Source organism: Carcharodon carcharias, chromosome 5 (genome assembly GCF_017639515.1).
Source record: "Carcharodon carcharias isolate sCarCar2 chromosome 5, sCarCar2.pri, whole genome shotgun sequence".
In the NCBI taxonomy this organism is placed as follows: domain Eukaryota; kingdom Metazoa; phylum Chordata; class Chondrichthyes; order Lamniformes; family Lamnidae; genus Carcharodon; species Carcharodon carcharias.
The window spans coordinates 11,322,663-11,611,020 of record NC_054471.1 but is presented as its reverse complement, the minus strand read 5'-3'; the positions used below and the strand labels follow the sequence as shown (position 1 = coordinate 11,611,020).

Sequence of the window (288,358 nt, the reverse complement as noted above, 5' to 3'; positions counted from 1 at the left end):
TGGAGGGGAGGTGTGTTGGTGGGGTAACAGGCTGGAGGAGCTCAGTGCGTGAGTGGGGAGGGGAGGTGTGTTGGTGGGGTAACAGGGTGGAGGAGCTCAGTGTGTGAGTGTGGAGGGGAGGTGTGTTGGTGGGGTAACAGACTGGAGGTGCTCAGTGTGTGAGTGTGGAGGGGAGGTGTGTTGGTGGGGTAACAGACTGGAGGAGCTCAGTGTGTGAGTGGGGAGGGGAGGTGTGTTGGTGGGGTAACAGACTGGAGGAGATCAGTGTGTGAGTGTGGAGGGGAGGTGTGTTGGTGGGGTAACAGACTGGAGGAGCTCAGTGTGTGAGTGTAGAGGGGAGGTGTGTTGGTGGGGTAACAGCCTGGAGGAGATCAGGGTGTGAGTGGGGAGGGGACGTGTGTTGGTGGGGTAACAGGCTGGAGGAGCTCAGTGTGTGAGTGTGGAGGGGAGGTGTGTTGGTGGGGTAACAGGCTGGAGGTGCTCAGCGCGTGAGTGGGGAGGGGAGGTGTGTTGGTGGGGTAACAGACTGGAGGAGCTCAGTGCGTGAGTGTGGAGGGGAGGTGTGTTGGTGGGGTAACAGGCTGGAGGAGCTCAGTGTGTGAGTGTGGAGGGGAGGTGTGTTGGTGGGGTAACAGACTGGAGGAGCTCAGCGCGTGAGTGTGGAGGGGAGGTGTGTTGGTGGGGTAACAGACTGGAGGAGCTCAGTGTGTGAGTGTAGAGGGGAGGTGTGTTGGTGGGGTAACAGGCTGGAGGAGATCAGTGTGTGAGTGTGGAGGGGAGGTGTGTTGGTGGGGTAACAGGGACGAGGAGCTCAGTGTGTGAGTGGGGAGGGGAGGTGTGTTGGTGGGGTAACAGGGTGGAGGAGATCAGTGCGTGAGTGTGGAGGGGAGGTGTGTTGGTGGGGTAACAGACTGGAGGAGCTCAGCGCGTGAGTGTGGAGGGGAGGTGTGTTGGTGGGGTAACAGACTGGAGGAAATCAGTGCGTGAGTGTGGAGGGGAGGTGTGTTGGTGGGGTAACAGACTGGAGGAGCTCAGTGCGTGAGTGTGGAGGGGAGGTGTGTTGGTGGGGTAACAGGCTGGAGGAGCTCAGTGTGTGAGTGTGGAGGGGAGGTGTGTTGGTGGGGTAACAGGCTGGAGGAGCTCAGTGTGTGAGTGTGGAGGGGAGGTGTGTTGGTGGGGTAACAGACTGGAGGAGCTCAGTGTGTGAGTGTGGAGGGGAGGTGTGTTGGTGGGGTAACAGCCTGGAGGAGCTCAGTGTGTGAGTGGGGAGGGGAGGTGTGTTGGTGGGGTAACAGCCTGGAGGAGCTCAGTGCGTGAGTGTGGAGGGGAGGTATGTTGGTGGGGTAACAGGGTGGAGGAAATCAGTGCGTGAGTGTGGAGGGGAGGTGTGTTGGTGGGGTAACAGACTGGAGGAGCTCAGTGTGTGAGTGTGGAGGGGAGGTGTGTTGGTGGGGTAACAGCCTGGAGGAGATCAGGGTGTGAGTGGGGAGGGGAGGTGTGTTGGTGGGCTAACAGGCTGGAGGAGCTCAGGGTGTGAGTGTGGAGGGGAGGTGTGTTGGTGGGGTAACAGGGTGGAGGAAATTAGTGCGTGAGTGTGGAGGGGAGGTGTGTTGGTGGGTAACAGGCTGGAGGAGCTCAGCGCGTGAGTGTGGAGGGGAGGTGTGTTGGTGGGGTAACAGGCTGGAGGAGCTCAGTGTGTGAGTGTGGAGGGGAGGTGTGTTGGTGGGGTAACAGGGTGGAGGAAATCAGTGCGTGAGTGTGGAGGGGAGGTGTGTTGGTGGGGTAACAGACTGGAGGAGCTCAGTGTGTGAGTGTAGAGGGGAGGTATGTTGGTGGGGTAACAGACTGGAGGAGCTCAGTGCGTGAGTGTGGAGGGGAGGTGTGTTGGTGGGGTAACAGGCTGGAGGAGCTCAGTGCGTGAGTGTGGAGGGGAGGTCTGTTGGTGGGGTAACAGACTGGAGGAGCTCAGCGCGTGAGTGTGGAGGGGAGGTGTGTTGGTGGGGTAACAGGCTGGAGGAGCTCAGGGTGTGAGTGCGGAGGGGAAGTGTGTTGGTGGGGTAACAGCCTGGAGGTACTCAGCGCGTGAGTGGGGAGGGGAGGTGTGTTGGTGGGGTAACAGACTGGAGGTGCTCAGCGCGTGAGTGTGGAGGGGAGGTGTGTTGGCGGGGTAACAGGCTGGAGGTGCTCAGCGCGTGAGTGTGGAGGGGAGGTGTGTTGGCGGGGTAACAGGCTGGAGGAGCTCAGTGCGTGAGTGTGGAGGGGAGGTGTGTTGGTGGGGTAACAGGCTGGAGGAAATCAGTGCGTGAGTGTGGAGGGGAGGTGTGTTGGTGGGGTAACAGACTGGAGGAGCTCAGTGTGTGAGTGTGGAGGGGAGGTGTGTTGGTGGGGTAACAGCCTGGAGGAGCTCAGTGTGTGAGTGTGGAGGGGAGGTGTGTTGGTGGGGTAACAGACTGGAGGAGCTCAGCGCGTGAGTGTGGAGGGGAGGTGTGTTGGTGGGGTAACAGGCTGGAGGAGCTCAGTGCGTGAGTGTGGAGGGGAGGTGTGTTGGTGGGGTAACAGGCTGGAGGACATCAGTGTGTGAGTGCGGAGGGGAGGTGTGTTGGTGGGGTAACAGACTGGAGGAAATCAGTGCGTGAGTGTGGAGGGGAGGTGTGTTGGTGGGGTAACAGACTGGAGGAGATCAGTGCGTGAGTGTGGAGGGGAGGTGTGTTGGTGGGGTAACAGACTGGAGGAAATCAGTGCGTGAGTGTGGAGGGGAGGTGTGTTGGTGGGGTAACAGACTGGAGGAGATCAGTGCGTGAGTGTGGAGGGGAGGTGTGTTGGTGGGGTAACAGACTGGAGGAGCTCAGTGTGTGAGTGTGGAGGGGAGGTATGTTGGTGGGGTAACAGGCTGGAGGAGCTCAGTGTGTGAGTGTAGAGGGGAGGTGTGTTGGTGGGGTAACAGACTGGAGGAGCTCAGTGTGTGAGTGTGGAGGGGAGGTGTGTTGGTGGGGTAACAGGCTGGAGGTGCTCAGCGCGTGAGTGGGGAGGGGAGGTGTGTTGGTGGGGTAACAGCCTGGAGGTGCTCAGCGCGTGAGTGGGGAGGGGAGGTGTGTTGGTGGGGTAACAGGCTGGAGGAGCTCAGTGTGTGAGTGTGGAGGGGAGGTGTGTTGGTGGGGTAACAGGGTGGAGGAAATCAGTGCGTGAGTGTGGAGGGGAGGTGTGTTGGTGGGGTAACAGACTGGAGGAGCTCAGTGCGTGAGTGTGGAGGGGAGGTGTGTTGGTGGGGTAACAGACTGGAGGAGATCAGTGTGTGAGTGGGGAGGGGAGGTATGTTGGTGGGGTAACAGGCTGGAGGAGCTCAGTGTGTGAGTGTGGAGGGGAGGTGTGTTGGTGGGGTAACAGCCTGGAGGAGCTCAGTGTGTGAGTGTGGAGGGGAGGTGTGTTGGTGGGGTAACAGGCTGGAGGAGCTCAGCGCGTGAGTGTGGAGGGGAGGTGTGTTGGTGGGGTAACAGACTGGAGGAGCTCAGTGCGTGAGTGTGGAGGGGAGGTGTGTTGGTGGGGTAACAGACTGGAGGAGATCAGTGCGTGGGTGGGGAGGGGAGGTGTGTTGGTGGGGTAACAGCCTGGAGGTGCTCAGCGCGTGAGCGTGGAGGGGAGGTATGTTGGTGGGGTAACAGACTGGAGGAGCTCAGTGTGTGAGTGCGGAGGGGAGGTATGTTGGTGGGGTAACAGGCTGGAGGTGCTCAGCGCGTGAGTGGGGAGGGGAGGTGTGTTGGTGGGGTAACAGACTGGAGGAGCTCAGTGTGTGAGTGTGGAAGGGAGGTGTGTTGGTGGGGTAACAGGCTGGAGGAGCTCAGCGCGTGAGTGTGGAGGGGAGGTGTGTTAGTGGGGTAACAGGCTGGAGGAGCTCAGTGCGTGAGTGTGGAGGGGAGGTGTGTTGGTGGGGTAACAGGCTGGAGGAGCTCAGGGTGTGAGTGTGGAGGGGAGGTGTGTTGGTGGGGTAACAGGGTGGAGGAGATCAGTGCGTGAGTGTGGAGGGGAGGAGTGTTGGTGGGGTAACAGGCTGGAGGGGCTCAGTGCGTGAGTGTGGAGGGGAGGTGTGTTGGTGGGGTAACAGGGTGGAGGAGATCAGTGCGTGAGTGTGGAGGGGAGGTGTGTTGGTGGGGTAACAGACTGGAGGAGATCAGTGTGTGAGTGTAGAGGGGAGGTGTGTTGGTGGGGTAACAGACTGGAGGAGCTCAGGGTGTGAGTGGGGAGGGGAGGTGTGTTGGTGGGGTAACAGGCTGGAGGAGCTCAGGGTGTGAGTGTGGAGGGGAGGTGTGTTGGTGGGGTAACAGACTGGAGGTGCTCAGCGCGTGAGTGTGGAGGGGAGGTGTGTTGGTGGGGTAACAGCCTGGAGGAGCTCAGCGCGTGAGTGTGGAGGGGAGGTGTGTTGGTGGGGTAACAGACTGGAGGTGCTCAGTGCGTGAGTGTGGAGGGGAGGTGTGTTGGTGGGGTAACAGGCTGGAGGAGCTCAGGGTGTGAGTGGGGAGGGGAGGTGTGTTGGTGGGGTAACAGACTGGAGGAGCTCAGTGTGTGAGTGGGGAGGGGAGGTGTGTTGGTGGGGTAACAGGCTGGAGGAGCTCAGTGCGTGAGTGGGGAGGGGAGGTGTGTTGGTGGGGTAACAGGCTGGAGGAGCTCAGTGCGTGAGTGTGGAGGGGAGGTGTGTTGGTGGGGTAACAGACTGGAGGAGATCAGTGCGTGAGTGTGGAGGGGAGGTGTGTTGGTGGGGTAACAGGCTGGAGGAGCTCAGTGCGTGAGTGTGGAAGGGAGGTGTGTTGGTGGGGTAACAGGGTGGAGGAGCTCAGCGCGTGAGTGTGGAGGGGAGGTGTGTTGGTGGGGTAACAGCCTGGAGGAGCTCAGTGTGTGAGTGTGGAGGGGAGGTATGTTGGTGGGGTAACAGGCTGGAGGAGATCAGTGCGTGAGTGTGGAGGGGAGGTGTGTTGGTGGGGTAACAGACTGGAGGAGCTCAGTGTGTGAGTGTGGAGGGGAGGTGTGTTGGTGGGGTAACAGACTGGAGGAGATCAGGGTGTGAGTGGGGAGGGGAGGTGTGTTGGTGGGGTAACAGACTGGAGGAGCTCAGTGCGTGAGTGTGGAGGGGAGGTATGTTGGTGGGGTAACAGGCTGGAGGAGATCAGGGTGTGAGTGTGGAGGGGAGGTGTGTTGGTGGGGTAACAGGCTGGAGGAGCTCAGGGTGTGAGTGTGGAGGGGAGGTGTGTTGGTGGGGTAACAGACTGGAGGAGCTCAGTGTGTGAGTGTGGAGGGGAGGTGTGTTGGTGGGGTAACAGGCTGGAGGAGCTCAGTGCGTGAGTGTGGAGGGGAGGTATGTTGGTGGGGTAACAGACTGGAGGAGCTCAGTGCGTGAGTGTGGAGGGGAGGTGTGTTGGTGGGGTAACAGGCTGGAGGAGCTCAGCGCGTGAGTGTGGAGGGGAGGTGTGTTGGTGGGGTAACAGACTGGAGGAGATCAGTGCGTGAGTGTGGAGGGGAGGTCTGTTGGTGGGGTAACAGACTGGAGGAGCTCAGTGCGTGAGTGTGGAGGGGAGGTGTGTTGGTGGGGTAACAGGCTGGAGGAGCTCAGTGCGTGAGTGTGGAGGGGAGGTGTGTTGGTGGGGTAACAGACTGGAGGAGATCAGTGTGTGAGTGGGGAGGGGAGGTGTGTTGGTGGGGTAACAGGCTGGAGGAGCTCAGCGCGTGAGTGTGGAGGGGAGGTGTGTTGGTGGGGTAACAGGCTGGAGGAGCTCAGTGTGTGAGTGTGGAGGGGAGGTGTGTTGGTGGGGTAACAGGCTGGAGGAGCTCAGTGTGTGAGTGTGGAGGGGAGGTGTGTTGGTGGGGTAACAGGCTGGAGGAGCTCAGGGTGTGAGTGCGGAGGGGAAGTGTGTTGGTGGGGTAACAGCCTGGAGGTACTCAGCGCGTGAGTGGGGAGGGGAGGTGTGTTGGTGGGGTAACAGGGACGAGGAGCTCAGTGCGTGAGTGTGGAGGGGAGGTGTGTTGGTGGGGTAACAGGCTGGAGGTGCTCAGCGCGTGAGTGTGGAGGGGAGGTGTGTTGGTGGGGTAACAGGCTGGAGGTGCTCAGCGCGTGAGTGGGGAGGGGAGGTGTGTTGGTGGGGTAACAGCCTGGAGGTGCTCAGCGCGTGAGTGGGAAGGGGAGGTGTGTTCGTGGGGTAACAGGGACGAGGAGCTCAGTGCGTGAGTGTGGAGGGGAGGTGTGTTGGTGGGGTAACAGGCTGGAGGTGCTCAGCGCGTGAGTGGGGAGGGGAGGTGTGTTGGTGGGGTAACAGACTGGAGGAGCTCAGGGTGTGAGTGTAGAGGGGAGGTGTGTTGGTGGGGTAACAGGGTGGTGGAAATCAGTGCGTGAGTGTGGAGGGGAGGTGTGTTGGTGGGGTAACAGACTGGAGGAGCTCAGTGCGTGAGTGTGGAGGGGAGGTGTGTTGGTGGGGTAACAGGGTGGAGGAGATCAGGGTGTGAGTGTGGAGGGGAGGTGTGTTGGTGGGGTAACAGACTGGAGGAGCTCAGTGCGTGAGTGTGGAGGGGAGGTGTATTGGTGGGGTAACAGGCTGGAGGAGATCAGGGTGTGAGTGTGGAGGGGAGGTGTGTTGGTGGGGTAACAGGCTGGAGGTGCTCAGTGCGTGAGTGTGGAGGGGAGGTGTGTTGGTGGGGTAACAGGCTGGAGGAGCTCAGGGTGTGAGTGGGGAGGGGAGGTGTGTTGGTGGGGTAACAGCCTGGAGGTGCTCAGCGCGTGAGTGGGAAGGGGAGGTGTGTTCGTGGGGTAACAGGGACGAGGAGCTCAGTGCGTGAGTGTGGAGGGGAGGTGTGTTGGTGGGGTAACAGGCTGGAGGTGCTCAGCGCGTGAGTGGGGAGGGGAGGTGTGTTGGTGGGGTAACAGACTGGAGGAGCTCAGGGTGTGAGTGTAGAGGGGAGGTGTGTTGGTGGGGTAACAGGGTGGTGGAAATCAGTGCGTGAGTGTGGAGGGGAGGTGTGTTGGTGGGGTAACAGACTGGAGGAGCTCAGTGCGTGAGTGTGGAGGGGAGGTGTGTTGGTGGGGTAACAGGCTGGAGGAGCTCAGTGCGTGAGTGGGGAGGGGAGGTGTGTTGGTGGGGTAACAGGCTGGAGGAGCTCAGTGCGTGAGTGTGGAGGGGAGGTGTGTTGGTGGGGTAACAGGCTGGAGGTGCTCAGCGCGTGAGTGGGGAGGGGAGGTGTGTTGGTGGGGTAACAGACTGGAGGAGCTCAGGGTGTGAGTGTAGAGGGGAGGTGTGTTGGTGGGGTAACAGGGTGGTGGAAATCAGTGCGTGAGTGTGGAGGGGAGGTGTGTTGGTGGGGTAACAGACTGGAGGAGCTCAGTGCGTGAGTGTGGAGGGGAGGTGTGTTGGTGGGGTAACAGGGTGGAGGAGATCAGGGTGTGAGTGTGGAGGGGAGGTGTGTTGGTGGGGTAACAGACTGGAGGAGCTCAGTGCGTGAGTGTGGAGGGGAGGTGTATTGGTGGGGTAACAGGCTGGAGGAGATCAGGGTGTGAGTGTGGAGGGGAGGTGTGTTGGTGGGGTAACAGGCTGGAGGTGCTCAGTGCGTGAGTGGGGAGGGGAGGTGTGTTGGTGGGGTAACAGACTGGAGGAGCTCAGTGTGTGAGTGTGGAGGGGAGGTGTGTTGGTGGGGTAACAGGCTGGAGGAGCTCAGCGCGTGAGTGGGGAGGGGAGGTGTGTTGGTGGGGTAACAGGCTGGAGGAGCTCAGGGTGTGAGTGTGGAGGGGAGGTGTGTTGGTGGGGTAACAGACTGGAGGAGATCAGTGCGTGGGTGGGGAGGGGAGGTGTGTTGGTGGGGTAACAGCCTGGAGGTGCTCAGCGCGTGAGCGTGGAGGGGAGGTATGTTGGTGGGGTAACAGACTGGAGGAGCTCAGTGCGTGAGTGTGGAGGGGAGGTGTGTTGGTGGGGTAACAGACTGGAGGAGCTCAGCGCGTGAGTGTGGAGGGGAGGTGTGTTGGTGGGGTAACAGCCTGGAGGAGCTCTGTGCGTGAGTGTGGAGGGGAGGTATGTTGGTGGGGTAACAGGGTGGAGGAGATCAGTGCGTGAGTGTGGAGGGGAGGTGTGTTGGTGGGGTAACAGACTGGAGGAGATCAGTGTGTGAGTGTGGAGGGGAGGTGTGTTGGTGGGGTAACAGGCTGGAGGAGCTCAGTGCGTGAGTGTGGAGGGGAGGTGTGTTGGTGGGGTAACAGGGTGGAGGAGATCAGTGCGTGAGTGTGGAGGGGAGGTGTGTTGGTGGGGTAACAGGCTGGAGGAGCTCAGTGTGTGAGTGTGGAGGGGAGGTGTGTTGGTGGGGTAACAGGCTGGAGGAGCTCAGTGTGTGAGTGGGGAGGGGAGGTGTGTTGGTGGGGTAACAGCCTGGAGGAGCTCAGTGTGTGAGTGTGGAGGGGAGGTATGTTGGTGGGGTAACAGCCTGGAGGAGATCAGTGTGTGAGTGTAGAGGGGAGGTGTGTTGGTGGGTTAACAGGCTGGAGGTGATCAGTGCGTGTGTGTGGAGGGGAGGTGTGTTGGTGGGGTAACAGACTGGAGGAGATCAGTGCGTGAGTGTGGAGGGGAGGTATGTTGGTGGGGTAACAGGCTGGAGGAGCTCAGTGTGTGAGTGTGGAGGGGAGGTGTGTTGGTGGGGTAACAGGCTGGAGGAGCTCAGTGTGTGAGTGTGGAGGGGAGGTGTGTTGGTGGGGTAACAGACTGGAGGAGCTCAGTGTGTGAGTGTGGAGGGGAGGTGTGTTGGTGGGGTAACAGACTGGAGGAGATCAGGGTGTGAGTGTGGAGGGGAGGTGTGTTGGTGGGGTAACAGCCTGGAGGAGCTCAGCGCGTGAGTGTGGAGGGGAGGTGTGTTGGTGGGGTAACAGACTGGAGGAGCTCAGTGTGTGAGTGGGGAGGGGAGGTGTGTTGGTGGGGTAACAGGCTGGAGGAGCTCAGTGCGTGAGTGTGGAGGGGAGGTGTGTTGGTGGGGTAACAGACTGGAGGAGCTCAGTGCGTGAGTGTGGAGGGGAGGTGTGTTGGTGGGGTAACAGGGTGGAGGAGATCAGTGCGTGAGTGTGGAGGGGAGGTGTGTTGGTGGGGTAACAGACTGGAGGAGATCAGTGTGTGAGTGTAGAGGGGAGGTGTGTTGGTGGGGTAACAGACTGGAGGAGCTCAGTGTGTGAGTGGGGAGGGGAGGTGTGTTGGTGGGGTAACAGGCTGGAGGAGATCAGTGTGTGAGTGGGGAGGGGAGGTGTGTTGGTGGGGTAACAGCCTGGAGGAGCTCAGCGCGTGAGTGTGGAGGGGAGGTGTGTTGGTGGGGTAACAGACTGGAGGAGATCAGTGCGTGAGTGTGGAGGGGAGGTGTGTTGGTGGGGTAACAGGCTGGAGGAGCTCAGTGTGTGAGTGTGGAGGGGAGGTGTGTTGGTGGGGTAACAGACTGGAGGAGATCAGTGTGTGAGTGTGGAGGGGAGGTGTGTTGGTGGGGTAACAGACTGGAGGAGATCAGTGTGTGAGTGTGGAGGGGAGGTGTGTTGGCGGGGTAACAGCCTGGAGGAGCTCAGCGCGTGAGTGTGGAGGGGAGGTGTGTTGGTGGGGTAACAGGGTGGAGGAGATCAGTGCGTGAGTGTGGAGGGGAGGTGTGTTGGTGGGGTAACAGGCTGGAGGAGCTCAGTGTGTGAGTGTGGAGGGGAGGTGTGTTGGTGGGGTAACAGACTGGAGGAGATCAGTGTGTGAGTGTGGAGGGGAGGTGTGTTGGTGGGGTAACAGACTGGAGGAGATCAGTGTGTGAGTGTGGAGGGGAGGTGTGTTGGCGGGGTAACAGCCTGGAGGAGCTCAGCGCGTGAGTGTGGAGGGGAGGTGTGTTGGTGGGGTAACAGACTGGAGGAGATCAGTGCGTGAGTGTGGAGGGGAGGTGTGTTGGTGGGGTAACAGACTGGAGGAGCTCAGTGCGTGAGTGTGGAGGGGAGGTGTGTTGGTGGGGTAACAGGCTGGAGGAGATCAGTGTGTGAGTGTGGAGGGGAGGTGTGTTGGTGGGGTAACAGACTGGAGGAGATCAGTGCGTGAGTGTGGAGGGGAGGTGTGTTGGTGGGGTAACAGGCTGGAGGAGCTCAGTGCGTGAGTGTGGAGGGGAGGTGTGTTGGTGGGGTAACAGACTGGAGGAGCTCAGTGCGTGAGTGTGGAGGGGAGGTGTGTTGGTGGGGTAACAGACTGGAGGAGCTCAGTGTGTGAGTGTGGAGGGGAGGTGTGTTGGTGGGGTAACAGACTGGAGGAGCTCAGTGCGTGAGTGTGGAGGGGAGGTGTGTTGGTGGGGTAACAGACTGGAGGAGCTCAGTGCGTGAGTGTGGAGGGGAGGTGTGTTGGTGGGGTAACAGGCTGGAGGAGATCAGTGTGTGAGTGTGGAGGGGAAGTGTGTTGGTGGGGTAACAGGCTGGAGGAGATCAGTGCGTGAGTGTGGAGGGGAGGTGTGTTGGTGGGGTAACAGACTGGAGGAGATCAGGGTGTGAGTGGGGAGGGGAGGTGTGTTGGTGGGGTAACAGACTGGAGGAGCTCAGGGTGTGAGTGTGGAGGGGAGGTGTGTTGGTGGGGTAACAGGGTGGAGGAGCTCAGCGCGTGAGTGTGGAGGGGAGGTGTGTTGGTGGGGTAACAGGCTGGAGGAGCTCAGTGTGTGAGTGTGGAGGGGAGGTATGTTGGTGGGGTAACAGACTGGAGGAGCTCAGTGTGTGAGTGTGGAGGGGAGGTGTGTTGGTGGGGTAACAGGGTGGAGGAGCTCAGCGCGTGAGTGTGGAGGGGAGGTGTGTTGGTGGGGTAACAGGCTGGAGGAGATCAGTGTGTGAGTGTGGAGGGGAGGTCTGTTGGTGGGGTAACAGGCTGGAGGAGCTCAGTGTGTGAGTGTGGAGGGGAGGTATGTTGGTGGGGTAACAGACTGGAGGAGCTCAGTGTGTGAGTGTGGAGGGGAGGTGTGTTGGTGGGGTAACAGACTGGAGGAGATCAGTGCGTGAGTGTGGAGGGGAGGTGTGTTGGTGGGGTAACAGGGACGAGGAGCTCAGCGCGTGAGTGGGGAGGGGAGGTGTGTTGGTGGGGTAACAGACTGGAGGAGCTCAGGGTGTGAGTGTAGAGGGGAGGTGTGTTGGTGGGGTAACAGACTGGAGGAGCTCAGTGTGTGAGTGTGGAGGGGAGGTATGTTGGTGGGGTAACAGGCTGGAGGAGATCAGCGCGTGAGTGCGGAGGGGAGGTATGTTGGTGGGGTAACAGGCTGGAGGAGCTCAGCGCGTGAGTGCGGAGGGGAGGTATGTTGGTGGGGTAACAGGCTGGAGGTGCTCAGCGCGTGAGTGGGGAGGGGAGGTGTGTTGGTGGGGTAACAGACTGGAGGAGCTCAGTGTGTGAGTGTGGAGGGGAGGTGTGTTGGTGGGGTAACAGCCTGGAGGAGCTCAGTGTGTGAGTGTGGAGGGGAGGTGTGTTGGTGGGGTAACAGGGTGGAGGAGCTCAGTGTGTGAGTGTGGAGGGGGAAGGGGTTTTGGTGACAGGCTTTCAGCAGCACAGGTGTTAGATGGGGTGAAGGTGGGCGATGGCGACATGGAGACAATGTTCAAGGAGCACAGCCAGTGTGTGAGGGACCCCTGTCCTTACGCCCAGCTCAGCCTGTGTGTGAGGAGTCCCTGCCCAGCTCAGCCTGTGTGTGGGAAGCCCCTGTCTCTAGGCCCAGCTCAGCCTGTGTGTGGGAAGCCCCTGTCTCTAGGCCCAGCTCAGCCTGTGTGTGGGAAGCCCCTGTCCCTAGGCCCAGTACCTGGGAAGCTCTGTGATTGGGTCATTTTCCGCAGGGTTCTCTCAATGACTCGTCGCCCACGGTGTAGAGAGGAAAGAAAGGCAGCTTCATTCTCATTAATGGTGTCCATAATCTGAAAGGAGGAAGAGCAGTGTGACACCACGGTGTGGAGGGTCACCCACTGGGCACCACGGGGCGTTGGCGGGGGAGGGGATGGAGACAACCACGGGGCTTTGGCGGGGGAGGGGATGGAGACAACCACGGGGCGTTGGCGGGGGAGGGGAGGGGGACAACCACGGGGCGTTGGCGGGGGAGGGGTTGGAGACAACCACGGGGCGTTGGCGGGGGAGGGGATGGAGACAACCACGGGGCGTTGGCGGGGGAGGGGAGAGGGACAACCAAGGGGTGTTGGCGGAGGAGGGAGAGGGACAACCACCGTGCAGCTCTGGGGGAAGGATTGAAGAGGGACAACCGCAGGGCGCCACGGGGGGTGGGGGGTGAAACACGGGGAGACAGATAACCGCAGGCGCCATTGTAAGGGGGTAGGGCGGGGGCGAGGGACGGCTGCATGTGCCACGGTAGGGGAGGGGGAATAGACAACCGCGGGGCGCCACAGGGGGAGGGGCAACCGTGTGACGCAAGGGCAGCAACACCAACCACCCCCTCTCCCCCAAAAGCTTTTTCCACACATACCTGGCCTGGGTCCTGCTTTAATTCTGGGTAAGCATCCCCCTGCAAAAGTCAAAGCAGAATTTAGATAGATCCACCTCACCACTCCGGGCACCGCTCCAGGATTAATCCAGGAGTCTGTTCCCAGTCAGACTGATCCCCTGCATCGCTTCCAGATTAATCCAGGAGTCTGTTCCCAGTCAGACTGATCCCCTGCATCGCTTCCAGATTAATCCAGGAGTCTGTCTCCAGTTAGCTTGATCCCCTGCACCCATCTGTGATGGTGCTGCTGTAGGGAGGGGTTGGGGTGGTGATGGGAGTAGTGAGGCCCCAAAAGCCATAGAGATGTGCACAGAGGCATAGGGAGGCACAGGGATGAATCGAGAGCCATAAGGTAGGATAGAGAGGCGTAGGGACGTGTTTTGGAATGTGATTTCTAACAACATAGATGGGCAAAACCAGGTTAAATTGCTAGTGGTGCCCAGATTGTCAAGGAAGTATCCTATTTTTCCTAATATTATTGTGGGATACATTAAAGCAGGCTTTTGCTTGTGTGTATGTTTAAGTTTGTTGTTCTTTTGTTAATAAATGTTTTAATTTAGTCTTTAAAATCTCTAAAGGTGTTGGTGGACTCATTACTTCTGACATCAGTGCATAAACCATCTCGCAATAAATACAAATTGCAAAATTGTTATGATAGTGTGGCCAAGGTTCCTTTGAGGATTTGGTCAGCCTGGCACATACCACCAGCTGTATTATAACAAAACTGGGGGCTCTTTGTGGGATTTTTAAAATTCCTTGATTGGCTTGGAGTTGGTGAATCTTAAGGTTATGACTACAAGAAGGACACTGAACTCAGGAGTTGGTGTTCAGGGATTTTAAAAGTGGTTAGACTGCAAAAATGGCTTTAACAATTGTTCTTTATTTCCTTTGAGAAGATAGCTAAGCAAATGAAATGGCCACAAGAAATCTGGACATGGCTTTTACAATCTAGGTTGGTAGGTAGAGCTCATTAGGTGTATGCGTCGCTGTCAGAAACTGTATCGGTGGATTATGAGGCAGTGATAAAGGCTTTGAGTGCATATGAGTTGATTCCAGAGGCATGCAGGCAGAAATTTAGGAATGTAAGGGAACAGCCTGGTTCAAACTTATATTGAGATTGAGAGAGTAAAACAAAATAATTTTGACCAGTGGAGACCAGCATTAAAGGTAGAGACAACATATGTGGCTCTGGTTCACTAATATCCTTTAGGGAAGGAAATCTGCCATCCTTACCTGGTCTGGCCTTCTTGTGATTTCAGACAGCAATTTGGTTGACTCTTAAATGCCCTCTGAAATGGCCTAGCAAGCTACTCAGTTGTATCAAACCTCCACAAAGTCTCAAAAAAGGAATGAAACTGGACGGACCACCCGGCATCTACATAGGAGCTGGAAAAGACAATGGTAAACTCAGCCCTGTCGACCCTGCAAAGTCCTCCTTACTAACATCGGGGGCTTATGCCAAAACTGGGAGAGAAATTATGACATTAAGGGTAGAAAGCACCCTACCTTCTATCCTTGTCGTCATTAGCATGTTCCTCAGCTAATATCACCACCGTCAACACCCCTTTGTCCTTTTGTCTATGACATCTTTGGCAATCTCTTCTTTGCCTCCACCTATCACTGGCCCTCTATCCAGCTCTACCTGTCCCACCCCCCCCCACCGTCAACCAGCTTATATTCCATCTCATTTCTTTATTTCTTAATTCTGATGCTGAAACGTTAACTGTGTTCCTCTCCGCAGATGCTGTCAGACCTGCTGAGTTTTTCCAGGTATTTTTGTTTTTGTTTCAGATTTCCAGCATCCGCAGTATTTTGCTTTTATTTATTACCCATCCCTGTTTGCCCTAGGGCATTTAAGAATGAACTACATTGCTGTGGGTTTGGAGTCACATGTAGGCCAGACCAGGTAAGGATGGCAGATTTCCTTCCCTAAAGGACATTAGTGAACCAGATGGGGTTTTTACAACAATTGACAATGGTTTTCATGATCATTATTAGACTTTAATTCCAAATTTTTATTGGATTTAAATTCCACCATCTGCCGTGGCAGGTTTCGAACCCGGGTCCCCAGAGCATTACCCTGGGTCTCTGGATTACTACGACAATATCACTACACCATCACCTCCCCAAAGGTGGTGAGGGAGCTAACAAGAGGGAAAAACATACTTGACCTCATCTTCACCAACCTGCCTGCTGCAGATGCATCTGTCCATGACAGTATCGGTAGGAGTGACCACCGCACAGTCATTGCGGAGACAAAGTCCCACCTTCACATTGAGGATACCCTCCATCGTGTTGTATGGTACTACTACCATGCTAAACGGGATGGATTTCGAACAGATCTAGCAACTGGGCATCTATGGTGCGCTGTGGACCATCAGCAGTAGCAGAATTTTACTCGAACACAATCTGTAACCTCATAGCCTGGCATATCCCCCACTCTACCATTATCATCAGGCCAGGGGATCAACCCTGGTTCAATGAAGAGTGGAGGAGGGCATGCCAGGAGCAGCACCAGGCATACCTAAAAATGAGGTGTCTACCTGGTGAAGCTATAACACAGGACTACTTGCGTGCCAAACAGCATAAGCAGCAAGTGATAGACAGGGCTAAGAGATCCCATAACCAACAGATCAGAGCTAAGATCCTGTCACATCCAGCCGTGAATGATGGTGAACAATTAAACAACTCACCGGAGGACTCGGCTCCACAAATATCCCCATCAACAATGATGGAGGAGCCCAGCACATCAGTGCAAAAGATGAGGCTGAAGCATTTGCTACAATCTTCAGCCAGAAGTGCCAAGTAGATGATCCATCTTGGCCTCCTCCAGAGGTCCCCAGCATCATAGAGGCTGGTCTTCAGCCAATTCGATGCACTCCACGTGATATCAAGGAAAGGCTGAAGGCATTGGATAGTACAAAGGCTATGGACCCTGACAATATTCCAGCAATAGCGCTGAAGGCTTGTGCTCCAGAACTTGATGTGCCCCTAGCCAAGCTGTTCCAGTACGGCTACAACAATGACAGCTACCCGGCTATATAGAAAATTGCCCAGGTATGTTCTGTACACAAAGAGCAGAGCAAATCCAACCCAGCCAATTACTGCCCCATCAGTCTACTCTCGATCATCAGTAAAGTAATGGAAGGAGTCATCAACATTGCTATCAAACAGGACTTGCTTAGCAATAATCTGCTCACTGAAGCCCAGTTTGGGTTCTGCAAGGGCCACTCAGCTCCTGACCTCATTACAGCCTTGGTTCAAACATGGACAAAAGAGCTGAACTCCTGAGGTGAGGTGAGAGTGACTGCCTTTGACATCAAGGCAGCATTTGACCAAGTTCAGCATCAAGGAGCCCGAGCAAAACTGGAGTCAATGGGAATCAAGGGGAAACCTCTCCACAGGTTGAGGTCATACCTAGCACAAAGGAAGATGGTTGTGGTTGTTGGAGGTCAGTCATCTCAGCTCCAGGACATCACTACAGGAGTTCCTCAGGGTAGTGTCCTCGGCCCAACCATCTTCAGCTGCTTCATCAATGACCTTCCTTCCATCATAAGGTCAGAAGTGGGGGTATTCACTAGTGATTGCACAAAGTTCAGCACCATTCATGACACAGATACTGAAGCAGTCCATGTCCAAATGCAGCAAGACCTAGACAATATCCAGGCTTGGGTCGACAAGTGGCAAGTAACATTCACGCCATGGGTGTCAGGCAATGACAAGTTCCAACAAGAGAGAATCTAACCATCGATCCTGGACGTTCAATGGCATTACCATCACTGAATCCCCCACTATCAACATCCTGGGGTTTACCGTTGATCAGAAACTGAACTGGATTAGCCTTATAAATACCGTGGCTACAAGAGCAGGTCAAAGGCTAGGAATCATGTGAGGAGTAACTCACCTCCCAGCTCGCCAAAGCCTGTCCACCAAATGCAAGGCAGAAGTCAGGAGTGTGATGGAATGCTCCCTACTTGCCTGAATGAGTGCAGCTCGTACAACACAAGAAGCTCAACACCATCCAGGACAAAGCAGCCCGCTTGATTGGCACCACATCCACAAACATTCACTCCCTCTACCACCGATGCACAGTAGCAGCAGTGTGTGTACCATCTACAAGATGCACTGCAGGAATTCAGTAAGACTCCTTTGACAGCACCTTCCAAACCCACGGACCACGGATTCTAGAAGGACAAGGGCAGCAGACACATGGGAACACCACCACCTGGAAGTTCCCCATCAAGTCACTCACCATCCTGACTTGGAAATATACCCCCGCTCCTTCACTGTCGCTGGGTCAAGATCCTAGAACTCCCTCCCCAACAGCACCTATACCACATGGACTGCAGTGGTTCAAGAAGGCAGCTCACCACCACCTTCTCAAGGGCAATTGGGGATGGGCAATAAATGCTGGCCCAGCCAGGGAAGGCCACATCCCGTGCATGAATTTAAAAAAATGATTTTGGAAGAAATTAAAGATTAAGTTCCTTCGGTAGTTAGATCTCATGTGTAAGAATGGAGGGTTAAAACAGCTACATTAGCAGCAGAGATAGATGATCATTATGAGGTAGCCCATAGAGCTAATTTTTTTTCCATCACCCCTTCACATCAGAGTGGGATAGAAAGTGGGAAGGTGAAAGATAGTCAGGGAGCACAATGAGCAGTTGGAAATTTTCAGGAAGCTTCTCCTCAGACAAGAAAGGAAGGTGCTGAGGGTAGAATTGACACTCGAAGATTTAAATGTTTTCACTGTCATAAGGTGGGATGCACAAAGTCAATATGTTGGAGGTTATGGGGAAAACCTATTGCAGTAGTTGGAACGCAGAAAAGTTCTGGAAGTAAGAGTACTGTGGGTTCTGAGATCCAGGGGCAAGAAAAAAACCAGGGGTTTGGGTCCAGTTGGAGCAAGGAGAATCAGTGATAGATAAATAAGTGGGAATGTGTTCACAATTTACCCAAGGGAGCTCTGAAGGGCAGGTTACAGAAATGTTTAAAGATTTTGTGTGTGAAGGGAAAGTCTTTTCCTGGTCCATCCTGTACACATGAAAATATGTTAAGGGATACAGGGGCTAGTCCAGAGGGAGTATTACAGGAAAGAGTGGTAATATGTGGAATTCATGGAGATGCTAAACCTATTCCATTATGGAAGCTAAATTTAAAGTGTAAGTTGAAAACAGGTGAGGCGATTATGGGAACAGTGGAAAATTGCCCACTGCAGGGGTTCAGTTTATCTTTGGTAATGATATGCTGGGTCACAGATGTTGGTGATGCCTACTGTAGTCGAGCAGTCTGTGGAGATGTTGCAGAAAGAGCATCCTGGATTGTTCCCAGATTGTGTAGTAACGAGGTCACAAACTCACAGGTTGAAAGAGGAGGAGGAGGAATCTAAAATGTAGGGGAAGGATGCTGACATCCAATTAGCTGGATCTGTCTATAAAGATTTTTCAGGAAGAGAAGGTGGAAGAGAATAAAGCAGAAGTGTTTAGCTCAGTGAAATCGGTAGAGTTACAGCAGAAAGATCCAGGAATAAAGGGGTTATATCAGACAGTTTATTCAGAACAGAGGCAGAATATATTCCAGAATGTTATTACCTTAAAGGTAATGTGTTAATGATGAAATGGAGGCCATCTCATGTGCCAGCAGATGAGAAGTGAGTGGTAGTACATCATATTTTTATACCATCTAGATTACAGGAACAAAATATTGAGAGCAGCTCATAAAATTCCAATCACTGGACATTTGGGAATTAGGAAAACTGAGGCGAAAATACAAAAACATTTCTATTGGCCTGGACTGCATGAAGATGTAGCCAACTTATGTAGCAGATGTCACACATGTCAGGTGACAAAGTAAGGGGACTGCTTAAGTTGATTCAGGAGAAACAAGTGGGTCAGAGTTCAAAACTACTCTCCTGGATTATGTGACAAAATTCAGAGACAGATTGGACAAAGCATGCGAGTTAGTTAAGCAACATTTAAAGATATCACAGCAGGTGATGAAGACAAATGCAGGTAAGAGGGCCAAAGCTCGTAGTTTTGTTGCTGGGAAAAAGGTGTTAGTTTTGTTACCAGTGTCAGGTGAACTATTAAAGGCAAGGTTTAATGGGCCTTACAGGATTGAAAAGAGACTGAGTGAAGTAAATTATTTAATCAATACTCCAGATAGAAGAAAGAAGCAGAGGGTGTGTCCTGTAAATATGCTGAAATAGTACTTTGACAGGGAGGATAACCAAAAGGAGGTATTAGTTGTGGTGGATAAAGGTAAAGAGGTAGAAATGAAGGATTCTGAAATTGATTTTCCTCCAATCAAATTGGAGAATGAGGGGGTAGTAAAAAATTTAAATGTAATATTGAGTTACCTTCCAGACAAGTGTCAAAGTGATTTGGAAAAGCTATTGCAGTCACACAAAACTATTTGTGGGAATAAGCTGGGGAAAACACACTTAGTTACACATGATGTAGATGTGGGAGATTCTTTTTCAGGAAATCCAGGAAAATTGGCTCAAATACAAAAAAAGATTGAATTCATGCTTCAGAATGACATCAGAAAGTCTACTTGTAGTAACTGGAGTTCACCTGTTGTGACTGTGTCGAAACCAGATGGAACACAAAGACTGTGGTGGATTATTGAAACATAAACACAGTGACAAAATTCATTCATATCCTATTCCACAACTGGAAGGCTTATTGAGAAAATGGGGCAATCAGAGTTTATCACCAAGATTGACTTGTTGAGAGGATATTGGCAAGTACTGTTATCGGAAACAGCTAAAGGGACATGTAATGCCTTTTGTAATGCTAGATGGACTATATCAGCTTAAAGTTATGCCACTTGGTATGAAGAATGCATCAGCAACATTGCAACAAAGTAATTGCAGGACTGAGTAATTGTGCTGTTCATATTGACAACTGGGTAGTTTTCAGTCAGATATGGGAGGAACATATACAACATCTGAAAGAACTGTTTGACTGAATGCAAGAAGCTGATTTAGAAACATAGAAACTAGGAGCAGGAGTAGGCCATTCGGCCCTTCGAGCCTGCTCCACCATTCATTATGATCATGGCTGATCATCCAACTCAATAGCCAGCTCCCGCTTTCTCCCCATATCCTTTGATCCCTTTCACCCCAAGAGCTATATCTAACTCCTTCTTGAAAACATACAATGCTTTGGTCTCAACTACTTTGTGGTAACGAATTCCACAGGCTCACCACTCTCTGGATGAAGAAATTTCTCCTCATCTCAGTCCTAAATGGTCTACCCTGTATCCTCAGACTGTGACCCCTGGTTCTAGACTCCCCCACCATCGGGAACATCCTTCCTGCATCTACCCTGTCTAGTCCTATTAGAATTTTATAGGTTTCAATGCGATCCCATCTCATTCTTCTGAACTCCAGCGAATATAATCCTAATCAACTCAATCTCTCTTCTTATGTCAGTCCCGCCATCCCAGGAATCAGTCTGCTAAACCTTCACTGCACTCCCTCTATAGCAAGTACATCCTTCCTCAGATAAGGAGAGCAAAACTGCACACAATATTCCAGGCGTGGTCTCATCAAGGTCTTGTACAATTGTAGCAAGACATCCCCGCTCCTGCACTCGAATCCTCTGGCTATGAAGGCCAACATATCATTTGCCTTCTTTACTGCCTGCTGCACCTGCATGCTTACCTTCAGCGACTGGTGTACAAGGACACCCAGGTCTCATTGCACATTACGCTCTCTTAATTTATAGCCATTTAGGTAATAATCTGCCTTCCTGTTTTTGCTACCAAAATGGATAACCTCACATTTATCCACATTATATTTCATCTGCCATGCATTTGCCCACTCACTCAGCTTGTCCAAATCACACTGAAGCATCTCTGCATCCTCCTCACAGCTCACCCTCCCACCCAGCTTTGTGTCATCTGATTTGATGATGAGCTTGGCTAAGAGTGAATTTGTGAAAGCGCATGTTACATATCTAGGACATATCATTGGACATGGTAAGGTGGCTCAGAGAGATGTGAAAGTAAAAAACATCGTGAATTTCCCAGTGTCTAGAACCAAACGGGAAGTTTTGAGATTTCTGGGCATGAGTGGATTTTACCAGATGTTTGTACCAAATTTTAGCCAAGTGGTGGCTCCATCGACTGAACTGCTAAAGAACAAGAAATTTCAATGAGCACAGGAGTGTCAGAATGCATTTGACAGTTTTAAAACTGTGTTGACTACTACACCAGTTATGCCAGGCAGTTTAAGTTGGCAATTAATTTGCAAGTAATTTGGGTATTGGTGCTGTGTTATTACAAGAAGATGAAACAGGAGTTGAAAAGCTGGTAGGATATTTTTCACAAAAGCTGAATGTACATCAGAAAAGATATTCAACCAACAAAAAAGAGACTCTAGGTCTTGTGTTAGCATTGCAGCATTGAGGTTTACGTTGCAAGCAATTATTCGGAAACAAGTATTTATACAGACCACAATCAAAGAACAAAGAGCAAAGAAAAGTACAGCTCAGGCCCTTCGACCCTCCAAGCCTGCCCCGATCATATTGCCCGTCAACTAAAACATTTTGCACTTCCGGGATCCGTATCCCTCTATTCCCATCCTATTCATGTATTTGTCAAACTGCCTCTTAAACACCACTATCGTACCTGCTTCCTCTGGCAGCGAGTTCCAGACACTCACTACGTTCTGCGTAAAAAACTTGCCCCACACATCTCCTCTATAGTTTTCTCCTCTCACCTTAAATCTATGTCCCCTAGTAACTGACTCTTCCATCCTGGGAAAAAGCTTCTGACTATCTACTCTGTCCATGCCACTCATAATTTTGTAAACTTCTTTCAAGTTGCCCCTCAATCTCCGTCGCTCCAGTGAGAACAATCCAAGTTTCTTCAACCTCTCCTCATAGCTAATAACCTCCAGACCAGGCAGCATCCTGGTAAACCTCCTCTGCACCCTCTCCAACACCTCCATATCCTTCTGGTAATGTGGCGACCAGAATCGCATGCAACATTCCAAGTGTGGCCTAACCAAGGTTCTACAGCTGCAGCATGACTTCCCAGCTTTTATACTCAATACCCCTGCCAATGAAGGCAAGCATGCCATATGCCTTCCTGACTACCTTATCCACCTGCGTTGCCACTTTCAGTGACCTGTGGACCTGTACACCCAGATCCCTCTGCCCGTCATCCTTTAAACTTTCTGGACAAATTTCGAGACTGTTCGGATGGAGTTTATTACTGCAACCATTTAATTTACAGATCATACCTGTGGCTGGATGGGAAAATTTAATTGCAGATGCATCGTCGAGAGCCTACAGTTCAAAGGGATTGGACATTTGAAACGTGGACGCTGGACTGAAATGACCTCTGTTGATATGAAGGATTTGTATATATTATGTTAATGCATGTACCTAGTAATGTAATAGTTTTATGTATATAGATAAGTATAGTAAATAATGCGAAATGGGTTGAGAAGATGAAACCATCTTTTAAAATTATGACGGTTCATTTTTCCATTGTGGTGTCAAGGAACTATCATATTTTTCCTAATATTATTGTGGGGTACTTTAAAGCAGGCTTATGTGCGTATGTGCATTTTAAGTTTGCTCTCCTTTTGTTAATAAATGTTTTAATTTAATCTTTAAAATCTCTAAAGGTGGCAGTAGACTCATTATTTCTGACTTCAGCGTGGAAGCCTTCTCATTGCAATATCATTGTGATAGCGTGGCCTAGTTTCCAATGTGGATTTGGTCAGCCTGGCAAATACTCCCTGCCATATCATAACTAGATGTTCTCAAAGTAAGTCAACCAGTAAATGCCAAACTCTTAACATAGTGACCTTAAAAGAGAATAACTATGTAGAACCCTTCAGATGTCTGCATAATGTCTTATACTTTATGCTTATAAGTAATATGAAACGCATCCTGTCCCCAAGTAGGTATGGGAAGAGAGCTTTGAATAATCTTATTTTTTCCATTTATTTTATAGGAAAGGGCAGGGAGGCGCCAGAACTATGATGCACTCAGTGTGAGGTGTCCCTGGCAGCTGGGAGTTTCTAGACCCAAGCAATAGGAAATGGCTGGGATTTTCCATGAGTATGTGGGAGATTCATTTCTAATCTCATATTCCAGGACATGAAGGTCAGCGCAAATGAACCTTAAGCATTAATCCTCCTTGACAGCCCACCCTGGCAGAGCCACGGTCCTTAATGTCCCCAGCTCCAAGTGGTATTGGGGGGGGTGGGGGGGTGAGTTGACCCTGTCCAGGTTCCTGCGACCCCTCAACATCAGGAACAGCTGGATTATGATGACCCGCAGTATCAGGACAGTTAACCTCCTCACACAACTGAGATTTACAGTGTTCTTACCAGAATCTCCACAACCATCGGCACCAAACCGGCGAGGAGGCCAGGCGGTGCCTGCAGGACCTCGACAGAAAACCTCACAGCTCGGCGGAGGATTCGACGTAAAACCAGGCTGAAAACCGACAACAAACTCATCAGGATCATCGTCCGGACTCAAACTCGTGGGAGAAGAGCTTCAGTCCCTCCCCAACAACATTCCCTCAGGCCTGCGACAGCCCATCCCTCCCCCAGAGACAGCCTCCTTACTTCTCCCTCCCCCGAGACGCACTCCCTAACATCCACACCCGCCCCACCCCCTCGCCCCCCAGAGACAGCCCGCCCCCCAACTCTGAGAGAGCCCCACCCCCCCACCCCGAGACAGCCCTACGCCAACCCACACCCCCCGAGACAGCCCCACCCACCCTCTGGGACAACCCTACTCTCCTCACACCCCTCCTGATCCGGCCCCACACCAGCCCACACCACCCCACCTCCTGAAGCAGCCCTCACCCCACCCGAGACAGCCCCACACCATGCTCTCCAAGACAGCCCCACACCCCCAACCCCCTTCCGAGGTCACCCCACCCTACCCACACCTACCTCCGAGACCGCCCAAACCCCTCCCCCGCTCGAGACAGCCCCCTACCACCCAATCACCCCCTCCCCCGACAGGCCCGCCCACCCTCCCTACCACCCCACTCCAAGACAGCCCCACCATCCCCTCATCTCCCCGAGACAGCCACATCCTCCCTTTCCCAGAGACGTCTCCCCTCCCCCGAGGTGCCCGCATCACCTCCTCCACCAGAGACCGCCCCTCCCTCACCTCCTCCCAGAGACAGGCCCTCCTTCCCCTCCCCTGAGACAGCCCCCTCACCTCCTTCAGAGATGCTCCCCTTATCTCCCCCTCCTCCAGAGATGGCCCTCTCACTTCCCCTACCCCAGAGCTGCACCCCACTCCCTTCCCCTCCTCCAGAGATGGCCCTCTCACTTCCCCTCCTCCAGAGATGTGCCCCACCTCACCTCACCTCCCCCAGAGATATCCTTCCTCACCTCACCGCCAACCCTCCCTCACCCACCCCCCCAAGTGATTCCTCCCTCAACTTCACCGCCTGTGAAGGTCTGTACTGAGGGCTGCTTGTGTGCGTAGTGTGTCAGACTGGAAGTTTGGTCAGTAAGTTAGATGTGGAGGGTGCTCCTTTCTTTCCTACTTTTTTCAGCCTCCAGTAGTTGGCTTTTATTTCAGAAGAGGGGAGGAAGCTGATTGGTGAGTAACTGGTAAGTTATTCTACTTATTCTAATTGTAATAAATAGATCTTACAGTTACAGTATGCCAGGTCATCTCAGCCCAGTGAAACGTACATCCTGCGGTATGTGGGAAGTCACGGACGCACCATGTGTCCTGGATGAACACATCTATAAGGAGCGTCACCGGCTGCTGAAGCTTGAGCCCTGGGTCTCGGAACTCGAGTGGCAGCCGGAGTCACTGTGGCACACCTACAAGGCAGAGAACTACATTGATAGGGAGGCAGTCACACTGCAGGCTAAGAGCATGCAGGCAGAAAGGGAATGGGGTGACCACCAGGCAGTCTAAGAGAACCAGGCAGGTAGCACAGGAGTCCCGAGTCTACCTTGCTTGCTAATCAGTTTTCCATTTTGGATACTGGTGAGGATGATGGTTCTCTCTGGGGAGTGCAACCTAAACCAAGTCCATGGCACCATGGGTGGCGCAGCTGCAGAGGAAGGGAGGAAGAGGAGCAGTGATCGGGGATTCATTATTAATTAGGAGGTTGGACAGGCTTTTCTGCAACAGGAAACGTGACTCCACCATGGTGTGTAGCCTCCCTGGTGGCAGGATCAATGATATCACAGAGCAGCTGCAGGGCATCCTTCTGGGGGAGGGTCAACAATCAGTGGTCATGGTCCACATTGGTACCAACGACAAAGGTAAGACGAGGGATGAGGTCCTGAAAGCAGATTTTAGGGAGTTAGGGAGGAAATTAAAATGCAGGGCCTCAGAAGCAGTAATCTCTGGGTTACTCCCAGTGCCACATGCTAGTGAGCACAGGAATAGGAGGATTGGTTGACTGATCGAACACATGGCTGGAGAGTTTATGTAGGAGGGAGGACATCAGATTTCTGAGGCATTGAGGCTGGTTCTGGGACAGGTGGGACCTGTGAAGGATAGAAGGGTTACTCCTTAAACAGCACTGGGACTAATATCTTCACAGGGAGATTTGCTTGTGCTGCTGTGGAGGGTTGAAACTAGATTATCAAGGGGGTGGGATCTGAGGGGCAGCTCATATTGGAAGGAAGTAAAGCTGGTAACAGGTAGTGGAAAGGTAGCACATGAAATTAGGAGGCAGGCAAAACAAAGATGAACAACAACTAGGCTTAGAACGAGAAATAATGTCAAAAAGACAAGGGGCACTCTACCTGAATGGATGGAGCATTTGCAACAAGGTAGATGATTTAAAGGCATAAATAGAGATAAATGGGTATGATCTCACTGCCATTACAGTCATCTTGCAGCCACATTTTCAAGACTAGAAACTGAATATTCAAGGATATTCAACATTTAGGAAGGACAGGCAAAACGGAAAAGGAGATGATGTTGCACTAGTCATAGGGATGGGATCAGTACATTAGTAAGGGAGGATCTTCGATTGGAGGAACAAAATGTGGAATCTGTTGGGTGGAGCTAAGAAACATCAAGGGGCAGCAAACATTGGTGTTCTTTATAGGCCACCAAACAGGACAAAGCAGCCCACCACAAACACTCTCTCCCTCTACCACCGACACACAGTAGCAGCAGTGTGTGTGCCATCTACAAGACGCACTGCAGAAATTCACCGAGGCTCCTTCGACAGCACCTTCTAAACCCATGACCATTACCATCTAGAAGGACAAGGGCAACAGATAGATGGGAACACCACCGCCTAGAAGTTCCCCTCCAAGTCACTCACCATCCTGACTTGGAAATATATCGTTGGGTCAAAATTCTGGAGCTCTCTCCCTGACAGCACTGTGGGTGTACCTACATCACATGGACTACAGGGGTTCAAGAAGGCAGCTCACCACCACCTTCTCAAGGGCAATTAGGGATGGACAATAAAAGCTGGCCCAGCCAGTGACACCCACATCCCATGAATGATGGTACTGAGGGGCATGGAGTTAATCAGCAGATTAATACCTTGTAGTGTGGGTAATACCGGAATCATGGGTGACTTCAATCTGCATATAGACTGGGTAAACCTAATGAGAACTAATGCTGTGTACAATGAGTTTCTAGAGTGTGTTAGGGATGATTTTGTGGAGCAGTATGTTAAGGAACTGACTCAAGGACAGTCTATTTTAGATCCAGTATCTGTAACGAGAAAGGGCTAATAAATGTTCCTGCTGTAAAAGAACCTTTACGGATGGGTGATCATAATTTTACATTCTGTTTGAAAGTGAGGTAGTTCAATCTGACGCCAGGGTGTTACTCAGAGGATCATGAACCTTTGGAATCCTCTATCTGATGGGCTGAATGGCCTACGCCTGTTCCTATGTACCCCTTGCAGAGAAGTCTCCCCTCACCTCCCCGTCTCCCAGACGGGCCTCACCTCACCTCCTGCCCGCTCCCCACTCACCTCCCCCTCCACACCACCTACCACAGGCACCACCCTCACCCAGAGACACCCCACTCACCTCCCCCTCCACACCACCTACCACAGGTACCACCCCCCCTCCCCCAGAGACACCCCACTCACCTCCCCCTCCACACCACCTACCACAGGCACCACCCTCACCCAGAGACACCCCACTCACCTCCCCCTCCACACCCCCCACCGCATACACCCCGCTCACCCCAGCGATCCCCTCCCCCAGAGACACCCCACTCACCTCCCCCTCCACACCCCCCACCGCATACACCCCGCTCACCCCAGCGATCCCCTCCCCCAGAGACACCCCACTCACCTCCCCCTCCACACCCCCCACCGCATACACCCCGCTCACCCCAGCAATCCCCTCCCCCAGAGACACCCCACTCACCTCCCCCTCCACACCACCTACCACAGGCACCACCCTCACCCAGAGACAACCCCTAACCTCCCCCTCCACACCCCCCACCACAGGCACCACCCCCCCTCCCCCAGAGACAACCCCTAACCTCCCCCTCCACACCACCCACCACAGGCACCACCCCCCCTCCCCCAGAGACACCCCACTCACCTCCCCCTCCACACCACCCACCACATACACCCCGCTCACCCCAGCAATCCCCTCCCCCAGAGACACCCCACTCATCTCCCCCTCCACACCCCCCACCGCATACACCCCGCTCACCCCAGCAATCCCCTCCCCCAGAGACACCCCACTCATCTCCCCCTCCACACCCCCCACCGCATACACCCCGCTCACCCCAGCGATCCCCTCCCCCAGAGACACCCCACTCACCTCCCCCTCCACACCCCCCACCGCATACACCCCGCTCACCCCAGCGATCCCCTCCCCCAGAGACACCCCACTCACCTCCCCCTCCACACCCCCCACCGCATACACCCCGCTCACCCCAGCGATCCCCTCCCCCAGAGACACCCCACTCACCTCCCCCTCCACACCCCCCACCGCATACACCCCGCTCACCCCAGCGATCCCCTCCCCCAGAGACACCCCCTAACATCCCGCTCCACAACCCCCACCGCATACACCCCGCTCACCCCAGCGATCCCCTCCCCCAGAGACACCCCACTCACCTCCCCCTCCACACCCCCCACCACAGGCACCACCCTCACCCAGAGACACCCCACTCACCTCCCCCTCCACACCCCCCACCACAGGCACCACCCTCACCCAGAGACACCCCACTCACCTCCCCCTCCACACCCCCCACCGCATACACCCCGCTCACCCCAGCGATCCCCTCCCCCAGAGACACCCCACTCACCTCCCCCTCCACACCCCCCACCACAGGCACCACCCTCACCCAGAGACACCCCACTCACCTCCCCCTCCACACCCCCCACCACAGGCACCACCCTCACCCAGAGACACCCCACTCACCTCCCCCTCCACACCCCCCACCGCATACACCCCGCTCACCCCAGCGATCCCCTCCCCCAGAGACACCCCACTCACCTCCCCCTCCACACCCCCCACCGCATACACCCCGCTCACCCCAGCGATCCCCTCCCCCAGAGACACCCCACTCACCTCCCCCTCCACACCCCCCACCGCATACACCCCGCTCACCCCAGCGATCCCCTCCCCCAGAGACACCCCACTCACCTCCCCCTCCACACCCCCCACCGCATACACCCCGCTCACCCCAGCGATCCCCTCCCCCAGAGACACCCCCTAACATCCCGCTCCACAACCCCCACCGCATACACCCCGCTCACCCCAGCGATCCCCTCCCCCAGAGACACCCCACTCACCTCCCCCTCCACACCCCCCACCACAGGCACCACCCTCACCCAGAGACACCCCACTCACCTCCCCCTCCACACCCCCCACCACAGGCACCACCCTCACCCAGAGACACCCCACTCACCTCCCCCTCCACACCCCCCACCGCATACACCCCGCTCACCCCAGCGATCCCCTCCCCCAGAGACACCCCACTCACCTCCCCCTCCACAACCCCCACCGCATACACCCCGCTCACCCCAGCAATCCCCTCCCCCAGAGACACCCCACTCACCTCCCCCTCCACACCACCCACCACAGGCACAACCCTCACCCAGAGACACCCCACTCATCTCCCCCTCCACACCACCCACCACATACACCCTGCTCACCCCAGCGATCCCCTCCCCCAGAGACACCCCACTCACCTCCCCCTCCACACCCCCCACCGCATACACCCCGCTCACCCCAGCGATCCCCTCCCCCAGAGACACCCCCTAACATCCCGCTCCACAACCCCCACCGCATACACCCCGCTCACCCCAGCGATCCCCTCCCCCAGAGACACCCCACTCACCTCCCCCTCCACACCCCCCACCGCATACACCCCGCTCACCCCAGCGATCCCCTCCCCCAGAGACACCCCACTCACCTCCCCCTCCACACCCCCCACCGCATACACCCCGCTCACCCCAGCGATCCCCTCCCCCAGAGACACCCCACTCACCTCCCCCTCCACACCACCCACCGCATACACCCCGCTCACCCCAGCGATCCCCTCCCCCAGAGACACCCCACTCACCTCCCCCTCCACACCCCCCACCGCATACACCCCGCTCACCCCAGCGATCCCCTCCCCCAGAGACACCCCACTCACCTCCCCCTCCACACCCCCCACCACAGGCACCACCCCCCCTCCCCCAGAGACAACCCCTAACCTCCCCCTCCACACCCCCCACCACAGGTACCACCCCCCCTCCCCCAGAGACACCCCCTAACATCCCCCTCCACACCACCTACCACAGGCACCACCCTCACCCAGAGACACCCCACTCACCTCCCCCTCCACACCACCTACCACAGGCACCACCCTCACCCAGAGACACCCCACTCACCTCCCCCTCCACACCACCCACCACAGGTACCACCCCCCCTCCCCCAGAGACACCCCCTAACCTCCCCATTCCCTGAGGACATCCCTTCGCTTCCTGCTCAGCCAGAGAATCCCTTGTTTTCCCTACAGCCCCCACCCCCGACCCTGAGATGCCCCCTGCCTCCCAAGAAACCCCCTCAAATCTCCCATGCAGGCTCTGCACCCACTTGCCTCTCCCCTCTCCCCCCACCCTCTCTCATCATGCAAACTCCCCTCGCCCAATGAAACCTCCTCATTTCCCAGATCGCTCAGGCTGTGATATTAGCTCTCCCTCTCTCCAACCCACCCCGCCATTATCCCTAAGGTGTATTTAAACTCTGGGGACTCACTGAGCTCCTGTCATTCCTGGATAGAGGCCGTCAGCAATGCAGACAGTCAGAGTACGAATATGATCAGCCAGCACGCGATATGCCATGTCGACAGAGTCAGGGTCCATCACTCCCACCAGACCTCGGTACTGAGGGGCTTTGGATCCCTAGAGAAACATCCAACCAGCACATGATTATAGTACCAGAAATAAACCACCTGTACTCACCAGCTTCACTCAGGGCCTCGACTGCAGGTTCCCTGGGAACACCCGCCCCCACGCCAGGTACCCCCTCCCCCACCTTGCGGACACACCCACCCCACCCTCTTCAACCTGCCCAGAGAACAGACCCCAGCCCACCCGCCTGGAGACTCCCACCCTCAGCGCACCGTTGGACACCACACCTCCACCCTCCAACTGCCCCAGGTACCAACCCCAATCTTACCCACCCCTCGCACCCCTCCACCCCCTCAGCGGAAATCCCCCCGTCAAGGTAACGCCCCTCACCTTCCTCCCCCGGGGAAACCACCCTCACCCTGTCCCTCAAACCACAATCCCATCCCGCCCAGGGGAACATCTCTCACCGCACCCCCCCAAGTCCAGGAACCCTCCCCCTTCCCCCCAAGTCCGGGAACCCTCCCTCTCCTCCACCCCAGCTATGTCCCTCCCCAACTCAGGTCGAATCAGTTGTTCCTGCTCTTACCCTGTGAATGGCATTTAGAATGGGAGTGAAGAGGTCAGTATCATAATTCGATTGCTTCCCTTGCAGAACAGTAGCCAATCGCTCGAGTCCCATCCCAGTATCAACGTTAAGCTGTGGCAGAGAGTGAAGGCTGCCATCAGCCTCCCTACAGAAGGGAAAAAACACCCAATAAACAACGCCTAAACCTACAAACATTTCCTCTACACTGTCCCCATCAAACACTCCCAGGACAGGTACAGCAAGGGGTTAGATACAGAGTAAAGCTCCCTCCACACTGTTCCCATTAAACACTCCCAGGACAGGTACAGCACGGGGTTAGATACAGAGTAAAGCTCCCTCCACACTGTTCCCATTAAACACTCCCAGGACAGGTACAGCACGGGGTTAGATACAGAGTAAAGCTGACTCTACACTGTTCCCATCAAACACTCCCAGGACAGGTACAGCACGGGGTTAGATACAGAGTAAATCTCCCTCTACACTGTCCCCATCAAACACTCCCAGGACAGGTACAGCACGGGGTTAGATACAGAGTAAATCTCCCTCTACACTGTCCCCATCAAACACTCCCAGGACAGGTACAGCACGGGGTTAGATACAGAGTAAAGCTCCCTCTACACTGTCCCTATCAAACATTCCCAGGACAGGTACAGCACGGGGTTAGATACAGAGTAAAGCTCCCTCTACACTGTTCCCATCAAACACTCCCAGGACAGGTACAGCACAGAGTTAGATACAGAGTAAAACTCCCTCCACACTGTTCCCATTAAACACTCCCAGGACAGGTACAGCACGGGGTTAGATACAGTGTAAAGCTCCCTCTACACTGTTCCCATCAAACACTCCCAGGACAGGTACAGCACGGGGTTAGATACAGAGTAAAGCTGACTCTACACTGTTCCCATCAAACACTCCCAGGACAGGTACAGCACGGGGTTAGATACAGAGTAAATCTCCCTCTACACTGTCCCCATCAAACACTCCCAGGACAGGTACAGCACGGGGTTAGATACAGAGTAAATCTCCCTCTACACTGTCCCCATCAAACACTCCCAGGACAGGTACAGCACGGGGTTAGATACAGAGTAAAGCTCCCTCTACACTGTCCCTATCAAACACTCCCAGGACAGGTACAGCACGAGGTTAGATATGGAGTAAAACTCCCTCCACACTGTCCCCATCGAACACTCCCAGGACAGGTACAGCACGGGGTTAGATACAGAGTAAAGCTCCCTCTACGCTGTTCACATCAAACACGACCCAGACAGGCGCAGGTCATAAGAAATAGAAACAGAAGGCCATTCGGCCCATCAAGCCTGCTCCACCATGCAATAAGATCATGGCTGATTTGACTGTGGTCAAAACTCCACTTTCCCACCAATCCTCCATTATCCTCGACTCCCTTGTCTATCAAAAATCTATCTAACTCAGCCTTGAATATATTCCATGACCCAGCCTCCACTGCTTTCTGGGGAAGAGAATTCCAAAGACTAATGACCCTCAGAGAAGAAATTCCTCCTCATTTATCTTAAATGGGAGATTCCTTAGTTTGAAACTGTGTTGCCTAGTTCTAGATCCCCCCCCCACCATGAGCAGAAAAATCCTCTCAGCATCTACTCTGTCATAGTCATAGAGTCATAGAGGTCTACAGCACAGAAAAAGGCCCTTCAGCCCATCGAGTCTGCACTGGTCAAACAAGTACCTAACTATTCTAATCCCATTTTCCAGCACTAGGCCCATAGCCTTGTATGCCATGGTATCGCAAGTACACATCCAAATATTTCTTAAATGTTATGAGGGTCTCTGCCTCTACCACCCTTTCAGGTAGAGAGTTCCAGATTCCCACCACCCTCTAGGTGAAAAAATTCTTCCTCACATCCCTTTAAATCTTCTGCTCCTTATCTTAAATTTACAACCCCAGGTTATTGATCCCTCCATCAAGGGGAAAAGCTCCTTCCTGTCTACCCTATCTATGCCCCTCAATTTTATACACCTCAATCATGTCCCCCCTCAATCTCCTCTGCTCCAGGGAAAATAACCCCAGTCTATCCAATCTCTCCTCATAACTAAAACTCTCCAGCCCAGGCAACATCCTGGTAAATCTCCTCTGCACTCTCTTTAGTGCAATCACATAATCCTATAATGCAGATTCCAGAACTGCACGCAATACTCTAGCTGTGGCCTAACCAGCGTTTTATACAGTTCTAGCATAACCTCCCTGCTCTTATATTCTGTGCCTCGGTTAATAAAGGCAAGTATCCCATATGCCTTCTTAACCTCCTTAACTACCTGTCCCACTACCTTAAGGGGCCGGTGGACATGTACACTAAGCTCCCTCTGATCCTCGGTACTTCCCAGGGACCTACCATTCATCGTGTATTCTCGTGCCTTGTTTGTCCTGCCCAATTGCATCACCTCACACTTAGCTGGATTAAATTCCATTTGCCAATGATCAGCCCATCTGACCAGCCTGTCTATATCCTCCTGTAATCTAAGGCTATTCTCCTCACTATTTACCACCCCACCAATTTTCGTGTCATGCACGAACTTACTGATCAACCCTCCTACATTCAAGTCTAAATCGTTCACATACACCACAAACAGCAAGGGACCCAACACCGATCCATGTGGAAGCCCACTAGACACAGGCATCCTGTCACAAAAACACCCCTCGACCATCACCCTCTGCTTCCTGCCACTCAGCCAATTCTGGATCCAATTTGCCAAATTGCCTTGGATCCTATGGGCTCTTACCTTCATTATCAGTCTCCCATGCGGGACCTTATCAAAAGCCTTGCTGAAGTCCAAGTAGACTACATCAAATGCATTGCCCTCATCTACCCACCTGGGCACCTCTTCGAAAAATTCAATCAAATTGGTTTGACATGACCTCCCCTGATCAAAACCATGCTGACTGTCCTTGATTAATCCCTGCCTCTCCAAGTATAGATTAATTCTGTCCCTCAGAATTGCTTCCAATAGTTTCCCCACCACTGAGGTTAGGCTGACTGGCCTGGTTTATCCCTTCCTGAATAACAGTACTGCTTTGGCTGTCCTCCAGTCCTCTGGCACCTCTCCTGTGGCCAGAGAGGTATTGAAAATTATTGCCAGCACCCCTGCTATTTCCTCCCTTGCCTCACTCAACAGCCTGGGATACATTTCATCCGGGCCTGGAGATTTATCTACTTTTAAGCCTGCCAGACCACTTAGAACCTCCTCGCTGTCTATGCTAATTTCTTTAATTATATCAGTCCTTCTGCCTGATTTCCATACCCATATCGTCCCTCTCACTTGTGAACACCGACACAAAGTATTCACTTAGAAATGAAAGTCCCCTCAGAATCTTCTGTGTTTCAATAAGAACACTTCTCATTCTTCTAAACTCCAATGTGTATTGGCCCAACCTGCTCAACCCTTCCCCAGAAAACAACCCCTTCATCCTGTCAATCAGTAATGTACCTTCTCAGAACTGTTTCCAATGCAAGTATATCCCTCCTTAAGCAAGGAGAGCAAAACTGTGCACAATACACCAAGTGTGAAAGGTTATCGGGGTAGGCAGGAATGTGGGTTGAGGTCAGATCAGCCGTGGTTTAACTGAATGGCAGAGCAGGCTCAAGGGGCCTACTCCTGCTCCTAGTTCCTATGTTCGTATGTGTGGTCTCAGCAATGCTCTTTACTGTTACAGCAAGACTTCCTTACTTTTATAATCCACCCCCCCTTGCCATAAAGCCCAACATTCCACTTGCCGTCCTAATTATTTGCTGTCCCTCTATGCTAACTTGTGATTCATGTACCAGGGCACTCAGATTCCTCTGTGCTGCAGCATTTTGAAGTCCCTCTCCATTAAATAATACTCTGCTTTTCTATTCTTCCTCCAAAGTGGACAACCATATTTAGCACATTCATTTAACCTATCTTTATCGCTTTGAAGACTCTTTGTATGCTCCTCACAACTTGCTTACATATTTTTGTATCGTTTTGTATCAGACTACAGCCTGACCTTTCATCCAAGTCATTAATATAGATCATAAATAGTTGAGACCCTAGCACTGATCCCTGCAACTCCGCTTGTTAGTTTGCCAACCTGAAAATGGCCCATTTATCCTGACTCTCTGGTTCCTGTTAGTTGGCCAATCCTCTACTCATACTAATATATCACTTCCAACAGCATGAGCTCTTATCTTGTGAAGTAACCATTTATGAGGCACCTAATCGACTGCCTTTTTGAAATTCAAATATATTACATATACTGTCATCCACTCCGTCATTGAACTACAGTATGCAGATGATGCTTGTGTCTGCGCACACTCAGAGGCTGAGCTCCAAGCCATCATCAACACCTTCACCGAGGCGTACAAGAGTACGGGCCTGACGCTAAACATCCATGAGGCAGAGATCCTCTGCCAATCTGCCCTCTCCACACCTCACTGCACCCCCCCATGTGCACCACTCCCCATAACTAGGGAGCTACTGTCAATAAGGGCCGACATCGACGAGATTCAACACTGCCTTCAGTGTGCCAGCACAGTCTTCAGCTGCCTGAGGAAGAGAGTGCTTGAAGACCAACACCTCAAACCTGGCACCAAGCTCATGGTCTACAGAGCAATAGTGATACCCGTCCTCCAGAGACGTGGACTATGTGCCTGCTGTACTCTGAGAAGTACCACCAGCGCTGCCTCTGCAAGATCCTGTTCATCCATTGGCAGATTAAGCACACCACGTCAGTGTTCTTGGTCAACATCCCCAGCATTGAAGCACTGGCCACGCTTGATCAGCTCTGCTGGGTGGGCCACATCGTCTGCATGCCTGACACGAGACTCCCGAAACAAGCTCTCTACTCGGAGCTTCAACAAGGCAAACAAGCCCCAGGAGGGCAGAGGAAACGCTTCAAGGACACCCTCAAAGCCTCCTTGAAAAAGTGCAACATTCCCACTGACACCTGGGAGTCCCTGGCCCAAGACTGCCCGAAGTGGAGGGAAAGCCTCCAGGAAGGAGCTGAACTCCTCCAGTCTCATCACCAAGGGCTGCTGGAAGCCAAGCGTCAACAGCAAAGGGAGAGCATGGCAACCCAGGCACCCCACCCACCCATTCCCCCTACCACCATCTGCCCTACCTGTGGCAGAGAGTATGGGTCATGCATTGGACTCTTCAGTCATCTCAGAACTCATTTTTAGTGTGGAAGCAAGTCACCCTCGACCCTGGGGGACAGCCTAAGAAGAGGAGAATCTGCTGGTTCCCCTTTATCCACTCCACTTGTTACATCCTCAAAGAACTCTTAATAAATTTATCAAACACAATTTTTTTTTCACAAAACCATGTTGACTCTGTCTGATTACATTATGATTTTCTAAGTGCCCTGCTAGTACCACCTCAATAATGGGATTCTAGCATTTTCCCAATGACAGATATTAGACTAACTGGCCTATAGTTTCTGGCTGGCTCCCTCATTTTTTGAATAGTGGTGTTACACCTGGGGTTTTCCAATCCACAGGGACCTTTCCAGAATCTAGGGAATTTGGGAAGATTATAACCTTTGCATCCACTATCTATGCAGCCACTTCCTTTAAGGCCCCAGGATGCAGACCATCAGGTCAAAAGGACTTGTCAGCCTTTAGCCCCATTAGTTTTCTCATTGTTTTGCCCCTAGTGATCATCATTGTTTTAAGATCCCCCCCCACCCTTTTGCCTCTACACTGACTTATCAAACACTTTCATGGCAGGTACAGCACAGGCTGGATACAGAGTAATGCTCCGCCTACATTGTCCATCACTCCATGAGCGAAACAGACCCCACCTCCCCCCCCATGACCCTGGTCTTAATACCACCCCACACTACACTCCTGCCCAAATTCATTCTTTCCCCTCACAATGTTCCACCACACTGACCTGTTGTACTGCATGAAGACCAGGTTCCAGATCTCCACCAGCTGTGGATTGCCTCTGTTGACCTGTGCCGCTGCCCCTCTCCCTACCCCATGATCGTAGTGTATCTCAGTGCATGGCCCACAGGGCCCCGTCTCTCCCATCTCCCAGAAGTTATCAGCAAGACCAAATGGAAGCACACGGTCTGGGTGAACTCTGGAAAAGAAAAATACAAAAAAACAATACAAGGGATCTGTCAGACTTTGAACATGATGGACCTTTGACCCGCACGACCCCTGACCCCCGGCACGGTGTGTCCTCGTGATGCCACTCAGGAGTGTTGAAGACGACAAGGAACAGGCTAGATGAGTGCCAACAATCTTTTCCCATTTCCGTTCACGGGAGCTTACCCTCCACCCTCACATCAATCTCCTTCTTCAAGCAGACACTGTGCAAAGGAACTGCACTCAGTGGACAGCACCATCAGAGTGTAAAGGTGGGGAATGTGGCACAAATGGAACCCTCTGCTAAGGAGCTGTCGGTGAGCAGCATCAAACTAAAATTTAGTTTAACTTTCTACGTTTAACTTAGAACTTTAAAAACTGTAAAAGTAACTGCAAGTTAGACAACAGAAACTGCCTGTCACTGACAGTTACGTGACAATTAATCAGCAAGTGATTGGCTGAATAGGAGCTAGTTACTGTCAGCAGGAAGCTGGGATGGGCACTTGTAACATGAGCATGACTGAAAGTTGTATAATAGTAAACAGTATCTGCCAACACACAGGGTGGTCATGAAGAGAGGGCATTGTAAACAGAGGGTAAAAGTTGGGCTTTGGGAACTTTGTGCAGAGAGGGAAGGAGCTGCTGCTTTTTGGCTTCAATATTTGCCGTGGGTTTGTGTTACAGGCACATATTTAATTTAATCCAGCTATAACTTAAGTCAGATCAAGTGTTTAGTTCAAGATGAAAATCTATACGCTAAATTGATTAAATGCATAAGACTAATTAAATGAGTTAAACAAGGTTAGATCTAGATGACAGTGCAGGTGATGTGTTATATCTGCAGCAAATGGGAGTTTGTGAACTGCGATCCTGGACACCGCAACTGCACTAAGTTCATCACAGCTCAGAGTTGGTAGGCTGGAGACTGAGGTTCAGACATTGCAAGGCATCAGGGAAGGGGAGAGCTACATGGACAGTTTGATTCAGGAAGCAGTCACACTCCTAATGAACGTACGAATTAGAAGGAGTAGGCCATTTGGCACCTTTGAGCCTGCTCCACCATTCAATAAGATCACGGCCAATCTGATTGTGAACTCAGCTCCACATTCCGCCAACATCCGATAACCTTTGACTCCCTTGTTAACCAAGAATCTATCTACCTCTGTCTTAAAAATATTCAATGACCCTGTCTCCACTGCTCTCTGGAGAAAGAGAGTTCCAAAGACTCACAAAAATAAATTTATCCTCATCTCCGTCTTAAATGAGCGAGCCCTTAATTTGAAACTGTGTCCCCTAGTTCTAGTTTCTTCCACAAGAGGAAACATCCTTTCAGCATCCACCCTGTCAAATTCTTTCAGGTTAGGGAATGGTACAAATCTGGTTGGTGGTCATGGACAGGAGGGAGATCCCAGGTGCAGTGCTGGAAGGCTCCAATAAGTATGAGGCTCGTGCTGCCTGTGTGGATAAGGACAAAGTGGATGAACAAATTGGGCACAGCACCGTGGTACAGGAGACCATCCAAATGGAGGTGGGGGAGCGTGAAAAATAATATGGTAATAATATGGTTAAGGGACAGTATAGTTAAGGGAATAGACACTGTTCTCGGCAACCACAATCTAGAATTCTGAAGGTTGCACTGCAAGACACCTCCTTGGTGCTGGAGAAGACTCTGGAGTGAGAATGGGAGGATCCCGTTGTCTATGTAGGAACCAATGAGAAAGGTGCAATGAGGTTCTGCTGAGGGAGTATGAGGTGCTAGGCTCCAAGTTAATAAACAGAAGCTCAAAAGCAACAATCTCTGGATTACTACGGGAGCCACACAACAATAGAAACAAATAGAGAGTTGAATGTGTGGCTCAAAGGTTGGTGCGAGTGAATGACAAGGATTTCAATTCATGGGGCATAGAGACCAGTACTGGGGAAAGAGGAATATGTTTTGTAGGGATGAGTCGTATTAGGGTGTTTGGGACTGTAAAGGTTAATATGGAACTGGGGAAACAGTATCGGCCACATTATGATATAGAGAATCACATGGGAGTTGTAGAGTGCATTGGAGAGGTCTGGTAAAAGTCACCGTGAAGATAGCAGCTAGTCAGGACTGTATCCTGTATATGTGTTATTAATAAAGTTATTGTTCAATCATACAAGCCTCTAGATCTCTTCATGAGGCAACATGCAACCTTACAACATGGTGGCAGCAACTGCTTATGAATGAAAAGAAACATTTTTGAAGAGAAATCAGAGCAAAAAAAAAAAGAACTGTTTCAATTCTATTCTCCAAACTTAGGAAAGCAACTAGCTGGTCTAAACAACTTGTTCAAAAGATTTTCTGCAGAATCGCCAAAGTTTTAAACTGCTCTGTAACCGCAATGGAAACCTGCCAAATCCCGGCAAGAAGAGAAAAAACAGATTTCTGCAGTACCATTTAAAAAAATTAAACCTGCAGTCCCCTGTGCTGAAAACAGCCATGGATGACAAACCAACACTGCTGCCAGATCAAGTAAGGCAGAAGAAAGGGCCAGGCCAGGTGCAAAACTGGGCATTATGGAGAAGAGGATGTTGAAGATATATGATAGCATCAGGCTTGAATAAGAAAAGAGGTGCTTAACAAGCAAATACACTATCATATTCAGTAGGTCCAATAGCCAATGACATAATTGCCAGACAAGGAATAAATGAATCTTCTGATAACTTTGACAAGGTCATGAAGTCCTTTGACACCTACTTTAACTGAAGCAGCAATAAACTTTGGGAACAAACAAAACTTAACAAGAGAGTCCAAAAGCCCAGGAGACCTGTAGGCTCTTTCATAAATGAGTTATTTCATATTGCCTGAAGGCTGTGACAATGGTGACCTTAAGTTGGAGCTCAAACAGACCGAATAGTAGTGGAAATGTCCGATGATCTTTCGGAAGTACTCCAATTTAAAGATGATGACTTTGGAAAAAGCCACCCAAATCAGACAATTGGAAGTCCACCAGAAAAACTTGCCCATTTTGCATGGAGAAGTTAAACCGAAGTACACAGCAACCCCAACAGTACAACTCAAAGCAACAAAAGAGCGAGGAGACTCCTGGGCAATGAAAGCAATACCCAAAACAGAAGCTGGTGACAGACCATATCAGTGCTGTGGCGTCACAAGGCCTCAGCAGTGTCCAGCATTCGCTTTGAAGTGCATCTGCCTGGGACACTTTGGAAAGATGTGCAAGTCCAAACCTTGAGATGTGTGGAGGATCCCATATGAGTCCATGAGATCGATCAGCCACACCAAGAAGTAGTCCAACAGTATTTCTTGGGAGAAATTAAGGATCCCAGATTCACATTTTGGAATGCTGGCATTTCTGTAAATGGTCACCTCACTAATTTCAAATTAGACATAACAGTGTGGTGATCCTGTTGGATCATGAACCATGGCTACAGAAAGCAGACACACCATTGTATGGCCCCAGAGGAATCCAACTACTGGTCATAGGCATGATTCAAGAGCTGCTCCATAAGGCAACAAACAAATAATTAAAATTCTGTATCAACCCTTTTCTCTCCTCAGCAGAGATATCTGTGTCCCCTCAGCCTCCTCAAAATGGCAGAAGACATCGAAACAACCACTGAAGTCAACTACAATGAACTGGAGGCTCCCGAGAGGTCTACCAGTGCTGATGATCTCGATGGGGATTTCAGTTCAGAATTGCCCTCATTCTCCGCAGAGACAGTTATTCCAGCTCCTTTGAGATGGCAGAAAATACTCTCCTTCTGTCAAACCAGCCAGATCACCAGAGGAGCACCAACATACTTAAAACAGAAGACACAGAGGAGAAGGAGCAGCAGAAGGTTGAGCTCAAACCTTAGAGCCAAACAGCTGCTGTCACGGAACCAGGAAAAACCACAGAAATCGAGCTGAAGCTTCAAGCTCACACGCACAACAGGAAGTTGACCTCAGAGCAGGAGAGAAGTGACCACCAACTCACCAAAACAAAATTCAGGGAGGCACAAGTGCATGTGAAGAAACAGCGTGCAGCATTAGAAGCCAAACTGCAGGTTGAGCTTAAGGATGAGGAACGTAAGAGAGGTGAACTTTCAACTTGCAGGGAGGACATGGAGGACCCCCGACGAAAATAAAATGCGAGTCCACTCTATGAACGGAGCGAACATTCCCTCCGGATGGAGGGGGGATAAGACTATCGCATCTGACCAGGAAGGCAGGTTGCCGACAAAGAAAAATACAACAATAAGGAGCGCAAGAAAGAAACTAGATGTTGACACCCAGCTACTTGAAACACCAAGTGCTACAACATCAACTCCAGACCGTGGCATAGTGGTATTGTCACTGGACTAGTAATCCAGTCCCAGAGTAATGGTCTGGGTACCTGGGTTTGAATCCCACCACGCCAGATGGTGAAATTTGAATGCAATTAAAAAATGTGGAATTAAAAGTCTAATGATGACCATGAAACCATTGTCAATTGTTGTAAAAACCCACCTGGTTCACCAAAGCCCCTTCAGGTTCTTACCTGGTCTGGCCTACATGAGACTCCACACCCACAGCAATGTGGTTGATTCTTAAATGGCCTAGCGAGCCATTAGCAATTAGGGATGGGCAATAAATACTGGCCTAGCTTGCGATGCCCCCATCCCATGAATGAATAACGCAAAAAACAAAGTCAGCTCAAAACAGTTGAGAATAGCACTCCTCCAAACTTGAAAAGAACGAGATCTGCAAGAGTCGTGAAGCCTCCAGACCATCGGAATCTGTAAAGTCAGGAACTTGGGAGCAGAAGGGATAGCATGTAAATATTAATGTAAATACATTTGGGTGAAGACTTGGGGGGTGGGGGAAGGTGTAGTATTAGGGTGTTTGGGACTACAAGGGTTAATGTGGGACTGGGGAAACATTACCAACCACATTATGATGTAGAGGGTCACATGGTAGAAGTCAGCATGAAGATGGCACCTTGTCAGGGCTGTATCCTATGTATATATATATATATATAAATATATTAGTGTTATTAATAAACAGTTATTGTTCAACCATACAAGCCTCTAGACCTCTTCATGAGACAACATAGAACCTTACAACAGGACAGGCTCCACTGAAACCAGGCTGGTGAATTGTGTGGCTATAGATAGGGCCTGGCAAGGGTTCAAGTGAAAAGAAATAAAGAGAAAAGTAGTGATTGAGGTAAAGAGAGGCAGAGTGTGACAGGAAGAGACAAAATATTTAACAATAATAGTGCGATAAGGTCAAATCAGCAAAGAATGGTAAAAACTTAAAATTAAAGGCATTATCCAAATGCACAAAGCATTCAGAACAAAATATATGAATCAGTGGCACAAATAGAGATAAATGTGTTTGATCAAATAACCATTATAAAGAGGCAGCACATGGTGACCAAGATTGGGAACTAAATATTCTACAGTCCTCAATATTTCAAACAGACAGACAAAACAGGGATGAGGTGAGGAAGCAGGGGATGGATAGTCCTAATAATAAAATGCGACATAAAGACAATAACAAGGAAGGGTCTTGGCTCAGAAGGTAACGCTGGTGAGAGTAGTTGTTACCACCACAGCAGGTTATTTTTTGAGGAAGCCAAATCCCAGGGGAAACTTGTCTTACAGATCATAACCTCTTTTTTTATATTCTGAAAACGAGGAGAAACCTACTGATCCCAGGAGTGGAGAATTCCAGTAACATTTTTGGGATTTAAAAACTTAAATGATTTATTAACAAGAAAAGAAAACTTAAGCACACAAGATTGAAGTTGCACAGTTAAAACAGTCTTACAAAACCTTCCCCAAAAAACACACACTTGGTCAGAACACATAATTAAACACCTTCTTGGCAACACTCCCTTGTAGATTCTTAACTCAAGTAATATTACCCAAGGCAACACTGCTGTCACTTTTGTAAAGGTGTGCCACACGACTTCTCACTCTCTTCCACTCTGCTGTGGAAATCCAAGAATATTCAGAAACGAGACTGATTTCTGAAACAACGACTTTGCTGGTTTCTGGATGGTTGCTTCAGATTGCACACCTTCTCTCAGCACAGAGCTGGTCCCAGGATATCTCTCCCACAGAGCCAACAACTCAGCTCAACATCTTTCCTTAAGTATCCTTTTTCCCTTTCACCTTCGATTCCATTGTCCCCAGCAACTCCTCAAACTCAATTTTTCCAAAATATAAAAATCTTTCACGTTTTTCTATTGCCTCCCCTTTTGAATCAAATAAAAATTAATAACCTTCTCGTCTACTTATGAAACCTTTGCAAGTTGTAAAAGTCACTTGTCACTTCTAAACTCCCCTGAAATTTAACAGCTGAAAAGTCAAATTCCTACCTATCGCCTAATGCAAGTTTTAAAATCCAACCTATCTGCTTGTCTTTACTTCTCACCTCAGTTCCCACAGACAAGCTGTCTTTACTAACCTGCCCCCAGTTTAATCAATCATGGATGGATCTTTACAGAATACCACCATATTCCCAAAAATACTATAAAAAATAATACCCATCTTCACAGTGGTTTACAAAGTTCTTAAACAGTAGCTATACTGTTGATCAGGGTACTAATCGAGAAATAAGAAAAGCTTGTTAAAAGGCAATGCAATATTCGTGGGGACTTTAACCTTCATATAGACCAGGCTAATCCAATAGGGAAAACTTGTTTGGAGACTGAGTTCATGGAATGTATTTGAAACAGTTTCTTAGAACAATACATCACGGAACCAACCAGGGAGAATCTTGTTTTGTGTTAGGAAACAGGCTTAACTAACTATTGATATTAAGTGATTTGCTGGAAAAGGGTGATCATAATATGATAAAATTTCACATTGATTTTCGTAGTGAAGTATTTAAATCTAAAACTAAAGTACTAAACTGAAATGTGAGGGTTGAGCTGTGAGCTGTTTTTTGAGGTGTTGATTGAGGGATAAATCTTGGCCAGGATACAGAGGATGACTCCCCTGTCCTTTCTCAAAACTGGCCCGTCGGGTCCTTTACATCAATCCGAGCAGGCCAGCCCTTTCATCCAAAAATCAGCACCTCCAACAGCGCAACACACCCTCAAGCGCTGCATTGGGATGTCAGCTGAAACTTGTGTGCTGAGACCTGTGGTGTGGGACTTGAACATAGGTTCGAGCTGAAGGGTTTGAAAACAAGGCTGAGAATCTTAAAATTGAGAATGAGAGCCAACGTCGGTCAGCAAGCTCAGGGATATGGGCAAAGTTTGGGATGAGCATATATTCATGGAAGGTTTAAGCTGTGAGGCCAGCCAGCAAAGCATTGGAATAGTCAGACCTGGACGTTAACGGAAGCATGGCTGAAGGTTTCAGAAGCCTCCGGGTGGTGGACAGCGGTGAGAACGCTCCCAAGTCTCTTCGTTTAAACCCCGTGGCACTGTGAAAAGACACTCCTTGCTTTCTCACCCAATGCTCAGCCAGATCTCTTTAGTCTCCTCGTCAGGTGTCAGTCCCAAAAGCGGGTCTCCCCCAAAGAAGGTAATGTAGAGTCGGTCCTGCGGAATCCCATACACCTCGGTCAGCAACTCCCAGGCCATTCTGCAAGCTTCCTCCTGCCACACACACAGCAAACAATTACTCTCTTGGCATTCTGCTAGTTCCCTGGTACAGAGGCCTACCTGCCCAATGATCCGAGCCAGAGGTTTAACCAGGCATCCCCTCCCCAGTGGCAGAGATACAACTCTACTCACTCCTAACCCCCTCCCATTCCATTCCTTCTCTCTTTCTTTCCCTGCTTTTGGCCGTGTCCTGAAAGACACATATACCAGATTGGACCTCCGGCAGGTGGTGAGGGAACCAACAAGAGGGAATAACCTACTAAATCTCGTCGGCATCAATCTACCTGCTGCAGATGCATCTGTCCATGACAGTATCAGTAGGAGTGACCACTGCACAGTCCTTGTGGAGGCGAACTCCCATCTTCATGTTGTGTGGCTCTACCACCCTGCTAAATGGGATAGATTTCAAACAGATCTTAATTCAAAACAGGCATCCATGAGGCGCTGTGAGCCATCAGCAGATTCATATTCAACCACAATCTGTAACCTCATGGCCCCGACATATCCCTGCTCGACCATGACCATCAAACTGGGGGATCAGCCTTAGCTCAATGAAGACTGCAGGAGGGCAGCGAGTTATACAGCACAGAAACCGGCCCTTCGAGTCCCTGCCAGCCATCAAGCACCTATCTATTCTAATCCCATTTTCCAGCACTTGGCTCGAAGCCCTGTATGATATGATAGTGCTCAACTAAATACTTCTTAAATGTTGTGAGGATTCTTGCCTCTCCCACCCCCTCAGGCAGTGTGTTCCAGATTCCAACCACCCTCTGGGTGAAAACATTTTTCCTCAAAACTCCTCTAAACCTCCTGCCCCTTATCTTAAATCTATGCCCCTGGTTAATGACACCTCCACTAAGGGGAAAAGTTTCTTTCTATCTACCCTATCTATGCCCCTCATAATTTTGTGTACCTCTATCTAGTCCCCCCTCAGCCTTCTCTGCTCCAAGGAAAACAACCCTAGCCTATCCATTCTCTCTTCATAGCTGAAACACTCCAGTCCAGGCAACATCCTGGTGAATCTCCTCTGCACCCTCTCCAGTGCAATCACATCCTTCCTATGGTGTGGCAACCAGAGCTGCACATGATACTCCAGCTGTTTTATACAGCTCCAACATAACCTCCCTGCTCTTACATTCTATGCCTCAGCTAATAAAGGCAAGTATCCCATGTGCCTTCTTAACCACCTTAATTACCTGTGCTGTCTCCTTCAGGGATCTATGGACATGTACTCCAAGGTCCCTCTGATCCTCTGTACATCCTAAGGCCCTACTATTCATTGTGCATTCCCTTGCCATGTTAGTCCTCCCAAAATGCATCACCTCACATTCTCAGGATGAAGTTCCGTTTGCCACCGCTCTGCCCATCTTAGCAGCCCATCCATATTGTCCTGTAATCTAAGGTTTTGCTCCTCATTATGTAACACCTCCAATTTTCATGTCATCTGTGAGCTTATCTTATCCTATATTCACATCTAAATCATTAATGTACACCACAAACAAGGGTCCCAGCACCGATCCCTGCTGTACACAACTAGTCACAGGCTTCCAATCGCAAAAACAACCTTCGACCATCACCCTCTGCCTCCTGCCACTAAGCCAATTTTGGATCCAATGTGCCAAATTGCCCTGGATCCCATGGGCTCTTACTTTCTTGACCATTCTCCCATGTGGGACCTTGTCAAAAGCCTTACTGAAATCCATGTAGACCACAAAAACTACACTACCCTCATCTACACAACTAGTTAGCTCCTCAAAAAATTCAGGAGCAGCACCAGGCACACCTAAAAATGAGCTGTCGACCTGATGAAGCTGTATACAAGGCTACTTATGTGCCAAACAGCATAAGCAGCAAGTGGCAGACAGAGATAAGCGATTCCACAACCAAAGGATCAGATATAAGCTCTGCAGTCCTGCCACGCCCAGTCATGACTGGTGGACAATTAAACAACTAACTGAAGGAGAAGGTTCCACAAATATCCCCACTCTCAATGATGGGGGAGCCCAGTATGTCAGTGGAAAAGACAAGGCTGAAACATTTGCTACAATCTTCAGCCAGAAGTGCCGAGTGGATAATCCATCTTAGCATCCTCCAGAGGTCCCCAGCATCAATAATGTCAGTCTTCAGCCAATTTGATTCACTCCATGTGATATCAAGTGGGAACAGTTTCTCTCTACCTACTCTCTCCAGGTCTCTCATGATTTTGAAAGTCTCGATCAAATCTCCTCTCAACTTCTTTGCTCCAAGGAACAGTGCTAACTTGTGAACATAGGAAACAGGAGCAGGAATAGGCCATTGGGCCCATCAAGCCTGCTCTGCCGTTCAAACAGATCGTAGCTGATCATCTACCTGCCCTATCCATGTCCCTTGATGTCATTAGTCTCCAGAAATCTATCAATTTCTGCCTTGAACATGCTTAATGATTGAGCTTCCACAGCCCTCTGGGTAGAGAATTCCAAAGATTCACCACATTCTAAGTGAGGAAATTCCTCCTCAAAAATGGCCTACCCCTTATTCTGAGTTTATGTGCCCTGGTTGTAGACTCACCAGCCAGGGGAAACATCTTACCTACATCCACCCTGTCACGCCCTGTAAGAATTTTGTAAGTTTCAATGGGATCACCTCTCACTCTTCAAAACTGTAGAGAGTACAGGCCCAGTTTCTTCAATCTCTCCTCATTAGACAATCGTGCCATCCCAGGGATTAGTCTGGTGAACCTCCATTGTACTCCCTCGATGGCAAGTACATCCTTCCTTAGATAAGGAGACCAAAACTGAACACAATAATTAGAGGCAGTCTCACCAAAGCTCTATATAATTGCAGCAATGTATTTAGTCTCTGTTATGAATATTTACACTTTTGTAATAAAAGTTTCTCCTATTGAAGTTTTCTCAGTAAATAATTGCAGCAAGACATCTTTACTCCTGTATTCAATCACCTTGTGATGAAGGCCAACATACCATTTGCCTTCCTAATTGCTTGCTGCACCTGTCTGCTAGATTTTGGTGACTTATGAACAAGGATACCCAGGTCCCTTTGGACATCAACACTTCCCAACCTCTCACCATTTAAGTAATATTCTGCCTGTTTTTTTCTACCAAAGTAGATAACTTCGCACTTATTCACTTAATATTCCATCTGCCATGTTCTTGCCTGCTCAATTAGCCTGCCCAAATCCTCATCAAGCCTCCTAGCATCCTCCACACGACTCATATTCCCACCTAGTTTTGTGTCATCAGCAAATTTGGAAATATTACATTTGGTCCCCACATCCAAATTATTTGTATAGATTGTGAACAACTGTGGCCCCAGCATTGATCCTCGCAGTTCTCCACTAGTCACAGCCTGTCATCCTGAGGATGACCCGTTTATTCCTGCTCTCTGTTTTCTGTCTGTTAACCAATTCTCAGTCCACACCAGTATATTACCCCTAATCTCTTGTGCTCTAATTTTATTTATTAACACCCCTCTGTGGGGCCTTATCAAAAGCCTTCTGAAAATCCAAATACACATCCACTGGTTGTCCTTTATCAACTCTGTTAGTAACATCTTCAAAAACCCTCCAACAGCTTTGTCAAACATTATTTCTATTTCATAAGTCCATGCTGACTCTGCCCAATCGTATTCATTTCCAACTGTCCAGTTATCACATCCTTTATAATAGATTCTAATATTTTCCCAGTACCAATGTCAAACTAACAGATTTATAGTTCTTAGTTTTCTCTCTCCTTTCCTTCTTAAATAGTGGGGTCATATTTGTTACTTTTCCAGTCTGCAGGAACCTTTCCAGAATCTATAGAATTTTGAAAGAAAACCACCAATGCATCCACTATCACGATTGCTACCTCCTTCAGCACCCTGGGATGTCATTCACCTGGTCCAGGGGGGTTTATCAACCTTTAATCCATTTAATTCTTCTACTACTACCTCTTTATTAATACTAATTTCTTTCAGTTCCTCACCTTCACAAGTCCCTTGGTTCCCTAGTGTTTCTAAGATAGCCCATTGCCTTGGTGATTCTATGGCATTGAGGGTAATCCTGAGATTTCTGCTTTTGAGGTCCTGCTTTTTAATTTCTTTCCTAACTCCCCAAAGTCTGTTTTCAGGACCTCATTACCCCTTCCCACCTATGCCATTGGTACCAATGTGGAGCATGACCTCTGGCTGTTCACCTTCCCCTAGAAGAATGTCCTGCAGTTGCTCTGTGACATCCTTGATCCTGGCACAAGTGGGACAACACACAATCATGGAGTCAAGGCTACGGCCCTATTCTGCGGAGGTAACTCACCTCCTGACTCCCCAAAGCCTGTCCACCATCTACAAGGCACAAGTCAGAAGGGTGACCGCCTGGATCAGTACAGCTCCAACAACACTCAAGAAGCTCATCATCATCCAGGTCAAAGCACACCATCTTCAATATTCACATCCTCCACATTGACACACAGTAGCAGCAGTCTGTGCATTTTGCACTGCAGTAACTCACCAAGGCTCCTTAGGCAGCACATTCCAAAGCTGCGTCCTCTACCACCAAGAAGGACAAGGGCAGCAGATAGATGGGAACACCACTACCTGCAAGTTTCCCTCCAAGTCACTCACCATCCTGAATTGAATTATATCACCGTTCCTTCACTGTCGCTAGGTCAAAATCCTGGAAATCCCTCCACTGTGCATCCAGCACTGTGCAGCGGTTCAAGGCAGCAGCTCACCACCAACTTCTCAAGGGTAATTAGGGATGGGGAATAAATGCTGGCCCAGCCAGCGAAGCCCACAACCCGCATCCCGTGACAGAATAAAAACAATCTTGGTGCACACACTCCCCTGCTCCCTACCCCATCCTGCAATCTCCCACCCCTCCACCTCCCTCACCTTGAAGTAGTCTCCGAAAGACCAGTTGCCCAGCATTTCGAAGAAGGTATGGTGATAGAGGTCTCGGCCCACATCGTCCAGGTCATTGTGTTTGCCACCGGCACGCACACATTTTTGGCTGTTGACAACCCTCTGATACCGGGCCATCTCAGAGCGAGGATCCACTGTGCCCAGGAGGATGGGTTTAAACTGGAGAGAGCGAGAGAAGCACATCAGATGATCTAATTCAGCACCCAATCCATTGCCCCAACACATCGGTGTCTCCCTCACCCAGCCTCCATTTATCAATCCTCCTGCCCCTGTCACTATCCATCTATCCCCCTGGAGGGGTATCCATCACCCCCACCTCGGAGGGGTCTCCATCACCACCCTCCCCCTCGGAGGGGTCTCCATCAGCCCCCTCCCCCTCCCCCCTCGGAGGAGTCTCCATCACACCCCCTCCCCCCTCGGAGGGGTCTCCATCACCTCCCCTCGCCCCTCGGAGGGGTCTCCATCACCCCCCCTCCCCCTCAGAGGGGACTCCATCACCCCCCCCCCTCGGAGGGGTCTCCATCACCCCCCCCACCCTCGGAGGGGTCTCCATCATCCCACCCCCCCCCCTCGGAGAGGTTCCATCACCCCCCTCCCCCTCCCCCTCGGAGGGGTTCCATCTCCCCCCTCCCCCTCCCCCCTCGGAGGAGTCTCCAACACCCCCCTCCCCCTCGGAGGGCTCTCCATCACCCCCCCTCCCCATTCGGAGGGATCTCCATCACCCCCCCTCATCACCCCCCCCTCCCCCCTCGGAGGGGTCTCCATCACCCCCCCTCCCCCCTCGGAGGGGTCTCCATCTCACCCCCCCTCCCCCCTCGGAGGGGTCTCCATCTCACCCCCCCTCCCCCCTCGGAGGGGTCTCCATCTCACCCCCCCTCCCCCCTCGGAGGGGTCTCCATCACCCCCCCACTCCCCCCTCGGAGGAGTCTCCATCACACCCCCCTCCCCCCCTCGGAGGGATCTCCATCACACCACCCCTCCCCCTCGGAGGGGTCTCCACCCCACCTCCCCCTCGGAGAGGTCTCCATCACCCCCCTCCCTCTCGGAGGGATCTCCATCACCCCCCCTCCTCCTCAGAGGGGTCTACATCAACCCCCCTCCCCCCTCGGAGGGGTCTCCATCACCCCCCCCCGCGGAGAGGTCTCCATCACCCCCCCTCCCCCCTCGGAGAGGTTCCATCCCCCCCCCCCCGGATAGGTTCCATCTCCCCTCTCAGAGGAGTCTCCATCACCCCCCCTCCCCCTCAGAGGAGTCTCCATCACCCCCCCCCCCCCCCCAGAGGGGTCTCCATCACCTCCCCTCCCCCTCAGAGGGATCTCCATCACCCCCCTCCCCCCTCGGAGGGGTCTCCATCACCCCCCCTCATCACCCCCCCTCCCCCCTCGGAGGAGTCTCCATCACCCCCCTCCCCCCTCGGAGGGGTCTCCATCTCACCCCCCCTCCCCCCTCGGAGGGGTCTCCATCTCACCCCCCCTCCCCCCTCGGAGGGGTCTCCATCTCACCCCCCCTCCCCCCTCGGAGGGGTCTCCATCACCCCCCCACTCCCCCCTCGGAGGAGTCTCCATCACACCCCCCTCCCCCCCTCGGAGGGATCTCCATCACACCACCCCTCCCCCTCGGAGGGGTCTCCACCCCACCTCCCCCTCGGAGAGGTCTCCATCACCCCCCTCCCTCTCGGAGGGATCTCCATCACCCCCCCTCCTCCTCAGAGGGGTCTACATCAACCCCCCTCCCCCCTCGGAGGGGTCTCCATCACCCCCCCCCCGCGGAGAGTTCTCCATCACCCCCCCTCCCCCCTCGGAGAGGTTCCATCACCCCCCCCCCCCCCCCGGGATAGGTTCCATCTCCCCCCTCAGAGGAGTCTCCATCACCCCCCCTCCCCCTCAGAGGGGTCTCCATCACCCACCTCCCCCCTCGGAGGGGTCTCCATCTCACCCCCCCTCCCCCCTCGGAGGGGTCTCCATCTCACCCCCCCTCCCCCCTCCCCCTCGGAGGGATCTCCATCACCCCCCCAACCCCTCGGAGGGGTCTCCAACACACTCCCTCCCCCTCAGAGGGGTCTCCATCACCCCCCCTCCCCCCTCCCCCTCAGAGGGGTCTCCATCACCCCCCCTCCCCCCTCCCCCTCGGAGGGGTCTCCATCACCCCCCCAACCCCTCGGAGGGGTCTCCATCACACTCCCTCCCCCTCGGAGGGGTCTCCATCTCACCCCCCCTCCCCCCTCGGAGGGATCTCCATCTCACCCCCCCTCCCCCCTCGGAGGGGTCTCCATCTCACCCCCCCTCCCCCCTCGGAGGGGTCTCCATCTCACCCCCCCTCCCCCCTCGGAGGGGTCTCCATCTCACCCCCCCTCCCCCCTCGGAGGGGTCTCCATCTCACCCCCCCCCCCCCCCCTCGGAGGGGTCTCCATCTCACCCCCCCTCCCCCCTCGGAGGGGTCTCCATCTCACCCCCCCTCCCCCTCAGAGGGGTCTCCATCTCACCCCCCCTCCCCCCTCGGAGGGGTCTCCATCTCACCCCCCCTCCCCCTCAGAGGGGTCTCCATCTCACCCCCCCTCCCCCCTCGGAGGGGTCTCCATCTCACCCCACCTCCCCCTCAGAGGGGTCTCCATCACACCCCCTCCCCCCTCCCCCTCGGAGGGGTCTCCATCACCACCCCCCCCCCCCCCCACCCCCCCCAACCCCGCGGGGCCTCACCTGGTTCATTCCGGAATTCACCAGCAGGAGACTGGGGTCGGCCCTGGGGGTGACCGGGGCCGAGCGGACCTCTCGGTGCCGGTGTTTGTCCCTGAAGAAGGAGAGGAAGGTTTGCCGGATGTCCCCGGCGGTGTATTTATTCGGTCCGGGCCCGGGGGCCCTGCCGGTCGCGGCGGAGCTGCAGAGAGAACGGGACCGGACCCAGAAAGCGGCCAAGAACCGACAGCCCGTGGCCGCCGCCATCTTTGATCCTGGCAAATCCCCGGAACAAGGAGGGTGTGAAAGTAGCAAGAGAGCTCACCTCACTGCAAACCCTGCCTCCCGCGGTTCCTCCACCCACAGCGCCACCTGGTGTGGATGAATGATCAGCAAAACTACAAAGGCAATACTGAGGACTACCTTCAGAATAACAAAACAGCCAGGCTACCACGTAGCAATATAATAAACATAAAAAATAAGGTACAAAACCAGAAAATGCTGGAAAAACTCAGCAGATCTGGCACCATCAGTGGAAAGAGAAACAGAGTTGACGTTTCGAGTCCCTATGACCCTCCTTCAGAGCTGAAACTCTTGTTTCTGTCTCCACAGATGCTGCCAGACCTGCTGAGATTTCCCCAGCATTTTCTGGTTTTATTTCAGATTTCCACCATCTGCAGTATTTTGCTTTTATAAAAATTAGGCAGCTTTTTCAGTGATGTTTGTTGTAAGATGGTGTTTGTCGTTCATTAGGTATCATGAAGAGGTTCTGAGTTTTGTATAGTTTAACAATAAGTGTTTATTTACTGCTTGTAACTATATACATATAGAGTATGAGGTCTAAGCTACGAGCAGTCTGCATGCTTGCGTTTACACACATCTCCATCCAGTGCAAGCCTGCCCACTAGACTCGGGTCATGTGTTCTTTACATCACAGTGTGGGCAGTACTGTATCCAGTCCCACATCAGCCCTTTCTATGCCAGACCCTTACACTACAATTTTGATTAACTAGTAATTTTGTCCCAGTTTCTCATTTCTAAAAACTTACCCCACCACGGTTAAACTGACTGACTGCCCTATGGATGTTGGGCACCCTTTTTGGGACTAGGGTGTAACATTTAGAATTATCTGATCTTCTGCACCACCCCTAAGTCTAAAGAAGATTGGAAGATTATAGAAAATGTCCCTGCAACTTGCAACCCTACTTCCCTCATCCTCAGATGCATCTCATCCAGTCGCGGTGAATTATCAACTTTTAAGTATACCTGTCCACTACCTCCACTTTAGCAATTCATCCAGTTTCTCAACTACCTCCTCTATCAGTATGACTTGGAGAGTATCTTATTCTTGCTAAAGATGGTACTCATTTAATACCTCAGCCATCCCTGTTCCTCCATGCATCATTGCCTTTTTGGTCCCTAATCGGTCCCACTTCTCCTCTTACTATTTATATGCCTATGTGGAGTTTTGGATTTTCTTTTATGTTGGTTGCCCATCTTTTCTCATACTTTCTCTTTGTTGCTCTTATCTCTTTTTGCATTCCCCCTCTGAACTTTTAATACACAGGCCAGTTTTCACTTTTATTTTCAACCTGACATCTGTCCTACGCCTCTTTTTCCTGCTTTACCTTACTCTTGATCTCTCTCTTCGTTCAAGGTACTCTGAATTTCCTTGTCCTGATGTTCTTCCTCATGGGATTGTACCTCGATCGAAGCCAAACTACTTCCTCTTTCAAGGCAGCTCCTTCCATCTACTTCCTTTTTCAGAAACAGAAATACCTGGAAAAACTCAGCAGGTCTGGCAGCATCGGCAGAGGAGAGCACAGTTGACGTTTCGAGTCCTCATGACCCTGTTCTGTTCAACTGTGCACTCCTCCGCCGATGCTGCCAGACCTGCTGAGTTTTTCCAAGTATTTCTGTTTCTGTTTTTGTTTTGGATTTCTAGGATCCGCAGTTTTTTGCTTTTACTTCCTTTTTCATATCATGTATGTGATGCACTGGGATTTAGTTTTCATATAAGCAATCTGAATTCTCGAGTATGATCCCCAGAAAAATCTTGGAATCCTGTGCAAAAGGAGAATTAGACTTACTAATGTCCCGGAAAGGTTTGGTTTTGATTGCGTTAGGAGTTAATTACAGGCTCTGTTTTAAAACTGTTGATTAGCTTTGTCTGTCCATGTTTGTATAAACATGTCAATATTGTCACTGGACTAGTCACTTCGAGACCCAGGGTAATATTCTGGGGACCAGGGTTTGAATCCCACCAGGCGGATGGTGAAATTTGAATCCAATAAAAATCTGGAATTAAAAGTCTGATGACCACGAGACTATTGTTGATTGTCATAAAAACACATCTGGTCCACTAATGTCCTTTAGGGAAGGAAATCTGCTGTCCTTACCTGGTCTGACCTACATGTGACTCCAGACCCACAGCAATGTGGTTGACTCTTAAGTGCCCTCCAGACGAGGGCAATTTGGGATGGGCAATAAATGCTGGCCTGAGCAGCGATGCCCACATCCCATGGACGAACCAAAAAGTAAACCATGTGCTGGCAGGGCAGCCTGCTGGAAATTTCCAGCATGATTAGCATATTGATTGGGCCAAATGGCCTGTTTCTGTGTCACACATCCTATCGATTGGTTTCAAATTAGAAGTGGAAAATATTCAGCAGCATGTGTGGAGACAAACATAACGTTTCAAGTCAATGACCTTTCGCCAGAAGTGACTGGTTTTATTTGTGTAGTTTATAGAGTCCATCAGATGCACAATGACATACTTAAATAAATAAATAAACCCTTTCTTCCGAGATTATGTGGCCCGGAACCTTTCCTTCAGTCCTTTGGGTGCCCCATTCTGCCGCACACCGAGCGGGGCGGAAGCTACCCCTAGTGCTACATTGACCCAGGTCCAGGGGGCGGAAGTTACCCCTGGTGCTACATTGATCCAGGTCCCGGGGGCGGAAGTTACCCCTGGTGCTACATTGATCCAGGTCCCGGGGGCGGAAGTCCATGCTGTGTTACTGTAATCCCCATCCGCCAGGGGGTGTCACACGGACTTTATTCCGCCGCGCCTCAGGCGGAAGTGAAGATGGAGGCGTTGGTTTTTATCGTGTCGCTGGTTGATTGCTGTAGCTTGATTTTCATGGCGGTTTATTTTGTATCCTTTCAATCTGGAAGGAAAGATGGAAACACTGAGAGTCGTTTGATAAATGGATCATGGCCAGAAACTGAGGGAGTGGGAGAGACGTAGCGAAAGGGACGGGGAGGGAGTAAAAGGGAGAGGGGGTTCAGGGAGGAGGGAGGGATGGAGGAGAGGGAGGGAGGGGCTGAGGGGAGGGAGGGAAGGATGGAGGGTTGGGGAAGAGGGAGGGAAGGAGGGTTGGAGGAGAGGAGGAGGGGGTGAGGAGGCAGAGGGAGGAGTTGAGGGGTGGGGATTTCATGGGAGTGGGTGGTTGAAGGGGTGGGGTTGAGGGGGTGAGGTAGAGGGTTTGAGGATGAAGGAGAGGGGGTTAGCGGGGGAGGGAGAGGAGTTGAGGGGGAATGAGGTGTTGAGGGAAAGAAGGGGGGATGTTTAAGAGGTTAGTAAACAAAATTAGAGCACATGGGATTGGAGGTAATATATTGGCATGGATTGAGAATTACAAACAGAAAGCAGAGAGTAAGAATAAATGGGTCATTCTTGCAATGGCAGGCTGTCACTAGTGGGATACCGCAGGGATCAGTGCTCGGGCTCAAGCTATTCACAATCTATACATGTGTTTTGAATGTGGGGTCCAAATGTAATATTTCCAAATTTGCTGATGACACCAAACTAGGGAATGTGAGAAGGATGCAAAGAGGCTTCAAGGGGAATTAGGCTAAGTGAGCGGGCAAGAACACGTCAGATGGAATATAATGTGGAAATAAATGTGAGGTATCCACTTTGGTGGGAAAAACAAATGCAGAGTATTTATTTAATGGTGAGAGATTGGGAAGTGTTGATGTGCAAAGGGACTTATTCTTAAGTCACTGAATGCTAACATGCTGGTGCATTAAGCAATTAGGAAGGTAAATGTTGGCCTTCATTGCAAGACATATTGAATACAGGAGTAAGGATGTCTTGTAGCAATTGTATCGAGCCTTGGTGAGAACGCACCCAGAGTATTGTGTACAGTTTTGGTCTTCTTCCCAAAGGAAGGATCTACTTGTCATAGAGGGAGCGCAACAAAGTTTCACCAGACTGATTCCTCGGATATGGCAGGATTGTCCTACGAGGAGAGATTGAGGAAACTGGAAGGTATTCTCTAGAATTTGGATGAATAAGAAATGGTTTGACTGAAGCATACAAAATTCTCACAGGACTCGACAGGATAGATGCAGGAAGGATGTATTCCCTGCCTGCGGGGGAGGTTGTCCAGAACCACAGGACACAGTCTCAATAAGAGGTAGATCATTTGGGACTGAGATGAGGAGGAATTTCTTCACTCAGAGGGTGGTGAATATTTGGAATTCTCTACTCCAGAGGGCCGTGGAGGCTCAGTCATTGAGCATGTTCAGGACAGAGATCTATAGATTTCTACATATTTAAGCTATCAGGGGACATGGGGACAATGCGGGAAAATGTCGCTGAGGTAGAAGATCAGCCATGATCTGTTTGAATAGCAGAGCAGGCTTGAGGGGCTGAATGGCCTACTCCTACTCCTGTTTCCTATGTTCCCTATGTATGAGGGAGAAAGGATGAGAGGGCAATGGAAGTGTGAGTGAGGGAAAGAAGAGTGCGAGAGGGTTCAAGGGGAGTTGGGGTACGTGTATGAAATAGTGAGACAGAAATGGGTTCAGAGACAGAAACACACACGAAAGAAAGAGGATGAGGAAGTGAGAGAAAGTGAGAAATATGCGAAGGAGAGCAAGTGAGATTGTGAGGTTAAGTGGGAGAGATGGGGAGGCAGAGAAACATAGTAAAAGAGTGAGAGACAGAAGAGATGAAGAATGAACATAGGAAGCAGTAGCAGGAATACACCCCAAGGCCCACCGAGTCTGCTCTACCATTCAATACAATCAAGGCTGATATTGGGCTTTAATTTCACTTTCCCACCCACTCCCCAAATCCCTCGATTCCCTAAGAGTACAAAAATCTGTTTTCTCAGCCTTACATGTATTCAACGATGGAGAAGCCACAACTGTATGGGGTAGAGAATTCTAAAGATTCACAACCCTTTGAGTGAAGTAATTTCTCTTCATCTTAATTGTAAATGATCGATCCCTGATCCTGAGACACTGCCCCCATGTTTTAGATTCCCTGACCAGGGGATCTCAGTGTCTATCTTGTCAAACCTCTTCAGAATTTTGCAGGTTTCAATGAGATCGCTTCTCGTTCTGCTAAACTCCAGAGAATATAAGCCAATTCACCCAGCCTTTCATTATAGAACAACCCACTCATTGCCAGGGACTAATTTAGTGAACCTTCACTGTACCGCCTCCAATGCAAGTATATCCTTTCTTAGAAAATGCTGGAAAAACTCAGGTCTAACAGCATGTGTGGAGAAAAAGAAACAAGAGTTAACGTTTTGAGTCCATATGACTCTTCTTCAGACTTGAAACATGGACTCTGTTTTTCTCTCTCCACAGATGCTGTCAGACTGGCTGGGTTTTTCCAGCATTTTCTGTTTTTGTTTCGGATTTCCAGCATCCGCAGTATTTTGCTTTTATTTTTGCTTATATCCTTTCCTATATGTGGAGACCAAAACTGCACACACTACTGCAGATGTGGTCTCATCAAAACCCTGTACAGCTTTTTCAGTCTTGTGCTCCAGTCCCTTGCAATAAAGGCCAGCATGCCATTTGCCTCCCTAATTGCTTGCTGCATGTACGCGTCATCTTTGTGTCCTTGTACAAGAACACCCAAGTCTCTTTGAATGTCAACACTTAGGTTTCTCACCTTTTTAAAAAAAATTCTGCTTCTCTATTACAACCAGACTAACCTCACACTTCCCTACATAATACTCCAACTATCATCTTGTTGCCCAGTCACTTAACCTTGTCGATATCTGTTTTTAGCCACTCTCTGGCCTCCACAGGGTTAATGAAATGAAGACTGGGAGAGGATATAAACATGGTGAGAACACAAAACAAATGGTAGAGAGACTGAGGAGAACAAGGGAGAGGAGAGAGAGTCAGAGGTACTGAGTGATTTCCTTGACCTATGTAAAGATTATCACCTTGTCGGATTTAGAATGTGATTATATAAATGCCCGAGCTTGCTGCTCCAAACTGAACAAGGTAATTCCTCCTCAGTAAGGTGTGTGTGTGGTAGGGAGGGAATGAGTTGAAAACTTCTCTCCAGCCGGTACAGAACAACCAGACCATTACGTGCAAGGTTCAAGCACCATTCAGATGCTGCAGAAATATTTTGCTGTCTGGCATTGTAACTAGCAGCTGAGGGAAAGTTTGTGTCTATCCTGCCTCCCTTTTCCCCCATGGCGATTGTGTGGATGAAAACTGTGTTAGTGTGTAGGAATGCAGCACCTTCAGTGGTTTGGTTCTTATACAGAGAGCTGCTGCAATGTTTCACAGTGTCCAGCCCTGGTGCAGAAAGCTAATGCCTCCCATCTGGATACTGGTAAGCTGACACTGTCAGGAGAATGGAGTGAACGAGAAGAGCGGATGTTCAGTGATCTGCCTCTCTTCAATCCAGTTACATCCTGTCCCCATTGCCCAGCGTGACTGGTTCCTACTGAGGAAGTGCTGCACTGTTGTGGTCATTCCTTTGGTTTATAGAGGTCACTGCTGATTTATACTTTCTCTTACAGTGGATACTGCCCGAGCTGGTAGCTCTAGGAATTGTTACTGTGCTGATGTTCGTCGCCATGCATTGGTTCATATTCCTGCTCAATCTACCAATAGCAGCCTGGAATCTTTACAGGTTTGTGAATCTTATTCAGTCACTTCAGTTAAATTTACTGAGGGAACGCCGCATTGTCAGAGGGTCAGCACTGAGGGAGTGCTGCATTGTCGGAGGGTCAGTACTGAGGGAGCGCCAGTGTCGGAGGGTCAGTACTGAGGGAGCGCCAGTGTCGGAGGGTCAGTACTGAGGGAGTGTCGCACTGTCGGAGGGTCAGCACTGAGGGAGCGTTGCACTGTCGGAGGGTCAGCACTGAGGGAGCGTTGCACTGTCGGAGTGTCATGACTGAGGGAGCGTTGCACTGTCGGAGTGTCATGACTGAGGGAGCGTCGCACTGTCAGAGGGTCAGCACTGAGGGAGCGCTGCACTATCAGAGGGCCAGTACTGAGGGAGTGCTGCACTGTCGGAGGGTCAGCACTGAGGGAGCGTCGGAGGGTTAGCACTGAGGGAGCGACGGAGGGTCAGCACTGAGGGAGCGTCGCACTGTCGGAGGGTCAGCACTGAGAGAGCTTCGCACTATCGGAGGGTCAGTACTGAGGGAGCGTCGCACTGTCAGAGGGTCAATACTGAGGGAGCGTCACACGGTTGGAGGGTCAGCACTGAGGGAGCATCGCACTGTCGGAGGGTCAGCACTGAGGGAGCGCTGCACTATCAGAGGGTCAGTACTGAGGGAGTGCTGCACTGTCGGAGGGTCAGCACTGAGGGAGCGTTGGAGGGTCAGCACTGAGTGAGCGCCAGTGTCGGAGGGTCAGTACTGAGAGAGCGTTGCACTGTCAGAGGGTCAGCACTGAGGGAGTGCTGCACTGTCGGAGGGTCAGCACTGAGGGAGTGTCTCACTGTCGGAGGGTCAGCACTGAGGGAGTGTCTCACTGTCGGAGGGTCAGCACTGAGGGAGTGTCTCACTGTCGGAGGGTCAGCACTGAGGGAGTGTCTCACTGTCGGAGGGTCAGCACTGAGGGAGTGTCGCACTGTCGGAGGGTCAGTACGAGGGAGCACTGCACTGTCGGAGGGTCAGCACTGAGAGAACACCGCACTGTCCAAGGTGACGTCTTTTAGTTGAACTGAGACCCCATCTGCACATTCAATTGGATATAAAAGACCAAACGAGCACAAGACAAGCAGGCAAGTTTTACCTGGTGTCCTGTCCAGTATGTATTCTTCAGCTAGCAGCCTCCCTAAAAGGACAAGGACAGCAGATGTATGGTAAACACCACCACCTGCAAGTTCTCCTCCAAGCCACACACCATCCTGACTTGGAAATATATCACCGTTCCTTCACTGTCGCCTGGTCAAAATCCTGGAACTCCCTCCCTAACAGCACTGTGGGTGTACCTACACCACATGGACTGCAGCGGTTCAAGAAGGCAGCTCACCACCACCTTCTCAAGGGGCAATGAGGGATGGATAATAAATGCTGGCCTAGTCAATGAAACCCACATCCCAGGAAAGAATATAAAAGACAACAGGATTAAACAGCTACTGGTAGTAGGCTGTTGTTTATGATCTCTTGGCGTTCACACAAAAGGTGATGCATTTAGCCACTGGGTACATGTGGAGTGTTCGGGATTGCTTGTAAGAAAGATTTTTGGAGCTGACTCCTTTTCTGTGTCAATGCTGATTCACAAGGTTGAGATAAAGAAGCAAACCTAGCTCGTGAAACTCCACAATCCCCATTGGATCTGCTGATTGGGTCATTGAAAAATGCCTCAGTGACAGTTTTGAAGTCAACGGTGGGTAAATTTGAGATCAGAACGAGGTTGTGATAGCAGTGAAATAGGAGCAGTAGTAGGTCATTTGGCCCCTCAAGTCTGCCCCACCATTCGATAAGATCATGGCTGATCTTCGAACTCCACATCCCCATCTACCCTTGATAACCTTAGATTCTTGTCAGGTAAGGGAATCAATCTACCTCTGCCTTAAAAATATTCAATGACCCTGCCTCCACCACCTTCTGAGCCAGATAGTTCCAAAGTTACACAACCCTCTGAGAGTAAAAATTCTTCTCATCTCAGTCTTAAAAGGGCGACCTCTAATTTTAAGCGTGCCCCAAGTTCTGGACTCACCCACAAGAGGAAACATACTGTTCAGGATCTTGTATACTTCAATCAAGCCACCCCTCACTCTTCTAAACTCCACTGGAAGCAAATCCAGTCTGTCTAACCTTTCCTCATAAGACAACCCAATCGTTCCAGGTATCAATCTAGTAAACCTCCTCTGAACCGCCTCCAATGCATTTACATCCTTCCTTAAATAAGGAGATAAAACAGCACACAGTATTCGAGGCACAGTCCTCACCAATGCCCTGTATAGCTGAAGCATAACATCCTTACTTTTATGTTCAGTTCCTCTTGTAATTTATTGCCATTCCTGCATACTAACCTTTTGTGACTCATGCACTGGAACACCTAGATCCCTCTCCAGCTCAGAATTCTGCAGCCATTCTCTGTTTAAGTAATATTCTGCTTTTTTATTCTTCCTGCCAAAGTGAACAACTTCACATTTTCCCACATTATACTCCATCTGTCATATTTTTGCCCCCTCACTCAACCTATCTATCTATCTGAAACCTCTGTATCACCTCTTCACAACATACTTTCCTACCCAACTTTGTGTCAGCTGCAAATTTAGCTCACGCCTTCACTTCCCTCAATTGTATAAAGTTGACACCCCAGCAGATCCCTGCAGGATTCCATTTGTAACATACTGCTAATCAGAAAAAAACCCATTTGTGCATACTCTGTTTTCTGCCAGCCAATCAATCATCTATCCATGCTAATACATTATCCCCTACACCACGAGCTTTTATTTTTCACAATAAGCTTTGATGTGGCACTTTATCAAATGCCTTGTGGAAATCAAAGTACAGTACATCTACAGGCTCCCCTGTAGACACCTTCCCCATGATAGACGTCAAGTTAACTGGCCTATAGTTTTCTGTTTTCTGCCTCCACCCTTCTTGAATAGAGGGGTTATATTTGCTACTTTCCAGTCTAATGGAACCTTTCCAGAATCTAGCAAATTTTGGAAAATTAACACCAGCGCATCTACTACCTCATTAGCCACCTCTTTTAAGACCCTAGGATGAAGTCCATCAGGAGCTGAAGACTCTGTCAGACCCTAACTCTTATCAGTTTGCTCTGTACCGTTTCTCTAATGATTGTAATTTCACCAAGTTCCCATCTCTTTTCCACCTCCTGATTTACAACTATTACTTGAATGTATTTTTGTATCCTCTGTAGTGAAGACAGAAGCAAAATATTTGTTCATTTCATCCGCCATTTCCTTATTATCTGTGATTAACTCCCTGCCATTGAGATGGTGGAAAGAGACGACGAGTCATTAGGTTGGGACCTATAATGCAATGTGGGTGATTGAAAATCCATGTTTCCAAATTGGACACAATGATGCATGTGTTATTGAGACTGTTGTCGGGTAAGTAAGTGCTTGTTGTAACTGTTATCCCGTACTCTGCCCTAGGTACTTGGCAGTCCCCTGTGGTAATGTGGGTGTCTATGACCCAACCGAGATTCACAATCGTGGACAGCTCAAGACTCACATGAAGGAGGCGATGATTAAACTAGGATTCCACTTATTGTGCTTCTTCATTTATCTGTACAGGTGAGAGTCTCAACAGCTACAGCAATCTTGGGGTGCAGATGTAACAGTCTGATACTGTGGCCAGAGCAACGAAGGGAGTTATAACACAGTCTGATGCTGTGACTGGAGTAATAGAATTAGAACACAGTCTGATACTGTGGGTGGAGTAATGGAGAGAGTTATAACACCATCTGATACTGTGACTGGAGTAATAGAGAGAATTAGAACACAGTCTGATACTGTGGGTGGAGTAATGGAGAGAGTTATAACACCATCTGATACTGTGACTGGAGTAATAGAGAGAATTAGAACACAGTCTGATACTGTGGGTGGAGTAATGGAGAGAGTTATAACACCATCTGATACTGTGACTGGAGTAATAGAGAGAATTAGAACACAGTCTGATACTGTGGGTGGAGTAATGGAGAGAGTTATAACACCATCTGATACTGTGACTGGAGTAATAGAGAGAATTAGAACACAGTCTGATACTGTGGGTGGAGTAATGGAGAGAGTTATAACACCATCTGATACTGTGGGTGGAGTAATGGAGAGAGTTATAACACCATCTGATACTGTGGGTGGAGTAATGGAGAGAGTTATAACACCATCTGATACTGTGACTGGAGTAATAGAGAGAATTAGAAAACAGTCTGATACTGTGGGTGGAGTAATGGAGAGAGTTATAACACAGTCTGATACTGTGGGTGGAGTAATGGAGAGAGTTATAACACAGTCTGATACTGTGGGTGGAGTAATGGAGAGAGTTATAACACAGTCTGATACTGTGGGTGGAGTAATGGAGAGAGTTATAACACCATCTGATACTGTGGGTGGAGTAATGGAGAGAGTTATAACACCATCTGATACTGTGGGTGGAGTAATGGAGAGAGTTATAACACAGTCTGATACTGTGGGTGGAGTAATGGAGAGAGTTATAACACCATCTGATACTGTGGGTGGAGTAATGGAGAGAGTTATAACACCATCTGATACTGTGGATGGAGTAATGGAGAGAGTTATAACACAGTCTGATACTGTGGGTGGAGTAATGGAGAGAGTTATAACACCATCTGATACTGTGGGTAGCTATGACACAGCCGATAGTAAATACTGAGCTGCTCAAATCCCAAAGGGAAACTTGAAACAACTTCTACAACTGTTGTACAGTTTGTATAAATTTTGAGATGCGTGCCTTGAATTCAGTAGTAATAAGACCACCGAGTCTTATAGGTTTCTTACAAAATTAAATTAAAGCTTTTTAATAGAAGAAATGATCTTAAGCATACACATAGATCCACAAATTAATACTATAGCTTCCAAAACTTCTAGTTAATCTAACTCCCAGTTATACTTTCGTTAAGGCAACAGTAAGACACACAGATTTTAAACGACCCAGGCAGAGAAACACAATACCCTGAACAATCGAATTCAAAGTGAGTTTTCTTAACTTCAGTTCCTTGTAGACAGCAGTTTGAGGCTTAGATACTGGAGGCTTTTTGCACTGGTTTTAGATATTAGAATGCCTATCCTACACACAGCTTTCTCTCCTTTTTACGTAGTTTCCACCTTGAATGCAAATTCCCTTTGTTTCACTGTCTTTGGACTTTACCTCTCCAATAATAAAAAATCTATCATAGCACCAATTTTACCAGTAATCTTTGGGCAAAATAAACATACTGTTTCTTAATTTCTCCAGACTAGGCGAAACATTTCACCCTTCCTTTGAATTCAAGCTAGTCTGGTTTTTTTAAAATGCAAATATGCCCTTTACCTCTTACATTCTAAACTTCCCCCATGTTTACCTATTTAACATTTCAAACCTAGCTTATCTACTGATACATCAAAGCCTTCAGACCAGCTGCCTTTAAATCAATTAATCACACATACTTCTTGTTCTTAATAGATACAGACCCCACTGTTACTCTACTTTACAATAAATTCCAATAACATTATGAAAATTATCTTCCTGACATCCCCCACCTTATTAAAAAAAAAACCGTCATAATTTAAAAAGACAGCTTCATTTTCTGAACCCACCTTACATTACTTCCTATACTTAGTACGCTATTATATTATTAGACACATGCATTAACATAACATAATATATATATATATATACACACAAATCCTTGGTATCAACAAAATCAGTCTAGTCCAATGCCCAGGTTTTTAAATGTCCAATTTTCCTTTTTAAGCTTCAAACTGTTGACAACACATCTGCATTCGAATTTTCTCATCCTGTCACATGCATAATCTGTAGATAAATGGTAGCAGCAATAAACTCCATCTGAATAGCCTTGCATTTCTGTCTCAAAATTTGTCCAGAAACTTTAAAGGAACGTGGTCTGTATAAACAATTGTTTCTGATGAATTGTTTGAACATAAATCTCAGAATGCTGGAAAGCTAACACCAGACCCAGAGTCTCCTTTTCAATTGTTGAATATCTTCTCTGTTGTACCTTCAACTTCTGTGAAAAATACCCGATCAGTTTCTCAATTCCAGTGTCATCTTGTAACAGTCCGGCCCCAATGCCCATATCACTTGCGTCAATGGCCAACTTAAATTGCTTGGCATAATTGGGTACTGCCAAAACTGGTCTTGTAGTTTTCAAACTGTCAGATGCTTTCTGAAACTCCTCTGTCCATTGAAACTTCTTGTTCTGTTTTAATCATTCAGTCAAAGGAGCAATCACACTGCTAAAATTTGGTACAAATTTCCAGCAAAACCTGCTCACGCCCAGAAATCTCAACTTCTCGCTTTGATGTAGGCAAGGGGAAATCCACGATAGCCTTGACTTTCACATCTCTCAGATCCACCTTACCATGTCCAATGGTATGCCTTAGATATGTAACTTGCGCATTTGCAAAATTCACTTCTAGCCAGTTTCACCACCAAATTAGCTTCCTGTAATCAAGTAAATAATTCTTCCAGATGTTGTAAATGCTTTTCCCACGTCTGCTGCTCAAACCTTCAATTACTTTGTCAGTCTTTGAAATGTTACAGGTGCATTTTTCATACCAAATGGCATGCCTTTAAACTGATATAGTCCATCTGCTGTCACAAAAGCCAATATCTCCTTTGCTCTGTCTGATAATGGTACTTGCTAATATCCTTTTAGCAAGTCAATCTTTGTGATAAATTTTGTTTGGATTGAGAAAGTGGGACAATCTTCCAACCCTGGTATGGGATATGAATCTGCTTTTTGTCATTGCATTCACCTTTTGATAGTCCACACACAGCCTTTGTGTTCTATCCAGTTTCGGTACCAGCAGCTAGACTCAATGATATCATCGTGAAGCATGAATTCAATTTCTTCCTGTACTTGTGATAACTTTGCCGGATTTAATCTATAAGGATGTTCCCTTAGTGTAGACAAAACTTCAACACATCATGTATAGCTAAATTTATCTTTCTCAACTTATTTCCACAAATATCTGACCACAATAGCTTCTCCAAAGCACTTTTACATTTGTCTGGAAGGTAACTGAATATTACATTGAAATTTTCACGTACCCACTCATTATCCAATTTGACTAGAGGAAAATCCATTTCAGAATCCTGCATTTCTACTTCCTTCTCATATCTATCACCACTAACACCTCCTTTTGGTCCTCTTCCCTGTCAAAGTACTTTTTAAGCATATTTACATGGCACACCCTCTGCTTCTTTCTTCTATCTGGAATACGTATTAAATAATTTACTTCACTCAGTTTCCTTTCAATCTTTTAAGGCCCACTAAACCTTGCCTTTAACAAGTCACCCAGTATTGGTACCAGGACTCACAATATCTCCCCAGCAACAAAACTACGAGCTGTAGCTTCCCTGTCTGCCTTCACTTGCTGTGATATCTTCAGATGTTCCCTAGCCAACTTGCATGCTGTGTCCAATCTCTCTTTCAAGTTTGTTACATAATCCAGGAGAGTAGCTTCTGAATTTTGACCCATCAATTTCTCATGAATCAAGTTCAGTGGTCTTTGTGATAAATTTTGTTTGTATTGAGAAAGTGGGACAATCTTCCAACCCTGGTATGGGATATGAATCAGCTTTTTGTCATTGCATTCAACTTTTGATAGTCCACACACAGCCTTTGTGTCCTTTCCAGTTTGTGTTTCTATCCAGTACCTCATGGCCATAAACTAGTTCAAAAGGGCTAAAACCAGTCGATGCATTAGGAGCATCTCGAATAGCAAATAACAAGTGTGGACTTCCCCCATCCCAATCCTGTTGTTGATCCTGACAATATGCCCTCATCAGAGTTTTTAAAGTTTGATGCTATCTTTCCAAATCCCCTTGTGACTCAGGATAGTAAACTGTTGACTTAAACTGTTTTATCCTCAAACTGTTGATTATTTCCTTAAACAGATGTGACATGAAATTTGACACCTGAACTGAGGTAAACCATACTTGTAAAAAAAAAAGTTAACTCTTCCACAATTTTCTTTGTTGTACTATTTCTCAAAGGGATTGGTAGACATCCATTATTGTCAGTAAGTACTGATTTCCACTTTTAGTCTTAGGGAGGGGTTCTACACAATCATGACCCAAGTAAAAGGTTCTTCAAATGTTGGAATGGGTACTAAAGGTGCCAGATCACTGCTTGTGGTTTCCCTATCACGCGACATGTGCGACATATTGAATACATCCCTATGCAATCCAGGCCAAAAAAATTTTTTTTTTGTCTTCGCCTGTCTTTCTATTTCCTAAATGTCCCCCCATTGGAATTTCATGAACTATCCTATGAATCTCATTTCTATATCCGATTTGTATTACGATCTGATGCACCTCCCTCCAACTTTCATTTGCTGAAGCATCATAAGGCCTCCATTTCCTCATTAAAACATTGCTCTTAAAGTAACATGCTGCAAAACATTTTGCCTCTGTTTCTGAGTAAACTGTCTTTCTTCCTGAACAATCCTGAACAATCCTACCAAACACAATTGGACTTCCACACCTCCTCTCTGCCTTTGAACTTCCTGTTCTTCCTGTTTCAACCTATGAGCCTGTGATCTCACAATCTGGAAACAATCCAGGATGCGCTCTCTGCAACACTTTTGTTGAAAATACTTCAACAGGCCGCTCAACAACCACAGGGATCACCCACATCTGTGATCCAGCTATATCATTACCCAGAATAAATTAAACCCCTGCAATGGACAATTTTTCCACTGCTCCAACGATCACCTCACCTGTATTCCACTTACTCTTTAAATTTATCTTCCACAATGGAATAGATTTAGCATCTCCATGAACCCCACTTATTATCACCTATTCCTGCAGTACTTCCTCTGAACAACAAATGTCGTTATCCCACAACATTAATGTTTGACTAGCCCTTGTGTGTTTTAAAATTTTAACATCTTTACCTACTCCATCCTGTACCCATGAGAAGACGTTCCCTTCACACACACAATCTTTAAATATTTCTACAACCTGTTCCTCGGAATTCTCTTGGGTAAATTGTGAACACGTTCCCACTTCTTTACCTATCACTGATTCTTCCTGTACACAAACCACTGGTTTTTCCTGTGCCTGAACCTCAGAACTCTCAGTACTTTTACTTCCAGAACTTTACTGTACCCCTGTAATTCCAACAGATTTTCTCTGCAATTTCCAACACACTGACTTTTTGTGTTTAACTTGATTACAATGAAAACACCTCAATTTTCGAGTGTTACTTCTACTCTCCACACCTTCCTTTTTATTCTGAGAAAAAACTTCCTGGGAATTCCCACCTGCTCCTCTTCCCTGACTACCCACCTTCCTTTCACCTTCCCACTTTCTATCTTTTTCTGATTTTTGTCTTACCATTTGAACCCTCTGTTCCTCCACATGAGTTCTTACTATCAAAGGAATTGAATCTTTAAATTCTTCCAAAAGAATTACTTCTCTAAGAGCTGCATATGTTGCCTCTATCTTTAATGCCCGAATCCACCGCTCAAAATTACTTTGTTTTACTCTTTCAAACTCTATATAAATTTGCCCAGGCTGTTTTCTCATATTCCTAAATGTCAGCCTGTATGCCTCAGGAGCCAACTGATATACACTCAAAATAGCATTTTTTTTTACCACATCATAGTTTACTGACATTTCTACTATGATAACTTCTAAATCCCCAAGTTAATCTAACTCCCAGTTACACTTTCATTAAGGCAACAGTAAGACACACAGATTTTAAACGACCCAGGCAGAGAAACACAATACCCTGAACAATCGAATTCAAAGTGAGTTTTCCTAACTTCAGTTCTTTGTAGACAGCAGTTTGAGGCTTAGATACTGGAGGCTTTTTGCACTGGTTTTAGATATTAGAATGCCTATCCTACACACAGCTTTCTCTCCTTTTTACGTAGTTTCCACCTTGAATGCAAATTCCCTTTGTTTCACTGTCTTTGGACTTTACCTCTCCAATAATAAAAAATCTATCATAGCACCAATTTTACCAGTAATCTTTGGGCAAAATAAACACATTGTTTCTCAATTTCTTCAGACTAGGTGAAACATTTCACTCTCCTTTGAATTCAAACTAGTCTGGTTTATTTAAAATGCAAACATTCCCTTTACCCCTTCCATTCTAAAACTTCCCCCATGTTTACCTATTTAACGCTTCAAACCTAGTTTATCTACTGTTATATCAAAGCCTTCAGACCAGCTGCCTTTAATTCAATTAAGTCAAACACACATAGGCACAGACCCCACTGTTACTCTGCAATAAATTCCAACAGCATCATGAAAATTATTATATTTTCCTGACATGATAGAGTAATGGAGAGAGTTATAACACAGTTTCATGCTGTGGCCGGAGGAACAGAGAGAGTTAGAATACAGTCTGATACTGTGGGTGCAATAACAGTCAGAGTTAGAACACACTCTGATACTGCGGCCAGAGTAATAGAGAGAGTTATAACGCAGATAAAAGCAAAATGCTTCGGATACTGGAAATCTGAAACAAAAATGAAAATTGCTGGAAAACTCAGCAGGTCTGACAGCATCTGTGGAGAGAAAGACAGCCAACATTTCAAGTCTGTTTGACTCTTCAGCACTAAAGAGAAGTAAAAATGTGGTGAAATTTATACTGTTTAAGGTGGGTTGGGGCAGATGAAGCTGGATCGAAGGCCAGTGATAGGCAGAAGCAAAGGAGAGATAGCAAAAAATGTCATAAACAAAAGGTCAAAGAGGTGTTGATGGTGGTGATACTGGCTAAAGGAGGTGCTAATGGTGACATTAAGAGTAGAAAGCAGAATGAGCAAGTGACAGATGGACCTAGTAGGGGTGCGATGGGAGGAGGGGATGGAGTGGGAAAAAATAGGCTAAAAGGTGGGGATAAAACAATGAATGGAAATAAATTTTAAAAAATAATAACAAAAATAGGTGGGGACAAAATATATAAAAGTTAAAAAAAATAAATATTTGAAAAGGGATCATAAAGGAGTGAGGATGGAGGAGAGAGTTCATGATCCGAAGTTGTTGAACTCAACGTTAAGTCTGGAAGTCTGTAAAGTGCCTAGTCGGAAGATGAGGTGCTGTTCCTCCAGTTTGCGTTGAGCTTCACTGGAACAATGCAGCAAGCCAAGGATGGACATGTGGGCATGAGAGCAGGGTGGAGTGTTAAAATGGCAAGCGACAGGGAGGTTTGGGTCATTCTTGCGGACAGACTGAAGGTGTTCTGCAAAGCGGTCACCCAGTCTGCGTTTGGTCTCTCCAATGTAGAGGAAACCGCATTGGGAGCAATGAATGCAGTAGTCTATATTGAGGGAAGTGCAAGTGAAATGCTGCTTCACTTGAAAGCAGTGTTTGGGTCCTTGGACGGTGAGGAGAGGGGAAGTAAAGGGGCAGGTGTTGCACCTTCTGCGGTTGCATGGGAAGGTGCAGTGGGAGGGGGTTGAGGTGTTGGGGGTGATGGAGGAGTGGACTAGGGTGTCCCGGAGGGAACGATCCCTACGGAATACCACGGGGGGGTGAAGGGAAGATGTGTTTGGTGGTGGCATCATGCTGGAGTTGGTGGAGGATGATCCTTTGAATGTGGAGGCTGGTGGGGTAATAAGTGAGGACAAGGGGGACCCTATCATGGTTCTGGGAGGGAGAGGAAGATGTGAGGGCAGAGGGGCAGGAGAAGGGCTGGACACGGTTGAGGGCCCTGTCAACGACCATGGGTGGAAAACTTCGGTTAAGGAAGAAGGAAGGCATGTCAGAAGCATTGTTTTTGAAAGTGGCATCATCAGAACAGATGCAACGGAGGCGAAGGAACTGAGAGAATGGGATGGAGTCCTTACAGGAAGCGGGGTGTGAGGAGCTGTAGTCGAGGTAGCTGTGGGAGTCGGTAGGTTTGTAATGGATATTGGTGGACAGTCTATCCACAGAAATTAAGACAAAGAGGTCAAGGAAGGGAAGGAAAGTGTCAGAGATGGACCATGTGAAAGTGGTGCAGGGGTAGAAATTGGAAGCAAAATTAATAAATTTTTCCAGGTGTAGACGAGAGCATGAAGCTGCACCGAAACAGTCATTGATGTACCGGAGAAAGAGTTGTGGAAGGGGGCCGGAGTAGGACTGGAACAAGGAATGTTCCACATACCCCATAAAGAGACAGGCATAGCTGGGGCCCATGCGGGTACCCATAGCCACACCTTTTATTTGGAGGAAGTGAGAGGAGTTGAAGGAGAAATTGTTCAGTGAGAGAACAAGTTCAGCCAGACGGAGGAGAGTAGACGGTGGATGGGGATTGTTCGGGCCTCTGTTCGAGGAAGAAGCTAAGGGCCCTCAGACCATCCTGGTGGGGGGTGGAGGTGAAGAGGGATTGGACGTCCATGGTGAAGACGAAGCAGTTGGGGCCAGGGAACTGGAAATTGTTGATGTGACGTAAGGTGTCAGAGGAATCACGGATGTAGGTGGGAAGAGACTGGACAAGGGGAGAGAGAATGGAGTCAAGATAGCAAGAAATGAGTTCCATGGGGCATGAACAGGCTGACATGATTGGTCTACGAGGACACTTCTGTTTGTGGATTTTGGGTCGGAGGTAGAAGCAGGCCATCTGAGGTTGGGAGACTATGAGGTTGGAAGCTGTGGGAGGAAGATCCCCAGAGGAGATGAGGTCAGTGACAGTCCTGGAAACAATGGCTTGATGTTCAGTGGTGGGGTCATGGTCCAGGAGGAGGTAGGAGGAAGTGTCTGAGAGTTGACGCTCAGCCTCTGCGAGGTAGAGGTCAGTGCGCCAGACAACAACAGCACCACCCTTGTCAGCGGGTTTGATGACAATGTCAGGGTTGGACATGAGAGAACGGAGTGTGGCAAGTTCAGAGAGAGACAGGTTACAGTGGGTGAGAGGAGCAGAGAAATTGAGACGACTGATGTCACGCCGACAGTTCTCAATGAAAAGATCAAGAGCAGGTAAGATCCAGAGGGAGGGGTCCAGGTGGAGGGAGAATATTGGAGGCAGGTAAAAGGATCCGTTGAACGAGGAGAGGATATCTGCCCAAAGAAGTGAGCCCGGAGACGAAGGCGGAGGAAGAAGAGTTCAGCATCATGCCGAGCCCGAAATTCATTGAGGTGAGGGCGAAAGAAAGAGACAAAGTTTCTTGTTAAGGCCTTGGATGAGAGGAAGAATAAAATGAAAATGGTGGCAAGGACAGCTTTGAGATAGGGTGCTGCTGGAGGGAGAGGGGGAGTGTGTTTTGTGGCTGCGCATGGCACTGAGTGTGGATCTCAGGATGCGATGGGAACAGCAGTCCGAGGAGCGTTGTATGTCCTGGAGATACCTGTAATCCTGGGTGGCTTCGAAACATGAGGGGTGGAACTTCAGTTGGAATCCTTGTGGGGTAAGTCGGAGACGGAGACAGTCACTGAGGAAGGGAATATGGTTGCGAAAGCTAGTTTTAATAAACACCCTGTTAAACACCAGGACGAAATTGAAAGCAATGAAGGTGAACAGGGCAAAAGAGACAAGCAGAAATCCTGTTGGAGAGAAGAGCAGTACTTCTTCAAGGTAGGCATTCTTGGAAGAGAAGTGGCAGTCAATTAAACACTAAGTTAAAGCAAAGTACTGCGGATGCTGGATTATAATAGTCTCATACTGTGGGTGGATTAATGGAGAGAGTTATAACAGTCTGATACTGTGGGTGGGGTAATGAAGAGAGTTAATGCAGTCTGATACTATGGCTGAGTAACGGAGAGAGTTATAATGCAGTCTAATTCTGTGGCCGGAGTAACGGAGAGCGTTATATCACAATCTGATTCTGTGGTCAGAGTGACTGAGAGAGTAATAATGCAGTCTGATACTGTGGGTGCAGTAACAGAGAGTTTAATGCACTCGGATTCTAAGAGTGCGGTGTGAGACGGAACATGGTATATGATGGGTGTGGTGATCTATCCCAGTTTGCTGCTCTGTGAGACTTTAGACTCCAAGTAATTGTGATTGCCAACAATCTGATCATGTTTTCCTCTTGCAGTATGATCCTGGCCTTGATAAATGACTGACATCGTTTGTGGACTTTCCTACATGGTTGTACAAATACAGGCACAGGACCGTCGCTCCCACTAACTTCTGTTCAGTTGGAAGTTCTCAAGTAATAAGAGAAGGAGGATGCATCATGCAGTTTATTTTTTGGACATGATTCAAATGTGTTTTGAGATTATTTTTTAAACAATAAAGTTACTGTTTAAAACTAAGTCTTTGATCCCCAATTTAACATATCGGGGGATATTTCCCATTGGCTTTTGCAGAACCTGCAGTTAGAGTTGTTTTAGCTCACGAGCTGCAATGGGCAGAATTAGGATTTCATTTGACTCAGGTCAGTGACATCCCCTGTAACCATGGTTCACTGCCCCTCATCGTCCTTCTTGATTTTTACCTGGAGAAGGGTGCAGTCAACCAACACCTCTTCACTATCATCCAGCTGGTTGGGACTACACTTGCCTGGTTCCAATCTTATTTAGGTGATCATTGCTCTACCTGTCCCTCCCACCCCCCTCTACCAGCTTATATTTCATCTCATTTCTATATTTTTTAGTTCTGATGAAGAGTGATACGGACTTGAAATGTCAACTGTATCCCTCTCTGCAGATGCTGTCAGACCTGAGTTTTTCCAGGTATTTTTATTTTTGTTCCTATTTAGGTGATCAGCCAGAGAATCGCTTGCAATGGCACCTCTTCCTGCACCGAACCATTACCTCTAGTGTCTCCCAAGCATCTATCCTTGGTCCCTCATTTTTATTTACATGCTGCCCTCAGTGACATCATCTGAAAACAGTGTTCATTTCTACGTATTTGCTGATAAGACCCAGCTCTACCTCAGCAGCACCTCTCTCACCCACCCTCTCCAGTCTCTGTCCAATTTGTCAAGTTCCTTGTCTGATATCCAAGTAACGGTAAGAAATTTACTCCAGCTAAATATTGGAAGACTTTGTCTTCCATCTCCGCCCCCAACCTCTATTCCCTCACCACCATCGGAGGCCAAAGTAGTAGGTTTTAAGGTGTGTCTTAAATGAAAGAAAGGCGGTGAGGCTGAGATTTGGTAACTGGCTCAGCAGTTTGAGGCTGACCTAGGCATTTTGCTCAGGTGGTAGTGCACTCACATTAAAGTCACAAGGATCTGAGTTAAAATCCCACTCCAGGGCTTCACACAATCTCTGTGTAGAAGAGGCCCTTCAGCCCATTGAGTCTGCCCCGACACATGAGAAACACCTGACCTACCTACCTAATCCCATTTACCAGCACTTGGCCCATAGCTTTGAATGTTATGACGTGCCAAGTGCTCATCCAGGTACTTGTTAAAGGATGTGAGGCAACCTGCCTCCACCACCCTCCCAGGCAGCACATTCCAGACCGTCACCACCCTCTGGGTAAAAAGGTTTTTCCTCACATCCCCCCTAAACCTCCTGCCCCTCACCTTGAACTTATGCCCCCTCGTGACTGACCCTTCAACTAAGGGGAACAGCTGCTCCCTATCCACCCTGTCCATGCCCCTCATAATCTTGTACACCTCGATTATGTCGCCCCTCAGTCTTCTTTGCTCCAACGAAAACAACCCAAGTCTATCCAACCTCTCTTCATAACTTAAATGTTTCATCCCAGCAACAACCTGGTGAATCTTCTCTGCACCCCCTCCAGTGCAATCACATCCTTCCTATAATGTGGCGACCAGAACTGCACACAGTACTCCAGCTGTGGCCTCACCAAGGTTCTATACAACTCCAACATGACCTCCAACCTTGGGCTTGAGCACAAAAATCAAGGCTTACACTTTTGTAATCTATGCCTCGATTGATAAAGGCAAGTGTCCCATATGCCTTTTTCACCACCCCACTAACGCCTCTCCACCTTCAGAGATCTATGGACACACACGCCAAGGTACCTTTGTTTCTCAGAACTTCCTAGTGTCATGCCATCCATTAAATACTTTTGTCAAATTACTCCTTACAAAGTGCATCACCTCACACTTTTCAGGGCTAAATTCCATCTGCCACTTTTCTGCCCATTTGACCATCCCGTCTATATCTTCCTGTAGCCCAAGACGCTCAACCTTACTGTTAAACACCCAGCCAATTATTGTGTCATCTGCAAACTTACTAATCCTACCCCCCACATAGTCATCTATGTCGTTTATATAAATGATGAATAATAGGGGACCCAGCACAGATATCTGTGGTACGCCACTGGACACTGGCTTCCAGTCACTAAAGCATCCTCCTGTTATCACCCTCTGTCTCCAACAACTAAGCCAATTTTGAATCCACCTTATCAAATTACCCTGTATCCCATGTGCATTTGCCTTCCTTATAAGTCTCCCATGCGGGACCTTGTCAACCTTGGGCTTGAGCACAAAAATCAAGGCTTACACTCCAGAGGGAGTGCTGCACTGTCATTAAACCAAAGCCCTATCTCTCTGCAGGTGGATATGAAAGATCAAATATCATCCCCAGTGCCCTGGCAAATACTTATCCCTCAATGAACATCTCAAAAATATCTGGTCATTATTGCATTGCTGTTTGTGGCTGGATTGTGCAAATTTGTTGCTGGATTTCGTCCATTACAATTTTTAATAAAGTGATTTGAGAGGTCCATCAGCTGTGAAAAGCGCTATATTTTTTCCTTTTTTCCCCCGTGTCCAAATTGACTTTGAGCTGAGCTTCCAACTTCATACCCTCTCCATCACCAAGACTGCCTACTTCCATCTCCGTAATGTTCTCCAACTCCATCCCTGCCCCATCTACTGCCAAAACTCCCAGACTCAACTAGTTCAATTAAAACAGAAAATGCTGGAAGAATTCAGCTCTGGCCGCATCTGTAGCAGGAGAATACAGACTCAAAGTTTTTATTTCAGATTTCCAACCTCCACATTTTGTTTTTGTTCAACTATCCCACTGCTCTGCTAGCCAGCTTCCCAATTTCTACCCTCTGTAAGCTCCAGCTCATCCAAAACTTCAGTCTGTACCCTAACTTGCACTAAGTCCAATTCATCATGCTGTTGGGAACACTTCAGCTGTGACACTAAGAAGCTCGCTCTTTTGCAATTTAGAGGATTAGCCAGCAATCTTAAACCCAGTTAAAGAGGACTCAGTGTTGATTGCACAATGGTGCGAGGTCTCTATTTCTGCTGGGATTTTGCAACATGTATAGTGAGCTGTAAACTTTGGATTCAAAAAACCATCTGAGCTATTTCATCTAGAAAGGCCCATGGAGGGAGGGGTGAGTGAGTGTGCCAGTGCCTCAGGCAGAGAGGGAGTGGCTTCGGGCAAGGTTGAGTGATGAAGTATCTCAGGCTGACCGAGGAAATGAGTGCAAACTTGCCCAATACTTTCATACTGATGGTTGATTTTGTCACTTACGTCCTGGTTGTTTTGAATATAGGTTAAAATTTCATTGTACGTTTTAGTCCAGCGAAGACACCCCGTTATCAAGCGTACTACTTCGAAATAGTGTGGGAGTGCTGGGGACTAAGTACTTCAGCAAGAAGCTAGGCTGTGCGCCAATGAGAAGTGAATCTCTGCAGCACAATGGGTGTCTCAGCAGGTGGAGTCCTAGTCAATGTTTCTTCCTTTACAACACCATCAGTTTATTAGCTTCATGGCTGTTGGGAAGATTGTGCAGTCACTTGGATGGCAACAGTCTGCAGGCTTCAAGTGTTCATTGGTAAGAATCATGAGAATGCAAGTGCCTTAAGTGTCAACATGTGTTCCTGATGAGCGGTCAGGGCCCTTGAAAGATATATTACAGGTTAGTGCTCAACTGAGGGTGGAGGAAAGGCTCAGACACCAGCTGCACTCAGAATCTCAGCCAAGTGGTCAATCTTCATGAGTAAGCCTCAGCAGGTGGTACCCACAGGATGTTATCCACAAATGCAGTAGGATCATGATTCAGACAGAGTTCCCTCAGGGCCTTTACACTTGGGGAATATGGGAACAGGCAGAGGCCATTTATCCCCTTGAGCCTTTCATCATTCTACGTTCCCCCTGCTCCCCTTAATATCGTGAAAGCTTCAATCAATGCACGCCTTGACTTTCTAAATTGCAGGGAATATAACCGGACTTTGTGTAATCTCTCCTCATAATTTAGGAACACAAGCAGGCCATTCGGCCCCTCGAGCTTGCTCCACCATTTAACTAGATCTTGGTTGATCTGATAGTAACCTCAAATCCGCATCTCTCCTACCCCTGATAACCTATCATCCCTTGCTTACCAAGAATCTACCCACCTCTGCCTTAAAAATACTCATAGACTCACAACCCTCAGAAAAGATTTCACCTCATCTCCGTTTCAATGAGTGAACCCCTTTTAAACAGTGGCCCCTAGTTCTAGATTTTCCCACAAGAGGAAACATCTTCTCCACATCCACTCTGTGGTGGAGGCTGGTTGCCTCACACCCTTTAAAAAGTACCTGGATGAGCACTTGGCATGTCATAACATCCAAGGCTATGGGCCAAGTGCTGGCAAATGGGATTAGGTAGGTAGGTCAGGTGCTTCTCACATGTTGGTGCAGACTCGATGGGCTGAAGGGCCTCTTCTGCACTGTGATCCTAAGACTTGCTGTACCTGCATACTAGCCTTTTGTGATTTATGCGCTAAGATACCCAGATCCCTCTGCATCAGAGCTCTGCAATCTCTCACCATTTAGATAATATGTCTCTCCTTTTATTCTCCCTCCCAAAAAGGACAATTTCACATTTTCCGACATTATACTCCGTTTGCCAGATCATTGCCCACTCACTTAACCTATTTATATCTTTTTGTAGCCTCATGCCCTGTCCACAAATTACTTTCTTCCCTTTGTCATCAGCAAACTTGGCAACCATCCCTTCATCCAAGTCATTTGTTATAAATTGTAAATAGATGAGATCCCAGCACTGATCCCTGTGGCACACCACTTGTTACACCTTGCCAACCTGAAAAAGACCCATTTATGCCTATCCTGCTTCCTGTTAGCTAGCCAATCTTCTTTCCATGACAATATGTTACCCCATATACCATGAGCTTTTATTTTCTGCAATAAACTTTGATGTGGCACTTTATCAAATGCCTTCTGGAAATATAAGTACAGTCCATCATCTGGCTTCCCCTTTATCCATAGTACATGTTATTTCCTCAAAGAACTCCAATAAGTTGGTTAAACATGATTACCCCTTCACAAAACCATGTTCACTCTGCCTGATTACCTCAAAATTATCCAAGTGCCCCACGATAAAACTTTTCCCTATGATAGATGTTAAGTTAACTGGCCTGTAGTTTCCTGCTTTCTGTTTCCCTCCCTTTTTCAATAATCGAGAAAGCAAACAAGCTCTGCTTTGAACATGCTCAATGGCTTGCACACGAACAAGGGAGAGAGCTCATCCTGAGTGAGACACAGCCAAAGTGAGTGTGGGTATTGGCAATTTGGTGCACAGTGGGAGTTCAGTGCAGAGGGGAAGAGGTGCTCTTTGTATTTCTTCCTTGCTATCCAACTTCTTCAATCATCAGAGCGTGGTCTTTACCTGTGCAGCAGGAGAGGCTACAAGCGAAAGGAATGACTGGTAAGTAGTGGGTAAGGTCGGGTAAGTATTTATACTTTAATTGCTTATAGTTTAAGGTCTTCTTGTGGTTTATAGTTTGTATGTTCTATAGTAACAAGGATCAGGAAAGAAGGGCCCTAGAGTAATGGATTTAAAAGGTTTATTTAAAGGGATAAGTCATGGCAGGAGAATTCAAAGCCGTGATGTGCACCATGTGGGAAGCTGGGGACACCACCATGTGTGCAGGAAGTGTCCCCAGCTGCAGCTCCTTGAAGCTCAGGTTTCAGAGCTGGAATGATGGCTGGGGACACTGTGGAGCATCCGCGAGTCTGTGAGCATCGTGGATAGCACATTTAGAGAGGTGGTCACATGCAACTGAAGGGACTTGAGGAAGGAAGAGAAGGGTGACCACCAGGCAGTCCAAGAGAAACAGGCAGGTAGTTCAGGAGTCCCCTGGGGTCCCGCTGGCAAATCGGTATTCCATTTTGGAGGCTGATGAGGGCGCTGGTTCCTCCAGGGAGCAGACACAGCCAACCTTCTGGCACCACAAGCTGCCTGTCTGTACAGGAGGGGAGGAAGAGCAATAGTAATAGGGGACTCAATAGTCAGAGGAACAGATAGACACTAATATGGCCATCAACGTGACTCCAGGGTGGTATGTTGCCTCCCTGGTGCCAGGGTCCAGAATGTCACTGAACATCCTGAAGGAGCAAGGTGATGAGGCAGAGGTCATGGTACATGTTGGTACATGTAGAAAGAGGGATGAGGTCTTGCATCAAGAATTCAGGCAGTTAGGCAGTAGACTGAAAAGCAAGACCTCTTGGGTTGTAATCTCTGGATTACTCCCAGTGCCACGTGCTAGCGAGCTCAGAAATAAGAGAATAGCCCAGATGAATATGTGGCTTAAGAGTTGATGCAGGAGGGAGGGTTTTAGATTCCTGGATCACTGGGACTGTTTCTGGGGAAGGTGAAACCTGTACAAGCGGGACGGTCTACATCTGAACAAGAGTGGGACTAACATCCTTGCGGACGGGTTTGCTAGTGCTGTTGGGAGGAGTTTAAACTAATTCGGCAGGGGGAGGGGACACAGAATGTTAGCAGGATAGGGACACAACATAATACAGTAAAACAATCAAGTCAGAGGGAGTACAGCTGCATTAAGTTTCAAGGGAGTAAGGCAAGGCTGGATGGCCTCTACTTTAATGCCAGGAGTATTACAGGTAAAACGGATGAGTTAAGGATGAGGATTGACACATGGAATTATGATATAGTAGCCATCACTGAGCCATGGTTGAGGGAGGGGCAGGATTGGCAGCTAACATTCCGGGATATAGAATCTTCAGGCGAGACAGGGAAGGGGGTAGAAGAGGAGGAGGCATTGTACTATTAGTTAAGGAGTCAGTTACTGCAGTAAGGAGAGGAGAGATATCATCTTGGAGGGGGCATTGAATGAAGCTTTGTAGGTAGAGCTTAGGAATAAAAAAAAGGGCAGCCACATTGTTAGGTGTTTATTATAGACCTCCAGATAGCAGGAGATTGAGGAGCAAATATGTGCACAATATGCGGAGGTGTGTAAAAACAATAACAATTGGGTAATTATATTAGGTGATTTCAACTTTCCCAACATTAATTGGGATAGACAGTGTTAAGGGCTTGGATGGAGTGGATTTCTTGAAATGTGTACAAGAGAACTTTTTAGGTCAGTATGTAGAGGGTCCAACAAGGGACAGCGCAGTGCTGGACCTAATTCTGGGGAATGAAGCCGGATAGGTGGCTGAGGTGGTGGTGGGGCAGCATTTTAGTGATAGCGACCACGACATGGTACAATTTAAGCTTGTTATGGCCAAAGAAATAGACAAGTTGCAAAAAAATGTTTTGGATTGGGGGAGGAGTGGACTTTAGTAAAATAAGGCAGGATCTGGCCAAGGTAGATTGGGAACAGCTATTTATGGGGAAATCTACACAGGAGCAGTGGGGGGGGGGTGTTCAAAAAGGAAATGGGGAGGGTGCAGGCTCAACATGTTCCCTCTATGGTGATAGGAAGGAGCAACAAGCCCAGAGAACCATGGATGACCAGGGATATTCAGGATACGATGAGAAGGAAAAGAGAGGCTTTTAGCAGGTACAAGGGAAGCAAATCAACAGAGGCATCAGTGGAGTACAGAAAGTGCAGGGTGGAGCTTAAGAAAGCAATTAGGAGAGCAAAGAGGGGATATGAGAAAGCTCTGGCTGGTAAAAGTAGGGAAAATCCCAAGATATTCTATAAATATATCAATGGGAAGAGGATAACCAGGGAAAGAGTGGGACCCGTAAGGGACCAACGGGACAATCTATGGGTGGAGCCAGAGGACATCGGTAGAGTGTTGAACGAATACTTCACATCCGTCTTCACCCAAGAGAATGAGGATGAAGGTATCGAACTCAGGGAGAGAGACTGCGAGGTTCTTAAGCAAATTGGTATAGGGAGTGACAAGGTATTGGAAATGTTGGCAGGCTTAAAACTGGGCAAATCTCCAGGTCCGGATGATTTGTGTCCCAGACTGCTGAGGGAGGCAAGGGAGGAGATTGCAGAGGCTCTAACCCAAATTTTTAATTCTTCTCTGGCCACGGGGGAGGTGCCATGGACTGGAGCTAATGTGGTTCCATTATTTAAGAAGGGTTGTCGGGAACTATAGGCCAGTGAGTCTCACGTCATTGGTAGGGAAACTATTAGAGAAAATTCTGAAGGAGAATCTATCTCCACTTGGAGAGGCAAGGTTTGATCAGGGATAGTCAGCATGGCTTTGTCAGAGGGAGGTCATGCCTAACAAATGTGATTGAATTTTTTGAGGAGGTGACCAGGTGTGTAGATGAGGGTTGTGCAGTTGATGTAGTTTATATGGATTTCAGCAAAGCCATTGACAAGGTCCCACATGGGATACTTATAAAGGCGGCAAATGCACATGGGATACAGGGCAATTTGATAAGGTGGATTCAAAACTGGCTTAGTAGTCGGAGACATAGGGTGATGACAGAAGGATGCTTTAGTGACTGGAAGCCAGTGTCCAGTGGCGTACCACAGGGATCAATGCTGGGTCCCCTGTTATTTGTCATTTATATAAACAACATAGATGTTGTTTACTATATGGGGGGTAGGATTAGTAAGTTTGCAGATGACACAAAGATTGGCCGGGTGATTAACAGTGAGGTTGAGTGTCTTGGGCTACAGGAAGATACAGACGGGAAGGTCAAATGGGCAGATAAGTGGCAGATGGAATTTAACCCTGAAAAGTGTGAGGTGATACACTTTGGAAGGAGTAATTTGACAAGGAAGTATTCAATGAATGGCATGACACTAGCAAGTTCTGAGGAACAAAGGGACCTTGGCGTGTGTCCATAGATCTCTGAAGGCAGAGGGGCATGTTTGTGGGGTGGTGAAATAGGCATATGGGACACTTGCCTTTCTCAATTGAGGCATAGATTACAAAAGTAGGGATGTCATGTTGGAGTTGTATAGAACCTTGGTGAGACCACAGCTGGAATAGTGTGTGCAGTTCTGGTCACCACATTATAGGAAGGATGTGATTGCACTGGAGAGGGTGCAGAGGAGATTCACCAGGATGTTGCTTGGGATGAAACATTTAAGTTACGAAGAAAGGTTGGATAGACTTGGGTTGTTTTCGTTGGAGCAGAGAAGACTGAGGGGAGACCTGATCGAGGTGTACAAGATTATGAGGGGCGTGGACAGGGGGCAGCTGTTCCCTTTAGTTGAAGGTCAGTCACGAGGGGACATAAGTTCAAGGTGAGGGGCAGGAGGTTTAGGGGGGATGTGAGGAAAAACCTTTTTACCCAGAGGGTGGTGACGGTCTGGAATGCGCTGCCTGGGAGGGTGGTGGAGGCGGGTTGCCTCACATCCTTTAACAAGTACTCGGCTGAGCACTTGGCACGTCATAACATTCAAGACTCTGGGCCAAGTGCTGGTAAATGCGATTAGCTAGGTAGGTCAGGTGTTTCTTAAGTATCGGTGCAGATTTGATGGGCCGAAGGGCCTCTTCTGCACTGGGAGATTCTGATTCTGTGACTGAGCCTCCGCAGCTCTCTTGGGTAGAGAATACTAAAGGTTCACCACCCTCAGGGCTGAGATGAGGAAGAATTCCTTCAGTAAATTTTTTTTCATTCATGCTTATGGAATGTGGGCTTCTCTGGCGGGGGCAGCATTTGTTGCCCATCCCTAATTGCCCTCAAAGATGGTGGTGAGCTGCCTTCTTCAGCTGCTGCAGTCCATGTGGTGTCGGTAGGGAGTTTCAGGATTTTGACCCAGCGACGGTGAAGAAATGGCAATATATTTCCAGGTCAGGATGGTGAGTGACTTGGCGGGGGGAGAAACTTCTATGTTGTGGTGTTCCCACGTATCTGCCGCCCTTGTCCTTCTAGATGGTAGCGGTCATGGGTTTGGAAGGTACTGTCAAAGGAGCGTTGGTGAGTTCCTGTACTGCTTCTTGTAAATGGTACACACTGCTGCTACTGTGAGTCAGTGGTGGAGGGAGTGAATGTTTGTGGATGGGGTGCCAATCAAGCAGGTTGCTTTGTCCTGGATGGTGTCGAGCTTCTTCAGTGTTGTTGGAGTTGCACTCATCCACACTTCTCTCTTATTCTGAGACTATGTCCCCTGGTCCTGGACACCACACCACCGCCATTCCCACCCACCCCCCCAAACAGGGGAAACATACTTAACATCCTTTCTGCATCTACCTAGTTGAGCCCTGTAAGAATTTTGTGCACTGCAATGTCACTTCTCATTCTTCTAAACTCTAGAGAACACAGACCCAGTCTCCTCAATCTTTCCTTAGAAGATAATCCTTCCATCCGTGGGATTAGCGTGGTGAACCTTCATTGCAGTCCCACTATGACCAGTATATGCCTCCTTTGGTAAGGAGACCAAAACTGCACACAATACATATGAACATATGAATTAAGAGCAGGAGTACACCACTCAGCCCCTTAAGCCTGTTCTGCCATTCAATAAGAATGTGAGGAGAATTGAATACAAAAGTAGGGAGATTATGTTTCAGTTGTACAGGGCACCATTGAGATCACATCTGGAGTAGTGTACAGTATTGGTCACCTTATTTGAGGAGGATGTAAATGCATGAGAGGCAGTTCAAAGAAAAATTCTCATGTCTTAAATGGGCGACTCCCTATTTTCAAACTGCGACCTTTAGATCTACATCCCCCCTCAAGACAAAATATCCTTTCCACACCCACCTGTCAATTCCCCTCAGGATCTTATGTTTCAGTCAAATTGTCTCTTATTCTTCTAAACTGCAGCAAATACAAGGCTAGCTTGTCCAACATTTCCTCATAAGACAACCTGCCCATTCCAGGTATTAGTGTAGTCAACCTTCTCTGAACTGCTTCCAATGCATTAACATCCTTAGAATTCAGCTAAAGCATTCTGGTAAATCCACACTACACTCCTTCCACAGCCAATATATCCTCCTTAAAGTGCAGTGGCCAGGAACCTTTTGGTCCATTAGGCTTCAGTGCCACATTAGATAATGAACTTACCTGGTGAGCCAGGACTCTGGAATCTCTTGTTAACTCAGACCCTGCATCCTATTCTCTCAGTTCTGCAGACAAAGCATCTTACACCTAAACCAGAAAGACTGAAAAAACTTCAAGCCATCATCAGGCCTCTTCCAGGTACGAATGAAAGCTAAAGTTCAGGAAGATGCAGTACTTATTTTTATTGAGTTTTAAGAAACAGGGTTACAAATCACTTTTTCTCCTGTTTATTTGAAGCATCACGTGCATCGCAGTGATGAGGTGTAAAGTGAATTTTCTCAAACCTAATACAACAGGAACAGAAATATTGGAAGCAGTTAACATCTTTTACCAACCATTACGATATGTTTAAAATGCTCTACCTTTATAAAATAATGAAATGATTTAAAATAATGGAAAAAATAAATAGGCAAAAAAATACAGGCTGGATTAGATTGTGTAATGGATTAACATTGAAACTAATGCAAAAAGGATATATTTAGTTCAAAACAAGGATACTTAGTTCAATGTTGTTCCTAGGATTTAATGTAAAGGCAAAAAAAAACTGCATAACCCACTCGCTTTAATGTGTGATGCACACCTTGTGTGATGATACTGCCCCTCAATCTTTTGCACTATAGATACCAGTATTTTATCCAGTGTTACAAGGTTCAAAATGTTCTCTCCACATCCATCCCAAGCTTGGAACCTGCAGCTGTACACAGACCATCATGTACACACCATCACACTTCACAGAAATCCCAGTTACAACAGCTTGTTCCACATTGCAAGTTTCAAAAGTAAGACCAAAAGCAGAGATATACTCAAGCGAGGACATTACTTGAAGAGCAAACGATGAGTGTGCTTTTTGACATTTATTTTCAGCCCATTGCAAATATCCATATAAATACCAGAAGCTCTAAATAAACTAGCTCCACCACAGCTGTGTATAAAGTCAGAACAGCAGAAGGAACTTCAGCTCAAGAAACAGGCTTACTGCCTACCACTCACTTCATCGCTAGAACGAGGGTTCTTTAAGCAAATCTATTTTCTTTCCTTCATAGGCCAGGCAGACATCATCAGTTCATTGTGCAGGGAACCTGGCAATAAAAACTCCTGAAAACATTCAATTTCTGTTCTGAAATGGATAATTATGTAACGCATGCATTAGCATTATAGACTCTGCCAATGGAGAAATTGGGTTTTTAACACCTAAATTAAATTAAAGAAGAATAGATTTTCTTTTTCAGATTCATGGGGCTCAAGAAACCAAAAGTTAAGTCAAACACTTAATCAGAGTAGTTGCACTTTACTGGACTTGCATCTCTCATAGGCCTATTTTTCTAAAAAATATTTTTGAAATTAATTTTCTTTTGATACATTGCAACACTTAATTGGGTTTCATTTATTTTTTGGCTGAAATTTTATTTTTTCCAAGTGACGGGCTGCAATTCTGGGAACGGAACACTTATCCACTGGTCCCAGGTCAAGAATAGCACGTGAATTTGATACACAACAAAATTTCCTCTACACGAGTCCTCAATAACACACCTTAGCACCAAGCTTCATAACGTTGTGCCAGGGTGATTTCCCCACCATCTACATGGCTCAATCAAGACCAATTATTCTTTTGGTGAGCATTAGTGCTAATTTAGAGGCAAATCTATGCAGCAAACCTATGAGGAATCAGATTGAGCCAGTTCCCTAACTGATTGGGGATTCCTCACACACAGCTCACGAAGACAACATTTAACAAATGAACACAAAGATCAAATGGATGTTGAAGATAGAATGATAACCTACTCTTGCCTTTGGTTACAATGCTTCACAGTTTGCCTCTTTGCAATTCACGTGGAAGTACCTCCTCTATATGGCAACAGAGGGGAAACTGGAAAATCAACAGAGTTTATCACACCCACACACATGCCTCAAGTATTCTTTGTGCTCCCAACGTGCTACACTGTGGGGGTGGGGGCATCATTATTACGGCTGTAGCGGGGATTTTGGCAACAGCAAGTACTCATCTGAACAGAAAAGCACCTTTGTTATAGGTAGGTTTATGCATACTTGCCGCTGATTATTAAGCCACAGCCTGAGCATCTGATTGAGGTCACCAGCCCCGGAAACAGATCACCTCTATTCTGTCCTTCTATTAAATAGCAAATGCTGTCTTAAGGATATTGATAATTCCCACAGTGAGGCAATTTATTCTCTTCAACTTCTCCCAAGTTGCCACCTTCTGTTATAAGCAGCACTACTTGTGACATTCTGGGCAATGTCAAGGAGGTGTGCGCCACACTTTCAACACTGTCCAGAATCAGAGGTTTCATGGGGTCCAAGAGCTTAAAATCTGGGTCTCCATTTTCATCATTTCCCACTGCAGAAAGACATTTAACAAATGAACTCAAGACTAAGGATGTTGAAGATACCATGGTAACCTAATCTTGCAGTGAAATAACAGACAGTAGTCACCTAACACCCTAACCTCAAAAATGGCACAATATTTTAAAATCTTCCTACAGATTGTATGGTAGATTCACATTTTTTACCTTGAAAGTCAATGTTGGGAACAAACAGCCTACTCATGTCATTGACTTTTACTCTTCAATTCCTGATCTCTGCCATCAGGAAGGAGCAGAAACATGGCACCACACATTCCAGAAATTAATTTGCACATTGAAAGTCTCAGCAATTTGCAGTACTAGTTTAAAAGACTATTCATCTCATTGTTATTTACTGAATCTTGTAGCCACTGTTTTGTTCACAAATTTACCAATGTACCAGGCACAGATGGCACTTCAAAGTAACTCATTGCATGTGCAGCACTTTGACTGAACAGAGATGGTAAGGTGTTGGGTAATTGCAAGTCTTTAATACGATGTTGGAATAATTTAATATCCCCAACAACAATTCCTGTGTTTTAGGTAGTTGGCTCATTGTCAAGTGGCTCAGAGGCAGCCATTTTGTTATTTTTTAAAAAATCCCAGCTAAAGGTTCAGTAACAGCCCATTTTCCTGATTTGCCATTAACAAACAGCTGCAGAAGATCCCCAAGTTTAGGGATTCAGGGTAAACCCTGGATTATAGCCAAACGGTTGAAAACAAAGGGTGGGCATCGAGCGAGAGGGGTGTCCCAGACAGCTATCAATGTTGGGACCACTACAATTTCTAATTTACAATGATCTGGATCTTGAAATTTAAAATAGTTAAATTGCAACAAAAAAAAGATTAGGAGGGTGGTGGAATCAGAAGAGGCGACGCAGAGGAAGAGAGAAAAAAAACTATGAAATTTACATTCAATGGCATTACAATTGCTGAATTCCCCTCTATCAACATCCTGGGGGGTTGGCGGGCAGAGGCAGGGTGGTTACCATTGACCAGAAACTGAACTGGATCAGCCATATAAATATTATGGCTACAAGAGGAAGTAGAAGCTGGGAATTCTGTAGTGAGTAACTCGCCTCCCGACTCCCCAAAGCCTGTCCACCATCTACAAGGCACAAGTCAGGAGTGTGAAGGAATACACTCCACTGGATGTGTGCAGCTCCAACACTCACGAAGCTCAGCGCCATCCCCTCCACTGCCGACGCACAATGGCAGTGGGTACCATCTACCAGATGCACTGCAGCAACTCACCAAAGCTCCTTCAACAGCAAGGAGCAACAAGCCCACAACTACCACCACCTCGAGAGACAAGGGCTGCAGGTGCACCAGCACCTGCAAGTTCCCCTCCAAGCTGCACACCACCTTAAGTTGAAACCATATTGCTGTTCCTTCACTGTCACTGGGTCAAAATTCTGGAACTCCCTCCCTAACAGCACTGTGGCTGTACCTACACCATGAACTGCAACAGTTCAAAAAGGAAGCTCAGCACCACCTTTTCAAGCACAATTAGGGATGGGCAATAAATGCTGGCCTAGCCAGCAACTCTCTCACCCTGTGAAATAACAAAAAATAATGTCCTGCAGATAGGACAGTAAAATAGATGGCAAACTTATCCATGATGGTGTTGAAATAACTAATGCACATTTAGGAGTGTTAGATTTAGCTCCAAACCTGTCCAGCCACTGCAGAACCACAATCAACAAAACCCTTTGAATACTGAACTACACAGCCAAGACAGTAGGGTATGCCATAGATGGTAATCAAACTGTAGCGTTCTGGCCAGTTGGCATCCCAAACTCTGCATATTGGTTGCCAAGAAAAAAAGGACTTCAAATGCAAGAAAGTTGGCAAATATCGGAGTTATGAGACAACTGGAGAGACAGTTGGGCTTTTCATCCTGGGATGGAGTCTGAAGACGAATCTAAGAGCAGGATAAGAGAACTGGGAGTAGTTTAAAAATAAGGGGTCTTCCATTTAAGACAGAGATGAGGAGGAATTTCTCCTCAGAGGGTCGCTAGTCTTTAGAATTCTCTTCTCTGGACAGCACTGAAGGCAGGATCATTTGATGGGCTGTATTGGCCTCCTTTTCTTATGATCATATGAACACAAAGTAATAAAAGATAAAACAAACATTAGGACTGACACCAGGAAACTATTCTGGTGTATGTGTAATAGACTTCCAGATAGAATTATGGAGGCAACATTTATGATGTTGTAACAGGGAAATTTCTGGATGGATGCCCTATTCTGTCATGTCTGACTAGATGAGGAACAAAAATATCACCTAGGATAAAGAGATTGATCCAAAATCTTTCAATGCAAACTAAGTACTGCTTTCCCGCCCAAGACAAATGGATCAACCCAGAGTGCGTCCTGGGACAAAATCACACTCCTAATTAATTTGTATGTGATTCCCAAGCTATCTCTGCACTTTTCCATCTGTACCTATGAGGCTATAACAATGCGAACAGGCAATAGAAAACTGCCCATTTTGGCAAGTTTGATTGTTACCTTTCAGAGTGACATAACCCAAGAAGCAACCACTAGTGTGAACTGGATTGTAAAGGATAGTATACGTTCGATACACGACTAGCAAAGTATTTCCCTTTGACCTTTTTAGCTGATGCAAGTGAACTATCGCTAAGTTGAACCTTAAAATGATTTAAAATCAGCAACAAACATGGCAGCCAGCAATGAAGGACAGTGAAGCAGATTTTAGTAGATGCCAAGTCTGAAGACCTGGATGTCTTGAGGACCTGAAAAAAAGCAGGGCGTTGCTGTATGGAATATGCCAATGTTGTACACTTGAAAACTAACTGGCAAAAAGAGATGACAAATAAAGTGAACTTATTGAGACTGTGGGACATATGCTGTTTTCATTGCAACATACTATAATACTAACTCTCACTGACCTCATTTACGAACAAAGAAGCTCAGTGACCCTCTCCAATGACTACTTGATGGCCCATATTATCCAGCAACCATACTAAATTTTTGAGATTTCTTTTATCAGGTGTAGGGTATACTGAACCATTGTGCTGAACTACGAATGGAGACCAAACTGTTCTGTTCTTGGCTTTTAAGGCACTTTCTCAACAGCACCAACGGACAATAAAGTCCTTTACTTAGATAGTGGGGCACTCCTAACACAACTGTATACGTCAAAATGGATCACCAGGCCTTCAGGAAGTGGAAACGATCTTCTTCTTGACCTAAACAAATTGGATGTGGAATCAGAATCACCGATTGGACACATGGTCAGGAGGTCCTTTTTGAAACTTGAAACCACAGCACAGGCCCTTAAATTCCAGCCAAAAACAGTTCCTTGTAAAAAGAATTTATCATTTCAACTACAGTCATCTCCTGGTTCTGAAAGTCAGAAGAATGGCCTTTGTTACCAAGTGGTTCTCTTCCTATTCCCTGACCTTTTAATAATGCGCCAACACAACAAATCTTGAAGGCGCCCCAACATCCTGAAACTTAGGTGCAGACTCAATTGCTCATTCTCTAGTACTTACGTAGATTATTTGTTTTCTAATTATGTAGGGCATCCCACCAGAATCAGTTTCATCCTTTGCTGTGTCTTTCCTCAAAAAGAGAGAATTGAGTTTGAGCTCTGTTGGCCAAATTTTCTAATTCAAGACCAGTTACAATAGGACATTGCAATCTTTGGCCCCAAGACATTCTCCCAAGTTACTTATCACACACTCACTTCAAACTGATATATGTATTCTGTTTACTGTCATTTAGAGCCAGGGTGGAATACAGTGCTCGCATTGTAAGTAATATAATCCTTATCCAACAGATTGAAAGGCAGCAATATGCAAAAACAGAATGTCCCACTTGGTAACTAAGGTTATCAAACAATATGGTCAAGCAGAAAATATCCACCATTGAATTTTACCACCAGGGGACCCAATTATTACAAGTCTCTCACTATTTCATAATGAAATTATGGTTGAGGTACCTTTGCAAGCAAACATCTTGAACAACTTATATATCATAAAAGGTAAACCATTCTGTCTAGCATCCTTTATAGTGACAAGTTTTTGAATGTAAATTCAAGATGCAGTAAGTATTCACATTATGGGGTGCTTCTGAAATATTCACTAGAAGGAAAAGCAGCTAAGCAAAATGCTGTTCAGAAAAATTGCTAAATATCATTTTGCATGATTTTCAATTCAGAGATCTAATTTATTTCCTTGGAGCAAGGTACAGACACAGAAGGTTATCAAAATACTGGCAACTATCGTGTGTGACTGGGTGGTAGAGATGGGAAATGTCTGTAAAAGGCATAGAGATAGAAGGTTATCAAAATACTGGCATACTTTTTTTTCCTGTGTCTGGATGGTAGGGACAGGAAAAGTCTGTGAAAGGCACTTGATCCACCAAAGAAATAAAGAAAGCTGCATCTGGCTATGCAGTGGCTCAGAACACCATTATGGTACTGATTAACAAAGTCCCAGGTTAAATAATTGGTCTAGGTGATTTCAAGCTGGGATATCTGGTCAGTGCAGCCCTGGGAACAGGGAGTATTAAATTAGGCATGGCCTTAACTCCTACTCAGTAACCTGGTAGAAAGTGGGCATGGCTAGTGTTAAATGTGGTGCTGCACATAATTGAATAGCCTAACCCACTAAGATAAAAAATAAAATACTGCGGATGCTGGAAATCTGAAGCAAACAGATCTCCGCTCTGAAGAAGTCATACAGACTCGTAACGTTAACTTTTTTTCTCTCCACCGATGCTGTTAGACCTGCTGAGCTCTTTTAACATTTTCTGTTTTTGTTTCAGCCTAACCCACTGCTTAAATTTACACGCAAAGACAAAGAAAACAAATTTAGGATGGAGGGCAGGGAACAGCCTGCTTCTAACCTGCCTCATGTACCAGAGCTGAGTATCTTTTAATGTCCAAATGTTTGCTGTCTTTCACTGGGTATTGACTCTTACCACCAGGAGATTCTGAAGCCAAATGTAAAAAAAGGATCCCCTTATATACCTGACAAGAACTGTGAGAAGTTGTCAGGGGCCTGGATTTTTACCAATTTTAGTGTCCAGAGACCACCTGCTACTTTTTCGAACAGACTTCCTCTCTCAGCCATGACAGACCTAAAGATTAAATTATGACCAAAGGGAAAAACCCCATTTGTGTGGAATTAGTGATGCCAACCGGGGAATCAGGATATGTGCTACAATTAGCCTCTGTGCCCTAGGGCAAGAAGGGATGAGCAAAACAAGCCAAGGTTTCCGCCTCTGCTGTTTCATTATGCTTACTGTGTGTGATTGTTGAGTGAGTTGTATAATCAATTCAGGTCCGCATTTGTGCATCAATAGGGTCACTACCTCCCAAATTTTTGAAGAATTACAGAATTGTTGTGGCGCAGGAGGCAGCCATTTGGCCCATCATGTCTGCAACAGCTTTCCAAATGAGCATTATGACTCAGTGCCATATATTAATGATTTAGATTGTTAAAATATATGTCAGGAAAAGCAAGGGCCCCAATAACAACTCTGGGGAACTCCACTACAAACCTTGCTCTAGCCCGAAAAAGATCCATTGACAATTACTCTGCTTCCTATTACCCAGCCAGTTTTGTATCCACGTTGCTACTGCCCCTGGGACATTAGCAATCTCCAAAACTAGAACATAGTGCACTCGTCTGATCAAATTGAACAGATTGACAAGGGCAGTGCAGTTCACAATCCCTATTCTATAGCTAGCACAGCAGAGCTCAAAGGGCACTGTTGACAGAGTACCCAAGCTGCACAATAATTCATTCAAAAATGGTGATCTGATTGGTTCTGGTGGGATCTACTCACACCTGCACTTCCCATTGGGTTGGAAGCAAAACATCTACTTACAATGTGCATCTCAGGGATTAAGCAATGTGAATATTGCAGCAAGATGGACCAGAATCCACGCAAAATTATATTGTTTTCCCAAAATCTTGTGCTAGCTGAAGGGCTCAAACTCTTATCACAATAAATGCTCAAATTGGTTTCCTCTCAATTTTGAATGTACTCATCTTTGCATTTCAGTCAAGGGACCCTATTCTTTGTGGTCCCCACAGATGTGAAGGCAGGTTACAGAGACATGTCCAGACATATGCTGGAGCACTGCTTTAACTGCACACAATTAAACAAAGTGGTGGGAGTTTATGTATTAAATATATCTGGAGTAATCCTGACCAAATTTGGAAAAACAGAACATCTTTCCAATCTGTGACTGGTAAATTCAGGTAATACCTCTCATTCTATTCTAGTGCACAACATCCAAACTCTCAGAAATACTAATAATTTACACAGCATACAGTATTTAAGGGTGGTCTAAAGGAACACTGCCCAAATTACTCCTCAATGTTTATCTTGAACAAAGTGAACAATCTGACGGATGCTCGTTTTATCAATTTTCTACCTCGAATTGACAGTAAGGGTGGGCTTTGCTCACTGTTTTGACACCAAGAGCAACAGCCTTGTGTGGCTCAGAAGCGGTGCTGAATATTACAAGTGTTGAGTGTCACATGATCACAAGGGTCATCCCCACCCTTGTCTTCTATATAACATGATTTCTCGACGTTGGTGAAGCTGGAGTCATTTTATATTATTCTGCATTGCTGCCAGTTCTGGCCAATCTCTAATTGGACAAGTCAGATTAGATTGTGGTTGCCTTCTACAGTCTTAGGAATGAATGCAGCTCTCTCTTCCAACGTCTCTTTCTCCAACATTGAATTCAAGAGTTTAAATACAAATTACAACTTTTATTAATGGGATTTAACCTGCACCCCCATCTCTACAAAGTGATTTTTTTCCCTTTTCCTCTCCTTCCTTGGTGCAAAAAGCAAACTTCCAAATAACACAAACCCAAATTTGGAAGAGAATTTAATCTTAGTTCTAATAGCAGTTGTACATAAAAAATAAATTGTGGACTCTAAAAGAATGTACAAATAAATTGGCAAAGTACAAATTTGTGATCAATCATCTAGCTACTTGATCGATCAAGTCATTATTCAATTTATCAGATTGCATTGCTGTTTCCCCATGCCATCCTCCCTACCCCAGATCTAACCCATGGAGGTCAAGTACTTGTTACACCACTAAATAAAGGCATTAAGAACCACATCGCTACGCCTTTTCTCTTAACCCCTTAAGACCAGCACACTTTTGAAGAGGGGGAAGAAATTCTACACCGGAGATTGGTTCACCAGTAGAGGTTCCCACTCGAGCACCAGTGCAATACCAGGTAATCAGCCAATTTACAGTGAATGTTAGTAAATGAAATTATGTTGGTAATATATGTAAAAGAGGATCTAAGCATTTGGTCACTATGTGGGGAGAGAAATCTTGGGCAAATGTTACTGTAAATAGGAGTTTAAAAATGGGCAAAATAGAAAATGGCAAATACAGCAAAGAACTATAGTATATTGCACAAGTCAAGGTGCAGTGAGGTTTCTCATCATTAAACATTTACATTTTGTCCCCATTTCCCCACTTTAAACCTCCTCACACTCAGCAGCAATTCCCTGACAGGAAGGCAGGCAGGCAGGTAGGCAGGCATGTGGCCTTCTTCCTAGCCTCTGCCAATGCTGCTCTGTAATCACCCACCTGTAGGTGCTCAAAAAGTGCTGCAGGATTCACTCTGTGATATTTTCCAGCTCATACCAACCCATCCCTGCACCCCTCGCGACCCCCCTCCACCCTCCCAGAAGAAATACTTGGTGAAAACCCCCAACTGAGATCAAGAACTTGACAAATTGGACTCAATGATGTAAAACCCTGTCACAACTAGCTAGTACACCGGGCATGCCACATGACACTAATTCTGTCTTCAACGCAAACAGGTGAAGTTACAAATCTGGGTGAAAGAATATGTCCTACTGTACAGTTAACAGTACCACATACCCTTTTCTAGTCAGTGTCAATTTGGGTTTAAAATCATCCCTAAACAAATCAATGTGGCATCCCACTGCAGTGAATGTAAAAAATGTCACTGGTGTGATTCTTCCAAGAACACAAATTAATTTATCATAAAACAAATGGAAGACCATGATGAGGGAATGAGTGCAGGAAAATGAGATTTAAATGATTCAGTTAACAATTAGGATTTTTAAAAAACCCTGAAATTTTGTACATGAAATCCTAGCTTCTCCCCCTCCCCAAAGGGTCACAATGAAAACAGTTTCAGGGCAGCGTAATGAAGTCCATGAACTGAGCTGTAGTTATTTCCACTAATTCAGGCTACTAGAATGAAAACAATCTTCTATTTTAGTGCACGTTTGCTCCTTACTAATGCTTTTTTCACCCTAGCAAATATGTTGGACTCCAAACAAGCACTTAAAAATCCACAGTGTAGAACAAGATAGGCTGCCAGAGCAAAAAAGGGCAGAAAAGAATCTGAGTTCGATGAAGTCTTAATGTAACATGGTTCCTTCAAGACCAATGAGTAAAATTCAAAATGACATCCAACTGGGGTCTAAGGAGATTGCTTCTCTTGGATTTGTAACTATGAAGCAAGGCGGTAAAGATGCTGGCACCAGTTAGAGGATCGGGAATGAGTTCTTCTTCACAAGCATGTCTTGTCCAGTGATCAACCGCAGTTGGTTTGTGCCAAAACCCAAGCTATTTGTTCCATGACTAATTTCAGTTCAAAGCTGTCTGTTGCAAAGTCACCGTCAACTATCCATGCTGCTGCAAGCTTCTGAGGAGGAATAGGAACACAGAATTAATATGGTAAGACAAAATTGAAATAAAACAGTTTGTGGGCTGCACATCTGTGATTTAGAGTAACTGCGTTACAAGGAAACACAACTGTTTTGGGCTGTTCAAATGAACAATGTTGCAGGTTCCAGATATCCCTCAGTGGGTCCTCCCCCAAAGACTGTCCATCAGACAGAGATCTGAATGTAGCCTTCCTTTAAAATTTTGGTCATTTTTAGTACCCAGGAATCAGTTTCGAGTAGTGTTAATATAAACCACACAATCCACTTTACCAAATTGGATGTGTCAACACATGGACTTGAAATTACAGAAATGACAAAGCAGCCATTTGATCCTATTGCAGCTGTGCTATCTAGATTCTCAACTAGAGCTCTAAACCCATGTTGGCAAAGTCCAAATCCTCTGACATTTACACATACACTTGAAAAAAATAATTAACACACTGTAATCTAAGGAACAAGGCAGAAACATTTTAGTTATGTAGGCTCTCAACTTGACAGGAATTTGTACTGTTCCTGATTTAGAAATCACGCCAAGAATTAGCATTTCTATTGCGCCTTTAATGCGGAAAAGACCAAATCAGTGTAAAAAATTTCTGCAGGGTGTGACCCTAGTCTTCAAATTGCGCAAGTTTCCAGGTTGAATCCCAAAACACTGCAGTTTTATTTCTGTGCTAATTCATTGACAGATCTTCAGTAATTTGCTCCAAAATCCTACTAATGAAGCGTTCACATAATTTAGTGCACTGTTACCTTGTAAACCAGAAGTCAGCTGTACATCTGTACATCTTCCTGTGCCCATGGCTCAAAGTTGTGACTAAGAAACAAGGAGAGCAGTAGGCCATTTGGCCCATCAAGCCTGCTCCGCCATTAAGACCATGGTTAAACCTTCTCAGCATTTACCCGATCAAGCCCACTAAGAGCACTCATTCTCCTTAATCTCTCCTCAAAAGTCAGCTCTGGCACCCGAGGAGGAAAATCTAGTGAACCCTCATTGTAGCCTCTCTAAAGCAAGCACATCCTTCCTTAGGTAAGAAAACCAAAGCTTAACTTTAGGTGTAGCCTCATCAAAATCCAGATGATTGCAGCAAGATTTTATGTACTCCAATAGATGTAACAAAGGCTAAAATACCATTTGCCTTAATTGTTTGTTGTACCTTTATGATAACTTCCAGTGATTCATATACAAGGGCCTTCAAATCCCTCTGACTATCAAGGTTAATTAGTCTTTCACCTTTTAAAAAGTATTCTGCTTTTTCACTCTTCATACCAAATGGATAACTCCAATGCTTCCTCATATTACACTGTCACCTTTTTGCTCAAACATTCAAATATACTCTAGCATTTTGCAGCCTCCTTACATCAGATTCAGTTAACTTTTTCAGCTAGCTCTATAGCAGATTGCCAACTGCAGTAATTAATGAAACACTTCACCTTCAGACTCCTGGTTGTCTAAGAAAGGTGCTGGTCCCCAAATCCTGACTGTACCATCGTCTGAAGCGCTAGCCATCATGGACGGGACTTGCGGGTTCCAGCTTACGCAGTTTACAGTACGTGTATGTCCTGTCAGTTCTGCTATTGGCAATTCACTCCGCTTGTGCCAAATATAAACCTTGTGATCTACAAGAGATATTCCGTTAACATACAAATTACAACATTCTGTTTCAGCCCATCACGTAGATCCAACCCATAATTCACAAGCAAATTAATTTAAATGGTAAAAGTTTGAAGTTTTGTAAATTGTACAGTGGCACCTTCCAAACACAAAACCACTACCATCTGGAAGGACAATGGCAGTAGATAGATGGGAACACAACCACCTGGAAGTTCCCCTCCGAGTCACTCACCACTTGGAAATATATCGCTGTTCCTTCACTGTAGCTGGACCAAAATCAAGGACTCCCTTCCTAACAGCACTGTGGGTGTACCTACACCACATGTACTGCAGCGATTCAAGAAGGCAGCTCACCACCACCTTCTCAAAGCAACTAAGGATGGGCAATAAATGCTGGCCCAACCAGCGAAGACCACATTCCGGGATGTTAAAAAAATGACTGCTTTGTTAGTACTTTCTCATTAAACCCTCTAGAGTGCACAGGCTGAGGGGTCAGGTAGGTAGTCTACTCTCTGTTCTCAGCCACTCCCTTCTCAACCATTTGTAAGGGGCCTTTAATCAGGCAGATACACAACAGTATTGGATGCAGCCTGGCAAACAGGGCATTGTACCTGTAATTTTTCCCTCCAACATTGTGGAAGATTTTGGTTTCCTCCTTGCCACCTCCAAAATCAACACGCCTGATACCAGCAAATGCAGAGAATTGGAAGATAGGATGGAATGGATTGTGGCAGGAGATCGCGCGTCACCAAGCTGTGATGAAACAACAGCTCCCCATCTTAGCTGGTTCATCAACACACAGTTACCATTATCCACCATTTGTCAGTTCCAAATCTGACTGTGCCGTTGGGTAGAAGCCAAGCAAAAATGTCCCATTTTCCCACAAAGTCAGTAGCATACCTACTTTTAATTTAAAAAAACCCCACAATCTATTGCTAGCCCTCAATTCTAATCAAGTAACTACCAGGGCTAAATGAACAGGGACTGAATGCCTTCATTGCTGTTAAAGTGCCCCCCAAAAAACTTTTACCCATTTACATTTGGATGTACAAGCTAAAGACTATTTTAGAAAAAGACTTGTGTTTCCAAACTGTTAATCTGTACTTTTTAAAGCCCTTAGGTTCACACCAACAGTCAGGACCTAGGGCGAAAATCAGGAGCAGGCAAGTAAAGCAGTCAACTCTGAAAACCAACCTTTGCATATATCTTTGTTATAAGGGAGTGGCATCATAGCACAGAGCAGTGCAGGTAGTCTCCAACCCTTAACACAACTACTGCCCGATCATAGCTGTGCTTTTTGTGGGAAACTGATAAGCTAAGGCCAGATAGTACAAAGACTAGGGGATATGGATATAAGATTTTGGGCAAGAGATATACGAAGGTTTTGGGTGGGTGGGAGGGAGAATTGGAGGAGAAAATCAGGACATTTTTATGGACAAAGTAGTAATGACCTAGAACTCTGCTGACAGGGGTGGTGGAAGCAGAGACGTTTCATGATTTCAAAAGGAAATTTATTGGGAACTGGAGGGAAATAAACTTGCAGGGCTACAGGAACCTAGTAGGGGAATGGGACTGATTGGGTTGCATTAGAGGACCATCATGGACTTTATGGTCTGAATGGCCTCCTTCTCAGCTATATAGACTCAGACTCTAGATGGTTATCCACACAGAGAAAGCCCAAAAGAACTGGGAGCAGATTCCATGCAAGGTGTTACAAAGCCAATGGAGAAGTGATGAAATTTATAATTTCACAAATAACGATGTTTTCAACTCCCAAAGTTAGCAAAATTCTGTTAAAGAAAAAGGCGGACTACAAAATTGTGTACAGTCACTGCTGAAAATACTGAGGGAGATCCATGTGAAGCAGGAATTTTTAAAAAAATCACTTACAGGATGTGGGCGTCGCTGGCTAGGTGGTGGTGAGCTGCCTTCTTGAACTGTAGTCCCTGTGGTATAGGTACATCCACAGTAACTGTTAGAGAGGGAGCTCCAGGATTTTGGTCCAACAGTGAAGGAACGGTGATAATATTTCCAAATCAGGATGGTGAATGGCTTGGAGGGAAACTTCCAGGTGGGGATGTTCCCATCTATCTACTGTTTTTGTCCTTCTTGATGGTACTGGTCGTGGGTTGGGAAGGTACTGTTTAACCAGCCTTGGTTACTTACTGCAGTGCATCTTGTAGATGGTATGCACTGCTGCTACTCTGCGCTGGTGGTGGAGGGAGTGAATGTTTGTGGATGGGATACCAACTGAGCAGGCTGCTTTGTCCTGGGTGATGTTGAGCTTCGAGTGTTGTTGAAGCTGCACTCATCCAGCCAAGTGGACAGTATTCCATCACACTCCTGACTTGTGCCTTGCAGATGGTGGACAGGCATTGGGGAGTCAGGAGGTGAGTTACTCACTGCACGATTCCTAGCCTCTAACCTGGTGTTGTAGCCATGGTATTTATGTGGCTAGTCCAGTTCAATTTCTGGTCAATGGTAACCCCCAGGATGTTGATAGTGGGGGAATTCAATGATTTAATGTAAAGGATGATGGTTAGATTCTCTTGCCTGGCACTTGTGTGGCACGAATGTTTCTTGCCACTTGTCAGCCAAAGCCTGGATATTATCCGGGTCTTGCTGCATTTGGACATAGACTTCTTCAGCTTCTGAGTCGTGAGTGGTGCTGAACATTGCACAATCATCAGCAAACATCCCCACCTCTGACCTTAAAATGGAAGAAAGGTCATTGATGAAGCAGCTGAAGACAGTTGGGCTGAGGACAGTACCCTGAGGAACCCCTGTAATGATGTCCTGGAGCGGAGATGACTGACCACCAACAACCACAACCATCTTCCTTTGTGCTAGATTTGATTCCAACAGGAGAGATTTCCCCGATTCCCATTGATAACAGTTTTGCTAGGGCTCCTTGATGCCACACTCGGTCAAATGTTCCCTTGAAATCAGGGGCAATCACTCTCGCCCCTGGAGTTCAGCTCCTTTATCCATGTTTGAACCAAGGGTTTAATGAGGTCAGAAGCTGATTGAGCCTGGCGGAACCCAAACTGGCTGTTCAGTGAGCAGGTTATTGCTAAGCAAGTGCCACTCGATGGCACTGTTGATGATCCCTTCTATCATTTTACTGATGATCAAGAGTAGACCGATGGGGTGGTAAATGGTTGGATTGGATTTGTCCTGCTTCTTGTGTACATGGCACACCTGGGCAATTTTCCACATTGCTGGGTAGATGCCAGTGTTGCAGCTGCACTGGAACAGCTTGGCTAAGGGCACAGCAAGTTCTGGAACACAAGTCTTCAGTACTATTGTTGGAATATTGTCAGGACCCATAGCTTTTGCAATATCCAGTAACTTCAGCCATTTCATATCATCATCTGGAGTGAATCAAATTGGCTGAAGACTGGCATCTGTGGTGCTGGGGACCTCCGGAGGAGACTGACTTGGATCATCCATTTGGCAGCTCTGGCTGAAGATTGCAGCAAATGCAAAGCCTTATCTTTTGCACTGATGTGCTGGGCTCCTCTATCATTGAAGATGGGGATATTTGTGGAGCCTCCTCCTCAAGGGAGTTGTTTAATTGTCCACCACCATTCAAGACTGGATGTGGCAGGACTGCAGAGCTTAGATCTGATTGTTTGTTGTGGAATCGCTTAGCTTTGTCTATCACTTGCTGCTTATGCAAGTAGTCCTGTGTTGTAGCTTCACCAGATTGACACCTCATTTTTAGGTATGTCTGGCAAGCTCTCCTGCGCTCTTCATTGAATCAGGGTTGATCCCCTGGCTTGGTGGTGATTGTAGAGTGGGGGATATCGGGGCCATGAGGTTACAGATTGTGGTCGAGTATAATTCTGCTGCTGCCCCGTAGCACCTCACGGATGCCCAGTCTTGAGTTGTTAGCTCTGTTCAAAATCTATCACATTTAGCACAGTGGTAGTGCCACACAACACGATGGAGGGCATCCTCTGAAGACAGGACTTTGTCTCCACAAGGGCTGTGCGGTGCAGTGGTCACTCCTACCGATACTGTCATGGTCAGATACCTCTGCTGTAGGCAGGTTGGTGAGGATGAGGTCAAGTATGTTTTTCCCTCGTTGGTTCTCTCGCCACCTGCTGCAGACCCAGTCTAGCAGCTATGTCCTTTTAGACTTGGCCAGCTTGGTCTTTGGTTGTGCTACCGAGCCACTCTTGGTGATAGACATTGAAGTCCCTCTCCCAGAGTACATTCTGCATCCTTGCCACCCCTCAGTGCCTCCTCCAAGTGGTGTCAACATGGAGGAGTGCTGATTCATCAGTTGAGGAGGGGCAGCATGAAGGTTTCCTTGCCCATGTTTGACCTGATGCCATGCGAATTCATGGGATCTGGAGTCACTCCTTTGGACTGAGGGCAGAACCTTTCCGAGTGTATACCACTGAGCCGCCACCTCTGCTGGGTCTGCTAGTGGTACAGGACATACCCAGGGATGGTGATGGTGGTATCTGGGACATGACCTGTAAGGTATGGTTTTGTTAGTATAACTATGTCAGGCTGTTGCTTGATTAGTCTGTGAGACAGCTCTCCTAATTTTGGCACAAGCCTCCAGGTGTTAGCAAGGAGGGTCAACAGGTGGTCCATCATGTTTCAATCCTTCTTGTTTACTTTTTAGTGGTTTGATATAACGGAGGGGCTTGCTAGGCCATTTTGGAGGGCATTTAAGAGTCAACCACATTACTGTGGATCTGGAGTCACATGTAGGCCAGATAGGCGAGGATAGCAGATTTCCTTCCCTAAAAGACATTAGTGAACCACGTAGGTTTTATTTGACAATTGACATTAGAGGAGTACTTCCAGGTTCTTATTGAATTCAAATTCCACCATCTGTGAAGGATTCGAACCCAGATCTCCAGAGCATTACCCTAGATTCTTATTGAATTCAAATTCCACCATCTGTGGTGGATTCGAACCCAGATCTCCAGAACATTATCCTAAGTCTCTGGATTACCAGTTCAGTGATAACATCACCACCTCCCCTAGGCCATTTCAAACTTCTTGGTTGAGAGAGCATCTGAAAAGGTTCACAATCTTGGTTCTGACAAGGGCTCAACATGCCTCAGAACTTCCTGCAATTTTCTATGGCCAAATGAAATGGCAAGTTTATGCCAATAAAATGCTAAGAAGGTGGGCATTTGATAATTTCCCCACAATCACCCACATCAAACCACCATGGACAAGCAGAGCTAAGTGGGAGCTCCTGCTATCCATGGATCGAATGTTCTTCACCTATACTGCATAAGTTGATAATGCTGTGTACCTCTGCTTCTTACCTTCACTGCCACTGGCAATAAAGTCTTCATTGTTGCCTCCAAAGCATGAATGAATGGTGTAAAATCCTTGTGTGACACCTTGATACTTTCTCACTAAAACACGGTCCTGTAAGTCCCATAGATGAACTCCCTGAGAAAGAACGAAAGAGAGAGAGAGAGAGAGTGTGTGTGTGTGCATGTGAGAGGGGGTGGGGAGAGAGAGAGAAAAGAGAAAGAAGAGAGAAGAGAAGAGAGAGAGAGAACTTTAGGTTTTCTTTCCATGGACTTTATTCTAAATAGCCTTTGAAATTAAAAACATGCAATTAACATCAAAATGTTCTGGATGGTACGAAGTAGTGATATCCAGATGGCCAAACATTAATTTGATTATAAGTACCTTCTTGGTTGAGAGAGCATCTGAAAAGGTTCACGATTTTGGTTCTTACAAGGGCACAACATTAACCCTGTCCTTTATCTTTTCAGATGCAGACAGACCTTCTGTATTTTTCCAGTATCTTCAATTTTTAAAACTTTGAATTTATAGCATTTACACAGGTAAACACTTCACATTTGGTTATAAAAGCTCAGACCACCACTGCCCTTAATGTACAGTTTGAGTGCTTGCCATTGGTTGACAATTTTTCCATCTTGGGTTTAACCATTTAATCAAACTCACTCACTGTGGTAAGTTTGGTTGTAATCAGCTATGATGCACCCATGTTTCTTCCAAATTCTGATACATTACTGTTTGGCTGTGTTGCTGGCCCACAGTCTTTTAAAGGCAACAATACTTATAATCCACCTCCCTCCACATCTTTAAGATCTTTTTACGAACATACATACAAACATACAGATTAGGAGCAGGCGTGGGCTACTCGGCCTGTTCCACCGTTAAAGATGATCACGGTTGATCTGAATGCAACTTCAACTTCACATTCCCACCTACTCCCAATAACCTTTCACCCCCTTGCTTATCAAGAATCTATCTACCTCTACCTTAAAAATATTCAAAGGCACTGCTTCCACTGCCTTTTGAGGAAGAGTTCCAAAGACTCTCAACCCTCAAAAAAAAAATTCTCATCTCAGTCCAAAATGGACGACCTTTATTTTTAAACAGTGGCCCCCAGTACTAGATCCGCCCAAAAGAGGAAACATCCTCTCTCTTCACATCAAGCCCGTTAAAATCCCTGAGGATCTTCTATGTTTCAAGTCACCTCTTACTCTTCTAAACTCCAGCGGATACAAGCCTAGCCTCTCTAACCTTTCTTCATATTACAACCCGCCCAATTCAGGTATTAGTTTAGTAAACCTTCTCTGAACTGCTTCAATGTATTTATATCCTTCTTTAAATAAGGAGAACAAATGCTGCATACAGTACTCCAGATGTGGTCTCACCAATCCCTGTATAACTGAAGCATAATCTCCTTACTTTTGTGTTCAATTCCCCTCTCAATAAATGATAGTATTCTATAACTTTTCTAATAACTTGCTGTACCTGAATACAAACCCTTTGCGATTCATGCACTTGGACACCCAGATCCCTCTGCATCTCTGGGCTCTCATCATTTAGATAATATGCTCCTTTTTTAATTTTCCTGCCAAAATGGACAATTTCACACTTTTCCACATTATATTCCATTTGCCAGGTCCTTTAAAGCACTACTTCTTTAACCAAGCTTTTAGTTACCCTCTCATATATCTCTCATCCATGTTTTGTTGCACTATGAAATACTGTAGGATGCTTTTCTACATTAAGTAGTACAGTATAGATGGGAAAACAATATGCACAATTTGTAAGCCAATCTAATCTGTTCTCCATCACTTTAAACAGGAATAAGTAGACATGGAACTAAAGAATGAAACATTACAAGAGTAAGCAAAAGCTTGGTCAAAGAAATGGTGTTTTAAAAACTCTTAAAAAAAAGGTGGTGAGGTGGCTTAAAATATATTTCTAGATCATGACGCAGAGGTGGCCGAAAGCATGGCTATCAGTGAGGTAATGGAAAAGGAACACAAAAGGTCAAACTCAACCTGTTTCAGTGCTGGAACACTATGATTTCAGATTAATGCTGAGGAATAGCACACTTTCCATTTTAAATGCCTGCAAGCCAGATACAGCAATTAGATGCAGCATAAGACTACCCCAACAATTCAGTTCAGTTCAAGAGGAGTGCACCTCATTGTGCCAGATTAGCACCATTTTGTGCTGTGCGCCCTTATATGGATTCATTCTCAAGCTCCCCAAGCATCCACAATTCAGTACTACATTAGGAAATTATACAATAGTCCTCATAACAAACACACTTACATGAAGGAGATTATAAAGCCCCCACATGAATCCAAGTCATTGTTTATTTAATTACCATGAAAATTTTGGCACGATTGCAATATTTTCAATTATTAAACCCTTCATAATCTTAGTACAAATTAAACACTTTATAATCTCAGTATCACTTGCTAAAATTTCAGCACAAAATTAACATGGATTAGTTAGGTCCCTGCACTGGTATATGAGGGAATATACCAATTCAAAGCAGCTCATTACAAGTAACTGCAGTCTGGTTTCAATCCTAACATTGGCAAATTGCCTTTTTTTTTTTAACTGCAAACCAGATGTTTTCTGCTGGCAAATACCATGAGCCAGCCGCTTCCTGAATTTCCGTCATTCCAGTGTAGTCCAAAGTCAAAAATCTGTAGAAGAATTTTCAAATGGTTGGCAATCTGATGAAACTAATGTCCACTGAGCTGTAAGATGTATCTGGCTATACAAACAGAGTTTACACACCATCTTCTTAGATCCCAGGGGTTCCACTACTTCAGTCAGTTTCACTCAAATGGATTTTCTTTTTCACAGATTGACTACGTCGGAGTTGTGCAATATTTAACCAGGCGGCATGCTGGCTTTCTGGAGGTTGTAATGTTAAATAAAAGTCACTGAGGATTTCCCTTCTCTATCTTTTTGATCAATGCTGCATATTGATCATGCTCTTGTATGGAAGTGGACACCACTGCCAGGCTTTTCTCTTTACATTGACCTTAGAGATGCAGTAATCAATTCACCACAATGGTACCTGCAATACTCACAGGTTACGAAGAATTGTAGAGATGCAGTAATCAGCTCACTGCAACAGGAATCTCAATACTCACAGATTATGAAGAGATCCATCATATTATCACTATAAGAGACCGAGTTTCTGAATTTCAAAGAAAACTACAGCAACATGAACTTTTACATCACTAACTGGAGACACCTTTCCATGCCTGAAACAAGAAATCAAGAGGACAGAGATAATGGTCAAAGGTCAAAAGATTCACTTTAACCATGTGAAGTAAGTCAGCACTGATGTCATTTGAGGGGATCTGGTTTGTCGCTCCCAGCAAGTAGATTCATCATTGCTCCAATCCTCTCCATTGGGTAGTCTAAACACGGAGACAATGTAGGGTCAAACATGTAGACATTCAGAGTTATTATCCAAGGTCAAAAAGATCTCCATTTTGTCCTACAACAACCAGATGTAGGTCCCCCTCCCTCTCTCAACCCACAATCTGTACTAGCCTTAAAATTTCAACATCACAATTGACCTAAATCAGCTGAGTCAAGGCTACTTTCAGTAAAGCAAAGTCCAGCAAACTTTGTACTAATCAAAAATCAGAGTTCTTCAACCTTAGGCACTGAGCTTCTTTTATTAGTTATAACAAAATTTCAAATTGCTGATGAATCTATAGCATTCTTTCCACCATCCTGCGTGTAACCATTAAAAAAAAGTCTTAAAGGCTGTTGGACCAGGGCTCTAACTCACCATCACCACTTAGTGTCAAAAGCAGTACAAGCTTAAATCAGTTCGGGTTGTTTTGTGCAGACTTTCTACTCACTCTTGAGCGAATTGACTTCTCCTGCCTTTTCTCTTCATCTTCCATTGTCTTCAGTTACATTTTCACCATGCAGAGGGAAACATATGAGTCTTGTTAAAAATTCAATTCCAAATAGCTGGCTGCTTCTTCAGGTATCCCAGAGAGATCAATGTGCTTGCAGGTAGATATAGCGGAGAGATCTTGCAGTAGAGGTAGAAGGAAAAGCACATAAAAAGACAAAAAAAAAACACAAAGCTGCCATCAAGTGATAAATGCACCCCGCCCCATTAATCTGATCAGCTTCGTCAGAAGCAAAGACAGCTGGTTTCAGTGCAGTGAATGCAGTGGTAATACTGTGGGAAAGTGTCAAGAACTAAGACTGTTTCCTACACAGTTTGTGGTCTTCAATACCAACATTCAAAATTGGCCATCTTAACAAATGGCCAACATTACCTGGTGTAAGGCCTAGAAGCACCAGTGAATAAACTCCATCTGTTCAAATAGAAAGCTGTACAGTATACATTGACAGTACTGTCAATTTTCACACTCATATCCGGTAAGCATGCTTTTCCATATCAAATTATCTATAATATATATAAAATATATTATATATAAAATATATAATATATGTTGAATTATCTATTGATATGTCCCACTTTCCCACACATTAGGTTGGTTCATCATGATAAACCGCCAGAAGTATCTCATTGATGGAAACAAATGTTAAACGCTACCATACAAGCTAGAAAATCCCAGGTTTGATTACTGCTAAATTAGCCCTAATAATCAAGTCAGTTCTCTAACTGCTGATTGCTATCCAGCCATCCATGCTGAAAAATGGATGTGTGGATGTTGAAGCAGGGTGGGGGTGATGGGGAAGAAGAATAGCTTGGCTGATTTTTTTTAAAAATTCATTCATGGGATGTGGCCATCTCTGGCAAAGCCAGCCTTTATTGTCCTTCATGGAGTGCTCTGAAGTGGTGGTGGTGGTGAGCTGCCTTGTTAACTGAGTGGTTTGCTAGGCCTATTCAGAGGGCAGCGAAGCATCAACCAAATTGTTGTTGGTCTGGAGTCACACATTAACCAGACTGGGTGAGGACAGTAGGTTTCCTTCTCTAAAGGACATGAGTGAACCAGGTGGCTTTTTAGTGCAATCCTGTAGTTAATGCAAACCATTACTATTATTAGTTTTTCTTTAAAATTCCAGATTTAATTAATTAACTGGATTTAAGTTATTCAGCTGTCAGTTGAGGTGAGATGTGTCCAGATCGTTAGTCCAGGCTCCTGATAGCTATTGCAGGAAGAAACACTAAGTTATAGTTTTTGAAATAATCCCTGCCTCCCAATATCAAACAACCTATTACATCTCACAGGAAGAATGTCCACTTCGACAAGGGGACAGGGCAAGCTGAAACCATCCCTCAGCACCTTGAAGGTAGGAAACTACAGGGAGAAAAAAATGTGCTGTGTACACAAATGGATTGTTAGCATGCGGGTTTTTGCTCTCAATTCTTCAGTCACTTTCCCAAGTTGAACGGCTCTAAGTATATACTTGCATTTATACAGCACCTTATAACATTTGCAAAAAAAAGGTCAAAGTGCTACATACAATGAAGTACAGAACTCATATCGACAAACTTCCCCTGCAATGAAGGTTTTCAATGAAGGCCAGGCGAGAGGGAAGAAAAGGTCATTCACCTCAGGTTAGTCTCTGAAAGGCAGTTTCAGGCTCTCATCTGTGACTGGAACCAGATCACCAACTATCTTGGTTGAGAACTCCATTTAAGATACAAGTCTAAAAACAACCTGCATTAATATAGCACCTTTACTGTAATAAAGTACTCCCAAAGTACTTCATAGGAATGTTATCAAACAGAATTTAACACTGAGCAACGTAAGGAGATTTGGACAGGTAACCAAAAGTTTGGTCAAAGTGGTAAGTTTTAAGAATGTCTTAAAAGGAGGGAAGTGTGGTGGAGAGGCAGACTTTTAGGGAGGGAATTCCAGAGCTTACAGTTTGGCAACTGAAGGCACAGTCATCAATGGTGGAAAGATAAAAATTGAGAATTCAAGAGGCCAGAATTAGAACACAGCACTGATCTCAAGCAGCTGTAAGGCCAGAGGGGACCACAGAGATAGGTGGGGGACAAGACTTTGAGAGATTTGAAAATAGGGTGAACATTTTGAAAATTCAGGTGTTGCTTAATTAAGAGCCAATGTAGCTTAACAAGCACAGGGCGATGAGCAAGTGAGACTTTGTGCAAGTTAGGATGTAGGCAGCAGAGTTTTGGATTACCTCAGGTTTGTGAAAGGTAGAACTAAGGAGGCTGGACAGGAATGTGTTGAAGGAAAATTTAAAGGTACCAAAGGCATGGGTGAGGGTTTCAGCAGATAAGCTCAGGCAGGGGCAGAGTCAGTTGAAGTATGGAGGTGAAAATAGGTGATGGTACAGATATGTGTAAGGAAGCTCAATGCACTGTCCGATTTAACACTAAAGGTTGTGAACAGTCTGGTTCAGCTTCACAGTTGCCAGGGAGAGGGATGGAGTCAATGGCAAGGAAATAGGCATCTTGACAGGTACCAGAGACAATGCCTACAGTCTTCCCAATATTTAATGAGAAAATTTCCAACATCCAATACAGGATGTCAGACAAGCAAGACAGTTTACTGACACTGGCAAAATTAAGAGAGATGGAGGTGAGATCGAGCTGGGTATCGTCAGCGTACACATGGAAATGGATTCTGTTTTCAGATGTTGTTGAGGAGGGTAGCTTGTAGATGACAAATAGGAGCAGGAAAAAGGATAGCAGGAATAGAAGCCAATGCAGGAGATTGATTCTCTGGCTGCCGCTGAATAGATAAGAATGGAACCAGGTGAATGCAGTTCCAGCTGGATGACAGTGGAAACGATGGAGAAGAATTTTGTAGTCAACCATGTCAAAGGCTGTTGCCAGGCTGAGGATGATGAGGGATATTTATCTGTCAGTCACACTGGATGTTATTTCCAAATCTGTTTGAGATCATTTTGTTATTATGGCAGTAGCAGAAACCTGATTGGTGGGATTCAAATAAGTAGTTCAAATAAGAGGAGAAAGGTAGGCACAGATTTGTGAGGCTTCAAAATGTTCAAGAACTTGAGGGAGCAGGGAGGTTGGAGATGGAGTGGCAGCTTACAAGGACAGCTGGGTCCTTTTTTGAGAGGATTGATGACAGCAGGTTTGAAAGAGGGAATATTATTAATATCAGCTAACAAGCCAGAACTGTCTAATTAAAAAACATGATTGATTTACGTAGTCTTTTATCACACCATTCAAAGCATTCACATTCATTGAATTCCACTCAAGTATCATGATATTTATTGGAAAATTGCATAGAAGATCAAAGACACAGTAATACAATTAATCTACTTTTGATGCTGTTTGTTGGGGGAGGAATGTTGGCCAGTATACCAGGAGAACTGTACGAAGTGTTGTAGATCTTTAATCTGATCTTGGAATGTCCGCCTTAGCCACTGGTGCAAGCAGGCCAGGCCTAGTGTAACATCACATCCAAAAGGCAGCACTTCCAACAACGCAGGACTCCACAAGTCAGCCTATGTCAGCCTAGATTATGTGCTCAAGTCCTGGAATGAAACTTGAAACCTTCGGACTAATGTTCCCTCTTAAGACATGCGCGGGTCACACAGCAATCTTAAATGGGACTGCATAGTGCAACGAACTGGAGAGAACATTACTTCAGACAGAGGTGAAAGTGCTAGTAACTGAACCAACTTGGCACTTCGGCAGCAAAAGGAAATACTTTCTCATCAACAATACAAATGGTATTGCACCCAAAATGAATGCCTGGGAGATGTATTACAAAAGAGTATTCTCTTGTTCATTTACACATGCCACTATTGTTACAAAACAAATTGAAAACCAGAATATCTCCAAGTCATCCTTGACAATTTCTCCATATGCCATTAGGCTGGTAAGAGGGAGAAAACAATAGTATGTTTAAGTCAAAAGATAGCTTTGAACACTTTTCAGTATCAACAGCCAAACATGGAGTGATGTTACTTCACACTTCATGTGCATGTATGGAATATATTTTTAGCAATTTACCCTCAGTGGCTGTTTAAATTAAGAGAACCTGGAAATTTCTTCATTTCAATTTCCCTATTCTTTCATCAGAGGATGTTGACCAAGAGTAGGGCTATTATATTAAGCAGTTTCATGGAAAATGTAATAAAATGCAACAAATCCCATCCTCTTACAACACATTTTATTTTATCTTTTACATTGTGACACTGAAGTTAGGCAAAGGATAGAAAAAGTAACCAAAGGCAGTCAAAGACTTAGGTTTTATTCAGGGAGGCCTTTGAAGGTGGTGAGTGGTGTAGCAAGGCAGAATGGTTTAGAAAGCACTGAAATCCTGAGTCAAAAAAATGGAGTGTTAAAGGTGGATTAGGTTGAAGAAAGTTGTATGGGTAGGGTTAAAAGAAGATGAGGAAGAACTTGTAACTAAGGATAGTTGTTTAGAATTCAATGTGCTGGAAAATGGGGAACCAATAATGATCATGGAAGAAAGACTTACATTTAAATAACACTTTTCACAGCCGCCAGACATTTCAAAGTGTTTTATAACCATTGGGGTATTTTTGAAATGTTGTCATTGTTGTAATGTAGGAAAAGCAGCCACCAAGATGCACACAGCAAGCTCAAAGGTTACTATGCAAAATAAGAGCTCATGGTGCAAGGGGTAGCATATTAGCATAGAAAGAGGGCCCATTAGCTAATGGAAGTGTAGGGATAAATGGGTCTTTTTCGGGTTGGCACGATGTGACGAGTGGGGGTGCCACAGGGATCAATACTGGGGTCTCAACTATTTACAATTCATATCAATGACTTGGATGAAGGGATGGTTGCCAGATTTGCTGATGACACAAAGATAGGTAGGAAAGTAAGTTGCAAAGAGAACATACGGAGTCTGCAAAGGGGCACAGATGGATTAAGTGAGTGGGCAAAAATTTGGCAGATGATGTATAATGTGGGAAAACGTGAACTTGTCCACTTTGGCAGGATGAATAAAAAAGCAGCATATTATTTAAATGCAGAGAGATTATAGAACTTGAGGTACAGAGAGATCTGGGTGTCCTGGTCCATGAATCACAGTTATTATGCAGGCACAGCAAATGATTAGGAAGGAAAATGGAATGTTGTCGTTTATTGCAAGGAGAATGGAAAATAAAAGCGGGATGTTTTGCTACAGTTGGTGAGACCACACCTAGAGCACTATGTAGAGTTTTGGTCTCCTTATTTAAGAAGGGGTATAAATGCATTAGAAGCTGCAAGTTTCACTCGACAGATACTTGGGATGGCTAACTTATGAGAAAAGGTTGGACAGGCTGGGCCTGTATCCATTGAAGTTTAGAAGATTGAAAAGTGATCTTATTGAAACATAAGATCCTAAGGGGATTTGACAGAGTGGATGTTGAAAGGGTGTTTCCCCTTGTGGGAGAGGTTGCATCTAGGGGCCACAGTTTAAAAAGGGTCACTTATTTAGGATTGAACAGAGATGAGAAGAAATTTTCTGAGGGTTGTGAATCATTGGAATTCTTCCCCAGAGAACAGTGGAAGCAGGGTCAATGAATATTTTTAAGGCAGAGGTGAATAGATTCTTGACTAACAAAGGAGCCAGCGGGGGTAGGCAGAATGTGGGAGTTGGGGCCACAATCAGCTCAGCCATGATCATATTCATTGGCAGAGTAGGCTTGAGGGGCCGAATGGCCGTCTCCTAAATCGCGCGTTTCCACAAACAGCAACAGGATAATGATCAGATAATCTGCTTTTATGATGTTGATTGAGAGATAAATATTGGCCAGGACAATGGGGATAATTTTCCTCCTCCTCAAATAATGCCATGGAATCTTTTATATCCATCCAAGAGCGCAGATAAGGCCTCGGTTAAAGATGGCACCTCCAACAGTGCAGCACTCTCTCAGCACTGAAGTGTCAACCATGGCTTTTGTGTTCAAGTCCTGGATTGTAACTTTGTGACTGAGAGGCAAGAGTGTTACCAATTGAGCCACAACTGAGGATGGCTGAAAAGACCTTGCTGCATTATAGGGTTTGGACAGTCTTTTCTGTTGAGTTAAGAGTTTGGAAAGACTTATGAAAAGCTGCGAAGGTCAAGCTTGTCTATGGAAAGGTTTGCTGAGGGTTTTGGTAATAGTTGGATGAGGTACAGATGATGGTGGAAATAGGTCTTAGTGATAAAGAATGGATATGAGGTTATAAAGTTCAGCTCAAGAGTAAGTAGGACATAAGAGTTCAGCCTGAGATCGTCAAAGGATGAAATCAATGGTTTGTGGTTTCCGGCTTGTATCTGACAAGCATCAGAAAGCACAACAATGAAGTCAGTGTGATGACAGAGGCAAAGTTTGGTGTCCATGGTATGCATGTAGAAACTGAATTGATACTTACAGTCAGAGAGGCAGTAAGTAAATATGCAACAGAAACCAGCCAAGGGGGTAGGCTGAGAACACATTATGGTTGTATAGGCAAGGGCAGTTAGGAAAAATAACTGCAGGAGATCTGATTACAAATGGAACCATGAGAGTGTGATGCCACACAGAAGAGGCAATGGAGGAGTACTGACAGCAACAAGTGAGAACCTTAGCTGATTTTTCTTTCCTACACTAAGTGGCCTCTGTATCCAGAAGTAAAGCCAGCTACACGCAACTGTTCCAGCTGAAATTAGCATAGCACAGAACTGGGAATTTACCAAGGACCAATTTGACTTACATGTCTCAGCAACCAACCATATGGTGCATTTCCCTATCGAATTATTGTGAGGCATATATACACTACCAAACTAAATGGTTACAGTCCATACTTGAAAGAGCTAAATTGGTCTCTTTTGGTCTTGGACCCAATTAAAATGCTGCAGTAGGGAAATACAAGTCAGATTTAAACAAATCGATTCCTCTCTACATACCTGAGTCGCAACATTTAACAAGGCTAACCTTCCATTCTTCGAAACTGTGAACGACATTATAGGATGGTCCTCTTGCACTCTGTAATAGAACCAAACAAGAATCAAGCAGAGCAAAAACTACTTCAAAAACTACTGAATTTATTTTATAAATTTCACAGCATAATGAGTTGAAGCAGCTCTGAACAAATGAGTCAGTATTTTTCATTCCAGGAAGTTATACATCAATAAACAGGAAGGTCTTAAAAAGCAACTCTTCCTTAAGATTTCATTAAAAACAGAAAGCAATTACAATCAATAAACACCCATTTAAGACTTTTTCGTTAAACATTTCTTTTAAAACAAGCTTGAGCATTGGAAATAAGGGATTGAGGTGGTTAGTGAATTCCATTATTTGATGAAATAGAATTAAACAGTTAATGCTGAAGCATACCAGATTGACAATCTCGAGTGTCTTCATAGGCCACATAGGTATGTAATAAAGGAACCCTGGGACCCACATAGAAAGTTTAAATCTGTGGCCCGATTAATCGGCATACATCTCAAATTGTAGAAGCAGATCCTGGTGTTGAGTAAGGGCTTATCCAACAGTGAAGCAACAGCCATTTCCAAGTTCCCAGGCCCACAAAATTACAAAGGAAGACAAGTTGTCTAACATTATTCATTAAAAATTAAAATTTGAGGTGAATGTGGACTATATTTTCATTATGCCTGGTTTAATTTGCTTTACATTGTTCCACTCAGGAACTTCACTACACCAGGTAAGCCCAGTTTTGTTTGAAGAAAGAATCAAAAACTGACAAAAATATTAAGTGCTGAATTAATATTTAAAATTTAGAATATTTAATAGTCTTACAACTTAACTAGAAGTCAACCATTCCCATTTATTACAAACTACAACACCAATAAAATTGGCAACACTCAGTCTTGATGTGATGCGACTGTATTGCTTTCTAAAGTCTCTCTTCTGAAAGACAAAGGCTGAGGGATCATTTTAGGTCGATGATCCCTTCATTACATTCCCAACCACGGAAAGTCTTCCCCTATTCACTAACAAAACTTTTCAATTTAAATAAAACTCAGCATTAAATTTCCTCAATTTCTCTGCTCTTTTTATAGTTTTAATACCTCTTTTATAAAGTAAACAACACTTTGACTAAGTTAGTCAGAATTTCATTGCTCTTGCGCTCTATCTCTATTCCTAGAAATCCAAAATTTTACTCTTTTATGCCTTTATCGACCTGCACTCACACACAATTAATTTAAACCCCTGGATCTTTCCTCATCCACTTCAGTGTTTCCATTGTATGTACATTCTCACTTTGTTTATTCCCAAAAAACATCATTTCTCATTTATACACATTAGAGTGCATCTGACACCTGCCTGCACATTTCACTTTATATTAATCTATTCCCCTCTTGGAAGACTTTTACAGAGCTCCCAACAATTTGCTAAACATGCTTCTGCATCATCAGCAGATTAGGGTTATGCTCTTGGTAGCCAAATCATCTATATTAATTGAGGAAAGTGGGCCAAGCACAGGACCAAGGAACTAGGGAGCTAGGAAGGAGATTCAAAGGCTGGATCTTTAAAGCAGTAGTCTCAGGATTACTCCCAGTCCCACATGCAGGTATAGAAATAGGAGAATTGAGCAACTGAACACATGGCTGGAAAGTAGGATGGAGGGCATCAGATTTCTGAGGCATTGGGAAGATGGGACCTGTACAAGCCAGACGATCTACTTCTGAACAGGACTAGGACGAATATCCTCGCAGTTAGATTTGTTAGTGCTGTTGGGGTTGGTGGGGGCTTAAAAACTAGATTGGCAGGGGATGGAAACCTGAGGGCAGATTGGGAGCAGTGAACAGGAGATGGAGAATTGAGTGACTCAAAGACAAAAGCAGCACAGGTTAAAAAGTGTACAGCACAGGAATTTGGCAGTGTTAAACAGCGCACATGTAAATGCAAGGAGTGCAGCAAATAAAGCTGATGAGCTGAGGACAAAGATGGATACATGGCAGCATGATATCAATGCTATAAGAGAAACTTGACTTAAAGATGGGCAAAAATGGCTGCTCAACATCCCTAGATAGAGTTTTTAGGCAGGACAAAGAGGGGTATTAAAAAAAGTTGGAAGTGTAGCATTATTGGTTCAAGAGTCAATTACAGCCATGAGGAGGGATGATGTACTAAATGAGGCCATATGGGTTGAGCACAGGGACAAAAAAAAGTGGCAGCCACATTGCTGGGAGTGCACGATAGACCCTCAAATAGTGGAAGGGAGTTAGAAGAGCAAACATATAGGCAAATGTCTGAGTGCAAAAACAATGGAACAGTAATAGTTGGAGACTTCAACTACCCAATATCAATTGGGATATGAACAGTGTGAAGGGCACAAAATTCTTGAACTCCATTCAAGAGAATTTTTTTTAGCCAGCATGTAACTATCCCAACGGAAGGGGGCACAGTCCTAGATTTAGTCTTAGGAAATGGAGCTGGGTAAGAGGATGAAAAAGCAGTGGGTGACCATTTTGGAGATAATGACCATAATACAGTTAGATTTGGCATCATTATTGAAAAGGACAAAGATAGAACAGGGCTAAGTTCTAAATTAGGGAAAGATATTTTACAAAGCTGAGGGGCGAACTGGCAAGGTTGACTAGAAACAGCTACTAGTGGGAGGTATTCAAAAGTGAGCTTCTACAGGCACAGTGTACACATGGCCCCACAAAGAAAAAGGATGGCACTGCAAAATCTAGAGCCCCCTGGTTATCCAGAAGCATACAGGGTAAGATAAGGCAAAAAAAGAAAGTTTATGACGATCACAAAAAGCTTAATACTATGGAAAGCCTCGAGGAATATATAAAGTACAGGGGCGAAGTAAGAAAATCAGGAAATCAAAGAGAGGATATGAAAACCTATTGGCAGGTAAAATCAAAGAAAACCCAAAGATGTTTTACCATTGCATTAAGAGCAAGAGAATAACTAAGGGAAGGGTAGGGCCTATCAAACATGTACATGGTAACTTCTGCACTCACGCAGAAGATGTGAGCAGGGTTCTCAATGGGTGCTTTGGTTCTGTCTTCACCAAGGAGAGGGATGATGCAGACATTCTAGTTAAGGAGGACTGTGAAACATTAGATACAATAAGCATAATGAGGGAGGAAGTACTGGAGGGACTGGCTGGATGGATTGTATCCCAGGTTGTCAAAGGAAGCCAGGGAGGAAATAGATGCTTTGGGGATCATTTTCCAATCCTCGCTAGATACAGGCGAGGTACCAGAGGATTGGAGATCTGTGAACGTCGTACCAATATTTAAAAAGGGTGTGAGAGATAGGCCAGAAAATTATAGGCCGGTCAGTCTGACTTCAGTGGTGGGCAAATTACTGGAATCAATTGAGACACAGGATAAACTGTCACTTAGAAAGGCACGTTTTGATCAGGGATAGTTAGCATGGTTCTGTTAGGGGAAGATTGTGTTTTTACTAGCTTAATAGAATTTTTTGAGGGAGTAACAAGGAGGATTAATGAGGGCAGTGCTGTGGATGTTGTCTACATGGATTTTAGTAAGACATTTGACAAGGTCCCACATGGCAGACTGGTCAGAAAAGTGAAATCCCATAGGATAGAGGGGAAGGTGGCAGGTTGGATCCAGAATTGGCTCAGCAACAGGAAACAAAGGGTAATGGTCGATGGATGTTTTAGCGAATGGAAAGTGGTTTCCAGTGGCATTCCACAGGGCTCAATGTTGGTGTTCTTGCTATTTGTTGCATATATTTAAATGTGGGAGGCACAATTGGGAAATTTGCAGATGACACAAAAATTGGCCACGTAGTTGACAGTGAACAGGATAGCTGTTGTCGCCAGGAAGATATCAATGACTTGGTTGAGTGGACAGAAATGTGGCAAATGGAATTCAATCTGGAAAAGAGAGAAGTAATGCATTTGGGGAGGGCAAACAAAGCAAAGGATTACTCAATAAATGGGAGGATATTGAGAGAGGTTGACGAAGTGAGACACCTTGGAGTGCATGTCCACAGGTCCCTGAAGGTGGCAGGACAAATGGATAAAGTGGTAAAGAAAGCATATGGAATGCTTTCCTTTACTGAACGAGGTATTGAATACAAAAGCAGGGGTGTAATGATGGAACTGTGTAAAATGCTGGTTAGGCCACAGCTGGAATTTTGTATACAGTTCTGGTCACCACATTACAGGAAGGACATAATTGCATTGGAGACTGTACAGAGGAGATTCACAAGAATGTTGCCAGGGCTGGGAAATTGCAGCTGAGGAAAGACTGGATAAGCTAGGGTTGTTTTCCTTAGAACAGAGGAGGCTGAGGGGTGACCTAATTGAGGTGTACAAAATTATGAGGGGCCTAGTAGGGTAGACAGGAAAGATTGTTTCCCTGAGCTGAAGGGTCAATTACCAGAGGGCATAGATTTAAGGTGAATGTTGGAAGGATTAGAGGACATGAGCAAAAGCTTTTTAACCTAGAGGGTGGTGGGTGTCTGGAATTCACTGCCCAAATTGGTGGTTGAGACTGAAACGCTCATCTCATTTAAAAAAGGTACCTGGAGCTTTACCTGAAATCTGTAACAAGTGGGATTAAAAATGAGCAGCCAGTTTCATTTTTTCTCCTTTTTTGGCCGCTGCAGACACGATGGGCTGAATGGCCTCTGTGTGCCGTAACTTTTGTGTGTCTAAAGTACACCATTTCTCCAATCCAAGCCACTCATTTTTCCTGTCTGTTAACCAACGTTCCAATCATTCTGCTACATTTCCTCATAGCATACAAGAGAATTTTAACAACTCAGGCACAATGATTTCTGAAGATCCATATATACTGTAGCCACTACATTCTCTATCTGTCTGGTCATTTCTTTAAAACAAATTCATAAATTTGTAAACCATGACTTACCTTTAACAAATTTTTTGATGGCCGTCCTCAAAAACCCATGTATATCCACATGTTCATCAATTAGCACTGTGGGAGCACCTACACCAGATAGATGCAGCGGTTCAAGGTGGCTCACCATACCTTCTCAGGGGCAATTAGGGATGGGCAACAAGAGCTGGCCATGCCAATACTCTCATCCCATGAAGCAACAACAAAAATCAGGGTGCAAGCACTAAATTTACATAGTGTGAATGACTTTTTTTATATTAAGCTACTGACAGAGAAACAGCAGGCACACAGAAGTGAGTTGAAATGAAGTAAATTGGGCGAATCATATTTCAATGTGCTGCCCCGAGTGTGATGCACTGAAGTTCCATAATTACCATAAGGAACAGATAACCAGTAAGGTAAAACCCAAACTACAGTCAGAGTCACTCAGGTTGAGTCACGCTTAATGCTATCAAGGATCCAGCAATATTATAATGGCTTACACCCTACTCCTGTTTCTTATGTATAGTGGGCAAAGCCTCAGAGCAGCTTACCTATCTACACTTCTAGATGCAACAGATTGCAGGGCAGGGTGGAAGACCTCAAAGGATATAAGGAAAGTTAATTGGGCAAGAAAAACTAAAGGTAGCACTTGTAGGAGAAACAGAACACCGACACCACAATACAAGCAATAAGAGATTAATATCAGCACACCACTGCAAGGAGTGCAGGAACTTAGAAAAGAAAACGTCAGTGCACAATAAGTGTCTACTGGAAACAGTAAACTACATTCACAACTAACCGCGCACCCTTCCACGGAATCAAATAGTCCAAATGGAGCTTTAATCTAAGTGTAAACAATCAATTACAATGTGGCTTACATATTCCTATCAGTCAGGTCCTCGAAGTTGTAGCCTCGTATCCGCTGATGCGTGTCCGAGGCAAGAACCGTTTTCCCATCGTTTAGACACCATAGGCACTGTACTCTCACGCCTTCCCATGAATCCAGCAGATTTCCCTCCAAATCCTAGCCCAGACACAAAGAACTGTTACATATCTGAACACAGTAATGTCAGTAAAATGCCCCAGCTTTGTATAACTAGAACATGATTCTCTCTCCCACTCCCGCATTTTCACTTCCTCTCCTGAAGGCCCTGATTCTTGCTGGATTCAGTTCCACACACAGCCGGAGTCCTCTAGCATTGCACCAGGGGAAGATAATGGAAGAGGATACACGTTGAGTATAGACTGCCAATAGAGTTTTCAACTGGGGGAAGTGTATCACAATCACGTCTGATCTTTTCCCAATCTTTCTCCCCAGCATTTACAAAGAAGCGCTTTCAGTTAGGGGTTATGGTCGGGGGAAAGCCCTTGAATTTTCTCTGCCATGCAGAGAGTCAGCAACTTCAATTTCAGATCTCCAACTGTTTTTTTAAATTCTTTCATGGGACGTGGGCATTCCTGGCAAGGCCAGCATTTGATGCCCACCCCTAATTTCCCTTGAACTGAGTGGCTTGCTAGGCCACTTCAGAAGCAGTTAAGGGTCTGGGATCACATGTAGGTCAGACTGGATAAGGATGGCAGATTTCCCTTCCCTAAAGGACATTAGTGAGCCAGTGGGGTTTTCACAATAATTGATGATAGTTGCCATGGTCACCATTACGGAGAACAGGTTTATGAATTGAACTTAAGTTGCACCAGCTGCTGTGGTGGGATTTGAATCCACGTCCCCAGAATATTAACCTGGGCCTCTGGATTGCTGGTCCAATGATATTACCACTGTGTCACCTTCTCCCCCCTGCTGATCTAATTGATCAGCTAAGTACAAATCCAAGGAATAAGATTTTTCAAGTCTATGAAAATTTCAAAGTAAATAAATCTGGACTGGTATTGTTTACTTTTTCAAAAGTAAATACGGATACAGTTGATTTATAAAAAGAGATCAATGTTTAATTAGTAATTGAAACAACCAAAGTAAATCTGATTTAATTTTTTTTAACCTCAGTACCCAACTTTACAGGCCTTGAATCAGCACCACTGATGTCTGCTGCTCGAGTTCAGGCCTGTCCCGGAATCAGATTATATCTAAGAAATTAGCCTATCTTCCTTCCAGATTTTCAGATCCCTGAGCATTTCATCTTTTTTGTTCCAGATTATTGTAATTTTCAGCATTCCCAAATGATTAATTTTTATTAGGGCAGACTTAACTAGTTCAGGTAAATGTCAAGAACAGATTGTCTTGATACTAACAAAAAAATGCTGGAAATATTCAGATCTGCTTTGATGAAAAGTCATCAACCTGAAACATTATTTATCTTGCCAAAGCTGCTGACTGACTAGAGTATTTCCAGCATTTTGTTTTTATTTTTGACTTAAATCACCTGCAGTAGTTTGCTCTTATGTCTTAATACAGCCTTTGCAAGAGCCACAGGACAATGAGGAAAACAGATGTGTGTTAACAGATCAGGCAAATTAAAAGCCAATTTGCTGTATTGTACCATAGCTAGTACATACCGAACAAATTAAAATTTAGAGGGGACATTATGAAGCTGACAGATTCTCTTATAAAGTGTTCGAGGATTGGAATTGTAATACTAACAAAAATTAACTCCTTCATTGGATTTTGTGTGCTCATTTTTGGGATTATAGGTGTCGCTGGCAAGGGTAGCATTTAGTGCTCATACCTAACTGCCATTGAGAAAGTGAGCAACACCTTGAACTGCAATAATCCATGTGGTGTAGGGACACCCACAGTGCCATTAGGGAGGGAGTTCCAGTATTTTGATCCAATGAAGGAGAAGAAATGGTGATATTATTTCCAAAGGCAGGATTTGCAAAGTCAAAGTTGTGAGACTCTAGGAGAATTTGAATATAATGGTGTTTCTATACACTGCTGCCCATGTCCTTCGAGGTGGTAGAAGTCACGGGTTTGGAAGGTGCTGTCAAAGGAGCCATCGAAGGAGCCTTGTGGCAAGCTGCTGCAGTGCATCTTGTAAATGGTACACTGCTGCCACTGTGCATTGGCGGTGGAGGCAGTGAATGTTGAAGGGTACTGATCTACTGGGCTGCTTTGTCTGGATGGCATTGAGCTTCTTGCCTGAATGAGCGTCGCTCCATCAACACTCAAGTGGACAATCATCACATTCCTGACTTGTGCCTTGTAGGCTTTGGGGAGTCAGGAGGCGAGTTACTCACTGCAGAATTCCTAGTCTCTGACCTGCTCTTGTAGTCACAGTATTTATATGGCTGGTGCAGTTTACTTTCTGGTCAATGAAAACCCAAGGATGTTGATGGTAAGTGATTCACCAATTCACCACTGAATGTCAGGGGGAGGTGTCACTGGAGATGGTCAGTGTCTGGCACTTGTGTGGCACAAATGTTACTTATCACTTAGCCCAAGCATGAATGTACTCCTGATCTTGCTGCATGTTGGCATGGACTGCTTCAGTACCTGGGGAGTCACAAATAGGACTGAACTCTGTGCAATCAGTGAACAGCCCCACTTCTGACCTTATGGTGCAGAAGGTCATTGATGAAACAGCTGAAGGTGGTTGGGACAAGGGCACTGCTCCGAGGTACCCCTGTAGTGATATCCCAGGGTCAAGATGATTGGTCTCAGCAAGTACAACCAACTGCCTGTTAGCTATGGCTCCAGCTTTCTCCCTGATTCCCACCAACTTCAATTTTACTAGACCTCCTTGACGCCACTCGGTAAATACTTGCCATGTATCAAGGGTGGTCACTTTCACCTGACATCTTGGAATTTAGATCTTCTGTCCATGTTTAGGCCAAGTGGTAATATCACTGGACTATTAATGCTTCTGGGGATACTAGTTCAAATCCCACTACTGCAGCAGGTGGAATTTAAAATCAATTAACAAATCAGTTAAATAAAGCTAGTCTTCGTAATGGTGAACATCATTGTTGTAAAAACCTATCTAGTTCACTAGAGTCCTGTAGGGAAGGAAATACACCATCCTTACATGGTCTGGCTTATATGTGACTCCAGATCCACAGCAATATGGTTGATTCTTAACTGACCTCAAGTGGCCTAGTAAGCCACTCAGTTCAAGGGCAATAAGGGATGGGCTACAAATGCTGGCCTTTCCAGCAACATCAACATTCCACAAAAGCATTAAAAAAATTCCCTTTGAAAACTCTTTGTATCTTCCTCACAGCATGCTCTCCTACATTTAGACCAGCAGAAAATTTGGCACAATGCAGTCAGTAATATTAAGTCATTAATATGGATCAAATAGTTGAGGCCCTAGCACTGATCCCTGTGACACTGCACTAATGGGCGTTTAGCAACTTGAAAATGACCCATTTAGCCCCAACCGTTTCTTGTTAGTTAGTCAATCCTCTATCCATGCTAATACATTGCCCCCAACACCATGGGTTCTTATCTTGTGCAGTAACTTTTTGTGGCACCTTATCAAATGCCTTCTGGAAATTCAACTGCACTACATCTACTGGTTCTCCTTTATCCACTCTGCTCATTACATCCTCAAAGAACTCTAATAAATTCAAACACTACTTCCCTTTCACAAAACCATGTTGACTCTGGTCAAGTGTGGACAAGGAAACTTTCTGCTGATTACCATCTACCGTCCTCCCTCAAATGATGTTCAGCACCACTTGGAAGAAGCACTGAGGGAAAAGCGAACACAGAGTTTGTCCTGGGCTGGGGGCTTCAAGGTCCATCCCCAAAAGCTTATGGTGTTGGGGCGATGTATTAGGACAGATAGAGGACTGGCCTACTAACAGGAAACAGCCAGGATTATTCAGGATAGCAAATAGTAACTAAGTGCCAGGAATCAGTCTGCAGCCTTAACTATTTACAATCTATGTTAATGACTTGGATGAAGGGGCCAATATTGTAGCCAAATTTGCTGACGATATGAAGATATGTAGGACAAGAAGTTGTGAGGAAGGTGCAAAGAGCCTGCAAAGGCATTTTGATAGGTAAGTGACTATGCAAAAACTTGGCAGATGAAGAATGTGTGTTGTCCACTTTAGCAGGAAGAAAAGCAGAATAATATTTAAATGGAGAGACTGCAGAATGCTATCTGGGTGTCCTGCACATGAAGTACAAAAGGTTAGCATGCAGGTGCAAAGTGAGTTGGAAGGCAAACTGAGTGTTGACATTTATTGCTAGGGGTTGGAGCATAAAAGTAGGGAAGTTTTACTGCTGCTGTACAGGGCCTTGGTGAGGCCGCAGCTAGAATACTGTCTATAGCGTTGGTCTCCTTATTTGAGGAAAGATAATTGCTTTAAAGCAGTACAGAGAAGATTCACATGACTTACTCCTGAGATGAGGGGCTTATCTTATGAATAAAGGTTGAACAGGTTGTGCCTGTACGCATTGGAGTTAAGAATAAGAGGTGATCTTATTGAGACATACAAGATTCTGAGGGGACTTGACAGGGCAGATGCTGAGAGGATGTTTCCCTTGTGGGGGGATCTAGAGCTAAGGGGCACAGTTCCAAAATAAAGGAGTCTTCTATTTAAGACTGAGATGAGGAAAAATTTCTTCGAGTGGTTAGTCTTTGGAATTCTCTTCCCAAGTGAGGTGAGACTGGGTCATTAAATATGTTCAAGACCGACTTAGATTTTTGATTGATAAGGGAGTCACAGGTTATGAGAAGCAGGAAAGTGTCATTAAGGCCACAATTAGATCAGCAATGATCCAATTGAAAGGCAGAGCAGGATTGAGGGGCCAAATGGCCTGCTCCTAATTCTTATGTTCTTATGCTGTAAGACTTCATGGGATTTGGAGTAAAAATTGAGAACTCTCAGGGTCACTCCCTCTTGACAGTATATCTCTGTGTCATCACTTCTGATGACACAGATATACGCAGATGATGATGGAGGAGTCTAAGTCAATGAAGGTAATTAAAAGTTATGTTTTTGAGAGAATGCCTATATCTGGCTATTACTTAACTAATCTATTGGACAGTTCTCCCATTTTTTGCACAAACTCCCAGCTGTTCGAGAGGAGTCTTTGCTGGGTTGAAGGGTGTGCCTTTGTCAAATACAGAACTGATGCTCAGGTCAATGCTTGGTGGTCTGTCCTGTTTTATTCTGATTATATTTTGTCATAGCATTTTGGTACAAGGGTGGCTTGCTAGGCTATTTCAGAGGGCAGTTAAAAAAGTCAACTACAATGCTGTGGGTCTGGAATCCTGCCAGAGCAGGAGAGGACGGTAAATTTCCTCCCCAAAGGACATTAATGAACCAGATCAGTTTTTGCGACAATCAGTTCCATGGTCACGATTACTGAACTAGGTTTTTATCAAGCTTTAATTAATTCAGATTTTACTGCAAATTTATTTAATTAGCTCTTTATTTAGGACAGAGGTCAGAAAGTCCGCTAATGATTACAAAGTCTTCAATTGCATTTGCAACTCTTCAGATAATGAAGCAGTCTGTGCCTGCATGCAAGACCCGGACAACATTCAGGCTTGGACTGATAAGTGAAATGTAACATTCATGTCACATAAATGGGGATGTTCACTGAAGATTGAACAACGTTCACACCGTTCGCGACGCCTTAGATACTGAAGCAGTCCATGTCCAGGCTTAGACTGACAAGTGGCAAGTAACATTCACGCCACACAAGTGCCAAGCAATGACCATCTCCAATAAGAGAGAATCCAAACAATGTTCAATGTTCAATGTGTAATGTTCAATGGCATTATCATCACTGAATCCCCACTATCAACATCCTCAGGTTTACCATTGACCAGAAACTGAACTGGACTAGCCAAATAAATACTGTGGCTACAAGAGGTCAGAGGTTAGGAATAATGTGGAAGTAACTCACCTCCTGACTCCCCAAAGCCTATCCACCATCTACAAAGCACAATTCAGGAGTGTGATGGAATACTCTCCACTTGCCTGGATGAGTGCAGCTTCCACAACACTCATGAAGCTCGACACTGTCCAGGACAAAGCAGCCTGCTTGATTGACACCACTTCCACAAACATTCACTCCCTACAATGTGTGTCTCATCAACAAGATGCACTGCAGGAACTCACCAAGGCTCCTTCGACAGCACTTTCCAAACTCACAACCACTACCATCTAGGAGGAAAATGGCAGCAGATAGATAGGAACACCACCACCTGAAGTCCCCCAAATCACTCAGCATTCCGACTTGGAAATATATCGCTGTTCCTTTAGTGTCGTTGGGTCAAAATCCTGAAACTCCCTCCCTAACAGGGCCACATGGACTACAGTGGTTCAAGAAGGCAGCTCACCACCACCTTCAAGGGCAACTAAGGATGGGCAATAAATGCCAGCCTAGCCAGCAAAGCCCACATCCCATGAGAGAAGAACAAAAAAACATGTGGTGGGCAATGACCATCTTCAGCAAGAGGGCTCTAATCATCTGTCCTTGACATTCAACAGCTGAATTCCCCAGTATCAACGTACTGGAGGGTTACCATTGACCAGAAACTTAACTGTACCAGCCACAGAAATACAGTGGCTACAAGAACAGGTCAGGGACTGAGAATTCTGCAGTGAGTAACTCACCTCTCAACTCCCTAACACCTGTCTACCCTCTAGAAGGCGCAAGACAGGAATGTGATGGAACACTGTCCACTTGCCTGGATAAGTACAGCTCCAACAACACTAAAAATCATCCAAGATAAAGCAGCTGGCTTGACTGGTAATGTTTCCATGTTCTCATTAAGTGTGCACCATCCACAAAATTCAGTTCAGCAACTTGCCAAGACTTCTTCAACACCACCTTCCAAACCAGAGATCTCTGCCACTTAAAAGAACAAGGGCAGCAGACCCAAGGGAACGTCACCCCCAAGTCTCATACCATATTGACATGAACTATATCGCCATTCCTTCACTGTTGCCTGATCAAAATCCTAGACTTCCCTTCTCAACAGCACAGTGGATGTCACTTTCTTAAAGGCAATTTGGGATGGCAATAAATGTTAGCCTCGCCAGTGATGCCCCCACTCCATGAATGATTAGAAAAATTAGCTGAATTTAAATTTCCCTGCTACTGGGCTACTAATCCAATAGCATAACTATGCTATTGTTCTCAACATGTTTGTTTACAAGGCATGCAAGGGACTTGAACAGAAGCAGCAGCTTATTTGGGGACGTGAAGAACAATGTGAACAGGACAGATTGCAACAAAACAAGCCAAACAGTTTGATCCAATTAAGGTCAGCAGTGAACTTTGTAACATTTGAGTAACTGGATCACAAAGCATTCTTTAAACAAAGGGTTCCTAATCAACTTGATATTCAGTGCCTTATACCATGCCATCTAGGCCCATTACAGACAAGCCTCCATCCAGCTGGTTTGCTTCAGCAAATATATAGGTCAACACACCCATCCTGCTAATAAACTGAAGACAAAGCATCACATTTCAGTATCTGATACTGCAGTTAGGCTTCTGAACTGGCTGAAGCAACAGTACGTTGAGGCTAGAAATTTTCACATATGGAATTTTCCACAGGGCCAGCAACCAAAATATCTAAAAAACTTGCAGGTTTAAGTTCCAGATCCAGTGACACCTCTCAATATGCTTTCTCAATGGTAAAAGCTGGTTCATTTTCTGTCATGTGTGTGCATCAATTGCCATGGTTGCATGCTTGCTCCTTCCCAACCATTTGAGCGCTACATGTTACAGTAACCAGATGCATGTGCTCCAGTCACTGGCAGGCACCTAAAAGAATCTGACTTAAAAACTGCTGTAATGGATAATGGGTTGGTCATTATATTCAGGGAACACTTTTTATAAAGAATTGAATTGAATGGACTTGCAAGTTGGTTCCCTTAAGGATATGCAATGGCCATCCATTTACCTATTAACTCTTTTGTGATAAACAAACCTGCTCTGAATTCCTGAAGTCCTTCAAGAGATAATTGTACCTCCTGTTGTAAGTTGTCAAGTGTAGATTATACAAAATGACATGGAAACCCATGTTGGTGTTTATCCTCTATGCAAGCAAACCTAAAGTTTATGTGCACACTCTGCTTCTATTTCCCTTTATTTCCTTTCCTTCAGCTATCTGTATAACCTGTTCTTCAAAGTTGACACGGTCTCTGCTTTAGATTACTAATTCTTGAAGTACATTCAAGTCTCACAACCCTGTGTGGAAAATAAGTTTCTTCTGTTCTATCTGTATTACTTACATTTAATCTTTTATATACATCCGCTAGTTCAAGGTCTCTCAATCATTGGAAACAGTCTATTTCTATCTACTTTGTTCCATTTTCTCATCATTGTAAACACGTTAAGGAAGTCTTAAAGAAGGATAGAGGGGTGCAGTGAGTTTTACGGCAGGAATTCCAGAGGTAAGGTCCAAGCAGCTAAAGTTGTGGAAAAGGAAGAGGAATGACATGCACAAAGCAAGTCAGAGAAACTGGGAGTTTAGTTTGGGGATGGGGAGGTGATAGATGTGCAGGAAATGGAAGAGGTTACGAAACTAGGGAGGGGAAAGGCCATGAAAGGGAATTAAACAGAAGAATAAGAATTTTAAATTTGAGGCTTTGAGGAGTTAGGAGCCAATAAAGTCGGTGAAGGTAGGGGTGATGACCTGAAGTTTACAGAGAATGCAGGATGGGAAGCTGGCCAGCATCACACGGGCAAGGTTATGGAGTTAGAAGGAGCAAGTCCTTATGACAGATTATGGGGTTAGAAACTTAGATTGGAATATGATGTCGAGGCAAATAGTCTGGTTCAGCCTGGGACAGTTCCTACGAAGTGGTGGTGGTTGGGCGTGGGGGGTGTAGGAGAAGAAGAGTGTGGCTATGTGTGGGGATCTGGTGTCAAATAGAGTCAAAAATGGTTTGGTCTTCCCATCGTTGGAGGAAATTGTAGCTCACCTAGTTTTGAAAGTCAGACAAGTAATCAGACAGAAGCAGAGGAGGGATCAGAGGTGGTGGAAAGATAGAGCTCGGTTTCATCAGTGTAACTGTACAAGTTGATCTTGTGTCTGCTGCAGATGATGGTGCTAAAGGATAGCATGTAGAGGGAGAAGTCAGTGTGGGGCGGTGGGTGAGAGAACAAGGATAGATCTTTGGGAGACTCTACAGGTAAAGGTGCAGGGGCTGCAAGACAAGCTATTGTTGAAGATGCTCTGACTACAAAATCAGATCCTTGTAGACAGCTAACCTAACTGTGCAATGGTGAAGAGACTTTGGAGGAAGATGACGTAGTCAACTGTGTCAAAGGCTGCAGAGTGTTTGAGTGTTAATTCACCATAATCAGAGCCACAGAAAAATTATTTGTGCCCATGGTTAGTGACAGTTCAGTGTTTTAGCAGGCTTTGGATTCATCGCTAGGACAGGAGAAGTGCTTGGCTCGGTGAGCAAGGTTAAGGAGCAACAGAAGCAGCTGAATGTCACAAAGATTGAGATGATCCAAAAGCATTTACAAGATACTTGCACCAGTTAGAGATGATGGTGGAGGAGGGAGAGGTTTAAATGAAACTTTGTAACGGAGAAAAGAAGCCAAGGATTATATTTTCTCTCTAGGGTAATCCCGGAGTAGTGGGCATAAAGACAAACTTTACATAATATTGCAAAATATGGGAATGTCATAAATGTTTTGAATGTAAAATTAACCTGTTTTGTAGAAGTATGAGATAGCTGGCTAGTCCAACTGTAGACATTTTTATAAATGCCAAATTATGACAAAGAGATGAGCACACAGATATACAAAATAAAAATTAGATGGAACTGGGTAACTTACACATTGATAAAATTGTCCACGCTGTCCACCTGTCACAAAGCGTTTTCCATCTGGGTTCCAAGCCACACTTGTTAGACTATCCTCATGAGACTGACTCATCTTGGTTCTTAGCTCCCCTGTCTGGAGAGGGGAAACGTTTAACCCACTGAGTGCAATGTGCTCTGGCATTAAAAGTAACACAACAATGCAGTCAAGGTTTTCTTCAATTCTAATGTCAGATTTCAGTGTTATGAACTTGTAGACCCAGACCTTTTAAATTACTGATCCGTGTTGTCATAGGCTTATTTATTGCAATTGTAAGCGACAGGAAGAAAGTGCAATTTTCTTGTGTGAGAATCTAGCAATCACTTTGACCTTCTCCTTCCACCTGTCAGGTTTTCACTCAAGTTATATGGCTGAAAATGCCCATCTAATTTTAGTGGATATCTTCAAAATTTAAATGGACCAATGAAAATTCCACAAGCCCATTATGGATTCCCAAAATCTTCGCTATAACACCGATCGTTTTCTCACTCAAGGGTTTAGCTAGTTCCAAATGCTTCTACATAAATGTCATTGTTGCTCATTTTCTTTATCCTTTTTTCACAGTTTCCTCCTCTGTTTTTTTTCAAATAATATACTACCTACACCTGATTTGTTCCCAGGTCATTTCTAACCAACCACTGAACAGGCTGGAGACTAGTGTCCTTGCTCATCATACTGAGCTGAGACCAAGGACTTAAAGTGGGTGGGCAATCATTTTTGTTGCTTTGCACATTAAGCAATAGTCAGCAACAGAATGCCAACTTTATGTATTCAAAAGATGCCAATGGATCAGGACCATTTTTGCACTGATTTCTTGAAGGATAAATTTCAGTCAAGGCTATAGAATCAGCGAAAAGAGACCAGACTGTTTTTTGCAAAGTGGTTTAAAAAAGATCAGCCAGTTCAATCCCTGCAACTGGCCTATTTATGAAGCAGTGTGTGCAAAGACCTACAACTTCAGGTATGATACCAGGTACATGAATAGATAAAACAATCAAACAATCAAAACAAAAAAGGTGATACTCTGACATAAAGGTTAGGGGGGTGCAGTGGGGTGGGGGTGTTGGTGGAGAAAAAGAGAGAGAGTGTGAGGGGAGGATTATGAAAGGTAGAGAATCAATAACCCAAGGTACAACAGTAACTCATAAATTAAATTGCTATTCAATATATTATCCACTCACTACTTGTGGCTAATTGGGAAGCCAGTAGTGGTTAAATGCTTTTCTGATTAGCAAAAAATTAGTGATAGACAGAGTCTGGAGTTTTGAGCTTAATATTCAAATTTGTGGGGCCAATGCAAGTGTCCTTCAACATATTTGTGCAATTTTTCAAAAATGATAGGATGAATGCATGCCAGTATTTAGATCGTTATGTGATATGTTTCCTTGGTTTCAACTTATTGGTTAAAGTGGTGCGCGTAACAAATGAAAATGTTGGCCTGTAGCACCACAGGAACCCGGGTCACACTGAATGGACAGAGTTGCTGAATTTTGGTCAACTCGACTAATCTGAATGACCAATCCAAGCAGAAGAAAACAAGGTCAACCAATAGGCTGCTCAGGTTGAGCACACAGCATCAAACCATATTTTAGATAGAGATCAGGGACTGGTCTGACATACATATTGGGTGAGATAGCATTCTTAGCAATTCCTCTGGTGACATCAAAATGTTGCTTAAACCCTGGGCACAAAACTGCATTAAGTTGTGCTGCACCTGATAAATTAATGCCAGAATTCCAAAATTTGGAGGAAGAGAAAGACTACAGAGTTTCACACTGAATAATAGATGCTTGTTAAATAAATATACATACAAATGAAGTATGCTTGCTTATTGCATGGAAGGTGTTTTTCACCAACATTGGTGGATGTGGCTAAAGCAGTGTACCATAAGCACTCAGACTATTTAACACTGAATTAAACAATATACTTACTGGTACTTACTGGTACTTATGAGGTGATCATCAACATCAATAATTTTGATGCGTTAGAAGCAAATTTAAACTTAAAAACTAAATTTGAAGGTCACCTGTTGTTTGAGTGCCACCGCTAGAGGCTGAATGCTCCATACTTGCCTTCAAGTTAAACAAGAGTTTCAGAGCAGCAGTGTTAGCTCCATATGCAGTTCCATATAGAAACAGAAAATAGGAACAGGAGTAAGTCATTTGGCCCTTAGAGGCTGCTCTGCCATTTAATATGAACATGGCTGATCCTATATCTCTACGCCATACTCCTGCGTTCTCCCCATGCCCCTTGACGCCTTTAGAGTCTAGAAATCTATTTCCTCCTCAAATATATTCAGTGATTTGGCTTCCACAGCCTCCTGCGGTAGAGAATTCCACAGGCTCACCACTCTCTGAGTGAACAAGTTTCTCCTTATCTCAGTCCTAAATGATCTACTCCGTATCTTGAGACTGTGACCCCTTGCTTGAGACCCCTCAGCCAGAAGAAATATCATCCTTGCATCCAGTCTGTCCATCTCTGTCAGAATTTTATACGTTTCAATGAGATTTCCTCTGATTCTTCTAAACTCCAGTGAATACAGGCCTAGTCAGCCCAGTCTCTCCTCATGTGAATCCTGCCATCCCAGGAATCAGTCTGGTGAGCCTTCACTGAATTCCCTCTATGGCAAGTTTATCCTCTTATTTTTATTTATTTTCATTTTTATTCATTGTTTTATCCCCAACCCTTTATCCTATATTCGATCTTTTTTCCCACCATTGTCCCCTCCTCATCCCCACAAGAGCCATCTGTCACTTGTTCATGTTGTTCTTTCCAGAGTGTTTACCCTTGTCCTATTATTACATTCTGCTTTCTTACCTTATGCCACCATCAGCACCTCCTTTAGCCAGTACCACTACCATTAACACCCCTTTGTCCTTTTGTTCATGATATCTTTGTCAATCTCTCCTTTGCCCCCACCTATTGCTGGCCTTCTATCCAGCTTCACCTGCTCCACCCCCCCTTAACAGTATAATATCATATTTTTAATCCTCTAGCTCTGAAGAGTCATATGGATTCGAAACGTTAACTGTTTTCTCACCACAGGTGCTGAGCTTTTCTAGCATTTTCTGTTTTTGTTTCAGATTTCCAGCATCCGCAGTATTTTGCTTTATCCTTTATTTATCCTTTCTTAGGTAAGGAAACTGAAACTGCACACAATACTCCAGGTTTGGTCTCACCAAGAACCTGTACAGCTGCAGTAAAACTTTTTTTTTATTCATTCATGGAATGTGGGCTTCTCTGGCTGGGTCAGCATTTATTGCCCATCCCTAGTTGCTCACGAGGTGGTGGTGGGCTGCCTTCTTGAACTGCTGCAGTCCTGTTAAGAAGGGAGTTCCAGGATTTTGATCTAGAGACAGTGAAGGATATACTTCCAAATCAGGATGGTGAGTGACTTGTAGGGGAGTTTCCAAGTTGGCGGTATTGCCATTTATCTGCTGCCCTTGTCCTTCTAGTTGGTAGTGGTCATGGATTTGGAAGGTGCTGTCAAAGGAGCCTTGGTGAATTCCTGAAGTGCATCTTGAAGATGGCACACACTGCTGCGACTGTGCATTGGTGGCGCAGGGAGTGAATGTTTGTGGGTGTGATACCTATCAAGCAGGCTGCTTTGTCCTGTATGGCATCAACCTTCTTGAGTGTTGTGGGAGCTGCATTGATCCAGGCAAGTGGGGAGTATTCATCACACTCCTGACTTGCAGATGGTGGACAGGCTTTGGGGAGTCAGGGGGTGAGCTACTTGTCGCAGGATTCCTAGCCTCTGACTTGCTCTTGTAGCCACAGTATTTACATGACTAGTCCTTGCTCAAGTCGTCTTGCAATGAAGGCCAACATACCATTTGACTTAACTGTTTGAAAGCAAGCATGCAGGTGCAGCAGTGATTGGGTGTACAAAGACATCCTTTGTACATCAACATTTCCCAATCTATCACCATTTAAGTAATACCCTGCCATTGTTCTCCCTACCAAAGTGGAGAACTTCACACTTATCCATGTTATACTGCATCTGTCATGTATTTGCCCACTCACTCAACCTTTCAAAATTGCCTTGAAGCCTCTTAACACTGTGCTCCTTGCTCGCATTCCCACCAAGTTTCATGTCGTCAGCAATCTTGGAAATATTACATTCGGCTCTCTTATCCGAATCACCGATGTATATTATGAATAACAGACGCCCTGGCACTGATCCCTGCAGTGTCCCACTAGTCACCACATGCCACTCCGAAAAAGACCCATTTATTCCTGTTTTCTGTCTGCTAACCAATCCTCAATTCGTGCCAATATATAACCCCCAATCCCATGTGCTTTCATTTTACACACTAACCTCTTATGTGGGACTTGATCAAAAGCTTGCTGAAAATCCAAATACACCACATCTACTGGATCTCCATTATCTATTCTGCTAGTTACGTCCTCAAAGAACTCCAGTAGGTTTGTCAAACATGATTTCCCTTTCATAAATCCATATTGACTTTGCCTAATCCCATCGATATTTTCTAAGTGACTTATCATAGACTTCATAGTAGACTCTGGCATTTTCCCACTACTAAGGTTAGGCTAACCAGTCTGAAATTTGCTGTTCCTCCCCTCCCACTGCTTTTTTAAATAGTGGGGTTACATTTGCCACCCTCCAATCTGCTGGGGCTGTTCCAGAATCTACAGAATTTTGGGAGATGACAACCAACACATCAACTATTTCCACAGCCACCTCCTTTAGTATCCTGGGATGTAGATTATGGGGCCAAGGGGATTTATCAGCTTTCAGCCCATTAATTGCTCCAGCACTTTTTTTTTAGTAATATTATTTCCTTCAATTCCTCATTCACAGCAAACCCTAGATTACCTAGTATTCCTGGGAAGTTATTTGTGTTTTCCTCTGTGAAGACAGAACTAAAGTAGTTGTTTAATTGCTCTGCCATTTCCTTGTTTTCTATTATAAATTATCCTGTTTTGGACTGTAAGGGACCTACATTTATCTTCACTAATCTTTTTCTTTTTACATACTTACAGTTTACAGTCAGCTTTTATGATCCTTGCAAGTTTACCCTCTGATATTCTTTTTCCCCTCTTAATCAATCTCTTGGTCCTCCTCTGAATTCTAAACTGCTCCCAATCCTCAAGCTTGCTACTTTTTCTAGCAACTTTATATGACTCCTCTTTGGATCTAATACTATCCTTAACTTCTTTTGTGAACCATGGTTGGGTCACTTTTCCTGTTGTGTTTTTGTGCCAGAAAGCAATGTATAACTGTTGCAAAGCATACATTTGTTCCTTAAATATCAGCCATTGCCTATCCTCCATCATTCATTTTAATGAAGTTCTCTAATCTATCTTAGCCAACTTCTGCCTCATACCTTCGTAGTTTCCTTTATTAAGATTTATGGCCCGAGTTTAGATCGGACTACTTTACTTACCATCCTAATGAAGAATTCTTTCATGTTATGGTCACTGTTCCCTAAAGAACCCCGCACAAGATTAATTAAAAGCAAAACACTGCAGATGCTGGAAATCTGAAACAAAAACAAAAAAAATACTGGAAAAACTCAGGTCTAACAGCATCCGTGGAGAGACAAGACAGTTACCATTGAGTCCATATGACTCTTCAGAGCGAAAGAGAAATAAAAATGTTGAAATATATACTGTTTAAGGGGGTTGGAACAGGTGAAGCTGGATAGAAGGCAGTGATAGGTGGAGAAAAGGAGAAATTGCAAAAGGAGTCATAAACAAAAAGTCAAAAAGGTGTTAATGGTGGCGGTACTGGCTAAAGGAGGTGCTAATGGTGACATTAAGAGTAGGAAGCAGAATGAGCAAGTGACAAATGGCACTAGTGGGGGTGGGATGGTAGTGGGAATAAAGATCGAAAATAGGATAAAAGGTGGGGATAGAACAATGAGTAGAAATGGAAGTAAATTTTTAAAAAATGAAAATAAGTGGGAAAAATATAGATAAAATTACAAAATAAAAATCAATATTGAAAAAAGGGGATCAAAAAGGGGTGAGGATGGAGGAGAGTGTTCATGGTCTGAAGTTGTTAAATTCAATGTTAAGTCCAGAAGGCTGTAAAGTGCCTAGTCGGAAGATGAAACGCTGTTCCTCCAGTTAGCGTTGAGCAGGAACATTGCAGCAGGCCAAGGACGGACACGTGGGCATGAGAGCAGGATGGTGTACTGAAATGGCAAGCGACATGCTTGTGGACAGACCGAAGGTATTCCACAAATCAGTCACCCCGTCTGCTACTTCACTTGAAAGGAGTGTTTGGGCCTTTGGGTTGGGGGAGGGGGGAGTAAAGGGGCAGGTGTTGCACCTTCTGCGATTGCATGGGAAAGTGCCGTGGGAGGGGGTTGAGATCTTGGGGGTGGAGGAGGAGTGGACCAAGGTGTCCCAGAGGAAGGGTCCCTACAGTAGGGGGAAGAGATGTGTTTGGTGGTGGCATCATGCTCGAGTTGGTAGAAATGGCGGAGGATGATCCTTTGAATGCAGAGGCTGGTGGGGTGAAAAGTGAGGACAAGGGGGACCCTATCATGGTTCTGGAGGAGAGGGGGTGTGAGGGCCCTGTCAACCACCATGAGTGGGAAACCTCAGTTCAGGAAGGAGGTAGACATGTCAGAAGCACTGTTTAGGGAAGTGGCATCATTAGAACAGATATGAAGGAGACAAAGGAACTGAGAGAATGGGATGGAGTCCTTACAGAAAGCATGGTATGAGGAGCTGTAGTCGAGGTAGCTGTGGGAATCGGTGGGCTTGTAATGAATACTGGTGGACAGTCTATCAAGGAAGGGAAGGGAACTGTCGGAGATGGACCATGTGAAAGTGATGGAGGGATGGAAATTGGAAGCAAAATTGATACATGTATCCAGGTCCAGCCAAGTGCAAGAAGCAGCACCGAAACAATCATCGATGTACTGAAAAAAAAGTTGTGGGACAGAGCCCGAGTAGGACTGGAACAAGAGGCAGGCATAACTGGGGCCCATTTGGGTACCCACAGCCACACCTTTCATTTGGAGGGAGCGAGACAAGTTTAAGGAGAAATTGTTCAGTGAGAGAACAAGTTCAGCCAGATGGAGGAGAGTGGTGGTGGATGGAGGATTGCTCGGACCTCTGTGCAAAGAAGAAACGGAGAGCCCTTTGACCATGCACAATACCACATCTAGGATAGCAGGACAAAGTGATGGTTGATTGGCACCACAGTCACAAAATTCATTCCCTCTACTACCAATGCACAGTAGCAGCAGTGCGTACCATCTACAAGGTGCACTGCAGGAATTCACCAAGCTCCTTCAACAGCATCTTCCAAACCCATGACCACTACCATCCAGAAAGACAAGGACAACAGATAAATGGGAACACCCCCACCTTGAAATTTCCCTCCAAGTCACTCACCCTCCTGACTTGGAAATACATCGCTGTTCCTTCACTGTCGCTGAGTCAAAATCCTGGAACTCTCTTCCTAACAGCACTGTAGGTGTACCTACACCATATGGAATGCAGCAGTTCAGAGCAGCTCACCACCACCTTCTCAAGGGCAATTAGGGGTGGGCAATAAATGATGGCCCAGCCAGCGAAGCTCACATCCCATGAATGAATAAGAAAATATAGCCTGTTCCCTGGTCGGTTCCTCGACATACTAGTTTAAGAAACCATCTCACACACACAAGAATTCATTCACCACAGTATTATTGCTAATTTGATTTGCCCAGTCTATATGTAGATTAAAGTCACCCATGATTACTGTAGCACCCTTGTTACGTGCATCTCTAATTTCCTGTTTAATGCTGCACCCTATTGTATGTTTGGCGGCCTAGAGACAACTCCCACTAATGTTTTCCACCCTTTGTTGCTTCTTAGCTCCACCCAGACTGATTCGACATCTAGATTTTGAGCCAATATCCTTTCTCACTATCGCACTGATTTCATACTTGACTAAATGCCATGCCACTTCCATTTCCTTTTTGCCTGTCCGTGCTAAATATTGAGTACCATTGGATATTCAGTTCCCAACCTTGATCACCCTGTTGCCATGTCTCCGTAATCGTAATCATAATCATATCGTCAATTTGCACTGTTAATTCGTCTACCTTATTGCAGCAATTGTTCCGTGCATTCAGATACACTACCTATAGGCTTGTCTTTTTGTCAGTAAGTTTCAAGGTACTGGTGGATAAGGATAACAGGAGTCCTCGGGTTAAGGTGCTTAATTGGGGGAAGGCTAATTATAACAATATTAGGCAGGAACTGAGGAATTTAGACTGGAGATGGATGTTTGAGGGCAAATCAACAACTGACATGTAGGGGGCTTTCAAATGTCAGTTGATAAGAATTCAGGACCGGCATGTTCCTGCTAGGATGAAGGATAAGCATGGCAAGTTTCAGGAACTTTGGATAACGAAGGATATTGTGAGATTAGTCAAAAAGAAAAGGGAAGCATTTGTAAGGGCTAGAAGGCTGGGAACAGATGAAACCCATGGAGAATATAAAGAAAGTAGGAAGATACTTAAGCAAGGAGTCAGGAGGGCTAAAAGGGGTCATGAAAAGTCACTGGCAACCAGGATTAAGGAAAATCCCAAGGCCTTTTATACATATGTAAAAAGCAAGAGGGTAGCCAGGGAAAGGGTAGGCCCACTCAGGGACAGAGGTGCGAATCTGTGTGTGGAGCCAGAAGAAATGGGAAAGATACTAAATGAAAACTTCTCATCAGTATTCACCAAAGAGAAGGACTTAGCGGTCGATTTGTCTAGGGAAGAGTGTGTAGATAGCCTGCATCATGTTGAGATCAAAAAAGATGAGGTGTTAGGCGTCTTGAAGAATATTAAGGTGGATAAGTCCCCTGGGCCAGATGGGATCTACCCCAGAGTACTGAGGGAGGCAAGGGAGGAGATTGCTGGACAGAAATCTTTGTATCCTCACTGGCTACGGATGAGGTCCCGGAGGACTGGAGAATGGCTAATGTTGTTCCATTGTTTAAGAAGGGTAGCAGGGATAATCCAGGAAATTAAAGGCCGGTGAGCCTTACATCAGTGGTAGGGAAATTATTGGAGAAGATTCTTCGTGACAGGATTTACTACCATTTGGAAGCAAATGGGCGTATTAGTGAGAGGCAGCATGGTTTTGTGAAGAGGAGGTCAGGTCTCACTAACTTGATCGAGTTTTTCAAGGAAGTGACAAAGATGATCGACGATGGAAGGGCAGTGGATGTTATATACATGGATTTCAGTAAGGCCTTTGACAAGGTCCCTCATGGCAGACTGGTACAGAAGGTAAAGTCACATGGGATCAGAGGTGCCCTGGCAAGATGGATACAGAATTGGCTTGGTCATAGAAGACAGAGGGTAGCAGTGGAAGGGTGCTTTTCTGAATGGAGAGCTATGACTAGTGGAGTTCCGCAGAGATTAGTGCTGGGACCTTTGCAGTTTGTGGTATACGCAAATGATTTGGAGGAAAATGTAACTGGGCTAATTAGTAAGTTTGCAGACGACACTAAGGTTGGAGGAGTTGCAGATAGTGAAGAGGATTGTCAAAGGATACAACGGGATATAAATCGGTTGGAGACTTGGGCGGAGAAATAGCAGATGGAGTTTAATCCAGACAAATGCAAGGTAACGCATTTTGGAAGGTCTAATACAGGCAGGAATTATACAGTAAATGGCAGAACCCTTAAGTGCATTGACGGGCAGAGGGATCTGGGTGTACAAGTCCACAGGTCACTGAAAGTGGCAACGCAGGTGGATAAGGTAGTCAGGAAGGCATATGGCATTCTTGCCTTCATTGGCAAGGGTATTGAGTATAAAAGCAGTGAAGTCATGCTGCAGCTGTACAAAATCTTGGTTAGGCCACAATTGGAATATTGCGTGCAATTCTGGTCGCCACATTACCAGAAGCATATGGAGGCGTTGGAGGGGGTGCAGAGGAGGTTTACCAGGATGCTGCCTGGTCTGGAGGTTATTAGCTATGAGGAGAGGTTAGAGAAACTCAGATTGTTCTCACTAGAGCGACAGAGATTGAGGGGCTACTTGACAGAAGTTTACAAAATTATGAGTGGCATGGACAGAGTAGATAGTCAGAAGAAAAACAGAATTACCTGGAAAAACTCAGCAGATCTGGCAGCATCGGCGAAGAAGAGTTGATGTTTAGAGTCCTCATGACCCTTCAACAGAACTGGATATATTAGATAGTCAGAAGCTTTTTCCAAGGGTGGAGGAGTCAATTATCAGGGGACATAGATTTAAGGTGTGAGGAGAAAACTATAGAGGAGATGTGCGGGGCAAGTTTTTACGCTGAGGTTAGTGAGTGTCTGGAATTCACTGGCAGAGGAGGTGGAGGAAGCAAGTATGATAGTGGTGTTTAAGAGGCAGCTTGACAAGTACATGAATAGGATGGGAATAAAGGGATACGGACCCCGGAATTGCAAAATGTTTTAGTTGACGGGCAATATGATTGGCAGGCCAAAGGGCCTGTTCCTGTGCTGTACTTTTCTTTGTTCTTTTTAACATTTTTACACATTTTTTTTGTACTATGACCCTATTTGTTGCTAGCCCTCATTTCTTCTGACTTCCATTTTTGCTTCCTACTTTTCTTTCATTCCTATCTGTGTTTCCCTCTCTTACGTATCCCCACTCAGGTTCCCAGCCATTTGCCAATCTAGTTTAGACCCTCCCCCACAGTACTAGCGAACACCTCTGCGAGGCTATTGGTCCTGGTCCGACTGGGGTGCAACCCGTCCAGCTTGTACAAGTCCCATCTTCCCCAGAATTCCACAGGGATCGGTGTTGGGTCGCTTGCTGTTTGTGGTATATATAAATGATTTAGATTTGAATGTAGGAGGGTTGATCAGTAAGTTCGTGGATGACACAGAAATTTGTGGGGTGGTAAATAGTGAGGAAGATAGCCTTAGATTACGGGAGGGTATAAATGGGCTGGTCAGATGGGCTGATCAGTGGCAAATGGAATTTAATACAGATAAGTGTGAGGTGATGAACTTGGGCAGGACAAACAAGGCACGGGAATACACAATGAATAGTAGGACCCTGGGAAGTACCGAGGATCAGAGAGACCTTGGTGTGCATGTCCACCGGTCCCTTAAGGTAGCGGAACAGGTAGACAAGGTGGTTAAGAAGTCATATGGGATACATGCCTTTATTAGCCAAGGCATAGAATATAAGAGGAGGGAGGTTATGTGGAACTGTATAAAACGCTGGTTAGGCCACAGCTAGAGTATTGTGTGCAGTTCAGGAATCCGCATTATAGGAAGGATGTGATTGCACTGGAGTGAGTGCAGAGGAGATTTACCAGGATGTTGCCTAGGCTGGAGAGTTATAATTATGAGGAGCGATTGGATAGACTGGAGTTATTTTTCTGGAGCAGAAGAGATTGAGGTGTATAAAATTATGAGGGGCATGAATAGGGTAGACAGAAAGGAACTTTTCCCCTTGGTGGAGTAATCAATAACCAGGGGACAGAGATTTAAGGTAAGGGACAGGAGGTTTATAGGGGATGTGAGGAAGAATCTTTTCACCCAGAGGGTGATGGGAATCTGGAACTCTCTGCCTGAAAGGGTGGTAGACACTGAAACCTTCATAACATTTAAGAAGTATTTGGATGTGCACTTGCAATGCCATGGCATACAAGGCTATGGGCCTAGTGCTGGAAAATGGGTTTAGAATAGTTAGGCACTTGTTTGACCGGCGCAGACTCGATGGGCCTCTTTCTGTGCTGTAGACCTCAATGACTTTGAGAATTGGCCCCAATGCCTCAGGAATCTAAATTCCTCCCTCCTACACTATCTCTCCAGCCACCCTTTCATCTGGGCTATTCTCCTATTCCTGATCTCGCTAACCTCTCTTTTGATGCATGCTACGGAGGCTTTCAGCATAAATTCCACCTCACAGGTTAACAGGTGACATCAGGAACCTGCAGTCACTTATGTAAAGTGTCTTGGATGTCAGCCATTTTGAGAACAGTAGTCCAGGCAAGGTAGAGTCAATTTTATACTCTGTATAGATGTGCATTAGCAGTGCACTAAATAAAGAGCGAAAACTTGGAAGATTTAGCAGACTTACTAGTCCTTCTGATTCCTGATCATTCATTTTGTAACTGTTTCAGAATTGTAGCCTGACATTAGTAGGAAAAATGCCAGAGTCTATTATAAAGGATATGATAACTCTGCATTTAGAGATTGGGCAGAGTCATCATTGGTTTCTGAAAGAGAAACAGTGTTTGACAAATCTTCTGGGAGTTATTTTGAGGATATTACTTGCAGGAGAGATAAGGGAGAACCAGTGGATGCATTTGGATTTTCAGAAGGATAAGTCGTTGAGCCCCAACTACTCACAATCTATCTCAATGATTTAGACGTGGAAACAAATTGTAATAATTCCAAGTTTGCCCATGACTCAAAACCTGGTGGGAATCTGAGTTGTGAGGAGGATGCAAAGAGGCTTCAAGGGGATTTAGGCAGGCTAAGTGAATAGGCAAGTACACGACAGATGGCATATTATGTAGAAAAATGTGAAGTTATCCACTCTGGTAGGAAAAACAGAAATAAAGTATTTCTTGAATGGGGACAGATTGGGATGCGTTGATGGCCAAAGGGACCTGGGTGTTCTTGTTCATAAGTCACTGAAAGCTAACATGCAGCTGCAACAAGCAATTAGGAAAGCAAATAGTGTATTAGCCTTTATTACAAGGGGATTCAAGTACAGGATAAGCAAGTCTTGCTGCAGTTGCATTGAGCCTTGGTGAGACCACACACCTGGAGTCGTGTGCGCAGTTTTAGTCTCCTTAGCTAAAGGAGGATATACTGACAGGGAGTGCAACAAACGTTCACCACGCCATTCTCTGGGATGGCATGATTGTCCTATGAGGAGAGATTGAAGAGACTGGGTCTGCATCCTCTAGAATTTAAAAGAATAAGAGGTGACCTCATTGAAGTGTACAAAATTCTTACAGGACTCAACAAGGTCGATGCAAGATGTTTCCTCTAATTGTGGGCTCTAGAAATAGGGGGCTCAGTCTCAGAAGAGAAAGATCTTTTAGAACCAAGATGAGGAGAATTTCTTCACTAAAAGGGTGGTGAATCTTGGGAATTCTCTACCTGAAAGGACTGCGGAGGCTCAGTCATTGAGTATGCTCAAAGCAGAGGTCGACAGATTTCTAGATACCACTGTCATCAAGGATATGGGGATAATGTGGGAAGATGGCATTGAGATAGACGATCAGCCATGATCTAGTTGAATGCTTGAGCGGGCTCGAGGGGCCGAATGTACTCCTACTCCCATGCTCCTTCCTACATTCCTATTTTAAAAGGTTGCACCCAGTGTAGTCAGTTAGGAATACTATCTGTACCAATAATATTCATGTCCGTGACATTCTCATTAGTGTTCCTTACCTGCACATTCCAAAGCCATAATTCAGAGCAGTCATCAGGGCCACAGGCTAGAAGGTAATTATCATCTGGACTCCATGCTAGGTATGAAACTCCATAAGCATGACCCTCTAAAGTTTTAAGCAACCTAAGTTGATGAGTGTCCTAACAGAAAAAAAAACAGGAAATCAACAAAGTCCCATTAGTAGAGCATGACGACGTTATTAGTACACTTGGGGGAGGTGATGGGCTAATAATCCAGAGACCCAGGTTAATACTCTGGGGACCTGGTTCGAATCCCACCACGGCAGATGAAAAAAATCTGGAATTAAAAGTCTAATGATGACCATGAAACCATTGTCGATAGTTCACTAATAGCCATCTGATTCACTAATAGCCTTTAGGGAAGGAAATCTGTTGTCTGGCCTACATGTGACTCTAGACCCACAACAATGTGGTTGGCTCTAAAATGGCCAAGCAAGCCACTCGGTTGTATCAAACCACTGCAAAGTCACGACAAAGGAATGAAACCGGACGGACCACCCAGCATCGACCTAGGCACTAGAAACAACAATGGCATTCACAGCCTAATTGACCCTGGAAAGTCCTCCTTACTTAACTCTGGGGGCTAGTGCCAAAACTGGGAGATATGTCTCAGACTAGTCAAGCAACAGCCTGACATTCATCCTCACGGAATCATATCTTACAGATAATGTCCCAGGCACCACCATCAGCAGCCCAGATCCAGTAGAGGGGCAGCACAGTGGTATACCATCGGGAGGGAGTTGCCCTGGGAATCCTCAACATCGACTCTGTAGCCCATGAAGTCTCATGGCACCAAGTCAAACATGGGCAAGGAAACCTCCAGCTGATTGCCACGTACCACCCTCCTTCAGCTTATGAATCAGTGCTCCTCCATGTTGAACACCACTTGGAGGAAGCACTGAGGGTGGCAAGGGCGCAGAATGTACTTTGGGTGGGGAACTTCAATGTCCATCACCAAGAGTGGCTCAGTAGCACCACTACTGACCGAGCAGGCAGAGTCCTAAAGGACATAGCTGCTAGACTGGGTCTGTGGCAGGTGGTGAGGGAACCAAGAGGGAAAAACATACTTGACCTCATCCTCACCCAACCTGCCTGCCGCAGATGCATCTGTCCATGACAGTATCGGTAGGAGTGACCACCGCACAGTCATTGTGGAGACGAAGTACCGCCTTCACACTGATGACTCTCCATCGTGTTGTGTGGCACTAACACTATGCTAATAGGATAGATTTCGAACAGATCTAGTAACTCAAGACTAGGCAGCCACGAGCACAGTGGGCCATCAGCAGTAGCATTGTACTCGAACACAATCTGTAATCTCATGGCCCGGCATATCCCTCCCACTCTACCATTACCATCAAATCAGGGGATCAACCCTGGTTCAAAGAAAGAGTGGAAAGCATGCCTGGAGCAGCACCAGGCATACCTAAAAATGAGGTGTCAACCCAGTGAAGCTATAATACAGGACTACTTGCATGCCAAACAGCATAAGCAGCAAGTGATAGAGCTAAGCGATCCCACAACTAACGGATCAGATCTAAGCTCTGCAGTCCTGCCATATCCAGTTGTGAATGGTGGTGGACAATTAAACAATTCACTGGAGCAGGGGGCTCCACAAATATCCCCATCTTCCATGATGGACGAGCCCAGCACATCAGTGCAAACGATAAGACTGAAGCATTTGCTACAATTTTCAGCCAGAAGTGCTGATGGATAATCCATCTCTGCCTCCTCTGGAGGTCCCCAGCATCACAGGTGCCAGTCTTCAGCCAATTCCATTCACTCCATGTGATATCAAGAAACGGCTGAAGGCACTGGATGCTGCAAAAGCTATGGGACCTGACAACATTCTGGTAAGTATTGAAGACTGGTGCTCCAGAACTTGCCACACCCCAAGCCAGGCTGTCCTAGTACAGCAACAACACTGGCTAAGTGGAAAATTGCCCAATTTTGTCCTGCACATAAAAAGCAGGAAAAATCCAACCCGGCCAATTACCACCCCATCAGTCTACTCTCGATCATCAGTAAAGTAATGGAAAGGGTCATTAGCAGTGCTATCAAGCAGCATTTGCTTAGCAATAACCTGCTCACTGACACCCAGTTTGGGTTCTGTCAGGGCCACTCAGTTCCTGATCTCATTACAGCCTTGGTTCAAACATGGACAAGAGCTGAACTCCCGAGGTCAAGGGTGGTCCTTGACATCAAGGACGCATTTGACCAAGTGTGGCATCAAGGAGTCAATGGGAATCGGGGGAAACGCTCCACTGGTTGGATTCATGCCTAGCACAAAGGAGGGTGGTTGTGTTTGTTGGAGGCCAGTCATCTCAGCTCCAGGACATCACTGCAGGAGTTCCTCAGGGTACTGTCCTCAGTCCAACCATCTTCAGCTGCGTCATCAATGACCTTCCTTCCATCATAAGGTCAGAAATGGGTTGTCTGCTGATGATTGCACAATGTTCAGCACCATTCGCAACTCCTCAGGTCCTGAAACAGTCCGTGTCCAAATGCAGCAAGACCTGGACAATATCCAGGCTTGGGCTGACAAGTGGCAAGTGATATTCATGCCTTAAGTGTCAGGCAATGACCATCTCCAGCAACAGAGAATCTAACCAGCACCCCTTGATGTTCAATGGCATTACCATCACTGATGGGCAGGTCAGAAGCTAGGAATCCTGCAATGAGTAACACACCTCCTGAAAGCATGTCTACCATCTACAAGGCACAAGTCAGGAGTGTGATGGGATATTCCCCAACTTGCCTGGATGAGTGCAGCTCCCACAATACTCAAGAAGCTTGACACCATCCAGGACAAAGCAGCCCGCTTGATTGGCACCACATTCACAAACATTCACTCTGTCCACCACCAATGCATAGTAGCTTTTTTTTTTTACACACCAGTATCGATCTTATACTTAAGCTATTTTTCAGAAAAAGAAAAATAAGACTAGAGGCCTAAACACAACACTTTAAAGGCTAGAAATTCTCACCAATCCTACTCACCAATCAGTTGCTCTCCCTCGCGTGTCTCTCTCCACACTCTTCAATGAACTCTCGTCTCTCTCTCTTCGAACTCTTTAATGGCCCCTCGCCTCTCTCTCTGCACCAGGACGTCACTGCAGGAGTTCATCAGGATAGTGTCCACAGCCCAACCATCTTCAGGTGCTTCAGCAATGACCTGCCTTCCATCATAAGGTCAGAAGTGGGGATGTTTGCTGATGATTGCGCAATGTTCAGCACCATTCGTGACTCCTCAGATACTGAAGCAGTCCATGCCCAAATGCAGCAAGGCCTGGACAATATCCAGGCTTGGGGCTGACAAGTGGCAAGTAACATTCACGTCACACAAGTGCCAAGCAATGACCATCTCCCCTTGACATTCAATGGCATTCCCATTCCCATCACTGAATCCCCCACTAACAACATCCTGGGGGCGGATAGCATTGACCAGAAACTGAATTGGACTAGCCACATAAATACTGTGGCTCCAAGAGCAGGTCAGAGGCTAGGAATCCTGTGACGGGTAACTCACCTTCTGACTCCCCAAAGCCTGTCCACCATCTACAAAGAATAAGTGTGATGGAATACTCCCCACTTGCCTGGATGACTGCAGATTCCACAACACTCAAGTAGCCCACTTGATTGGCACCACATGCATAAACATTCACTCCCTCCACCACCGATGCAGTGTAGCAGCAGTGTGTACCATCTACAGGATGCACTGCAAGAATTCACCAAGGCTCCTGTGACAGCACCTTCCAAACCCACGACCACTACCATCTAGAAGGACAAGGGCAGCAGGTAGGTAGGAACGCCACCAACTGAAGTTTCCTTCCAAGTCACTCACCATCCTGACTTGGAAACATATCGCTGTTCCTTCACTGTCGCTGGATGAAAATCCTGGAACTCTGTCCCTAATAGCACTGTGTGTGTACCTACACCACATGGGCAGCAGCAGTTCAAGAAGCCAGCTCACCACCACCTTCTCAAGGGCAACTAGGGATGGTCAATAAATGCTGGCCCAGCCAGCAAAGCCCACATCCCATGAATGAATAAAAAAAAAATTAGGATAATGCTGCACAACAGACAGTCGTGGACCTTGGATCCCGTTGCTTCCATGTTTTCGACTCAACTTCCAATTTCTCCTCCTTAATACAGCCCCATTGTCCTGCCTGTGTAAAGGTATGGCTCAGTTGACAATGTTCTCTTCTCCAAGATAAAGATCGTGGGTTAAGTTCGCCCCTCCAGAGACTCTAGCACAAACATCTAGGCTGAGAATCTGAGGGAGCCTGGCAGTGATGGGTGTGCCATCTATCAGACGAGACGTCAGACTGAGATGCAGGATGCACACTCAGGTGAACGTAAAAAATCCCATGTCACTGTTCGAAGAAGAGCAGGGGAGTTAGCCCCATTGATGTGGTTAATATTCATTCCTCAAGCAACATCTCGAAGAAACACAAGCTTATCGAGTCATTACCATATTGCTGTTATGCGAGCTTGCTGTGGGCAAATTGGCTGCTGCTTTTCTTACAACAGTGACTGTACTTTTTAAAAAGTGCTATATTGGCTGTAAAGTGCTGAGATGTCCTGAGGTCATTTTGACAGAGAAATACGAGCTGAATGCTTCATCACAATTCAACACTGGAGATTCTCTACGTTCTAATCCGATTGTATCTTTATTAATTTTTGTGCTATCCCGATGAGGTCTATTAATGCTGGGAAATTGGAACACCTTCTGTTTGGAGCATCTAGCATTTGCATATAAACTGACGTGGGAGAATTCAATGCTCAGTAAAAGTTACCCTTTGCATTTTCCCAAAATGGGCCTCACCACCAACCTCAGAAAAGCTCCCATTACTTTCAGTCTTTTACTTCCCCAACTTCCTACTCCAGCTGTCCTGTTTTCCCAGAAAAAAAATTTAGCTTCAACTTCTTCTGGATATTCCCCATGGAATTCAGGCAAGAACAAAACTGGCAACTCCTCTCTATGGATAAAGCATAGACTCAGACACAATGAATGACTGTTGCTGCTTGGGCGAGCTACTACAGTGCTACCAGCATTAATGAGGAAAAGGTTGAGGGGAAAAAACTATTTGTGGAAATGCTGCACTTCAGACAACATGTAGAGTACAGTTTATTAATGATTTGATATAATTTAATGACAGGTTTTTAAGCACTGTGGTTGAAACAATGCAATTCCTTGGAAAAAGTGTATGCTGAGTTTATGAAAGCAATTTATCACAAAGTGAAAGCATGGTGATCCAAATAAAGGCTAAGAAAAGCCCAAGTTTCCCATAAACATGGTACTTACTGAATCAACCTGCCATATAATAACTGTGGTGTCCTTGGACCCTGTTGCTAATTTAGTGCCATCATTGGAGAACTTGCAGAACCACACCTCATTGCAGTGTTCTGTGAGGATCTGCTGTGTGTAGCAAGGGAACTGCTTCCTTTAGAAAAGAAAATTAAAAATTAAAATGTTTGCCTTTTTCTGGACTAATTTTTAAAGAGCTATACAGTCTACCATTATTATAACATTGGCATATACAGCACTTAAGAAACAAAATAAGGCTGTTAATAGTCAGCATGAAAGGTCATCAACCTGAAACATTACCTCTGTTTCGCTCCACATGCTGCCTGTCCTAGATTTCCAGCATCTCCAGTATTTTACTTTTGTGCTACTTGAGAAACATTAGACTGCCCAGATTTGGTACAGTCTGTGATTCTTTGACCTCCACCTGCAAGGAGAAAAACCTAATTCGCAGGAACTTAAAGAGGTTGCTTCCATATTGGACTGGATATTTTCCTTAGCTGTACAAATGCTTAATTCTGAATCACTTCAGATTATTACTAGAGGAAGCAAAATGAAAATAGAAATACAATGAAATTCACCAAGCATCAAGAGAAGCAAAACAATGTGCAGAAAGCAAGTTATGTATGCAGTGTTAAAACTACACTAAGATTGAGGAAAAACCAAGTTTTAGCTTCACCTGCTTAGCCTTCATATGATGGTCACAAAGTAACATAAAAAAGTTCCTTTCAGGTTTTGAAGCTATCCAGAAGCATAACAGCAAGAGAATGTTAATAAGCTTGAGGTGGCAGATTAGGCTACGTTGCTCAATAAAACTAGATTGGCTGGCTGGTCCTACTCCAACTGAATGTTAGGGTCTTTTTAAAAATAAAACACTATTTTACACAGAAGGGGTGTGCTAGTGTGGATGAGAAACATTTCTAGAACATTAATTCCAGAAATAAATGAAATTCAGGTCAACTTCAGAATAAAATGCCCTACCGACAGTTCAGGGATTTTGATTTTTTCCAGGCACTGGGGGACTGGGATTGCCCTGGGTCAATGTCTGAGTACACTGGGTGCAGCAAATATCAGGGAATTGTGTGGGTCAGAGTATAAGTATATAAAGGAACCCACACAATTCTCTTTGGTAGCTGTACTGGATACAAAATGAGACAGTAATGCTGTCACAAATAACAAGATCCACCTCAAGTGTTTTTGTTTCCCCAGAAACAACAGCACTAGAGCAGCCATATAAATGGCTGACATGACTCTTCATTGCTCGGTCCAGTCATAGAGACCAACAATACAGTTTTCTGTTTGCTTGCCTGTTATGGACTTCTCTCAATCAGGAAGGTTCTGCAGCCAAAAAAGAAAGTCACGAATCAGGACTTTCAACTATTCCAACAAATATGAATGCAGCTTTTTGCTGGTGTGGTAGAATTCACCCCTCAATATGTGCACTAATATATTATAGAATCTATTTTATGCCAAGTAACTCTGATATAAATATAACATAAATAAGCCAAACTGGCTGGGACAAAGGTGGTGAAGTGGTATTGTCACTGGACTGATAATCCAGAGACCTAGGGTAATGCTCTGGGGACACAGGTTCGAATCTCACCACAGCAGATGCTGGAATTTGAAATCAATAAAAATCTGGAATTAAAAGTCTAATGACGACCATGAAACCATTGCCGATTGTCAGGAAAACCCAGCTGGTTCACTAATGTCCTTTAGGGAAGGAAACCTGCTGCCCTTATCTTGTCTGGCCTACATGTGACTCCAGACCTACTGTAATGTGGTTGTCTCTTAGATGCCCTCAAAAATGACCTAGCAAGCCAGTCAGTTGTACTAAACCGCTAAAAAGTCTAAGGAATGAAACCGTACGGGCCACCAGGAAACAATAACAGCAAACTGAGCCCTGTTGACCCTGCAAAGTTCTCCTTACTAGCTTCTGGGGGCTAGTTCCAAAATTGGAAGAGCTATCCCACAGGCTAGTCAAGCAACAGCCTAGGATGTAGTCATATTCACAGAATCATACCTTACAGATAATGTCCCAAAGACCACCATCATTGGGAATGTCTATCCCACCTGCAGTACAGTGGTAAACAGTCAGGAGGGGGTTGCCCTGGGGGTCCTCAACATCGGATCACAAAGTCTCTCAGCGTCAGGTCAAACATGGTAATCAGCAGGTTTCCTTTGCCATGTACCACCCCCCCCACCCCCCTCAACTGATGAATCAGTACTGCTCCAGATTGAACACCACTTGAAGTCCCTCGCCCAAGGTACAGTGTGCAACAATCTTAGCTTGAAGTGCAAAGTGGATGATCCATTTTTGCCTCTTCAGGAGGCCAAATCCCAGAATTCAGCCAATTCAATTCACTCCATGTGATATCAAGAAACAGCTGAAGGCACTGGATACAGCAAAGGCTACAGGCCCAGACAATATCCTTCAACAGCACTAAAGACATGCTCCGGAACTTGCTACACCCCTACCCAAGCTGCTCCAGTTCAGTTACAACACTGGTATCTACCTGACAATGTAGAAAATTCCCCAAGTAAGCTCTGTACACAAAAAACAGAACAAATCTAATTTGGCCAATTACTGCCCCAACAGTCCACCGTCAGTCATCAGTGAAGTGACAGAGGGCGTCATCAACAGTGCTATCAAATGGCACTTGCTTAGCAATAACCTGCTCACTGGCACTCAGTTTGGGTCCCACCAAGGCTACTCAGCTCCTGACCTCATTACAGTCTTGGTTCAAACGTGGACAAAAAGAGCTGAACTCCAGAGGTGAGGTGAGAGTGTCTGCCCTTGACCACAAGGCCGGATTTGATCGGGTGTGGCATCAAGGAGCCCTAACAAAACTGGAGTCACTGGGAATTTGGAAAACTCTCCACTGGTTCGATTCATACCTAGCACAAAGGAACATGGTTGTGGAGGTCAATCAACTCGGTTCCAGGACATCACTGCAGGAGCTCTCATCAGTTTCCTAGGCCCAACCAGCTTCAGCTGCTTCATCAATGACTCTTCTTCTATCACAAGGTCAGAAGTGGGGGGGGATATTCACTGATGACTGTACAATGTTCAGCACCATTTGCGACTCCTCAGATACTGGAGTAGTCCACGCCCAAATGCAGCAAGATCTGGACAATATCCAGGCTTGGGCTGTCAAGTGGCAAATTACATTCGTGCCTCATGTGCCAGAGAATGACCATCTCCAAGATAGAATCTAACCACTGTCCATTGACTTTCAATGGCATCCCCATCACTAAATCCCCCAATTGCAACATCCCGGGTGTTGCCACTAACTGGAAACTAAACTGGGCTAGTCATATAAGTACTGTGGGTACCAGAGCAGATCAAAGGCTTGGAATCCTGCGACGAGTAATTCACCTCCTGACTCCCAAAAGCCAGTCCACAATCTACAAGGCACAAGTCAGGTGTGTGATGGAATACTCCCCACTTGCCTGGATGACAGCAGCTCCCACAACACAAGAAGCTTGACACCACCCAGGACAAAGCAACCTGCTTGACTGGCACCCCATTCACAAACAATCACTCCCTTCACCACCGCACACAGGAACCGACCAATGCTCCTTAGACAGCGACTTCTAAACCCACAACCACTACTAACTAGGACAAGGGCAGCAGACACATGGGAACACCACCACCTCGAAGTTCCCTCCAAGTCTCTCACCATCCTGAAATATATCGTTGTTCCTTCATTCTTACTAGTCAAAATGCTGGAACTCCCTCTCTAACAGCACTGTGGGTGTACCTACACCACATGGACTGCAGCAGTTCAAGGTGGCAGCTCACCACTACCTTCTCAAGGGCAACTAGGGATGGGCAATAAATCCCGGCCAAGCCGGTGAAGCTCACGTCCTGTGAATGAATTTTAAAAAAATCATACCTACTGGTTTGCATTCATGTTCCTTCACTAGTCGACAACTTGCATTCATGTAGCATCTTTAATTTAGTAAAATATCCCAAGGTGCTTCACAGGAACACCATCAAGCAAAGACTGACCGAGTCACGCAAGGGGATAGGATAAGTGATCCATAGCTTGTTCAGAGGTATGTTTAAAGGCATCTTAAAGGAGGAAAGAGATGGGTTTAGGGAGGAAATTCCAGAGCCTTGGGATGAAAACACAACCACAAATGGTTGAGTCCTTAAAATCAGGGCCAGAATTGAAGGCTTATGGAGATCTAAAAGGGTTACCGAGCTGGAGGAGAAATAGGATGGGGCTGAGGCCATGAAGAGATTTGTAAAACTAGGATGAAATTTTTTTTAAATCACGGCATTGCCAGGCCAGGAGCCAAAGTCATTCATCAAGCACAAGGGTGATAGGTAAACAGGACTTGGTCTAGACAAGCTATTTCCATGCATTACAGACCATTCACTTTAAGAGAAATTTACAGAAAGAAATTAATTTATGAAAGAAACTTGTTTGATCAGGTTGATCTATTCAAGAATAACACAATTCACTAGAAGCTCTGAGAAATGCTGTATCAGATTTTGTCCTCCAAACAACAGAGTTTTTTTCCAGCAAGTATGGAGTATTGTTACTGCATTGTGTTTGAATGTGGTGAACAATCTGCACAGTTTTACCATGAAATTTATTTCTGGGTAATCTCACATGCTTAAGGTACAGTGCATTCTGCACTCCTAGGAGGTATTTAGTAAAGTCAGCCGTGGCTCAGTGGTGGCACTCACCCGAATCAGCAGAAGGTTGTAGTTTAGAGTCTCATCACAGAGACTTGAGCAGAGAATTTAGGGCTTCTATTTCAGTGATGTGATGCAGAGGAGTGTTGTATTTTTGGATGAGATTTTAAATCGAGGCCCTGAACTGCCCCATCGGGTAGTTGTAAAAGAATACACGGCGCTATTCGAAGCGCAGTCGAGGAGTTCGCCCAATACTTATTCCTCAGCCAATATCAGTAATATAGATTTTCTGGTCACTATCTCACTGTGTGCAGGAACTTGTCGCCAGATTTCCTTACATGCCAGAAGTACTTTATTGGCTGTAAAACACTTTCGGACAACTTGAAGTTGGGAAAGGGGCTACATAGAATCATGTAGCATACGAGGCCTTTTGGCCCATTGTGCCTGTGAGTGTTCTTTGAATGAGCTATCCAACTAACCCTACTCCCCTGCTCTTTCCTACTAACCCTGTAAATTGTTTCCCTTGAAATGATTATACAATACCCTTTTGAAAGTTGCAACTGAATCTGTTTTCATCAGCAATTCAGACAGAGAGTGCACTGCAGATAACTCACTTAGTTTTTTTCCTCATGTTGTCCTAGTTTTATTGTCCATCACAACTTCAGATTACTGACTCTTATTTAATCTGTCAAAACTGTTCATGATTTTCTATCAGATCTCCCCTTAACCTTCTCCAAGTGCATCAGGCTGGTATCATTCAAGTAAATCTCTTCTGCATCCTCTAATACTGTCACACCATTCCTAAAGTGTGTTTTTTTTTATTCGTTCATTGGACGTAGGCATCACTGGCAGGGCCAGCTTATCCTAGTTGCCCTTGTTCAGAGGGCATTTAAGAGTCAACCACATTGCTGTGGGTCTGGAGTCACATGTAGGCCAGGCAAGGACAGCAGGTTTCCTTCCCTGAAGGGCATTTGTGAACCAGATGGGTTTTTATGACAATCAGCAATGGTTTCATGGTCATCATCAGACTTTTAGTGCCAGGTGTTTATTGAATTCCAAGTCCACCATCTGCCATGGTGGGATTCGAATCCAGGTCCCCAGAGCAATACCCTGGGTCTCTGGGTTACCAGTCCAGTGACAATACCACTATGCCACCACCTACCCAAGCATGTGCAGAACTTCATGAGGTCAAACCAGTGTTTTATAACGGGTCACCATAGCTTCCTTGCTTTTTTAACCTATAGTCTCTATTAATAAAGCCCTGGACCCCATCAGCTTTTAAACAGCCATCTCAACTTGTATTGTTATCTGCGAATATGTACATACATCCTTAGGTCTCTGTTCCTGTAGCATCCCCTGCCTTTAAAATTATACAATTTAGTTTATATAAATTCAAATTCTTATAAAACTGACATCGTTTCCAAAACATTTTAATTCAGGGTAGGCTGTGCCTAGATAACTATCCCCTCCAGTTGACAGTCCAGCAGTTTCTCCTCACACCAAAACTTACATCATTGAAGATAATAGAAACATAAAAACTAGTAGTAGGCCATTTGGTCCTTCATGCCTGCTCAGCCATTCATTATGATCATGGCTGATCATCCAACGCAATAGCCTGCTCCCGCTTTCTCCCCATACCCTTTGATCCTTTTCACCCCAAGAGCTATATCGAACTCTTTCTTGAAAGCATACAATGTTTTGGCCTCAACTACTTTTTGTAGTAACAAATTCCACATGCTCACCACTTTCTGGGTGAAGAAATTTCTCATCTCAGTCCTAAATGGTCTACCCCATAACCTCAGACTGTGACCCCTGGTTCTGGACTCACCCACCATTGGGCACATGCATCTACCCTGTCTAGTCCTGCTAGAATTTTATAGGTTTCTTTGAGATCCCCCCTCATTCTTCTGAACTCCAGCAAATATAATCCTAATCAACTCAATCTCTCCTCATATGTCAGTCCCACCATCCCACGAATCAGTCAGGTAAACCTTCGCTGCACTCCCTCTATTGCAAGTACATCCTTCCTTAGATAAGGAGACCAAAAATTTCTTTTGGCGATACATTGGTATACTGTACTGATTATGGTCCTAGTTTAGTAAGCCAGAGGTTGCATTCAAAACTCATAGCAGCAACTTACCAAATTAATTCAATAAATCTGGTAAACAGCCAGACTGTTATATTAACTGTTTTACTAATGTTTAAGGTGGCGACACTGCAAACCATACCCTGATCTGGCCTACAAAGAACTCAGTGTGATTGACTCTTAATGCCCTAAAAAACATTGCTACGAAGTTTGGGAAATAAAAAATTGCATTTCAGATGACCCTGCAAAGTCCTCCTTACTTACATACTTACTTACTGGGAGAGTTGTAGAACAGGTTACTCAAACAGTAGCCTGACAGTTATCCTCTCAGAATCATATCTATTACATGACACACAAAAATTCAACTGCAGCTTTTCCTCATTTGTTCTTGGGATGTGCATTTGTCACCCAACCATAATTGGTCTTAAGATGGTGGTGGTGGTGAACCACCTTGAACCGCTGTAGTCCATGTGATGTAAATACGCCCACAATACTGTTAGGGAGGGAGTTCTGGCATTTTTACACAGTGTCAGTGAAAGAACAGCAGTATAATTCCAAGTTAGGATGGTGATGACTTGGAGGAGAACTTGCAGATGGTATTCCTGTGTGCCTGCTGCCCAGTCCTTCTAGGAGATACTGGTCCCAGGTTTGGAAGGCACTGCTGAAGGAGCCTTAGTGACTTGCTGCACTGTAACTTTTATATGCTACATAGTGCTGACACTAATGGCTTAAGGTGATAGGTGGGATTCTTTATCTTGGTGTCAAGCTTCCATCACACCCCTTGAATACTGTAGGTGGTAGACAGGCTTTGGGGAGTCAGGTGGTGAGTTACTCACCACAAAATGTGCAGCCTCTGACCTGCTCTTTGTAGCCACAGTATACATATATATATATATATTTATAAATATTATATATATATATATATATATATGAGCTCATCCAGTTCAGTTTTGCGTCATGACGTTGAACGTCACTAGATTCTCTCTTGTTGGAGATAGTAATTGACTAGCACCACGAATACTTACTTGTCATTTATAAACCTAAGCCTGAACATTGTCCAGGTCCTGCTGCATGCAGGCACACGCACTGTTCAATTAACTGCAGACTGAGCAATATGTAATCAGCGAACATCCCCAGTTCTGACCTTATGATGGAGAGAAGGTCATTGATGAATCAGCTGAAAATGGCTGGGCCAAGGACACTACCCTGAGGAACTCTTGCAGCAATGTTTTGAGGCCGAGATGATTGGCCTCCAACAACCACAACCATCTTCCTTTGTGCTCGGTGTGACTCCAACCACTGGAGAGATTTACCCCATTTATTTCAATTTTTCTAGGGTTCCTTGTTACCACACCAATCAAATGCTGCCTTGATAATCACTCTTGAAGCACAAAATGTTCCAAGGTGTGAGAGCAGTCCCAACAAAAATCTGCCATTGACCCACACAAGGCACTATTCAGATAAATAACCAAATACATGATCAAAAAGTTATGTTTTAAGAAGCATCTTGAAGGAAGAGAGGGGCACCTGGGGCAGCTGGTGAGGGAACCAATGAGGGCGAAAATCCTACTAGAGTTTTCCTCACCAATCTACTAGTCACGGATGCATCTCTCCACAACAGTATTGATTGGAGTGACCACTCCACAGTTCTTGTGAAGCTGAGCTCATGTCACCACACTGAGGATACTGTTGTGTGGCACTACCACCATGCTAAATGGGAGAGATTCATGACAGATCTAGCAACTACAGATCTAACAATTGGGCATCCTTGAGGCAGTGGGCCAGAGGCAGAACTATATTCAACCTCAAGCTCAAGGCTGGCAAATCCCTCACTCTACCATTAAGAATCAACTTCAAGAAGCTTGACACCATTCAAGACAAAGCAGCCCACTTGATTGGCACCTCACCACAAACATTCTCTCCCTCTACCACCAACGCACAGTAGCAGCAGTGTGTGCCATCTAAAAGGTGCACTGCAGGAACTCACCAATGCTTCTTAGGCAGCACCTTCCAAACCCACAACCACTAGCATCTAGAAGGACAGGTTCCAACAAATACATGGGTACACCACCACTGGAATGGAAGCTCCTCTCCAAGCCACTCAACATCCTGACTTGGAAATATATTGCCGTTCCTTCACTGTTGCTGGATTAAAATTTTGGAACAGCACTGTGGGTGTACCTATACACATGGACTGCTGCGGTTCAAAACAACAGCTTATCACCGCCTTCTCAAGGGCAATTAGGGATGGGCAATAAATGCTGGCCTAGCCGACACCCACAACCCATGAATGAATAATAAAACAAATTAAGCCAGTTGATTATCAAATGGTTCAATGAAGAGTGGAGAGCATGCCAGGAACAACACCAGGTGTACCTAAAAATGTCAAGTTAGTGAAGCTGCACCACAGGACTAATTGCATGCCAAACATGGAAGCAGCATTCAATAGTCAGAGCTATGCGATCCCACAACTAACTGATCAAATCTAAGCTTTGGCTCCTGAAACATCCATTCGTAAATGATGGTGGAAAATTAAACAACAGATGGTGGTGGTGGTGGTTCCAAAAATATCCCTATCCACAACAATGGGGGAGCTTAGCGCAAAGGACACGGCTATAGCATTTGCGATCATCTTCAGTCAGAAATGTCAAGTGGATGATCCATCTTGGTCTCCTCCAAAGGTTCCCAGCATCACAAATGCCAGTCTTCAGGCAATTCAATTCACTCAACATGATATAAGGAAATAGCTGAAGTCGCTGGATACTGCAAAGATTATATACAGCTGTAGTACTGGAGGCCTGTGCTCCAGAAATACCCAGGTCCCTAGCCAAGCTATTCCAGTGCAGCTGGTACCTACCTGACAACATGGAAAATTGCCCTGGTATGTCCTAGCCACAAAAAGCAGGACAAATCCAACCCAGCCAATTTGCTGCAGTCTTTCTCAATCATCACCAAAGTGATGGAAGGTGTCTTTGACATTGCTATCAAGTGGTATATACAAAGCTGCAACCTGCTTACTGACACTCAGTTTGGGTCCCGCCAGGGCCACTCAGCTACTGACCTCATTACAGCCTTGGTTCAGCATGAGCGAACGAGCTTAAGTCCTGGGGCGAGGTGAGGGCGGTCACACTTGACATGAAAGCAACATTCAACTGAATGTGGCATCAAGGAGTCCTAGGAAAATTGAAGTCAATGGGAATCAGGGGCAGGGGGACTTTCCACTGGTTGGAGTCATGTCTAGCAGAAAGGAAGATGGCTGTGGTTGTTGGAGGTCAATCATCTCAGTTCAGGTTAGGGACCCCTCAGTGCACTGCCCTAGGCACAACCATCTTCACCTGCTGCAATGGCCTTCCCTCCAAGATAAGGTCAGTGGGCCACTCAACCCCTTGAGCATGCTCCAGATGTTCGCTGATGATTGCAATGTTCAGCACCATTCTTGCCTCCTCAGATACTGAAACAACCAGTGTCCAAATGCAGCAAGACCTGGACAACATTCAGACTCGGGTTGATAAGTGGCAAGTAATATTTGTGCCAAAGTAGTGCTGGGCAACGACAGTCTCCAACAAGAGAGAATCTAATCATTGGCCCTTGACATTCAATGGCATTACCATCACTGAATTCCCCATGAACATCATCCTGGAGTTTACCATTGACCAGAAACTGTACTGGATTAGCCATATAAATACTGTGGCTACAAGAGCAGGTCAGAGGCTGGGAATCCTGTGACGAGTAACTCACCTGCTGGCTCCCTAAAGCCTGTCCACCATCTATAAAGCACAAGTCAGGAGTGTGATGGAATATTCCCCACTAGCCTGATAAGTGCAGCTCCCAGAACGCTCAAGAAGCTTGACACTGTCTAGGACAAAGCAGCCTGCTTATTTCGCATCACATCCACAAACATTACTCCCTCCACCACCAACGCATAGTAGCAGCTGTGTGTACCATCTACAAGATTCACTGCAGGAATTCACCAAGGCTCCTTCAGCAGCACCTTCCAAACCCACGACCACTACCATCCAGAAGGCCAAAGGAAAAAGATAGATGGGAACATCGTCACCTAGAAGCTCCCCTCCAAACCACCCACCATCCTGATTTGGAAATATATCACCATTCCTTTACTGTCACTGGGTCAAAATGCTGGAACTCCCTTCCCAACAGCACTGTAGGCGTACCTATGCCACATGGCTTCAGCGGTTCAAGAAGGCAGCTCACCACCACCTTCTCAATTAGGGATGGGCAATAAATGCTGGCCAAGCCTTTAACGTCCACATCCCATGAATGAATTTAAAAAATAACATTAAGCAACAGATTGCAATTACAAAAGCAGGGCAGAGGCTGTAATAACCGCAACAAGCGGCTCACCTCTAACTCCCAAAGCTTTTCACCATCTGCAAAACTCAAGGCATGAGTGATGGAATACTCTCAAAATGCCTAGATGAGTGCAGCCACAACAAAAGAAGTTTGACACCATACTGAATAGAACAGTTTGTTTGATTGGTGCCCGCCACTGGAATCAATATCAACCTCCTAATCACTGTTGCTGTTGCAATTTGTATTATCTACAGGATATAGCAGCTACGCATCAGGCTTACTTTGACAGTACTTATTTCTCCTATGACATCTACCACCAAGAAGAAGAACAGCAGCAGTCATAAGAATGCCATCATCTCCCAGTCATGGACTACCCTGACTTGGAAATAAGCTGCTGATCCTTCATCACCACTGGGTTAATATCCTGGAAGTTCCTAATGTTGTGGAAGATCCAACATCACAAGACTACAACAGTTCAAGGAGGCCCATCTCCTCAGGGCAACCCGAGATGAGCAATACATGCAGTCTAGTCAGCGTGGCAGTAGAAGTACTGCAAACAGTCTCAGCAGCACTGGTTTAGACCAAAAAAAAACAGGATTTTTACTTAGGATTGCTAGGTCCTGCTGAAAGCGTATGCACTAGAGTGACAAATAATGATCTAACATTAGCTGGGATTTCATCAGTCAAACGACCTAGCAATGCACACTTGGAAAGCTCATAAATGACGATCAGGGTCAAAACTTTCACGTGCAGAGGAGAAAATTAGTCAAAGATAAAAAGTAATCTGATATATAGACATGGACAGGTACTCACATCTTACATATAGCTATAACACCAAGTTATAAAGATTCAAAATGAAAACAGAGGACCCAAGGAGTGACAATCTGTAGTTGAGTAATCACTAGTAACTCAAATTTTGGTGAGATCAAGTGTAATGTGATTCAATTCGAACTTTTCCCTGAAAGAAAAAGATGGAATAGAAAAAACTGCAGATTCAACGGGAGATGTAATTTTTCCAAAAAAGAAGTGTGACTGGTTCACGTTCTTAGCAAAAGATGCTCAAAGCCATCTAAGTCCAGTCAAGGCAGCACACTCAATACTCCGCAAATGCATTTTTGTATATTTCTCCAACTTATTTACAATACCCATCTTTAAAAATAAATTACACTGCCTAGATTGTTTAATAGCTGCAAACAGCACTCAGCATTCAAAAATACTTTTCACAAGTGACAGAGAAATGCCTGTCTGCTGCAGCTACAGCTGATGCCACCGAAAATGGAGTTCAAGTGCAATGGACCTTGCATCTGGGCGATACGGATTTAACCACCAAATTAATTAGCATTTTCCTATTCCATAATTGTTCTTGCATCAGGTTCAAGTAGGCGGTCTGTCCACAAGAATGACCCAAACATCCCTGTTGCTTGCCATTTCAACACTCCACCTTACTCTCTTGCCCACATGTCTGTCCTTGGCTTGCTGCATTGTTCCAGTGAAGCCCAACGCAAACTGGAGGAACAACACCTCATCTTCCGACTAGGGACTTTACAGCCTTCCGGACTGAATATTGAATTCAACAACGTTAGGTCGTAAGCTCCCTCCCCCATCCCCACCCCCTTTCTGTTTCCCCCTTCCCTTTTTTTTTCCAATAAATTATAAAGATTTTCCTTTTCCCACCTATTTCCATTATATAAAAAAAAACCCCACTAGAGCTATACCTTGAGTGCCCTACCATCCATTCTTAATTAGCACATTCGTTTAGATAATATCACCAACTTTAATTTTAACACCTATGTGTTCTATTGTACTATTGTCATTGACATCTTTTGATGATCTGCTTCTATCACTGCTTGTTTGTCCCTACAACCACACCCCCCCACCCCCCGCCACAACCTCTTTGTCTCTCTATCTCTCCGCCCCCCACACACACACCTTAAACCAGCTTATATTTCAACTCTTTCTTGGACTCGAACGCAAGCTCTGTCGAAGGGTCATGAGGACTCGAAACGTCAACTCTTTTCTTCTCCGCCGATGCTGCCAGACCTGCTGAGTTTTTCCAGGTAATTCTGTTTTTGTTTTGGATTTCCAGCATCCGCAGTTTTTTTTTTTGTTTTTGTTTTTATCAAGTAGGCAAACTGTTCTTGCATCAATTCAAATGTGCAAATATATATTATCAGTCACCCTGCACACCAGAAAGGATATGGTCACCTTTACAGGCTCTCAAAGTGAAAGCTGAACTTTTCGATCCCTTCCCCCCACCCCACCCCCACTAGGGCTATCTGTACTTTGCTCGTCCTGCTTTCTACCCTTAATGTCACCTATTAGCACATTCCTTAGATAATATCACCACCTTCAACACCTATTTGTCCTTTTGTCTATGACATCTTTTGGCTATCTCCACCTATCACTGGCCCTCTATCCAGCTCTACATGTCCCACCCCCCCACCCCCTTAAATCATCTTATATTTCACCTCTTTTCTTTTTTTCTTTAGTTCTGATGAAGAGTGATACGGAAAAGTTAACTGTGTTCCTCTCCGCAGATGCTGTCAGACCTGCTGAGTTTTTCCAGGTATTTTTATTTTTTGTTTTGGATTTCCAGCATCCGCAGTTTTTTGCTTTTAGCTGAACTTTGGATCAGGCTTGGACAATTAAGAGCTTTTTTGTATCTTACCATCAACATATTCCGAATTAATCAAGGAGCTCCATTGACATTAATGCATGTTCACTTATCCATCCCACTAAGAAGCAGACAAATCTCTAGGACTAATTAATATATTTCAAGAGATTCTATCAGAAATGGATTATAATTTAGTAGCTTCCCCAGTTTAATACCCAGTGAATGGGAGGCTTCAACTTAAAAAAACGATTTCATCTTGTCCTCCTATAACAATACAAAGTAATTTTTTTTTGCCATAGAAACACAGAGCAAAGCTTTAGAACTGACACAGTAAGAATACCGTAACCTATCCAGGCCCATTAATTTGGCTTAGAGGAGTTTCATCCAAGTCAGATGACTGTTGCCTCGAGTTCCAGTTGAAGACTTGATCACAATTAAGGATGTCATCCCACAACAGTGCGAAGGAACTGCAGCTATCCTTCAGATAAGGATATTAACTGCAGTTTTGCCATTATGTTCTGGCATGTGACAGAAAGGACCCAAGTCTTTGTTCAAGAGATTCTTCTTAATGTCCTGCTCATATTATTTGTTCCAACTCCATAAAATGTAAGAGAGGTAGGCCATTCAGCTCATCAAGTCTGCTCTGTCATTCCATGAGATCATGGCTGATCTGATACTCAACTCCACTAATGCCTTTTCTCCATAACCCTTGATTTCCTCACTGATTAAAAACCTGTCTATCTCAGCCTTGAAGATACTTGACGATGCAATCTCTACAGCCCTCTGCAGTAAAGAATTGCAAAGGTTCACTACCTTCAGAGAAGAAATTCCTCCTCATCTCTGTCTTAAATGGGTGACCCTTACTCTGAGCTTATGCCCTCTGGTCCTAAACTTTCCCACAAGTGAAAACAACCTCTCATCATCTACCCTGTCAAGTCCCCTAAGAATCTTATATGTTTCAGTAAGGTCACCTCTCACTCTTCTAACCTCCAATGAGTACAGGCCCAACCTACTCAATTTTTCCTCATAAGAAAATCCCTCCATGCTCGGGATCAACCTAATAAACCTTCTCTGGATTGTCTCCAAAGCCAGTACATCTTTCCTTCGATAAGGGGACCAAAACTGTTCATAGTATTCTAGGTGTGGTCTAACTAGTGCCTTGTATAGTTTTAGCAAGACTTTGCTATTTTTATACTCCATTCCCTTTGAAATAAAGGCCAACATTCCGTTTGCCTTCCCTATTACCTGTTGAACTTGTATGTTAGCTTTCTGGGATTCATGCACGAGGGCTCCCAAATCCCTCTGTGCTGCAGCTTTCTCCATTTAAATAATATTCAGCTCCTCTATTCTTCCTGCCAAAGTGCATAACCTTACATTTTCCCACATTTTATACCATCTGCCAAGTTTTTGCCCACCTGTCTTTATCCCTCTGTAGATTCCTTGTGTCATCCTTACCACTTGCCTTTCCATCTATTTTTGTGTCATTCACAAACCTGGCGATAGTACATTCACTTCCCTCATCTACGTCATTAATATATATTGTAAATAATTGTTGCCCCAGCACTGGTTCCTGTGGCACTCCATTAGTTACAGGTTGCCATCCTGAAAATGCACTCTATCCCAACTCTCTCTTCTATTAATTAGCCAGTCCTCTACCCATGTGAATTTACTACCTCAAATACCATGGGCTCTGACCTTATTAAATAGCCTTATGTGCTGTAACTTATCAAATGCCTTTTGGATCCCCTTTATCTATCCTGCTTGTTACCTTCTCAAAGAATTCTAATAAATGTCAGGCATGATTTCCCCTTCATGAAGCCATGTTGACTCTGCTTAATTATATTATGCATTTCGAAATGCTCTATTACATCCTTTATAATAGATACTAACATTTTCCCATTGCAGATGTTAAGCTAACTAGCCTATAGTTACCAGTTTTTTTATCTCCCTTTTTGAATAAGGGCATTACATTGGCAGTTTTCAAATCTTCTGGGACTTTTCCATAATCTAAGGATTCTTGGAAGATTACTACCTGTGAATCCACTATCTCTGCAGCTACTTCCTTGAATACCTTAGGATGTAACCCCTCAGGTCCAGGGGACTTAATGGCCGTTAGTCCCATTAGTTTTCCTTGTACTTTTTCTCTAGTGATAGTTATTGTATTAATCTTCGCACCCTCTACCCCACCCCCGGGCTTTGCGTCTTGATTATTTCTTATCTTTGGAATGCTGTTAGTGTCTTCTACCGTGAAGACCGATGCAAGGTACTTATTCAACACCTCTGCCATTTCTTGGTTACCCATTATCTCGCAGGCTCATTTTCTAAGGGCCCTATGTTCAATTTGGTGCCTCTCTTCCTTTTCATATATTTCAGGAAGTTCTCACTGTTTTTATATTACTTGCTAGTTTACCCTCAAAGTTTATTTTCTCCCTCTATTATTTTATTGGTCATTTTGATTTTTAAAACTTTGCCATTCTTTGTTTTTTTCTTTCAATTTGATTTTATCTTTAACTTCCTTGGTTAACCATGGTTTGTTAATTCCCCTTCTAGAATCCTTCTTCCTCACTGGGATATATATCTTTGTTGTGGGTCATGAGCTATTTTCTTAAACGTCTGCCATTGTTCATCAACTGTCTTTTCTGCTAAACCCTTTTCCCTGTCCACTCCAGCCAACTCTGCCCTCATTCCTTTGTAATTATCCTCATTTAAGTTTAGCACAGGTGTTTCTGACCCAAGTTTCTCACTCTCAAACTGAATGCTAAATTCTACCATATTATGGTCACTGTTTCCAAGGGTATCTTTTACTCTGAGTTCATTTATTAAATCTGCCTCATTATACATTACCAGATCCAAAATAGCCTGATCCCTGGTTGGATTCACAACATATTGTTCTAGGAAAGTGTCCCAAATACACTATGAATTCTTGCTCAAATAGTTGGAAAAACTCAGATCTGACAGGATCTCCGGAGAGGAATACAGTTAATGTTTCAAGTCCGTATGACTCTTCATCAGAACTAAGGAAATATAGAAATTAAGTGAAATATAGGCTGGTTGAGGGGGCTGGGACAGGTAGAGCTGGATAGAGGGCCAGTGATAGGTGGAGGCAAAGAGATTGCCAAAGATGTCATAGGCAAAAGGACAAAGGAGTGTTGACAGTGGTGATATTAGCTAAGGAATGTGCTAATGGTGACATTAAGGGTGGAAAACTGCTTTCGTCCTTTCTACCCTTAGTCACCATTAGCATATTCCTTAGCTAATATCACCACCGTCAATACCCCTTTGTCCTTTTGTCTATGACATCCTTGGCAATCTCTTCTTTGCCTCCACCTATCAATGGCCCTCTATCCAGTTCTACCTATCCCACCACCCTCAACCAGCTTATATTTCACCTCATTTCTATATTTCCTTAGTTCTGATGAAGAGTCATACGGACTCAAAACGTTAACTGTATTCCTCTCCACAGATACTGCCAAATCTGCTGAGTTTTCCCAGCTATTTTTGTTTCAGATTTCCAGCATCCACAATTTTTTGTTTTTATATGAATTCTTGCTCGTGGCTATCTCTGCCAATTTGATTTCCCCAATCTACATGAAGATTAAAGTCACCCATGATTAATGCCTCTTTTACATTATTACCTCCTGATTTTTCTCTGTGCTACAGTATAGCTACTGTTCGGGGACCTGTAGGCTACTCCCACCAGTGTGGTCTTCCCCTTGTTATTTTTTACTTCTACCCACATGGATTCTACATCTTCCGATCCAAGATCATTTCTTGCTATTGTGCTTATTTCATCTTGGATTAACAAAGCTACCCCACCACCCTTTCCTTCTTGCCCGTCCTTTGGAAAAGTCACATATTTTAGTTCCCAGCTTTGATCCCCTTGTAACCGTGTTTCCGTAATAGCGATATCATACCCATTAATCTCTATTTGTGCCGTTAATTCATTTATTTTGTTCTGAATACTCGGTGCATTTAAGTAAAGAGCCATTAATCTTGCCTTTTTACCCCCTTTGCTGCTTTTTTTTTGTATACTTTGTCCCTTCCTGTCTCACTCTGGGTATTACCTAAATAGCTGCCCTGCAATGCTGCCATATCCTTTTGCTTTGTAAGCCTATGTATCCTCTCTCAACAGCCCTAGTTATTTGATTCGCCAGGGCACTGATCACAGCACAGTTCAAGTGAAGCCTGTCCCACCGGAACACCCCAATACTGGTGCCAGTACCCCATGAACAAACCCATTCCACCCACACCAATCTTTGAGCCACACATTTAGCTCCTTGACTTTATTCACCCTATGCCAGTTTGCCCGTGGCTCAGGTAGTAATCCCAAGATTATTACCTTGGAGGTTCCACTTTTTAATTCAGCTCCTAACTATTCAAATTCTTTCAGCAGAATCTGCTTTCTAGTCCAATGTTGTTGGTACCAACATGGATGACAACAACTGGATCCCTCCCCTCCCATTCCAAGTTCCTCTCCAGTCCTGAGGAGACGTCCTTAACCCTGGCACTGAGCAGCCAACACAGACTTTGAGACTCATGCTCACAGCTGCAGAGAACAGTATCTCCCCCCACTTGAATGGCTCAATGTTGGACAGTTGCAGGGGCCGAGGCTCCTCGAATGCTATGCCCTGTGTCCCCATATCTCCTTCACCTGCAGTCACACCCTCCTGTCCCTGATCACAGACCAAATGTGAATCGCCTAATCTGAGGGGTGCGACTGCCTCCTGAAGCAAAACATCCAGGTAACTTTACCCGTTGCTAATGTGGCACAATGTCTGCGGCTTGGACTCCAGCTCCTTAACTCGGATCCGAAGTTTAAGCTGCAAACACTTACTACAGATGCGTTCACTCTGGCTCCCACATGCTGCAGCGGCAACACGTCATCCGTCCTGCCATTGCTATCATATTTTATTTAATTAATTACTCTAACATCCCCACTCTTTACACTTCATTGTAATTATTATTATTTTTAAACAAGCCAGTCTCGATCTTATACTTAAGCTATTTTTAGGAAAAAGAAAAAAAGACTAGAGGCCTAAATACAAGCTAAAGACCTTACTGTTACTTTAAAGAATCGAAATACTCACCAATCCTACTCACCAATCAGCTGCTTTTCTTGCACTCGCGTCTCTATCTCCACCCTCTTCTACGGTCTCTCGTCTGTCTCTCCGCGCTCTTCAATTAACTCTCGGCTTTCTCTCTGCACTCCTTAATGGTCTCTCGCCTCTCTCTACACTCCAGGACATCACTGCAGGAGTTCATCAGGGTAGTACCCTCAGCCCAACCATCTTCAGGTGCTTCATCAATGACCTTCCTTCCATCAAAAGGTCAGAAGTGGGGATGTTCGCTGATGATTGCACAATTTTCAGCACCATTCGCATCTCCTCAGATACTGAAGCAGTCTGTGTCTATATGCAGCAAGACGTGGACAACATCCAAGCTTGGGCTGACAAATGGCAAGTAACATTCACACCACACAAGTGCCAGGCAATGACCATCTCCAATAAGAGAGAATCTAACCATCTTCCCATGACATTCAATGGCATTCCCATTGCTGATCCCCCACTAAACATCCTGGGGGTTTACCATTGACCAGAAACTGAACTGGACTAGCCATATAAATACTGTGGCTATAAGAGGTCATAGGCTAGGAATCCTGTGACCGGTAACTCACCTTCTGATTCTCCAAAGCCTGTCCACTATCTACAAGGAATAAGTCAGGAGTATGATGGAATACCTCCCACTTGCCTGGATGAGTGCAGCTCCCACAACACTCAAGAAGCTTGACACCGTCCAAGACAAAGCAGCCCGCTTGATTGGCACCACATCCACAAACATTCACTCCCCCCACCACCGACGCACAGTAGCAGCACTGTGTACCATCGACAAGATGCACTGCAGGAATTCACCAAGGATACTTCAACAGCACCTTTCAAACCCACGACCACTACCTTCTAAAAGGACAAGGGTGGCATATAGACAGGAATGCCACCAACTGGAAGTTTCCTTCCAAGTCACTCACCATCCTGACTTGAAATATATCGCCATTTCTTCACTGTCACTGGGTCAAGATCCTGGAACTCTGGGTGTACCTACACCATATGGACTGCAGAGCTTTAAGTGGGCAGCTCATCACCACCTTCTCAAGGGCAACTAGGTATAGGCAATAAATGCTGGCCTGGCCAGCGAAGCCCACATCCCGTGATTAAATAAAAAAGTACTCCAAGAAAAAATAAAATCAGCTATTCACTCAAAATGACTTCTATGCTTTCTTACACAAGAATATTCAACTGCATTTTAAAGTAATTCACTTTATAAGAGCAGCCTTGAGGGATGCAACAAGTTTCTATATAAAGCCAGTATTTGATGATTTATTCCTTACCTACTGCAAACATGGTCCACAAGCAGAGACATTGAGTCCAGGTTGCTGTCTAGTTTTGTATTGTGATACAGGCAACGGTCCCGCTGCAGTTCCACTGCTTGGCGCAGCAGAGTCTGTAAGCGTCGTGGAGGAAGCATCACTGATGGGGGCAGGTACACTAGCGAAACAAAAAATAAAAATGGATTTTATTTTTTGAATGACAGGAGCAATTCCACTTTAAGGAGAACTCAATCTGGTATGCTCATATCTGAGCCAATGTTGCTAAGTAAGTAATTTTATAGCTCTTTGGTTAAGTAACAAAAGATTGTTGTTTGGTAGTACGTAACTTAAATAATGCTGAAGTTCCAATTGGGGAATCACATCTAATGTTAAAACATCATGTTGAGTTTTGCAAACATGGACTGGCTGAGTACATTCAGTACTCTGCCAATTGTGAATAGCTGAAAGTACAGCCTATGTACTTGGCATCCAACCATAACTAAAAATCATAAAATGCATTACTCATTTGTGTGGTAGGCAGAACATCTTTTATGACTTGACTGCAACATACTTAGTGGAAAATACCACTCGTGCTGCTATTGCACAGCAGCAGTGAAATGGCTAGCTTCACTTACTGCTCAAACTTTTGAGATACCTTATCCTTCCATGTTGTTAATATGCACGATACTCAGCGAACAATGATCTAATCTGGATAGTCGTTATCCCGCAGGATAGCTTTTATGTGCTCTAATTCAGAATCAAGCTTACACGGTGAGCAAATGGCTCAGGCCCTATTTATGAGATTGCCAATAAGGCTAATCATTGTGCATGGAGCTGTAGGGATCCCAATGGGTGTGTTGACTAGTGAAGGTTTACAGTAGATAGTAGTAGTGAATCCATTAGCAGATTTCTCAACTAGCACACTGAGAAAAGGGAACTCACAAGAATGCTCCATTTCAAAGGATGAACTTGAACACAAGATGGAGTGCATTATCGTGTGTAAAGAAATTTTTACAGGCAGCTGTAGATTCAAATATAGCAAACACTATCATAAATATACCAGAAGGATCTCGTCTTCCAGACAAAATGAGTAATGTGGGACGTGATTCTCAATGCTGGTGCAATACTCGGTACATAGGCTGTATGTCCCAACAACTGGAGGATCACTTCAAACAGCATGTCCCTTCGACTATTCGCAATAGGCAGAGTATTGATCATATTCAAACCAACCCAAGCTTGCAAAACTCAGAACATAATAGGGCAGACAGTGGAGTAGTGGTAATGTCAGTGAACAAATAATCCAGAGGCCCAGGCTAATACTCTGGCAGTTGGTGGAATTTAAAGTCAATTAATAAAATCTGTAATATAAAGCTAGTCTCAGTAACAGTGACCATGAAACTATCATTGATTGTCGTAAAAACCCACCTGGTTCATTAATGTCGTTAGGGAAGGAAATCTGCCATCTTTACCTGGTCTGGCCTACGTGTGAATCCAGATCCACTGTAACGTGGTTGACTCTTATATGCCCTCCGAAATGACCTAGCAAACCTCCGTTCAAGGGCTATTAGAGATGCAGCACAAAAGCCAGGATGCCCACATCCCATGAAAGAATAAAAAAAGTTTAACTATCGATGCAATTCTGCAATTGGAACTTCAGCACTTGCTGAACAATCCCGGAAGTGCTAAGAATTACACTAACAACCAATTTATGATAATCAGCCAAGGATGCACTTATGTTTGCTGGAAGCTACAAATATATTCATATGCACAGATCTGTCTTCTGCAGTCAAAACGAACATGTCCAGGTTCAACATATGGGCATGCAACTGCATCTTACAAAGAGCCAGTGTGTTGCAGTAGCAGTATGAGAGATTTGCCTTCTGGAATTTCTAAACTATTACTGATTGATTGTGCTTTTATTCCATCCCTAGTGCTTTAAATTGTCCCACTGAATGAAGTGTCATGTAAGCCCCGGGGCAATTTCCCCACCAGCAAAGGGCACTAATTGTTTGTACAGTTGAGATTATGAAGTCACCATGTTACTACATCAATGTCAGTCAAACAGAGCCAACATGGTTTTGCAAAAGGAAATCACATTTAACCAATTTACTGGCGTTCTTTGAAGAGGTCATGTGCTGTGGATGAAGGGTAACCGATGGATGTACTGCACTTTGATTTCCAGAAGGCATTTGATAAGGTGCCACATCAAAGGCTATTGCGGAAAGTAAAAGCTCATGGTGTAACTCTTTCGAGTACAAACCCGTTTCCATCTGTTTCAGATGAAATTACATTGTTTCATAGTTTGCCATTGTGAGATTTGAACTCTTGATCTGGGGGTTACAAATCCAGTACCATAACCACTTGGCTATTGAGGCCAAGCAATAGGTTTTGTAACTCTTTCGAGTACAAACCCGTTCCCATCTGTTTCAGACGAAGTTACATTGTTTCCCATTGTGAGATTTGAACTCTTGATGTATTGTAAGGATTGTAAATTGTACTATTGAGTAAAGGGGGAGGGATGTGGTAATCTGAGGTGCAATACACCTTTTTAAGAGAATGTGAGCAGATTGACCACCCAATTGCTGTGTAACTCTTTTGAGTACAAACCCATTTCCATCTGTTTCAGATGAAGTTACATTATCTCATACTTTGCCATTGTGAGATTTGAACTCTTGATCTTGGGGTTACAAACCCAGTACCATAACCACTTGGCTATTTAGGCCAAGCAAGCTCATGGTGTAACTCTTTCGAGTACAAACTCGTTTCCATCTGTTCCTGTTCAGATGAAGTTACGTTGTTTCATAGTTTGCCATTGTGAGATTTGAACTCTTGATCTTGGGTTTACAAACCCAGTACCATAACCACTTGGCTATTTAGGCCAAGCAATGCTAGTAACTCTTTCGAGTACAAACACGTTTCCATCTGTTTCAGATGAAGTTACATTGTTTCATAGTTTGCCATTGTGAGATTTGAACTCTTGATCTTGGGGTTACAAACCCAGTACCAAAACCACTTGGCTATTTAGGCCAAGCAAGCTCATGGTGTAGGGGCTAACACTGGCATGAGTAGAAGATTGGCTGGCTAACAGGAAACAGGGATAGCCATAAATGAGTCTTTTTCTGATTGGTGGGATGTAACGAGTGGTGTGCCACAGGGGATCAGTGCTGGGACTCACCTTTTTCCAATTAGTATAAGTGACTTGGATGAACGGACAGAACGGTTGCTATATTTGCCAACAACACAAAGATAGGTAGGAAAGTACATTGTGAAGAGGACATATGGAGGCTACAAAGTGACATAGATTGGTTAAGTGAGTGGGCAAAGATCTAGCAAACGGAGTATGTAGGCAAATGTGAAATTGTCCATTTTGGCAGGAAGAATAAAAAAGCAGCATATTATCTGAACGGTGAAAGCTTGCAGAGCTCAGATTGAGGGATCCTGGTGTCCTAGTGCACAAATCACAAAAGGTGAGTACGTTGGCACAGCAATTAACTAGGAAAGCTAATAGCATGTTGTCATTTATTGAGGGGGAATTGATCACAAAAAGTAGGGAGATTATGCTTCAGTTATACAGGGCACTGGTGAGACACATCTGGAATAGTGTACATTACTGGTCTCATTTAAGGAAAGATGTAAATGCAGTAGCAGTTCAGAGAAGGTTTACTAAACAAATACCAGGAATGGGCAGGTTGTCTTATGAGGAAAGGTTGGACAGGTTAGGATTGCATCCACTCGAGTTTAGAGGAGTAAGAGGCGACTTGATTGAAAAATGTAAGATCCAGAGGGGTCTTGACAGGGTGGATTGGCGAGGTGGTTTCTTCCTGTGGGAGAATCTAAAACTAGAGGGTCACTGTTTAAAAATAAGGGGTCACTCATTTAAGACAGAGGTGAGGAGAAATTTTTGCTGAGGGTTGAGAGTCTTTGGAACTCTCTTCTTGAAAAGGCAGTGAGAAGCAGTCTTTGAATATTTTTAAGGCAGAGCTAGATAGATCTTGATAAACAAGGGGCTGAAAGGTTATCGTGGGTAAACAGGAATATGAGGTTGAGGTTACAATCAGATCAGCCATGATCTTACCGAATGGCAGAGTTGGCTCGAGGGGCCAAGTGGTCAACTCCTGCTCCTAATTCGTATGTTCATTCCACAGCACAATCCACTATAAAACCAACATCTGCAGACACTCCAAGCAGTTGGACCATACCATACCCATCTGTCCCTTGTGGATAAGCTTATTCAGAAAAACACGTTGACCATTGTCATAATCCCCAGCTGAGGTTACCACTGGACAATCCTGATCCTAGGGTGGAACCCGACATAATAGATCCTAACTTTTGTTTAGATATGTGGAGAGGGGCTACTGAACAGTCACCAGAATTGGCTAATGAACATTTAACAAAAGCATAAAACATTTAGTAAACAAGAAAAGATTAACTGTATTACAATATGCCTTAACTCACAACTATACCTTTTCAGATACATAGAGGTTTGTAAGGATAACACAAGTGACAAAAACTATCTTATGCTCTAAAGTTCAAAGTAAGTGCCATGAAGCTATTAAAGTATATAACATTTTGGAAAATATTTTCTTTTTAAAAAAGAGGTTTAGACCGTAGGTGTCTTAATTAGATTAAAGTCAGCTCGTCTGGGTGCTTTGATATGCACTAGTTTGAGATGTAATCAGAGGTAGAGTGTATTTGCATTTTTTGAAAGAGCATTCAAGAATTGCAAGAAATGGGGTGAAAACTTGATGCCTATCTAGCAGGTACCAAGCCATATGTTTATATTACTAATAAAATTGGTATTACAAAAGGGGTTTCATTGTTAAAAGGTGAAACTCAAAGACGCTGGTGAGACAATGAGGATTTGAATTCAATCAGCGGTGGTAGGTATAACTTCAGCAGTTTTCAGGTGTGCTAGGGCAGAGGCAATGAGAGATCAAAACGCAGCTGCAAGCCTCCAACTGGCTCCACAGCAACCAAAGTGAAAGAACCTAATTTTGAATTCGTAAGGTGAAAATGCTTTGCCTGGTGTCTGGTTAAGTCTATGGGTTCCTGTGGCTTAATGGAGGTTACTTTAGGAATTTGTTAAAAGTAATAGTAATTTGTAGCCATGTGTGTACATATATTTTAACCTGTGTAAATTAACAAAATGTTTCATTTAGTTTAATGTAAAACCTCGAGAACTGGTGGTCTGATTCCTGAATTGAGTCGCATCTCAAACATAACACTTAAAATTATAGGTTATGACAGTTGTGTAAAGTTTCCCTCTGGGATTTTTAAATAACTCCACTTTACCAACTGCATCGCTCATAACAGCAAGTATACAGTCCATGTAAGCCAAAGCCACCCTGCGGTGAGACACACCCACACTCTAAAACCAAGTGACAGATGCCACCCCAGGCAGATGCCAACGCTTTCTCTCAAGTGTCTTTCACAAAAGGTTCACCTCCAGGGTTTCAAACTCTCCTTCCAATGTTCCTCTTCCTCGGTCACCACGTGCATTCAAGCTGTCTTCTGTGCACACTCTCTCACCAACTCAGTTGTCAACAGTACCACTGCATCACACGCCCACAGCAAAAAGTTACAGACCTTCGGATGTCTCTTTGGACCTTCGGATGTCTCTTTGGACCTTCGGATGTCTCTTTGGACCTTCGGATGTCTCTTTGGACCTTCGGATGTCTCTTTGGACCTTCGGATGTCTCTTTGGACCTTCGGATGTCTCTTTGGACCTTCGGATGTCTCTTTGGACCTTCTTGCCTTTTGCATGCTGTTCTCAATTTGAATCTGCTTTCTGCAGCTTTTGTCTCTTTAAATCTGAAGCTTGGAGCCTTCTGCTCTGCCCCTCACTCAACTTCATCAAGATGACCTTTTCCAGGTTCCTGTCCTTCATTTGACTAGAAGGTCTGCTTGGAACTTCTTCCTGGTTTTTGTCAAGGTTCATCCCGAGCAGCTCTGTGACGCAGGACCGTGCACTCTACAGGCTGTTTCCAGGAAAGGACACCAAGACAAATACCTGTGGCTGGAGGATTGTCAACTCGGTGAAAGATGCACTTTAGTCTGCATTTGCTCGCCTTCCAGTGCAAAGAGTTGTCCTCTACAGTGAGGCAGGCTGTCACATTCAAAGATCCGGGACTATATGCTGAGGGACGCACTAAAGCTTGGAGCAGCTGCCACAGAGGCATAACAGGGAAAGGTTGGTGTCTAAGGCCTCTCAGCCATAGTACACCGAGGACCTGGAAAATGTGTAGAATCTCCCTAGGCTGTATGTATTCAAGTTGTATCAAGGCACCTCAGAGGGGAACATGCTGTATGAGGAAAGTTTAATTCTATTGCACTTTTTGTAGATTATCGATTTGAAATGTTTTGCCCCCAGGCTTTATGTCCGACATGGAATGCATATTGAAAGCACTAAAAGAATTACAACTGTATAGCGACATCTAAGAGTGGAACACCCTGCATGGAGACGTCAAGCTTTATGGCAAAGTTGAAATGTTTTGTAATGTCCTTTTACAAATTTTATGAATAAACAATTTTTTTTTTTCAAACAATATCTCAGCATTTGTTTAGGAGTGAGTCAAGCATTCAGATAACCCTTCATGCCATTTTGGCTATTAGTTTACAACCACTGTTAAGACCCAAAGGCCATTATTAATTTATTTATTCATCTGCTTCGAAGTTGTTTTACTGCTTTGCTAGAAGGCAGAATCAACTTACTCTGAAGTTTGTCGAGTAATTTTGATCGCGAAGCAGTCCCTTTTCCTTCCCACTCCGCCTTTGCTCTCAGGTCATCTGTATGACTACACATTAGATAGCTGTGGAGATAGAGGCTGACATGAGTTTTCAGCAGCCATATGGAAGGATCAGCTTTTGTTTGTGAACATGGAAGAACTAGAACAGTAGCAGCATAAAAGGCCTATGGAAATTAAAATTAATTGAGTTCTGTTTTTGGTTGTGTTTGTTCCTTAAGATCCATGCCTTATTACTTCTGCAAGCAAACACACATTTGGGTATTATTTACATGGGATTCCAGAAGACATTTGATAAAATCCTTCATAAGAAACTGTTAGATAAGTTGGAATTGAAGGCAAATTAATGACCTGGTTAGGAAACTGGCTGAGCAGCAGGAAACAGTAGAGGCAATGGACAGGGACTCTAATTGATAGGATGTGACTAGTGGTGTTCAAAAGATGTGTTGTGAATTCAACTATTCACCCTATTTGTTAACAATTTAGATGAGGTAAGAAAACCTTATATTCAAATTTGTGGATAACACAAATATATTGTAAGCAGTGTAGGCGGAAGCATAAAATTACAGAGATATATTGATAGTTTAGGTGAATTGGCAAAATGTGGCTAATCGACTTCAATGCAGGCAACATAAGATCACCCAATTTGGACTTAAAAGGGATATTAGTGTTACTTTCTAAATGGTGAAAAGCTAGAAATAGTGGAGGTCCAATAGGACTTCTAGGTACATAGATTAAAGAACAAGTACAGAAAATGATGCGATTACTAATTTAAATTAAAGCTTGCTAATCAGCGAGTTCATATGCAAGTGCATGAAAGGTGTGAAGAACAGACTTAGCTGTATATCCTCTCTCAGCCATCCATGATCTAGGTTCACAAAGAAAATAGTGAATGAATGGCACCTGCAATCAAACCCTGGTACAAGTCAGCCCATTTAGACAAATGCAAAGAAAAGACAAAAATGACTCTGCTTAAAACAATCCCAAAGTTCCAGTTTCACCACTCTGCTTTGCTTAATTTGAAAATTAGCAACACACTAGTTAGACAATGTCTTTCTGTTGGAGGTCATGAAAATTAGTGAAGAAAGAGTCTGAAGATGAGATAAAAAGCAGAGTTTTAAATTGTAGTTTTAGAAGTGGATGGAAGCACCCACTGACATATCAATGTCACTTAGCAGGCTGCTGTTACAAGTTTTTGATTACTTGTTCCAAGCAAAAGAGTCAAAGCAACAATGTGGGGTTCCACACATTACCCAGCAAGGTGTGAACATAACTCAAAGCACCCAAGAGCACAAGTGCAATTGAGTTTTGTGAGCTGTATGATTTTAGCCTTTGCACTTGTGAAAATTCTCTACTTATTTCTCCTACTTACCCACTTAAGATGTGTATTCTTTCTGTGTTGTATTTCAGAGGAGTCAGTTCACAGCGCAGGACCTGAAGGGCTTCCAGAACCTTCCCATCTTCCAGATATTCCAAGTACTTCTGCTGCAGAAGCAGGAACTTCATTTTCTGAAAAAAATGGCGTTCCATGTAAAAGAACAGGAATTTAACAATCTTTAAATTCAGATTATTGAGTTTTGATTTAAATGTTAAGTCAGGGTTCAAGAGCTTGTTGCAAGGGATCTCTTAAGTCTTTCATAACCAATTTTCAGGATTACATGGACTTATGGTTACAGCTGTGGAAATTCCACAACTGTTATTGGAATTATTTACCATATTGAAAACTATCCTGACTTGGAGAACTTTGCCTACAATGTCACTGGGTCAAAATCCTAGCATTCTCCACTCAAGACCATAAATGCAAGCACACCAGTAGTTCAAGAGTCAACTATCATCTTCACAGACGAACAGCCTTGTAAAATGCATAATTACATTACCCGTTTTAATAATTCAAATGGACTTAATGCAATATTCTCACATCCACCACAAAGCTGTACTGAAACCCTACTGACAAGACTGGTGCATTGTTTACACATTTGCTGTGACAGTTAATGGTTGCTACCTAGTATAGATTCTTTCCACAAGGATAAACTGGAAAATGCCATTATTGATAAGCAATGAATATGCTGCTAGACTAGCAATCCAGAGGTGTGGACCAAAACTTACCTCAAGCCAGCTGCTGGGAGGTATCCAAAATAAACTCTCACTTTACTTTCATTCCCATGGAAGCAGCTAGTCTGACTTCCCACATCTTCACATGGGTGTGAATACTCCTATTCTGATTTCAGGATAATTTCAAGGGATTTGAAATATGTACTGCTTACTTATAAATTATTCCATGATGTTATGTATTTACTATCTAAGAAATTCAGCCTGACAATCATGAATAACCACACTTATCAGCCTGAAGCGCCGAGTGGGTGATCCATCTCAGCCTCCACCCGAGGTCTTCAGCATCACAGGTGTCAGTCTTCAGCCAATTCGATTCACTCCATGTGATAACAAGAAACAGCTGAAGGCACTGGGCATAGAGCCATAGGAGTCTACAGCAGAGAAAAAGGCCCTTTGGCCCATCAAGTCTGCGTCAGTCAATCAAGTACCTACCTAACTATAATCCCATTTTCCAGTACTAGGCCCATAGCCTTGTATGCCATGGTATCGCAAGTGCACATCCAAATACTTCTTAAATGTTATGAGGGTTTCTGCCTCTACCACCCTTTCAGGCAGTGAGTTCCAGGTTCCCACCACCCTCTGGGTGAAAAAATTCTTCCTCTCATCTCCTATAAATCCTCCTGGCCCTAACCTTAAATCTGTGCCCCCTGACTATTTATGCCTCCACCAAGGGCAAAGGTTCCTTCCTGTCTATCCATGCCCCTCAATTTTATACACCTCAATCACGTCCCCTCTCAATCTCCTCTGTTCCAGGGAAAATAACCCCAGACTATCCAATTTCTCCCCATAACTAAAACTTTCCAGCCCAAGCAACATCCTGGTAAATCTCCTCTGCATTCACTCTAGTGCAATCACATCCTTCCTATAACGCGGATTCCAGAACTGCACACAATACCCCAGCTGTGGCCTAATCAGTGTTTTATACAGTTCCAGCATAACCTCCCTGCTCTTATATGCTATGCCTCAGCTAATAAAGGCAAGTATAACTATCCCATTTGCCTTCTTAACCATCTTATCTACCTGCCCCGCTACCTTAAGGGACCGGTGGACATGCATATTGGCTTATGGGCCCTGACAACATTCTGGCAATAGTACTTAAGACTTGTGCTCCAAAACTTGCTGCGCCCATAGCCAAGCTGTTCCAGTGCAGCTACAACGCTGGCATCTACCCAGCCAGGTGGAAAACTGCCCAAATATGTCTTGTCCACAAAAAGCAGGATAAATCAAACCTGGCCAATTACCGCCCCATCAGTCTACTCTCGATCTTCAGTAAAGTAATGGAAGAACAAAAAAAAGTACAGCACAGGAACAGGCCCTTCGGTCCTCCAAGCTTGTGCCGATCATATTGCCCGTCAACTAAAATATTTTGCACTTTCGGGGTCCGTATCCCTCTATGCCTATCCTATTCATGTATTTTTCAAGCTGCCTCTTAAACACCACTATCGCACCTGCTTCCACCACCTCCTCTAGCAGCGAATTCCAGACATTCACTAACCTCTGCATAAAAAACTTGCCCTACACATCTCCTTTATAGTTTTCTCCTCTCACCTTAAATCTATGTCTCCTAGTAATTGACTCTTCCACCTTAGGAAAAAGCTTCTGATTATCTACTCTGTCCATGCCACTCATAATTTTGTAAACTTCTATCAAGTCACCCCTCAATCTCCGTTGCTCTATTGAGAACAATTCGAGTTTCTCCAACTCTCCTCATAGCTAATAACCTCCAGACCAGGCAGCATCCTGGTAAACCTCCTATGCACCCTCTCCAACGCCTCCCATCCTTCTGGTAATGCGGTGATCAGAATTGCACGCAATATTCCAATCGTGGCCTAACCAAGGTTGTATACAGCTGCAGCATGACTTCCCAGCTTTTATATTCAATACTCTTGCCAATGAAGGCAAGCATGCCATATGCCTTCCTGTCTACCTTATCCACCTGCGTTGCCACTTTCAGTGATCTATGGACCTGTACACCCAGATCCCTCTGCCCATCGATGCACTTAAGGGTTCTGCCATTTACTGTATAATTCCTGCCTGTATTAGACCTTCCAAAATGCATTACCTCGCATTTGTCCGGATTAAACTCCATCTGCCATTTCTCCGCCCAAGTCTCCAACCGATCTATATCCCGTTGTATCCTTTGACAGTCCTCTTCACTATCTGCAACTCCTCCAACCTTAGTGTCATCTGCAAACTTACTAATTAGCCCAGTTACATTTTTCTCCAAATCATTTACGTATACCACAAACAGCAAAGGTCCCAGCACTGATCCCAGTGGAACTCCACTAGTCACAGCTCTCTATTCAGAAAAGCACTCTTCCACTGCTACCCTCTGTCTTCTATAACCAAGCCAATTCTGTATCCATCCTGCCAGCTCACCCCTGATCCCGTGCGACTTTACCTTCTGTACCAGTCTGCCATGAGGGACCTTGTCAAAGGCCTTACTGAAATCCATGTATATAACATCCACTGCCCTTCCTTCGTCGATCATCTTTGTCACTACCTCGAAAAACTCGATCAAGTTAGTGAGACACGAACTCCCCTTCACAAAACCATGCTGCCTCTCACTAATACACCCATTTGCTTCCAAATGGTAGTACATCCTGTCACGAAGAATCTTCTCCAATAATTTCCCTACCACTGACATAAAGCTCACCGGCCTGTAATTTCCTGGATTATCCCTGCTACCCTTCTTAAACAATGGAACAACACTGGCCATTCTCCAGTCCTCTGGGACTTCACCTGTAGCTAGTGAGGATACAAAGATTTCTGACAAGGCCCCAGCAATCTCCTCCCTTGCCTCCCTCAGTACTCTGAGGAAGGGGTCATCAAGTGTTATCAAACAGCACTTACTCAGGAATAACCTGCTCAGTAATGCCTAGTTTGGGTTTTGCCAGGACCACTCAGCTCCTGATCTCATTACAGCCTCAGTCCAAACATGCACAAAAATGCCGACTTCCAGAGGTGAAGTGAAAGTAGCCACCCTTAACATCAAGGAGCCCTAGCAAAACTGAAGTCAATGGGAACCAGGGGAAAATCTCTCCACTGGTTGGAGACATGACTAGCACAAAGGAAGACGGTTGTGGTTGTTGGAGGTCAATCATCTCAGTTCTAGGACATCACTGCAGGAGCTCCTCAGGGTAGAGTCCTGGGCCCAACCATCTTCAGCTGCTTCAGCAATGACCTTCCCTCCATCATACGGTCAGGAGTGAGGATGTTCGCTGATGATTGCACAATGTTCACGATGTTTCATGACTCCCCAGATACTGAAGTAGTCTGTGTCCAAATGCCGAAAGATCTGGACAACATTCAGGCTTGGGCTGACAAGTGGCAAGTAACATTTGCCAGACAAATGCCAGGCAATGACCATCTCCAACAAAAGAGAATCTAACCTTCTCCCCATGGCATTCAATGGCATTACCATTGCTGAATCCCCCACTATCATCCTGGGGTTTACCACTAACCAGAAACTGAACTGGAATAGCCATATTCCAGTGGCTACAAGAGCAGTTCAGAGGCTAGGAGCCATGCAACAAGTAACTTGCCTCCTGACTCCCCAAAGCCTGTCTACCATCTACAAGGCACAAGACAGAGATGTGATTAAATACTTTTCACTTGCCTGGATGAGTGCAGCTTCACCAACACACAAGAAGCATCCAGGACAAAACAGCCCGCTCGACTGGCACCCCATCCAACACTTTCAACATCCACTCTCTCCAATGAGAGCAGTGGCAGCAGTGTGTACCATCTACAAGATTTACTGCAGCTACTTGTGAAGGTTCGTTCAACAACACCTCCCAAAGACATGGTTTATCATCTAATAAGGGCAGCAGGTGCACAGGATACCATCGTCTGCAAGTTTCCCTCACCTTTGTGACTTGGAAATATATCACTGGCCCTTAATCACCACCAGGCTAAAATCCTGGAACACCCTAACACCTTCACCACACACAACTATATGTGGTTCAAAAAGGCAGTTCACCATCACTTTCTCAAAGCTAATTAGAGATGGGCAAAAAAATGTTGGCCTTGCCAGCAACACCCACATTCCATGAATGAAAAAAGACACATTACAGGCAAATATTTAGATTTAGTAAGCATATGAAAATTGACTATAATTAGATATAACAGCAACAGCACTTTTGGCAATACCTTGCGAGTTCTCTAGAGAATTCACGTTACAGTTGAGCTCAAGGATTTTAAAGGTTGATCAGGCATCACCGAATTCTGAGCCATCTCCCACAAGCTTTCCATCTTTTATACCCTTTTGCAATCAAGATTATCTAATCATATTTTTATGCCCCAATTGAAAAGTTCAATCTCTGATTGAACTGTCAACCAAATCACTGGACTGAACAGTTACAGAAAATCATGACCTTTCAAAGGCCTAACAATCTGGAAGTATTTTACTTTTCCATTACCCAAGGTCATATTTTTTGACAGAAGTGGCCTTCCAAGGATGCCTCTGCATACAGCCACTATCTGATCAATACTACCTTTTCCTGCTATCAACTTTGCAGATATCTAACCTTCATAAAAATTGTACACCTTCTCAAGCAACCCTGAAAGATGAACACCATACAAGATTCTGTGTTGGCACATGTTCACTCAGGTCTATAAACACCCATGATCTTATCACTGGATCTGTAATAAGGGATTTGAGGGATAATTAAACTGCTAGCGAGATCAGCTATAGCTAAAACGTTTCTGAATACAGTTGACAACTTGAATTTATAGAATACCTTTGCCAGTAAAATGCCCCAAGGCTCTTCACAGGAGGAACCAAAAATTGATAACTAGTCACAGAGAGATATTAGAGCAAATGACCTAAAGCTTGGTCAAACTGGTGTTTTTTCAGGATTGTCTTAAAGGAACAAAGAGAGAAAGGCAAAGGGAATTCCAGTGCTTAGTGCCTGGGCATGGCCAACGGTGGAGCAATTAAAATCAGGGATGCTCAAGAGGAAAGAATTGGAATGCAGCTGAGGGTTGTAGGGTTGCAGTATGTTACAGATATGGGGACAGGTGAGGTCATGGAGTTATTTGAAAACAAGAATTTTAACACAGACTTTGTTTAACTGAAAGCCAATGTAGCTCAGTGAGCAAAGGGTTGATGGGTGAACAGGACTGACCCCACTTAGGACAAGGGCAGTAGAGAGTTTTGGATGAGCTCAGGTTTACAAACGGTAGAAAACGGGAGGCTGGTCAGGAGTGTGCTGAAAAAGTCAAGTCCATGTAAAAGAAATTAATATAAAAAGGCAACAAAAGCAGCACATCTGATTAACCCAGGACTTAAACACAATCTAGACTGACAAGTTCAGCGCAGGACTAACATTGCTAGGAGGTGCTGACTTTTGAATGAGATGTTAACTGCTCTGTCTGTTCTCACATTCATCTCATTTGCTGTGTGCGAATCCTTGTAGTATACAAACTGATAGCTCCTTACAGAAGGAAATCCATGAGCTTCAAGAGTAACTGGCTGTTACTCTCTTGGGATACCCTGCACAAGTTAAAAGAACATATTCTACTTACATTTATGTCAACTGCAAGCTTGATGCAAAAACAGAGTGCAAAGCTATCCTGCAGGACATTGGCTAGCTTGATCAGATCACTGCTTGCTGTGCATCACGCAAAACTCACAAATGGGCCAAAGGCTGCCACTTTGGACCAGAGAAGTGCGTCTTGTACCTTAAAATTGCTCTGGAAAGGCAAAGTGCCTCAAAAATTTGAACAGGTTAAGGAAAGACACATGCTGCTTTGCAGTGACTATGCAAGTGGTATTTTCCATTAACTTTTCCAGGATGCTGTCATCGGTCCATAAAGATGTCCTGCCTACCACGCAATTGAGCAACGTTGTGCATGAATTTCAGTGCCAGTGTGATGCCAGGTTCGGATGCCGTACATCCCAATGATTGGCTGATCAACACGTTCCTTTGTTGTTCGCAACAGGCAGAGTCCAGGCTATACTCAAACAGCCAACGCTTGCAAAATCCAGAAAAGTCTATGTTAGATGGGATTCTGCAATAGGGCAGTACAATCCCGAGTGTGTTAATGTTACACCAGCAACAAATTTAGGATAATCAGTTGAGCTCATAATGTGGCTCATTTACACTTGCGAGAAGCAGCATACATTCATATGCAGGGACCCATTCTGTCAACACAAGGAATATGTTGAAGTCTTGTGTCCTTTTTGAATTACCTGGGAGCTTAGGGAGCCTATAGTTCCCTGTTGCTTTCTCCATGGCAACATCTCAGCCAGAGTTAACTTCCTAGCCAATCAGCACCCTTTCTAATTGTTGTGTTTGTTTGAAATTTGGCTTCTTGCATTTGTCCTGATGAGTACAAGACAAAAAGCATCGCAACATCACAATATTGTTACAGCGCAGGAGGCATTTGGCCCATCATGTCTGCACCAGCTCTCCAACATGTCTTTCTTTGCAATATTAATTAAGCTTCTTTGGTGGAAAGAAACATTCATGTCTCAAACTGCACCAACATGATAAGGATCTGAGAGGGAGAGAGACAGAATACTGAAGACAATCAAGAAAAAATGTAACTGATATTAAGGAGAACAGAGAGATGACGACCACTTCAGTAACAGTAAATTGAGTAAAATAGGAGAAGCTTTTTAAACTTTTGATACGCCGAGGCTCCAGTGACTTACCGCCAAATTCAAATGAAGGTGAGGCCAACTAAAATTAACGCCATCCACTTTCCCAAGAAAGTTTGAGCCTGTGGCTATGTTCATCATATGGAATTATTATACATTATGAAAAGTTTTCAGATTCATTTGCATTGCCAATTTGATGTGTAACATACTTCAAAGCATCCATAACCAGAAATTATCCCCAAGGAAATGGAGAAATGAACCAGTTTTCAATGACGTTAAAATTCTATCAATTCATCACTCCTCTAAGCCATTACTTTACCCTTGCAACCTTTTCTAAAGCTACAACACTCTTCTATCGCCAGCCTGCATATCTTGATTCTTTCCTTCAGCAGCAAGAATAGTCACCAGCCAACATGCTTCTGCACTCTAAACTTCTCCATCTTGCCATTTTTCTCCCCACCTTTGGGCTCAAAAGCTACCATTTTTTAAAATTGCACAGCTGATCACCTGTAACTTCTCTCCCAATTACTGCCTCGTAACCTCCAATATCTTGTAAAAGTCTTTGAATCGGTGACAAAAATGAATTATTTTGTCCAAGACAAATTACTGATGAGATTCCCTTGATCCTACAGCACATGCAAAATTTACATTTAGTACTGCTAGCTGATTCATCAAGTCATGCACATTTGTGATTACTTCCTGTGTAATAGAAAGGTGGGGGGGGGGGTGGTGCTAATATATTGCCAAATAGAATACAGGGCTTTGATGCCATTTTGTCCATCAATATCCTGCAATCACAGGTACTTAAAATTGTTTTCTTATTCATTTACAGATGTGGGCATCGCTGGCCACGCCAGCATTTATTGCTCATCCCTAGTTGCCCTTGAAAAGGCGTTGAGGAGTTGCCTTCTTGAACTGCTGCGATCCATCTGATGCAGGCACACCTACAGTGCTATTACGGAGGCAGTTCCAGGACTCTGACCCAGCAACAGTGAAGGAACATTGATATGTTTCCAAATCAGGATGGTGAGTGACTTGGATGGGAACTTCCAGATGGTGGTGTTCCCATCTATCTGCTGCCCTTGTCCTTCGAGGTGGTAGTGGTTGAAAGTTTGAAAGGTGCTATCTAAGAAGCCTTGGTGAATTCCTGCAGTGCATCCTGAAGATGTACACACTGCTGCCACTTGTTGGTGGTGGAAAGAGTGAATATTTGTGGATGTGATGCCAGTCAAGTGGACTGCTTTGCCCTGGATGGTGTCAAGCTTCTTCAGTGTTGTTGGAACTGCACTCATCCACGCAAGTGGAGAGTATTTCATCACATTCGTAATTTGTGCTTTGTAGATGGCGGAGAGGCTTCGGGGTGTCAGGAGGCAAGTTACTCGCCGCAGAATTCCTGGCCTCTCACCTGCTCTTGTAGACACAGTATTTATATGGCTAGTCCAGTTCAGTTTCTGGTCAACGGTAGCCGCCAGGATGATGAGAGTGGGGGATTCAGCGATGGTAATGCCATTGAATATCATGGGGAGATGGTTAGATTCTCCCCTGTTGGAGATGGTCATTGCTTAGCACTTATGTGGCGCAAATGTCACTTGCCACTTGTTAGCCCAAGCCTGGATACTGTCCAGGTCTTGCTGCATTTGGACATGGACTGCTTCAGTATCTGAGGAGTCACGAATGGTGCTGATCATTGAACATCCCCACTTCTGACCTTATAATGGAAAGATCGTCATTGACGAAGCAGCTGAAGATGGTTGGGCCTAAAGCACTACCGAGGAGCTCCTGCAGTGAGGCCCTGGAACTGAGTCGATTGACCTTCAACAACCACAACCATCTCCCTTTTTGCTAGGTATGATTCCAACAATCTGAGAGTTTTCCCTTGCCGATTTCCATTGACTCCAGTTTTGCTAGGGCTCTTTGATGTCACACTTGGTCAAACGTTTCCTTCATGTCAAGTGCAGTCACTCTCACCTCACCAGCTCAGCAGCTCTTTTGTCCATGTTTGGACAAAGGCTGTAAGGTCAGGAGCTGAATGACCCTGCCAGACTCCAAACTTACTGTCAAGCAGGCTATTGCTAACCAAGTGCTGCTTGATAGCTGCTTGGTTACCCCTTCCATCACCTTACTGATGATCAAGAGTAGACTGATGGGGGCGGTGACTGGTTGGGTTGGATTTGTCCTGCCTTTTTTTGTACAGGATATACCTGGGCAATTTTCCATATGGCTGGGTAGATACCAGTGTTGTACCTGTACTGGAGCAGCTTGGCTGGGGGCGTGGCAAGTTCTGGAACAGTCTTCAGGACAATCACTGAAATATCGTCAGGCACATAGCCTTTGTCGTATTCAACCATTTCTTGATATCATGTGGAATGAATTGAATTAGCTGACGGCTGGGGCATCAATGATGCTGGGGACCAACGGAGGGGGCTGAGATGGATCATCCACTTAGCACTTCTGGCTACAGCCTTGTCATTTGCACTGATGTGCTGGGCTCCCCCATCATTGAGGGTGGGGATATTTGTGGAGCCTCCTCCTCCAGTGAGTTGTTTAATTATCCAGTCGAGAATGGTGGTGGACGTGGCAGGACTGCAGAGCTTAGATCTGATCTATTGGGCGTGGGCCAGCGAGAGGGGGCAGGCTGGTGGGTCAGCTTCTTTGGACGAAGAGTGTTTGCATGCTTTCAGTCTACACCGCTGGCTAGCAAAAAGGGGAGCCAAATATGCAATTCTCTCCCTATCAGTACACAGCCTCACCATCAGCAAGTTCACTGCTGTGCCTCTGTGGCGATACATGGAAACTTGTGCTTCAGAGGAGCTTGGAAAGAGAAATTTGTACACGTTGGCATCAGAATGAGAACAGGGTCAGACATAATGGAATCTCGAATAGACCAGCTTGCTCATACATGAAAGATGGCCAATTGGACAAGATACTAAAGGATTGTCAAGGCTTATGAAAGAGTATCCAAGCAGGTATCAGCAGCTTCAAGAAAGACAAAGAAAATAGGAAATCGTTTGGTAGTACAGAACTTGAATATTGCTGAAGAGAGATATGCTGCAAAAGCTTTTCATCTTGCACTCATCAGGACAAACGCTACAATGCCAAATTACAAAATGATCACAATTTATACTACGGAATAATGCTGATTGGTTGGCAAGTTGGCTTTGTTGTTAACATGGCAAAAGCAACAGAGAACGAGAGGCTTGCCAAGCTCCCAGGTAATTCAAAAAAGGGACAAAGCTTGAATAGATTCCTTTTGTTCGCAGAGAACGGGGTCCCTGCATATAAATATATATCACGTCAAGTGTAAATGAGCCATATTATGAGTTTGATTGATCATCTTAAATTGGTTGTTAGTGTAGATATGAACACATTCAGGAACATTCAGTAAGTGCTACCCAAACACAATCACATCTGACAGTGGGCATTTTGCTTTGCAAGTTGCTCAAAACTGGACATCCAAAAGGCGATGTGGGCCATCAGCAGCAGAATTGTAGACAATCACAATCTGTAACCTCATGGCCCGGCATACCCCCACACTCTACCAATACCATCAAGCCAGGGATAAATCCTGGTTCGAATGCCAGGAGCAGCATCAGGCTTACCTGAAAATGAGATGTCAGTCTGCTGGTACTACAACATAGGACTACTGGATGCCAAAAGGCAAAAACAGCATGCAATTGACAGATCTAAGCAATCAACAGATCAGATATAAGCTCGACAGAGCTGCTACATCCAGTATCGAATGGCGGACAATTAAACAGAACAACTAACAGGAAGACGCTCCATAAATATTCCCACCCTTAATGATGGGGGAGCCCATCACATCAGTGCAAAAGACAGAACTGAAGCACTTGCAACAATCTCCAGCCTGAAGTGCCGAGTGGATGATCCATCTCTGCTTCCTCCTGAGGTCTCCAGCGTCACAGGTGCCAGTCTTCAGCCAATTCGATTCCCTGAAAGTGATAAAGAAATGGCTGAAGGCACTGGATACTGCAAAGGCTATGGGCCCTGACAACATTCAGGCAACAGTACTGAAGATTCATTCTTCAGAACCTGTCAAGCCCCTAGCCAAGCTGTTCCAGTATGGCTACAGCACTGGCATCTACCAAATAAGGCAGAACATTTCTCAGATATGTCCTGCCCACAAAAAACAGGACAAATCCAACCAACCCAATTACTGCCCCATCAATCTACTCTCAATCATCAGCAATATGATAGAAGGGGTCATTGACAGTGCTTTCAATCAGCACTTACTCAGCAACAACCTGTTTGCTGACACTCAGTTTGGGTTCCGCCAGGGCCACTCAGCTCCTGACCAAACATGGACAAAAGAGCTGAACTCCAGGGGTGAAAGGAGAGTGACGGACCTCGACATCAAAGCAGCATTTCACCGAGCACAGCATCAAGGAGCCCTAGGAAGACTGGGATCAATGGGAATCGAAGGAAAACTCTCTATTGGTTAAAGTCATGCCTCGCACTAAGGAAGGTGGCTATGGTTGTTGGGGGATAATCACCCTCAGTGCCAGGATGCCACTGCAGGTGTTTTTCAGGGTAGTGCCCTAGGCCCAACTATCTTCAGTGCTTCATCAATGACCTTCCTTCCATCATAAGGTCAAAAGTGGGGATGTTCGCTGATGATTGCACAATGTTCAGCACCACTTGCAGTTCTTCAGATACTGAAACAATCATGTCCAATGCAGCAAGACCTGGACAATACCCAGGCTTGGGCTGACAAGTGGCAATTAACATTAGTGCCACACAAGTGTCAGGCAATGACCATCTCCAACAAGAGAGAATCTGACCAACACCCCATGACATTTAATGGCATCACCATCGCCGAATTCCTCACTCTCAATATCATGGGTGTTACTGACCAGAAACTGAACTGGACCAGCCATATAAATACTGTGGCTGCAAGATCAGGTCAAATACTGGGGATTCTGCGGAATAACTCATCTCCTGACTCCTCAAAGTCCATCCATAATCCACAATCTACATTTTTAAAAAATTCACTCATGGAATGTCGGCAATGCTGGATAGGCCAGCATTTATTGCCCGTCCTCAATTTCCCTCAAGATGGTGGTGGTATATGTGTGTCTTCTTGAACCACTGCAGTCCATGTGATGTAAGTACACCCACAGTACTATTAGGGACAGAGTTCTAGGGTTTCGACCCAGTGACAGTGATGGAACGGTGGTACATTTCCAAGTCAGGACGGTGAATGGCTTGGCGCGGTGCGGTGGGTGTGGGTGTGTGTGTGTGTGTGTGTGTGTGTGTGTGTGTGTGTGTGTGTGTGTGTGTGTGTGTGTGTGTGTGTGGGGGGGGGGGGGGGGGGGGGGGGAGAGAGAGAGAGAGAGGAGGAGGAGGAGAGAGGAGAACTTGCAGGTGGTGGTGTTCCCATGTATCTACTGCACTTGTCCTTCTAGGTGACAGCAGTCATGGCTTTGTGAGGTGCTGTCTAAGGAGGCTTGGCGAGTTCCTGCAATGCATCTTGCAGATTGTACACACTGATGGCAGTGTGTCGGCGGTGAGAGAGTGAATGTTTGTGGATGGTCTACTTTGTCCTGCATGATGTTGAGTTTCTTCAGGTTTATTAGAGCTGCACTCTTCCAGGCAAGTGGAGAGTATTCCATCACACTGCAGGCTTGTGCCTTGTAGGCGGTGGACAGGCTTGTGCGAGGTGGGGGAGGTGACAGGAGATGGGTTACTTGCCACATGGTTCGCAGCTTTGGATCTGCTCTTATATCCGGTGTTTATATGGAGAGTTCAGTTCAGTTTCCGGTCAATGGTAAGCCCCATGATGTCAATAGTGGGCGGTTCAGCGATGGTAATGCCATTGAATGTAAAGAGGTGTTGGTCAGATTCTCTCTCATTGGAGATGGTCATTGCCTGGCACTAATGTTACTTGCCAGTGGTCAGCCCAAGCCTGGATATTGTCCAGATCTTGCTGCATTTGTACATGGACTGCTTCAATATCTAGGGAGTTGCGAATAGTGAACATTGTGCAGTCATCAGCAAACATGCCCACTTTTGACCTTATGGTGGAAAGGAGGGCAGTCATGAAGCAACAGAAGATGCTTGGGCTTAGGGCACTACCCTGAGGGTCTCCTGCAGTGATATCCTGGGACTGAGATGATTGCCCTCCAACAACCACAACCAACTTGCTTTGTGCTAGATATGACTCCAACCAGTGGAGAGATCCCCTCCTCATTCCCATTGACTCCAGTTTTGCTTGGGCACATAGATACCACAAATTAGTCAAATGTTGCCTCGATGTCAAGGGCAGTCACACTCACCTCTGGAGTTCAACTCTTTGCCCCGGTTTGAATCAAGGCTGTAATGAGGTCAGGAGCTGAGCAATCCCGGCGGAACCCAAGTTAAGTGTCAGTGTCATGAAGAGATATTAATCTGTATAATGTTATAGGAAATTATTTTTAAATTGGGCTTCTAGTAGGGTCTGAGTGTGTGGCTTAATTGGATTAAAGTCAACTAGTCTGGGTGCTTTGATGTATAGTCGCTTGAGATGTTAATTAGATAAATGCAAGGCTAGAAGGTAAAATGTACATTTGCATTTGTTGAATAAACCATTCAAAAGAAGGGAGTAAAATCTTGTACCAGCTAGGAGACACCAAGCAATGTGTTTATATTACTAATAAATTGGTGCTATGAGAGGGGTTTTATTGATAGAAGAGGTGGAGTTCAAAGACCTAATGATACAATGAGAATTTACATTCAAAGGCTAGGTATAAACAGAAAGGAGTTTTGTACGTGCGGGTCAGAAGCATGTAAGATCTAAGCAGCCTGTAAGCCCTACAACCGTATCTGCAAAGGAGCCAAATTCCAAGGGGCCGCATTTTGAATTCAGAAGGTCAAATGTGCTTTGCCTGGTATCTGTTCAAAGTCTATGGATTGTTATCTGGGCATGATTAATTTGGGAATTTGGTTCAAAGTTAGATATGTGTGTATGTTTAATTTCTTATTAAATTAATAAGTGTTTAAATTAGTTTATATAAAAAACCTCTGGAGGCTTGGTGGTTTTATATCTGAATTAAGAGCTGCATCTCAAACATACCAATTGAAAATAGGTTCAAGTTTCTCTCTGGAAATGGAACAACTCAGCCCTTACCAACTGCTCTGTCATAACAGTAAATGAGCAGGTTATTGCTAAACAAGTGCTGCTTGATAGCACTGCTGATGACCCCTTCCATTACTTTACTGATGATTGAGTAGACTGATGGGGCGGTAATTTGCCGGGTTGGATTTGTCCTGCTTTCTGGGCAAATTTTCCACATGGGCAGATAGGTGCCAGTGTTGTAGCTTTACTGGAACAGCTTGGCTAGGGGCATAGCAAGTTCTGGAGCACAAGTCTTCAGTACTATTGCCAAGGCCCACAGCCTTTGCAGTATCCACTGCCTTCAGCCGTTTCTTGATATCACGGAGTGAATCATATTGGCTGAAGACTGGCATGCTGGGGATTTGTGATGCTGGGGGCCTCCAGAGGAGGCTGAGATAGATCATCCACTTTGCACTTCTGGCTAAAGATCATTGGAAACACTTCAGCCTTTTCTTTTGCACTAATGAGCTGGGCTCCCCCATCATTGAGGATGGGGATATTTGTGGAGTCTCTTCTCCAGTGAGATGTTTAATTGTCCACCGCCTTTCATGAGTGGATGTGGCAGGACTACAGTGTTTAGATCTGATCCCTTGGTTGCAGGATCGCTTAGCTCTATCGCATGCTGCTTATGTTGTTTGGCACCCAAGTAATCCTGAGTTGTAGCTTCACCAGGTTGACACCTCAATTTTTGGTATGCCTGGTGTTTTCCTACACTCTTCATTGAATCAGAGTTAATCCCCTGTCTTGATGATAATGGAAGAGTGGGGGATATGCCAGGCCATGAGATTACAGATTACTGTTCAGTTCAGTTCTGTTGCTGATGGTTCACAGCACCTTATGGATGACCAGTCGAGTTGCTAGATCTGTTCAAAATCTATCCCATTTAGCACTGTGATAGTGCCACACAACACAATGGAGGGTATCCTCAATGTGAAGATGGCACTTTGTCTCCACAAGGACTGTGCAGAGGTCAGTTCTAATGATACTGTCATGGACAGATGCATCTGAGGCAGGCAGATTGGTGAGGATGAGGTCAAGTATGTTTTTTTCCATCTTGTTGGTTCCCTTACCACCTGCTGCAGACCCATCAAGCAGCTATGTTCTTTAGGACTTGGCAGGTCCAAAGCTCCTTAGACAGCATCTTCCAAATCCACAACCTCTACCATCTAGAACAGAGGCAGCAACACCACCACCTGGAAGTTTCCCTCCAAGCCACTTACCATCCTGACTTGGAAACGTTTTGCTGTTCCATCACCGTCAATGGGTCAAAATCCTCGAACTCCCTCTCTAACAGCACTGTGGGTGTACCTTTTAAATTCATGCACAGGATTTGGGCTTCGTTGGCTGGGCCAGTATTTATTGCCCATCCCTAGTTGCCCTTGAGGACCTACAACACATGGACTGCAGCAGTTCGACAAAGCAGCACCACTACCTTCTCATCGGTAATTAGGGATGGGCAATAAATGCTGGCCTAGCCTGCGATTTCCACATCCCATGAATGAATTAAAAAATACTCCAAACCCACGTGAATCACCAAGCATAGGAAATTCCATGCTCCACTCCTGCCCTACCAAAAAACAGCAAACAAGAGTTGGCTGATTAAAAACCTGCCACAATTTTCCAGTCTTATTTTAACTAGAACAAATCTACTCCTGGTCCTCTATGCATTTCATGTCACTAATGCCACAGTTTGACTTAGTTATAAGAAATGAAAAAGATTACAAACAGTCTATTACGGCATAAAGATTTTTGCAGTGAAGGCATGCAATGTAACAGAAGGAAGCGGTTACTGAGAGGACTTACTGCTCACATATATTATACTCCACTTGAACAACAACAGACTTCTTAAAAGCCACTTTCCTGGTCAGTCACAACTTAAAATTAATCATACAGTATAAATTCTTAACTTTCATTTCAGTTTTCTCCATTACTAGATGGAACAAATTATATTTGGATAGTGCCTTTAATGTAAAAAAATAGCCCAAGGCACTTCACAGGAGCAATGTTAAAACCAAATACAACACCAAGCAACATGAAAAGATATTAGACAGATGACTAAAAGATTGGTCAAGGAGGTAGGTTTTAAGGAACGTCAAAGTTGGAAAGAGGGGTAGAGAAGCAGAGAGGGTTGGGAAGGGAATTTCAGAGTTTTGGGACCAGGGACCTGAAGGTACAGTCACAAATAGTTGAGTGACTGAAAATTGGGGAATTGCGAGAGGCCAGAATTAGAGGAGCGGAGATATCTTGGAGGGTTGGTCTGGAGGTTACAGAGGTAGGGAGGGGCGAGGCCAGGAAGGAATCTGAAATCAAGGATAAGAATTTTAAAATCAAGATATTGCTTGACAGGGAGCCAATTTAGGTCAGTCAGTCCAGGGTGAGAGATGAACAGGACTTGGTGCAAGTTGAGACAAGGACAGTAGGTAGAAGAATAGAGTAACTGCTCCACAGAAGACTGAATTTATTCCCCTTTAAGAAAATCTCCATCATTCATGACAGCAGGTACTCATTTTACTTCTCTCAGTAAAATGAATAGAATTCCCCAAGCACCAATAAAAATTCCAAAACTGCATTTAATAAGATGGAATTAAATTTCTTCAGTCACTGTAAATCAGTAACTCATGTAATTCATGGTCTTCTTGCACATAACTGCATCTTACAAAGAAAGAGGCAATGCTGACTTCTTTCCCTCCAAAAACTTGTATTCCATGGAGTAACAGCTGCATCCAATAAACATGATTGCTTTGCAAAGATGTCTTAGTCTTGGATTTTTTTTTAATAAACTGCAGATAAAACAGCCAAATCTCAGGCCAACTGTCTCGAATCATTCAATCAACAGCACAATTTATTCACAGAAGCACATTCACCCTCTTTTCCAAACAACTTGTGATTATATAGCACCTGTTCAATAATAAAACATCCCAAAATACTTCACAGGAGTGTTATAAAGCAAAATCTGACACTGTGCCACGTAAATAGATATTAGTGCAGATGACCCAAAAGCTTGATTCAATCAGGCGGGTTTTAAGGAGCATCTTAAAGAAGAGATAACACTACAGGCTGTGAGGTTTAGGGGTGGAATTTCAGAGTTTAGGGTCTAGGCGCTGAAGGCAAGGCAACCAAAGGTGGAGCGAGTAAAACTGGGGACACTCAAGAGGTCAGAATTAGGGGGCTGATATCTTGGAGGGTTGTGGGGCTGGAGGAGATGAGATATAGGAAGGGGTTAGGCAATGGAGGTTTTGAAAACAAGGACAAGAATTTTATAATTGAAGCATTGCTTAACTGGAAGCCAATGTAGAGCAGTGAGCACAGGGGCAGGGAGATAGGGGAACAGGACCTGGTGTAAATTAAGACATGGGCATCAGAGTTTTGGATGACCAAGTTTACAGAGAATGTGGGAGACAGGCTATGATTGCATTAAGTTTGGAGGCAGCCAATCATGTACTCAGCGGATAAACGAAGGCAGGGGTGCAGTCATGCAATGTTATGAACGTGGAAACAGGCAGTCTTAATGATGGTGTGAAAAACATGGTCAAAAGTTCATCTTGGGTTCAAATATGAGAGTTTCAAAAAGTCTGGTATGGAGTTTGCAACAAGCATCAAAGACAAAGGCTTTGGCCTTCTAAATATTTAATGAAGGAACTTGCTCTTTATCGGGTACTGAATGTTGGATAAACAGTCTGATAATTCAGCCAACAGTGGAGTAATTGAGAAAGGTGGTGGTGAGGTAGAACTGGGTGTCATCAGCATACATGTGATAATCAATACTATTTTCAGATGATGCGAGATGAGAAATAACAGCAGGCCAAGGGTAGGTCATTCACGAACACCAGAAATAATGGTGTGGGCATGGGAAGAGAAGCCATTGCAGGTGATATGCTGGCTTTTAAAAATTCATTCACAGGATGTGGGCTTCGCATCCCTAATTGCCCTTGAGGGGATGGTGGTGAGCTGCCTTCTTGAACCACTGCAGTCTATGGGGTGTAGGTACATCCACAGTGCTGTTAGGAAGGCAATTCCAGGATTTTGACCCAGTGACAGTGAAGGAACAGTGATATATTTCCGAGTCAGGATTGAGTGTGACTTGGAGGGGTACTTCCAAGTGGTGGTGTTCTCATCTATCTGTTGCCCTGTCCTTCCAGATGGCAGTGGTCATGGGTTTGGAAGATGCTGCCTAAGGAGCTTTGGTGAACAATTAGTTTGATAAGATGGGGTTTTGGCACCCAATCAACATGAAAGACTGATTATCACCTACTGCTTTTATTCAGCTGATAGATAAGTATTCTTACATGTTGAAAACCAGTTGGTAAAAGCAATACAGGAGCAGCAAGGGCACAGAATATACTCTGGGTAGGGGACTTCAATGTCCCATCACCAAGAGTGGCTCAGTAGCATTACAACAAGCCAAGATCTGCAACATACAGCTGCCAGGCTGGGCTTGCAGCAGATACTGAAAACACCACAAAAGGAAAAATTGACTCAACCTCATCAATATCCAAGGGCAGGCCAGAGGCTGATTATTCTGCAGCGAAAGACTTGCCTCCTGACTTCCCAAATTCTTTCCACCATCGACAACACACAAGTTAGGAGTATGAAGGAATATTCTCCACTTGCCTGGATGAGTGCAACTGCAACACCACCAAGAAGCTCAACATGATCCAGGACAAAGCAACCTGCTTAACTGATGCCCTGTCCGTCAAATGAAGCATGTACTCCCTCCACCACCGATACACAGTGCAGCAGTGTGTACCATCTACAAGATGCACTGCAGCAATTCAAGGCTCCTTCGACAGCGCCTCCAGACTTCAAGCATCTAGGAAGACAAGGGGAGCAGACACATAGGAATCCAACCATCTGAAAGCTGCCCAAGTCACACACCATCCTGATTTGGAAATACTTTGCCATTCCGTCAGTGTGTCAAAATCCTGAACTCTCTAACAGCGCTGGTGGAGTACCTTCATCACATGAGCTGCAGTGGTTCAAGTGGGCTGATTACCACCATAGGACCCTCTAACTGTTCCACCATTCAACAAGGTCATGGCTGCTTTGTAGCCTTTGCCCCACATCTCTAAACAGCTGCTAAATAAAATCTAGCACCAAATGCCATTTTTGGAAGAGTTTGAAATTCTACACCCAAAGGATGGTAGAAGTTGCTTCCTAATTCCCTGAAATGTTTTGTTCTAATTTTAAAAACTATACTGCAACGTCCAAGACTTCACAACCAGCAGAAATATCCTTGTACCCTATATATTTCCTTTAATATCTTAAAGAGTTAGATCAACTCAATTGCTTCAGCATCCTAAACTTCAGGGAATAAAAATATAGTTTATGTGAAGGTAAATTACTGATGCTGGAAATCTGAAACAAACAACATAAAATGCTGGAAAAACTCAGGTCTGACAGCATGTGTGGAAAGAAAGACTGTTAATATTTCGATCCTCCTACCAGGTAGTTACCTGGATTTTTTTCAATGTTTCATTGCACTGTTTTACTGCTCTGCTGGAAGAGGTAATAGGTTCACTGCACTCGGTCCAACCCCTGCTTAGCCTTTGCTCTGAAGAGTCATACAGACTTGAAACGTTTACTTTGAGTTTTTCTAGCATTTTTGTTGTTATTATACTTTATGTAATCTCCCTTTATATAATTTAAATCTTGGGTTAAAGGTATCATTTGGTAAATCTATGCTAAGGTGTGGTGCCAAAAACTATTCACACTAATCCAGGCGTGGTTCAACAAGGTATCTGTACAACTGAAGCATGACTTCCACCCCATTATATCTAAAGGGCTAGAAAATAAGGCCAGCATTCCACTAGCCTTTTTGATTATTTACTATACCAGTTCATGCTATCTTCAAGGGCAATTAGGGATGGGCAATAAATGGGCACTTTTGAGGCAGTGGCAAAGTGGTAACATCACTGGACGAGTAATCCAGAGCCCCAGGCTAATACAACAGCTGGAGCTCTGAAGAGTCATACGGATTCAAAATTCTCTTTCTCTCCACAGATGCTGTCAGGCCAGCTGAGTTTTTCCAGCAATTTTTGTTTTTGTTTCAGATTTCCAGCATCCACAGTATTTTGCTTTTTGCCCCAGGCTAATACTCTGGGGACACAAATCCCACCAGAGCAACTGGTGGAATTTAATTAATAAATCTGGAACTAAAAGCGAGTCGATTGTCATAAAAACCTATCTGGTCCACTAATGTCTTTTAGGGAAGAAGTCTTCTGCCCTTACCTGGTCTGGCCTACATACGACTCCAGACCCAGGGCAATGCGGTTGACTCTTAAATGCCCTCTGAAATGGCCGAGCAAACCACGCAGTTGTATCAAAGTGCTACAAAGTCTAAAAGGAATAAAACTGAACACACCAACCGGCATTAACCTAGGCGCCAGAAATGACAACAGCGAACCTAGCCCTGTCGACCCCACAAATTCCTCCTTACTAACATCTGGGGGCTTGCGCCAAAATTTGGAGAGCTGTACCACAGAATAGTCATACTGACAGGAATTCACCAAGAATCCTATGACAGCACCTTCAAAACCCACGACCACTACCATCTAGGAGGACAAGGGCAGCAGATAGATGGGACCACATGGAAATTCCCCTCCAAGTCACTCACCATCTTGACTTCAAAATATATCGTATTGGAGGGGATCTTGCAGGTGATGGTGTTCCCATGCAATTGCTTTCTTTTAATTAATTCAAGGGATGTGGGCTTTGCTAGCCAGGCCAGCATTTACTGCCCATCCCTAGTTGCCCTTGAGAAGATGGTGGGGAGCTGCCTTCTTGAACTGCTGCAGTCCCTGTGGTGCAGGTGCACCCACAGTGCTATTAGGGAGGGAGTTCCAAGATTTTGACCCAGCAACGGTGCAGGAATGGCAATATATTTCCCAAGTTCCTGCACTGTCACTGGGTCAAAATCCTGGAACTCCCTCCCTAACAGCACTGAGAGTGTACCTGTGCCATAAGGACTGCAGCAGTTCAAGGCAGTAGCTCACCACCACCTTCTCAAGGGATTCGAACTAGGAATGGGCAATAAATGCTGGCCCAGCCAGCGAAATGCACAAACCACGAATGAATAAAAACTCATACTCATCAAATCATACCTGACAATGTCCCAGAAACCATCACCTGGGTATGCCCCATCCGACCAACAGGACTTAGCAAGCAAGGTGGTGGCACAGTGATATACAGTAGGAAGCGAGTTGCCCTGGGAGTCCTCAACATTGATTCCAGACCCCATGAAGTCTCATGCCAATAGGTCAAACTCAGGCAAGGAAACTTCCTCCATCAGCTGATGAATCAGTATTCCAAGTTGAATGTCATCTGGAAGAAGCACTGAGTGGGCAAGGGCACAGAATGTACTCTGGATGGGGGACTTCAATGTCCATCACAGAGTGGCTCAGTAGCACCACGACTGGCTGAGCTGGTCGAGTCCTAGAGGACATAGCTGCTAGACTGGGTCTGCAGCAGGTGATGAGGGAACCAATAGAGAAAAACACACTTGACCTAAGCTTCACCAAACTGCCTGCCACAGATGCACCTGTTCATGAGATTATCGGTAGGCGTGACCACCGCAAAGCCATTGTGGAGACGAAGTCCCGCCTTCACATTGAGGATCTCCTCCATCATGTTGTGTGGCACTACCAACATGCTAAATGGGATATACTTCGAACAGATCTAGCAACACAAGACTGGGCAACCATGAGGTGCAGTGGGCCATCAGCAACAGAATTGTACTCAACCACAACCTGTAACTTCATGGCCCAGCATATTCCCCACTCTACCATTACCACAAAGCCAGGGGATCAACCCTGGTTCAGTGAAGAGTGCAGGAGGGCATGCCAGGAGCAACACTAGGCAAACCTAAAAATGAGGTGTCAACCTGGTGGAGCTACAACACAGGACTACTTGCATGCCAAACACTATAAGCAGCAAGTGATAGAGCTAAGCAATTCCACAATCAACCAATCAGATCTAAGCTCTGTAGTCCTGCCACATCCAGTTGTGAATGGTAGTGGACAATTAAACAACTCACTGAAGGAGGCGGCTCCACAAATATCCCATTCTCAATGACAGGGAACCCCAGCATATCAGTGCAAATGATATGGCTGAAGCATTTGCTACAATCTTCAGCCAGGAGTGCAGAGCGGATGATCCATTTTGGCCCCTCTGGAGGTCCCCAGCATCACAGAAGCCAGGCTTCAGCGAATTCAATTCCCTGACAATATTCCAGCAATAGTACTGAAGATTCGTGCTCCAGAACTTGCCGCGCTCTTATCCAAGCTGTTCCAGTACAGCTACAACACTGGCATCTACTCAGCAATGTGGAAAATTGCCCAGATATGTCCTGTACACAAAAAGCAGGACAAATCCAACCCGGCCAATTATCACCCCATTAGTCCACCCTCGATCATCAGTGATGGATGGGGTCATCAACAGTGCTATCAAGCGACACTTGCTTAGCAGTAACTTGCTCACTGACGTTCAGTTTGGGTTCTGCCAGGGTCACTGAGCTCCTGACCTCATTACAGCCATGGTTCAAACATGGACAAAAGAGCTGAACTCGAGGTGAGGTGAGAGTGGCTGCCCTTGACATCAAGGCAGCATTTGACTGGATGTAGCATTAAGGAGCCCTAAGAAGCAGAAGTCAGTGAGAATCAGGGGGGAAACTCTCCACTGGTTGGAGTAATTCCTAGCACAAAGGAAGATGGTTGTGGTTGTTGCAGGTCAATCATCGCAGTTCCAGGACATCACTGCAGGAGTTTCTCAGGGTAGTGGCCTAGGCCCAACCATCTTCAGCTGCTTCATCAAGAGGTCAGAAGTGGGAATGTTCGCTGATGATTGTACAATGTTCAGCACCATTCGTGATTCCTTAGATACTGAAACAGTCCATGTCCAAATGCAGCAAGACCTGGACAACATCCAGACTTGGACTGACAAGTAGCATATAAAATTCATGACACACAAGTGCTGGGCAGAGGCCACCAACAAAAGAGAATCTAACCATTGCCCCTTGACATTCAATGGCATTAATATTGCTGAAACCCCCACGATCAACATCCTGGGGGGTCACCATTGACCAGAAACTGAACTGGACTAGCCATATGAATACTGTGGCTACAAGAACAGATTAGAGGCTAGGAATTCTATGGCAAACTACTCACCTCCTGACTCCCCAAAGCCAGTCCACAATCTACAAAGCACAAGTCAGGAGTGTGATGGAATACTCTCCTCTTGCCTGGATGAATGCAGCTCCAACTCAAGACGCTTGAAACCATCCAGGGCAAACGCAGCCTGCTTGATTGACACCACATCCAGAAACAATCACTCCCTCCACCACTGACACACAGTAGCAATAGCGTGTACCATCTACAAGATGCAGTTCAGAATCTCACCAAGGCTCCTTAGACAATACCTTCCAAACCCACAGCCACTACCATATAGAAGGACAAGGGCAGCAGATTAACAGGAACACCCCCACCTGGATGTCCCCGCCAAGTGACTCACCATCCCGACTTGGAAATATATCGCTGTTCCTTCACTGTCGCTGGGTCAAAATCTTGAAACTCCCACCCTAATAGCACCATGGGTGCACCTAAACCACAGGAATTGTAGCGGTTCAAGAAGGCAGCTCACCACCACCTTCTCAAGGGCAATTTGGGATGGGCAATAAACAGTGGCCTAGCCAGCAAAGCCCACATCCCTTGAATGCATAAAAAAAAAAATAGCAGCTGCATGGGAACACCACGACCTGCAAGATCCCCTTCAAGCCACACACCATCCTGACTTGGAGCTATATAGCCGTCCTTCACTGTCAAAATCCTGGAACTCCCTTCCCAACAGCACTGTGGGTGTACGGACATCACGTGGACTGCAGCGTTTCAAGAAGATGGTTCGCCACACCCTCAAGGGCAATTAGGAGTGGGTAATAAATGCTAGCAACATGCATATCCCATGAAAGGATAAAAACAGCTGGCCATTACCAGCAATTTCCACATTAAAAAATTCAAGTGATTAAACATAAGAAATAGGAGTAACCCATTCATCCCCTCAAGCATGATCAACGTGATTCAGTAAGTGTGTGGCCATAGCTCCAATTTCCTGCCACCACACCCCCACAACCCTCGACTCCGCTGTGATCAAAAATCTGTCTAACTCAGCCTTGAATACATTCAGTGAGGCTCAACTGCTCTCTATGGAAGAGAATTCCTAAGATTAGCTACCCTGTAAGAGAGAAAATTCCCCATTTCCATCTATTTCAGTAAATCACCTTTCCTTCTTCTAATTCCAATGAGTATAGGCCCAGCCTGCTCAACCTTTCCTTAAGACATCGCCTTCATCCCAGGAATCAGCCTCATGAACTTTCTCTGAACTGCTTCCAATGCCATTAAATCCATCAAGTAAGGAGACCAAACATGTAGAGTACTCTAGGTACTGCCTCACCAATGCCCTGTACAATTGTAGCAAGACTCCCCCTCTTTTATACTCCATTCCCATTGCAATTAAGACCAATATTTAATTTCCCTTCCTGTTACTTGCTGTACCTGCAAGCTAACATTTTGTTATTCATGTATAAGGATACTCAGATCCCTCTGTACCGCAGCATTCTGCAGTCTCTCCATTTAAGTAATATTCAGTGTTTGTATTCTTTCTGCCAAAGCAGACAATCTCGTATTTAAAAACAAAAAAACTGCGGATGCTGGAAATCCAAAACAAAAACAGAATTACCTGGAAAAACTCAGCAGGTCTGGCAGCATCTCGTATTTACATTGTCCTGCATCTGCCAAATTTTTACCCACTCAATTAACCTACCTTTGCAGCCTCTTTGTCCTCCTCACAAATTGTTTTCCTACCTATCTTTGTATCATCATCAGTCTGTCCCTTCATCCGAGTCATTAATATAGATTGTAAATAGTGAGGCCCCAACACTGATCCTTGTGGCACTCCAATGCTTGCAAATATGAAAATGACCTATTTTAGAGTCATAGAATTGTTACAGTGCAGGAGGCCATTTGTTCCATTGTGTCTGCACCAGGTGTCCAAATGAGCATTTCACTTGGTGCCATTCTCCTGCCTTCGCCCGTAACTCTGCGCATTGTTCCTTTTCAAAAACTCATCTAATTCCCCGTTGAATGCCTTGAATGAACCTGCCTCCACCACACACTCAGGCAGTGTATTCCAGACCCTAACCACTCGCTGTGTGACAAAGTTTTTCTAATATTACTTTTGTTTCTTTTATCAATTACCTTAAATCTGTGCCCTCTGGTTCTCGATTCTTCTGCCAATGGGAACAATTTTCCCCAATCAACTATGCACAGGCCGCTCATGATTTTGACTATTACTAATATTTATCCTGACTGTTTCCTGTTAGTTAGCCAATCCTCTAAACACAAATATATCACCCCGACACCATGAGTTTTTGTCTTGTGTAGCAACCGTTATGTAGCAACTTACTGAATGCCTTTTGGGAATCCAAATACACATCAACTGGTTCCCCTTTATCCACCCCACTTGTTATATTGTCAAAGAACTCTGATAAATTTGTCAAACTCAATTTCCTTTTCACAAAACTATGTTGGCTCTGCCGGATTATATTATGATTTTCTAAATGCTTTACAACTGCCTCCTCAATAATGGAAGACAGATGTTAGACCTAACTGGCCTATAGTTTTCTGTTTCCCTCTTTTCTTGAATAGTGGTGTTACATTTGTAGTTTTCCAATCCGTTAGGACCTTTCCAGAGTCTAGGGAATTTTGGAAGGTTACAACCAAAGGACCGATTATCTCTGCAGCACTTCCAAAACCCCAGAGTGCAGGCCATTAGGTCGAGGGGGCTTGTCAGCCTTTAGTCCTAGCAGTTTTCTTAGTTTAGTAATTATGTAGCTTTTAAGACATGTGCCTGGCTGCCCCTCCAATGCTGGGTAACTACACCAGCCAGCATAATACTGAGCTCCCATGTTTGATCTTCAGTTTATGCCAATTAAACTAATCACAGCTTGAGCAGTGAGCACGACAATTACTTCATAGCCAAAGCAAAGCTATGAATGTGCATTTATATAGTACCCATCACAACCTCAAGGAATCTGGGAGTGGTTCACAGCCACATTACTGTTTGTAAAACTTGTTATAGTGTGGAAGAGAATTTGCAGCAAGGTCCCATATGCAACAATAAGATAAGTGACCACATGATTTCCAAGCGACACTGGATGCAGGATAAATACTGTCCCAGACAATAGAAGAACTCCACTGCTCTCCAAATAACGCCATGGAATTTTTTTTACATTCACCTGGAGTGCAGGTAGGACATCAGTTTAATGTCTCATCAGAAAAACAAAGCCTCAAGTCTTGCACTGAAGTGTCAGTTTAGCTAATGTGCTCTGGAGTAGGATTTGAGCCCACAACCTCCTGACTTAGAGTGTGTGCTTGCACAGAGTCATAGCCAAGTAGTAGAGTATTTTGGGGAAAGGAGAGATGAGAATGTGGTAGGGGGAAACAACCCTAGCTCTCAATTCGATGCTATCGCTGAAATCAAGGACAAGGCTTTTTTTTAATGCACAGCAGGTCAGTAGTTAAGGTTCCAATATACTGCATCAAGATTAGAGGTACAATGGAGGAAGGAGACCACAGAGGACAGAATAGAGAGCAACAGCACTAGCTTTTATTTTTCTCTCTATTGCTTCACCCAAGTGGCACTCTCTCATGCACAAGTTTCGAGAGTTAGTGCCCAAGAGCCATTACCCCAAAGGGGCATAAAACCAAACACAATCTCTTCCCCTCAGAGAACTCTCATACCGTTGAAAGTCATCAACTCCACTTAACTAATGCAGAGAACAGGATGATGAACTTGAGTCTCAGAGGACCAATATAACTTGATTATATTGTAGAATGTAATAATGGGTCTTCTACACAGAGTGCTTCAGAATATACATTTGGAATTTAACCTTGCCACTTTTACTTTAGTACGCTACTTGTCATTTTCTGGCTGGGGTTGGGCAGGGGGCAGGTTTGCATGCAGTATCTTTATGGTTGTGTGAGAGTTGCCTGTCTTAAGTCTAGTGGAGGCGATGGAGTAGGGGTATTGTTGCTGGACTAGAGACCAAGGGCAATGCTCTGGGGACTTGGGTTTGAATTCTGCCACACCAGATGGCGGAATTTGAATTCAATAAAAATGGTAGATTGTTGTAAAGACCCATCAGGTTCACTAATGCCCTTTACGGAAGGAAATCTGCCGTCCGTACCTTCTCTGGCCTACATGTGACTCCAGACCGACAGCTCAAACTCACGAGAAATTGCTACAATCTTCAGCCAGAAGTGCCGGGTGGATGATCCATCTCAGCCTTCTATTTCCTCTGGAGGTTCACAGCATCACAGATGCCAGTCTTCAGCCAGTTTAATCCACTCCATGTGATTCAAGTAACGGTTGAAGGCACTGGAGAGCTCAAAGACTTCTTGCCACACCCATAGCCAAGCTGTTCCAGTACAACTACAACACTGGCATCTACCTGGCAATGTGAAAATTGCCCAGATACGTCCTGTACACAAAAAGGACAAATCCAACCTGGCCAATTAACGCCCCATCTGTCTACTCTCAGTAAAGTAATAAAGGGGTCATCAACAGTGTATCAAGTGGCACTTGCTTAGGAATAACCTGCTCACTGACACCCAGTTTGGTTTCCACCAGGGCCACAAAGATGGTTACATAGAAACATAGAAAATAGGAGTAAAAAGCTGAGCAAGTGGGCAAATGCATGGCAAATGCAGTAGCATGTGTATAAATGTGGGGTTACCCACTGTGGTAGCAAAAACAGGAAGGCAGATTATCTGAAAGGCTATAAATTGAGAGAGGGGAATGCGCAAGGTCCCAGCACTGATCCCTGCGGTATCCCACTGGTCACTGTCTGCCATTTGGAAAAAGATCTGTTTATTCTCTCTTTTTTGTTTCTTGTCTGCCAAACAGTTTTCTATCCATCTCAATACACTACCACCATTCCCATGAGCTTTAATTTTACATGCCTGCTCCACCATTCATTATGATCATGGCTGATCATCCAACTCAATAACTTGCTCCCGCTTTCTCCCCATATCCCTTGATCCGCTTCGCCCCAAGAGCTATATCTAACTCCTTCTTAAAAACATACAATGTTTTAGCCTCAACTACTTTCTGTGGTAGCGAATTCCACAGGCTCACCACTCTCTGGGTGAAGAAATTTCTCATCTCAGTCCTAAATGGTCTACCTCGTTTCCTCAGACTGTGACCCCTGTTCTGGACTCCCCCACCATTGGGAACATCTTTCCTGCATCTACCTTGTCTAGTCCTGTTAGAATTTTATAGGTTTTTATGAAATCCCCCCTCATTCTTCTGAACTCCAGCCAATATAATCCTAATGGACTCAATCTCTCTTCATATGTCAGTCCTGCCATCCCAGGAATCAGTCTGTCAGTCCTGCCATCCCAGGAATCAGTCCAGTAAACCTTCACTGCATTCTGTCTATAGCAAGAACATCCTTCTTCAGATAAGGAAACCAAAACTGCACACAATATTCCAAGTGTGGTCTCACCAAGGCCCTGTATAATTGCAGCAAGGCACCCCGCTCCTGCACTCGAATCCTCTGGTTATGAAGGTCAACGTACCGTTTGCCTTCTTTACCGCCTGCTGCACCTGCATGCTTACCTTCTGCGACTGGTGTATGAGGACACCCAGGTCTTGCTGTATATTCCCCTCTCTCAATTTATAGCCATTCAGTTGATAATCTGCCTTCCTGTTTTTGCTACCAAAGTGGATAACCTCACATTTATCCACATTATACTGCATCTGCCATGCATTTGCTCACTCAATCAGCTTGTCCAAATCACAATGAAGCATCTCTGCATCCTCCTCACAGGTCACCCTCCTGAGCTTTGTGTCATCTGCAAATTTGGAGATATTACATCTAGTTCCCTCATCTAAATCATTAATATATATTGTGGGGTCCCAGCACCGCCTTATGGTACCCCACTAGTCACTGCCAGCCATTTGGAAAAAAACGCAGTCTTTTTCAAAATGGCAGGCAGTGACGAGTCTTTGTTTTCTGTCTGCCAACCAGTTTTCTATCCATCTCAATATATGACACCCAATCCCATGCGCTTTAATTTTATATGCTAATCTCTTGTGACTGTCGAAAGTTCAAATAAATCACACCCACCGGCTCCCCCTCATCAACTCTACTAGTTGCATTCTCGAAAAATTCCAGTAGATTTGTCAAGCATGACTTCCCTTTCGTAAGTGCACGCTGACTCTGTCCAATTCTGCCACTGTTTTCCAAGTGCTCAGCTATTAAATTTTTTTTAGAACGGCCTCTCGGATTTTTCCCACTACCGACGTCAGTCTGACTGGTCTATAATTCCCTGTTTTCTCTCTACCTCCCTTTTTAAATAATGGGGTTACATTAGCTACCCTCCAATCTGTAGGAACTATTCCAGAGTCCACAGAATCTCGGTTGTGGTTGTTGGAGGTCCGTCATCTCATTTCCAGGGCATCATTGCAGGAGCTCCTCAGGGTAGTGTCCGCAGCCCAACCATCTTCAGCTGCTTCATCAATGACCTTCCTTCCATTATAAGGTCAGAAGTGGGGATGTTTGCTGATGATTGCACAATGTTCAACACCTCCTCAGGTACTGAAGCAGTCCATGTCCAAATGCGCAAGACCTGGACAATATCCAGGCTTGGGCTGACGTGTCAAGTAAAATTCACACATCACAAGTGTCAGGCAATTATCATCGCCAAATGAGAGAACCCAACTATTGCCCCTTGATGTTCAATGGCATTGCCATCACTGAAACCCCAACTATCAACATCCTGGGGGTTACCATTGACCAGAAACTGAACTAGCCATAAAAACACTGTGGCTGCAAGAGCAGGTCAGAGGCTAGGAATCGTGCGACGAGTAACTCAGCTCCTGATTTCCCCAAAGCCTGTCCACTATCTACAAGGCACAGGTCAGGAGTGCGATGGAATACTCCCCACTTGCCTGGATGAGTGCAGCTCCCATAACACTCAAGCAGCTTGCAACTGTCCAGGACAAAGCGGCCCGCTTGATTGGCACCACATCCACAAACATTCACTCCCTCCACCACCATTGCACAGTAGCAGCAGTGTGTACCATCTACAAGATGCACTGGAGGAATTCACCAGCGCTCCTTCAACAGCTCCTTCCAAACCCACAACCACCACCATTTAGAAGGACAAGGGCAGCAGACACATGTGAACATCGCCACCTGGAAGTTCCCCTCCCAAGTCACTCAGCATCCTGGCTTGGAAATATAGCACCATTCCTTCACTGTTGCTGGGTCAAAATCCTGGAACTCCCTTCCTAACAGCGCCCTGGGTGTACCTACACCACATGGACTGCAGCGGTTCAAGAAAGCAGCTCACCACCACCTTCTCAAGGGCAACGAGGGATGGGCAATAAATGCTGGTCCGGCCAGAAAAGCCCTAAACCCATGAATAAAAAAAAAAATTACCCCCCAATTTCCCTTTGCAGGTGCTTCTGATCTTTGCTTTTCTTTTCCAATGGCAGTCATAGATCCTTGACCACTCCATAGCCTCTCTCAACACTGGTAGAAGTACTGTTGAATAGTGCCAATTATTGAATGTAATAACATTAATATACTTTAGTAAATCACACCCAAGTCAAAATTACACTTCTCAACTGAAATTCATAGTCTGTTTCAAATTGCTGAGCACCACCAATGGCAGTTTCATAACTAATATTTCAACCTACAGTCCAAATGGCCTCTTCAGGCACAGGCCAAGTTTTAAAAAAATACAGCCTTCAATTTTACTGTTGGAGATTGCGAATGCTCATCCAAAGTATTATGAAAATTTGATATTTGTACCATTACACTTTATTAAATCCTACTGCAGAGTTATATTTCTGATGTTTAATATTGTATATAGCCAAGACACAATTCCAAGTTCAGAATCTACAAGAAAATAAACAATCTAGTTCTAATCCCAACTACAAAAGTCCTCAAAGGGTTAAGGCACAGCAATGTGGTTATGTGCTTTAAACGCAAGTTCCTGTTCTTAGCCCACCCCTCCCACCATCCTAGACAGGAAGCTCTCTAAACCCTCTGCAAAACAAATGAATCAGCTGGAACAGGCAAGCAGCTGATCATCTTTACTTATCTTCACTTCTAATCAGCACACACACACTGGCCTTTTTCAACCACTCCCCCCCGACCCACCCACCCACCCAAAAACAAATCTTACATTCTTCTGCTGAACATTTAATCAACTACTTGGCTACCCCGGTATGTTTTATATTGACACAAATTTAATTTAAATGGGAGAAAATTGCAACAAAAAATCCACTCAACAGCTTTAATCGTTCCTTACCACAATCACATGAGGTGAATGCACCAAAGACTTCAATTCATTAAGATCATTTTCAGCCTATTAACAAAAGACAATAATAATTAGTTCAGTCCAGGGCATTCAACGCAAAGAATCTGTGCATATAAATATAGATAGCTGAATGTTACCTTTTCCCATTCTCCCTCCATCACGTGATTGCGGAATTTAGTTGCAGAAGGATGCTCTAAACGGCAGCCCGATTCCTGCATCAAAAGATCTACCGTTTGGCTGCAAGAGAAGAAATAATTCAAACCTTGAAACCCAGCCACAGAATTGATAAAGAAAATCTGATGACAACTTACTACAAAACCCCACAACAGTTACAATATGAATGACCAGAACACTGCAACCAAATGTTAAATCTATTCCTTTTAAAATAAATTCCCCAACAAAATGAAATGTCATGGTGTCATAATGTCAAACTTACATCCTTTGCTTAATGTGTGTATGAAGGCATTACACGTGTGGACATGTATAGCTGTAAATCTTATATTCATGTTCTATAAATAGACCGTCAATAACTCCATCGCTTAATTCCACAAATAGTGTGGTCATAAAACACCCATCCCAAGGGCCCCTTCACTTGGAGGGAACTGCATGCCAGGTTTTCCCAGGCATGTGATCCAAGTAAACTTGATTTTCAGCCTCTTTGTTCTTCTCCCAAATCCAACTTCTATACCCATTAAACTCAATTACAATACAAGGAATAAAATTTCACCAAAAATAGGTTTGCTCTTTTGAATCCTTAAGGTTGACTACTTGGTAATTTCCATCTATATGTCACTGCAAGATCTACTAAAAAGGTTAAAATAATTAATTTTGGAATTAATGAACCACAGAATTAGAAATTGTTCTGTTACATCAATGTATAGTTCTATGCCACTAAATCACAGCTAAGATACCATCACTAACATTCGGAACGCAAGTACACAAACTGGTCAGTTCATGGCATTTACTGCTTCCAATGTAACAATTATGATTTGGAGTTGCGCACACACAACCATGAAGTGAAAAACCACATACAATTTTAAGGAAAGGAAAATTATATTTCTCTGATCTCTAAAGATAACCATAAATTCTAGGATATCTATCAGTTATCTACATTTCCCATTCTGAACAGATACCCTGGCAGTGCAATGCTCATAAGAGGCCACAGAAAACAGACTCTCAACACTCATACTGAGCATAGCTGGATAGAATTTTTCCTAGATATAAACAATGTGAGATTGGCATTGGATGGGTGAAAACATTCAGAAATATGAGTTAAACCCAAATACAAAGCTCTTTTTATGCATTATTTTGTGCAATTGTCCCTGCTGCCCACCCCCACTACTTTTGCCAATTTCTAGTACAATAAATTTTGGGTGAGGTTAATAAAAAAAATGGGGAACACACCTGTGAGCAAATTCAAGAATTAACCAAATTCTTCCCTGATGTCCAAAAGCAATTCACAAACTCCAAAAGACATCACTAGGCTGCAATTACTCCCTTACCTTCCCTCAGCATTAAGTCCTTAGGAGTTTGAGGCTAAACTAGTCCAGAAAAGTACCCCAGAACAAGGGGTCAGGATGTAAGGGCTTCCTGAATTCTAATTAGCATACTAACATATGAGTTAGGAGCAGGAGAAGACCACTTGAGCTTGCTCTGCCATTCAATAAGATCATGACTGATCTGACTGCAATTTCCCACCTACTCCCAATAACCCTTCACCCCCTTGTTTATCAAGAATCTATCTAGCTCTGCCATGAAAACATTCAAAGACTCTACTTTCACTGCCTTTTGAGGGAGTCCCAAAGGCTAACTATCCACAGAAAAAAGTTCTCATGTCTTAAATGGGTGACCCCTAGTTCTAGATTCTCCCACAAGAGGAAACATCCTCTCCACATCCACCCTGTCAAGACCCCTCAGAATCTTATGTTTCAATCAAGTCGCCTCTTACTCTTCTAAACTCCAATGGATACAAGCCTAACCTGTCCAACCTTTCCTCAGAAGACAACTCTCCTATTCCAGGTATTCGTCTAGTAAACTTTCTCTGTGCTACTTCCAATGTATTTACATCTTTCCTTAAATAAGGAGGCTCCAGATGTGGTCTCACCAGTGCCCTGTACAACTGAAACATAACCTCTCTACATTTATAATCAATTCCCCTCACATTAAACGATAACATTCTATTAGCTTTCTAATTACTTATAAATTACTTGCTGTAATTTATATTAGCCTGCATATTAGTCTTTTGTGATTCATGCACTAGGACACCCAAATCTCTTTGTATTTCAGAGCTCTGTAATCTCTCAACATTTAGACAATAGCTTTTTTATTCTTCCTGCTAAAATGGACAATCTCACATTTTCCCACATTATACTTCATTTCACAGAATCTCTGTGCTGAAGAGGCCCTTCAGCCCATCAAGTCTGCAACAACGCGTGAGAAACACCTGCCCTACCTACCTAATCCCATTTACCAGCACTATTTACCATAGCCTTGAATGTTATGACGTGCCAAATGCTCATCCAGGTACTTTTTAAAGGATGTGAGGTAACCCGCCTCCATCACCCTCCCAGGCAGTGCATTCCAGACCGTCACCACCCTTTGGGTAAAAACGTTTTTCCTCACATTCCCCCTAAACCTCCTGCCCCTCACCTTAAACTTATGTCCCCTCGTGACTGACGCTTCAACTAAGGGGAACAGCTGCTCCCTTTTGACCCTGTCCATGCCCCTCATAATTTTCTACACCTCAATCAGGTCGCCCCTCAGTCTTCTCTGCTCCAATGAAAACAACCCAAGTCTATCCAACCTCTCTTCATAACTTCAATGTTTCATCCCAGCAACATCCTCTCCTCTCTGAATCTCCTCTGCACCCCCACCAGTGCAATTACATCCTGCCTATAATGTGGCGACCAGAACTGCACACAGGACTCCAGCTGTGGCCTCACCAAGGTTCTATAGAACTCCAACATGACCTCCCTACTTTTGTAATCTATGCCTCGATTGAAGGTAAGTGTCCCATATGCCTTTTTCACCACCCCACTAACATGCCCCTCCACCTTCAGAGATCTATGGACACACAAGCCAAGGTCCCCTTGTCCCTCAGAACTTCCTGGCGTCTTGCCGTTCACTGAATACTTCCTTGTCAAATTACTCCTTCCAAAGTGTACCACCTCACACTTTTCTGGGTTAAATTCCATCTGCCACTTATCTGCCCATTTGACCATCCCGTCTATATCTTCCTGTAGCCAAGGCCCCCAACCTCACTGTTAGCCACCCAGCCAATCTGTGTCATCTGCAAACATACTAATCCTAACCCCCACAGTCATCTATGTCGTTTATATAAAAATGACAAATAGTTGCCAGATCTTTGCCCACTCACTTAACCTATGTCCCCTTGTCCTTATGTCGTCTTCACAACTTACTTTCCTACCTATCTTTGTATCAGCAAATTAAGCAACCATACCATTCTGTCCCATCATCCAAGTAATTTAAATAAATTCCAAAAGATGAGGCCCCAGCACTGATCCCTGTGGCACATCACTCGTTACAACGTGCTAACCAGAAAAAGACTCATTTATAGCTACCCTCTGTTTCCTGTCAGCTAGCCAAAAATAAGCACGTTTCACCCTGGTGAATGGCATTTTCTCTCCATCCAAACACGTCTTGCCTGATATTTTTTTTCTCTACAGTGCACCGTTGCCTGCTTTTACTCCAAATCGAGAGATTTTTTTTTCTTATGGGACTACTTTGGCCAACATCAACTGTCACTCACGGGTGACTCTTTGATTTCACCCTCAAGTGTTTCAAAAGCTTTTTCAAAACATATTTCCTCCAGTAAACTCTTGGCCACTTCTAACACTCCCACGAGGCTGTGCTTGGCCCATTCTGACTGACTTCACTCCACCGCCCAAGTTTTATTTCATTAACCTGCATTGCCCACTCTATGCTATGGGTTTTACTGATTTCTCTCCCTCCCCACCCCTCAGGTTTCGCTCACCACCTACTCTTTCAAGGTTACATTTACTTGGCCCACTCCACCAGAGGCTGCTCTCTTTCCCTTGGTAAACATCATTCCAGGTTTACTCCACCATTTCAGGTCTTACAAAGCACTCGGCTTTTCACTCAGGGACGGGCACCCTCCGACTTGGGGCCCCGCTGCCCCTGTCGGCCCAGCTCCAGCCCTTTGCCTGGGTTGAACTCACTTCAGGCCCAGGCCGTGCAGGTGTTGTCCGATCAGGCGGATGACATCCTCCTCGCCCTGGGACAGGCGCTTCTTCTTCTTGAGCGAGGTTTGCTCCGGGTTCATGGCCCCAGACCCGGGAACCAGGGAGATGGTGGTGGTGGTGGCGGCGGCGGATGAGGAGGAGGAGGAGGGGGGCGGCGGCAGCCCGTTAGAATGACCGGCCGGGCCTTGGCTCTGGGAAGAGGGGGAGAAAGCGGAGCCGGAGCCGGCGCCCCCGCCGCCGCCGCCTGTGGTGCTGTTGGAGATCGGCTCTTCCCCGGGCTCGGCTTGGCTCGCATCCCGGCCCATCACATCCCCGTTCTGGGCCCCGGCCGAGGGAGTCTCGCCGCCGCTGCCACCGCCGCCGCCTTGGTTCCCGTTGGCCTGCATGACGCCAGGAGCCTGGCGCCCGGAGCCGCCGAGGAGCAGGAGGCCGCTGAAGTTTCCTGGGGGGAGGTTGGTGCTGGGGCCGAATGAAGCGCCTCCGAGTCCCGCCGCCCCGGGCTCACCCTCACCCTCCGCCGCTCGCTGCTTCTTGCGCGGTGGCGGAGACACTCCGCCGGTCTCCGAGTCGGAGGAAGAGGAGGAGGCCAGAGTGAACGGCGTGTCCCCGGCCGCAGCTGCCGCCGTGGTGGTGGTGCTGGCTCGGCGCTTTATCTCTTCACTTCTTGCTGCCCACCACCTACCAACCCCCCCTCCCAACCCCAACCCCCACCCCCACGGACGGTCAGTGGGTCAGTAGTTGGGAGGGTGGTGGCGGGGGCCCCGGGGCCTCCTTCCTCCCCGGCGGGAGGGGGGGGGGGGGGGGGCAGAGAGGGCCCGGAGGGTGAGGGTAGGGGGGTAGTTTCGCGCGGGGGGGTGGGGGTGGGGAGAAGGTGCTTCCGGGCGGCTCCGGTGGCAGTTGGCTTCGGGCGCGAGCGGTTTCCTAACGGTCGCCCGGCCGCGGGGTTTCCTAGGCTGCTCCCTGTTGCCCGCCTCGCGCCGGTGGCGGTGACCGCGGCTGCGCCTGTCGGTGCCGGGCGCTCGCTAGCTCCGTCTCTCCCCCCACTCCCTCCCTCCCTGGAGCTGGGGGTTGTCCCCGCCGGAGCTTCCCTCAGTTTAGTGTCTCCTCACAAAAGTGTGTCTTAACCCTCCCACCTGCACCTCACTGGTACATCCCTCACTGTCTGTCGCCCTTCCTGCTGCCGTCTCTCTAACCCGCTCCCTTGTGTTTTTGTTGTTGTCGCTCCGGCCACAGCTAATGGAGTCCTCACAACAGCGCAAATTCCCACACTCCAGACTTCCGCTGGCCCGAGGGGCGGGGCCTGGGGACACGTCCACATTGCGTCATCACGCACGTTAAGCTCCGCCCCCCCCCCAAGCACGTGGCTCTCTTTCTCACGCTCTGAAATATATATTTGTATTTTTCCAAGTCTTACACATGCATGTACTTTGATGTAGAAATTCTTGTACATTTATATTGCAAACCTCTCCATATAACTTGTCACGCTGGTATTTACAGCCCTCCTGCGAATGGTGACACTACATTGGAATGGGGGGATGCCAAAAGTGCAGTCTTAATATGAAGTGGATTTGGGAAATTACAATAGCAACACATGAAAATAAGGACAGGTTGTACGACCTAAATCGTGACTTAATTACATCTGGATTGTAAAAATAGAAAATGAAGGTCCAGCAGTTCAGGCTGCATCTGTGGAGAGAGTAACAAAGGTCCAAGACATTTCAGCAGAACAGGAAAAAAGTTAAGAGATGTAGCAGATTTTAAGCAAGGGCCTCCTCACCCTGCCCCTGAGAATGGAAGACAATGTCAAACCACCACTGACAATAATAGCTGCCATAAAAACGCTTCAAAATGAAGCAGCAGCAGACAACGAGCCAAGGACCTGACTTCGGGCAGAGAGTACATGAATGAATGAATAAACAGAGACGGCAAAGGGGAGGGGAGGAACAAACTAAGGGGAAGGTCTGTGATAGGGTGGAAGGCAGGTGGGATTAAATGATAAGGGACTATGCCTGCAAAAGTGGATGGTAATGGGACAAATAGAGAAACAAAAGATGGGTCTAGAGGAGATGTAAATTGATCAGTAAAATCATTACCAACAGCTGCTATCCAAAAGAAATAGGCAGCAGTTATGGGACTAGGTAGAATGCTGTTTCAGAGAGCCAGTACAGACTCGATGGGCCGAATAACCTCCTGCACTGAAAGATTCTGTAATTCTGAGCATTGTCATGTTCCTACCATCCCTCCTGAATCAGTCAGGGAACCCAGAGGTGAGATGATAATGCTGTGGCTCAGGGAAAGAGCCTCGGCAAAGCCTGCCAACTAGTAAATTGGATTGCAGATCTACCTTTCTGGTAGGGACCATGACAAAAGATCTCAACCTATGTCTCTACTTCCCAAACTGCATGCCTTGGTCCAATTATCGCTCGACTCTAAATCTACCTCACCTGAAGACGACGTTTGGCTATGATTCTTATGTGTAGCTCTGTAAGAAGATTGACTAGTTTTATTATTAAATACAAAATAAATCACTCTCTTTTTGGCCCTTATTTTGTAATATTCAGGGACTAGCACGACACAAGCTTTCTTGGGTTGGTTCTTGCATTAGGTTGATGAGGGAACTGAGACTTGGGATGACACACACTGGAAGGGATTATGAACGTAGGGTATGAGAACACGTGCTCAGATATCCATGGCTTGGTGCCAATTATGATTAGATTGTACGGGAACATGCGGCTGCTCCTGAAGCTCTAACACCTTCAACTGGTGGGACAAGGTTTAGGTGGTATATGATGCTTTCATCAGAAGGATTCTGTCAATGCACTTACATATTATGGCATGTTATGCTGCATTCCATACCACTCATGAGGAGTTTTTTCACCAAATGAGAGCTTAATCCAGTGCTTGTCAGTGGTCTTAACCTTTTTTGGGGACGAAGTAAACTGAGTCTGCCTGGGGTTCAGTTGGTTCTGAGATGACATGTATGCTGTCAGAAATTTGGAACAAAATCAATCCTGTGGGGTAAACTTAGTAATCCAATATCTCAGACAGGCAGGTTACTGTTGAGAATTGATCAGCAAGTCTGGATCATTAGTTGCACCTGAATAAGCAGTCTTGAGTTTAGGGTTAACATTCTTCCCAGTCAGCTTCAGATACGTACCCTAATTAGTCAAGCAACCGGAAACTTGTTAGTGTTCTGTTTAGGAAGCTTGTGGCTTCAAGCTCCACTTCAGGGACTTAAGCACATAGTCTCAGCTGACATTTCACTGCAATACTGACAGAGTACTGCATGATCTTTGGGATGAGCTGTTAGATCTCTCATAGATTTAAAACATCCAGTGGTACTGGTCCTATGAAGAGCAGGGGTGTTCTACCCGGTCAATATTTATCTCTCAACTAACCACAGTTAAAAAGGTAACTAGTCATTATCATATCGCTGTCTGTGGGAGCTTGCTGTGTGTAACTTTGCTACTGCATTTCCTACACATTAAAAGTACTTTGTTGCCTATAAAGTGCTTTTAGAGGTGTGTTCATTGTAATATAAGGGCAACTTCTTTCTTTCTGCACTGTGTGGTTTAAGTTCCCCGTTTACACATGGAGGTTCTTATGCCTGAATTCCGGCAAACTTTGCCCAGGTTTTCTGGACTTAAGTGAGGTTGTATATGATGGGGAGAGAAAATGAACCCTACATTTGGCAAATGGAAACTGTACCTATATGGAATTCTCAGAGACTTTCAAATAGATGGATGAGGAACATCAGTTATGTGGATAGATTAGAGAAGTTGTGACTGTTTTTAATTGCAGAAGAGAAGAGTAGATAGGGAAAACACAGGAGGGTGGAAAAAGGGGGGAAGACCAATAGTGGGAGGAGACTTGATAGTAAGGGGAACAGATAGGCGTTTCTGCGGCTGTAGACGTGACTGCAGGATGGTGTGTTGCTTCCCTGGTGCCAAGGACAAGGATGTCACTAAACGGCTGCAGGGCATTCTAAAGGGGGAGGGCAAACAGACAGAGATCGTGGTACATATTGATACCAACGACATAGATAGAAAGAGGGATGAGGCCCTGTGAGCAAAATTTAGGGAGCTAGGAAACGGATTAACAAGTTAGTAATCTCTGGATTACTTCCAGTGCCGTGTGCTAATAAGTATAGAAATAGGAGGTTAGTCCAGATAAATGTGTGGCTGGAGAGATGGTGCAGGAGGGAGGGCTTCAGATTTTTGGGACATTGGGACCATTTCTGGGGGTGGTGGGACCTATACAAGGTGGATGGGTTGCACCTGAACCAGAATGGGACCAACATCTTTGCGGGGAGGTTTGCTGGTGCTGTTCAGGAGGGTTTAAATGAACTTGGAAGGGGGATGGGATCCTGAGAGGAGGTTCATCAGGGGAAATGCACAGCCAAAATTAGAAGAGAGAGCAAGTGAGCCTGTAAGGCATAGAAATTATAGGCCAGTTAAGGCACAAGGGAGCTTGGCAAGGTTGGATGGCGTTTCTTTTAATGAAGGAGTCTGATGAATGAGGCAGATGAGTTGAGGGCACAAATTAACACATGAAAGTATGAAGTCATTGCTGTCACAGAGACATGGTTGAGAGAGGGGCAGGATTGGCAGCTCAATATTCCAGGATATAGGGTCTTCAGGCGAGACAGGGAAGGAGGTAAAAGAGGAGGGGGTATCGCAAAATTGATCAAGGAATCAGTTACAGCAGTAAGGAGGGATGAGATCTTAGAAGGCTTCTCAAATGAATCCATATGGGTAGACCTGAAAAACAAAATAGGAGCAATCACATTGCTGGGAGTGTACTGTAGGCTCCCAAACAGTCAGAGAGAAATAGAAGAGCGGATATGTAGGCAGATTTCAGAGAAGTGTAAAAATAATAGGGTAGTAATGGTGGGAGATTTCAACTTCCCCAACATTAACTGGATTAGTCATAGTGTGATAGGTTTAGAGGGAGCAGAATTCTTTAAATGCATCCAGGAGAGCTTTTTAAGCCAGTACATAGAAGGTCCTACAAGAGAGGGGGCGGTCCTGGACTTAATTTTAGGGAATGAAGCCGGGCAAGTGATAGAGGCATCAGTGGGGGAATGTTTTGCAGATAGTGATCAGAACTCCGTTAGATTCAAGGTTGTTATGGAAAAGGACAAGGATGGGCCAGAAATCAGAGTTCTAAATGGGGGAAGGCCGATTTTAATAAAATCAGATATGATTTGGCCAAAGTGGACTGGGAGCAGCTACTTTTAGGTAAATCTTCATCAGAGCACTAGACTCATTCAAGAAGGAAATAGGGGAGAGTACAGGGCCAATATGTTCCAGTAAAGACAAAGGGTGGGACCAACAAATCCAGGAAACCCTGGATGTCGAGGGATAAACAGAATTAGGTAAAGAGAAAAAGGGAGGCTTATGGCAGATACTGAGGGCTCAAAACATCGGAAGCCCTAGAGGAGTATAGAATGTGTAGGGGGAAACTTAGAAAGGAAATTAGGAGAGCAAAAAGGGGGCATTAAGAAACATTGGCAGGTAAAATAAAGGAAAATCCAAAGTTATTTTACAAGTACATTAAAAGTAAGGGGATACCTGGGGAAAGAGTAGGGCCCATTAAGGACAATAGTGGTAATTTTTGTGTGGAGCCTGGAAGACGTAGATAGGGCTCTAAATGAATACTTTGTGTCGGTGTTCACAAGTGAAAGGGACGACATGGGTATGGAAATCAGACAGAAGGACTGTGATGTGATTGAAGAAATTAGCATAGAAAGGGAGGAGGTTCTAAGTGGTCTGGCAGGCTTAAAAGTAGATAAACCTCCAGGCCCGGATGTTGAGTGAGGCAAGGGAGGAGATAGCTGGGGCGCTGGCAATAATTTTCAATACCTCTCTGGCCACAGGAGAGGTGCCAGAGGACTGGAGGACAGCCAATGTGGTATTCAAGAAGGGAGGAAGGGATAAACCAGGGAACTACAGGCCAATCAGTCAAACCTCAGTGGTGGGGAAACTATTGGAAGCAATTCTGAGGGAAGAATTAATCTACACTTGGAGAGTCAGGGATTAATCAAGGACAGTCAGCATGGTTTTGTTAAGGGAAGGTCATGTCTGACCAATTTGAATGAATGTTTCGAAGAGATGACCAGATGTGTAGATGAGGGCAATGCACTTGGCGTAATCTACTTGGACTTCAGCAAGGCTTTTGATAAGGTCCCGCAAGGGAGACTGATAACAAAGGTAAGAGCCCATAAGATCCAAGGCAATTTGGCAAATTGGATCCAGAATGGCTAAGTGGCAGGAAGCAGAGGGTAATGGTCGAGGGGTGTTTTTGTGACTGGATGTCTGTGTCCAGTGAGGTTCCATAGGAATTGGTGTTGGGTCCCTTGCTGTTTGTGGTATATATAAATGATTTAGATTTGAATGCAAGAGGGTTGATCAGCATGTTCGCAGATGACACGAAAATTGGTAGGGTGGTAAATAGTGAGGAGGATAGCCTTAGATTACAGGAGGATATAGACGGGCTGGTAAGATGGACTGATCAGTGGCAAATGGAATTTAATACAGATAAGTGTGAGGTGATGCACTTGGGCAGGACAAACAAGGCACAGGAATACACGATGAATGGTAGGTCCCTGGGAAGTACCAAGGATCAGAGGGACCTTGGTGTACATGTCCACTGGTCCTTTATAGTAGCGGGACAGGTAGGTAAGGTGGTTAAGAAGTCATATGGGATACTTGCCTTTATTAGCCGAGGCATAGACTATAAGAGCAGGGAGGTTATGCTGGACCTGTATAAAACGCTGGTTAGGCTACAGCGAGAGTATTACATGCAGCTCTGGAATCCACATTATAGGAAGGATGTGATTGCACTAGAGACAGTGCAGAGGAGATTTACCAGGATGTTGCCTGGGCTGGAGGTTTTTAGTTATGAGGAGAGATTGGATAGACTGGGCCAAAACAGAAACAGAAATACCTGGAAAAACTCAGCAGGTCTGGCAGCATCAGCGGAGGAGAGCACAGTTGACGTTTCGAGTCCTCATGACGCTTCAACAGAACTAAGTAAAAATAGGAAAGGGGTGAAATATAAGCTGGTTTAAGGTGGGGGGGTGGTGTGTGGTGGTTGTTGGGACAAGCAGCCAGTAATAGGTGGAGATAACCAAAAGATGTCACAGACAAAAGGACAAAGAGGTGTTGAATGTGGTGATATTATCTAAAGGAATGTGCTAATTAAGGGTAGAAAGCAGGACAGACAAGGTACAGATAGCTCTAGTGGGGTGGGGGAATACTAAAAGGGCTAAAAGGTAGAGATAAACAATGGGTGGAAATACATTTAAAAATAATGGAAATAGGTGGGAAAAGAAAAATCTATATAAATTATTGGAAAAAACAAAAAGGAGAGGGAAGAAACAGAAAGGGGTTGGGGATGGAGGAGCGAGTTCATGATCTAAAATTGTTGAACTCAATATTCAGTCCAGAAGGCTGTAAAGTGCCTAGTCGGAAGATGAGGTGTTGTTCCTCCAGTTTGCGTTGGGCTTCACTGGAACAATGCAACAAGCCAAGGACATACCTGTGGGCATGAGAGCAGGGTGGAGTGTTAAAATGGCAAGCGGCAGGGAGGTCTGGGTAATGCTTGCGGATAGACTGAAGGTGTTCTACAAAGCGCTCACCCAGTCTGCGTTGGTCTCTCCAATGTAGAGGAAACCGCATTGGGAGCAACGAATGCAGTAGACTAAGGTGAGGGAAGTGCAAGTAAAATGCTGCTTCACTTGAAAGGAGTGTTTGGGCCCTTGGACGTTGAGGAGAGAAGAAGTGAAGGGGCAGGTGTAGCATCTTCTGCGGTTGCATGGGAAGGTGCTGTGGGAGGGGATTGAGGAGTAGCGGGTGATGGAGGAGTGGACCAGGGTGTCACGGAGGGAACAATCCCTACGGAATGCCGTCGGGGGGGTGAAGGGAAGATGCGTTTGGTGGTGGCATCATGCTGGAGTTGGCGGAAATGGCGGAGGATGATCCTTTGAATGTGGAGGCTGGTGGGGTGATAGGTGAGGACAAGGGGGACCCTGTCATGTTTCTGGGAGGGAGGAGAAGGTCTGAGGGCGGATGCGTGGGAGATGGGCCGGACACTGTTGAGGGCTCTGCCAACCACCGTGGGTAGAAAACCTCAGTTAAGGAAGAAGGAGGATGTGTCAGAGGAACTGTTTTTGAAAGTGGCACCAGATGTGGCGGAGGCGAAGGAACTGAGAGAATGGGATGGAGTCCTTACAGGAAGCGGGGTGTGAAGAGCTGTAGTCGAGGTAGCTGTGGGAGTCGATTTTTCCAATAATTTATATAGATTTTTCTTTTCCCACCTATTTCCATTATTTTTAAATTTATTTCCACCCATTGTTTATCTCTACCTTTTAGTATTCCCCTACCCCCACTAGAGCTTTCTGTACGTTGTCTGTCCTGCTTTCTACTTTTAATTAGCACATTCCTTTAGATATTTGACTGTGACATCTTTTGGTTATCTCCATCTATTACTGGCTGCTTGTTCCAACACCCCCCCCACCACTCCCAAACCAGCTTGTATTTCACCCCTTTCCTATTTTTACTTAGTTCTGTTGAAGGGTCATGAGGACTCGAAACATCAACGGTGTTCTTCTCCGCCGATGCTGCCAGACCTGCTGAGTTTTTCCATGTATTTCTGTTTCTGTTTTTGTTTTAGATTTCCAGCATCCGCAGTTTTTTGCTTTTATCTCTTTGGATAGACTCGGGTTTTTTTTCCCTGGAGCAGAGGAGATTGAGGTGTATAAACTTATGAGGGGCATAGATAGGGTATACAGGAAGGAGCTTTTCCCCTTGGTGGAAGGATCAGTAACCAGGGGGCATAGATTTGAGGTAAGGAGCAGGAGATTTATAGGGGATGTGAGGAAGAATCTTTTCACCCAGAGGGAAGGTGGGAATTTGGAACTCTCTGCCTGAAAGGGTGGTAGAGACAGAAACCCTCATAACATTGAAGAAGTATTTGGATGTGCACTTGCGATGCCATAGCATACAAGGCTATGGGCCTAGTGCTGGCAAATGGGCTTAGAATAGTTAGGTACTTGTTTGACTGGTGCAGACCTGATGGACCGAAGGGCCTCTTTCTGTGCTGTAGACCTCTACGACTCTATGACTCTAAAACTGTTCCCATTGGTTGAAGGATCAAGAATGAGAGGGCACAGGTTTAAGAAAATTGGCAAAAGAAGCAATGGAGACATGAGGAAAAACTTTTTAATGCAGTAAGTGTTTCTTTTTCAATTTATTCTTTCATGGAATATGAGCAAGGCCAGCATTCATTGCCCATTCCTAATTGCCGTTGAGAAGGTGGTGGTGAGCTGTCTTCTTGAACCACTGCAGTCCATGTGTAGGTACACCCACATTGCTGTTAGGGAGAGAGTTTCAGGATTTTGACCCAACAACAGTGAAGAAACGGCGTTATATTTCCAAGTCAGGATGGTGAGTGACTTGGAGTGGAACTCGCAGCTGATATTGTTCCCGTGTGTTTGCTGCCCTTGTCCTTCCAGGTAGAGGTCTTTGGGTTTGGAAGATGCTATGGAAACAGCCTTGGTGAGTTGCTGCAGTGCATCTTGTAGATGGTACACACTGCTGCCACTGGTCATCGGTGGTGGAGCGGCTGCATGTTGAAGGTGGTGGATGGGGTGCCAATCAGATGGGCTGCTTTTTTCTGGATGGTGTCAAGCTTCTAGAGTGTTGTTGGAGCTGCACTCACCCAGGCAAGTGGAGAGTATTTCATCACACTCTTGACTTGTACTTTATAGATGGTGAGCAGATTTTGGTGGGTCAGGAGGTGAGTTACTTGCCTCAGAATTCCCAGCGCCTGACCTGCTCTTCTGACCACAGTAGTTATGTGGCTGGTCAAGTTCAATTCAGCGATGGTAATGTAATTGAATTTCAAGGAGAGATGGTTAGATTCTCTCTTGTTGGAGATGCTCATTGCCTGGCACTTGTGTGGCACAAATGTCACTTGCCACTTGAATGTTGTCCAGGTCTTGCTGGATTTGGACATGGACTGCTTCAGTTTCTGAGGAGTCGCCAATAGTCCTGAACATTGTGCAATTATCAGCAAACATCCCCACTTCTGACCTTATGATGGAAGGGAGGTCATCGATGAAGCAGCTGAAGATGGTTGGGCCAAGGATACTATCCTGAGTTGCAGTGGTGTCCTGGAATTGAGAAGATGATTGACCTCCAACAACCACAACCATCTTCCTTTATACTAGATATCACTCCAACCAGCGGAAAGTTCCACTGATTCTCATTGACTCCAGTTTTGTTAGGGCTCCTTGATGCCACAATTGGTCAAATTTATTTTTTCTTTATTCGTTCAGGGGATGTGGGCATCACTGGCTAGGCCAGCATTTATTGCCTATCCCTAGTTGCCTTGTTCAGAGGGCATTTAAGAGTCAACCACATTGCTGAGAGCCTGGAGTCACATGTAGGCCAGATCAGGCAAGGACAGCAGATTTCCTTCCCTAAAGGGCATCAGTGAACCAGATGGGTTTTCACGACAATCGGCAATGGTTTTGTGGTCATAATCAGACTTTTAATTCTAGATTTTTACCGGATTCAAATTTCAGCATATGTGGTGGGATTCAACCTGGGTACCCAAAGCATTACCCTGGGTCTCTGGAATAAAAGTCCAGTGACAATACCATAATGCAATCGCCTCCCCCAAATGCTGCCTTGATGTCAAGGGCAGTCACTCTCACCTCACCTTTTGAGTTCAGCTCTTTAGTCCATGTTTGGTCTGGAACTGAGCATCAGTAAGCAGGTTATTTCTGAGTCAGTGTCACTTCATAGCACTGTCGACAACACCTTCTATCACTTTGCTGATGATCGAGAGCAGACCGATGGGACAGTAATTGGCCGGGTTGGATTTGTTTTGTTTCTTGTGGACAGGACATACTTGGATAAATTTCCACATTGCAGCGTAGATGCCAGTGTTGTAGCTGGACTGGAACAGCTTGGCTCAGAGTGCAGCATGTTCTGGAACACAAGTCTTCAGTATTATTGCTGGAATATTGTCAGGACCCATTGCCTTTGCAGTATCCAGTGCCTTCAGCTGTTTTTTGATATCATGTGGAATGAATCAAATTGGCTGAAGACTGGCATCTGTGATGCTGGGGACCTCTGGAGGAGGCCAAGATGGATCATCCACTCTGCACTTCTGGCTGAATATTGGAGCAAATGCTTCAGCCTTGACTTTTGCACTGATGTGCTGGGCTCCCCCATTACTGAGGATGGGGATATTTGTGGAGCTTCCTCTTCCTGTGAGTTATTTAATTGTCCATCCACCATTCACACCTAGGCATTGCAGGACTGCAGATATGATCTGATCCTTTGGCTACGGGATCACTTAGCTTTGTTTATCGCATGCTGCTTACATGGCCATAAGACGTAGGAGCAGAAGTAGGCCATTCAGCCCATCGAGTCTTCTCTGCCATTCCATGAGGTCGTGGCTGATCTGATAATCCTCAACTCCACTTTCCTGCCTTTTCCCCATAACCGTTGATTCCCTGACTGATTAAAAATCTGTCCATCTCAGCCTTGATTATACTTAATGACTCAGCCTCCTCAGGCCTCTGCGGTAAAGAATTCCACAGATTGACTACCCTCTGAGAGAAGAAATTCGTCCTCATCTCTGTTTTAAATGGGCACCCCTTTCCTCTGAGATTATGTCCTCTGGTCCAGACTCTCCCACAAGGGGAAACAACCTCTCAGCATCTACCCTGTCAAGCCCCCTAAGAATCTTACATGTTTCAATAAGGTCGCCTTCATTCTTCTAAACTCCAATGAGTGCAGGCCCAACCTACTCAACCTTTCCTAATAAGAAAACCCCTCCATTCCCGGGATCAACATAGTGAACCTTCTCTGGACTGATTCCAATGTCAGTATAGCTTTCTTTAGATAAGGGGACCAAAACTGTTCACAGTATTCTAGGCGTGTTCAGTAGTGGGGTCATGGTCCAGGGAGAGGTAGGAGGAAGTGTCTGCGAGTTGACGCTCAGCCTCCGCGAGGTAGAGGTCAGTGCGCCAGACAACAACAGCACCACCCTTGTCAGCGGGTTTGATGACAATGTTGGGGTTGGACCTGAGAGAACGGAGTGCAGTAAGTTCAGAGAGAGACAGATTAGAATGGGTGAGAGGAGCAGAGAAATTGAGACGACTAACGTAGCGCCAACAGTTCTCAATGAAAAGATCAAGAGAAGGTAAGAATCCAAAGGGAGGGGTCCAGGTGGAGGGAAACTGAACATCAAGCCATTGTTTCCAGGATTGTCACTGACCTCATCTCCTCTGGAGATCTTCCTCCCACAGCTTCCAACCTGATTGTCGCCCAACCTCGGACAGCCAGCTTCTACCTCCTACCCAAAATCCACAAACAGAACTGTCCCGGTAGACCAATCATGTCAATTTGCTCCTGCCCCACGGAACTTATTTCTTGTTATCTTGACTCCCTTCTCTCTCCCCTTGTCCAGTCCCTTCCCACCTACATCCGTGATTCCTCTGACACCATATGTCACATCAACAATTTCCAGTTCCCTGGCCCCAACCACTTCCTCTTCACCATGAATGTCCAATCCCTCTACACCTCCATCCCCCACCAGGATGGTCTGAGGGCCCTTAGCTTCTTCCTCGAACAGAGGCCAGAACAATCCCCATCCACCACTACTCTCCTCCGTCTGGCTGAACTTGTTCTCACGCTGAACAATTTCTCCTTCAACTCCTCTCACTTCCTCCAAATAAAAGGTGTGGCTATGGGTACCCACATGGGCCCCAGCTTTGCCTGTATCTTTATGGGGTATGTGGAACATTCCTTGTTGCAGTCCTACTCCGGCCCCCTTCCCCTTCTTTCTCCGGTACATTGATGATTACATCGGTGCTGCTTCATGCTCTCGTCGGGACTTGGAAAAATGTATTGATTTTGCTTCCAATCTCCACTCCTCCATCATTTTCACATGGTCCATCTCTGATACTTTCCTTCCCTTCCTTGACCTCTCTGTCTCAATCTCTGGTGATAGATTGTCCACCAATATCCATTACAAGCCTACCGACTCCCACAGCTACCTCAAATACAGCTCTTCACACCCTGCTTCCTGTAAGGACTCCATCCCATTCTCTCAGTTCCTTCGCCTCCGTCGCATCTGTTCTGATGATGCTACCTTCAAAAACAGTTCCTCTGACATGTCCTCCTTCTTCCTTAACCGAGGTTTTCCACCCACGGTGGTTGACAGGGCCCTCAACCGTGTCCGGCCCATCTCCCGCGCATCCGCCCTCATGCCTTCTCCTCCCTCCCAGAAACATGATAGGGTCCCCCTTGTCCTCACTTATCACCTCACCAGCCTCCACATTCAAAGGATCATCCTCTGCTATTTCCGCCAACTCCAGCATGATGCCACCACCAAACCCATCTTCCCTTCACTCCCCTGGCAGAATTCCGTAGGGATCGTTCTCTCTGGGACACCCTTGTCCACTACTCCATCACTCCTTACTCCTCAACCCCCACCTACGGCACCTCCCCATGCCCACGCGAAAGATGCAACACCTGCCTCTTCACTTCCTCTCTCCTCACCGTCCAAGGGCCCAAACACTCCCTTCAAGCGAAGCAGCATTTCACTTGCATTTCCCCCAACTTAGTCTACTGCATTTGTTGCTCCCAATGCAGTCTCCTCTACATTGGAGAGACCAAACGTAAACTGGGCGACCGCTTTGCAGAACACCTGCGGTCTGTCCGCAAGAATGACCCAAACCTCCCTGTCGCTTGCCATTTCAACACTCCACCCTGCTCTCTTGCCCACATGTCTGTCCTTGGCTTGCTGCATTGTTCCAGTGAAGCCCAACGCAAACTGGAGGAACAGTACCTCATCTTCCGACTAGGCACTTTACAGCCTTCCAGACTGAATATTAAATTCAACAACTTTGGATCTTGAACTCCTTCCTCCATCCCCACCTCCTTTCTGTTTCTTACCCCTTCCTTTTGTTTTTTTCCAATAATTTATATGGATTTTTCTTTTCCCACCTATTTCCATCATTTTTAAATCTTTTATGCCCTGTTAGCCTTTCCACCCCACCCCCACTAGAGCTGTACCTTGAGTGCCCTGCCATCCATTCTTAATTAGCACATTCGTTTAGATAATATCACCAACTTCAACACCTCTGTGTTCTTTTGTTCTTTTGTCTGTGACATCTTTTGATTATCTGCTCCTATCACTGCTAGCTTGTCCCTACAACCACATCACCACCCCCCCACCGCACTTCTCTCCCCCCACCCCAACCACCACCAACGCCCCCCCCACACCTTAAACCAGGTTATATTTCATCCCTCCCCCTAGATTCACTCAGTTCTATGGAAGGGTCATGAGGACACGAAACGTCAGCTCTTCTCTGCCGATGCTGCCAGACCTGCTGAGTTTTTCCAGGTAATTCTGTTTTTGCACCAGCCTTAAATATGTTCAATGAGTATCCACAACACTCTGAGGTATAGAATTCCAAAGAATAACATCCATTTAAGTGAAGAAATTTCTAATCTCAATCCTAAATGATCAGGCCCTTATCCTGAAACTGTGTCCCTGTGTTCTAGATTCCCCAGCGAGGGGAAACATCCTCTCAGTATCTATCTTATCAAGCCCCTTCATAATCTTGAAAGTTTCAATGAGATCCACATTCATTCTTCTAAACTCCAGAGAATATAAACCCAATTTACTCAGCCTCATATCATAGGATAACCTTCTCATCCCAATCTAGTGAACCTTCACTATACTGCCTCCAATGCAAGTACATCCTTCCTTAAAATGGAAAAAAATGCACAGTGTTCTAGGTGTGGTCTCATCAAAGCCCCATACAATTGTAGCAAGACTTCTTTATCCTTGTACTCCAATTCCCTTGCAATAGAGGCCAACATGCTATTTGCTTTCTTAACTGATTGCTGTACCTGCATGCTAACCTTTTGTGTCCCTTGTAGTAGTACACCCAAGTCCCTCTGAACATCAATATTTACAAGTTTCACACCTTTTCAAAAATGTTCTGCTTTTCTATTTCTTATGACCAAAGTGAGTAACCTCACATAAAAGCAAAAAAATGCTGGAAATATGCAGCAGGTCAGGCAGCACCTGTGGAGAGAAACAGAGTTCATGTTTAAGGTCAATGACCTTTGTAATAAACGGTCCCCAGGCCAGCTTCGCCAAGTTTGTTATGGTCCCGGATGAACTACCCCAAATTGTTATGCTCCTGGGTGAGGAAGGAAGAACTGGCTTCCCTTCTTCATTCAAACCCCTCGGTTGGTCGTAACAAGGTTAATTTAAAAAGGATCCCTTCCCCCTGTGGATATCTTTTCCCAGTCCAAATGTATTCATGTTTTAAAAGGAGCCAATTTAACCAGTTTTCTTGAGTCAAAGGAAGAGTGAGTTTATTAGTTACTAAAATGTGAGAAAAATAATAAAAACGTAACACACATACTCACAGATTAGAAATGACCAGTGTGACCAGAAATAAAGATTTTAAAAAAATGTACAAATCAGTCTTTTAGCTTGTCCGTGAGGAGTAGATAGCGAAACATTGCGGCTGTTAAGTTGCATGATTGCGGTGGAGCTGACTTTGGCAGTTGAATAGTGGGTTTAGGGATTCTTGGTTCTGCAGGTTAGCTGAAAGGAGTTGTCCTGTTTCCTCTTCAACTGTGGCTTTGCTGACTTGTAACTTGCTTCCAGCGATCAGAGAGAGAGGACTTTTTTACCTGCAAGCACGGGGATGCTGAGTTGATGTTCTTCAGCTGTGACTTTCACAGCACATTCTTGCACATGAGGCCTCGAACATCAAAGCTAGCACAAAGAACTAGGGTTGCAGTTTGTTTTTTAACCCCTTTTATTGTGTATTCCTGGAAGGGAAAAAACAAACATGTCTTTCACCCAGATTTGCTTTCTTTTCAACTCACACCATGTCCACAGTCTGGGATATAACTGACAGGAGATGGTTACTGCTAAGTAATCAGCCTTCATTATCTCCACAACCACAAGAGATTGCAGTTCAGTTTTTGCATTGCATATTTTCCTTTGAAGTGTCTGTCTGAAGTAGGCCTTGACACCTTTATGGTTGTGACATTCTGTTCTCTGGACTAGTTGGTCAAGTGTAATCCACTTAGGAATTTTCCAGCAAGTGGTTACTTTACAGACCCAGCCAGCTTTTGCTTGTATGTCCTTTTTAAAAAATGCTTGCCTTACTTAAACAGTCCAATATGTCTGTAAGTACAGGAAAGCCCCGCTGTCACGGGGGTTACATTCCTGCGAAACCTTGCAAACAGCGAAATCATGAACAATGAAAATGCCTTCCTATGGGGCTGAGTTAGAAATGTTCCAGCCATGTGAGGGGAGCATTGGTTTCGGCAGTTTCTCTACTCTAAATTGTTGTGCAGTACCTGTATCCAATAGGTAGGGAGCCTCTGAGCAATACATTGGTGAAGATTTCAAAATGAACACAGTCATTATTGCAGTGAGATTTGGACATTTCTGAGTTAATCCCTTCGTTTGGGCTGCACTTCAGTTGCAACCATTCCGGCCTCTGATCTGATATGGCCATTGTCTCCCCGGGGAAAGAAGAGAGAGGGTGAAGAAACCGCAGATGAGTGAACATTGCTCACGCGATTCTGGGTACTAAGTGGAAAGTGCGGGTCAAAGAAAGCACCAACCAGGAAGTCGCAAATTCGGGGCTATGATCCGTGGTGATGACACTTTGATCAGAACCAAGGAACAATAGAGATGTGAGAGTTTTTAAACCTGTAGAAGGGGGAAGGGGCCAAGAAGAACAAAAGGGAAGGTCTGTGATAGGCTGTCTGGCCTGTAATTGCTGGGTTGAGCTTTTTTCCTTTTTCTCGTGAAGACAGATGCTCATTTAGTACATCAACCAGCTTTCTGCCTAATGGATCCTGCCCATCCTTACTATTTATATGTTTATAACATTCTTTTTGGTTCCCTTTTATATTAACTGCTAATCTATTCTCAAACTCTTTTCTCTCCACTTTCCTTTTTTGTAATCTCTTTTCTGTACTTATTGCAATCAATTTGGTTGTCTGATATATTGAGTTTGCATTTGTTATAAGCCTCCTATTTTCTGTTTCATTTTAAACTGTAAATATTTAGTTATCCAAGGATCTTGAGCTTTGAATACCCAAGTTTGTTTCCTCCTTGTCAGAATGTGACGAGCCTGTACCCGAACTATCTCCTTCCTTGAATATTGCTGTAAAGAGAGACACGTTTCTCAAGCTTTTCATCTTGCACTCATCAGGACAAATGCAAGGTTACCCTTGAGAAAGTGGGGCTAAGCTGGCTTCTTGAAATGCCTGCACATTTCCTTGGAGCTGCAGTTATCCAAGTAAGAGAGTATTGCAACACACTGCTGATTTGTGTCTAGTAAGTGATTGGCAGGCTTTGGGGAGTCAGGAGAATTGCCAGCCTAGAATGGTTGAGCACAGAAGGAGGCTATTTGGACATCATGTTCGTGCCAACTCTCTGCAACAGTAAATCAATCCCGTCGCCGTTCATCGGGAACTTCAATTTAATACACCTGCATACCATTATAAGCCCTGCTTGCCGGAATCATCCCCCCCACGCTGGATCATCTGGGCACATCAGCGGGTGTTTCACAACAGCATTTACAAGACATGCACATGGTGAGCTGTACTTCGAGGGGAACTCAGAGGTGAGTGTATGGTAAGTTTGTGCAGGGCTCGTGAGATTTGCTTGTTGGACTTCAAGGTTGAGGCCCTAACATTCAGGTAAGGGCACAGGCAAGTCGTTTTTTTGCCGGCTGGCTGACAGTGTGGTGCTGAGGCAAAGGCTGCCCTGCGGTTGGGGCAACTTGAGGAGAGGCAAAGGCTGCCCTGCGGTTGATGGTAGCACACAAGCAGATGAGGGTAAGGGGAAGAGAGAAGTGGCCACACATTGGACAACCTTGTATAAAGTGATCATTCCTCTGCAGTTCAGGGGCAACCACATTGACATGCTTGAAGTCGGGTCTTCAGCTTAGCTGTCTACTCAAGCAATGCAGAGGCCTGAAAGTGCCACCAAATGCTCCAGGGCTTTTCACCTCTGGGGCACAGACTGCAAACTGATGAGCATCTTAGTGGACTGCTGAACAATTGGATGACTGGGCATGTTGTGCAACCTCCTTGCAAAAGTTGGCCATGGGGCAGTCACTGGTGGAGGCACTCACAGCCTTTTGCAATGTCATCATTCAGGTTTGGACCAGTCTCCCCCATGGTTCAAGCTAACAGTGTAGACTCGCAGTGTGGGTTAAGAGAACGCCTGTACCTGAGTTGAGCGAAGTTGCCGCTAAGCGTTCAGATGGAGTGGGGTGGAGGTGGGTGGGGTTTCAGGCAGCCATTCGGCATACTAAACTCTGGCCATCCAAGTGGTGGCCAGCACTCTCTGGGATGCCTTCAGACTTAATCAAGAGAGGTGCTTAGAACACTCAAGACAACCCATGCAATTCTCTCTTTCATCCTGCAGGAGGAGTACATCAGGAGCATGGAGCCTGTTGACCTAGCTACATGCATCACAGCTTACAGAAAGCAGAGATGAAGGAGAAGAGAGCGACAGAGGTGTCTGGCTGGGAGAAGCAGCACCCTCAGGAAGAAGGGGCTGATGGGGCTCTCATACACGCCGCTGAAGACCCACAGCAAGCCATTGCTGGTTGGTGCCTAGGGTCCTGGGTCTATAGATGGCACTTGTCATGCCTGCAGATGACTGAGAACCAGTGTAGCCAAAGACTGCGCAGGTTCAGGGAAAAGGTCGGTCACACCTGCCATCTGCTGAAGGATTTGGCGCCTCAGGGACATGGAGGACATTCACTGCCAGAGGCCATGAAAGTGACCGTGGGACTCAATTTTTATGCCAGTGGCTCCTTTCAGGGCTCCACAGGTGACCTCGGTGGGATAGCACAAGCCTCCACCCATAAATGCATCCATGAGCTCACGGACGCCATCTTTGCGAGGGCACACAACTTTGTACATTTTGCCTGGGATCAGAAAAGCCAGGAAGCAAGACTGCTGGGATTTGCCCAGATCTCCAGGTTTCCCACAGATGCAAGGCGCTATTGACTGCACTCACATGGTACACAGATCTTTATGGTAACAAGCAGTCAACTACAACAGCTGCAAGGGCATCCACTCACTGAATGTTCAGCTGGTGTGTAATCACCACAAATGCATCCTGTAGGTCTGCGCATGGTTCCCAGCGAGTGTCCACGACTCCCACACTCTCAGCAGGTCTCAGATCCCTGACGTCTTTCAGGGTCCAGAGAGGCTGCATGGTTGGCTCTTCGGGGATGAGAGCTACCCACAGAGGACGTGGCTGATGACACTGGTGCAGCGGCCTCAGACTGCAGCAGAGAGAAGGTACAACAAGCCTCATGCTGCAGCTTGTACCTTGGTGGAGCAAACCATCAAGATGCTGAAAATGAGGTTCCAGTGCCTGGACTGTTCTGGTGGGGCCTTGCAATAGAGTCCACAGTCCACACACGGTCGTCACCTGCTGCGCCCTTCACAACCTGGCACTGCAACGGGGAGAGGAATTGGCTGAGGAGGAGATGGAGGAGCTGCACATCCCTTCTGATGAGGAGGACATCAGTGGGGATGAGGGTGAGGAGGTCTTCGAAGGTGAGGATGATGGAAGAGGCCATTGCACTGGCCAGACAGGGCAGGCACACTCGGGAGGCCCTCAAAGCTGCTGGATTTGGCGAGGATGATAACAACATGTAGTGAGGAGACACCATAGATCCTCACATTGCATCTGTGAACATTGACTCTTGTCTGGCTGATGGCAGCACACATACCCTCTGTGATCAGGCTCCTGTCATGGAGATGCAGCAGATGGCCATAGTCCCCACATTCCTGGACGCTGATGACGAGGATGGGGAAACTCCATCTATCCTCACATAACTTATGTGAATGTCTGGCTGATAGCAGCTCGCTTGCACTCTGTAAGCAGGTCATATCATGGAGATGCAGTGGGGAAACTTTAACTTCTCCTATGGCATCCTTCATGAACTGAACCCTTCAGGACCACACTGTCACCGGACACAGGTGCTGATGAGAAGGGGGGCCAGCCACACCTCAAAGGTGCTGAGAACACACAGAGAGAATGACAGAACTCTGTGCTGCCAGTCCAGGACATTCAGGCAGCGATGATAAGCCCCATTGAGGTGCAGGCATGACTGATGTGACCAGTGGCAGTGACGGCACAACATTAGTCTGTTGGGAAGGTTGTACAAAGCACAGGGAAGAGGCCCTAGACTGAGACACCTGCCTTTATTTTGTGCAGGGACCAAGGTTTCACATCTGAGTGACACGAACACTGCTCATCAGACAAGGAGTGATCGGCAGGGAGACGTTCTTGGGAGTTTATTAACAAAGTGAACATTATGTACAAGTGATTAACACCCATGCCCAGGCTGTTCAATTACAAGTTCTGTCAAAGTTCTGTCGAAGGGTCATGAGGACTCGAAACGTCAACTCTTTTCTTCTCTGCCGATGTTGCCAGACCTGCTGAGTTTTTCCAGGTAATTCTGTTTTTGTTTTGTTCAATTACATCTTCTTAACCTTCTTAACTCTGCCGTTATGTCTTGGTGCTCCCCTGACATCCCGGTGGAGGTGGAGGCAGCTTGCTGACTGCTCTGCCCTGTCTTTGATGACCTTGACGGGAGTCCTCTGGAGGGCTCAGACCTGGAGGGCCCTGGCCTGCTTTCGGAGTTGTAATGTGTGGCAATGGCACCCTCCTCGGCATGTGGAGCTGGATTTGCTATGGTCACAGAAAGAGGGGATTTGGATGGAGCGGACACTCCCAGAGTCATGTCGGTGGATGGGCCCAGGGTTTACACCTCCTGGTCCTCCTTATGAGTGCCCGAGGGCCCCTGGCTGACTCCTTGAGGAGAAGGGGAAGCTGGAGTGAAATTGAGCTGCCCCACACCCCTCTCGCGTTAACATTGTTGGAGGCCAACTATGGTGTCAGCGATGGAGTTCAGCCTGCGCAGCAGTGCAGGACCGATGTTCTGGACCAAGGTCTCCATGGCACCCTCCATCCTACCAATGTTGACCACGGTAAGTTGGTATGCCAACGCTATCACCTCAGACTGAAGGTGGATGGACTCCTCCATCACATCTTGCAATCTGAGGAATGCAGTGGACGTAACTTCCTGATGTTCCCGAGCTTGTCTTTGCAGTTCCAGCAATTGAGGTATGACCGAGTCCTGAGGCTTTTAATCTGACTCCGACTCAGAAGATTTCTTGTCTCCAGCAGTCCTTCGAGTGCCAGAACCCTGGGAAGTCCCTGCCCCCACCTGCTGTGGATCAGCAGTGCGATGTGCTCATCAGTTTGTGGCCCCAAATCTACTGTAAAGCTAGGTCCCACTGAGGTGTGTGTCTTTGCGCTGGTGGAGGATGTTGGTGAATGCTGTGACGGGTCTCCAGCAACAGTTTCAGTAGATTCCTCTTCTGAGGTTTCTCCAGGGCTTGAATCAAGGGCCTGGGTTGTGGACTCTATTAGCTGTTTCCCAGATATATCTGCAAAAGCAAGGAGCGATAATTAGTGCATGATAGTGGCCTGTGAAACAGGACACATCAGTCACAGCATAGTTGCCTGATGGATGTTGCACTGCTGGATCCTCACTTGGTTCAGCACCGCCGACCACATTGTCAGCACAGGAATAGTCCAGAACTTCGCCGGCCAGCTGGATGACTCTATCTTCAAAGTCCATGAGGATCTTGATTTCAGGCATTCCTCCACCAATCTGCAACCTGTTCTTGTTGTTATGTGCCAGCTTGTCCTGCATGAATACAGATGGAGAGGGTGTAACAGGATGCCTGCCAGGCCAGATGATAAGTATGCCTGGCCTGTGTGGGTGGTGAGTGGTCCCATGGACGGGATGAGGACAATGAAGGTGTGTGAGAGAGGGTGAATGGTGATGTCCCTTGAACTGGCAGTGAGTGAGGGCCCTGTGGGTGTGTGATGGGTTTGTGAGTGTCTGCATTGAGAATAATGAGAAGAGTGACTTACCCTGGCGGAACGGAGGAGATCATTCAGCTTCCTTCAGCACTGGGTGGCTGTCCTCTTTTGCAAGGTGTTGGCGCTGACCACAGCTGCCACCGCCTCTCATGCTGGATTCGGCACCTTGCCTGCTGGCCTTCGCCAGAGCAGGGGTAGAGGACATCATGGCGGCCCTCCACTGAATCCAGTAGGCGCTCAAGGGAGGTGTCAGTAAATCTGGAGCAGCATGTTTCCTCCCTTTGGCAGCTATGACTTTGCAGCAGCTTCTTATCTCTTGATCAGTGGCCGACTTTTTAAATTTGGCGCCTGGTTTACTGAATGATGTGATGGTGTGGCGGGCGACTGAGATGTTACCCAGCCAGCGACCTGGCTTGTTTCCCGGGAATGCATGATTAATGAGGTGGGATTAGGATGATATGGCGTGAAAAGCCGCCATTGCGGCCAGCGGGTAAAACATCCTTTTTCCTGTCCGCTACCGCGTTTAGTGCAAATCTCAGACGATTCCGCTTCCTGTCTTCCCTCTCAGCAGATACTGAAATCTCATGGCATATAAAACAGCAGTAGCTACACTTCAAAAGTAACTTACTCATTGACTGTGAAGGACGTCCTGATGATGTAAAAGGTGCTGGATAAATGCAACTCCTTTCTTTTTACATGTGGCCAAATACATTTGCACATTTAGCACTACACTTTGGGATGTGCTATGACTTTGGGCAGCTGTGTCATGTTGCCCAGTGGTTATCAGTGGCAAGGGAGATAAATTAGTTGTCACTTATTCCACATTTCTGTGGGCAGCTGATTGAGAGTTGGAGATCCCTATGCAAGGCTAGAAAGAGGCAGAGGCAAAGAAAATTGTGTTCATATGGCTGATCAGTTTTGCTGATCTCCCTGGCATGTCTCCTTTCATTTAATAGCATTCAAGTCATGGAATACTGAGACAGTAATGCGCAGGCTGTGATTCTGACAGCTATGGTTGGATTGTGTCTGCTGTTCCCTTTTGGCACTCACAGAACTGGAGTTTTCGGGGTCAGTGAAAGGGCAGCTTATCTGCATAGGGCCAGTAAGCACCCAACCCACTCAAGACATATCCCAGGTGCCTGCCTATTTCATACTGCTGGAAACTCCAGCACTTGTCAGCTATCTGGGAAGGGGTTTGCCCCCGAGATCTCCCCCATATTATCCAAGGGGGTGTGATGGAGCTTGAGAACAGTGCAACATTGAGAGAGGGCTGCACTATTTTGAGTGGCTGTCTTTTGGATGAGATGCAAAATTGAGATCATGTCTGCTCAGTCAGGTGACAAGTCTCACACACCTTACTCAAAGAAGTGTAACTTGATCTCAGGGTCAGCATTTATGCCTCAACAACCAACAGATTAACTGGAGATTTAACTGTGTGCAGTTTGGCTGGCCTGTACTGACATGGCTTCAGAACATCTTGCTCATTGTGTCCTTCAGCAAGATAAATATAAGGTAAAAATTCTTTATTGAGAATATAATTACAGCTCCCTCTGCTGGTGCTGAGCACTAAATCCTTTGGAATAACAGTTTTGGGCCAGAATTTGCAGTCCCAATCATGACAAATGCTGCAACAGAAAGTGGAAGTTGCGGTACACAAGAAGGTGCTCCAGAGGAGCTTCCACTGATTGTCCTGCCAACCTTCCTTGTAAAGCGGCAGGGACCTATAATTCACCAATTTGGCCTAAGTGCCCACAGCTAATGCTGTCTTTTACCTGCTTTTGTTTGGAGCTGTTATTGTCAGGCACAAGCCTGCTTGGGAGGGTTTTATTCTGTTCAGGGAAGCACCAGCCACATCACCTGGGAACTTTAAGAGCTAAATGCAGACATTTTAAATGTTAATTGTCCATTGTCATCGTTGTGGGTCTTAGCTTAGCTTGTCCTTGGTTAGATCGATAGAGACTGCTGAAGGTGATGCTGTTGGTAAACTTTCCTTTATACTAAAATACTTCTAACTATATACATGACAAAGCTTAGCACGAGGCTTCACCCAGAACCATCCCTCAGTAAGTTCTGTTGTCATGTGACCTTACACCACTGATGATGTAGGCTGTCTATGTACATATCTAATATTATCCTTTTACACCACATCTCCCTCCAAGACTTTGACTCTATTCAATACATTATTTACATTATATTACATCTCCCCCCACCCCGAAGTCTCTGCTTTCATCCCTATGCGGAAGAGCAGGAAGTTAAGTCTGCAGCCGTCTTCCCATTAGAATTTCACATGGAGCCAGACCATTCTGGAGGGGTGAGGAACTTTTTTTTTTGCAAAAATATACTTTATTCATGAAATATATGAAAAAACATTACAAAACATTTCAAAATGGTCATCACAAAAAGTGCATTCACATTCAAGTTTTCCACACACATCATGTCGTACCCTGAGGTGTTTCAATACAATGAAAGGAACATTACAGACATTTCAAAATGGTCATACCAGACAGTCAAACAGTGCAATGCTAATTACATTGTCTACGTAGATCATGTTGCACTCTGAGGCGCTTCAATACAATTGTGATACATGTAATATTCATTACATACATTCACTGTGAGTCACAATCTTTTTTTTTGCAAAAATATATTTTATTCATAAAATATTTGAAAGAACATTAGAAAACATATTAAAATGGCCATCACAAAAAGGACAATCATATTCAAATTTTCCATATAGATCATGTCACACCCTGAGGTGCTTCAATACAATTAAGTAATATTACAGACATTTAATAATGGTCGTAACAGACAGTTAGACAGTGCAATGGTATTTAAGTTATCTCTATAGATCATGTTGCACTCTAAGGTGCTTCAATACAATTGTGATACATGTAATATTTACTGCGTACATTCGAAGTGAGTCATACAGCTCGAGGGGTCTATACAATTCCCAGCCCTTCTGTGCACTATGGTTGGAAGGCCATAGGCTGCAATTTTTCCCCATTGTGTCTTTGCGGCGGCTGCCCCAAGCTTCAGTACATACCTCAGCATGTAGTCCTTGACCTTAGAATGTGCCAGTCTGCAACACGCGGTCGAGGACAACTCTTTGCTCTGGAAGACCAACAAGTTTTGGGCAGGCCAAAGAGCGTCTTTCACCTCGCTGATGGTCCCACAGCTGCAGTTGATGTTTGTCACATGTGTGTCCCTCGGAACAGCCCATAGAACACAGAGTCCTGTGTCATGGAACTGCTTGGGATGAACCTCGACAAAAACCATTACATCTCTCTCCAGACCTTGTTTGCAAAGGCACATTCCACAAGGAGGTGTTGTGGAACAGTAGCCCAATAGTGCCAAGTTGATATCGTCATTTATCTTCAACAAAGTCTTTACCACCCTTACTCCTTTGTTGATCTCCCATTAGCTGGCGGGTAGGTAGGTGAGTTAGTTGTCTGGGCAAACCCATTGACTCTTGTGAACTGCTTAAAACGTTCTGTTATGATAGATGGGAGGAGTGCACAAATTATCAAGCCTCACAACTCTGCAGCTTGTACCATTAACTGAAATGTTTAATTTTCTCATCGAAATGGCCAATTGTGTACCTATACCTCTTGTAACCAGAAGAAAACTGGAAGGCTGTGCATGGTGAAAACTTCTTTTATTAGCATAACAACAACAACTTCTAAGGTGGGACCATGCATACGCTTAACCTCAATCCATCTGGGGTAACAGTCAACAATTATGAGGAATGTCTTCCCTCTGAGCGCAAAAAGATCCATTCCGAGACGTTCCCATAGTCTGGACGGAAATGCAGATACCACCAATGGTTCTCTTTGCTCCTGGTGATGGATTGCACAGGTGATGCAGTTTGATGATTTTGAGATTCCTGGCCATCAAACAGAATTTCACACTCTGGCATGACACTTTGTAATGTCCAGGTGTCCCTGATGTATTTTCTGAAGGATTTCAAGTCTGAGGGCTCTAGGCATGACTGATCTCTCATCATAAATCAACAAGTCATCCAGAACACTGAGGTATCTATTGGTAGCACAGAACTTGAGGATTGCTGAAAAAAGAGATGTCAAAGCTTTCTGTCTCGCATTCATCAGGACACTTGAAAGAACACCAATATAAGTGGGAAAACAATAATTTGTACTGTATGTGAAGAGAATGCTAATTGGTTGGCAAGTAGCATTGCCATGGAGCTGGCACCAGTGATGGTGACTTACAGTTAACTACCAAGCATTGTTTGAAATTTAAACCAGGCAGGCAGCTTGACCCTGATTGGTCAAGGCATTGCCCTGAGGAATGAGGCAGCTTATTTTGTTTTGCTGAAACAGGTGCAATGACATGTTCTTTTTGTCTGCAAAGAACAGGATCCTATGTATTAATATCTGTAGCTTCCAGTACACAAAAATGTGCCACATTACAAGCCTGAGTGACCATCTTAAATTGGTTGTTAGCGTAATTCTTAGCACACTGAAGATTATTTAGCATATGTTGTCCAGTTGTGGAATCACATCCAATGTTGGACATCGTGTTTAAAGTTTTGGGAGTACAGGCTGGTTGGGTACGGTCTGTACCCTGCCGGTTGTGAACAACAGCTGGGACATGCTGTTTGATATGATCTGCCAGTCTTTGGGATGAACGGCCTACATACCTAGCATCACACTGGCACTGAAAATCATATACCACAATTGTGTTAGAGACAGAACGTCTTTTTGGCTTGACAGCAGCATCCTGTAGGTGGCAAATATCACTTGTGTTGTTACTCCATAGTAACAGTGTGAAACAGCTAGCTTCACCCGTTGCTCAAAATTTTGAGATACCTTGCCCTTCCAGGCCTAAGGCCCAGGCTATCTCAGGTTACCCTGGAATGGCAAGGTATCTCAAAAATATGAGCAACAGGTGAAGCTAACTGTCAGTCACCATCAGTGGTGCATTCTCCATGGCAACATCAATTGACAACCAATCAGCACTCTCTTCACTGTATAAATTGTTGTTTTCTCCCTTAATATAGGTGTACTTGCGAGTTTCCTGATAAGCTTATACTGTGAGAATGGATTTTTAAAAAATATTTTGGGGAATATTGTGTTATTCTGTAAAGAAGGCTGTGCGTGTGTGTGTGTGTGTGTGTGTGTGTGTGTGTGTGTGTGTGTGTGTGTGTGTGTGTGTGTGTGTGTGTGTGTTGCCTGAATTTTTCAATTGGCTCCACACCGCCATTTTATCTGGGTGGGCCAATTAAGGCCCGCCCAGCGTAATATGCAAGCGGTTGTGCTCAGCACCACCTGTGTGGGTGGGGGTAGGAGGGAGAGTCAAGTCCAGTGTTCTGTCGCGCATGCGGGTGAAAGAGCGCTTCAATTTCCCCGAGACACGGAGCTGCCTCAGGGAGATTGAAGTGTCACATGAGATGGGACATGTCTTTATTTTCAAAGAAACTTTTTATTTAATTTGTAAAAGCTTTAGGAAATCCCACCCCGCTCATGGATGAGGTTTCCTAAAAATGTAAAGGCCACTTGGCCTTTTCGCTTGCCCGCCAACCGTATTGTTGGATGGGCAGCGTAAAGTTAAGTTAATTACCTAGTTAATAGGCCTTTCAATTATCGGTGGGCACGCAGCTGACTCCGGCGCGCACTCGCCGAACAAAATATCGCAAGACAGCTCGATGACATCGGGATGCATGCCCAACGTCATCGTGTGTCATTTTACGCTCTGGTGTGTTGGGCCTGCCACCGCACTCTGAATGTAAAATCCTGGCCTGTGTGTGTGTGTTTGTGTGTGTGTGTGATTTAATTAAGCTGGCAAAGAGGTTGACAAGAGTCTGGCTGTCTGGGTTTGGAAACATGAAAGGTTAAAGCTGTTAAGTTTGAGGTACAAGTAAATAGGTTAGGTCTAACATTTGCATTTTTAGGTAAGTTGAGAAGCTGTTGAATTTCAAAGAATCAGAGGTAACAAGGAAAATGTTTGCACCTTGCAGGAGTTCGTAAAAAGATCTTATATTTGGGAGGGTTTGAGTTTCAAAGAGGTGTGAGAACAATGGAACTGAGATGAATGGTTAATAAGGTATATTGTAGTTAGCGTGGATAGCTATTGAGGTAGAGAGAGCTAGAGAGCTGGATAGTTGTCAAGCCATTAAGCTGGAGATGGCTAGAGAAAGCTGGAGGTGTTTGAGCTGCTGAAGAGTCTTGGGCTGCAGCAAACAGTTTAATTCTGAAGTGAATTCCACCACAAAGTGCAAGAGGGTACACGTCATGTGGTACATCTTTATTGAAGCTACAGCAGTTTGCCTTGTACGATATTGCTGGATTCCATATTTAAATATCTGTAATGGAGTGTTTCGTGGAAAGTGATTACTTGTGGGTTTGACCAAGTAGACAGTTTTGGGGGAATGTTTTGTAAGTTTTGTAAGACTAATCTTAATTGTGTAAACATAATCTTGTGTTCTTAAGTTTTCTTTTATTTTAATCTTGTTAATAAAACTTTTACTTTTAATTTTTAAAAACCCAGAAGAGTTACTGCACCTGTTACTGCTGAGATTGGTATTCCTTTTTCTCATTATTAGAATACAAAAAAAAATATTGTGGCCCGTAAACCAAGTTTCCTTCTGGGATTTGGTTTGCACAACAATTAACACTGGCTGTGGTCATAACAAGATATGTCTCTTTTGTCAGCAATACTGAGATGCCTTTGTTGTTCAAAGTATTGCCTCAGGATGAGATTATCTGGAACGTATTTTGGCCATTCTTTTTTGCAGTATTCCTGAATTTGTGCTTTTTGAATTTCATTTAGCCTCTGGGTTGTTACTGGTAGACATTTTGTAGTCAGTGAAGTAATGAACTCCACATCTTCAACAAAATTTATGACCTCTTGTTTAGGCTTTTCAACAGGAATGCGTGACAATGCATCCACTGTAGTTTGTTGTTTTCCTTGGGTATACTCAGTTCTAGCATCGAATCTCATCTATCTCAAACAAAATCTCTGCACTCTTGGAGGCTTCTTTGCAAATTCTTTGGCATTTAATAATGTAACAAATGGCTTGTGGTCTGTCTCGATGGTAAACTTCAGGTCTACGACATAGTCTGCAAACTTCTCACAAGTCCATGTAGCTGCAAATGCTTCTTTTCCAATTACAGCATATCTTTGTCTTTCAGTTTGTCTTGGTTTCCCAATTCATCCACTTTAGAGATGAGTTGAAGAGCTCAGAATTACAGAATTGTTACAGCTCAGAAGGAGGCCATTTGGCCCACTGTGTCTGTGCCGGCTATCCAAATGAGCAAATCACCTAGTTCCTGCACCTTATCCCCATAACCCTGCACATTCTTCCTTTTCAGATAGCAGTCTAATTCCCCTTTGGATGCTTCGTTTGAACCTGCCTCCACCAGACTCACAGGCAGTACATTCCAAACTCTAACCACTTGCTGTGTAAAAAAATATTCTCCTCATATCGCTATTGCTTCTTTTAAAAATTACTTTAAATCTGTGCCCTCTCATTCTCGATCCTTTCACAAGTGGAAACAATTTCTCCCTATCTACTCTGTCTAGACCCCTCATGACTTTGAATACCGCGATCAAGTCTCCTTTCAGCTTTCTTTTCTCTAAGGAAAACAGTCCTAACCTCTCCAATCAATCTTCATAACTGAAGTTCTCATCCCTGGAATCATTCTCATGAGTCTTTTCTGCACCCTCTCTAATGCCTTCACATCACTTCACATTAGAAATGTGAGGTTATCCACTTTGGTAGGAAAAACAGGAGTACAGAGTATTTCTTAAATGGTGAGAGGCCAGGAAGTGTTGAACTTCAAAAAGACATGGGTGTCCTTGTTCATGAGTCACTGAAAACTAACATGCAGCAAGCAACTAAGAAGGCACATACTTTGTAGGTCCTTATTACGAGAGGATTTAAGAATAGGAGTAAAGATGCCTTACTGCAATTATAAACAGCCTTGGTGAGACTGCACCTGGAGTACTATGTGCAGTTTTGGTCTCCTTACCTCAGGAAAGATATCCTTGCCATAGAGAGAGTGCAATGAAGGTTCACTAAATTAATTCCTGGGATGGAGGGATTGTCCTATGAGGAAAGAATAAATAGACTGGGCTTTTATTCTCTGGAGTTTAGAAGGAGAGATGATCTCATTCAAACACACATGATTCTTACAGGGCTCGCCAGGGTAGGTGCAGGAAGGATGTTTTCCTTGACCTAGGGGTCTAGAACCAGGGACAGTCTCAGAGTAAGGGGCAGGCCATTTAGGACTGTGGTAAAGAGGTTTTTCTTCACTCAGAGGGTGGTGAATATTTGGAATTCTCTGCCCTTGAGGGCTGTGGAGGCTCAGTTGGAGAGTATGTTCAAGATTGAGATTGATGGATTTCTACATACTAAAAACATCAAGGGATAAGGGGATAGTGCAGGAAAATGGTGTTGAAGTAGAAGATCAACCATGATCTCAAAGAATGGTGGAGAGGCTTGAAAGGCTATATGGCCTACTCCTGCTCATGTTTCTTATGTTCTTAACCTTCCTAAGGTCCGGGGGTGCCCAGTACTGGATGCAATACTCCAGCTGAGGCCAAGCTATTGACTTAATTAAAACTAACATTACCTCCCTGCTCTTGTACTCTATACTCCTATGAATAAAGACCAGGATGTTATATTTATTAGCTTTATTATGCTTTATTAACTGTATTTATTAACTTTATTATGCTTTATTAACTGCTCTCAACCTGTTCTGCCATCTTTAATGAATTATGCACATCTACAGCCAGGTCTCCCTGCTCCTCCACCCCCTTTAGAGTCGTACCCTTTATTTTATATTGTCCCTCCATGTTCTTCCTACCAAAATGAATCACCTCACATTTCATTCTACTTCACCTGCCACCTGTCTGCCCATTCCACCAACTTGTGTGTATCCCTTTGAAATTCTAAACTCAGTTCTGTGCAAGCTTTCCGACTTAATAGCCACTCTTAAAACCACACTTAAAACTACTCTTGGTTTGGATCACATACAAAGTTTCTGTGATTTCTCTTCTTTTGTACGAAGTTTAGCAGTCAACCTTCTCTTGATCTTCAGTTGAATGTCTCCTGGAACGTGGAGTTGTATGGTTGATGGGTAGAGGAAGTCTTGCTTTAGCCACTGTTAATGTCCGAAGGAACTGAAACTCTCGCACCAGTGTCTAATTTGGAGTTTATTTAATGCCCGTTGACCATAATGCCTGTGTTCTAATAGTTCCCATTAGTTCCTGTAATTTCTCCCACGAATGGCACTTCATTGTCTTCTTCACCTTCAATTTCTTGAATGCTACGTGCTTTAATGGAATTCTCTTTAAATTTCTGAGTTGGGAGCTTTTTTTGTGGCATACAGCTTTAAAATGTCTTCTCCTCTTACAGCCATGGAACTCTGCATTTTTGGCAGGATACTCTCGTGCTGATACAGCTATTTCCCACCGCAGCAAGAACACTGAGTAATGGCAGCTACCATCTTTGCTCTTCTCTATTTTTGAGTAGGTGTGCTGCTACTTCTGTATCCTACAAACTGTGTCAGTCATTTTTCTCCTCAAAATCTCCCTGTCACATGGAAATACACCCATTTTCTTCTCACTTCTGCCTGCCTTGTTAACTGCAAAGTCTTTGATAAGGTTAAATCCTCCTTTGACTGTAGAAAATCTAATAAAGTATCCTCTAAGACTCCTACAACAATGTGATCCCCAATTAATTCATCTTTCATGGTTCCATATTCAAAATTCTCAGCTACTTGATATAAATTGTTAATGAAGAAATCTACGCTCTCTCCCAATCTTTGGGTACATCTATTGAACTTCATCCTTTCTATGATTATGTTCCTCCTAAGGCTGAAATATCTATCAAAAACTTTTATAACATCTTCATATGTCACCGTTTATTCATTTATGCCCTGCCTGACCAATAGGTCATCTGCACTACTTCCTATGGTGTGGAGAAAGGTACTGACCTGTTCCTTGCTAGGCTTCTCTGCTAGACCCAAAGCAGTTCTGTACCTGGTAAACCTACAACACCAGTTCTGCCACTTCTCGGCTTGATCCGGACCTTCCACGTGTTCTAAGCTCTCTGGTAAGGGTAAGATTTTCTCCATTGCTTTTCTTTACCCTATCCTTTCTTTGAGTTTTATTGGCATTCTTCCTGCCTTCCCTTGCAGATGTTTTGCTTGCTGCTTTTTCAGTTGCTGGGCTTTTTCCCTTCTGCCTTCAGTCTTGCTAAAATTTTTATTTGTCGCTTTTCCCATTGTCTTTACTGCTGCCACCATTTGTTATAATTGTTGTGGGCCTTAGCTTAACAATTCATTAGGATTAATAGAGACTGCTGGTGGCAAGGCTGTTGGTAAACTTTTATTAAGCCTTCTTCTAACTATATACAGGACAAAGCTTAGCAAGAGACTTCACACAGGAGCATTCCTCAATAGGGTCTGTTGTCATGTTCTTTTTTATTCTTTCACAGGACATTCTGGAGCACAAGTCTTCAGTACTATTGCCAGAATTTTGTCAGGGCCCATAGCCTTTGCAGTATCTTATATCAGTGATAATATATTCTACCTATTTACATATTTAACATTAACCCTTTACAGTATAAATTGTTAATATAAGTTTTTAGCATATCTTATCAGACCTCTGCCTCTTGTTCTGAATATGCTGTCTGATATAACTTCTTTATTTGTGAATCCTTTTGCTGTAACTCTACCAATTTAACTGAACTAAACACTTCCACCTCATTCTCTTCCACCTTCTCTTCCTGTACAATCTTTTCAAAAACAAATCCAGCTAATTGAATACCAGCATCTTTTCCCTGCCTTTTAAATGCTTCCTCTTCCCATTCCAACTGTGAATTTGTGATCTCGTTCCTACACAGCCTGGAAACAATCCAGGATGTTCTTTCTGCAACACCTTTGTTGAATGTACCTCCACAGGTTGCTTGACTATAGTAGGTATCACCAACATCTGTGACCCAGCTATATCATTACCTAAAATAAATGGAATCCCTGCAATGGGCAATTTTTCCACTACTCCAACAATCACATCAGCTGTTTTCAACTTACTTTTTAAATTTACCTTCCACAATGGAATAGGTTTAGCATCTCCATGAATTCAACTTACGACCACTTTTTCCTGCAATACTCCCCGTGGACAAGAAATATCACTATCCCATAACATTAAGATTGACTAGCCCCTCTGTCTTTTAAAATTGTAATATATTTGCCTGCTCCACCCTGTACACATGGAAAGACTTTCCCTTCACACACAAAATCTTTAAACATTTCTGTAACCTGCCCTTCAGAACTCCCTTAGGTAAATTGTGAACACATTCCCACTTCTTTACCTATCACTGATTCTTCCTGTCTCACCTGTACACAAACCACTGGTTTTTCCTGATTCTGGATTTCAGAACCCACTGTGCTCTTATTTCTAGAGCTTTTCTGCATTCCAATCACTGCAATGGGTTTTCCCCTTAGCCTCCAACTTCCAACTTTGTGTGCCCCACCTTATTACAATGAAAACACCTCAGTTTTGGAGTGTCACTTCTACCTTCAGCACCATCCTTTCTGGTCTGAAGAGAAACTTCCTGAAAATTTCCAGCTGTTCCTTCACTTCTTTGACTAACTACCTTCCTTTCACCTTCCCACTTTCTATCCTGCTCTGATTTAAAAGGGTGATGAAAAAAGGTTTAGACATATGAACTAACTCATAATCATCAGCTATGTCTGCTGCTTGTCTTGCCGTTTTAACCCTCTGTTCCTCCACATGAGTTCTCACTGCCGAAGGAATTGAATCTTTAAATTCTTTGAAAAGAATTACTTCTCTAAGAGCTGCATATGTTGTCTGTACCTTTATTGACCATATCCACTGGTCAAAATGACTTTGTTTTACTCCCTCAAACTAGTATTAGCCTGACCTGATTGTTTCCTTATATTCCTAAATTTCTGCCTGTACGTTTCAGGAACCAACTCATATGCATTCAAAATAGCCCTTTTTACTGCTTCATGATCCACTGATATCTCTTCTGACAGTGATGCATATACCTCATGAGCTCTACCTATCAACCCAGACAGTAAAAGCAATGTCCAGATTTCTTGTGGCAATTTCATCTGCTTAGCTACCTTCCTAAATGAGATAAAGAACATCTCTACATCCCTTTCCTTAAACTTCAGAATAGCCTGCGCAAATTCAAATACCTCCCCACTGGGTTTTAAATTAGAAGTGGTAGTTTCCACATCAGAATCACAATCTGAGAGCTCTTTTTTAAACTTCCAGCCTTTGAAGCTGACATTTTCTCCCCCTTTCCTTTTTTATTTCCTCCATTGCTAATTTCTTTCTCTGAAGGTCAAGTTTTCTCATTTCCATTTATTTTTGAAATGCTCGCTGTTTTTCCTGTTCCTTTTCTTTCACCTCCAACTCAAGTTTTTTTCAGTTCCTTTTTATGTTCAAGCTGCTTCATTTGCTACTGGATCTTAGCTAATTCAACTGACTTACCCCCTAAAGAACCTGGTCTCTCTGTATTCCTTCCAATTTCAAATGCTGTGCTATTATTTCAATTCTGTCTGCTTCCTTTGCCCCTATGGTTAACCTCAACTGCAACTTATCTGCCAATTCCATTAATTTAACCTTGGTTACTTTTTGTAAACCAATCAGAGTTATATCTTCTACTCCCAGAAAAGTCCTAGCAATGGATAAAGCCATATTTGCAACCTTGCCACTTTAAAATCCCTGATACCAACTCCTGAGTTCAATGTTCTTCTCATACTCATAACCTTAAGATTCGCCAATGCCAAGCCAAACAAGGAATTAAAAAAATCCCATAAAGAGCTCCTGATTTTGTTATGATGCGGCAGGCAATATGTGCCGGGTGGACCAAATCCATAAGGGAAATTTGACCACGCTAGTCCAGTGGTTTTGTAATCTGTATTTATTAAGAGAAGATTTGTGCATTGAATTCAGAAGTAATAAGCCCACTAACGACTTTAGAGATTTTAAAAATTAAATTAAAACATTTATTAACAAAGAAAATAATTCAAACACATACATAAGATTACAGTCACTTGATATTATAACAAATCCCAAAATCCTAATTAACCTAACTCCCAACCACACACCCCCTTTAAGACAATGGAAAAGGATGATGCAGATATAGACATCAGGCTGGAGAACTGTGAAATATTAGAGGAAATTAACATAGAGAGAGAGGAGGTACTTGCGGGTTTAGCGGCCTTAAAAGTGGATAAATCCGCTGGCCCAGGTGAGATGTATCCCAGGCTGTTGAAGGAGGCAAGGGAAGAGATATCATGGGCCCTGGCAGTAATTTTCAAATCCTCTCTGGCTACAGGTGAAGTGCCAGAGGACTGGAAGACTGCTAATGCTGTCTCATTATAAAAAAAGGGAGGAAGGGATAGTCCAGGAAATTACAGGCCAGTCAGTCTAACCTCAGCGGTGGTGAAGTTACCAGAAAGAATTCTGAGGAACAGAATATATCGGCACTTGGAGAGACACGGATTAATCAAGGATGTTCATCGTGGAATTGTTAAGGGAAGGTTGTGTTTGACAAGTTTAATTGAATTTTTGAGGAGGTAACCAGGAGTGTTGTTGAGGGTAATGCATTTGATGTGGGCTACATGGACTTTAGAAAGGCTCTCGATAAGGTCCCTCATGGCAAACTGGTCAAGAAAGTAAGAGCCCATGGGATCCAAGGCAATGTGACACATTGGATCCAAAATTGTCTGAGAGGCAGGGAGCAGAGGGTGATAGTGGAGGGATGTTTCTGTGACTGGATGTCTGTTTCCAGTGGGGTTCCACAGGGCTCGGTGCTGGGGCCCTTGCTGTTTGTGATGTACATAAAGGATTTGGGCTTAAATGTAGGGGATATGATCAAGAAGTTTGCAGATGACAAAAATTGGTAGGGTGGTAAATAGTGAGGAGGATAGACGTAAACTGCAAAAGGATATCAATGGACTGGTCAGGTGGGCAGAGCAGTGGCAAATGGAATTCAACCCAGAAAAGTATGAGGTAATGCACTTGGGGAGGGCTAGCAGGGAGAGGGATTACACTATGAATGGTAGGACCCTGGAAACTACTGAAGATCAGAGGGATCTTGGTGTGCATATCCACAGATCCCTGAAGGCAGCAGGGCAGGTAGATAAGATGGTTAAGAAGGCGTATGGGGCACTTGCCTTTATTAGCTGAGGCATAGAATCCAAGAGCAGGGAGGTTATGCTGGAACTGTATAAAACGCTGGTTAGGCCACAACTGGAGTACTGCAAGTAGTTCTGGTCACCAAATTATAGGAAGGATGTGATTGCACTGGAGAGGATGCAGAGGAGATTTACCAGGATGTTGCCTGGGCTGGAGGGCCTGAGCTATGAGGAAAGATTGGATAAGCTGGGGTTGTTTTCTTTGGAGAAGTGAAGGTTGGGAGGGGACCTGATTGAGGTGTATAAGATTATGAGGGACATAGATAGGGTGGATAGGAAGGCACTTTTTCCATTAGTGGAAGGGTCAACAACCAGGGGGCATAGATTTAAGATGAGGTAGAAGGATAAGAGGGGAGTTGAGGAGAAATGTTTTCACCCAAAGGGTGGCGGGAGTCTGAAACTCACTGCCTGAAAGGGTGGTTGAGTCAGAAACACTCATAACATTTAAGAAGCATTTAGATGGTCACTTGTGTTGCCATAGTCTTCAGGGCTATAGGCCAAATGCTGGAAAATGCAGTCAGATCTTTGTTAACCAGTGCGGACACGATGGGCCAAATGGCCTCCTTCTGTGCTGTAAACGTCCATGAGTCTAAGAGACAATCCAGCAAGGTTACCACAGCACTCATTCGTCAGTGGAATTCCAAAGGCTTTTAACACAATTTCAGTTACTGGAGAAGCCCTTCTTCTTCAGAGTGGCTAATGCTTCTTTCAAGTCTGTGTCACGCAATGTGCGTTTCAAGATTTTACATGGCCACCACCACATGGCCTTTCATCCTTCATTATATATGTTTCTCTCTCTTTAATGTGTTCTACATGTCTTTGGAAATTTGCTTTCCCATAATATAAAAATCTTTCATGTTATCAATACAGCCTTTTTCCTTTTGGGAAAAATAAACATAATAACCTTACTCTATTTATGTTGTTAGTTGTGAATATCTTACCATCCCTGTGAAAATCAAAGAACTCCCCACTTACCGACAAATGCAAATTTCATTCACACCTTATCTACTGACTCTTTTACTCTAGCTCACTCATTACCATTTCAAATACCCTTCTTACTCCTAACTTTTTTGATAATTTCAACCTTGCAGTCTATCTGACTTTAATTCAATTAAACCAGTCACACAGATCGAACCATCCACTCTCACACCCTTAATCCTATAATAATATTATGAAAAATATGATAGTTTCGTGACAAAGATGAGATTATCTTTTTAACATGTACAGAAATACCTTAAAAATTAATCAGGTGGGGGAGATACCTGCCTTTGCCCCTCCAGGCACTGTTTTGTATGGCAGTGCAATTCATGGATCAACAAAGAAGAGTCAGATACCATACCCTTAGGCTGGTCAGGAAGTACTATTGCAAACTTTGGCCTGCAGAGCGGACTGCCCCTCCCCCCTGCAGACAAGATTGTGCCAGAAATGGATAAATGAAGGATGCCAACACAGTTGTTGCTGGAGCCATGCCATAGACCACCTGAGGAAGCCCTGGCTGCAGCCACCAAGTGGTTAGAGAGCAGCTAGTGGCTGATGCAGTTGGACATTGAAAGTGAGAAAATTCTCCCTCCGCCAGGAAAACAAGCAATATAGATTAAAAGTTTAGATTAAAAGTATAGATTAAAAGTTTTTTAAAAATGTAATCTCTCATAGGATGTGGGCATTGCCGGCAAGGCCAGCACTTATTGCCAACCCTCAATAGCCCTTGAACTGAGTGGCTTGCTAGGCCATTTCAGGGGGCAGTTAAGAGTCAACTGTGGGTCTGGAGACACATGTAGCCCAGACCAGGTAAGGAAGGCCTAAACAACATTAATGGAGCAGATGGGTCTTTACACAATCTATGTTAGTTTCATGGCCACTATTACTGCAACTAGCTTTTAATTCCAGATTTTATTGTTTGAATTTAAATTCCACCAGCTGCCATATTGGCTTCTCCCCAACAAGTGAAATAATTTTAGCAGCAAAGACACATTGCAAGACATGCACGGTTGAGCTACATTTCTACGAATGAGAAAAGTAGGACAAAGTTAGAGCTCCCTAGATGATGAAAGATGTGGACTGTAAGAAGAAGCAGAAAAAGGGGCGAGAATGACAAATGTAGGGTTGGTAATATAAGTGAGAACCAGGATGAATATAGAAAGATCAGAGATAAATGAGAAAAGATATAAGAGAAGCAAAGAGAGACTAAGAAAAGAGACTAGAAGCTAACATAAAAGGGAAATCAAATGTTTTCTATAGACATGTAAATAGTAAATGGTGGTAAAAGGAGGAACAGGGCCAATTAGCAACCAAAAAAGAGATTTATGCTTGGGGGCATAGGGCATGGCTGAGATACAAAATGAATTCTTTGCATCTGGCTTTACGCAGGAAGAAGCTACAGTGAAAAAGAAGGTACTTGAAACATTGGATGAGTTAAAAATTAATAAAGAGAAGCTGGATGTACTTAAAAAGTTTAAAGTCTCACCAAGACTAAATGGGATTGTCATGAAGAGATATTAATGTCTATAACGTTATTGGAAATTATTTTTTAACATAGAGTTCTAGTGGGGTCTGTGTCTATGTCTGTGCCTATGTGTGACTTAATTGGATTAAAGCCAACGAACCTGGGTGCTTTGATGTATAGTAGCTTTGAGAAGTTAATTAGATAAATGTAAGGAGGGTAGAAGTAAAGTGTAAATTTGCATTTGTTAAAAGAAACCACTCAAGACTGCAGGTGAAATCTTACACCGAGCTAGAAGACCCCAAACAATGTATTTATTTTTTCATTACTAATACAATTGGTGGGGTGAAAGGATGTTATTGTTGGAAGAGCTAAAGTTAAACTCCTAGTGATACAATGGAAAATTTACTTTCAAAGAGAAAGAAATGTATAAAGGAAAAAGGAAATTGTGTGTAAGGGAGAGGCAGCTTAAGATCCAACAAGTGTAAGAAGCCTCAAGCCTATAAGCCTCAAGCTGCTGTCTGCAAGGACCTAGAGCTGAAAGAAACTCATTTTGAGTGCAACTGCCCAGGGTATGCTTTGCCAGGTGTCTGTTTAAATCTATGAGATTTACTATGCTGTTCCCAATGCGATCTCCTCTACAATGGAGAGACCAAATGCAGACTGGGTGACCGCTTTGCGGAACACCTTCGGTCTGTCCGCAAGCATGACCCAGACCTTTCTGTTGCTTGCCATTTCAACACACCATCCTGCTCTCATGCCCACATGTCCGTCCTTGGTCTGTTGCAATGTTCCAGTGAAGCTCGATGCAAACCGGAGGAACAGCACCTCATCTTCTGATTAGGCACTTTACAGCCTTCCGGACCTAACATTGAGTTCAACAGCTTCAGATCATGAACTCTCTCCTCCATCCCCACCGCTTTTTGATCCCCCTTTTATCTATATTCATTTTTATTTTTTAATTTTCTTTTTACACTCATTTTCATTATTGTTATTTTAAAAATTTATTTCCATTTTTATTCATTGTTTTATCCCAAGCTTTTAGCCTATTTTCAATCATTTTTTCCCACCACTGTCCCCTCATCCCACCCCACCCCACCCCCACTAGGGTCATCTGCCACTTTCCAGAGTGCTTCCCTGGTCTGGCCATTATCACATTCTGCTTTCCACTCTTCATATCACCATTAGCACCTCCTTTAGCTAGTACCACCACTATTAACAACTCTTTGACCTTTTGTTTATGGCATCTTTTGCAATCTCTCCTTTGCTTCCACCTATCACTGGCCTTCTATCCAGCCCCCTTAAACAGTATATATTTCACCACATTTCTACCCCCCCTTAAACTCTGAAGAAGAGTCATATGGACTCAAAACTCTGTCTTTCTCTCCACAGATGCTGTCAGACCTGCTGAGTATTTCCAGCATTTTTTATTTTTGTTTCAGATTTCCAGCATCCTCAGTATTTTGCCTTTATATTATTACGAGATTTACTGTTGCTTTAATGGTGTAACTGAGAGTCAGATTAATTAGGGGATTTTTGTAGTTATTATAGTAGCAATTTTGTAGACATACGTATGTGTTTACAATTTTTCTTGCATTAATAAATGTTTAATTTAGTTTTATAAAAAACATCTTGCGACTCAGTGGTCTTATTGTTATTGAATTCAAAGTAAAGCCTGCATCTTGAAACTACAAATTGCAAAAATGGGTTATGACAGTTGTTTCAAATTTCCCTCTGGGATTTGAACAATTTAGCCTTTACTATTGGTAGTGTCATAATAGAATGCATCTGAGGATGCTGAGGGAAGTAAGAATGTAAATTGAAAAGGTACTTGCCTTAATCTTCCAATCATCCTTCAATACAGGGGTGGTGCTAGAGGATTAGGGAATTGCTAATATTGCAGTTTGTCCAAAAAAGGTTTTAAGGATAAGCCCAACCACTGCAGGGCACCCAGCTTAACTTTGATGGGGAAAGCTTTTAGAAGTGAGAAACTGGGAGAAAATTAACAGTCACTTGGACAAATGTGGATTAATTAAGGAAAGCAATTGTGGATTTGTTAAGGACAAGTCATGCTCAATTAACCTGATTGAGTTTTTTGATGAAATAACAGAGAGGGTTGATGAGGGTAATGGGTTGATGTGGCATACATGGTCTTTCAAAGGTGTTTGAAATAGGGCAATGGGTTTGTCAGCAATGTTAAAGACCTTGGAATAAAAGGGACTGTGACAGCATGGAGACAAAGTTGGCTGACAGGAAACAGAGAGTAGTTTCAGATGGAGGAAGGTATATTGTGGGGTAACCCAGGGATTGGTATTAAGAACACTTGATCTGTATCAATGACCGAGACTTAGGTCTGCAGGGCACAATTTATAAATTTGTGGGTGACACATAACTTGGAAGTGTAGTGATAAATTTAAAGAGGACATAGACAGACTGGTGGGATAGGCTGGCACATAACAGTTGAAATTTAGTGCAGAGAAGTATGAAGTGATACATTTTGGGGAGGAAGAATGAGGAGAGGCAATATAAAATGGGTGTAGGAGCTCCATCTACTCTCTGTTTCCTGTCTGCTAACCAATTCTCAATCCATGCCAAAGTATTACCCCCAATCCCAGTGCTTTAATCTTGCACACTAACCTCTAATGTGGGACTTTATCAAAAGACTTCTGAAAATCCTCCCTTATCTATTCTGCTAGTTACATCCTCAAAGAACTCCAGTAGGTTTGTCAGACATGATTTCCCTTTCATGAATCCATGTTGACTTTGTCTAATCCCATTGATATTTTCTAAGTGTCCTCCTATCACATCCTTTACAATAGACTCTAGCATTTTCCCTACTACTAATGTTAGGTTAACTGCTCTATAATTCTCTATTTTCTCCCTCCCTGCTTCTTTAAATAAGGGGGTGACATTTGCCACCCTCCAATCTGCTGGGACTGATCCAGAATCTACAGAATTTTGGAAGATGACAACCAACATATCCATTATTTCCATGGCCACCTCCTTTAGTAGCCTGGGATGTGGATTATTGGGTCCTGGGGATTTATCGGCTTTCAGTCCCATTAATTTCTCCAGCACTATTTTTTTAGTAATACTAATTTCCTTCAATTCCTCCTTCTTACTAGACCCTTGGTTCCCTAGCATTTCTGGGAAGTTATTTGTGTCTTCCTTTATGAAGACAGAACTAAAGTAGCTGTTTAATTGTTCTGCCATTTCCTTGTTCTCTATTATAAAGTCTCCTGTTTCAGACTGTAAGGGACCTACACTTGTCTTCACTAATTCTCTTTCTTTTTGCATACTTTTTACATTCCAATTTAAGGTAATTGGCAAAAGAACAAAGGCAACATGAGGAAAAACATTTTCATGCAGCGAGTGGTTAGGTCCTGGATGCACTGCCCAAGAATATGGTGGAGGCAGATTCAATTGTGGTTTTCAAAAGAGAATTGGATAATTATTTGAATAGAATAATTGTGTGGTTGTGAGGAAAAGGCAAGGGAGTGGGACTTGATGAGTTTCTTTTGCAGAGAGCACTCTCTTCAAGTTCTTTTTGATTTTGCGCTCAGAGGCAAAGTTCACCACTGACCATTCTGAAAAATTTGATCTCACAGTTTGATGGCTGCAGCGAGATTTTTTAACTCCTGGCCATGGCTTCCCAATGGGAGGAACATTGAGGCCCTGGTACGTCTTGCATTCCAGGTGAAACTACAGCTTCTAATGACATCATGGGCCCCTGACTGGGGCTTTGCAGCTAGGGGAGGGGGCTATAAAATCGCCCTGGGGGCCTTCCCACTGCCCTTTCCCCCCCCACTCCCAATTTGTCCTCAATTTTATGAGGACGGGTGAGCTCTAAGGCAGCCCACTGGTGTTTGGTCCAACTGAGGTGCTTAAGTTGCTAGTTAATTGATAATAATTAATTAATAATTAATGACCATTTAAGGGCTGCATCTCATCCAAACTCAATTTTGAGGTTGGCGGGAGGATTCAGGGGTGGGAGGGGAAGCCTGCCAGGTTACCTTGCTTCGTCCTTGGGCAGGAAGTCGGCGCACCTCCCTTTCCCGATTGGGTACCCTCTAAGGACATCTTTTGCAACCTTCAATAGCAGCAAATGTCTCTGTTGTTATTGGGATCACAAAATCTGGCTGATTCCCAATAAAGATTTTAAACTGGCCACTCAGCCAGTCTGAGCCTGTTCTGCCACTCTATTAGTGTACGCTTGATCTCAACTTCATCACCCATTTTGTAACCCTGAATGCCCAAATCTAACAAAAATCTATCTCTGGGTTTTGAAATTTTCAATTGACCCCTAGTTACATCAGCTTGTTGGGGAGTCAGTTACAGATTTCTGCTGTTTTACTGAAGAAGTGTAGCCTTCCCTCAGGACTGTAGTTCACTGAAGTGCTTCCTTAGTTGGCTTCTATTGTCTTGCAGTGCAGCTTGAAATCACCTGGGGAGAAATTGATCCTCATTACCCCTGTATTTTGTTGAAACGTTTCTATTGGGGTATCAAATTCAAGCTGTCATAATGGAAGCTGGTAACTTTCAAATGTGTATGGCACCCATCTGACACAAGTGTTAGGTAGCTTGTATGTGCAAAACCAGGGTCCTAACACCTGCCTTATAATCCTAATGAAATTCGTCATCAACTGGGAAGGATGTGCTCCACATGCTCTGCTCAGGAAAGTCCCTCTTAGCCGCACACAAATACTGTGGGCCACTGCTAGCCTGGGTTGGATCTCCTGCAATAAATTAAAGTAATCCATAGCTGCTAAAAAGCCATCGCCATGTGTATATGCTCTTATGCATCAAAACTATTTTTGCTAGAACATAGAAATCTTGCATAAAATAAGAACAGAAAGTGCAGGAGAAACTCTGGCAGCATCTGCGGAAAGAGAAATAGAGTTAACATTTCGAGTCGAATATAACCCTTCTTTGGAACCTGAAGAAGAAGAGTTCCAAGAAGAATCATAGTTGAATCGAAATGTTAACTCTGTTTCTCTCACCACAGATGTGGCCATACCTACTGAGCTTTCCCTACACTTTACATTTTTATTTTAGGTTTGTAGCGTCTGCAGTACTTTGCCTTTATAAAAGTCATGCACATCAGTTGCTCTGTTAAATCATTGTTAATTTCTTTCCAGGATTCTTGTACTAACTGATCTTTGAAATATTAATTAATCTCTCTGGAAAGAAGGGGGAATTGGAGTCTGAGTTGGCCAAATTTCCATAAGACCATAAGACATAGGAGCAGAAATTAGGCCATTCAGCCCATCGAGTCTGCTCCGCCATTCAATCATGGCTGATAAGTTTCTCAACCCCATTCTCCCGCCTTCTCCCTGTAACCTTTGATCCCCTTACCAATCAAGAACCTATCTATCTCGGTCTTAAATACACTCAATGACCTGGCCTCCACAGCCTTCTGTGGCAATGAATTCCATAGATTCACCACTCTCTGGCTAAAGAAGTTTCTCCTCATCTCTGTTCTAAAAGGTCTTCCCTTTACTCTGAGGCTGTGCCCTCGGGTCCTAGTCTCTCCTACTAATGGAAACATCTTCCCCACGTCCACTCTATCCAGGCCTTTCAGTATTCTGTAAGTTTAAATCAGATGCCCCCTCGTCCTTCTAAACTCCATCAAGTATAGACCCAGAGTCCTCAAACATTTCTCATATGTTAAGCCTTTCATTCCTGGGATCGTTCTCGTGAACCTCCTCTGGACCCTCTCCAGGGCCAGAACATCCTTCCTGAGATACGGGGCCCAAAATTGTTCACAATATTCTAAATGTGGTCTGACCAGAGCCTTATAAAGCCTCAGCAGCACATCCCTGCTTTTATATTCTAGTCCTCTCGAAATAAATGCCAACATTGCATTTGCCTTCCTAACTACCGATTCATCCTGCAAGTTAACCTTAAGAGAATCCTGGACTAGGACTCGCAAGTCCCTTTGCACTCCAGATTTCTGAATTCTCTCCCCATTTAGAAAATAGTCTATGCCTCTATTCTTCCTACCAAAGTGCATGACCTCACACTTCCCCACGTTGTATTCCATCTGCCACTTCTTTGCCCATTCTCCTAACCTGTCCAAATCCTTCTGCAGCCTCCCCGCCTCCTCAATACTGTCCCTAACCTGTCCCTCCACCTATCTTTGTGTCATCTACAAAATTAGCCAGGATGCCCTCAGTTCCTTCATCTAGATCATTAACGTATAAAGTGAAAAGTTGTGGTCCCAACACTGACCCCTGTGGAACTCCACTAGTCACCGGCCGCCATCCTGAGAAGGACCCCCTTATCCTCTTGACCTCTGAAAGCAGACCTGTGCCCTGGTTACTGGCGCTGTGAAAGATTGTTAGTCATTCAGCAATAACCTCCTTGTAATTCAAGCCTACGTGGTTTGTTCAACAAAGAGATTGAATTTAAATATTTACTTAATAGTGCTATGATATAACTGTTTTCACATCACATTAAATGATAATCAGGAAAGTGACAAGCAAGTAATATAACCCAGTTCCTCAATCCCAGATTGATCAGATCTGACCCGCTAAACTGCAGATTTCCAACCACCCTCAGAACACTAACTTTCAAAAGGGATCTGCTTTATATTGTTTGAAGTTTGGGTTGCACATACACACCTATATCCTGACCTTCTAGTCATTAGTTATCCCATTACGCTAACTCTGTGTTAGCAGATAGGGTGTATCTCATAATACTGTGTATTTTCTAGACCTTATCACTTACCTTGGCTGAAGAAAAAGTATTTATAAGCACAGAATAGTACAACACAGATGGAAGCCATTTGACCCAACGTGTCTGTGCTGGTTCCATCGAAGAGAAATCCAGTTAACCCCTGTGTCTTTACCTACACCACTACACTCTTGTTTGGGACACCCCCACCAGAGAAATTAGTTTCTCTCTATCTATCCTATCATCTTAAACACCTCAATTAGATCACCTTTGATCTTCAGGCCTGTGCACAGTTAACCCTTTTGGGCTGGATATCACTCTGGTGGCAGCCCCTCCAAAGCTAATATATCCTTTCTGAGGTGCGGTGCCCAGAACTGAACGTAGTACTCCGGGTGAAGACTTTACATACCCCAAGTATAACTTCCAACTTTTTGTATTCAGTCCCCATTTCTTAAAATTCAACTCTGACAAGACCAACATTTATTGCCCTACTCTAATTGCCCTTGAGGAAGTGGTGTTGAGCTGCCTTCTTTAACCACTGTGGTCCATGTGATGTAGGTACACCTATAAAACTGTTCGGTAGGGAGTTCCAGGACTTTGACACAATGGTGGTGAAAGAATAATGGTATATTTCAAAATCAGCATAGTGTGGGACTTGGAGAGGAACTTTCAGGTAGTGATGTTTCCTTCATCATAAAGATAGTACACACTGTACTGTGTACTGCGCCAGTGGTCGAGGGAGGAATATTTAAGGCATTGGATGGCAAGCTAATCAAGTGGGCTCCTTTGTCTTGAATGGTGTTGAACATCTTGGGTGTTGCTGGAGCCACATTCATCCAGGCAAATGAAGGGAATTCCATCAAATACCTAACTAGTGCCTTTTAGATAGTGGAAAAGCTTTGAGGAGCCAGGAGTTGAATCACTTGCTGCAGAATACCAGCCTCTTACCTGCTCTACTAGCCATGGTTTTTTAAATGGCTGGTCCAGTTCAGCTTTTGGTCAATGATAACCCCAGGATGATGTGTAGTGGATGGTGGTGTGTGTCACCTTCACCTCTGACTTCTGAGTGGTCCGAATCGCTCCCACTCCCTGGGTTCTAGACCTTGGACTTATTTGGGGGTTGTGACAAAGTGCAGCAGACAACTGGTTTTGGTGCAAGGAAAAAACTGAGTTTATTGAAGTCACAAATGAACTTATAACATTAGGATTATACTGAGATTATACAGATTTACAAAGTATACTTAGAATGGGGAACACATGGCATAATGAGGGAAAAATCACGCTACTAATCCCCTTACCCTTGTCCCACCCCCAATACCCAACTAAATTGAACTAGGAGAGGTCAGGGATCATGCTCACCAACCAGGGTTCCTTGACAGTTTGAAAATCCAGCCAGGTAAGCCGGTTGCAGTTTTGGGGTACACTTTTTATGTCCTTTGGGGCCTGCCGTCCCCTCGTGGTCCTGGTCTGTGGAATCTGCGAAGATTCTTCAGTTGAGTGGAGGACGCGGTTGTGGGTGGTCAATCTTCGTGGAGGGTTGCATGTTGAGGCCTTGTTGTCTTCGGTTGAGCCTGCCACTCCGTGCCCTTCGCCGTGATGTTGCCTGTGGGCCTGCAAACCTCCAGATCTCCTTCCTCCTCTTGGCCCAGCTCCCTGCTTAAAGATTGGCTTTAACTGCTCCCAACTGCTCACTCTGCAAAACTGCTCACTCTCCTGTGTCTCCGCCCAAAACTGCTCACTTCAGATCTCCTGGCCCAGTTATACTGTTTTTTTTGAATTTCTTATCTCAGTTCAAATCAAGGTTAGTTCTTTGTTTGATTTTGGTGGGCTTCCCCAGGTGATTGTTGTCTCATTGTTTTTAATGGGCTCGCATGATGTTTATCATTGTCTTCCTGCCCTTGTAACTAATCTTGAACTGAAAGCCATTGTATGTGTGGAGTATTGATGGGTTTGCATAATTGCATTGATTGTGTTCTTCTTGCCCCTGTAGTTAATAGCGATTATTTATGCAAGATTTTGATGGGCTTTAGTTTTATGTTGATTGTTTTAAAGGGAAGAATGTGTATTCTATCTCCTCTCATTGTCTGGTTTCAGGTAAAATTCCAAAAGTCATATCCTTGTTGATGATATGAAAAATGTGGGAATTTTGAGAACCCTTCAGATAATGGTAGGGGATTTAGCTGTCCGTAATGCTGCTGACTTCTTCTAATTGAACTCCTCTCATTCTGGGCTCTTGTGGATCCCCAATTTTAAATGCTCCAGTTGCCTAGCCCTTAGGTCTGGAATACCCTCCCTACATTTCTTCACCTCTCTATACCATTTTCCTCCTTTAAAATACTTGTTAAACCCGACCTCTTTGGCCAAGCATTTTATCATTTAACCTAATCTCCTTATGTGGCCCGGTGTCATGCCTTCTTTTATAATGCTCCTTTGCAATGCCCTGGGACATTTTACTATGTTAAAGATGCTATATGAATATGTTGCTGTTATTCAATGTCAATGGGAGGTTATTAAAACTCCTGTTGTTGGAAATGGTCATTGCCTGGCACTTGTGTGGTGTGAATGTTACCTGCCAAGGTTGAATGTTGCCCTGGTCTCACTGCACATGGACCCTGACAGCTTCAGTAGCTGGAGAATTGCAAATGCTGCTGAACGTTGTGCAACCATCAGCAAACATCCCCACCTTATGATGGAGGGCAGGTCATTAATGAAGCAGCTGAAGATGGTTGGGCTGCGGACACTACCCTGAGGAACTCCTGCAGTGATTGCCTGGGACTGAGATGATTGGCCTTCAACAACCTCAACCCATTCTCATTTGCGCTAGGTTTGACTCCAAACATTGATTCCATTGACTTCAATTTTTCTTGAGCTCCTTGATGCCTCACTCAATCAAATGCTGCCTCGATGTCAAGGTCAGTCACTCTCACCTCACCTCTTAAGTTCAGTTCTTTTGCCCATGTTTTGACCAAGGCTGTAATAAGGTCAGGAGTTGAGCGGCCCTGGTGGAACTCAAACTGAGTGTCAGTGAGCAGGTTATTGTGTAGGTGCTGCTTGATACCACTGTCAATGACCCCTTCCATCACTTTGCTGATGACTGAGAGTAGATTCAGGTACAGCAATGAGGGTGTGTCTACACCAAGTAGACTGGCACGGTTCAAGAAGGTGGTTCACCATCACCTTCTCAAGGACATTTAGGGATGGGCGACAAATAGTGGAGTAGCCATTGACGCTCACATGATAACAACATTGATTACTCCTTCCATCACTTTACTAATGACAGTGGACTGATGGGGTGGAAATTGGCCAGATAAGATTTGTCCTTTTTTTGTGGACATGACTTCGTGGGCAATTTTCCACAATGCCAGGTAGATGCCAGTGTTGTAGCTGTACTGGAACAGCTTGGCTAGGAACATGGCTAGCCTTCAGTAATATGCCAGGATGTTGTAGCCTTTGCATTTTCCCTTGATTTTTCCCCTGATTCCCATTGTTTTTAATTTTACTAAGGCTCCTTGATGCCATATTCAGTCAGATGCTGCCCTGATGTCAAGGACAGTCACTCTAACTTCATCCATGTTTGGACCAAGGCTGTAATAAGGTTGAGAGGTGGTTGGCTCTGGTGGAACGCAAACTGAGCATTGATGAGCAGGTTGTTGATGAGTAATTATTTGATAGCACTGTTGACGGCACCCTCCATCACTTTGCTGATGATCGAGAGTAGACTGATGGGCAGTAATTTGTTGGATTTGATTTGCCTTGCTTTTCGTGGATAGCTGAAACTGGGGCAATTTTCCACATTGCCTGTTGATGCCATTCTGTAGCTGTAGGGGTGGCTAGCTCTAGACCACTTGTCTTTACACTGAAGCTAGATTGTTGTCATGGCTCATTGCCTTTGCTTTACCCAGTGCATTCAGCTGTTTCTTGATGTCATGTGGAGTGAATCAAATTGTCTAAAAACTGGCATCCATGATGATGATAACCTCAGGAGCAGGCCAAGCATTCTGGCTGAAGATGGATGTCTTTGCACTGACGTGCTGTGCTCCCCCAGTTAGTTTGTTTAATTGTTTACAATTAGGCATAGCAGGACTGCAGAGATTTGATTCAATCTGTTGGCTATGGGAACGCTTAGCTCTGTCTCTAGCATGTTGTTTCTGCTGTTTATTAAGCATGTAGTCCTGTGTTGCAGTTTAACAGGTTAGCATCTCGCTTTTAGATGCTGCTCTTGACTGCTCCTCTACAGTCCTCATTGAATCAGCTAGATGCCAGCGTTGACCTGGCATGATGGTGATGATAAAGTGAAAGAATTGCTGGCCCATGTGGCAATACGTAACTTTGCTGCCACTGATAGCCCACATGCATTATGGACAGTTTTGAGCTGCTAAGTCTGTTCTGAATCTATCCCATTTAACACAGTAGTACTGTCACGCAACACAATGGAGGGCATCCTCAGTTTGAAGATGGGATTTCGTCTGGACTGTGAGGTGGTAACTCGTACCAATACTGTCATGGAAAGATACATCAGTGACAGGTAGATTGGTGAGGGCGAGGTCTTTAGATAAAGTGCTTTAACTGTATTAAGTTTTCAACGAAGGTCATTGATCAAAAGGCCCACCCATAGTATGGAGTCTTGCCTATTCTGGTTGTATTTATCAATTCTCTGGGTTTTCTGCAAATCAACTGCTGTTGATTAGGGAACCCCTGTGGAATTTCCATTGTTCACTCTGAGTGACTTCTGTCCACACAGCCGCGATCCTCTTGGTTATCGGATAATGAAAACAATATAGTGTTCCTAACGAAAGCTCTTTACAATCTGATATAGACAATGAAGTAATTTTGAAGTCTCATTGTTAAGCCAACGACGTCTGTGTTGGCTTGGCCATGTTCATCGGATGGATGACAGCTGGATACCCTAAGACTTTCTGTACAGTGAACTGGCCACTGGGTCACGACCATCTAGGAACCCATACCTCCATGACAAGGACACCTGTAAGTGAGACATGAAGATGGTAGACATTGACACTAACAACTGGGAGACAGTCACTGACTGTTTGGAGGGGCATTGGAAGGGGTGAGCAGAAACAAAAGGCTGAGAAGAGGGCCCAGAGAAAACAGAGGCCAGCGAATCATACACCTTCTCAGCCCATTGTCTCTCTCTGGAGCAAACACGGCACAGACTGCTGTGCCAGAGTGGGCCTGAGCCACACCAGGCGATGCTTGACCACCACAGCATTGTCCGATGAGGCTGACGGCTGCCACCATCACCACTTTTGAAGTGTTGTCACTATTGTAATGTTGGAACCAAGGCAGTGAATTGGTGCTCAGCAAACTGCAATGTGATAATGCTCAGATTGCTGAATTTTCCCAGAATTGCACTAAGTGCGGTAGCAGGTGGGTAAAATGGAGTCCTACCCGCCGATGAAAATGGCAGGTTTTCACAGCGTATCTTCCCAAGACCACCTCATTATTTATTCACTCCCGGGAATCACACCCTTTCCATGGCGGGCAGCCTCTCATTCGCCCGCTCGCCATCACCCCTGTTGCATCACGCCAGCCGCCATCTTTAAAAGGCAGCCGCCAGCAAATCGCTCATCACCACCAGCTCACTGCCGCTGCCTGGGAGACATGGCCAGCAAAGGAAAAAAGACTGCAGAACCCCCGCTTCAACGACCCGGCTTGGGAGGTGGGGGCAGCAGTGGTCAGTGTGAACACCCTGCAGAGGAGGACAGCCACCCAGTGCCACAAAAGGATAAATAATCTCCTCTGTTCCGCCAGAGTAAATCACGCTTCTCATCACTCCCAACTCACACACTTTCAAACCCATCACAGACCCACAGGGCCCTCACTCACTGCCAGTGCAAGGGACATCACCATTCACTCTCTCACACACACCGTCATTGTCCCCAACCCGTCCATGGGACCACTCACCACCCACACAGGCCAGGCATACTTATCACCTGGCCCGGCAGGAGTCCTGATACACCCTCCCCATCTCTATCCATGCAGGACAAGCTGGCTGACCACAGGGGGGAAAGGTCGCAGACAGGTGGAGGGATGCCCGAGATCAAAGTTCTAACAGAATTTGAAAACAGAGCCATCCAGCTGCACGGTGATGACCAGGACCGGTCCTGTGCCGATGGTGAGGTCGGTGCTGCTATACCAAGTGAGGATCCAGCAGTGCAACATCCATCAGATAACCAAACTGTGAGTGATGTGTCCTCTTTCTCAGGCCACTGCCATGAAACAATGATCTCTCCTTGATTTCACAGCCACATCCACCAAACCGCCGACAGAGTCCATGACCCAGGGCCTCCAGTCAAGCTCCTAAGAAACCTCTGAAGAGGAATCTGAAGGCACCCTCTCTGAAGTCCTGTAACAACGCTCACCCACACCCTTCACCAGGGCAGAGACTCACATCTCGGTGGGACCTAGCTTTAGAGTAGCCTCGGGATCACAATCTGGTGAGTACATCGCACTTTCTGATCCACAGCAGGTGGAGGCAGGGACTTCCCAGGTCCCCGGCACTCGAGGGACTGCTGGAGGCCACAACGTTGCTGAGTCTGAGTCAGGTGACGAGCCTCTGGGCTCGGTCGTGTCACAGTTTCTGGAGCTGCAAAGACAAGCTAGGGAACAACAGGAAGGGATGTCCGCTGCACTCCTCAGATTGCAAGGCATGATGGGAGAGTCTGTCTGCCTTCAGACTGAGGTGATAGCGCCAGCATGTTAATGCACTGAGGTCAACACTGGTAGGATAGTGGCCGCCATGGAGACCTTGGTCCAGGATGTCACTCCTGCATTGCAGTGCAGGCTTAACCCCCATTACACCAGCATCTGTGACCAGTGATGCTGTACACCAGCTCCTGAAGGGCTGAGGTACTGATGGCGGACACAGCATCAGATGAGTCTGAAGTTTCATGTACCATTGCTGATGCTATATTTGACCTCCAACGCGTGAATGCGAGAGGGGTGCTGAGCAGCTCAATCTCACTCCAGCTACCCCTTCCACTCACGGAGTCAGCCAGGGGCCCTCGGGCAACGCATAGGGAGGAGGATCAGCAGGTGCACTCTCCAGGCCATCTAGCCAGGTGACTCTGGGAGTGACCGGCCCATCTGACTCCCCCTTCCTGTGACCTCTGCAGATCCAGCTTCACAGGCTTGGGAGAGGGCCACTGCCACACAGCAGGACCCCAAAAGCAGGTTGAGGTCTTCCAAGTCTCGGCCCTCCAGAGAACACCAGCCAAAGCCATCGCAGACAGGACATCACAATCAGCAGACTGCCTCCAGCTCCACTGTGGATGTCCAGGGATCACCAAGACATAATGGCAGGGCTAGGAAAGTTAAGGAGAATTAGTTGCACAGTCTGGGCACGGGTGTTAATCACTTATACATAAAGTTCATTATTGTCAATAAGCTTTGAAGAATGTCTCCCTGCCTGTGGCTCCTTGTTCTGATGAGCAGTGTTCTTGTCACTCAGATGTGAAACCTTTCTGCACAAGATAAATGGCCAGTGTCTCAGTCCAGGGCCTCTTTCCTGTGCTCTGTGCAGCCTTCAGACCACAGTGATGGTCCAGCCTCACACTCCCTGGACACGTTACTGCTGCCTGCACCTTGGCAGTGCTGGTCATTGCTGCCAGAATGTAGTGGGCAGGCACCACAGAGTTCTCTCATACCCTCTGTGTGCTCTCAGCACCTTTAAAGTGGGGCTGGCCCCCATTACACCAGCATCTGTGACCAGTGATGCTGTACACCAGCTCCTGAAGGGCTGAGGTACTGAAGGTGGACACAGCATCAGATGCATCTAAAGTTTCATGGCTGCGTCTCTGAGATGGCCCTGATCATGGAGCGTAAGCGAGATGCCCTCAGCCAGACAGGAGTCACACATTCTTAGAGGCTATGTGAAGATATATGGAGTGTCCTCACTGCCTGTTGTCATCATCCTCCTGCAATCGAGCAACTATTAGGGCCTCCACTGCATCTCCATGACAGGAGCATTCTCTCAGAGGGTATTGGCGATGAGATAAGCCAGACTGGAGTCAAACATTCACAACTGTGATGTGAGGATCTATGGGGACACCTCACTGCCTGTCGTCATCATCCTCCACAAATCTGGCAGCTATGAGGGCCTCCCGAGTGTGCCTGCCTCATCTAGACAGTGTGAGAGCCTCATGATCGTCGTCGTCACCACCGACGACTCCCTCATCCTCATCCCCATCGGCATCCTCCTCATCGGAGGAGACGTGAAACTCTTCCAGCTCCTCCTCAGCCAGCTCCTTTCCCCATTGCAACGCCTGGTTGTAAAGGGCACAGCAGGCAGCGACGATGTGTGACACCCTCTGCGGACTGTATTGTAGGTCTCCGCCAGACTGGTCCAGGCACCGGAACTGCATCTTCAGCATCCCGATGGTCTGCTTCACCAAGGTGTGAGCTGTGATATGAGCCTCATTATAGCGTCGCTCTGCAGCAGTTGGAGGCAGCTACATAAGTGTCATCAACCACGGCCTCTGCAGGTAGTCCTTGTCCCCAAGGAGCCAACACTGCAGCCTCTGTGGACCCTGGAAGACTTCAGGGATCTGTGAGTGACTCAGGGTGTAGGTGTTGTGTACACTCCCTGGAAACCGTGCGCATACCTGCAGGATGTGTTTCTGGTGGTCACATACCAGCTGCACATTCAGTGAGTGGAAGCCCTTGCAGTTGATGAAGTCCACTGAGTGTAGTGATGGAGGTCAGAGTGCCACATGATTGCAGTCAATCACACCCTGCACTGTGGGAACCCCGAGATCAGGGCGAATCCAATGGCCCTTGTATCCTGGCTGTCCCAGTCCCGGGCGAAATGCACAAAGTTGTTGCCATGGAGAAAATGGCATCCATGACCTCAAGGATGCATTTGTGGGTGGCTGAGTGTGAAATCCCACAGAGGTCACCTGCAGAGCCCTGAAAGTAGCCACTGGTATAGAAATTGAGTGACATGGTCACTTTCACAGCCACTGGCAGTGGATGCCCTCCATGTCCCCTTGGCACCAAGTCCTGCAGTAAGTGTCAGATGTGAGCCACCAGGCTCCTAGACACGTGCAGTCATCAGTGACACTGGTTCTCAGTCATCTGCAGGAATGGCAGGCAGCGTCTATAGACCCTGTGGCTGGGCACTGACCAGTCACAGCTCACTGTCGCTCCTGGACAGCGTGTGTGGGAGCTCCTGCTGCCCCTTCTTCATGAGGTTGCTGCTCCTGCCTTTGTGTGGCCAGGTGCTTCAGTTACTCTCTCCCCCATCTTCTCCGGTCTCTATAGGCCACCAGGCATACAGCTAGGTCACCAGGATCTATGGTCCTGACATGGTTCTCCTGCAGCATGAAAGAGAGAGAGAGACGTGGTTATCATGGCTGTACTTGGCACCTTTCCTGGCCGAGTGTGACTGCCCCTTAATGCTTCCTGGAGAGTGCTGGTCACTCCTCGGACGGCCAGAGATGAGTGCGCTGCACGGCTGCCCGGTCAACCTGCGACATGGGGAACACTGGTCCAAACCAGGATGCTGAGATTGCAAGGGGCTGTGAGCGCCTCCAGCAGTGACTGCTACATGGCCAGTGTAGGCGAGGAGATTGTACAATGTGAGCAGCCCAACTGCTGTGCGGTCCAATAAAGTGGTGGCGGACTCGAAGTCTGTGCTGGGGGTGGGTGTGGTGGGGTGGGGTGAGGTAAGGTATGGAGCGCGTGGTGGCCCTTTGGTGCCTCTATATTGCTTGCATGGGCGGGCAGACTAATAGTCTGACCCCAATCATATCACTGTGGCTGCGCCTGATCTGTGTTAGAAGCAGAGGCATGGTCAGTCTATACAGGTGTCCGTAATGTGTGGCCATTTCCCTCGCCTACCCTGCCTCCCACCTTGATTGCCTGTGCGCAGGATGCAGCGCCAGGGCAGCACTTGCCCACTGACACCCCCCACCCCTCAGCAGTCGCCTGTGGGACCGGGCATCAGTTGCCCCCGCATCCACCCCCCCGGTGCCCCTGAGGCCTGTAAACAATGGGTGAGCTGTGGTGAACTCTGCTGCTCACTCACCTCAGTTCCCCCACAGTGAAGGCTGCCAAGTGCGTGTGGCCTGTGTGCTGTTGTGAAACAGGTCAGTGTGCTTTCCCACCGATGTGGACGGACAATACGGCGGGGCTCCAAGAGCCTGGCGGGACGGCCTTCTAATTATATGCTAATGTATTACAATTAGCTACCCCACTGACCAATGGCGGGATACGCGGCCCACCTCCGGCAGGCTGAGCGGCCAATCACAATCTGCCTTCAATCCGTCATGAAGTGGGTCCTGCCACCTATCACACCCACTGCCAGTGGGCTCGGAAACTTCCACCCAATGTGTTTTAGTGATGTTGATTGAGAGTTAAATACTGGCCGGGACACTGGAGAAAACTGAACTCTATTTCTTCAAAACAGTGTTGTGGGATCTTTTATATCCTCCTGAGAGGGGAGACTGAACCTCAGTTTAATGCTCAACGGAAGGACAGCACCTCTGACAGTGCAGCACTCCCTCAGTTATAGAGTCTCAGCTTGGGTTGTGTTCTCAACTCTCAGGAATGGATTTAAATCTTTTGACACTGAGTTCCAGCCTAGTGACAGCTGACTCTGGGGAGAAGAGGAAGAGTCTTGGCTCTGAGAGCAGAAATCATCCCCAGCAGAAATCATCCCCAGCAGAAATCATCCCCAGCAGGAAAATACTTGCTGGGATTTCACAAAGTCCAACTGTAACTTTTGTGGGAGATTGGTGGAAATCCAGGAGAAATGGTGTGGAACACCAACCTGAAGCTATGGGTGATAATTTCACTGCCTCTCTCCCTGAGCCTTGACGTAATGTGACAATTTACAATTACCATTTCGGAGACCATGCCCACTGCTGAGAGTTTGAGTTTATGTCCAGGAGAGGGCAGCAAACACACACCAAATGAGGAAATCCACTGTCTGAACTTTCCAGCGCTGTCTGATTGATTCTGTGGTTTCTCAGGCTTTTCTTCAGAACATTCTCTAGACCCTGAGGTAAACATAGACGTTTACAGCATTGAATGAAACTAGTCAGCACACCCTGCCTGTGCCAGCCAAAAAAGAGCTCCCCAGCTTAAGCCGGAATTTTCCGTGCCCAATCGTGGCAAGTGAGTTCGGTGGCGAGATCAGAGAATCTCACGGGAAGACCCTCGGTGCATTTCCCATGACGTGAATCCAGGAAGTGATTTCCAATGTAGAGAGACCAAGCGTAAACTGGGCGACCGCTTTGCAGAACACCTGCGTTCTGTCCGCAAGAATGACTCAAACCTCCCTGTCGCTTGCCATTTTAACACTCCACCCTGCTCTCTTGCCCACATGTCTGTCCTTGGCTTGCTGCACTGTTCCAGTGAAGCCCAACGCAAACTGGAGGAACAGCACCTCATCTTCCGACTAGGCACTTTACAGCCTTCCGGACTGAATATTGAATTCAACAACTTTAGGTCGTGAGCTCCCTCCTCCATCCCCAACCCCTTTCTGTTTCCCCCTTCCTTTTTTTTCCAATAAATTATAAAGATTTTCCTTTTCCCACCTATTTCCATTATTTAAAAAAAAATTTAAAAACCCCCACTAGAGCTATACCTTGAGTGCCCTACCATCCATTCTTAATTAGCACATTCGTTTAGATAATATCACCAACTTCGACACCTATGTGTTCTTTTGTTCTGCTCTCTGTGACATCTTTTGATGATCTGCTTCTATCACTACTTTTGCCTACAACCACATCACCCCCCTCCACTTCTCTCCCCCCACCCAACCCCACCCCCCCCACCACCTTAAACCAGCTTATATTTCACCCCTTCCTGGGATTCGCCTAGTTCTGTCGAAGGGTCATGAGGACTCGAAACGTCAACTCTTTTCTTCTCCGCCGATGCTGCCAGACCTGCTGAGTTTTTCCAGGTAATTCTGTTTTTGTTTTGGATTTCCAGCATCCGCAGTTTTTTGTTTTTTGTTTTTACCAGAGAGAAGGGAACCTGGGGGTGAGGGTGACAGTGCGAGAGAGAAGGGAACCTGGGGGTAAGGGCGACAGTACCAGAGAGAAGGGAACCTCGGGGTAAGGGCGACAGTACCAGAGAGAAGGGAACCTGGGGGTGAGGGCGACAGCACCAGAGAGAAGGGAACCTGGGGGTGAGGGTGACAGTGCGAGAGAGAAGGGAACCTGGGGGTAAGGGCGACAGTACCAGAGAGAAGGGAACCTGGGGGTGAGGGCGACAGCACCAGAGAGAAGGGAACCTGAGGGTGAGGGTGACAGTGCGAGAGAGAAGGGAACCTGGGGGTAAAGGTGACAGTACCAGAGAGAAGGGAACCTGGGGGTAAGGGTGACAGTGCGAGAGAGAAGGGAACCTGGGGGTAAGGGTGACAGTGCGAGAGAGAAGGGAACCTGGGGGTAAGGGCGACAGTACCAGAGAGAAGGGAACCTGGGATAAGGGTGACAGTGCAAGGGGGGAAGGGGGAGAAGGGAATCTAGGGGTAAGGGAGACAGTGCAAGGGGGTGGGATCATGGCAGAACAGTTTGAAGTTTGAACACAAATGCACGCGAGGTGGGGAGGTGGTAGAAAGTGGCTGGGCAAGTGCCAAACCATGTCAAAGATGATTACTGTTCTGCAACTGAGAGTGTTTAGCTTGAGCTGAATTGATGTGCTTGGGGTCAGGCTAGTTAAGGAAGCGTGCCCACTCTAGCAGCACTAATTCATCACAGCTCATCGTAAAAGGAGCCATAGACAAGGAGACATTTTTGGGAGTGTAGTTACAGTGGTCAACATGAAGTACAAGTGATGAACACCCGTGTCCACGTTATGCAACTACATTTTCTTGACCTTTCTAACCCAGCTGCTACGTCTTGGTGCTCCCCCAATATTCACAGCAAAGGTGGAGGTGGCCTGCTGACTGGTACACCCTGTTGTCTGTGATGACCTGGTGGGCCCCATCCTGCTCTCAGGCTCCTGCTGTGTGGCAGTGGCACTCTCCTCGGCCTGCGGAGCTGGAGCTCCTGGGGTCAGAGGAATAGGAGATTCGGATGGTCCAGACACTCCCGGAATCACTGAGTGGATGTTGATTCTCCTCCTTATGGGTGTCCGATGGCCCCTGGCTGACTCCTTGAGAAGAAGGGGCAGCTAGAGTGAGGACCACCACCTGCCCACCACCAACCCCCCTTACCTTGACACTAATGGATGCCAGCAAGTGCGTCTGCAATGGAGTGCAGCTCTTGCAGCAGTGCAGGACTGATGCCCTGGACTAAGGTCTCCATGGCAGCTGCCATCCTACCAGTGTTGACCTCGGTACATTGCAATGCCGGCACTATCACCTCAGACTGAAGGCAGACGGCCTCCTCCATCATACCTTGCAATCTGAGGTGTGCAGTGGATATCTCTTCCCAATGTTCCCAAGCTTGCAGCTCTAGCAGCTGAGGTATGATCAATTACAGAGGCTCCTTATCTGACATGGACTCAGCAGATTTCTGGCCTCCAGCAGTGAGCCGGCAAATTGTGAATCAAACAATGCAATTTTTAAAAAATTCATTCCCGGGATGTGGGCTTCGCTGGCTGGGCCAGCATTTATTGTCCACCCCTAAATGCCCTTGAGAAGGTGGTGGTGAGCTGTCTCCTTGAACTGCTGCATTCCATATGGTGTAGCTACACCCACAGTGCAGTTAGGGAGGGAGTTCCAGGATTTTGACCCAGCGACAGTGAAGGAGCGGAGATATATTTTCAAGTCAGGATGGTGAGTGACTTGGAGGGGAACTTCCAGGTGGTGGTGTTCCCATCTATCTGCTGCCCTTGTCCTTCTAGATGGTAATGGTCCTGGGTTTGGAAGTTGCTGTCGAAGGAGCCTTGGTGAATTCCTGCAGTGCATCTTGTAGATGGTACACACTGGTGCTACTGTGCATTTGTGATGGAGGGAGTGAATGTTTGTGGATGTGGTGTTAATCAAGTGGGCTGCTTTGCCCTGGTTGGTGTTAAGCTTCTTGAGTGTTGTGGGAGCTGCTCTCATCTAGGTAAGTGGAGCGTATTCCATCACACTCCTGACTTGTGCCGTGTAGATGGTGGACAGGCTTTGGGGAGTCAGGAGGTAAGTTGCCCGTTGCAGGATTCCTAGCCTCTGACCTGTTCTTGTAGCCACAGTATTTATATGGCTAGCCCAGTTCAGTTTCTGGTCAATGGTAACCCCAAGTATGTTGAAAGTGGGGGATTTACTGATGGTGGGGGATTCAATGGTGGTAATGCCATGGGATGATGGTTGGATTCTCTCTTGTTGGAGATGGTCATTGCCTGGCAATTGTATGGTGAAAATGTTACTTGCCACTTGTCATCCCAAACCTGGATATTGTCCAGGTCTTGCTGCATTTGGATATGGACTGCTTCAGTATCTGAGGAATTGCGAATGGTGTTGAACATTATGCGATCATCAGCAAACACCCCCACTTCTGACCTTACAATGGAAGGAAGGTCATTGAGGAAGCAGCTGAAGATGGTTGGGCCAAGGACACCAACCTGAGGAACTCCTGCAGTGATGTCCTGGAGCTGAGATGACTGACCTTCACAACCAGTTTCCTTTGTGCTAGGTATGACTCCAACCAATGGAGAATTTCCCCTCTGATGTGTTCACCAGATTGTGACCCCGAGGCTACTCTAGAACTCGTTCCCACCAAGGCATGTGTCTCTGCGCTGGTGAAGAGTGTGGGTGAGCGCTGTGATGGGTGATCAATGACGGCATCTGCGTGTTCCTCTTCCATAGAGTCCTCGGGGCTGGAGTCAAGGACCTGGCTCGTGGACCCCCTCGGCTGCTTCTCAGATGTGCCTGTGAAAGCAAGGAGAGATAAGTAATACATGGCAGGGGACTGTGGAACAGAGGAACTGACCCACAGCATGATTGTCTGATGAATGTTGCACTGCTGGATCCTCCCTTGGCTGAGCACCGCTGACCTCATCGTCAGCATATAAACGGTCCAGATTGTCGCTAGCCAGCTGAATGGCTCTAGTTTCAAAACCTGTGAGGACCTTAATGTTGGGCATTCCTCCACCAGTCTGTGACCTCTCCCTTTTGTTGTGTGCCAGCTTGTCCTGCATGAATACAGATGGAAAGAGTTTAACTAGGGCATCTGCCATGCGAGATGAGAAGGATGCCTGGCATGTGTGGGTGCCATGGATGGGATAAGGACATGATCTTCAGGGCAGGTGAAAGTGTGTGTGACAGAGTGAATGGTGGTGTCCCTTGAGTTGGTAGTGAGTGGGATCCCTGTGGATGTGTGCTGGATTTGTGAGTGTGAGAGTTGAGAGTGATGAGAAGAGTGACTTACCCTGGCAGAATGGAAGAGATCATTCATCTTCTTTCAGCACTGGATGGCTGTCCTCTTTTGGAGGGCATTGACCCTGACCACAGCTGCCACCGCCTCCCATGCTGGATTTGTCACCTGGCCTGCTGGCCTTCGCTCAGTCAGGGGGTAGAGGACACCATGGTGGGCCTCCACGGTGTCCAGTGCTCGAGGGAGGCATTGCTAAACTTGGGGTCAGCATGTTTCCTCCCTTTGGCAGCCAAGGGTTCCCAGCAGCTTCCTACCCCTTTAAGAGTTCTGGCTCTGTGCAGGGGCGGCCTTTAAATATAGAGCCTGGTTTCCTGAAGACCTGAGGTCATGGCGGTGCCGGAGAATCAGGGACCACAACACCCGTGCCTCTCAATTTTTTAAACAAACTGGTGCGTGATATGGTGGAAAAAGCCGCCATTGCCAACAGCAGTTCACATACTGATTTCCCCGCCCGACATTAGACTTTGCAGATTTCTGGGACAATCCCACCCCTAATCTCACTTTCTAGCTCTTGGTCTGTAGAATCACAGAATTGTTACAGCTCAGAAGGAGGCCATTTGGCCCACTCTGACTGCACCAGCTCTACGAATGAGCAACTCACCTAGTGTCACTCCTCTGCCTTCCCATAACCCTGCACATTCTTCCTTTTCAGATAACAATCTAATTCCTGTTTGAATGTTTCAATTGAACCTGCCTCCACCACACTGTCAGGCAGTGCATGCCAAACCCTAACCATTAGCCGTGTAAAAATGTTTCTCTTCATATCACTTTTGCTTCTTTTACTAATTACTTTAAATCTGTGCCCTCTTGTTCTTTATCCTTTCATGAATGAGAATAGTTTCTCCCTATCTACTTTGTCCAGCCCCCTCATGATTTTGAATACCACCATCAAATCTCCTCTTAATCTTCTTTTCTCTAAGGAAAACCTAGTCCTAGCTTCTCCAATCTTTCTTCAGAACTGAAGTTCCTCATCCCTGGAACTATTCTCGTGAATCTTTGCTGCAAACTCTCCAATACATTCACATCCTTTCTAAAGTGTGGTGCCCAGAATTGGACACAATGTGTTCGCTGAGGCCGATCTATTGACTTGTACAAATTCAACATAACCTCCTTGTTCTTGTACTCTAGGCCCCTATTAATAAAGCTCAGGAAATTGATGCTTTATGAACTGCTCTCTCAACCTGTCCTACCAGTGATTTATGCACATATACACCAAGGTCCCTCTTCTCCTGTCCCCCTTTTAGAGTTGTACCCTTTATATTGTCCCTCTAAGTTCTTCCTACCGAATGAATCATAAGAACATAAGAACTAGGAGCAGGAGTAGGCAATTCAGCCCCCCGAGCCTGCCCCACCATTCAATATGATCATGGCTGATCTCGTTTCAGCCACAACTCCAATTTCCCGCCCTCTCCCCACAACCTTCCAACTCATTACTAATTAAAAATCTGTCTATCTTCTCCTTCAATTAATTCAGCGTCCCAGCATCCGCTGCACTCTGAGATAATCACTTCACATTTCTCTGCATTGAACTTCATTTGCCACCTGTCTGCTCATTTCATCAACTTGTCCATGTTCTTTTGAAATTCTACACTATCCTCCTCACAGTTCAGAATGCTTCCAAGTTTTGTATCATCTGAAAACTTCGAAATTGTTCCATGTAAGCCAAGGTCAATGTCATTAATATATATCAGGAAAAGCAAGAGTCCGAATACTGACCCCTGGGGAACTCCACTACAAACCTTCCTCCAGCATGAAAAACATCTATTAACCACTACTCTCGGTTTCTTGTCACTCAGTCCATGTTGCTACTGTCCCTTTTATTCCATGAGCTATAGCTTTGCTCAAAAGCCTGGCGTGTGGCACTGTATCGAATGCCATTTGGGAGTCCATGTACACCACGTTACTAGCATTGTCCTCATCAACCCTCTCTGTTATCTCTTCAAAAAACTCCAGAAAGTTAGTTTTAGAAAAATGATTTTCCCTTAAGAAATCCATGGTGGTTTTCCTTAATTAACCTGCACTTCTGCATGTTACTATTAATTTTGTCCCAAATTATTGTTCTTAGAGTTTTCCCACCACCAAGGTTAAACTGACTGACCTGTAGTTGCTGGGCTTTTCTCTCAACCCTTTTCTGAACAAAGCTGTCATGTGTGCAATTCTCTCATCCTCCTGGACTACCCCTGAGTCTAAGGAAGATTGAGAAGTTATGGCCAGTGCCTCTGCATTTCCACTCTCACTTCTTTCAGTATCCTTGGATGCATTTCACCTGGTCCCGGTGACTTATTTGTGGGTTATGGCACTTCAAGCGCACATCCAAGGGAAGGATCTCCCCCTTGTTGGTTGGATGTAGTGGGCAGGCCGGGGAGCGGTCTGCTGACTGCGATTTGACGCTGGCTGGCCAGTTAAATGTGTGCTGATAACCTCAGCAATGCCAGGGTGCGGGTGGAAGGAGTGCGAGTGCTGAAGAGTGCGCATGCGCGTGAATGCGCTCAGTGAAAGCTCCCCCTGAAGGCACAGAGCTGCCTCAGGGAGCTGAAGATTTTCGACATTAAAAATAAAGATTTCAAAAATAAGGAAAGCATGTCCCCTCATGTGACTCTGTTACATGAGCAGGAACATGTTAAAAATGAAGTTTAACAATTTTTATTGTTTTTTAATCACTGTTCGAAACCTTCCCGGCCCATGGACGAGGTTTGGCAAAAAATGCAAAGGCCGCTTGGCCTATTTGCCTGCCCACCAACCACAACGTTGGACGGGCAGGGAAAATTTCACCTTAATTAATTGATTAATGGGCTTAACAACTCTCTTAATTGTTGCCGGGTGCGCTGCTGACCGAAATATCGCGCGGGAGTGTGATGACATCGGGATTCTCGCCAGACGTCATTGTGCACTATCTCACGCTCCTGCGTGTCAGGTGCGCACCTGCACACTGAGCTGAAAATCCTGCCCCAAGTATTTTTTAAATGCGATGAACAATTTTGACTCTACCACCTTTTCAGAAGTGAATTTCAGAGTCCCGCCACCCTCTGGGAGAAAGAATTTCTTATCAACTCCCCTCTAATCCTTCATTCAACCAATTACTTTAAACCTATGCCCCATGGTTATTGACCTCTCTATTAAGGGAAATAGGTTCTTCATATCCACTTTACTGAGACCAGTGTTGTCTAATAGGATTTTGATGCTTGCCAAACTTGTGACAAATCAGATATTTGCCACATGATACAAAATATATGCAAAATTAATAAAACAATCGTTTGAAAATAGGTTTGAGGTTTTAAACCGTTACCAGTCAAGACTAATACACTCACTCCCAGAGTCAGGAGAACAGCTTTAAAAGGATTTTACATTCCAACTGTTCTGGAAAACAAGCCCGCTGTACACACTCTCAAAGGGTAGTGGCAATCTGTTAACTGATATGTTCTGTTTTTGACAGAGTGCTTTGGTTTATTTAAAAAAACAAATTTTTTTCAAGTGTAAATGGTCTTTATTTTGTTAGGAACTAGAGATAGTTTTAAGTAAGTTATATTTGTTCTTAATTGGTCGAAGGTGTTTGGAGCAAGATATAGCTTTAAGTTTAATTTAAATTCTTTTTTCATTTGTGTGTTAAGAAAGGTGAAACCTGGGTTTGGTTTCCGTTTAGAGTTTTTGTGAGATGGAGCTAGCAAGTCTAGGGGCCTGTTTGTAGATATGTATTTTTCATGAGATTTTACAACTCTTAAAGTGAAGACTTGGGTTACCGAGTGGCTAGTAGTTTAGGGAAGTCAAAACAAAAAAAAACAAAGTAGAAAAAAAACTGCTGTTGCCTGGGGATCAGAGAGAGACCGACAGGGATATGGGGAGAGACAAGAAAAGCAGTTTTTAGTTTCATTTGATATGAACATAGTGAAGAGAGCAAAGGTCTAAGGCTCTCTAGCTGGAAATGATGCCGGACTGTTCTGTATCTATTGCTCTAAAGTTAAAGTAATAGTGAATTTAAAGTGAGTTTTCTGGATATCGCAAGGGAGATACTAATTGTGGAAGGACTTCTAGTGAATGCTCAGGAGTCTACTGGAAAAGTGACCTCTGAACCAGCTCTAGCTTTGGTGTGGAAATAGCGGTGCACCTTCACTGGAGCATTGGACCTGTAAGGGATAAAAGGAATAGCATGAGTTTGAATCATTTTTTCCTTGGTGGCTGTGTTGAAATCCTTCCAACCTTTTCATTGTCCAGTGTAACATTGTTAATGTTTCTTGTTTAATAAATGTTTTATCTTTTTGTTAAAAGGTCAACAGCAGACCCCTATGGATCTACTTAAGCAAGTACCCTTCAAGGTTTAAAAACAATGTAAAATTATGGTCTCTTATTGAGGAAGTGGCCCTTCAACTTCTAGGTCGCTAGAAACCTGACAACAACTTTATTCTAATAATCATATTTGCGATATGAGCAATATGCAACTCCTGTCTAACAACGACGTGGTTGATTCTTCCTTGCTTAATTAGGGATGGTCTGCAAATAGTGATCTCGTCAGTGACGCTGAAACTTACATCCTGCATTACTGCAACTTTAACACAACTCAGACGAGCAGCATCAATTCACCATTTAATGTGGCTGATTTGCCACATGGATCAAGTGGTGGGCAAATTAGAAAACAGTGATCTCGGCCCCTCATAATTTTATTACCCCTCCTACAAATCTTTCCTCAGTCTTCTCTGTCCCAAAGAAAACCTCAATCTATCCAATCTTTCCTCAAAGCTAAAGTCATGGCAACATCCTAGGAATAAAGTTGAGAGACCATAGTGTTTCCATTCTGCATTGAAAGAAAGAGGAGCAGACGGATTCTACAATCTGTTGAAGCATTGCATGGGGCACTGAGACAGCACAGTGTACTTGAGCACTGTGACGGAGAGAGGGGTCTCTCAAAAGGGAATCCAAAAGAGAATTGGATTGCTATCTGAAAAGAGAGAATGTGCAAGGTTATGGGGATAAGGCAGGGGAGTGGGACTAGGTGGAATGCTCTTTCAGAGAACTAGTGCATACTTGATGGGCTGAATGGCTTCCTTCTGCACTGTAAAGATTCTGTGATTCTGGGTTTGAGTTATGTGGAGAGAATAGAGAGAGGGATAGGGTTTCAGTTATGTGGAGAGAGGGATAGGGTTTCAGTTATGTGGAGAGAGGGATAGGGTTTCAGTTATGTGGAGGGAGGGATAGGGTTTCAGTTATGTGGAGAGAGGGATAGGGTTTCAGTTATGTGGAGAGAATAGAGAAGGATGCATTGTTTAGAGCAGAGAAGATTAAAGGTAGATTTAATTGAGGTGTTCAAAATCATGAATGGTTTTTAAAGACTAAATAAGGGGAAACTGTTTCCAGCAGCAGAGGATGGTAACCAGAGGACATACATTTAAAGTAATTGACAAAAGAACCAGAGGATTTATTTTTACCCAGTGAGTTGTTGTGATTTGGAATCACTGCCTGACAGAGAGGGTGGAAGCAGATTCATTTGCAACTTTCAAAAGGGAACTATTAATTGGATCGGAAAAAATTACAGGGCTGTGGGGAAGAGTAGAGCTGTGGAAATAATTGGATCGCTCTTTCAGAGAGCTGGCATAGGCAGGATAGGATAATTTGTATCATTCCTTGATTATATAAAGCCGCTGTCACAATCTCAGGATGTCTGCAAGCGATTTACAGTCAATTTTTGAAATAAGAACAGCAAATGCTAGAAATACTCAGCAGGTCTGGCAGTGTCTGTGGAAAGAGAAACAGAGTTAATGGCCCAAAGCTTCTGATCTCTGGAGGGTCGTCCTTGGGAGGCACTCCAGAAGATGCGTTGGGGGACCCCCCCAGGAAGCCCTCATGCAAGGACTGCACAGGAATTTCCTGGGAAGTTCAAACTTCCGATGGGCAATTACCCTGCACTGGGAACTATCCGATACTCCAGTTTAAATTAGAGACTTCAGATGGTTTGGATTGTTTTAGTAGACTAGTTACCCAGGAAAAGTTAGAAGGATTAAAATCACTTCAACTCCTGGGTAGCTATAGCACTGATCCCACTGACGGGATAATCCAACTAGCCCCCCCCTCCACCCCTGACTACATTCCCCACACACCCCCACTGAACACCACACCCAATCCGCCCTGAACCCCCCCTGCCCCAACTAACTCCCACCCCCAACCAGCCTCCACCCCTACCAGCTACCCCGACTACCCTCCCCAACCCCTGACAACATTCCCCAACCTCCACTAGACACCCCAACCAACCACCTCACCCCCGACTACCCCCAGCTACCCCTGACTACCCTCCCTCCAACTACTGCCCCAACTACCCTCCCACACCGCTACCATCCCCCACCCACCTAACTACCCTCCCCACCTCCGTTTACATCCCCCGATGCCCCCACTGGACAACACACCCAAACACCCCTGAAGCCCCTGGCTAACCCCTAACCTCCCCAACCAACCCCTACCCCTACCAACCACCCCCCTGACTACCGTCCCTATCCCTCAACAATATCCCCCAATCTCCACTAGACACCCAACAAACCAGCCCAGCCCCCGACTACCCCCCACCCGTTGATTACGCCCCCGACTACTCTCCCACCCCACAACCATGCCTCACTCCCCCGACTAACCTCCCCATCTGCCCCCCCACCCCACCCCGGTCAACCCCAACTCACCAGCTACCCTCCTGATCCCTGACTTACATCCCACCATCCGACTGCCCCCTTGGCCAGTGCCCCTGATGCTGCTGCCCTGCACAGAGGAGTCCCAGAAGCCGATATGAGGCAAGAAATAAGCAGCTCCCAATAAACGTAAATAAAAAGGAGCCGATTGTGATTGCTACTCCACAGAAATTATGGCCCATGGGAGAGCTCCCTGCTCTTCTTGAATAGTGTCTTGGGATCTTTTACATCCAGTTGAAAGGGCAATTGGAGCCTTGGTTTCTCAACTCATCCAAAGCACAACACCCCTGCAGTACTGCACTGAAGCAGCAGCCCTAAATTATCTGTTCAGGTCTCTGTAATGGGATTTAAAACCACAAACTTCTGTCTTGTGCAGCAAGTAACTCACCTCCTGACTCCCCAAAGCCTCTCCACCATCTACAAGGTCTCAGATCTCAGGCACCCAATCTTCACTCTCCACTTGCCCGGATGAGTTCAGCTCCAACAACACCCTAGAAACTTGACCCCATTTGGGAAAGTACATACACCAGCTTAAACATTCACTCTGTCAGCCACTGGCGCACTGTGGCAGCAGTATGCACCATCTACAAGATGCGCTGCAGCAACTCATCAATGCTCCTTCAACAGCACCTTCCAAACCTGTGACCTCTACCACTTGGAAGGACAAAGGCAGCAGATAGATGGGAACAACACCACCTGCAAGTTCCCCTCCAAGTCACACACCATCCTCACTTGGAAATATATCGCCGTTCCTGCACTGTCGTTGGGCCAAAATCCCGGAACTCGCTCCCTAACAGCACGGTGGGTGTACCTACACCACATGGACTGCAGCAGTTCAAGAAGGCAGCTCACCACCACCTACTCAAGGGCAACTAGGGACAATAAATGCTGGCCTAGCCTACAGTGAAGCCTGAATAAAAAAACTCTGACTCCTCTCCCAACCCCTCCCCCCAAACACTGATATCCTGGATCCTCTCTGATACCCCCTCCTCCATACTGGCACCCTGACTCCATCTCTGACTCCCCCACGCACACAACACCCTAGCTCATCTACCATCCGCAGCAGCTCCTTTACTGACTATTGACTCCTACCTGCCCCCAGCCCCTGGTCACGCTGTCACCCCTGTCTTACAACGCCAGTACCCTTGGCTCATATACAACTGCCCCCGCCTACCACCCAGCGCCCTTGGTTCCTATACCCCCTATGCCTTCCCCCTTCAATGAATGCTGTTTCTGACATAACCACGACTGAAGAATGGGACATGTGTGGGGGTGTGGGGGTGGTGTGCAGCTGGAACGGAGCTGCAGAGAGCCGAAGGAGTGAATGGGATGGTTGTGGGAGAGAGTGGCCAAGAGTGGCAAGAAGGGGGAATAGTGCCGTGCGTGTAGTGGGGATAGCAGCCATGGGTGTGAGGGGAAAGAGGAACTGGGGGTGTGGGGCAAGGAGATAGCAGCCATGGGTGTGAAGGGAAAGAGGAACTGGGGGTGCGGGGCAAGGAGAAGGAGCCAGGGGTGTGAGGGGAAAGAGGAACTGGGGGTGTGGGGCAAGGAGAAGGAGCCAGAGGTGTGAGGGGAAAGAGGAACTGGGGGTGTGGGGCAAGGAGAAGGAGCCAGGGGTGTGAGGGGAAAGAGGAACTGGGGGTGTGGGGCAAGGAGGAGGAGCCAGAGGTGTGAGGGGAAAGAGGAACTGGGGGTGCGGGGCAAGGAGAAGGAGCCAGGGGTGTGAAGGGAAAGAGGAGTTGGGGGTGTGGGGCAAGGAGAAGGAGCCAGGGGTGTGAGGGGAAAGAGGAACTGGGGGTGTGGGGCAAGGAGAAGGAGCCAGGGGTGTGAGGGGAAAGAGGAACTGGGGGTGTGGGGCAAGGAGAAGGATCCAGGGGTGTGAGGGGAAAGAGGAGTTGGGAGTGTGGGGCAAGGAGATAGCAGCCATGGGTGTGAAGGGAAAGAGGAACTGGGGGTGTGGGGCAAGGAGAAGGAGCCAGAGGTGTGAGGGGAAAGAGGAACTGGGGGTGTGGGGCAAGGGGATAGGAGCCATGGGTGTGAAGGGAAAGAGGAACTGGGGGTGTGGGGCAAGGAGGAGGAGCCAGGGGTGTGAGGGGAAAGAGGAGTTGGGGGTGTGGGGCAAGGAGGAGGAGCCAGGGGTGTGAGGGGAAAGAGGAACTGGGGGTGTGGGGCAAGGGGATAGGAGCCAGGGGTGTGAGGGTAAAGAGGAGTTGGGGGTGTGGGGCAAGGAGGAGGAGCCAGAGGTGTGAGGGGAAAGAGGAACTGGGGGTGCGGGGCAAGGAGAAGGAGCCAGGGGTGTGAGGGGAAAGAGGAACTGGGGGTGTGGGGCAAGGGGATAGGAGCCAGGGGTGTGAGGGGAAAGAGGAACTGGGGGTGTGGGGCAAGGAGAAGGAGCCAGAGGTGTGAGGGGAAAGAGGAACTGGGGGTGTGGGGCAAGGAGAAGGAGCCAGGGGTGTGAGGGGAAAGAGGAACTGGTGGTGTGGGGCAAGGAGAAGGAGCCAGGGGTGTGAAGGGAAAGAGGAACTGGGGGTGTGGGGCAAGGAGAAGGAGCCAGGGGTATGAAGGGAAAGAGGAGTTGGGGGTGTGGGGCAAGGAGAAGGAGCCAGGGGTGTGAGGGGAAAGAGGAACTGGGGGTGTGGGGCAAGGAGAAGGAGCCAGGGGTGTGAGGGGAAAGAGGAACTGGGGGTGCGGGGCAAGGAGAAGGAGCCAGGGGTATGAAGGGAAAGAGGAACTGGGGGTGTGGGGCAAGGAGAAGGAGCCAGGGGTGTGAGGGGAAAGAGGAACTGGGGGTGTGGGCCAAGGAGAAGGAGCCAGGGGTGTGAGGGGAAAGAGGAACTGGGGGGTGTGGGGCAAGGGGAAGGAGCCAGGGGTGTGAGGGGAAAGAGGAACTGGGGGTGTGGGGCAAGGGGATAGGAGCCAGGGGTGTGAGGGGAAAGAGGAGTTGGGGGTGTGGGCCAAGGAGAAGGAGCCAGAGGTGTGAGGGGAAAGAGGAACTGGGGGCGTGGGGCAAGGGGATAGGAGCCAGGGGTGTGAGGGGAAAGAGGAACTGGGGGTGTGGGGCAAGGGGATAGGAGCCAGAGGTGTGAGGGGAAAGAGGAACTGGGGGTGTGGGGCAAGGGGATAGGAGCCAGGGGTGTGAGGGGAAAGAGGAACTGGGGGTGTGGGGCAAGGAGGAGGAGCCAGGGGTGTGAGGGGAAAGAGGAGTTGGGGGTGTGGGGCAAGGGGATAGGTGCCAGGGGTGTGAGGGGAAAGAGGAACTGGGGGTGTGGGGCAAGGGGATAGGAGCCAGGGGTGTGAGGGGAAAGAGGAGTTGGGTGTGTGGGGCAAGGGGATAGGTGCCAGGGGTGTGAGGGGAAAGAGGAGTTGGGGTGTGGGGCAAGGGGATAGGAGCCAGGGGTGTGAGGGGAAAGAGGAACTGGGGGTGTGGGGCAAGGGGATAGGAGCCAGGGGTGTGAGGGGAAAGAGGAGTTGGGGGTGTGGGGCAAGGGGATAGGTGCCAGGGGTGTGAGAGGGTTCAGTGGAAGGTGGGAGTAGTCGGCAGAGAGGAAACTGGGCGTTAATGGCTAAGGGAGAGACTCCGGCAAACTTTTAAAAACTTAAAAAAGGGTTAAACAAATTTTAAAACTTACAATTGTTTTAAAAAGTGTCCTAACTGTTTGAAAATATTTAAAATAGTTTTTAAAAAAATGACCTATCGTTGAGCTGAAGACTGACCTCAAGCCCATATGTTCAGCGTTAGAAGAGGAGTGTGACTTCAATGCACTGCACTCCACTGAAGACCTCACTGTTTATCCCGATACTAGGCTCTGCTGCAGGAAGAAGAGGAAGTTTTCGCTGCAGCCCGTGGACAAGGCATTTTTTAGGCAGTCAGCAGCAAATGCCACAGTTTTACTGCTCAAAGGAAAGTTGGGCCAATGTTAGTTTTCAGGTGTACACTGATGTCCCAGCTCTACCTTACCTCCACTGTCTCTAAATTGTCTGACTGCTTGTTTGACATCCAGTACTGGATGAATGGAAATTTCCTCCAATTAAACATTGGGAAGTTTGAAACCATTGACTCTGGTCTTGCCCTAAACTCCAATCCTGAACTACTGACTGTATCCATCTCCCCGGCAACTGTCGGTGGCTGTCTGCAACCTTGTTGACATATGTGACTCCGAGATGTGCTCCCAGATGTCTACACCATTGTTAAGACCGCTTATTTCCACCTCTGTAACATTGTCAGACTGTGCCCCTGCCTCAGCTCATCTGCTGCTGAAACAGTCATCCATGCATTTTTAACTTGATGCACGCCCGGTCAGACTCCTATGTTATACATCGTCAGTTGTGGCTCAATTGATAGCGCTCTTCCTTCTGAGTCAGATAGCTATGGGTTCAAGTCCCAGACTAGGAAGATAATGGTGGATCTTCTTCTCTAACGACCACTGTCTGTTATGTGTAGTTACCACATTTTAGAAAGGGAATTCCAGGGACCCAGTGATGTTTATCAAAGTTGATATGGTGTGTTACTTTGAGATTATAGTGTTTCATGTGGCTGCTGCCCTTTTTCTTTTAGGTGGTAGAAGTCACAGGTTTGGATGATGCTCTTGAAGGAGTCTTGGTAACAGTGAAGGAACGGTGATATATTTCCAAGTCAGGATGATGTGTGACTTAGAGGGGAACTTGCAGGTGGTGATGCTTCTGCTGCTCTTGTCCTTCTAGGTGGTAGAGTTTATTGTGTTTGGAAGATGCTGCTGAAGGAGCCTTGGTGTGTTGCTTCTGTGCATCTGTACACACTGCTTCCACTGTGTGTCACTGTATGGACGAGAGAGTGTAAAATGTAGTGGATGGGGTGCTGATCAAATAAGCTGCTTTGCCCTGGATGATTTTTTAAAAATTCATTCATAGGATGTGCGTCTCATTGGCTAGGCCAACATTTATTGCCCATTCCTAATTGCACTTGAGAAGGTGGAGGTGAGCTGTCTTCTTGAACCACTGCTGTCCATGTGGTGTAGGTACACCCAAAGTGCTTTTAGGGAGGGAGTTCCAGGATTTTGACCCAGTGACAGTGAAGGAATGGCAATATATTTCCAAGTCAGGATGGTGAGTGACTTGGAGGGGAACTTCCAGGTGGTGGTGTTCCCATCTGTCTGCTTCCCTTGTCCTTCTAGATGGTAGAGGTCCTCAGTTTGGAAGGTGCTGTCTAAGGAGTCTTGGTGAAGTCCTGCAGTGGATCTTGTAGATGGTACACACTGCTGCTACTGTGCATCGGTGATGGAGGGAGTGAATGTTTGTGGATGTGGTGCCAATCAAGCGGGCTGCTTTGTCTGGATGATGTCAAGCTTCTTGAATGTTGAGGGAGCTGCACTTATCCAGGCAAGTGGAGAGCATTCCATCACACTCCTGACTTGTGCCTTGTAGATGGTGGACAGGCTTTGGGGAGTCAGGAGGCGAGTTACTCACTGTAGGATTCCTAGCCTCTATCCTGTTCTTGTGGAGACAGTATTTATATGGTTAGTCCAGTTCAGTTTCTGGTCAATGGTAACCACCAGCCTGTTGATAGTGGGGATTCAGCGATAGTAATGCCATTGAATGTCAAGGGACAATGGTTAGATTCTCTATCTCCTTCTTAAATATATTCAGTGAGTTGCCCTCCACAGCCTTCTGTGGTAGAAAATTCCACAGGTTCACCACCCTCTGAATGAAGAAATTTCTCCTTATCTCAGTCCTAAATGGCCTACCCCGTATCCTGAGACTGTGACCCCTTGTTCTAGATCCCCACAGCCATAGGAAACATCATCCCTGCATCCAGTCTGTCCATCCCTGTCAGAATTTTATATGTTTCAATGAGATCCTCTCTCGTTCTTCTAAACTCCAATGAATACAGGCCTAGTTGACCCAATCTCTCCTCATACGACAATCCTGCCATCCCAGAAATCAGTCTGGTGAACCTTCACTGCTCTCCCTCTATGGCAAGTATATCCTTTCTTAAGTAAGAAGACCAAAACTGCACACAGTACTCCAGGCGCGGTCTTAACAAAGCCCTGTACAGCTGCAGTAAGACTTTCCTGCTCCTGTGCTCATGTCCTCTCACAATGAAGACAGAATCACAAAATCACAGTGCAGAACAGGTCCTTCGGCCCATCGAATTTACAACGACACATGAGAAACACCTGCCCTACCTACCTAAACCCATTTACCAGCACTTGGCCCATAGCCTTGAATGTTATGACGTGCCAAGTGCTCATCCAGGTACTTTTTAAAGGATGTGAGGCAACCCGCCTCCACCACCCTCCCAGGCAGCGCATTCCAGACCCTCACCACCCTCTGGGTAAAAAAGGTTTTCCTCACATCCCCCCTAAACCTCCTGCCCCTCACCTTGAACTTATGCCCCCTTGTGACTGACCCTTCAACTAAGGGGAACAGCTGCTCCCTATCCGCCCTGTCCATTCCCCTCATAATCTTGTACACCTCGATCAGGTCGCCCCTCAGTCTTCCCTGCTCCAACAAAAACAACCCAAGTCTATCCAACCTCTCTTCATAACTTAAATGTTTCATCCCAGGCAACATCCTGGTGAATCTCCTCTGCACCCCCTCCAGTGCAATCACATCCTTCCTATAATGTGGCGACCAGAACTGCACACAGTACTCCAGCTGTGGCCTCACCAAGGTTCTATAGAACTCCAACATGACCTCCCTACTTTTGTAATCTATGCCTCGATTGATAAAGGCAAGTGTCCCATATGTCTTTTTCACCACCCCACTAACATGCCCCTCCACCTTCAGAGATCTATGGACACACACACCAAGGTCCCTTTGTTCCTCAGAACTTCCTAGTGTCATGCCGTTCATTGAATACTTCCTTGTCAAATTACTCCTTCCAAAGTGTATCACTTCACACTTTTCACGGTTAAATTCCATCTGCCACTTATCTGCCCATTTGACCTTCCTGTCTATATCTTCCTGTAGCCCAAGACACTCAACCTCATTGTTAACCACCTGGCCAATCTTTCTGTCATCCGCAAACTTACTAATCCTATCCCCCACATAGTCATCTATATCGTTTATATAAATGACAAATAATAGGGGACCCAGCACAGATCCCTGTGGTACGCCACTGGACACTGGCTTCCAGTCACTAAAGCATCCTTCTGTCATCACCCTCTGTCTCCTACAACTAAGCCAATTTTGAATCCACCTTATCAAATTACCCTGTATCCCATGTGCATTTGCCTTCTTTATAAGTCTCCCATGTGGGACCTTGTCAAAGGCTTTGCTGAAATCCATATAAACTACATCAACTGCACTACCCTCATCTACATACCTGGTCACCTCCTCAAAAAATTCAATCACATTTGTTAGGCATGACCTCCCTCTGACAAAGCCATGCTGACTATCCCTGATCAAACATTGCCTCTCCAAGAGGAGATAGATTCTCTCCTTCAGAACTTCCTCCAATTGTTTCCCTCCCACTAATGTGAGACTCACTGGCCTGTAGTTCCCAGGCTTATCTCTACAACCCTTCTTAAATAGCGGAACCACATTAGCTGTTCTCCAGTCCTCTGACAACTCCCCCGTGGCCAGAGAGGAATTAAAAATTTGGGTCAGAGCCCCTGCAATCTCCTCCCTTGCCTCCCTTAGCAGTCTGGGACACAAATCATCCAGACCTGGAGATTTGTCCACTTTTAAGACTGCCAACACCTCCAATACCTTGTCACTCCCTTTATCAATTTTCTTAAGAACCTTGCAGTCTCTCTCTCCGAGTTCGATACCTTCATCCTCATTCTCTTGGGTGAAGATGGATGTGAAGTATTCATTCAACACTCTAGCGATGTCCTCTGGCTCCACCCATAGATTGTCCCCTTGGTCCCTTATGGGCCCTACTCTTTCCCTGGTTATCCTCTTCCCATTGATATACTTACAGAATATCTTGGGATTTTCCCTACTTTTACCAGCCAGAGCTTTTTCATATCCCCTCTTTGCTCTCCTAATTGCTTTCTTAAGCTCCACCCTGCATTGTCTGTACTCCACAAATGCCTCCACTGATTTGCTTCCCTTGTACCTGCTAAAAGCCTCTCTTTTCCTTCTCATCGTAACCTGAATATCTGGTCATCCATGGTTCTCTGTGCTTGTTACTCCTTCCTATCACCCTAGACGGAACATGTTGAGCCTGTACCCTCCCCATTTCCTTTTTGAACATCCCCACTGCTCTTCTGTTGATTTCCCCACAAGTAGCTGTTCCCAGTCTACCTTGGCCAGATCCTGTCTTATTTCACTAAAATCCACTCTCCCCCAATCCAAAACCTTTTTTTGCAACTTGTCGATTTCTTTGTCCATAACATACTTAAACTGTACCATGTTGTGGTCGCTCCTTGAATTATTCCTTGTCAAATCACTCCTTCCACAGTGTATCACCTCACACTTTCCAGGGTTAGATCCCATCTGCCACTTATCTGCCCATTTGACCATCCTGTCTATACCTTCCTGTAGCCCAAGACACTCAACCTCACTGTTAACCACCTGGCCAATCTCTGTGTCATCTGCAAACTTAATAATCCTACCCCACTCATAGTCATCTATGTCATTTATATAAATGATGAATAATAGGGGACTCAACGCTGATCCCTGTGGTACACCACTGGACACTGATTTCCAGTCACTAAAGGTGATCATACTGTTTGCCTTCTTAACTGCTTGCTGAACCTGCATGCTTGCTTTCAGTGACTGGTGCACAAGGACATCCAGGTCCCTTTATACATCAACATTTCCTAAGCTATCACCATTTAAATAATACTGTCATTCTGTTTTTCCTAACGAAGTGGATAACTTCACACTTACCCACATTATACTGCATCTGCCATGACGTGAATGTTACTTGCCACTTGTCTGCCCAAGCCTGGATATTGTTCAAGTTGCTGCATTTGGACATAGACTGCTTCAGTATCGAAGGAGACGCGAATGGTGAACATTGTGCAATCACCAGCGAACCTCCCCACTTCTGACCTTATGATGGAAGGAAGGTCATTGATAAAGTACTTGAAGATGGTTGGGCCTAGGACACTACCCTGAGGAACTCCAGCAGTAATGCCTGGAACTAAGATGACTGACCTCCAACAACCACAACCATCTTCCTGTGTGCTAGGTATGTCTCCAACCAGAGGAGAGTTTTCCCCTGATTCCCATTGACTCCAGTTTTTCCAGGGCTCCTTGATGCCACACTTGGTCAAATACTGCCTTGATGCCAAGGTCAGCCACTCTCACCTCACTTCTGGAGCTTCCTGAGTGTTCTTGGAGCTGCACACATCCAGATAAGTTGGGCATAGTCCATCATACTCCTGACTTGTTCTTTGTAGATGATGAGGAAGATTTGGGGAGTCAGGAACTGAGTTAACAAGCACAGAATATCCAGCCTCTGACCTACTTTAGTAGATACAGCATTCATGAGGCTAAGGCTGGCCCAATTCAGTTTCTGATCAATTGTAACTCGACAGGATGTTAATTATAGAGGAATTGATGATGGAAATGTCATTGAATGTCAAGGAAATATGCTTAAGACTCTCTCTGGAGACAAATATTGATTGGGATAATGCTAGAGTGAAAGATAAAGGAAGGGGTAGAATTCTTGAAATGTGTTCAGAGAACTTCCTTGACCAGCATGTTCTCAATTCAACCAGGAAAGAGACATTGCTGGATCTGGTGCTGGTAATGAGATGGATCAAATGGACCAACTGTCTTTTGGGGGAAAGCTTGGGTAAGAGTGATCATCATATCAAAAGGTTTAGATTAGAAACGGAGAAGGGCAAGGAACAATCTAAAGCAGAACTTCTCGACTGGAAGTTCAATAGGTTGAGAGGAAATCTAAGCAGGGTAAAATGGAATGAAAGACTGACAAGAAAACCCATAATGGAACAATGTGTGATCTTTAAGGAGGAGATGTTTTGGTACAGGTGGGGTACATTCCAACAACAGTGAAAGGCAGGAAACCAAAGCTAGGATTCCTTGGATGATGAGGGAGATAGAGATTATGATGAAATACAGGGTGTATGATGCATGTCCAGTGAATTTTTCAAGCAAGAACCAGGCCAAATACAACAAGTTGAGAGGGGAAGTGAAGAGAAAAATGAGACTGGCAAAGAGAGAATATGAGAATAGAATAGCAG

At 45.6% G+C, this 288,358-nt stretch overlaps 3 protein-coding genes across 12 annotated transcripts in view; 1 reads left to right on the top strand and 2 right to left on the bottom strand.

Moving 5' to 3' along the window:
• The window catches only part of aars2 (alanyl-tRNA synthetase 2, mitochondrial (putative)), a 426,588-nt gene extending 374,744 nt beyond the window's left edge, over positions 1–51,844 (bottom strand). The window contains exons 1-9 of the mRNA XM_041188171.1: positions 51,602–51,844; positions 48,876–49,064; positions 43,858–44,003; positions 36,239–36,430; positions 30,353–30,497; positions 29,672–29,817; positions 22,826–22,934; positions 12,454–12,492; positions 11,782–11,893 (exon numbers count right to left, since the gene is read on the bottom strand). Of these exons, the coding sequence (XP_041044105.1) occupies positions 11,782–11,893; positions 12,454–12,492; positions 22,826–22,934; positions 29,672–29,817; positions 30,353–30,497; positions 36,239–36,430; positions 43,858–44,003; positions 48,876–49,064; positions 51,602–51,844 (1,321 nt within the window). The remainder of the gene's footprint in view (positions 1–11,781; positions 11,894–12,453; positions 12,493–22,825; positions 22,935–29,671; positions 29,818–30,352; positions 30,498–36,238; positions 36,431–43,857; positions 44,004–48,875; positions 49,065–51,601) is intronic.
• A 2,780-nt stretch (positions 51,845–54,624) lies between these two features.
• Positions 54,625–72,714, top strand: cnih4 (cornichon family AMPA receptor auxiliary protein 4). Its single transcript, XM_041188930.1, has 5 exons — positions 54,625–54,734; positions 57,767–57,835; positions 58,366–58,478; positions 61,935–62,075; positions 72,495–72,714. The coding sequence occupies exons 1-5, from the start codon at positions 54,666–54,668 to the stop codon at positions 72,520–72,522; spliced, it is 420 nt and encodes a 139-aa protein (XP_041044864.1). The 5' UTR covers positions 54,625–54,665; the 3' UTR covers positions 72,523–72,714.
• Positions 72,715–92,803: 20,089 nt separating this feature from the next.
• Positions 92,804–211,615, bottom strand: LOC121278405 (WD repeat-containing protein 26). 10 transcript variants are annotated; one of them, XM_041188790.1, is made up of 15 exons: positions 210,899–211,615; positions 206,837–206,936; positions 206,691–206,747; positions 174,861–174,997; positions 173,457–173,554; positions 166,767–166,923; positions 146,723–146,861; positions 141,394–141,534; positions 127,992–128,111; positions 118,144–118,289; positions 112,376–112,454; positions 105,419–105,466; positions 101,567–101,696; positions 96,086–96,271; positions 92,804–94,632 (listed from the first exon to the last, which is right to left on the bottom strand). In XM_041188790.1, the coding sequence occupies exons 1-15, from the start codon at positions 211,306–211,308 to the stop codon at positions 94,607–94,609; spliced, it is 1,974 nt and encodes a 657-aa protein (XP_041044724.1). In that variant the 5' UTR covers positions 211,309–211,615; the 3' UTR covers positions 92,804–94,606. The 10 variants fall into 10 exon arrangements, with proteins under 10 accessions (XP_041044724.1, XP_041044725.1, XP_041044726.1 ...); XM_041188791.1 differs by having other exon boundaries at positions 92,804–94,629; XM_041188792.1 differs by having other exon boundaries at positions 101,567–101,672.
• Between the last annotated feature and the right edge of the window lie 76,743 nt (positions 211,616–288,358).

Coding starts and splice junctions, on each gene's coding strand:
- cnih4 (XM_041188930.1), top strand. CDS start 54,666: ATGGAGGCGTTGGTTTTTATCGTGTCGCTGGTTGATTGCTGTAGCTTG. Junction 57,836..58,365: donor GCTGCTCCAAACTGAACAAG/GTAATTCCTCCT, acceptor TTTCTCTTACAG/TGGATACTGCCCGAGCTGGT. Junction 62,076..72,494: donor TTCTTCATTTATCTGTACAG/GTGAGAGTCTCA, acceptor TTCCTCTTGCAG/TATGATCCTGGCCTTGATAA.
- LOC121278405 (XM_041188790.1), bottom strand. CDS start 211,308: ATGCAGGCCAACGGGAACCAAGGCGGCGGCGGTGGCAGCGGCGGCGAG. Junction 174,998..206,690: donor ATTCACCTCATGTGATTGTG/GTAAGGAACGAT, acceptor CATTTTTTTCAG/AAAATGAAGTTCCTGCTTCT. Junction 173,555..174,860: donor AGAATACACATCTTAAGTGG/GTAAGTAGGAGA, acceptor CTATCTCCACAG/CTATCTAATGTGTAGTCATA.